Consider the following 273,943-nt stretch of genomic DNA (forward strand, 5'->3'; position numbering starts at 1 on the left):
TCTACATCCTGCCAGGACTTGAAAAATCAGTCAGAAAATCTGTCTACCTCCTGCCAGGACCTGATAAATCAGTCAGAAAATCTGTGGTGGTGAAGAGAAGCGCAAGAAGAGCTCAGGTTATAAAAGGAGCCCTTAAGCAGGGTTTAAGCCAGGCTCTAGCGGTGCTTCCAGAAGGAAGGCACGAAGGATCTGTGTGATGACACTGGATGGTGACTGAGCCACCACCCTCGGGTCAGGGCAATCCTTGACTTGGTCATCGGGAAATGTGACGGTCATCAGGTGATGCGAGCGTGGCCGTCACCCAGCAGAGCCTTCTGAGGGACAAGGGGAAAAGCTTGGAAATCTCACAGAAATGGGAAAATCAGGTGTCCAGTTATGGGCAAGAGGGACATGGAGGGCTGGAGAATCTCCAGGGAAGGGAACGGGGCTGGAGCAGCTGGAAAAGGGAATGGAGAATCCTGAGGGAGCTGGGGGGGCTCAGCCTGGAGAAAAGGGGGATCCAGGGGGAATTTGGGATCTGCCAGGGGGCATTTGGGAACTGACTCCAGGGAACAGGGGCAGGACAAGAGGGAATGGCCTTGAGCAGTGCCAGGATTGGAAATTTTTGGAAAATTCCTCCTGGAAAGGCCTTGGAAGGGGCTACCCGGGGAGGGTTGGAGTGGCCACCCCTGGCAGTGTCTGAGAAATTCCTGGATGTTGGTCTGGATGAGCAGGTGGGGGGTGGTCCCAGCTGGACTCGGTGACCTTGGAGCTCTTTTCCAACTTAAATAAGTCTGGGATTCTGTGAAACTCCAGGCAGTTTCAAGGAGGGCCTTTTGATACGTCCTCTGAGCTGCTGGAGACTGCGAGGCTCCCATTAGCGCGTTTATCACGCCTGGGTCGCCGCGCGGTGATGAAAGAGTTTTGCTCAATGTTTCTGTTTATGAGTTGATTCAAATTCTGACGCTGCATGAAATGCAAATTACAACCCGAAGATTTCTTTCATCTCAGCACTTTAATTGGCCAAGGTTCACGCCTGGTAACGTTCCATGAAATACACTCAGAATGACAGCGCGGATTCTGCTGCTTCATTTATTCACCTCTCATTAGCTGGCATAATGATGCTGGCTCAAGTGTTAATCATCATTTTCATCTGCTTGAAGGTGCAAGATTTTTTGCTTTCTTCTTCACCCATAGTAGATAAAAAAATTGATGAAAACCTTGGTGCCTTCCTTGTGAAATCAGCAACTTTTATGTGTAGTTGCAATTTGGATTTGGACAAAACCATTCAGAACTTTTCAGAGGAAATTAGAGATATTTTTTAAACTATCCAGATCTGTGTTTTGTCTCACAGATGTTCAGGCTACAAACAGAGAAAATGGGAGCTAAAACATCAGCACTGAAGAAGAAACTCACCCAAATAAATGAAAACTTAAATTAGATGAGAAAATCCACTGAGGTGAGAAGCCATGAGCTGGTGAAGGGAACAGGAAGAGTTCACTTGGACAAATTTTTTTTTTCACATTTTACTTTTAATAATAATTATAAGACTAATTTTAATTATGTTTCAAAATGCTGGGCTGTTAGAACACAACCACATATTTATATTGCAGTAATCACACCCCATTTCACACATAAACTATTAAGGAGGGTTTGGGAAGTGCTTAAAAACACACCCAAAAAATATTTGGACATTTTTGTGGGGAATTATTCCTGTAATCCCCTGGGAACATCCCAAAGGTGGAAAGATTCTTTTTGGGGAAAGAACCTCCCGATTTCAGTGTAACTTTAGTAGGAATGAGTTTATTTAATAATTCATCCACAGCAAATGAGCGGTTTTGAGGTGGGACTTGGCAATGTTCATCTGTGAAAAAAACACTGATACCCCTTCAGAAAAAAAAAAAACAAACAAACAAAAAAAAACAAACAAACAAAAAAAAAAAAAACAAATAAAAAAAACCAAAAACACAAACCTTTGATTTAAGTCCCGCTTTAGGTACTAAAATATTGTGTTTTCTGCATTGAGGAAAATTGGGAATTTCCCAGTCCCAGCGGGCAAATCCACGATTCCCAGAATGACCTAAGGTTTGTGGCTGCTGGTGCAAAACCCATCAGGAGGCTCCTGATTGCAATGGAATGCTCTCCAAGCATTCCATTGCAAAATCTGGCATCAGAAGTGATGAGAGCCAGGATCCGGAGCCCCAAACCCCCAAACCTGTGCACGGCAGCAGGTTCTGACTCCAATTAAAATCATTAATGAAGCTAATGAAGGAAGGGCTCAGCAAATGTGATTTAATTCCCGCTGGGAGGGATGGAGCTGCTCCATCAGGATCCGAGATGAAAGGGAGCCGGCAGCTGGAATGTGCTGGGCAGAGATTCAGGGTGGTTTTGCAAAGTGAGGAGAGTTTCATCACTTTGGGGAGTGATTCGGGCTCATCCGAGGTGGCGACTCCCGGGCTCGGCGTGTTCAGCCCCGGGGCATCCCAGGGTTGGTATAAAAGCAGCAGCTCTGCGCAGCTTTTCCATCATTCTTCTTTTCTCCTCTCCATCAGGTAAGTCTGATGCCTTTTCATTCCTCCTCCAGCTACAGAATGCCTTTGCTTTTTGATTTTGTTATTCCAGCTACTGTTTGCAACTGTTACATTCATTTTCAGAGCTTTCTTTTTCCTTTGTTATTTTTATTCTTTAAATTTTCATTTTTGCAGTATCTTGGCAAGTATTTTATTGCAAGGCTTTAGAAGCCAAATCCATTTGAGGCATTTCTTATTTAGAGATGTTTTTTTCCCCTATTATATGTATTTGGCCATTCTTGGACTGACAGCAGAATGAAAATTCAAGCTTTAAAATGCTGAATTTTCCTGCATTTCAGTCCGTGACTGAATCAGGGAAATTTGTCCATGCCCTGAGCTGTGAAATGATCCAGCTGAAGAAATAGTTTATTTTAATTCTAGTCATTTATATATAAAAATACAAAAATATTTAATTATTTAGTTATTTTTACCACAGCCAAAAAGAATGAAAGTAGACTCGTGCTCTGACCCAGTGAATAAAATAATATTTCTACTTTTTTACTGGAAAAAAACATTAAACCAAAGGCTTTTATGCCCAGATACCCTGGTGGAAAAATGCTTTAAATCTGTATTGTTATCTGATGAAGGAATTGTGCTCCTTCCATCCTGTCCCATGTCCGTCCTACCCTATCTACATCCCACTCCATTTCTCTGTCCATCCCACTCCATTTCCATCTCTATCCTATCCCATTTCCATCTCCATCCTATTTCCATCCTATCCCATCTCCATCCCATCTCATTTCCATCCCACCCCATTTCTATCTCATCCATCTCCCATCCCATCCCATTTCCATTACCCATCCCATCCCATTCCATCCCATCTCTCTCAACCCAAACCTGCTCCTGTCCCACCCCAGTTTTTCCCCCAGGGATGTTTCCCCACCATTTCCCAGCTCCCCCAGTCCCCCACCTGCCCCTTCCGTAGATCCTCGCTTTTCAGCAACTCCTTCTCTGCATTCCAGGAACCTCCATCCCTGCCAGGAAATGTCCTGCTACGACCTCTGCCCCACCACCGGTGGCATCTCCTGCCCGCAGCCCGTGGCCAACAGCTGCAACGAGCCGTGTGTCCGGCAGTGTCCAGACTCCACCGCCCTCATCCAACCACCCCCGGTGGTGGTCACCTTCCCTGGCCCCATCCTCAGCTCCTTCCCACAGCAGGCCGTGGTGGGATCTGCTGGAGCCCCGGCCTTCGGGGGCTCCCCGGGTTTTGGGGGTCTCTACGGCTCCGGGGCTTTCCCGGGATACGGCGCTCGCTCTGGATATGGGATCTCGGCGCTGGCCAGCGGCTCCTGCGGCCCCTCCACGTCGCGTCGCTTCAGCCGCCTCCTCCGCGGCTCCTGTGGGCCCTGCTGAGGGCACTGGAGCCTCCAGGGAATCCTGGGAATGCCCAAATCCGCGGCCACGAGCGTGAGGGGTCGGTGTTTCCACAGGCCCCTTCGCATTCCCGATCTTTCTCCTACTTCTTGTTTGGCACCTCCTCAATGTTTGCTCTCGCTGCCTGTTCCAGCATTCCCAGTTTATTGGACCAACATGGGACAGCCCATTTCATGTTACAACATTCCTGATTTATTGGACCGGTGTGGAACAGCCCATTCCCCATGGATTTCACCCACAATGACCAATATCCTCGGACAACAGCCAGGAGAAGCCGGCTGAGGACATCTCAGAGCAGGACTTTGGTTGGACTTTCCCCCAGATTATCCGGGAATGGATTTTCCCTGAAATTGTCCAGGAATAAATTTTCCCCAAAATTATCCGGGAATGGATTTTCCCTGCAATTGTCCGGGAATGGATTTTCTGTGTTCTGTGATCTATGGCTTTGCAAAGGGGCATTTCTCGCTCATTAAAGCTTTGTTGCATCACACAGCAGCCTCCTGGTTTCCTGTTTTCCCCTTTCCCCCCCCCCCTTTTTCCCCCTTTTTCCCCCTTTTCTCCTTCACCCACTGATCTGCCCCCAGGCAGGTCCGAGCTGCTCCCCGAGGAGGAGCACAGCCTGAGTTTATTTGATTTTCCAAATGTTTCCGTAATAAAACTCCTCAGGAGCAGCTTTCCATCCTTTGAAGGTGAAAAAAAAAATTAAAATAACAGAATTACAGCATCATTCAGGTTGGAAAAGGCCATGGGCAAAACTGACAGGCCATGGGGAATTTATCAGGTAGAATTATTCTGTTTTTTTTATTTAACAAGGAATTATGGAGTCAAGGAATGGTTTGGATTGGGAAGGACCTCCAAATGTCATCCAATCCAACCCCTCAGGCTGCTCAAAGCCCCTTGAACACTAGAAAAATCAAAGATCCTAGACATTCTTATTAAATTATTTGGGTTTTAAATAAATTTAAAAAAAAAAAATAAATAAAAAATGGGAACAGGCAAAAAAAGAAGCTTTTCTTCAGTGTGCCTGAGGGAGAATTTCATTTAAAACACCCGAAAAAATTGAAGTGCAGCTCCTCCAATAGCAAAATGAGAAAAATGCCAATCCCACGGGAATCTGGCCCTGGAAGACATTGGAATCCAGCAGGGCACATCCCTGGGCCTTTGTGCCTGCAGGGAATTTGCCAGCCTGCGGCACCTAAAAATCCATTAAATAAAGATTTTGTCAGCCTGGAGCACCTAAAAATCCATTAAATAAAGATTTTGCCATCCCGGACCACCTAAAAACCCATTAAATAAAGATTTTACCCATTAAATAAAGTATGGAAATCAAACATGAGAAGTTTAATTGGCATTGGGATCTGCCCCGAGCTGGGATTTGGCTCAGGCTGCGTTTGCAATGCCTTTAATTAGTCAGCTGCTGATTGCATCTCAATTAACAGCATTCCCTTGTCCTGGGACTCAGCCCAGGGTAAGGCAAGGGTGCAGTGACCTCTGGGGTTCAGAGCTGAGTTTTTCTCATTCTCAGAGTTTTGTCCCGGCTCCCGGGAATTCCCTGTTTGGGTGGCAGGTGGATCAGGAGCCTCAGTTGCCTCCATCAGAATTTTCCTGTCGTGTTCTTCTTCAAATTGTGCCTGAGAACTTCAGGAAATGCCACAGTCAGACACATCCCCCTGTTGCAGTGGCCAGAAAATGATGATTTTTGTATCAAATTGGCTCCCTAATCAGAGGTCACAGGACCAGAGGCTGCTCCAAAACAGAGATGGAAAAGGAAGAGAAAATCCCCTAAACTTTGAGACATTTTCGGATACTTTCTCTGTGTTTCTTTCTTTTCCTTCCAAGCCCAGGGATAATTAAGGAATTAAAGAATTGTCCTTTAGGGTTTCATAAAACCAGAGAATGGTTTGGGTTAGAAGGGACCTTGAAGATCATTGGTTTATGGGCAGGGACTCCTTCCCCCATCCCAGGTTGCTCCAACTTGTTCTTGGATAATTCCAGGGATGGGGCAGCCAGACCACCCTCCCAGGGGAGAGTGGGTTGCTGTGCAGGGAACACTTTAACAACTCTTTAATTTATTTTAATTTATTTACGGGAACTCACAGAATTCCAACAAAAATTTGCCTTTCAGGTAAAAATTCCTGTGGGGATTTCCAAGGGAAGTTTTCCAAGGAAAGTTTTTCCCGCCAGGCTGTTTCTAAACAATGAAAAACCATAAAATTACTGTGTGGGGAGGTAATTAAATTGCAGCCTGGGGCAGGCATTGAGACATAAATAATCCGGAGTCACCTGTGTTTGACTTTCTCTGGGAACAGGGAACAGCCATGCCTGCCCTGAGGGAAGATCCGAATGGGATTAGGAGAGTTCCAAAACCTCTTTATCCCTCATGGAATGACTTTGTGTCACCGCTGAAAGAACCTGGGCACCTTCCGTGGGTGTGGAAAGGCACCAGAAGCTGCCGCGCTCACCCAGACTGGTGGAAAACCCCCAAAATTATGGCTAAAAACCACAGGAAAACTCTGGATTTTGATGCACAATGGTTTAATGAGAAAGGAGAAAGCGAAATATCACGGAGGGGATGGAAAATCCTGGGGAAAATGAAGGAAAGAATCACTCCAGGGCTGGGCATTCCACAGGGGTGACTCCTGTGTGTTCAGGCGTGGGAAGGTGACACGACTTCATCACACTTTCAGCCAGCCAGGGATCATGGATGGGACCATTCCAAGGTAGGTTTTTGGTTTTTTTTGTAGGACCCGTGGGGAAAAAAAAGAAAAGGGAATTTACATAAAAGCACAGGGCTGAGGATGCCCCGGGAACTGCTGGGATTTGGGGCTGAGGATGCTCTGGGAACTGGAGGCTTTGTGGAGGCTCCGTGGTTGCTCTTGGTTGCTTCCTGCTCATTCCTGGGATGTTTAACAGGGTCTGCAGCTCCCAGAGGATCCGTAGGAAGAGTAGGACCTCCCATAACTGTAGGAGCCATAGGAACCCCCAGATCCCAGGAAGTTTCCGGATCCCAGGAAGTTTGAGGGTGCCGAGGATCCCACGACGCTCTCCTGGGGGCAGGAGCTGAGGATGGGACCCGGGAAGGTGATGACCACGGGCGGGGGGTGGATGACAGCCCGGGAGTCCCCGCAGGAGGTGACACAGGGCTGGTTCCAGGTGTCCGCGCAGGGCTGAGGACAGGAGATCCCGCAGGGGGCCAGGCAGCGGGAGCTGGAGCTCTGTCTGTAGGAAAACATCTTCTGGGATTGAGGATGGGTCTGGAACCACAAAGCCGAGGCAGCAGGAAGGTCAGAGACCGATTTAATGGAGATTGGGCTGGGAAGAGAAAGAGCAGACAGCAAAAAATCACAAAGAGGCTCAAAATTCGGGGTTTTCCATCTTCTCATGTCCTTTTCTCCTATGTCTCCTGACTCTTAATTATGGAGTCATTTTGACACAAAAATACCCCTCAAAATGAACAGTAAATACCAAATTAACTGTAACCCCCAAAATGAGCAGTAACCCCCAAAATTAACAGTAAATCCCAAATTAACAGTTACTCCCAAAATGAACAGTAAACCCCAAAATGAGCAGTAACTGCCAAAATTAACACTAACCCCCAAAATTAACAGTAAATCCCAAATTAAGTTACTCCCAAGATGAACAGTAAATCCCAAATTAAGAGTAACCCCAAAAATGAGCAGTAACCGCCATGATGGACAGTAAATCTCAAATTAACAGTAACCCCCAAAATGAGCAGTAACCCCCGAGATGAACAGTAAATCCCAAATTAACAGTAACCCCCAAAATGAGCAGTAATCCCAACCCCTGCCCTGGCCCCGCTGGCCCCACAATTCTGCATCCAAGCAAAGCTCAGTTCAGATCCTGACAGTTCCATGAACAATTCCAGGCTCGGACTTACCCCTGTGGAGCTCAGAGTGAGTCGGGAGGGTTTGCTGGAGCAGCCCAGAGCCGAGAGGGTTTTTATACCTTTTCTTGGGCAATCAGTTGGAGCTGAAACATCCACGGCTGATGAATGATCCAAGAAAAATTCCCTCCACCTCTCACTGGCCCAGATAAAGTGATTATTTCGCTCAGCAATTATTGCTGTTGTTGTTACATCCATGGCATTACTCAGGCGCACTAATGATTTCTTTTTTTTGATTTTCATTGTTGCTTTTTCCTACTTCTGGGATTGCCTCATGATTGCTCAGAGCTTGATCCATCAACACGAGGTGCTGACATAGCGCAGATCCCACCCCGCTTTTTCCGAGGAAAAGAGAATTGTGCAATTTCTCCCATTATTGGCCCACAGTGACTCCGGTGACTCCAACTCGAGGCACGTTTGTCCACAGGCACCTTCTGACGGAATTTGGGAATGGGAAGAGCTCCTTCCCACCCTCCTGGTCAAGGAACACTCCCAGCTTCATAAAATGTCCGGGGGGGGGTAACTGGGGTTTTTTCCACATCCACTTTTTAGGGAATCTGTGGGATCAGCACTGCTGAGGGAGGAGGATTCATGGACTGGGGTGAGACAGGTCAGGGAGGGGATCCGTGCATCACCCCTGGAAAACCTGGGAATGTCCAGGCACAGCTCTAGCTGAGGCAGAGGTCTGGCTGCAACTGCAGCAGATTTGTTCCTCAGATTCCTCCTTCTCCAGTCATTCATGGATTGCATTTCCTGTTGAGTCTCCATTTTCCATAACCAACATTATTCCCAAATTTCCTCAAGAAATGAGCTTTTTCCCCCCAAAATCCCTCCCCTTTATGGAGTTATAAAGTGGACAGTGGGGTTTTGAGTAGCCCTGAGAGTTCAGTCCCAAAATGTCCATTTTATTCTATTTTTTCCATTGGGTGGGAAGCCTGAGGGAGCTTTCCTGGGGTTTCTCTGAGTTTTCCCAACCCTTTGAATTTACAGTTAAGAGGATTCACCCAAACCAAAACCAGGATTAGGAAAAACTGGGGAAAGAAAAATTGTGGGAAAGAAAAGAGAAAAACTGGGAGCTGCTCCTGCCTCGACCACACCTGGAAATCCCTGTCCCAACCTCCTCATCCTCCTAAAAGGGTAAGAGGAGAAACCCAGTGGGATCAACCCAAATGAACCCTAAAATTCTTCATTTTGGGTCCTGGTGTTTGATTCTCCCCCTCTGTTCTGCTGTGCTGAGATTCCACCGGGAATTCCGTGCCCGGTTCTGGTGTCCCCAAGCCATGAAGTTGCTCAGGGGACTGGAGCCCCTCCCCTTTGGATCCAGGCTTGGAATGTTGGGAATGTTGGGAATGTTGAGCCTGTGGAGACCCCAGAACCCCTCCAGGATCTGCAGGGGCTCCAGGGAAGCTGGAGAGGGACTTTTCCTCAGGAACTGCAGGGACAGGACACGGGGAATGGGGTCTGGGGAGCAGAGGGGGAATTTGGGTGGGATTTTGGGAAGGAATTGTTCCCTGTGAGGATCTGGCCCAGGGAATTCCATGGATTTCCCACCCCTGGAAGTGTCCAAGGCCAGGCTGGTCTTTGGAAGCTGCCCTTGACTGTGGAGCAATTCCACCCCAAAAAATTAATTCCTCAACATTTTTACCAACTTGGCAAAATCAGCAAAATGCTTCAGGAAGTGAAACCGCTTCAAAAAACAACTCAAGGAAGAAACTGGAGGGTGTTGGGAGAAACTGATAATTATTCTGAGGCAGATAAAACAATCTGAGCCCGGGCAGGGATCGCCTCCCGAGGGTTGGGAAATGCTGGGGATGGCTCAACCCCCGCGGGCGATCCCGGGATGGGATAAAAGGCTCCCGGCTCCCAATTCCTCCCATGCCAGCTCCAGATTCCTGAGATTTCAGCAGGGCTTCTCCTCCTTGGGATCTGAGTGAGTCTGGGGGACACTTTGGGGTGGCTAGGGTGGGAGTTGCTCCTTGGGGAGACTGGGAGAGCCCTGAGGAGCTGCAGGGGAGGAAGGAAGAGGGTGAAGGGAAAAAGAGATAAAAATCTGGGTTTTTGGAGAAGAACTGTTTGGGAAAGAGAGAGGAAAGGAGGAGAGGGACAGGGAGAAGGGAAAGAGGGAGAAAAATTAGAGTTTTTCCAGAGCAGGTGCTTGGGAGGGAGGGAGGGAGGGAGGGGAGAAGGACAGGGATAAGGGAGAAAGAGGAAAAATCTGAGCTTTTGGAGAGGGAATGCCTGGAAGGGAGGGAAGGAGGCAGGGAGAGAGAGAGGGAGAGGGACAGGGAGAAGGGGAAAAAGAGAAAAAAAATCTGAGTTTTAACAGAGGAGCCGTATGAGAGGGAGGGATGGAGGGAGCAGGAAAGAGGGACAGGGAGAAGAGAGAAAGAGAAAAATCTTCTGAGATTTTGGAGAGTTTTTGGAGGGAGGGATGGAAGGAGAGAAGGAGTGAGGAGAAGAGGGAGAGGGAGAAGGGAAAGAGAGAAGAATACGAGCAGGAGCTCTGCTGCGCTGATTTCCAACCCCGTCTCCTCCCCTACCTCCCCTTCCCGCAGCAGTTCCAGGATGTCCTTCTCCAGCCAGCTCAGCTCCCGCTGCTCCGCGCCCTGCGCCGTGTCCTGTCCCCAGCCCTGCGCGGACACCTGGAACCAGCCCTGTGTCACCTCCTGCGGGGACTCCCGGGCTGTCATCCACCCTCCACCCGTGGTCATCACCTTCCCGGGTCCCATCCTCAGCTCCTGCCCCCAGGAGAGCGTCGTGGGATCCGCATTCCCAGCGGGAATGGAGCGCCCCGTGGGCCTGCAGGGCTCCCTGCTCTATGGAGGCTTCTTCTCCTCCTCCAGGAACGCCTGGAGGCAGCGCTCCGGGGGCTGCGGGCCCTGCTGAACCAGGAAAGGGCATGAGGGAACCTGGGGGAGTGGCAGCAGGAGCTGGGGCAGGGGCTGAGTGGGGGGATGTAGCTCCATGGGGCTGGGAGATGCTCTGAATCCATGGGAACTGCTCAGGATCTATGGGAACTGCTCAGAATCCATGGGAACTGTTCAGAATCCATGGGAAATGATCAGGATCCATGGGAACTGCTCAGAATCCATGGGAAATATTCAGAATCCATGGGAAATATTCAGGTTCCATGGGAACTGCTCAGGATCCATGGAAAATGTTCAGAACCTATGGGAACTGCTCAGAATCCATGGGAACTGTTCAGGATCCATGGAAATGGTTCAGGATCCATGGGAACTGCTCAGAATCCATGGGAACTGCTCAGGATCCATGGGAACCTTTCAGAACCTGTGGGAAATGCTCAACTTCCATGCAAACCCCTCAGCACCCCTGGGATCTCCTCAGCACCCCTGGGATCTCCTCAGCACCCCTGGGAGCTGCTCTTCCTCTCCCCCTCCTTGTTTTTAATGTCACTTTCTCCGAATTTGCCTTTTCCCTCCTCAAACCCCAAAATGTTCGCCCACTTTTATCCCAATAAACTTCTGTGTTTGCATTCAAATCTCTTGGATTTCTTCTCTTTTTTATAAAACCTCTGCAAACCCATGGGACCAAACTCTCCCATTATCCCAGAGATCTTGGGAGGAGGGTTTGGCTCTTCCAGGGAATGTTTTTATGGATTCACCTGTCAGAAAATTCCCATTCGTTCCCAGGGAACCAGGTGGGACAGAGCTCCGCAGTCCTTGGAAAAAAAATCCATGAAAAATTAAGTATTCACTCCAGAAATGCTCCAAGAGCTCATCCTGCCTGAACAGAAAACTCCAGATCATGATGCAGAAAGGATTTTATTGGGGCTGAGAAATGGGATTCATCCAATGACAGCAGCACCGCCAGGAATCCCAGGGGAATTCAGAGGGAATTCAGAGGAAATTACAGAGGAATTCAGAGGAACTCAGAGGAATTTGGGCAAATTCACAGCAAGGCAGAATCGATGGGAATTGTGAGCGGAGATCCGATCCAGAGGGAATCGCGGGGCTGGGATCGCTCCTGGGATTGTTCCTGGGATCATCCCTGGGATCGTTCCTGGGATCATTCCTGGGATTGCTCCTGGGGATCGTTCCTGGGATCAATCCTGGGATCATTCCTGGGATGAAGGAGCAGCCCCAGCCCCTCTCGGAGCCCTCCCCTCGCTCTCTATTTGCGGATTTGCTTCTTTTTCACCTGGATTTGGTAACCCAAACCTTTGCTGGGCTTGGCAGGGCGGGGGTAGGAATTTCGGGGATAGGAGGAGTAGGAATTTTGGGAATAAGAGAGGTAGGAATTTCGGGGATAGGAGGGGTAGGAATCTCGGGAAAAGCAGGAGGAGGAGGAGAAATTCCAGCCACCAGAAGTGGCTCCGGGCTCGAAGGAGCTCTGGACAGCTCCGGACTCGAAGGAATTTCCCATTCCCGCTGGGAATTCGGATCCCACGATGCTCTCCTGGGGGCAGGAGCTGAGGATGGGCCCCGGGAAGGTGATGACCACGGGCGGGGGGTGGATGAGAGCCCGGGAGTCCCCACAGGAGGTGACACAGGGCTGGCTGCAGGCGCTGGCCACGGGCTGGGGGCAGGACACAGCGCAGGGCTGCTGGAAGGACATCGCGGGGCTGGAGGTAACACAGAGAGGGGACAACGTGAGGGGACAGAGCAAAGAGGAACCCTCATTTATTTATAATTTATCATTTATCAATTATCATTTATTTATCAAGTATTGATTATTAATTATTAATATTTATTATTTATTTATTCGAATATTCATATTTCCAATGTTCATATATTCCAATAGTCACATTTCCAATTTTAATATTTTCAGTGTTCATAAATCCAATGTTCATAATTCTTATATTTCTTATATTAATATTTCAAATATTCATATATTTTAAAATTTGTCTTTTCAATATTCATATTTCCAATGCTCATTTTTCTAATATTCATTCATACATACATTCATTCAATTATTAATCTTTTCAATATTTATATTTCCAATAGTCACAGAATCACAGAATCACAGAATAATGAGGTTGGAAGAGACCTCTAAGATCATCAAGTCCAACCTATACCTTAACACCTCAACTAATCAAATATTCAAATTTTCAAATTCGTCTTTTCGATATTCATATTTCCAATATTAATATTTTCAACTTTCATATTTATAATACTCATATTTCTTATATTCATATTCCAAATATTCATTTATTAAATTCATCTCAGAACTAACACATTTTGCCTCATTTATTTCCGACTGTTCTGTTCCCAAATCTTGAACCATCTCCCACCTCTCCTTGTGAATTTTTTAGTGGTAAATTCAATAATTTTCAAGCTCAAACCCTGCCCGACCCCCCAGACCTGACTTACGTGGTGGCACAGCAGGAGATGGGATGAGAATCACAGAAAAATTATTTAAAATCTCGCTGCAGGAGCTTTTATAGAGCCTCACTTCGCCCCGGGGGAAGGGAACAAATCCTGCCCTCTGTGTCCCCATTGTCCCTCAAATGCCTTTTTTTTTTTTTTACTTTTGTCTCTCAATCAAGGTCATTCTGACCATTGTTTCTCCCAAAACTCCACCTGGCGTGCCTTTAAATCCCGGAGATTTTGGGATGTCAGACAGGGAGGGCGATTCCCACCCTTGGCACAACTCCCGAGCTGAAGATTTATTTTGCTGTGAGCTTTCATATAGATTTTTTTTCTCCAAATGGTATCAGAATCCTCCAAATCAGTATCCCCATGTGGATTGGCCTCTCCATCCCCTGTTTTTGTTTCTCCAAATGGAGAATTCCTGGCTCAGAGCCGGCGCAGGAGATGAAAGCAAGGCCTTGGGCTCCTCCCTGGATCTCCTTCCCCGCTGAATCAACAGCCAGGGCTGGGATTTCACCTCAGACTTTTTAATAATCCCCGTGAGGAAATCGGCACCAAAAATTGCCCAATTCCCGCTGGGTGTCGGGCAAATGAGGGGTTGGGTGGGAAAAACAAGGGTTTGACATCGTCCCGAGATCTGAGAACACTGAGATGGCGAGGGGAGGATTAAAATTCAAGTTAAAATTAAATTGTTTTGGCAGCAGCTTGAGTCAGTGCGATCGCAGGGGAAACACGATTTCCAGGGGAGGAGCCACAGAGAAATCTAGGGATCATTCCCAGCCCCTGAGGAGGAGGAGGAGGAGGAGGAGGAGGAAGGTTTTGGGGTGAGGATGAAGAAGGGCAAACAATGATTCAGGAATCTGGAGATGTTTTTCAGAGATCTTAATTTCCCCGACATCACTCCTGAGTCAGGACCCGGCGCCCTCTCCAGACTTCCCCTGGGAGCTGCTGAGCCCGCAGAAAATCCTGCTTTATTAAGCATTAATTAGCAATAATCAGCTTTTCCCTTGCTCTTTCCGGGCCCGCACCTCCCACGCGAGACAGGGAATCACAGGAGGGTTAAGGTTAGGGGTTAGGCTTAGGCTTAGGTTTAGGTTTAGGTTTAGGGTTGGGTTAGGTTTAGGATTCTCTAAGATCGTATTTAATCCATGTTTTTCCAAATCTAAGGAGGAATTTTGCATTTTTTTCGGGGGGATAGAATTGATTTTTTTCTGGAAATGCTTGATGTATTTCAATGCCCCTCACTACAAAATGATATTGAGGTGAAGTTCCCATTATCCTGCCCCTCCATCCCTTGGGAATTGTTCATTCACTTGTTTTTTTCGACTCCTTCATGTCCTGGAAACCACAACTGAGTCACCCCAAAGCTTCTCCTCCCCTGGGGGGACAATCCCAATCTCTATTCCCAATCTCCACTCTCTATCTCCAATCCCAATCTCTAATCCTGATATCCAGTCCTGATCTCCAATCCCAATCTCCAATCTCAATCTGCAGTCCTGATCTCCAAGAGGAATTCCAGTTTTTTTCCAAGTGGTTTTGGTGTTTTTTCCACAGCTGGATTATCCTCAGGTTTTCTTGTTTTACTTCTCTCTTCAAATATCCCTTTTTTTTTTGTTTGTTTGTTTCCCACCTCTGTATATTAAAGCTTTTCATGGATATCCACAAAAAAGTTGGAGAATCCCTTTTTCTAAAGAATTTGGTGGGGAATTAAGGAGGCAAAATTGCTGGAAATGGATTTTTTTCCAGCCTGGTAACTTGGGGTTTGGTTCTTAATAAAATAGTATTTATTTTTATATAGCTTATATTTTTTTCAGTGTTAAAAAACCCCAATTTGTTTGAAAATATGAAGAGAGTGAACTTCTGGAATGACCGAGCTGAGGGATTCCAACGGATTTTGGGAGCCCCTCTTTAAACTTGAGCTGAAGGGAAACGTTCTCAAGTCTCGATTATTGGCACCATAAAACAAGAGAAGAGCAACTTTAGGGTGAAAATCATCAATTTACTAAACTTAAAAAAAAGTATTCGGAATAGATAAGGAAATAAACCATGTGAAATGATGAAATAATGAAAATTATGACCTTGTTTTTTTTTTTTTTTTCTTTCCCAGATCGATTATTCCAGTTTTAGGGCATGTAACCCAAATAAAACCTAATTAACATTAAATTAACATTCCAGGTCCAGGCGTAATCCAGCCTGGGAATGTTTGGGAAGCGTGCTGGCTCTTTTTGTTGTGCGGAAGCCCTGGGATATTTTGGGGCAGGGGTAATTTTGGGGCGGGGAATGACCCGGAATTCCAGCTCCAACGTGGCCATTAGGGAAGAATGAACTGAACATGATCTTTAGGATAAAAAACAGCACCTGGAATAGCTCAGAATGGGATGAGCAGGACACGCCTGGCATCCCAAACTGCCCGGAGGGATCCGCTGCTGGCACCGGCTCCTGGAATTTGGAGCTCCACGTCCCTCCCTGTCACTGCGGAGAGGTGGAGAAGAGTCCTTGGAAAAGCAGTTCAGGAAAGTTTGGATGCAGAAATGTGGAGAAAAGCTTGGGTTTGGCTCAGTTCCCTTTGTTTAGAGGGAAGAAAATCCCCAAACAGGGCTGGGTATGAACAGGACACTAAAAATTCCCATTTAGCTTCAATCTGAAAGTTTTATCCTGGAAAATGCAAAGCCAGATGTTTTTAGGAATAAAGTATTTTATCCCAGAAAATGCAGAGCCAGGGCTTTTTTAGGGATAAAATCTCTTATCCCAGAAAATGCAGAACCAGAGTTTTTTTAGGGATAAAATCTCTTATCCCAGAAATGTAACCCTAAATTTTACCTTCAGTCAAGTTCGGAGCAGTCCAGGAAGGGCCTGGAGGTCGCCTGTCCCTCTATCCAAGGCTGAGTGTCACCAAGAGAGCCCAAGGAGCAGAGGAAAAAGGGAATTCAGAACGGGTTTGATGCAGCAGCATTTTAATGGGAATGCAAAGTGGAGCCGAACATTTGCAGAGAGAACAATGCAGACAAAGAGGAGCCGACTCCGAGAAAAGCCCCAAATCACCCAAAATCACCCAAAATCATGATCACCTGCTCCAGCCTGACCCCTTCCAGCCCGACAGCTCCTCCCCTCACACTTGCTAAGACCTTCCAATCCCTACCATTCCCCAAATCCCTCGGTTCCGATCCACGCATGGTGTCGAACTGGGCAGAGAAAGTCCAAAGCACAGACAGAAGAGGCAAAGCCCCAAGAAGAAAGAAAAGCCTGAACTAAACTAAAGCTCTATCCTAGACTTAAAACACAGGGTCCTGGTTTCCAGTGGCGCTTCCCTCTCCGGCAGCCTTCAGATCACATTCCGTATTCCTTCACTTCTTCCCTCGTTCCTTTCTGTGGTTATTTCCCTCAAAAATCGCTCAGATCTTCTTGCAGAGACCCCTCTGGCACGGGTGCTTCCAGCGGGTGGAGAAGGTGTAGGAGCGCTCAGGGACGCACTTGGTGGCACAGGGCGTGGCACAGGGCGTGGCGCAGGGCGTGGCGCAGGTGGGGACGCACTTGGTCACGCACTTGGTGGCACAGGAGGTGGTGGCACAGGGTGCGGCGCAGGGCGCGGGGCACGGTGGGGCGCACTTGGTGGCACAAGGTGGGGGACAGGGCGGGGCACAGGGTGGAGGACAGGGCGGAGGACAGGGTGGGGCACAGGGTGGGGCACAGGGCGGGGGACAGGGCGGGGGACAGGGCGGGGCACATTGGGTGACACACGGGGGGTCACACTTGGCCACGAACTGTGGCACGCAGCAGGACTCCAGGCACTCCAGGCCCTTCTGGCCCGTCCCGATGGGCACACCCGCCTCCAGTGCCCCGGCCAGCTCGGCCGACTCAGTGGAGCCCACCACGGTCTCCTGCGGGTATGTGGTGAGGATGGGCCCCGGGAAGGTGACAACCACGGGTGGTGGGAAGATGATGACCCGCGAGTCGGGACAGGCCACCACGCAGGGCTCATTGCAGGCGGCGGCGCGCGGATCGGGGCAGGGCTCACCGCACACGGTTTTCTCGCAGGACATCTTGCGGCTGGGCTGGACCTGCAAGGAGGGGACAAATGTCAATCCCAAGGAGCCAGAGGGATGGGATCAATCCCTGGAAAGGCATGAGGTGGGAGGTGGGTAGATAACCACTCAGCTCTGCTTGGCTTGGCTCTTCTTCGTGACATCCAGAGCCCTGGGAACACAAACACCTCTCTGGGGACACCAGAACACCTCTTTTGGGGACACCAGAACACACCTCTTTGGGGACCCCATACCACCTCTTTTGGCAGCACCAAGCCACCTCTTGGAGGACACCAAATCACCCCTTTGGAGAAACAAAAACACCTCTTTGGGGACACCAAAATACCTCTTTGGGGACACCAAATGACCCCTTTGGGGCCCTTGTTTAATTAATATAATGTTTTCTCCTGTGCAATTTGGGCTCCAGGGGTGGAGCTCAGTGAAATGAGGGCAACACATAAACCACTGTAGGAATGGACAACACGAGAGGTTTTACCTTACCCAATTTGGGCAAAGTCTGGGCTAAGAAGATAAAAATCCAAGGACTATCATCCCTGTGATGGAATTGATCCATAAGGATACCAATAATTATGGAATTAGTGCAGTCAGTTCAGAACAGGTGCCTTTGCCACAGATACTGAGCACAAAACTCACTTGGAAAATTCAATAAAAACCTTTTGCAAGATCATGAGGAAAAACTGAAGCACAACAAAAACCTGAGAGCAGCTGTCCCAGATTTAAATTTCAGAGGGATTAAAACTGTTCCCAAACCAGGGCTGAGTTCTTCTTTCTGGTTTTGAAATAAATTTAAAGGTGGGGATTTGGAAAACAGCACAAAAGTCCATTTCAAGTCATCATTTCAACCTTACCCAAATTCCATCTCAAAGCACCCAGTGAAGGTGCCGCTTAATCTGTTGTTGCAGATTAAGTTGAATATTTTGGGTTCAGCCCAGGTGATTATTTATTTTTTTAGCTGCATATTGGAGAAGCCTGGATGGGGTTGAGTTTGACTCAAGCCATTTTCGTTTTCTTTCCGCGTTCTAAACACAATGCCCAAATGTGCATAATTCACCCAAATTTAAACCCTAATCCAGGTGCTCTCCTGATCTTCCCACCCTTTAAATCTGCTACAACTCTGAATTCCCTGTCCTTGACTTGACCCTGATCAGAGACCAAAACAGAGGAAAGGAATAACTTAAAACCAGACCTAAACACAGAGCACAGCACATCCCAAACAGATTCAAATATTTTCACTTTGCATAAAACCAAAGCTTTGCATAAACAGAACAAAACCACCCAAAGCAGCTTCCCAAGCTGACATTTTTTGGGTCATTCCTGTATCTCCTGCATAGGAAAACCAGGAATTTTGTAGGGCCGCATCCACAGGGATGTTGTGTCCTCATCCACAGGTGACTGCAGCTCTGCCCATCTCAATATTTCTAAAACTTGTGTTTAAATATCTGTACCACCTCTGCCCAAAATCAGATAAAAATTGGAAGCCACAATGTCAGAACCACCCTGCCAGGTGGAAGCTGCTGGCTGAGGTATTTTAAGGTTACCTAAAGGCTGAATCCATTAAATTTTCATAAAGCAATAGAATTAAATGTTTTTAATATTATCTAGATTGCAAATACATTTTTAAACTATGATCCCGCAGCGCTTCTGGATGAATAATCAAAATTATTTTGATTATTCCATGAAAATAAACGGAACTGTTTTCCAGAATGGCAGAACACGAATCCAAAATTCAGCGCTGAGTTAAACGTAAACATTTTTAAAATCAGACTCGTTTTATTGTATTATTTTAGGAAGAAGTTATATCAGAATCCAACTTACTCAGTTCACCGAGGAGAAGCCAACAGGACCCGCTGGAAGCTCCCTGAGTCAGGAATGGTTTTTATATCCCCAGCTGGACCACCAGGCTGATGCAAGAAAATAACGTCATATTTGGGCATTAGGTCCCATTACTCCCCAAACCAAATTTGAGGGGTAATTACAGTAATTGCTTTGCTTTGCTCACTGTTTGTGTTGATTACCCTTTTCTCACCAGCACATGACCGCTGTTGTTTGGGCCCAGATTCTTCTAATTTCAGAGTTTTGAGGCTCAAATTTATTCTTGCAGCTCTGCCAAGGTGAAAACCCGGGGTGAGCTCAGCTTTGCAGAAGCTCCTGAGCTTTGCAAGGCTCGTCCTTGCAGCTCCTTAATCCCAGGATTTGTTTTCCTGGCCTCCAAGAATGCAGCAGAGCCTAACCCAGCATTAGCTGTGAGTGTTCCCGGCTGCTTCCAAACTTGTTGGGACGTGTTTATGGGAACGGCTGGACTGGAGTGGCCGAGTCGGCTCCCAGAGCCACTCCCGGCTGAGCCCGTGGGGCTCTGGCTCCTCGTTTGGTGTCCGAGTCCAGGATCCGACTCATCCCAAGTTCCAAACCTTGAGGAGTTCCACCTCAGCATGAGGGTGAACTTCCTTCCATGGAGCTGCTGCCCAGGGAGGGCAGAATTCGGATTGTCCCTGTCTGGAAGTCATCCCAAACCCACGTGGATGTGTCCCTGTGTCACCTGCCCTGGGAGATCTCCAGAGGTCACTTCCAACCCCAACAATCCTGGGATTCTAGGATATAAAACAACACCGGGAGTTGACGTGGCCAGTGGAGCCCCGGTTTAGCACAAAACTCCTCCTCTGCCACAAAATTCGTGCCCGTGAAGAAATCGGAAGTGGGAAAGTCCCTTTTGGGAAAAGTGGGATGGTCAGAGGGATCCTGGTGTGGGATAAATCACTCCATCCCCAGTTCCTTTCCTGGTGGTTTTGGTCACCAGAAAAATGTTGGAGTGTGGAGGAGTGTGGGAAACTCAGAGCTAGGGGAGAAGCCACCAAAGACAATAATTCCCTGTTTAACACAGGGAAAACCAGGAAAAAAAACCCCAGGATTTATTTAAGGTCGCTCAGGACAACTTTGGATCCAGAGGACAAAGAGTTACAGCCCCAGTTCATGCTGGGGCGAAGCAGAAATTCATGGCATGCTGGAAGCTCAGCCCCCAAGGTGAGAGAAGCCCAGTCCCATTTAAATCCCCAAATATGCCCTGATTTGGGAAGGTGAGTGTTTGTCCAAGTGGATTGAAATGGTATCATTAGGATAACAAACACAGGGGCAGGCTTTTAATCCCAAAGAACCAGAGGGATCTGAATTCCCGAGGCTGAGTCAGGGGAATCACGTGGGTGGCCCTGACACATTTGTTTGGAAGGGACGCTATGATTCAGTCTTGGTTTAATTCCCGCAGCCTGTCATTAACTTCAGAGAGCCACGGCGCTTTGCATGGGTAAAACATGAGTGGGTGTTTGCAAAACCATCCCCAAGCATTTCCTCACAGCATTCCCAATGAGTGCTTTTGCCCAGGGGAGCCTCTGGGATTGCTCTGCTTCCAGGAGCGAACGGAGAGCACGGAGGTCGTGACAAAAATAAACCACAAAAATAGAAAGCAGGAAGGAGAGAAATGAGCCCAGGAAATGCTGGGGGTGCTCAAAAACAACTGGTTTGGGGTGGCAGGTCCTGGGATCGTGGTGCCAACCTGATCCAGGGCTCCTCAGCTGAGCGTGGCACAAAAATCTGGAGTTGGGAAGGTGGGATGGGCCCCTGAGAGAGGATTTTAAAGGAATCACAGAAATGGGATGGTTTGGGTGGGAAGGGACCTTAGAAATCCCTTCATCCATGGGCAAGGACACCTCCCACCATCCCAGTGGCTCCAATTCCCATCCTGCCTGGCCTGGAACACTTCCAGGGATGGGGAATTAATGGATCAGGATCAGGACGGGGATCAGTAGGACCTATCAGGGGCTGCTTTTCCTGGAGCAGCCCAACCCAGCAACCTCTGGCAGCTTCGGAAAAATTTGGAGACACTGGAATTCCTTTCCAGCTCCTTTCAGCAGTGCCAGCCCTGCCAGGAGGATTCCTTCTCCTCCTCCTTCTCTCTCCTTAACAGCAGCAGCCTCCTGCAGCTTTTATCCTGTTTTTGGCTCTCTCGGGGGCATTCCCAACTCCAGGTCTTCATCTCTTGCCAGGTTTCAGCCCCAGGAATTCCCCAAAAGCCCCTTGGAAGGGAAGAGCCTCTCTGCCCTTCCCGGCAGGAATTCCCTTCCCCAGAGCAGCTCCAGAGGGAGCTTTTGGACCAGCCTGACTTAATTAATTAATTCTGGCTGCAGGAATTAATTCTCCTGCATGTTTTTATTTATTTACATGGATAAAATCGGGGATGAGGAAGTGGTTGTACAATCCCGGTTGGAAAAGGATTTCAGACTTCAAACTGGTGAAGTTTGAGAATAAGAGATGTTGTGGGCAGGAAATTTAAATAAATATGAATTATTTGAGAACTTTGGGATGGGGAAGGATCTGGAGAAGTTGGGAGGGAGCTGGGTGGGGCCTCCAACCCTCCCAAATTCCTGAATTAGGCCAAAAGGATGAGTTGGAAATAAGAGTTACAAGGAAAAAAAAAAACAACATGGGAATTTGAATGCAACAGAACTTTAATGGCAGGGAAGGGGTCGGGGCAGAGTCACAGGCAGGGAGCACAAAGGACGATTCCCAGGGCTTTGGGAAGCGATGCAGATCCACAGAAGCTGGAGAAGGTGATCCCTGAGATGTCCTTAGCTGGCAGCTTCCCCAGGAGCTGAGCCCAGCCCGCGGCTGCTGCCGGGGGAGCCGGGGCTGCCTCAGAAATAAAAGGAGCCGCAGTTTCCTCCTCCAAACCTCCTGGAGCTGGAGCTGCCTCCTCCGTAGGATCCCCCTCCATAGGAGCCGCCCCCAAAGGAGCTGCCCCCACCGCAGGAGCCCCCGAAGCCGCCACCCGAGGAACCGAAGGATCTTCTGCTCCCAAAGGATCTGCCCCCTCCATAGGAGCCCCCGGAGCCAAAGGATCTGCCCCCTCCATAGGAGCCCCCAAAGGAACCACCTCCACAGGATCCACCCATGGAACCGCCTCCATAGGATCCCCCAATTCCCCCCATGGAACTGCCTCCATAAGATCCCCCAATTCCCCCCATGGAACCGCCTCCATAAGATCCCCCCATGGAACCCCCTCCGTAGGATCCACCCATGGAACCGCCTCCATAGGATCCCCCAATTCCCCCCATGGAGCTGCTACCCCCTCCGTAGGGTCCCCCAATGGCGCCCCCGGATCCAGAAGATCCCATGGCCCCCGACGGGAAGGAGGTGCCCACAATGCTCTCCTGGGGGCAGGAGCTGAGGATGGGCCCCGGGAAGGTGATGACCACGGGCGGAGGGTAGACCACGGCCCGCGAGTCCCCGCAGGAGGTGACACAGGGCTGGCTCCAGGCGTCCGCGTAGGGCTGGGGACAGGACACCTCGCACGGGGATGAGCAGCCGCTGCTCATCATCGCTCCTGACGACATTCTTGGGATGGACGGCAACCTGTGGCAGCACAGCAATCAGAACTGCAGCGCCCAGAATTCCAGAGGAAAAAGAAATCCTGCTCTGGCGCCTTCCATGAGCAGGAAAAAAGGGGAAGGAGAGTTTAGAGAGATTCCTGACAACATCTTTTATGATAGAGGGAGAACTGCAGCTCTGCAAAGTAGAAAAATTTAAATGTTCCGGGAGATCTGGGCCTTTACACAATCGCCAGGATGATAAAATCTGTAATTTCCTGACTGAAGGAATTATTGCCCTATAAATACGAGATCTCCTCTCTTTTCCCTCCATCCTGAATAAAAGCCAAGCTCGGAGTAGTTAAGCTGTAACCTCCCCATCAAATAATCAGTGCTTAATTGACACTTTCCCTTTGTGGTTGGGAACAGCACAACCTCACATTTTGAGATCTGCATCTCCCAACAGTTCCAGCCACAAAAAACTTCCCTTCCCAAGAGACAGAACTGATAGAATGGAACAATTTGGCTTGGGAAAGAGCCCCGAGTCCAAATTCCTGATCCATTCAGAGCTCTGACAAGGAATCATTTCCCAGTTCAGCACCAACAGCTGCATCCCAGTTAATGGAAATGGAATTAGAGGCAGAGAACTCACCGGGCTCGCAGGGAAAACCGGACTGAGGAGAAGGTGCTGGAGAAGCTGCAGGAAAATCCCAGTTTTTATACCCTTCCCGACGGCTCCCAGGCCATGCAACACAACTTTGGGACATCACCAGCGACACTTTTTGCTGTATAAGCGCCTTCTAATTGTAATAATTGCTTTGATAAGTGCTAATGATTCGTAAATCAACTCTTCATCGGCCAATACATGCACACACCCTTTGTCTTGCTGTAATCCTTAAATAATTTTTAGATGATTTTGTGGCTGCTGCTATTTCCTGACCTGGTTTGACTTGGGAATTGGCTTGGAAGGGCAATGGATCAGGAATTCCCTCAGCAAGGATAAAAATCAGTTTGGCTTTGCCAGGGGAAATATTTTTTCTTCTGCAGAAAATTCCCTGGAAATCCAGAATTGGGGAAAACCCCCAAATTTTGTGTTTATAAATCCTCGGATGGGAAGGGTCATTTTTTATACCCATTTAAGCCAAGGAGCTCATTAAAAAGTACTTAAATAAATTCCTTGGATGCTCATTGTCATCCAATGAAGCCCTGTGGGAGAGCATTTAATTATTCTAATTCTCCTTTTGTCACATTAATTTTCATAATTCTCCTTTTGTTACCTTAATTATCCTAATTCCCCTTTTGTCCCCTTTTGGGACAGCTGCAATATTCCAGGGAGACACGTGTCCAGGAGGTATCATTGGAGGAAGAAACCAAAATATTTTTGAGTGCATGAAGCTGATTCCATCTAAAACACAATAAAAGCATCTCAAGACTGGCCAGGATTATTTTTTCAGGGAATTTCTTGAATTCCCTGAAAATTCCAGCAGAATTCCTGGGTTTAAACCTCATCTGGTGAAAGGCAGAAATGTATAAATAGGAGGAGAAATCTCCAAGCAAAATTCCCAATTTATCAATCACCAGAAACATCTAGGAGGGTTTTAGATGTGATGGATATTTTGGGGTGGTTGCCACAGACAAACATCTCACACAAATTGGTGTCATCAAATCCCAGACTGGCGGGGGGGGGGGGTTGGTTCTAAATCTAAGTCAGCTGAAGAGATTTGAGATTTGAAATTTGAGATTTGAGTTAAATGGGAGATTCAAGATTTGAGATTCGAGGTTCGAGATTTGAGGTTTGAGATTTGATTCTCGGTCACAGCTGTGAGAGGGAAGTGACTCCAGTTTGGAGCTGGAATTCCATCTTGTTTTTCCTGGAAAGGGTGGTCAGACCTTGGAAAGGGCTCCCTGGAGGTGTCCAAGGAACACCTGGCCATTGGTCTGGGTGACCAGATGGGGATCAGTCCCAGGCTGGAGTCCATAGAAAAAACCTTGGAGCTCTTTTCCAACCTCAACAATCCCAAAATTCCGTGATCATCCCGTATTTCACATTTCTATCACGATAAAGTTCATTGTCGGTGTTTACATAACTCCTTTCCCCACATTTCTGGTGTTTCCAGGCCCGATTGGAAAACAGAACACAAGGAGCCGATATCGGGGTTAAGATCTTGCAACAGAACCCGAACAAGCCCTGTCAGGCCCCGGTGACATCCCCGGGTTTGACAGCTCTGCCAGTCAGCAATTCCTCCTTGACTCCTCAATTAATGTGAAACTTTCTGGGTTCCTCCAGTTGGGTTGGGAAATATCGATTTACATGGAAATTCCTGGGTTCTGCTGCTGGTTCTCCCATTCCGGCAGCTCTGGGAAGTGGCAGCACTTCCACCAACTCCCCAAAATCCCGATTTTGGGGTGGAAAGCGAACTATGGTGCAGGAAACAGATTTATTAATCAATAAATCCCTCAAGTGGATCTAAACTCATTCCAGCTTTAATTCCAGTGAGGCCCAGGGACAGCACCAGCTCCGAGGTGACTTCCTGGGGGTCGGAATGTGGAGCAAATGGGATCAAACCCAAGAGGTGCAGTGTTTGGAACGTGACTTGGGATTAATAATGAATTTATCACGTCACTTAGGAGAACAATTAGGCCAATTAATGAAACAATCCAGCCAGCAAAACATGGTTTGGTAACGCGTGGGAAGCTCTTGCACAAAGCGCAGTTCCCATCCCACTGGGGGTCAGGAAAAGTATAAAAGAGCCCTTGGAATTCTGCAGTGCCATCCACGGCTGCTCCTCATCTCCACTTCTCCAGACCCGGTGAGTTGGATCTTCTTTATCCTCTGCATGAATAGGGGAAAATATTTTCTGTCTTTTCTCTCCTTCCCAAAAGATGTTTTCAGGAATCTTTCTAAACTCTTACTCTCTTTTCCTGCTCATGGAAGACACCAGAGCAGGATTTCTGTTTCCTCTGGAATTTTGGGCATTGTAGTTAGGATTTATCCCCTGCTTCAGGTTCTTCTCCATCCCAAAAGGTGTCTCCAGGACACGGAGGGCTTGCTCTCCTGCAAAAACTGTGGTGCCCAGCAATTCCATTTGCCTTTTCCAGGCTTTAAAATCCAAAGTCCCATCCATGCCTGCATTTGTAGGCACGGGATCAATGACAGGACTGGAATTTTGCAGGCACTGGGATCAATTCCAGGTTGTTGGTGACCACGGTAACTTTATCTTATGGTCCAAAAAACTCCTGGGGATGAGCTGCTCCCAAAGGCCTCTGAGTTTGGCTCTGCCCTCCAGGATTCCCAGCACTGCCAGGGCAGGAGGAAACCCTTTGAAAATCAGCAGAGCTCAGTGCAGAAAAACGCAGAAAAGGGACAAACCTGACTCTTCCCAAACTCTCCTTCCCCCTTTTTTCCTGCTCATGGAAGGCGCCAGAGCAGGATTTCTTTTTCCTCTGGAATTCTGGGCACTGCAGTTCTGATTGCTGTGCTGCCACAGGTTGCCGTCCATCCCAAGAATGTCGTCAGGAGCGATGATGAGCAGCGGCTGCTCATCCCCGTGCGAGGTGTCCTGTCCCCAGCCCTACGCGGACGCCTGGAGCCAGCCCTGTGTCACCTCCTGCGGGGACTCGCGGGCCGTGGTCTACCCTCCGCCCGTGGTCATCACCTTCCCGGGGCCCATCCTCAGCTCCTGCCCCCAGGAGAGCATTGTGGGCACCTCCTTCCCGTCGGGGGCCATGGGATCTTCTGGATCCGGGGGCGCCATTGGGGGACCCTACGGAGGGGGTAGCAGCTCCATGGGGGGAATTGGGGGATCCTATGGAGGCGGTTCCATGGGTGGATCCTACGGAGGGGGTTCCATGGGGGGATCTTATGGAGGCGGTTCCATGGGGGGAATTGGGGGATCTTATGGAGGCGGTTCCATGGGGGGAATTGGGGGATCTTATGGAGGCAGTTCCATGGGGGGAATTGGGGGATCCTATGGAGGCGGTTCCATGGGTGGATCCTGTGGAGGCGGTTCCTTTGGGGGCTCCTATGGAGGGGGCAGATCCTTTGGCTCCGGGGGCTCCTATGGAGGGGGCAGATCCTTTGGGAGCAGAAGATCCTTCGGTTCCTCGGGTGGCGGCTTCGGGGGCTCCTGCGGTGGGGGCAGCTCCTTTGGGGGCGGCTCCTATGGAGGGGGATCCTACGGAGGAGGCAGCTCCAGCTCCAGGAGGTTTGGAGGAGGAAACTGCGGCTCCTTTTATTTCTGAGGCAGCCCCGGCTCCCCCGGCAGCAGCCGCGGGCTGGGCTCAGCTCCTGGGGAAGCTGCCAGCTAAGGACATCTCAGGGATCACCTTCTCCAGCTTCTGTGGATCTGCATCGCTTCCCAAAGCCCTGGGAATCGTCCTTTGTGCTCCCTGCCTGTGACTCTGCCCCGACCCCTTCCCTGCCATTAAAGTTCTGTTGCATTCAAATTCCCATGTTGGTTTTTTTTTCCTTGTAACTCCTATTTCCAACTCATTCTTTTGGCCTAATTCAGGAATTTGGGAGGGTTGGTGGCTCCAGGATGAGAACCAGACCCAATTATCCCACTCAGCACTGGGTTTGAGGGGGGGACAACAAATTTTCCACCATCAATATTCCCCACTAAATGTCTATTTTTGCCTCACGTTTTCTTTTCCACCTTTTCTCCTACAAATCCTTCGGTTGGAAACCACTTTGCCCAGAGCCAGCTGAAATTCTCCTCTCCTAAATCCTGGAGTCACTTTCAGGCCACTTTAACAGGAATTTGGAGCTCTGGTTTCACCCTGTGACACATTCTGGGATTTGCTGAACTGAAATTCTGTGGGATCTTTTGCCTCCTCTCTTCAGAGCTTCACCACGATTGCAAACAAATTATCTAATTGTTTTCCAATTGAGCCTGTTCCTTCAGCCCCATTAAGGTTTTTCTCGGAGCTGGTGAATTTATTATGTGCCATCATTAAATTAATGGCAGATTAAAATTCCTAAACCTCTTTAGGCACACGGGGAATTTAAGCAACTTTAGTCGTGTGTCATCTAATTTTCTATTTACCTCCAGAGCTGTCAATTCGATTTTTTAAATCCATTTTCAGCTTAAAGAGAGAGTGAAAAATTTGATTTTCCAAGCAGGAATCTCTCATATCGACAATTTACTTTTCTTGATATTTCCCACATTTCAGTTCATCCTTCTTGATTTAATAAATATTAAGGATTCTATAGTGCAATAATAAAACATTAAAAACATCTTTTAAACTTTTTTGGGGGGTTCCTGCTCTTGCTCCCATGTTTTCCAAGGGAGTAAAGCCGGGTTTTAGGTCACCTTTGGCACATCTTTAGACCTGGGACTCACCCAGGGTTCTCTCTGTGCTCCCATCCCGACAGAAAACAACAGCACCAGGCGGGATCTGAGCTCTTGTGTCACTCTTCCCTTGGGAAATCCTCTCTTGCACAGCCCGGTGATATTTTGTTGTCATATAAAAGCAGCTGTTTGATGATGCCACAGCCAGGAGAAATTTCTCCACGTCTTGAAGAGTTTGGCGTTGCCAGCTCAGAGTGACGGCTCAGAAATCAAGGAGAGGTTCCTTGGTGGATTTCCTTTGGTTCCCATCCCATCCTCACATTTTCATCTTGGTTTGTGTTCTTTAATACTCCTGAAAATGTGTTCAGCTTTCCTGAGCCTCGGAATTCTGCAGGGAATCACGATAATTCCTAAAAACTGTTTCTAAATATGGTGGCAGAATGGGTGGGGCCGGGCTTTGTCCCAGGGAATGGGCCAGGACAAGGGCGAACGGCCTCAAGCTGTGCAGAGGGAGGTTCAGGGTGGGAAATTTGGGAAAATTACTCCTGGAAAGGGCGGACAAGGAGGTTTGGAGTGGCCACCCCTGGAGGTGTCCAAGGAATGACTGGACATGGCACTGATCTGGTACCAAAGATGGGACTCGATGACCTTGGAGATTTTTTCCAGCCTCAAGGACTGGATTTTATGATTCCAGGAACGAACAGATTCCTTCAGGAGGGAGGAGCTGAGCTAAACCAGGGTGTAAAATAAAAACCTTGTGGCTTTCCAGCCGTCAGCTGACCACACCCCACCCCTCACTTGTTCATCCTGCAGCTCAAAGTCGTCGCCTCCAGAGACCTCCGTGCCACCCAGAGAGCAACTGAACCCTTTTCTGCTCGAATTTTGGGTGCTCATCCAACCCTCCATTTCACAACCCCAATTAATTAAACAATTACCTCCCAGTTACCATAAAACCCCGTAATTGCTGCTCACGGAACCAGCTAGAGGAAACCTAGGGAGGTAGAGGAGAGGATGGGACCGAAACGGCCCCACAGAGAAAGGAAATCCCAACAAAATGTGATGATGCAGGAGGATTTTAATAGGCTACACTATGAATGACACCAAACAGACACTCCTTCCTTCTGCCCACTGTCCAAGAAGAATCCACCTTCCACCCATTGTTCTTCTCCTGTCAAGGCTGCACTGACAAACTCCGTGCCAGGCCTTTCAAGCTGTTCTGTTTTTCTTCTCTTGGCACAATGGGAAGAAGGAGCTGGCACTGAAGGGTGATTAACAGAAGCTGTTGTTAATTAAAGACAAAGGGGGAATGAAGGGAAGAGGTGTGGGCCCAGTTCCCAGAAGTCCTGAGCCAGGGTGGCTCCCGTTGATGCTTTTGCCATCTCCAAAAGCCGGTCCCAGCTGCGGGTCTGGATCGTGGGGTTCTATCTCCCGGGCCTGCGGATCTTCAGCTGCCTCAATTTCCCAGGCGGGATCCACGGCTGCTGCTGGTGTAGAATTTCCTGAGGTAGCAGCCCCCCGAGGAGGAGCCCCCACATCCAGAGGAGCCCACCTTCCCTGACATGCCCCCAGAAGAGCTCCCACATCCATAGGAGCCCCCAGATCCGTAGGAGCTCCCAGATCCGTAGGAGCCCCCAGAGCTATAGGAGCCCCCAGATCCATAAGAGCCCCCAGATCCATAAGAGCCCCCAATTCTGGACAGGCCACCAGAGTAGCCTCCCATCCCTGAGCCGTAGGAGGAACCACCGGAGGGCTGGGGCATGGATGATGTCACGATGCTTTCCTGGGGGCAGGAGCTCAGGATGGGGCCAGGGAAGGTGATCCACACGGGTGGGGCATAGACGAGGGCTGTGGAGTCCCCACATGAGGCCACGCAGGGGCCGAGGCCTCTGCTGTAGGCACAGGGCTCGGGACACGCCACCTCGCAGCCGGGCAGGCACCGGGAGCTGATGCAGTTCATGGTTCTCAAGGCTGCAGGAGGAGCTGGGGAAGAGAAGATGGAGTCAGGGAATGTCAGGGACAGCAAATGAGCTCCTTGTCCTTCCTGCTCACAGAACTCCAGGATCCCGGAGGTTGGAAAAGAGCTCCAAGAGCATCGAGTCCCAGCTGTGCCCAAGCCTCACCTGGTCACCCAGACCAGTGTCCAGTCCTTCCTCAGACACCTCCAGGGGTGGCCAGTCCAAACTTCCCTGAGCCCCTTCCAAGGCCTGGCTGCCCTTTCCAGGAGGAATTTCCCCAGATTTCCCACCCTGAGCCTCCCCTGGCACAGCTCGAGGCCTTTCCCTCTTGTCCTAGCCATGTTCCCTGAGATCAGAGCCCAAAATTCCCCCTGGATCCCCCTTTTCTCCAGGCTGAGCCCCCCAGCTCTTTCAGGATTCTCCAGACCCTTCTCCAGCTGGTCCAGCCCCTCAATGACCTTCCTGAGTTGGGGGACCCAGAACTGGCCACAGGATCGAGGTGTGGCTTCACCTTGTCCCTCAAATCCTCCTGCCCTGGGACACCATTTCTCCCTCTCCTGTAGAAGACACCTTGGACTTGGTTTTTCAGTAAACTTAAGCTTTAAATTTGCACCTCAAGCTTTGAAAAGCCACAAGAAAAAATCAAATGACTCCTAAAATTCTGTCTTTAAATATCAGATTGATTTTTCCCAAGTGACTGCAGTGAAACTCCAACCAGAAGCAGGATTTCACTACCACGTCTCCTGGCTAAAATGCCCAAAATCAAGGAACGAGTCCTTTTTTAAAACTGTCGCTACAGAGAATGAGAGAGAGCAGAGATCAGCTTAAATCCAACTCACCTGGAGTAGCAGGAGAAGTCAGGAGAAGGTTTGAGGAGACTCCTGAGATGTTCCTGCTTTTATACCTCTTTGGAGGCAGCTCCTGGGGTATGAAGCATCCCATAAAATCTCTCACCCTTACCAAATTCTGATTTTTTTCCTCTGTGTGACTCCTCTAACGCCTGTAATTATTTTCATAGTTTCCAATTAGCAAATCAACCCTCGACATATACAATCTGGCTCTCATATCATAAATTTGGCTTTTTCATTGTGTGGGAATTTTACAGCCCGGTTCCTGTGCAACATCCCAGGGATGACTGGATTTACAATGGAACCTGACCCCTGCCTGTTATTTTTCATTAATGATTTAAGTGAGGCCTGGACAGATCAACCCTGCAAGTCTGCACGAAAGAACGGCTTGGGTTGATGATGAGATAATTTTGAAGGTCAAACTCATTTGTGAAGAATTTCAGGAGGAATTTCCTCATGGAAAGGGCTTTGGAAGCGGCTGACATGGGGGATTTCGAGTCCTCATCCCTGGAGGTGTCCAAGGAACAACTGGACATTGGTCTGGGTGACCAGGTGGTGATGGCTCAAATGTTGGACTTGACGACCTTGGAGGGCTTTTCCAACCAAGATGATTCCAAGGTTCCAAGTTTGGGATCCATCTTGTGCCATAAAGGCCTGGTGATCTTGGGCTGTGCCCTTGCAGTGGCACTGGTGACATCCTGGTGACAGCGCTGAGCTCAGCATCCCCAAAATGAGATTTGATTAAAATTACTCAGAGGTTTCAGGGCTTAGAGAACTTCAAGTGTCACTTCAATGCCTTTTGAAATGTGTTTTGCTGTCTCATCCCCTCAGTCCGTGGATGCAGGAGGGGTTGCAAAGAGCCCTGACCCCCATCTGAGGTCGGATGATTCTGTTTGGGAGGGATTTCACCCAAATCTGAGGATTACGCCCCAATTGTGTGAGTGACGTGAGGGAAGCCACCTTCCTGCGAGTCACTGAAGGAAAATAAACACAGAGATCAGCTCCTGTTTCTTTTGGAACCAGAATTATGCTGAAAGGATTTTCCTCCATGAAGTTTGAGACAAAAGGAGAATTTTGGGTGTTGGGTTTGTGTCACTCAAAGCAGGGCTGGAAAAGATCCGTAATTACAAGCTGAAATGAAAACAATGCTGAGGCTTAAAAGGATCTGTTTCTTTGTAAGTGATAAGAATTTCGTAAATAATGGATGACATCACATCCTCCCTATTGTCTGAAAATGGGATAAAAGGGGAGAGATCTGAGAAATCTTCCATCCTTGCAGCTCCACTGATTTATTCCCTCCAAGACGACAAGGTAAGTCTCACTTCATTGTACTCCTCAATACTTTGAAATTTCTCCTTTTTTATCTTGCAAAATTCCAACAGTTTTAGAAAAGCTGAGGGAGAGAAGAGTGGATTTAGAAAAATTGGGGGAAAGGGAAGAAAAGAGCAAGGAGGATTTTCCGTGGGCACTTTCTGAAGGCAAATCTTCCTGTAGATCTACTTGAAAAGGGAATTCATGGGGCTGTTCTGGGCAAGGAATTGTTAAGGATCAACAGTTCAGCCCCAGAGAAAAGGGGAAGATTTTTTTTTTTTTTTTGAGAGAGATTCAGAAGAAAAAGAGATGTGGTGGTAGGAAAGGAAGAACTGAGAAGCCTCAAACAGGTCAGGAAGGAAGGAGATAGCAGGAAAAATGGAAATTTTGTGAGGGAGGCTTGAACTGGGAGCAGCTGGAGATGGACAAAATGCAACTGGTTCATACTGGGAACCTGTGGCCTGACTGTGCTGCTTGCCTGACCTCACATTTCCTCTCCCAGCTTGATCCCAAATCCCGAGCAATGATGTCGAACGTCGGCTCCGAGTGCCTGCAGGGCTGCGAGGTGGCCTGTTCCCAGCCCTGTGCCTACAGCAGGAGCCTGGAGCCCTGCGTTACCTCCTGTGGAGATTCCAGAGCCGTGGTGTTCCCTCCTCCTGTGGTCCTCACCTTCCCGGGTCCCACCCTCAGCACCTGCTCCCAGGAGAGCGTGGTGGGATCGTCCCATCCCATGGTTTTGGGTGCTTCCATCCCAAGCATCTCCGATGAGTCCTACGGGGTCGGGGGCTCCTTTGGGGCTGGGAGCACGGTGGGGGTGGGACCCTCCTTCGGATCCGGGGGCTCCTTTGGCTACGAGGGCTCCTCGGGGATCAGGGGTCCCTTTGGATATGGGGGTTCCTTTGGTTACGGAATGCAGAATTCCCGCGGGTCCTGTGGCTACAGGGGCGTGCTGGGGGCGAAGGGCTCCTTTGGGTCTGGGGGTGCCTTTGGCTACGGAGGCTCCTCGGGAATGGGGGGCTCCTGGTACGGCCGGAGGTCCCACAGCAGCCACCGTGGATCCTACCTGGGGAGCCAGAGCTCATCCTAAGGCCAAACAACCCAGAGGATGAAAACCCGGGATCCAGATCCATGGCCAGGCCTGGGACTCCAAGGCTGCTCCCTGAAAACCAGGCCCACATCTCCTCCTGCTGTGCCTCATCTTCAATCAAACACCGTTCTGTGGGATGACGTCTCTCCTGGAACTCTTTAATTAATCTTGTCCTGTGTCCTTTCTGGTGGGGTGGAAATGCTTCAGAATTCCATGTGGGGTTTTTTGTAAAGGCCCCGGCTTCACCTTGTGGAATGGCTTTTGTCACCCACGGGGGTGTCCTGGCTGCCCTGGGACCACCCACGAATTGCTCTGTTTTGTTTTATTTCATTTACTTTACCCTAATAAAAATCTTTCCAAATTGCATTGGCAGCTTCCTGGTTTTCCTTTCTGTGCAATCCCAGGATCATTTAGGCTGGAAAAGTTCTCCAAGGTCATCAAGTCCAACCTTTGATCCCCACAAAATGAAGTCACCCCTAAGCATCCCAAGCCCCCATTACCCTGGCTCCAAGGGTAAACTGGTTTTGACTGGGAGCTGCACCAGTCCATTCCCGGAGGTTTTTCCAACCTGTTGGAAATTATTCTGTGTTATTTATTGGATAATGTGGAATAGATCAGAAAGGGAAAATAGTTTATTGAGGAATTTCAGACTAATTATATTTGCATTAAAGCAGAATTAAATCCCCTCTGATGAGAATTAATTACTGTACAAGGATTCCCTTCTTTCAGACCAGTTTGTAACTGAAACTGTGGTGAAATAAAAGCCAGAACCCAGGGCTGTGATGCAACAGGGCTTTAATACAAACAAAAAGTGGGATGAGGCAGTGCAGAGACAAAGAACGGAATCTCCATGTCATCATTTCCCATTTCAGAATTCCCATTTCAGCATTCCCATGTCAGCATTCCCATTCCAGCATTCCCATTTCAGCCTGGACTCCAGTCCAGCAGTCATTCCAAGACATTCTTTTTCCAGCCGGACACTTTCACAGCCAAGTCCCATGACTGGTTTGACTCTTGGGGTTCAGGGCATACAAAACACAACAGGAGCAAGGGACAAAAGGAGGGAACATCGGGATCCTAAGCCTTGGATAAAGCACAACGAGATCCAAACAACCCCGGCTCCGACCGGATCAGCTGGAGCAGAGACTGCTTGGAATTCCTAGCTCTCAACTACTACTCTACATCCTATTTTTCCTTTGGACATTCCTCAGCTTTAAAGGGTTAAAAAGGCCCGTAGTTCCCATAGCGATACCTGTAGTACCCTCGGGAAAAATAGGGATAATAATTCCTACCGTAGCCTGAGAAATAGGAGCTGCGGTAGAGGCTCCCCAGCCGTGACATCCCACCCCCGCAGGAGGAGCCCCCTCCCATTCCCCCGCAGGAGGAGCCCCCTCCCATTCCCCCACAGGAGGAGCCCATTCCTCCCCCTCCAGATCCCATTCCTCCCCCTCCAGAGCCCATCCCGCCCCATCCCGATCCCATCCCACCTCCTCCAGACCCCATCCCTCCGCCTCCAGACCCCATCCCTCCTCCAGATCCCATCCCTCCACCTCCAGATCCCATCCCACCACCTCCAGACCCCATCCCACCTCCTCCAGACCCCATCCCACCCCCTCCAGACCCCATTCCCCCGCCGATTTCAGGGATGGACGACCCAACGATGCTCTCCGTGGCGCAGGAGCTGATGATGGGCCCCGGGAATGTCACGACCACGGGTGGGGCATAGACGATGGCTCGGGAGTCTCCGCAGGAGGCGACACAAGGCTCACTGCAGGCATCGACGTAGGGCTGGGAGCACGTCACCTCGCAGGGCGAAGCACAGCGGGCGCTGAGCAGTTGGCCATAGGAGGACATCATTCCCGATCCAACCTGGAAGGACGAGAAGGTCCCAGCCCAGTGAAGGCACGGCCTGGGAAGGATGGAGAAGGATGGATTGGAAGGATGGGGGAAAATTCCTCAGTTCTGGAGTTATTTGTGTGTTTAATTGCTTAAGTGCCGCCTTTTAGAGGTAAAAAATGTCCCCAGGTAAAAACTCTCCCCGTGTCCCCAGACTTCTTTGTGAGAGAGGGAATCCGGGTGAAGAAAATGTGTTTTGTCCATAAATTCTGAGGGATGAGGCTGAGATATCCGGTAGAAAATGGGAGGTGTAGAGGGGATTATTCCCTTTGGAATTTGCTGGAAAGGGAGCTGGCAATGGGGATTTGCTGGATGATGTTTGGATGGACAGGTGCAGATGTGTGGGATTAAACCACAATAAATAAATGAATAAATGAATTTGTGGTTAAAAAAAAAAAATTTAAAAAATCATCATTTCTAAGGCACAATCGGCTTTTACATAAATTGCACCAATCAAGGGAGATGAACTGTGGGGAAATGCTTCTGATTCTGTTCCCACTCCTCTCCAGTGCTCCATGGAATCACGGAATGGACCTTGAAGATCCAGTTCTGATCCCTGGCATGGGCAGGGAGCCTTTCCATAGACCCCAAACCCCGTCCAACATGGCCTTGGACAGTTCCAGGGGTGGGGCTGCCACGGCTTTTCTGGGAATTCCATTCCAGGGCCTCCGCACACTCACAGGGAAGGATTTATCCCTAAAATCCCATCTAAACCTCCTGTCCATCAGTGTGAACCCATTCCCCCTTGTCCTGGCACTCTATCCCTTGGAAAAATTCTCTCCCCGTGTTCCTTTTGGCTCCCTCAGGTCCTGGAAGGCCACAATTGGGTCACCCCAGAGCTTTTCTGTATTTTATTCCCAGAATGAATTCGGGGAAGAATCTCCCTGTCCTTCTCCTGCTTCATTCCGTTCCCTGTTCCTTTTGGGAATCAATCCCACCCTGATCACAGGTTTGGAGTGACCCTTCTCCATGAATGAATGCTCAATTCCTAAAAATTCCTCCCATCAGCATTTTTATAACTCCCATTCCTTTCCCCGCTGTTATCCACCTTAATCCCAAGCCCCACTTCCCACGCAAGAACGGGTTTGGAGAATAAACTCTACCCTGATTTAGGATAGGATATAAAACCTCAGTTCAAAGCTCCCCATAAACCAAATTACCTCTAATTAGGAGCTGATTCAGTTAAATCTGACTTACCCAGTCAGCGAGGAGAACGAGTCAGCGGAGGCAGCTCCAGGGCCGCCGGTCAGGTGCACTTTTATATCCTGTCATGGAGAAGGGAAATTGGGAGCCACCTTGACGCAACCCCTTGTGAAATGGAATGTTTTCCCTGCTCCTGCCTCCCCTTGTCGCAACTGTTTTGATAACGCCTTAGGATTAGGAGATAATTCCCAGTCCCACACAGGGCACTGCAGGTGCTTCACCCTTCCCGGGCCGTTGCTGGAAATCTCTCCATCCTGGGGGATGGAGGGGGGATTTTCCCTAAAAGCTGAGGGGGATTTCCCCTAAAATATTCATTTTGTGTGTCCGTGATCATTTTGTGTTCACCCCATGGGTTTTTATGGAATTTCTGACTTCTAAATTCCCAGGCCCACACAGGGATGTGGGATAATCCCCAAGCCTACACAGGGTGCTGCAGGTGCTTCACCCTTCCAGGACCTTTGCTGGGAATCCCACCATCCACGGAGGGGGATTTTCCCTAAAACATTCATTCTGTTCGTCCGTGGTCACTTTGTGTTCACCCTGTGGGTTTTTATGGAATTTCTGACTTCTAAATTCCCAGGCCCACATGAGGGTGTGGGACAATCCCCAGACCTACAGGATCTTCACCCTTCCAGGGCCTTTATTGGGAATCCCTCCATCCACAGAGGGAGATTTTCCCTAAAACATTCATTTTGTGTGTCCGTGGTCACTTTGTGTTCACCCCATGGGTTTTTATGGAATTTCTGACTTGGGACATAAACTCCTAGGTCCACACAGGGCGCTGCAGGTGCTTCACCCTTCCAGGACCTTTGTTGGGAATCCCACTATCCACGGAGGGGGATTTGCCCTAAACCAGGTGGGTTTTCCCTAAAATATTCTCCCTGTGTGTGAGTGGTGTTCAGTTTGTGTTCACTCCATGGGTTTTTATGGAATTTCTGTCCTTGGAGTTGTCCTTCGAACAGAGAATTTCCTTTTCACATTCCAAGTAGGAAATCTGGTGTACCAAAGGAATTCCTGGACAAGAATACCATCAGAAATTCAGCTAAAAAAGGGCACCTGCCCAGGATTTCATATTTTATCTGCAATCCCTCACCTCAAGGGTCATCCCCTTCAGAATAAACACCAAAAAATTACTAAAAACCAGGAAGAAATTGAATTTTCCTTTGGGGATCTGTTTTTTAGAGGCCAAGATGAGGAGAGGAATTTAGTTTAGGATTAGAAGACTCAGAGTAAACATTACCTGAAGTCCTGGCCCACAAACTGAGCTCAAAAAAATCCCCAGGGCATGGAAAATGCTGATAATGTGATTTCCATGTTCACATTTACATTTAAAAAAAACCCTCTTCCTTCTCAGTTGTGGTGAATTATTAAAACGAAAGGAAAACACAAAAACAAAGCCCCAAATAAATTATTTTATTTACATTTCATGTCTCTGGAATCAATCTAATGAGCAGAGGAGACACATGAGCAGCAGAGAACAGTCTGACTCACTTAATTTGTGGCAATTAAGAGCACCTATTAATTACAGTGATTGACAGCTGAGGCAATTCCAGGAGTTACCAAACCCAATATTTGAAAAAAGCCCGTAAGAACCTCGTCCCATTGTCTTGGAGGTTTTTCCAATGGAGAGAAAATTGATTTAAAACACAAAACTGCCCAAAAAAATCCCTGGGGTTTGGTTTGTGGAATTGGGTTTTTTCCCTGGAAGCTTTAATGGGATCCTTTCCTTGGTGGAATTTCACAGCCCTGATATTCCACGGAGATCCTTCCAAAAAAAATCAGCTCCCGAACGCAAACCCCTGGCACAGGCCCAAAACTCCTTTCACAAGCCCTGAAGCTGCCTCAGATCAAAGAGTTCTTTAAGGAGATAAACTCCCCAGCTGGAAGAGAAATCCTTCTGGAAATATGAATTAAATTTTTAAAAAATTAGGAATTTTGCCTTTTTTTGCAAGGGATTTGCAGGGAAAAAAAAAAAAAAAAAAACAAAACCACAAAACAAAACCAAACAAAAAAAAAAAAAAACAACAAAAAACCAATGTATTTTTTACATTAAAAAAACCAATAAACTTTAAAGAGAAGCACTTTGTGCTGAGGAGTTCCAGACTCACCTCAAACAAACCAACTCCAGAGATTTACCTGGGAGATTCCTCATCCTGTTTTTTCCTGGCACGCTGATGTTGTTGTTGTTGTTGTTGTTGTTGATGTTGTTGTTCTCGCGGCTGCTAAATTGATTTTCTGGCTTTAGGAATTCCAGGGCTCTGCTCTGATCCTTCCCGGCTGCTTTGCATACGGAGATGAAATCAGAGGAAGCTGCTGCAGCTGCTTTGCTCTTCCCTATAATTTTCCAAATTGGGCTCCGAGGCCGCTTGGCAGAGAGGAAATCATCGGTGTCATCATCCCAGATGGGGGCAGAACACCATCCTCAACCCTCATTTTCCCCCAGATTTTACTGGGACAGTTCCAGGCTTGGAAGGGAACAACCAACAACACCGGGCGGGAAAATAAACAGGCTGAAATTTGGGAATTCCTGTGCGAAGCTGAGGCTGGTTTGGATCTTGGAATCGTAGTTTTGGAGTAGTTTCTGAGCTCTCACCTGGCATCCAATTTCCAAATCAAGGGATGATGTTTGGGGGTGTTTTTTCATTGGATAACTGTGAGATTGAAGGGGAAATATGGGATTAAATTAAATCACCACCAACTGCTCGTTAATTATTTGTGTTTTCAGCACTGTTTTATTGCTCAGACCAGAGCAGGATCTCAGTTCTGTTCATTTCCGTTAATTTATGTCCATTTATGTTAATTTCTCTTCATTTCTGTCCATGTCTGATAATTTATATCCATTTCTCTCCATTTCTGTCAATTTCTGTCCATTTATGTACATTTTTGATAATTTATGTCCATTTATGTCAAACTTCTCTCCATTTCTGCCCATTTCTGATGCGATTCCCCCTGATGTGACAATTCATCCTATTATAAAATCAAGTTTTTGGCAGCCTCCCATTTCCTTCTGGACATCTCCGTCTCATCCCTAAGAATTTAAGGACAGAACACATTTTTACGTGGATTTCCTCTCTCATGGAGAGGTTTGGGGACATTTTTTACCTCCAGCGCCACGAAAGGTGGTGATTAAAGAATTAAACACACAAATAACTCCGGAACTGCGGAATTCTTCCCCACCACCCAACGAGATTTTGCTGGGAGCTCGGGAATAATGACGGCATGGCAATTTCCTGGGAATCTTTCATCTTGGAAACAAAACCCAGCTAATGGTCTGTAATTCCCTGCATAGAACTCCGGGGAAGGTGGAATTACAGCCCCTGGAGGGGGAAGCCTGGAGTGCCTGGGCGTGATTTGGGTCTGTCTAAAGGCTTGGCCAGGTGTCCCTCCAGGGCCACCACCCAAACGCCTTCTCCAGGTCAGGGTCACCTCCAGGAGTCCCTGGGATCTCGGAATATCCCGAGGTGGAAGGGAACACCAAGGATCAGACACAGAACCGTCCCCAAGAGTCCCCAGAGTCTCATCTGGGGGTTTTTTTTGGGGTCTTGGAGCCCCCAGGTGTGGGCAAGGTGGGTGAAGGAACGCTGACACGGCTCAGCCCAACCCCAAATCCCCAGAAGATTGAGAAGATTTTTAACCTTCACTGAGGAACTGGAGCATGGCCAGGGATGGGAACGGGGCTGGAGCAGCTGGAGAAGGGTCTGGAAAATCCTGAGGGAGTTGGTGCAGCTCATCCTGGAGAAAAGGGGGATCCAGGGGGAATTTTGGGCACTTCCATGGGGGATTTGGGTTCTGGTCCCAGGGAACAGGGACAGGACAAGAGGGAACGGCCTCGAGCTGTGCCAGGGGAGGCTCAGGGTGGGAAATCTGGGGAAATTCCTCCTGGAAAACAGAAAAGGGTTTGGAAAGGGCTGCCCAGAGAGGTTTGGAGCTCTGGAGGTGTCAGAGGAATTCCTGGGCATTGGTCTGGGTGTCCAGGTGGGGATCGGACATAGCTTGGACTCGAGGACCTTGGAATTCTTTCCCAACCTCCGGGATCCTGGGCTTCTAAAGAACTTCAGGATCTGCTCCTCAGGAGGGTGAGTGGTCATGGGAGAAATTTGAGGTTATTTGGGGCATCTTAGAAGTTCCACCCTTGCAAATAATTCATTTTACTATTTCATTAGTGCCTATGGAATGAGCCAACGCCACAGAGCGAATTCCCATTCCTGTATCGCCCCATGGCTCACCGAGGCGTGGTGCTAAGATCCAATTTAATCATCTATTAATGAGAAAGATATTAATTAAATCTTCATTTGCCTTCATTGCCTCATTAAAGCTGCTCATCTCAGCAAGAAAATCTGGCAGCTTCCTTTGAGTTCCTTCAAGGATTAAACCAGGAGCTGGTGGCACAAAGTCCTGTAAAATGAATTTATAGTCGGATTTAAGGAGAGAAAAGGAAATTTTCCCTGGGAAAAAAAAGCACAGAGTTTTGTTATCCAGAGGAAATAATGGATTTTTTTTTTCCAGCTGAGATTATTTGTACAGCACTGATTAGTCCAGCTCAACAGGACCAAAGGTTCAGCTTGACTAAAAATCCGGTCAGAAATTCCAGTGCTCTCCTTGCTCCTGGAATTCACCGGGAATTGTGTTTATGGGGAAAAAGGGATGGGTTCAAGTGGAAAAAGGGGAAATTTAGGTTTGGTTTAGGGAAGAAGTGGTTCCCTGTGAGGGTGGGGAGGCCCTGGGATGGATTCCCCAGAGAAGCTGTGACCACCATACCCCAGGAATTGTCCAGAGCCAGGTTGGAGCATCCTGGGACAACGAAAAGGAGTTGGAATAAGATCATTTTTAAGGACCTTCCCAACCAAACCATTCCATGGTTTTATGATTCTTGGGCCTCAAAATGGGATTTCAGGAGGAAAAGCAGCCCTTAGGACATTCTCAACCAAACCATTCCATGGTTTTATGATTCTTGGGCCTCAAAATGGGATTTCAGGAGGAAAAGCAGCCCCGTCCCTTCCCGTGGGCCTGGGCCAAGCCTTGGTCTCCCTGACCTCATCCCGAATTTTGCTGCCATGCAATATTGGGAATATAATGACAGGTTATTGGGAATAACCTTATTAATGCCTGGGTGTGCCCCAGCCTCAGATCCACCCTCTGCACGGAGAATCCTTGGGCAGGTCGGGGCACTTTTGGGCACCAGATTGTCCCTAATAAATGAGTATTTTACTGGGCCAGGAGAAGGGAAAGGGAAAGGCCTGCGAGGAGGAGTTGTGGGATATCGGAAAGGGAATGAGGGATCTGGGTCATCCTGGAGGTCCCTTCCATCCCAAACCATCCCAGGACCCCGTGAAGATCAGAAGAGGAGGAACAGCCGAGCTCCCCGCGCAAGGCCGTAAAAAATATGGGAGCACTGGGAGAGAAACAGGTGGGATGGGTTTGTGGGAGGTGGGAAAAGGGGGGGGAAAGCCAGGAAAAAAGCCAAATTGACGGAAAAATCCAGGGTTTCCTGATGCACCCTTGGTTTTCCAGGCTGCAAATCAAAATTAAAATATAATAATAATAATAATAATAATAATAATAATAATCTTAGGCAGATGAGTGGAGAATGCTGAGGGTTGTTTGAAATACTGATGGGGAAAGAAAAACATGGAATGGACCCAAACAAGATCTGTGGGGGAAAAATTCTGATCAACTGGACCCAAAAGGGATGAGTTTGATCCAAAAGGGATCCAGCTCTGAGTTCTTGGTGGAAAAGCTGGCAGTTCTTCTCCAAAAAGCCTCAGTAAAGAGACTCCAGGGGGAATTTTGGGCTCTTCCAGGGGGGATTTGGGATCTGATCCCAGGGAAAAGGGAAAGGACAAGCGGGAATGGCCTCGAGCTGTGCCAGGGGAGACTTAAGGTGGGAAATTTGGGAAAATTCCTCCTGGAAAAGGGTAAAGGCCTTGGAAGGGGCTGCCCAGGGAGGTTTGGAGTGGCCACCTCTGGAGGTGTCCGAGGAATTCCTGGACGTTGGTCTGGGATCAGGCACAGCTTGGACTCTTTTCCAACCTCAACAGCTCTGGGACCTTCCTTTAAGGAAAAAAAAAAAACCAAAAACCTATAAAAGGAACAATTCTCATTCCTCCTCTTCCTGAGCCCCGCGTGGAACTGGAGATTGTCCAACCCCTGGAGCTGGTTGGGGTGGAGCCGCTGGGGCCGATGAGTCAACCCCGAGGTCTTGGGGCCCGCCCCGCCCGTGACCTCATTGCCGGAGTTTTCCCAACCTTTTCCCCAAGAGCCAAACAAGAAATGTGGGATCCGTGAGCTGCCCACGGCTCGCGGACTGATCCTCCAAGATATTGGGATCGTTACATCATCACCGTTGGGATCGTTACTTCACCGCCGGATCGGGATTGGGAACAGGGAAAGTGGGGCACACGCAAATGGGGTAAACAGAGGGATTTATGGGAGCTCCTGAAGTGGGAACTGCCATAAATAAATGGAAAAATTTTTTCCCGTAAAGGGAAAAATTTAAATGTGGATAGGTGGGGAATATTTGAGGGGGTTGTTTCAGCAGGAACAGGTTTGTGGGGATTTGGGAGCCTGGAAAAACTTCCCGTTTCCTGCCCAGATGCCCAGGTGAGGAGGGTGGGCACAGAAAAAGTTAAATCCAGCAAAAACACAGAAAAAGCCTCCTCAGAGGTTGGGATTGTTCCTTCTGGATGTTTAGGAGCTGTTTTAACGTCCCTGACAAATTTTCCAGAATCCCTTTTCCCCCTGAAGGGAACCCCCATTTTGGGGCTGGTCCCAGGAGGAGGAGCCTACTCTGAGGTTGGTTGGGAATTCCAAAATTCCAGTCATTCAAGGGCGGCTCTCAAACCTCCCCAGCCCAAAAAAAAACTCAGGGATTTGGAATTTATCCAGATTTCCCAGTTAGGAGAATTTCCCTGGGAAAGAAAACCAGGAAACCACTGTGATAATGCAGAATAATTTTAATGGGAAGGGATAGAATAAAAAATAAAATAAAATAAAATAAAATAAAATAAAATAAAATAAAATAAAATAAAATAAAATAAAATAAAATAAAATAAAATAAAATAAAAAATAAAAATAATAATAAAATATGGGGTAAAGGACATAGGTCCAGGTGAAGATTCTTCACTTTTATCCTGGAATTTTGGAATGGTTTGGGTGGGATCATCCAGATCTGTGGACAAGGGACCAGATCCCACTACCCCAGGTTATTCCTAGCCCATCCAACTTGGCTTTGGACACTTCCAAGGTGGAAAATCCACATTTTTGTGGCCAAACTTTCCCTCTGGGTTAAGTTTTATATAAAAATCATTCATTTCCACATTTTTTTCCCTTTTTATTAAAATTAAATATAAGGAGATTGGTTTATTCCCTTTCCTGACTTTCGTGCCATGAAAGTGAAAGCCGGGAAGTGGTGCTGGGATCGTGCTTGTATTTATCCCAATGAAAAGGGAATTTCCTGGTGAGTAATTCCCATAAAAGCTAAACTAGGCTTAATTAGGCCTGGCAGGCAAAGGCTTTGTCAGATCTGACCACATTTGAGGTGCTCCCCAATCTCAATTTTTCTGGAAAACCACGGAAGAACAACAAATTGCTCCCACAAACCAGATTCCAAGTGTCAGGTTATCCCAAAATTTGAAATTGTTATTTAATGGCTTTATTCCACCACTTGGGAATGTCTGAGGGGGAAAAAACCCCAACCTTAAAAAAACCCCAACTTAAGCTGAACTTAAATTCCCAAATCTGCTTTGGAGGAGCCTCCAGAGCCTTTGGATTGGGGTCGGATCCGCGTCACACTTCCAAGACCTCTTCTTCCTCCTTTGCTGTGTCTGCGTTTTCCGTTCCCGGCTTTTCCACACCTGGAATTTGCTCCTGGCTCCCGTTCCTGGCCGGCTGCTGGCTCCCGCTGCCGCTTCTCCGGCAGGGATGGATCCAACGGGAATTAAAAATGTAGGAGCAGCGTGATGCTCGCCGGGGGCCCAATTTTGGGATGAAATCCCCGGAACGTGGGATTGGCGCTCCATGGGATCTCAGGGAGTTTCGGGAAGTTCCCGCTCCCCCCTCCAGCATTCCTGAGGATCCCAGCAGGGTCTCCTGTGGGTCCACGCCGAGGATGGGCCTGGAGGTGAATTTTGGGACGAAAGCCCCGGAACGCGGAATTTGCACTCCGTGGGGGCTCAGAGAGGTTCCCGAGGATCCCAGCGCCATTCCCGAGGATCCCAGCGCCGTTCCCGAGGATCCCACCACGGTCTCCTGCGGGCAGGTGCTGAGGATGGGCCCCGGGAATGTCACGAGCACAGGAGGAGGGAAGATGATGACGCGGGAAGCGCCGCAGGAGACGACGCAGGGCTGGCTGGAGCCGGAGGCCGCCGGCCGCGGACACGGCCCCTGGAATTCCGAGCACATCTGGGAGGAACCAGGGAGAAGCTGCAGCCAGAACAGCGAAAATATCCTGGAATTAGAACATTTATTCCCATCTATTTGTAAATCCTGGTGGGGGAAAAAACCTTGCTCTACTTAATGTTTCTTTTAGTTTTATTTTACTCTATTTAATCCAATTTTTAATTGTGTTTTTAATTAAATATTTCTTATATTTTTTTTTAATTATCTCATTCTTTAATTTTATTTTTAAAATTATATTTAATTTCCGTTGTATTTTTAAAATATAGTTTTAATTTATTACAGATTTTATTAAATTTTCTTTGTTATTTTTAACAGTTTTTTAACAAATTTTAACAGTTTTTAACGAATTTAACAAATTTTTAACAGTTTTTTAATCTTATTTTTTAAAAAACTACTTAGATTTTGTTTTACTTATAAAATTCGGGTTTTTAATTGTAGTTTTAAAAAAATCATTTAACTTTTTAAATGTTACTTTGCAAATGAACTCCCAGCTCGGTTTCCCCTTTTCCCCACCCGCCTCAACCTTCCCAAAAAACCCCACCCTGGATTTTTCCAGGATTTTCCATCCCTTCCCAGATGATTTGTTTATCTCAGCCTGCCCAGCCCTGCTGGGATAATTACCGGGAGCAGACTCCAGAGCCTGGGATCAGATCCGCGTCCGGAGCGCTCCCTTCTCCCCGACAGCTCCAAAATCCCTGGAATTCTGGAGAAATCCTTCCTCCAGATGAATTCCAGAGGGCCCAGAACTCCACAGGGAATTTTGGTGCCCAAATTTTTTTTCTCCTGGACCCTGAATCCACATTGTTGTGGAATTAATTCCAGAATTTCTCCTGGGATTTACCTGTCAGGGCTCAAAGCTGTGGGATGCGGATGATTCCCAAAAAAAAATATCCCTGAAATTTTTGTCCCTGGAGGAATCCGGGCTCTTCCAGAGGCTCCTTTGGAGGTAGGTGTTGGGTTAAACTCCTCAAATTCATCAAATTCCTGGTTTTTCTCCAAAGATTCCACTGGAAAATCCAGGGGAATCCCATTATTTACCTGATGGGGATTTCCATGGAGATCAAATGTTTTTATCAGACAATTCCCAAAGTTTTTGGGTGGGAAAACAACAGAATTAGAGTTTTTTCTTCCCAAAAGTGCTACAAAAATGGGGTTTTGTACCAAAGAAATTTCCTTTTTGGGGAAAATGGGCTCGGTTTGGATCATTCTGCCAGGAAAATAAGGGAGGAAAAAAGATTTTTCTCCCTTGTTATCCCCTAGAAAATAAATTTGATTTGTGAATAATAAAATTTTGGGGGGGGAAAAAGAGAAAATCCCAGGTTTTTAAGATGGAAAAATACAGATCAAATGTTGCTGAGCATCCTGACCTTTAAAATCCCTCCCATCCCAAAACATTCCATGATTTTATGACAAACTCACCCAAATCCTGCCGGAATTACAATTAAAGTGACTTTTATTGTTATTGACAGTTAATTGATAATAACAACATTGCACCAGAATTATTTTTGGATTTTAACAAGAATTTTTAAGCCTAGACTCACCCCAATTACCCAACAAAATAATTCCCAGCAGGGAATCTCCCTTTGGAATTTTTGGAGCCACAGAATTCCCGTGAAACCCCGAATATTTATTTTGTTTTCCCATTACTTATTTTGTTTCCCAATTACTTATTTCGATTTTCCCCAAATTATGGGCTGGAAGGGAGAGGGACTTACCAATAGTCCAGGAAGGAATCACCGGGAATGTCCGGGGGAGCCCCAAATCCTTGGAGTTTTATGAGAACTCCTGAACTTCCAGGAAGCTGAGGCAGCCTTTGGGCGCGAGGGTTTAATTGCCCTCCCCTCATGTGTAATAATCTTAATTACCGGTAATTATTTTGGGGTTGTTTACCCGCATGATTCCCTTTTCCATGGGAATTTTTGGAACGGAATGGGAATGGGAATTTTTGTCACATCCCCCATATTCCTGTTGGGGGTTGTGGTTTTTTGTGGGGTTTTTTTTTTTTTTAAAGCAGGAAAAGTGAATTTTGGAGGGGATTTTACCATTTCTGCCTGGATTTCCAACCTTTGGATGGTTTGGGTTGGAAGGGGATTAAATCTCATCCTATTCCAACCCTTTTCCAGGGACAGGGATGCTTCCCACTCTCCCAGCTTGCTCCAAGCCTCATCCCAATTTTTCCTTGGATTAAAAATGCCTCAAGGCATTAAATATTAAGCATAAAAAAACATTATTTTTTTATTAAAAAAATTTTAAAATAATTTTAAAAAACCCTCAATTTAAAAGTTTCATTTTAGAGTTAAAAAAGTTTCTAGCAAAAAAAAAAAAAAGTTTAATTAAAAAATTTAAACATTAAAGACTTAAATATGAGGGGAAAAAAAATCATCCTGTGGAAGCTGGGAAAATTTGATGAATTTCATGGAGTTTTGCTGATTTTCTGAGGATTTGGGTGAACCTCGGAGCTGAGAGAATCCCAGAATTCCAGAATGGGTGTTTTATGGAGCTAACTGGGAATTTTATGGAATTCTTTGGGTAATTTGGGGATTCTTCAGGCGGGGAGGGATCATGCTCAAAGGATTTTCAGGATTCCTCTGGAATATCCCCACTGAGGGAGATCCCAACATTCCCTGGATAATCTGTTCCAGCGGAAATTCCTGGGAATCCGTTCCTGCCCCTGGAAATTCCCCCAGGCTGAGCCGGAACCACAATTTTGAGGTGATTTTTGAGGAGAAAACGATCGTTTTGTTTCATGAATATGCAAAACACACGGAGTTAGGCGTGAGAACAACATCCTGTTTATTTGTGGCACTTCCATCCAGGGGGGAATATTCCAGAGCTGCTCCGAGCCTCGAGGGGTTTCCCTGGGATCATTTGTTATTTATATCACAATATATTTATATTTATATAATTTGTTATTTACATCAACTTTTGCATGCATAAATCACTCGCAAATATTCCCGATGTGTTTTTTCATCCCCGAGTTGTGTGGGAACCTCGTTATCGGGATCGTTTCCCTCATCCTGTCCCAAAAGACAACCCCAGGTTCTCACAGAGTTTTCCAAAGGGGAAAAAAAAAAAAATCAGGGTTTGAATTCCTCCTTCCCAATCGAGGCCGATCCCATCGAGATTTATTATCGGGATTATGATTTCATGTTGGAATATGATTATTTATTATTATAACTTGGTTTTTTGGGATAAAGATAGGATTTTTTGGGATTCAGATGGGATTTTTGGAGATTCGGGAATGGAATTTTTTGGCATTCAGGAATGGAATTTTTTAGAATGAGGATGGGATTTTTTTGGGGATTCGGGAAAGGGATTTTTTGGGATTCGGATGGGATTTTTTTGGGATTCGGGAATAAGATTTTTTTGGGATGAGGATGGGATGCCCGGCGCAGTTCGCCCCTGTCGCCACCAGGCGGCAGCACGGCCCCGCGGCTCATTCGGGGTTCCCTGTGGCCTTTTCCAGGTCTCCAGATTTTCCAAGGAAAAATCCCACCCGGAAAACCTCGGGATGAGGGCGGGACAGGGGAGCAGGAGAGCCTGAGCATCGTCCTCGTATGGAGACGCCGGAATTACAGCAAAATTTCACTGCTGCTTTGAGACGCCGGGTTTTTATTTTGTCATCTCAACCCAACTCTGTTATCAACAGCAAATCCGCTCAATCAGGAGCTCAGATTTTTACAATTTAACCTTTTCCTGCTGATCCATCCCCTCTTCCCCGTTTATTTTTTTTTTCCTCCTCCTTGGAGGAAAGGCTGAGGAAATTGGGGATATTCAGCCTGGAGAAGCTTTGGGGTGACCCCACTGCAGCCTTGAAGGGGCTGTAGAGAACATGGGGAGAGATTTTTATTTGTTTTCCAAGGGGCTGGAGTGCCAGGAAAAGAGGAATGGGTTCAGCTTGACAGGGAGAAGTTTAGGTTGGATACTGGGAAGGAATTCCTGAGGAATCACCCCTCCCCCATTAAATCCCTAGTAGTGAACCCAGCCCTAAAATTATGATTATTTCATTATTTTACACAAAAAGAGCAGTGTAACAACAGGAGAAGTTGTATGTTTGTTTGTTTGTTTGTTTGTTTTCCCCAGCAGTAGGAATTAGAAACTGTTTTAAAAGATGGAAAATCAATCAGGCAGAGAGCAGGAATCAGCTGTAAACCTGAGTTTAATGTGAGTGGTACAGCCAGAGGAGAATTGATCCCACAACATAAAAACAGGGCGCAGACATTGACACGTCTTGAGGCGAGGCTCCAAGTGGCTCAGAACTCCTCAACCTCTCCCCTACACCTTCCCGGTGCTGGAAAATCTGAATTTTGGGGTCAAATAAAACAGGGGATTCACTCTGTGACCTGAACACGGGGGTAAAACCAGGCTTGGGGGTCAGGACCGGGAATGGAGGGGGGATCACCCCAAACCAAACTTGGGCTCCAAGGAGGGGAAATCACCCCAAATCTGGGCTCCAAGGACGGGGGATCACCCCAACCCTGGGCTCCAAGAAGGGGGGATCACCCCAAATCGGGGGTCCAAGGAGGGGGGGGATCACCCCAAATCTGGGCTCTGAGGAGGGGGGATCACCCCATGGGCATCACACCAAACCTGGGCTTCAAGGAGGGGGGATCACCCCACGGCGATGACCCCACCCCTGGGCTCCATCCCCCACGGCATTCCCGACTTTTCCCGCCCCTCCCTCACCAGAGCCACTTGGAAGCGCAGCGACTTTTCTTGGCGTGGCCGGAGCGCTTGGCCCCGGCCGGGGCCAGCCGGGAGGGCCGCGGGGCGCCCCGGGGGTGGTGGTGGTGGCCACAGCGGGACTTGCTCAGGTACTGCGCGGAGCAGCTCCTGACCTTGCTCCCCTCCAGCGGCGGCGAGCCCTTGGCCACCGCCCGCAGCGGGGGACACTCCTTGGTGGCCTTGGCGACACCGCGCGGGGCGGGGGCGCTGCTCAGGCGCTGCTCCGAGGAGCAGCAGGTGACAAATTCCTGCGTGGGGTACCCCTTGGAGCAGCGGTGCGGGGCGACCCCCACCAGCTGCTCCTGCAGGAAGGAGCGGGTGACGCTCTGCTGCGGGGGACACTCGGTGACCCCTCGGAGGGGCAGCGAGTAGCCGCTGGTCAGCTCGGGGCGGCGCGGGGGGCTCGTGGCCACCTTGCGCGGGCGGCACTCGCCGCGGCACGACGCCGAGGAGCAGCGGATGCCGCACGGGGGGAAGCGCAGCCGGCCGGGCTCGGGGCAGCGCGGCGCGCACGGCGGGAGGCTCCTGGCCACGCGTTTCTTGTCGCCGCGGGGGCTCTGCGGGGTCGCCAGGGGCTGGGGGACGCCGGAGCCCCTCGGGCGGGGCAGCAGCCGCGTGGTCTCGCAGGGCTCGGGGTAGAGCAGCAGGCACTTCTGCACCAGCGGCTGGCACGGCAGCAGCGACACCGCGGTGGCGCCTTGGGGACAGCTCTGCCAGCGCGGCACCGGGCCCTTGGTGATGCTCAGGGGGTGGCAGGTGTTGGCGAAGGGCTCGGGGTGAGCCGGGCACGGCGGCAGCAGCTCGGGGATGAATTTGGGGCCCGGCAGGAGGAGCGGCGGGCAGCGCTCGCCGGGGCAGTGCATGGCGGAGCGCGGCTCAGAGCTGCGGGAAAGCAGCGATTTTTGGGGTGATTCAGCGCCAAAACTCGCCCGCACGCCCCGCTCTCCTCGCGGGCCGTGACTCAAAGCGGGGCGTGTTTGGGAGGGGAGAGAAAATTCCGTCCTCGGCTCCGGGCTCTGCTCTCGAAAGCCTGAAAAAAAACCCGGAATTTCAGGCAGGCCGGTTCGTGCCACCCTCCAAACCGCGGCGCTTGCCCCTCCCGAGCACCTCGGGGCCCTCCCTGGGTCGCCCTTTCAAGTTGAGCTCCTGCGAGATGAAAGAGGAGCCAAAATTGCGGGTGTGGCCACCCGGTAATAGCCGGGTGTGGCCACGAAGCCGCGCCGAGGCTCAGGAGGGGTTTGGGGCTCTCTGAAGCTCCGATCCCACGGGGATTTGGGGTCTGGGATGGGCCGGGGGCAGCCCTGGCTCCTTGTCAGGGCAAATCCCGGGTTTTTTTTACGAAATACAGCAAAATATTGGGTGGAGGGGAGGCAAAACCCCAGGCGGATAAAAGGATTAAATAGCCCAGAAGATTCGGGGTGGAAAGGGACCCGGAGCAGGTGACACAAGGTTGGGAATGGCTCCAGCTTCGCTGATTTTGGGAGAATTACACCAAATAAATCAGCCCCCAGTGCTGCACCACTTTTCTCCTCTGAAAAGTCTCCCTTTTCCTCGGAAATCGCAGGAGAAAACATCCCGCTCCAGAAAAATTCCAGTTTTAGGGAGTTTTCCCAGGTTTAAACAGGATTATTTTGACCAAAAATGGTTTCATTCCAATATTTATTTGGAGAGTAAAGCATTAAATTTAAAAAAAAAAAATAAATCTACATTGTAGATTGCAAAAAAAAAAAAAAAAAAAAAAAAAAAAAAAAAAAATTAAAATTAAAATTCTAGATTTTCGGAGCACCCCGAATTCTGATCATTCCAGGATTTTAGGTTTCATCGTCCCAAGTCCTAAACCGGGACAGAGTCACGTGACCGGCTCATTATGAAAACTCGTTATCGCCACAATCAAAACAATCATTGTCCAATAAAAACAACGCCGGGAAAACAAAGGCAGCAATTACCGCAACAGCTGAAGCTCATTAGAACAAAACGCCTCTTAATTAGGGGGATTGATTGCACTTCCCACTCGTTTTAGGGGGGTTAGCCGGGAATTTTTAGGAATTGGGGATTTTTTTTCCCGTCTGAAATCCCGTCAGCTGTGGTCGGGGAAAAAAAAAACAAAAATCCTTGCTCTGGGGAAAAAAAAAAAAAAAATTCCTCTGGTCGGGGAAAAAAAAAATTCCTCTGTTTGAAATTCCATAAAAGCAGCAGGGAATGTCTCCGGTTCCTTTGGAGGAGCTGCCCCAGCTCTTCCCATCCCACACCCGATTCCCGCCGGGATCCAGCCCTTTATGGAGCCAAATCCCACCGGGGGAAAAAAAAGCAGGAAAACTCCCCCCCCCCCCCCAAAAAAAAAAACCATTCCCTGTGGAATTTCTTCCCCATTTTTTCCTCAGCGCAGCTCCCGCATCCCAAAAGGCCGGAGGAGCTTTCGGGGATAAAAAGGAGGATTTTGGGAGCTCCAGGACTTACCCAGGTCATGAGGGGGAAGAGCCGGAGAGAAGCGCCCGGGAAAGGCCCGGGCTGGCCGGGTTTTTATGGAGCTCGGGAATGCCCCAGGGAATTTTTGGGAGGTTGGGTTTGGTTTTAATTGCACCCCAAAGCCGGCCACGTGCGGCTCCTGCTCCCAGGGATGTCCTGGATCCCCGGGATCCGAGAGGATGGGCCAGCAAAAAAAAAAAAAACCCTGGAAAATCAGAGATCCTCAGGGATGCCGGATTTTCCCGAAATTCCAGCCGGAACAGCCCTTTCTAACCCCCCAAAAAAACACACAAACAAAGAAAAAAAAAACTGGAAAACCGAGGATTCTCTGGGATGCCAAATTTTCCCGAAATTCCAGCTGAAACGGCCCTTTCCATCCCCAAAAAGAACCCCCAAAAAAACAAGCAAACAAACAAAAAATCTTGGAAAACCGAGGATTCTCAGGGGTGCCAATTTTTCCCGAAATTCCAGCCTAAACATCCCTTTCCACCCCCCCAAAAAAAAAAAATTAAAAAAAAAAATCCCATTGGAGCCCAGCCAAGGGAAGAGAAGGAATTCCTCATTCCCATGGGAGCTGCGGGCAGGAATCCCTTTGAAAATCCATCCAGGAAGGACTCGGGGCATCCCATAATTAGTGGGATACGCGGATTCCTTCCCGGGAATCCAGGGGAGGCAGGAGGGATCATCAGGAGCCCCTGGGACAGCTCCCAAAAATTGGCTCTCACAAAGGGGGGAAGGGAGCGGGCTCATCCCGAAAAAAACCCAGAATTCCCATTTCCTCCTTTGTTCCCTGTTTGTCCCACAAAAAATCAAACAAACAAAAAAAACCCAAAAACACAGAGAAAATGAGCAGGACTGGGAATGCTGACTTTGGGAGTCACTTCTGCACGAGGGAAGGGCCTGGAATTTGGGTTTTTTGGAGGTTTTTGGGGGGATTTTTTTGTCCCTGGATTTTTTTTTTCGGTCCCTTTTATATGAATTTGGCACTTTTGAATTGCAGGGATTCAGGTGAGGTGCCTGAAAAAAGGGGAATTGTCATGGGATGTTCTCCTTGGAAGGGATCAAATCCAGCTCCAGGCCCTTCTCAGAATTCCCAAAATTCCCAAAACTGGGAAAACGCTCCTGGAGCCTTGGGAATGTGACCATTGGCCAGTGCCTGGCCACGAGAATTCCATGACTGGAATGCCGGAATATTTGGAGTATTGGGTTATTGAAATATTAGACTATTTGGAGTACTTGGATATTGGAATATTGGAATTTTGGAGTATTGGAGTATTTGGATATTGGAATATTTGGATATTGGAATATTGGGGTATTTGAATATTGGAATATTTGGATATTGGAATATTGGAATTTTGGAATATTGGGGTATTTGAATATTGGAATATTGGATTATTTGGATATTGGAATTTTGGAATATTGGAATATTTGGATATTGGGATATTGGATTATTTGGATTTTGAAATATTTGGATATTGGAATATTGGATTATTTGGATATTGGCATATTTGGATACTGGAATTTTGGAATATTGGGATATTTGAATATTGGAGTATTTGGATATTGGAATAGTGTAATTTTGGAATATTGGGATATTTAGATATTGGAATATTGGATTATTTGGATATTGGAATAATTGAATATTGGAGTTTTGGAATGTTGGAGTATACGAATATTGAAATAATTAAACATTTGAATATTGGAGTATTTTAATATTAAATTATCTGAATATTGGAGTATTTGAATATTGGAGAATTAGAACATTGGAATTTTGAAATATTTGGAATATCAAGCTCCAAATTATAAGCCACGACCTAAATGTCCCGTTTTATTTCCTGCTTTCCCAGGAGCCCGGAGGCAGCCCCGTGATTTCCATGTAATTTCCCAGCTCCACAGGAAATCACAGGGACACGGCGCCGCTTTTCCAGGCGGATCCCAACATTCCCAGCAGGGCTCGAGGGAGGAACCCGAAGGCAAATCCCGGCTCCAGCCCGGATTCCTCTCACTTTTATGGATTCTCCCTCCCCTCAACAACAACAACGAAAACTTTTAAATGCTGAATTCCCTGACCTGAAATTCCAGGAATAAGCAGGCGTCGGAGCCTGGGTTAGGCTGGGTTTTATGGGAATTCCTTGGGAAGCTCGGGATCAAGGAGAGCTGCTAATTCCTGGTTGTGGGTGCCCAATGCAGGGAGCGGAGCATCAATGTGGTGACCTGGCATTAAAAATGTCCTTAATTAGCACCCCAATGTCCTTAATTAACATTTGCGAGGCCCTTTCATCTCCCAGAGGCTCCTGGGAAATTTGGGGGGGGGGGTGTCATTATTCCCAATTAAACGCTGGGGAAACTGAGGCACGGCTGAGTCAGGGCCAACCCCGTCCAAAACATCCCCAAATCCCGATGACCCCAAAATCCGGGATCCAACCCCCAAGGAGGATTTTCTGGAAGATTCTGTGGGAAAAGCCACAAGGCCAGCCTGAGATGGGACAACTTCTCCAAAGGTCATGGAGGGGGTGGGAATGTTGGGAATGTTGGGAATGTTGAGCCTGTGGAGACCCCAGAGCCCCTCCAGGATCTGCAGGGGCTCCAGGGAAGCTGGAGAGGGACTTTTCCTCAGGAACTGCAGGGACAGGACACGGGGAATGGGGTCAGGGGGACAGAGGGGGAATTTGGGTGGGATTTTGGGGGGGAATTGTTCCCTGTGAGGGTCCCAGGTTATTCCATGGATTCTCCATCCCTGGAAGTGCCCAAGGCCAGGTTGGAACCATCTGGGATAGGGGAAGGTCCCTGCCCATGGAACTGGAGTGGGATTTTTTGGGATTTAAGGTTACTTCCCATCCCAAACCATTCCAGAATTCCATGGGCTGCTTTAGATGGGATTTTAGGGATCAACCCTTCCCTGGCCCAGGTGCTTCCATGGATTCTCCATCCCTGGAAATATCCCAGGGCTGGATTGGAACCACCTGGGGTAGGGGAATGTCCCTGCCCGTGGAATGGGATGATTTTGACGTCCCTCCAACCCAAACCATTCCAAGATTTTATCCCGATTTTAAGCGGCTCCAACAGGTCCCTGAAACCCAAACCACTCCAGGATTTTCCCCCTCAGTTTTCGGGGGATCCGGAGGGTTGGATTGCCGGACCACGCCTGGCTCTGGGGGTGGCAGATTTTCCACATTCCCTGCTGGAAAAAAAACAAAACCCAAACTCAAGGAAAAGGAGGCACCGGGATCTCCCAACACTTCCAGGAGCTCTTGGGCAACTCCAGGTGGCACCAGGAGGTCACCGAGGCAGGGAGGGGCAGGACAAGATGCGGGACAGCGTCCCCAGCCCGGCCACACCCTTCTGTCCCCTCTGGTCACCTCGTGAGCTCCTGCTCATTTTCCTAATGATGGGGCTCATCCGTGGCTTTTTCCAGCCTGGATTTCACTGGATTAAAGAAATAAATATTTAATATTGAATAAATATTTGATATTAAATAAATATTTAACATTAAAATAAATATTTCCGTTAAATAATATTTCCACTAAAGAAATATTCCTGTTAAATAAATATGTTGCATTAAATAAAGATGTCGTGTTAAATAAATCCAATAATATTACATATTTTTATTCTAAATAATAAAATAATCATAATAATATTAGGTAAATATTTCTTTAATGAAATAAAAAAACACCAAGAGGCAGAAACCCAAGATTTTAATCTGAGGTCAGGCAAGAATGTTTATTTAAGTTTATATATATATAATTATATATGTAAAATATTAGAATATTTCTGTAAATAAAGTTTGTTTTCAGTGCACATCTTCAGCAGAAAAAATTTAATTAATTACTTTTTTTAATGAAACGTTTCTAGAATAACCCTGCTATAACTTTTGTTATTTCAAAGAGTTTTCGTTTCAAGTTGTGGTTTTTATTTTAATCAAAGAATAAAAATAAAAGGTTCAGGAGGGTCATTTTGGGGAATTGCTGTTTGGGGACTCTGTGGGATTCAGGGGTTAGAAAAAAATGTGAATTCTGGCCACACTCCAGAGGGAAAGGGGCTCTCCTGGACCAGGAGGGTCCTTTTCCACCTGAATTTTAAGAATTCCTTGGCTGTGCTCTGGAAAAGGTCTGGAGTCTCCCTCCCTGGGAATATTCCAGAACTATTAATTAATTAATCAATTCCCTGCTGGAACAGGGAATTTGGACCTGCTTTGGTCCCTCCAGACCCCTCCAATCCTGGCATTCCGAGTGAATTTTATCCCAGTTCATCAGAAATTCACGTTCACCTTCCCTGGATGGGAACATCAAACCTGGATGTTCTGGAAAATTCCGGGCCTTGTGGAATCCAACTCAACCGGAACATTCTGTCCCGATTCCAGGAATAAACCTGGAGCTGGGATCTGGACCAGTCCCTTCGAAGCTGGGGAGATCTGGACTCCTTCTTTCATTATTATTATTATTATTATTATTATTATTATTATTATTGCTTTAAAATCACCATTTCTTGGAATTCTGTGGGAATTCGGTCCCATCCCACCATCGAGGAAGGAGCCAGAGGCATCTGGAATGTCCCCACAGAACGGGAGGGAAACGCCGGAAAACCGGGATAACGCGGATGGGAGCAGGAGGAGATAAAGAACCCAAACGCCGAATTCCCAGGGATTGTCCTCGTCACACGCCCTGGTGGTCACCAGGGCCACTTGGGGGCTGAGCAGTATTTCTTGGAGTGGCTGGAGATCTTCACGCCACCAGACTGCTGGGGGACACATTTGGTGGCACTTTGCTGAGGGACACATTTGGTGACACTTTGTTGAGTGACACTCTTGGTCGCACACTGCTGGGGGACACACTTGGTGGCACTTTGCTGAGGGACACATTTGGTCACACACTGCTGGGGGGCACAGATTGTCCCATATTGCTGGGGGACACACTTGGTGGCACTTTGCTGAGGGACACATTTGGTGGCACTTTGCTGAGGGACACATTTGGTGACACACTGCTGGGGGGCACAGATTGTCCCATATTGCTGGGGGACACACTTGGTGGCACTTTGCTGGGGGACACACTTGGTTACGCTCTGCTGAGGGACACAAATTGTGCCACACTGCTGAGGGACACACTTGACACTTTGCTGGGGGACACACTTGGTGGCACTTTGCTGGGGAACACATTTGGTGACACACTGCTGGGGGGCACAGATTGTCCCATATTGCTGGGGGACACACTTGGTGGCACTTTGCTGGGGGACACAAACTGTCCCATACTTCCGGGTGACACCTTTGGTGGCACTTTGCTGGGGGACGCACTTGGTCATACCTTGCTGGGGGACACATTTGGTCACGCTCTGCTGGGGGACATTCTTGGTGGCACTCTGTTGAGTGACACTCTTGGTCACACACTGCTGGGGGACACAGATTGTCCCATACTGCTGGGGGACACACTGGGTGGCACTTTGCTGGGGGACACAAATTGTCCCATACTGCTGGGGGACACATTTGGTGGCACTCTGTTGAGTGACACTCTTGGTCACACACTGCTGGGGGACACATTTGGTGGCACTTTGCTGGGGGACACATTTGGTGGCACTTTGCTGGGGGACACCCTTGGTGGCACTTTGCGGGGGGACACAAACCGTCCCACTCTGCTGCTGCTGAGGGACACAAATGCTGGCCCCGCCGGTGTCACACTGCTGCGGGACACACTTGGTGACACACCTGCTGTGCCACTGCTGGGGGACACCGGCGGTGACACTCTGCCGCTGCTGGGGGACAGGCGCTGTCGCCCACTGGTACGAGACGCCCCGGGCCGCGCGCTGCTGGGGGACACAGGTGGTGACACACCTGGGGACACCCTGCTGGGGACAGACGCTGGTCACACACTGCTGGGGGACGCACCTGGTGGCACTCTGCTGCTGCGGGACACCCTTGGTGACGAACGGCGGCCGCGGCACGCAGGTGGTGACACACCTGGGGACAATCTTCTGCTGCTGGGGGATGCACTCAGGCGGTGGCACTGGCAGCTGCTGCGGCACGCACCGGGTGACACCGGTGACGCCCGTGACGCCCGTCACGCGCTGCTGTGGCACGCAGGTGGTGACACACCTGGGGACAATCTTCTGCTGCTGGGGGACGGGCGGGCACTGCTGTGGCACCCGCAGCTGCTGTGGCACGCACTGGGTCACCCCCACCTGGTGTGGCACGCACCGGGTGACACCCGCGCCGCCGGTCACGCGCTGCTGCGGTGCCGCGCACGGAGTGACACGCTGCTGCGGTGGCACACACGTTGTCACCCGCCTGGGGACAAGCTGCTGCTGCTGCAGGAGGTGCTGGGGCACACAGCGGGGTCTGTGGAGCTGGCAGGGTGGCACGGCCTGGGTGATGCTCTGCTGCTGGCACACGCTGGAGGACACCGCCCGCTGCAGGGGGACCTGGCCGGACACGGCCTGGGGGATGCAGGTGGTGGAGTGCCACCGCTGAGCCGGGAAGGGGATGCCGGGGGACAGCGCCACGGGGTCCTGGTAGAGCGGAGGGAGGTGCTGGTGCAGGTGGCAGGACATCTTGGGGACACGCGGCAGGACTGGAAGGACACGGACGGGGTTGGAATCAGGTGAGGTTTGAGGCCCCTCCCAACCCAACCCTTTTGGTGACACCTGAGGGAGCCTCTGGTCCCCAAAATTCGGGGACATGTCCCAGCTGTGTCACAGCCCCCGCTGCTGGGGGTCTCAGGGACATCCTGGGGACACTTGAAGGACACGGTGGGGTTGGAATGAGGTGAATTTTAGGGTCCCTCCCCACCTGTTTGGTGACACCCAATGACACCTGGACAGGTGGGTTCCCTGTGGTCCCCACACCTTGGGGACACGTCCCAGCTGTGCCACCGTCCCAACACAGCCCCAGCAGCACCTGAGGGACCCAAATCCTCGTTTTTAACTCTGAACCACGTCCTGAAGCCAAGCTGGGGACATTCAGGGACACTCAGCACTGAATGTCATGCAAAAAAACCCCAATTAATGAAATTAATTAATTAATTAAAACTTCCCTTGCTCCCAAACTGCCATTTTTCAGGAGCAAATCTGGGATTCAGACACTCAGCAGTGAACCCTGAGAGTCCTCTCCCACTCCAGCACAGAAATTCCAAGCGATCCGTTCTAAAATCCTCCCCCAGATTACATTTTTCATATGGGAAAATCAGGAATAAATCTGAATTTCATAATCCCAGCATCCCGGAGTGCTTTAGGTTGGAAGGGACATCAAAGATCAACTAAACCCCTGCCATGGGACACCTTCCACTATCCCAGATCGTTCCAACCTGGCCTGGAACACTTCCAGGGATGGGAAATCCATGGAATATCCCGTGCCGGGCTTTACTCACTCTCACAGGGAACAATTCCTTCCCAAATCCAACCTCAATTTCTTCACTTTCACTTTTATCCCATTCCCCATTTTCCTGTCACTCCAGCTTCTGATGGAAAATCCCTCCCATCACCTTTTCTTGCAGGGAACATTCTCCCTGGAATCCACCAATCCGACCCCAAACTGAGGTTTTATTTTTCCTAAAACCATCCCAAATCTCTCCCTGGAATCCACCAATCACACCCCAAAATGAGCTGGTATTTTCTTCAAAGCCACCCCAGAGCTCTGCTTGGAATCCACCAATCCCACCCCAAACTGAGGTGTTATTTTTCCTAAAACCACCCCAAATCTTCGCTTGGAATCCACCAATCCCACCCCAAACTGAGCTGGTATTTTTCCTAAAACCACCCCGGATCTCTCCCTGGAATCCACCAATCCCACCCCAAACTGAGGTGTTATTTTTCCAAACCCTCCCCACATCTCTCCCTGGAATCCACCAATCCCACCCCAAAATGAGCTGCTATTTTCCAAACCCAAGCCCTGATCCCAAACCCTGTCCAACCCGGCCTTGGACACCTCTTGAGATGGGGAATCTTCTCCGAGCCACCCAACCCAACCCAGCCCATCCCCACTCTGGGAATCAAGAATTCCCCCCGTAATTCCCCATCCCAGCATCTCCAGAGGCTCAGGAACTGGACTCACCCAGCTCCCGGGGGCGGGAAGAGATTCCAGAAGCGACCGGCGCGTCCTGGCTCTGCCGGAGCTTTTATAGGGCCACCGGAGGAGCCGCCAGGTCCCGTAACCCCCGTGGCCCTCCCGGAGTGAGTCGGAGCCGCCGACTCATCCCGGACAATGAGTGGTTCCATGTCAGCTTCCCAGAGTAATTACCTCGGGATAATTAATCTTGCGTGGCATTCAGAGCAGCAGCAGCCCCAGCCCTGGGGCTGTTTTTGGGGACTGAACCCTTGGTTGCATAGGAATGGGTTTTCCAGGGTTTTTTTTCATCCCTGGGGGGCTCACAGAGATGGGGTGGTCCCGGTTATTGATGGATTTGGGACAGGTTTTCTGCGGGATTCTCCAGCTCTGTGGTTTCACCTCATCCACCACGCAACGCCTGGATTTTGGGGGTGCTTGGCCACGTTTTGGGCGTGGATTTCGATCCACTGAGGGAAAACAGGAAAACAAATGGCCCCTTGTGGTGAGTGCAGCTCATTATCCATCAAAATCTTCATTTTTTTAATTAAGAACTCCAGTTCTCACCCCGCCCTGTGGTCCCAGCTCAGTGTTGGTGTCACCAGGGCTGGGCATGGCTTTGTCCTGGTCCCACTCAGCTCTCCTCGGGATCATCAGGGAGAAATTGTCCCACGGCGCCGAGCAGGAAGGGCCCAGATTCATTCATAGATTCGTTCATGATGGAGAATTCCATAATTAAAGGAGGATTTCCCCCACTCTGCTTCTTCCCCCGCGTGGGGCACAATTACCCAAGAGCTCCCAAACTTCCGGACCTGTTTTCATGTCCAAAATATTCGGGGCCCTTTCTCCTGGCCACAAAAACCACCCGGGCGGGGCTGTTTGTCCGAGTTCACAAGAAACCACATTTTTTAATAAAAAAAATTAAAATACTCAGGCCCTGCCCCCTCCCTGGGGGTTTGGGCTCCGTGTTGGTGTCACCATGGCTGGGCTTTATTTTGTCCTGGTCCCTCTCGGCTCTGTTGGAGCCAGCAGGGCCAAATTGGCCTTTTTGGGGTTATTTTGTGCCACAATGAACCCATGAAGACTCTGAGCAGATTTTAATGACTTTAAAAATCCATCTTCTGTTTTTGGGGGTTATTTTGTGTCACAAAGAACCCATGAAGATGCTGTGGAGATTTTTAATGACCTAAAAAAAAAAAAAGGAATTCCTGGTTTCAGGAGTTTTTTAACCTCTGGGAGACAAGAAGGTGAATGCCTGGGGAAGTCACACAGGGCTGGAGGAAGTTTATCAGCTCCTGGGAGCTTTTTGTCACCTCTGGCTCCAGGTGTCCCACGCGGGTCCCGGGGCTGTCACCTGTCCCCAGAGCAGCGGGAATGTGGCCCTGGTGACTCTCAGGTGACCGGGACAGGTGAGGCACAGCCCTTGCACAACCAGCTGGGCTGCCACCCAAAAATAAACTTCCTCCAAAAATCACGTGCGACTTTCTCACTGATTCAACTCCTTATCTCACACAGACTGAAAAAAATCCTCATAAATCCAGGAGGTGAAATTTTTAAAGTCATTAAAAATCTGCTCAGCACTTTTATGGGTTCTTTGTGACACAAAATAACTCCCAAAAAACCAGAAAATGGATTTTTTAAGTCGTTAAAATCTGCTCTGTGCTTTCATGGGTTTATTGTGACAAAAAATAACCCCAAAAAGCAGAAGATGGATTTTTTTAAAGTCATTAAAATCTGCTCAGAGTCTTCATGGGCTCATTGTGGCACAAAATAACCCCAAAAAGGCCAATTTGGCCCTGCTGGCTCCAGCAGAGCCGAGAGGGACCAGGACAAAATAAAGCCCAGCCATGGTGACACCAACACGGAGCCCAAACCCCCAGGGAGGGGGCAGGGCCTGAGTATTTTAAGTTTTATTAAAAAATGTGGTTTCTTGTGAACTTGGACAAACAGCCCCGCCCGGGTGGTTTTTGTGGCCAGGAGAAAGGGCCCCAAATAATTCAGACACGAAAACAAATCAGGAAGTTTGGGAGCTCTTGGGTAATTGTGCCCCACGCGGGGGAAGAAGCAGGGAGGGTGAAACCCTCCCTTTTTCCGGGAATTCTCCATCAGGAACGAATCGAGATTTTCCTGGTCAGCTCTGAGTGTCCAACTCCACCTGGACCACAGGAACGTGGCTTTTTTGTGGCTTCTCTCCTGCAGGAATTGTTTCTTTGATCTGAAGCCACAGTGCCCCCCGTGGTTTCCAGCTCCCATTTTTGGAGGTTTGAACCTCCCTTTGACCGAAACGAGCAGTTCACATCCATATAAATACAGCTCATAAACAGATCTCATTTACATACATTTATATTGGTTTTTCCAGGTCTGGACAGCGGCAGGTGGGACACCAGCAGGAATTTCCACCTGGAGAAGGTGGTCAGGCATTGGAAGGCGCTTCCCAGGTGGGAATTCGTGGAGCAGGGCTGATTTTCCATCTCCTCAGGTTTCAACCCAACGCCTCGGATCACGCATTGAAAATTCACCTTTTTTTTCCCCTTCTCTCTCCTTTTGTTCTGCTGCCAGAGTTTCTATTTTTGGAGCAGGGAGGGAGCTCTGCATTCCTGGGGCCTCACCCTCCAAATCCACTTTTGTGACTTATTAAAGGTGGGGTGGAGAATCCCCGAGGTCACACCGGGCTCCTCCTCCCAGGGTTTTTGGGACCTCCCTCCTCCAACCCCGCCCTGCTTTAACTCCTTTCCTCCACTCCTGGTGGAGTCAGGTGGGGTAAAAAGAGTGGAATTCCAAAATCCTTGAAAATAATTCCAAGGCTGGCGAGTCCAAGCTAAATCCCCACTGGACACCCAGAAAAACGTCCAGGAATTTCTTGAACACCTCCAGGGGCGGCCACTCCAACCCTCCCCGGGTAGCCCCTTCCAAGGCCTTTTCCATTTTCCAGGAGGGATTTTGCCAAATTTCCCACCCTGGTACAGCTCGAGGCCGTTCCCTCTTGTCCTGCCCCATTCCCTGGGATCAAATCCCAAATCCCCCCCCTGGAAGATCCCAAATGCCCCCTGGATCCCCCTTTTCTCCAGGCTGAACCCCCCCAGCTCCCTCAGGATTCTCCGTTCCCTTTTCCAGCTGCTCCAGCCCCGTTCCCATCCCGCTCCAACCGCTCCGTGTCCCTTTTCCATGAGGGGACAGAGGACCAAGTGTCCCCGACTGTCCCCCGAGTGTCCCCAGCCACCAGAGCGCAGCATTGGCCCGCACAGGCGGCTCCTGGAAAATCCTGTGGGATCCTCCCTCTCTCTCTCTCTCTCCATGTCTCCAGGAAAAGTTTTAATTTCGGGTTTGGCTCAGCCCAACCCCTTTTCACCGCTGGATCTGTGAAGGAGCAGCACGGGCTGGGATTGTCCCGCTGGGAATTCGCCCCACGGAGAAGGACCTGGGGGTCCTGGTGGGCAAAACCTGTCCCTGAGCTGTCCCAGGGATCCCAGATCCCCCACCCCTCTCAGGGCCTCCTGTTCCCTCTGCTGGAAAAGCTGGGAATGTTGGGAATGTTGGGAATGTTGAGCCTGTGAAGACCCCAGAGCCCCTCCAGGATCTGCAGGGGCTCCAGGGAAGCTGGAGAGGGACTTTTCCTCAGGAACTGCAGGGACAGGACACGGGGAATGGGGTCTGGGGAGCAGAGGGGGAATTTGGGTGGGATTTTGGGAAGGAATTGTTCCCTGTGAAGGTCCCAGGTTATTCCATGGATTTTCCATCCCTGGAAGTGGCCAAGGCTGGGCTGGCCAGGGCTTGGAGCAACCTGGGGTGGGGGAAGGTGTCCCTGCCCCTGGGTTGGAACTGGATGAGCTTTACAGTCCCTTCCCATCCCAAACCATTCCAGGATTCCAAACCATTCCAGGATTCCAAACCATTCCAAACAATTCCAAACTATTCCAAACCATTCCACCCTTCCAAAACCATTCTAAACCATTCCAAAACCATTCCATGATTCCAAACAATTCCAAACCATTCCAAACCATTCTAAAACATTCCAAATCCATTCCAAACCATTCCAAACCATTCCAAAACCATTCCAAACAATTCCAAACCATTCCAAACCATTCCAAAACCATTCCAAACAATTCCAAACCATTCCACCATTCCAAACCATTCCACCATTCTGGGCACGGGGCAGGGACCAAAGGAAACGTGAGGGGATGAGCAAAGACCGTGCTCTAATTCAATTAATTTAATTAATTTGTAATTAAAGAGCTGCACAGGAGCTGCAGACAAGAAAACTTCTCTCATTATGAGTAAATTCCCGATTTGGGCGATTTAAAAGCGCTCAGGGCAAAATGAGAATGAAACTCCTCACCCGTGTCCCTCTTGCTTCACCCTAAAAGGGTTTTATTACTTAATTAACTCTTGGTTTCGCTAATTAGGAGCTCTTTGTTCTGGGCCAGGCTTAGGGGAGGTTAAGCCTGGCTTTAGGTTCAGAATAACCCTGGTGACTTCTCAAAGCTCAGCTTTTTTTGGGGTTTTGGCACCAATTTTTCTTCCCGCAGCACCTCCGTCTGTCGGCTCCATCCCTGTGCTGGGATTCCACGGGGAATAAAACCCTGGGATTTGGGGTTTGGCCTCGTGCAGGTGCTGGGATGGAGCAAATGGCGAGCCCAGGGTTGTAATTTTAATTATTTTAGTGATTAACTCAGCCTGGCTCATGGAACTCATGGACAGGACAAAATCCAAGATAAATCCTTTTGGGTTTTTTGGCTCAAAGACCAATAATTGCCTTTCCCAGTGGCACCAGGAGCACCACAGAGGTGATATTCCAGAAAAAAAATGGGATTCTATCCTTTTCCAAGAGGTCAGGGAAGGCTGAAACCTGCCTCTGTATCCCAATCCCTCCCTGGGTGTCCCCAAGGCTGCTCCACTTTCCAGCCGGTCCTGGAAAAACCTGGGAAAGGCTGAACTCCAGCGAGTTCATTCCCAGTGAGCTCCGGAGGGGGAGTGAAGCAACTGGGAATTGGGTTCTTTGATGGCATGGCTACTGGAAAAGTCGTGGGGTTTCAGTGAGGCAATCAGAGCCCTGTGGGGAAAATTAGGGATAAATTTAGGCTGGGAATTAGCAGAGGTTTTCAAGAAGAGAAGAAATTAGGGATTAATTTAGGCTGGGAATTAGCAGGAGGTTTTCAGAGAGCAGAGAAGAAATTAGGGATTAATTTAGTCTGGGAATTAGCAGGAGGTTTTCAAGCAGAGAAGAAATTAGGGATTAATTTAGTCTGGGAATTAGCAGGAGGTTTTCAGGGAGCAGCCCAGGAGGACTCAGGAACAGGCTGGGAAATCCGAAAATGGGACTCAAAACAGGCACCAAGCTGTGGGCTGGAGTTTGGGGGATTTACGGGGATGTTTTACAGGAGAGTCCCAGACCCGAGGCTGTGACTCAGCTGGGAAACTCAGAGTTTTATAGGAATTGTCTGGATCCTGGGAAGCTCAGGAATCATGGGATTATGGAATGGTTTGGGTTGGAAGGGATCTTAAAAAAATCATCTCATTCCAACCTCTGCCATGGGACACCTTCTGCTGTGCCTGGTGGCTCCAGGCTGGAATTGGGCATTTCCAGGGGTGGAAAATCCATGGAATAACCTGGGACCCTCACAGGGAACAATTCCTTCCCAAAATCCCACCCAAATTCCCCCTCTGTTCCCCTGACCCCATTCTCCGTGTCCTGTCCCTGCAATTCCTGAGGAAAAGTCCCTCTCCAGCTTCCCTGGAGCCCCTGCAGATCCTGGAGGGGCTCTGGGGTCTCCACAGGCTCAACATTCCCAACATTCCCAACCTGTTGGAAAAAAACAGCCAGGAAAAGACCATGGACACTCCAGATGCAGTCCTTGGATCCTGCAGCACTTGGGGTGTCCAGGGTTTTTGGGACCTTAAATCCCATCCTGGGCCACGGGCAGGGACAATTCCCACCCTCCCAGGTGGCTCCAAGCCCGTCCAGACTGGCCTTGGACACTTCCAGGGAAGCCACAAAGGTCCTGGGACTTTGGGACAGGAGCTGCTCCAGGCTCCAGACCGATACTGGGGAGATGCTGCAGGTGCTAATTAAGTCATCCAGCAGGTGCTAATTAAGCCTTTGTTTGATGAGTTCACCACCATGTCCAGCCCGGAGCTGGACACAACAACGAGGTGGGCGGGAGCCGAATCCTCTGGAGAGCCCCGGGCCAGGCCGGGCCGGTTTGGCGGCTCCTGAGTCACAGCGGGGCAAAAGTTCCCGAGGATCCTCCCCTCTGTGCACAAAGGTCCTGAATCCTGGGGGGAAAGTCAGAGAGAATCCATGAAGTGACGAGGGAAGGATCCTTGCTCGCCAAAAAAATCTGATCCCTAAACAAAAATCCCCAAATCCTGCATGGCAAAAATCAGGGAGTGTATGTGGGGTCTTGAGGGGGAGCTCCTTCCTTCCCCAAAAAAATCTGATCCTTTCCCCAGATCCTGGGTGGAAAAAAGGTCAGGGACTATCCACAGAGTCCTGAGGGAGGGGTTCTCACTTCCCAAAAAAAAATCTGATCCTTTCCTCAAATCCTGGGTGGAAAAAAGGTGATGGAGGATCCATGGAGTCCTGAGGGAGGGCTCCTCACTTCCCAAAAAAATCTGGGAATTGCATGAAAATCCCCAAATCTGAGGTGGCAAAAAAGGTCAAAGAGCATCCATGGAGCCCTGGGTGAGAGGTCCTCACTTCCCAAAATTCGGATCCATTTTTTTGGCAGAGTGAAGTGAAGGAGCTCCGGGACCCTTGGAGACACCGAGACGCCCCCAGGACATCCCAGACGGAGCCGCCAGCTCCCATTTGGATCTCCTGGAATAACTCCTGGGAATCACCTGGTTGGCACCTGGGAGGTCCCTGATAAATCTGGGATTTGTAGGATCTGGAGCAGCAATTCCCATCCGGGAATGCTGGGCTGGGAATTTCCTTCCCCACGGTGTCGTGATCCCTGGAATTTGTGGTGCATTTGGGATGGGCCGGGAGCTCCACGTTCCCTCCATTCCCTCACGTTCCTCCCGTCGTTTTCCCAAAGGTTTGGCTAAAAATAGATTTTTGTGCAATTCCCAGGGATGGGAAAAGCAATTCCACCTCTCCTCCGGGAAAAACGTTCCCTCCCTTTCCAAGGGCTGACTCCGGAGCCTCTTTGGGCAATATCCATAATTTTTGTGCTGAGGTTGCTGCCCGGTGACCTCCGGAGCATTTCCAGACTGGATCCAAACCAGTTTAAGGTCAGGCCACATCTGCTGATCTCCAGACAGGGTTTAGGATTAGGTTTAGGTTTAGGTCTCTCCCTCCCAGCCATGGGAAGTGTTTGACTTTAATCCCTGGGTGTTGCAAGTTCAGGGTTTAAATTTGGCACTGAAATATTCCAGAAATCCTTGATTTATTGCTTAAATAAAAATGTCCCAAGCAGGTGGAGGTGTCCTGTCCCTCTCTGGGGCTCTGAGGGATGGAGAGCACTGACCTGAGGAGGAGAATTCCCTCGGGAATATTGCACAAAAATTCGGGTGGAAGGTTGGAGGTGGTGAAATTCCCTGTCCGCTCTCAAACTCGGCCGCTCCGGCCTCGGCAGGGCAAAAACCGGGATCAGGGAATGATGAAATAGTGGAATAATAGAATCAGGGAATCATGGAGTATCAGAGGATCATGAAATAATGGAGTCAGAGAATTGTGGAGTCAGAAAATCATGGAAAAATTGAATCAGAAAATCATGGAATCAGAGAATCAGAAAATGATGGAGTCAGAGGATCATGGGATCATAAAATCACAAAATGACGGAATTAGGGGATCACAGAATCACAAAATCATGGAGTAATAGAGAATCAGAAAATCATGGAATAAGAGGATCAGAGAATCACAGAATAACAGAAGCATAAAATCACGGAACAATAAAATCAGAGGATCTGAGAAAATCAGAGGATCATGGAAAGGTTTGGGTTGGAAAGGACCTTCAGGATCATCCAAGCCCCTGCCATGGCCAGGGAAATTCCCACTGTCCCAGGTCTCTCCAAGCCCCATCCAACCTTTCCTCGGACACCTCCAGGAACGGGGCAGTGCCGAACCCCAAGGTTTTAAGGATTCTGATCTCCTTCCCTGCATCTCCCCATGGGAAGGGCACAATTCCAGGAGCTTATCTCGGTTCCGAGCCCTGCCAGCCGCTAGGCTGCCTCGAAAGCAGCCGGGCAGGTCTGGGAAGTGCCCTAATTCCAGCCTGGAATCGGCACCGGCGGAGCTCCAGCAAGGCCTGAGTCAGGCTTTGGGCTTGGGCTGGGGTATCCCCAAAGCTGGAGACTAAAACCGAGCCTATCCCAGCCGGAACAGCAAGGCAGGACCCAGGGGAAAATGGGAATTGTACAGACGGGAGAAAATTCTGGAATTTTCCAGCCTCGTGGTGCCAAAGAGTTGTTGAGAGAGGAAGTTGCTCCACGCCAGGAGCAGCCGCTTCCAGGCGCTGCCCAGGAATTCTGGGAGGTGACGTGGGACCAGCTCAGCCTGTTGGAAGTGATCGCGTCGGGATCTTGATCCGATAAAAGCTCCGGAAAAGCCGCGGAGATGAGCCCGGGAGAGGCCCGGGATGACCAAAGGTGATGAAATTCCCGTCTGGGTGGGACACGGCGTCTCCAGGGGCCGTGTCCCAATGGATCCCGGAGATTTGGGGGATTGGGATTGGATTTCGGAGGGTTTTCCCACTCCATAAATGTTTGGGTTTTTTTTCCACCTGGACTAATCCTCAGGGAATGCACATGCAGGGGTCCCTTTATTTCACATTGAGGCTGAAACACCTTTTTGAATTCCCTTCTGGAATTCCATGGGGCCGGTTCCCCAAATTCCACGTGGGTGGGAAAAATCTCGGATATTGTCAAAAATCCCTGGAGAGAAACTCAGCTCCCTGCTCCATCACGTTTGGATGGGTGAGAGCTGCATTTCCATGGAAAATGAGATTTTTCCAGAGAATTCCAGAATTACTGAGATTGGAAAAGCCCTCCAAGATCATCGAGTCCATCTTTTGATGGATCAACCCCTTTCCAGAGCCCTGAGGAATTCCTTGGACACCTCCAGGGATGGCAACTCCAAACCTCGCTGGGCAGCCCCTGACAGCCCTTTCCAGGAGGAAATTCCTGGAATGTTCAGGAAATCCCTCCTGGTGATTCCAAAGTGAAATGAAAATTGAAGGAAATCCATGAAGTTCTTCCCAGGAAAACCCAGGAGAGGTTTAGCTGTGGAATGACCCCTATATGGGTTGAGATGGGAATTCCCAATAAATCCCAGGAATTTCAGACATCAGAGGGGGCACTAGCTGTGGAATGACCTTGGGATGGGTTGAGGTGGGAATTCCCAATAAATCCCGGGAATTTCAGACATCAGAGGGGGTTTTAGCTGTGGAATGACCCCAGGACGGGTTGAGGTGGCACCAAACCCCACCAAGCCCCCAAACCTCAATGGGGTCTCCAATAACTCCATGATCCCGAGGCTCTGACCTTTATCCAGGGAGAAATTCCACGGTTCACCGGGATTAGTCAGGGGAACGAACTCAGAATCCTCTCTGGAAAGTGCCTACGTGTAAAACCCGGCCGGGCAAGGTTCTTGTGAAAGAATGAGCTCATCAGCCAGGAGGACTCATTCCCAGAAGGCAGGGCTTCCAAACCCTATAAAAGATCCCAAATCTCCCCGCTCCAGCATCCTCTCCACTCCCGCTGCTCCCTCGGCACCGGCTGGGTGAGTCCCGGAATCCCGAGGTTCCTCGGGGAGCTTTGGGATTGGGGATCCCAAGGTTCCTCAGGGAGCTTTGGGATTCAGAGTTCTGAGATTTTGGGGGAGGTTTGGGATTGAGAATCCAGAGATTCCTCGGGGAGCTTTGGGATTCAGAGTTCTGAGATTTTTGGGAAGGTTTGGGATTGAGAATATCGAGATTTTTGGGGGAAATTTGGGACTGAGAATCCTGGGATTTTTTGGGAGGTTTGGGATTCAGAATTCTGTGATTTTTGTTGGGCATATTTGGGACTGAGAATCCCGATATTTTCGGGGATATTTAGGATTGAGAATCCCGAGATTTTTGGGGGAAGTTTGGGACTGAGAATCCTGATTTTGGGGGGGATATCTGGGGTTCTGCCTTTCAGGAAAGGTTGGATTTGGTGCCTTGGGATATGTGGAGGGTTCCTGGAAAGGAGGGAATTTGTGGGCGTTGGGGTGGCCTGGAAATGGCACTGGAAGGCAAATTAAGACCGAGCCTAAATCTGAGGGTAATTAAGTCCTAAATTAGACCCTTCCTGAGGCACGGATCAGATGGAATTCCGTTGGTTTAAGGACGAATCTCGTCCCTCCAGGGAAGGACACCAAACCCAAACCCTCTCCTGCCAAATTGATTTTCCTTTGATTTTATAACCAAAATATTTTTTTTAACTTCCATTTCACCCAGGAATTCCTTGGAAAGAGGCAAATTTGTGAGCACGAGGGCGCTGTGGGGAGACAAGGAGTGAAAATATTCCCCGAGTACCGCCTCATCCATGTCAGGAGCAAGATCTTAATTAATTAATTAATTAAGGTCTTATCAGATGTAAAAAAAAAAAAAAAAAAAACAAAAAAGGAAAGAAGAGAGGAGGGAATTGGCTGTGAGAGGATCTGGAAACCCCCCGGGGAAGGGAGGAGGAATTTCCACTCTCTCTCCCTTGGGAAGTTCAAATCCCTTCCAACCCCACTTTTGGAATTCTCACCTTTCTCTCCTGCCCTTGGATTTAAAAAATCCAGCGCAGGAATTCCCGAGGTCCGGGTAAGCCTTCAGCGGCCACAAAATTGTCCCCAAATTGTCCCCAAATTGTCGGGGAGGAGAAATCCGCGCTGGCCGCTCTGACTCAGGAGGGGACAGCGGTGACAATCCCGGACCTCGGGGACGCTTTATCCCAGAGAATTCCCTTCCAAGGACCGAGCCAGGGCCAGCCAAACCCCCGGCATCGTCACCGGAGCGAGAGGAGGAGCCGTCTCCTGGGAATTTAACCCTCAGCTCGCCGGAGCCTCGAGAAACCTCCCCTGCGGTTCCAAATTCGAAGGGAAAGCTGAAAATCGAGGGGCAAAAAGCGGGAATTATTTCGGGTTTGCCAGTCCCAAACACCCCCTTGGCCCCACATTCATGTTCTTCTTTTTTTTTCTGGCAAGACAAACGTCCTGAAATGTTTGGGTTTAGCCTCGGGAAGCCAAGGACAGAGGAGGAAAACTGGGCTTTAAAAAAAAAATTAACACGCTTTTCAGAATTGTGTCACCCTCGTCCCGCTAACACAAGAAATTCCCACTTTTTTTCCAGGTGATCCCGTTTTCCCGCAGAGATGTCTCTGAACCAGATGCAAATCAAGCAGGAGCTGCAGCTCCCCCCCGGTCTGGGTAAAACCACCCCAAAACAGAGCCCGGAGCACCCCCAAATCCCGGTGCCCGCCCCCTGCCCCGAGCCGCTCCCGGCAGTGGCGAAATTCCCGGAAAAGGCGACCCCAGAACCGGGAAAAGGGGAAGCTGCCGTGCCCCAGTGCCCGCCCCAGGAGCAGCAAACCCAATTCCCTCCGGCATTCCCGACCCCCGAGCCCGCTCCGCGCCTGGAAGAGAAATCCTGCCCGGAACCGACGCTGGAGAAGCAGGAGGCCAAGGAGATCCCGGTTCCCGCTCCCGTTCCCTGCTCCGAGGCTGCGCCGTGCGCCCAGGAGAAGCAGCAGTGCCAGGAAATCCCGGTGTCCATCCCAGAAAAACAGGAGTGCGAGGAAATCCCGGTGTCCGTCCCAGAAAAACAGGAGTGCAAAGAAATCCCGGTGTCCATCCCAGAAAAACAGGAGTGCAAGGAAATCCCGGTGTCCGTCCCAGAAAAACAGGAGTGCAAAGAAATCCCGGTGTCCGTCCCCGAGCCACACCCTGACCCTGTCCCGTGTTCCCAGGAGAAGCAGCAGTGCCAGGAAATCCCAGTTTCCATCCCTGATCCTGCCCAGGAAAAGCAGGAATGCAAGGAAATCCCGGTGTCCATCCCAGAAAAACAGGAATGCAAGGACACCCCTGTCCCCATCCCAGTTTCATGCCCTGAACCCATTCCAAGCTCCCAGGAAAAGCAGGAATGCAAGGAAATCCCGGTGTCCATCCCAGAAAAACAGGAATGCAAGGAAATCCCGGTGTCCATCCCAGAAAAACAGGAATGCAAGGACACCCCTGTCCCCATCCCAGTCCCAGTCCCAGACCCCGCCCCGTGTTCCCAGGAAAAGCAGGAATTCCAGGAGATCCCGGAGCAGCGCTCCCTTCCCGAGAAATTCCCTCCCCTGGAGCAGCAGCTGGAGCAGCCCGGCCCGTGGCAGAAGTAGAGGGAAAATCCCGATCCTGGAGATTTTCTCCCCGAATCCAGAGGTTTTTCCAAACCTTTTTTTTTTTTTCTTTTTTAAACCCCTGCAGAGCTTTTGTCGGGAATTCCTTCCAGCCGCCCCTCCCGCTAACGCCTTGTCCGTTACTAACAGCAGGGAATTCCCGTCGGGAATGCTTTCCAACAGGGTTGTAGCTCTTCACCTTCCCAAATTCCTGCCCTTTTCCCCAGTCCCGCGGCTTTGGAATGCCCAGAAAGCACCCCCCCTCCCCAAAAAAAATCATGGAGCAAGGCGGGGTTCGTGAAGTTAAAGAAAAAAAAGCCCCAAATCCAGGGAAGAGCTCGTCCCCTTTTTCCCCCTGGATTCCAGCTCCCACCTGGAATTTGGGAAGTTTTTCCCTATAAATAATCAGGTTTGTGTGGAATCTGCCGCCAAAACGCTCAAAAATTCCCAAATCGGGAATTAGTCCCGATTATTTGGTGGAATTAAAAAATAATCCTTTGGGACTGAGGGAGAGAAAAATGAAGATTTTTTGGATAGATCCGATTTTGGTGGAATTAAAAAGAATCCTTTGGGATTGAGGGGAAAAAAAAAAGGAAGAATTTTAGGATAAATCCGAGCTCGCTCTCCCCTTGAATTTCCTCGGAGGTGTCAAAGAACAGCTCAGGCCGTGAATATTCCATAATTACCCAAATTTATGGATAATTAACTCCACTCCAGACATGTTTGGGAAGGGATTAACCCCGGGCGTGGCGATAAAGGAGGAATTCCAGCCGGGAATGTTTCGCCACCCGCCGGTGTTTGGGACTTTGTCTGGTGATTGTTTTCGGCTGCTGTTGCATCCAGGATTTATTTCACTGTGAAAATTCCACAATAAAAGCGACTTTGTGTGCCGAGTTTTGGGAATTTTTGTTCCTGGTCGTGGGGGGTTTTATACCAGGTTGTGGGGATTTTTGTACTAAGTTTTGGAGATTTTTGTACCAAGTTTTGGGGGATTTGATACCAAGTTTTGGGGATATTTTTAAATCAAGTTTTGGGGATTTTCAACGGCTTCTGCAGAAAAAGATGGAGAGGAGGTTTAGCTTGCAAAAGCCAAGGTTTGTGTGTGCTTAAAGTTGATATTTTAGGGGAAAAGAAAAGAGAAAGAGAAGTGAAAACGGGAGAAAAAGCACCAACAAAAACACCAGGAAGCAACCACGAGGTCATTCCATAATTTTATTGCACCACATCCCAAATTAAATTCAGAATGAAAAGCAGCCCCACCATTCATTTATCATTTTTTAAAGCTAATTAAGCACATCTCGTTATGAGGTAATTTCTGGCAAGCAAAGCAGGTCTGGAGACGTTCCCGGGAGCCAGGATGAGGTGGGAAACGCGGGATTTGGGATTTGGGATGGCTCCTACTTCTGCTTGGAGCACTCCTGCTGCTGCTGCTGCTGCTGCTGCTGCTGGGGGAGGCTCTTCACGGCCGCCTTGGCCTGGCCTTTGCAGGCCTGGCTTTGCTGGACCCCCTTGGGAAGGGCCCCGCACTTCTGCTGGCACTGGGCCGGGATCTGCTGCGGCTGCTTCTGCTGCTGGGACATCCTGGGTGAGCCTGGAATTCAAAACCACGGAGAGAACCGAGCGGGTTTTAGGCTCCAATTCGCCTTTTTGGGGTGTTGAGGTTCCAGGCGCCGCCTCAGCTTCGAGATCGACCCTGCAGATTTAAACTTAATTCCCAAACCAGGCAGTTTCTGGGATTAAATCCCCGAGGGTGCTGCAGTTCAGCCCGAATTTTGGGGAGTTGTTTCCCGCCCCTTTTTGGGTTTTTTTTTGGATCCCATCCCATTCCCTGCAGGATTGGTCGCCCCTCTGAGGGATCAGGGAATTGCTGTGCCTAAAACGAGGATCAGAGGCAAAACTCAGCCTAACAAAGCCAGGGCAAGGCTGCAGAGCTGGAGAGGAGACAAACGGCACCAGGGGTTTTCCTTCTTTCCCTCTGCTCATTTTTTCCTGGGAACCTCGACTTTAAAAATCTCGGGAAAAAAATGTGGATTTGGAGGAAAGCTGAACTCAAGGAGAAGCTCCAAGAAAAGCAGCCAAAAAGGAGCAGAAAACTGGGAAAATCTCAGGACTGAGAGTTTTGGCAGGGAAAAATCCTTTGATAACAATCCCAGAATTGGATACCAATCCCAATATTTGATAATATTCCCAGCATTTGATAATATTCCCAATACTTGATACCAATCCCAATATTTGGTAATATTCCCAGCATTTGATAATATTCCCAATATTTGTTACCAACCCTAATATTTGATACCAATTTTTGGAACCACCACGCCTTTGCCCCAGCTCCTTGAGACCCCCAGAGCAGGAGCCACACCTGGGGCCATGAAATTCAGTTGGATTGAGGATTTTATCCAAGGAAACGGAACCGGGATCCCTGGAAATCCGGGAAGGTGTTCCACCATCTGCCCATGGATGCCAGCCTTTGGTTATCCACGGGATTCTCATCAATCCCAGGAAAATTATCACGGAGTTCTGACCCAAAGAGTCCCAAACCTCCGCTTGGAGCCTCAACACTCCCAAAATTCCATCGAACGGTTTTCCACCCGTTGCAGGCGGAGTTTTTTTGGGGATACAACACCAGATTGGGGAAGAAAACGGCGAAAAACCCCATTTTTCCCACCCCGGGGCACCAAACCCCTCAGCTGGGCAGCGAGAGGGGCAGGGAAGGACTCACCTGGCGCGTCCTGCTCGAGGAGGGAGCTCAGGAGGAGCCGCTGCAGGTGTGGAGCTTCCCGGAGGAGCAGCTTTTATATCCCCGCGGAAGGGCCGATGCCTCGGATTAAACTCGGTGACCAGAATCTTTCACAACCGGAACCGGCTCCGCTCCCACCTCCTGGACCTCAGTCAAAGTCTGGGAGAGATTCCCTCCTCTCCCAGCTGCGGGGGACTGGGTGTTTTTCACGCAGGGCACACCCAGGGCTGCTCATCGCGGGGTGATTTGTTAATAATTCATTAATAATTCCTTAATGATTCGCCCCATCCCGGGCAGAGATCCCACAAAGAACCGGCAGCTGGGAAAACTCACGTCTATTCAGGAATGAGTTTTAGGGATAATTTTGGCTGGGGAGTACCTGGAGAAATCTGAGCAGGGTTGGGAATCTGTCCCGTCTCCTGGGAAAAGATCCCAGTTTGGAACCCTGTCATTCTGGATTTTGCTGTTTCCCTTCTCTAATTCCCATCCCAAAAACAGGAATGAATTCCCCCCCCCCCCCCCGCCAAAATTAGGAAGATTTTCCAGGTTCCTCCGCCCCCAGGCTGATGAGATATCCCTAATTTATTGCAAATATCCCGGGAATTCCAGCAATTCCCAGTGCTGACCACAGCTGGTGCGTCAGGGCTTGGCCACAGGACGTGGGAGCACAGCAGGTCCCTCCAGGATTTTCCAGGTGCTCCCGTGATCCCTATTCCCAGGGAAAATGGAAAAATTCCCGTGACAGGCACCGGTGATGGATCGGGATGAAGATGCTCCAGAATCAGGTGACTCACGGAGTCACCTCCGATCCACGTGATTCCTGATTTAAACCTTTTCCATGATTCATGGTTTAAACCTTTTCCAGGCCTCCAAAAGGACACAAAAGTGGCTTGGATCCAGAGCTTGGATCCCCAAAAATTTGAGGCGCAAATTCCTCATTTCCCCATCAGTTTTCCTGGGAATATCCAGTCCAGGTGTGGCCAGGTGTAGGGGGTGGTTTTTTCCCCATGATTCCTGACTAAAACCTTTTCCATGCCCCCAAGATGTCACAAAAGTGGCACCTCCAAGGCAGAGCTTGGATCCTCAAAGATTTGGCTTCCTCGGGAGGAATCTGAGGTGCAGATTCCTCATTTCCCCATCCATTTTCCTGGGAATTTCTGGCACGAGTGTGGGGTTGTTTGCCCTGATTCCTAAAACCTTTTCCATGCCCCCAAGATGCCCCAAAAGTGGCACCTCCGAGTCGCTCCTGAGGCAGAGCCTGGGTCTGTAAATTCCACGGAGGAAGAATTCGAGGTGCTGATGCCTCACTTCCCCATCCATTTTTTGAGAATTTCTGCTCCTGCTTTGCCTCTCAGGTGTGCTCAGGTGTTTGCCTTCCCCAGCTGTGTTTTCTTTTTTGCCTCCCATGATCCCCGCCTGAGGGTGTCACCTCCTGGTGTCACCTTCTGGTGTCACCTCCTGGTGTTGACAGCGAGGGACACAAAGAGGAACCTGCTCCTCGCCTCCCCACCTGCACATTAAAAAGGTGATTTGGAAACGGTGTCGGCACACCCCCGAATATAAATATCTCTCTTTTCTTCTCCAGATTAGATATTCCCCACCCTTCCCGTAATGAGGGGGTAGGTGGGGAGCGATTTCAGCATTCCCAGACATGGAAATGGCGTGGCCAGCACGGAGCCAGAGGTGAAGAAAGCCACAGGCACAAGCTGGGACGCAGTGGGAGCTTTATCTCTGAAAATTGGGGGTTTTTATAGGTTTAACTCTCTCCAGACCATGGGGTCACCTTCAGCTTCAAACTTACCCAGAATAAAGATGTATTTATATTTATTTAAAATTGTGCCTTCCAGATGTTCAATTCCTTTCTTAATTTAAAGCTTTCTTCCACTTAAATTCACCCTTTAACAGTTTCTAGAATTTACTTCCAAAATCCCAAGCTGTGAAGACCAAAATTCTGTCTGAAAATCAAATTTCTGTCAATAATTTCAAGCATCTCTCAGAAAAGGATTGACAGGATAATTATTTCCTTGTCGAATTAGAAGGAATTTCTCCATATTTAAACATTTTTTTACTTCAGGCATAAAACCCTCCCCAGCCACTTTTGAAAATGGAAATTAAGGAAGATATTTTGGGGTCTGAAGTCATGGAAATGGGGAGAAAAAAAGACAAAAGAAAGCTGGTGCCATCGATGGTCATTTTTTATTGCTGCACAGAGAATTTACAAGACTGAGAAGAGACAAGAGGAGAAGGGAAGGGGAAAAGTATCGACATCTTCCACCACCAGCTGCTGACAGCACTTCCTGGGATTTCCAACGCTAAAATATCAGGAATGCCCAAGGAAAAACGCTGTCAGGAGCAGAAGTGAAAACACAGGGAACACTCAGAGAAGAAACGTTTTCCAAGACGAAATTAACGTGGGATGACCAGAGCAGGAGAGGCCTCGTTGCGTCGCCGATGGGTCTGTGCCATGTTTTCCATCCGGAGCCCGCGGCTTTGGCTCCTCACCGGTCACCGGAGCCACCCCGCGGGGCTGGGCCCGGCGTCGGGATCAGCAAGGGTGGGAGCAGGGCTCCAGGCACACGGTCTCACAGGACTCCACGCACTTGGTGCTGCAAACCTCGGCCTGGCACTTCTCCACGCACTTGGTGACACAGGGCTCAGGGCATTGGGTGGGGCACTGGGCGGGGCAGACGTCCACGCACTGCGGGGCGCAGCTGGTGGCGCACTGGGTGGCACAGACGTCCACGCACTGCGGGGCGCAGCTGGTGGAGCACTGGGTGGCACAGACGTCGGCGCACTGCGGGGCGCAGCTGGTGGAGCACTGGGTGGCACAGACGTCGGCGCACTGCGGGGCGCAGACCTCCACACACTGGCTGGAGCAGGGCTTGGCGCAGACGTCCACGCACTGAGGGGCGCAGCTGGTGGCGCACTGGGTGGCACAGGGGGTCTGGCAGACCTCGACACACTGGGTGGCACAGGGGGCCTGGCAAACCTCGACGCACTTGGTGGCGCAGGGCTCCGGGCACTTGGCGCACTTCTGCAGGCAGATGGGAGGGGGCAGGCAGGGCTGCTTGCACTGCTCGTAGTAGTAGGACATCCTGGGGAGGTGCTGGGGCAGCAGGGAAGAGCTGGGAAAAAGCTGGGAAAGAGACAAAAAAAAGAAACGATCAGGATATCGGTGCGTGCTTATCAAGGCGCGATTCGCGGCGTGAGGTCTCGGTGGGTTCGTGTTTGGCTGAGGAAAGGAATGTTAGGAAAAGCCACCTGTGTCCAGGATTCCTGGGGTTCTGGAGCTGGAAGGGACCCACAAGGATCTCATCATGTCCAGCTCTTCAGGGAATGGCCCCTGCAGGGATCAAATGCGTGAGCTGGGCGTTGTGAGCGCCATGGTCTGGGCCAATCGCAGGGTTTTTATGGAATTAAAGCTGCCTGAGAATCCCTTCCTTCATTGGGAACCTATTAGGAAGCCTCGAGCCACAAATCCTGAATTTTATGGGATTGTCAATTTTGTGGAAGCCATAAACACAAAAATACTCCAATCCCTCCTATTCTCAGTTCCATCAGCAGAAGTTCCAGGGCTCGTCTCTTCCTTATCAGATCCTCACGCCCACCTGGGCACGGCCCCAGCGCTGGGAATTCCCAACCACAAAGCCCAGAGGCCACAAATCCTGCCATTATCCCATGGAATCATGGGACGGTTTGGGTTGGGAGGAATCTCAAAGTTCATCTCGTTCCAACCCAGACCAAGTTGCTGCAAGACCTGTCCAGCCTGGCCTTGGACACTTCCAGGGATGGGGAATCCATGGAATAACCTGGGCCAGGGCCTCACCACCCTCATGGGTTTCTTCCCAATATCCAACCTAAATTTCCCATATTTCAGTGTAAACACATTCCCTGTGTCCTGTCCCTGCACTTCCAGAGGAAAAGTCCCTCTCCAGCTTCCCTGGAGCCCCTGCAGATCCTGGAAAAGGCTCCAATCTCTCCACAGGCTGAACATTCCCATCTCTCCCAACCTGATGTTCCTCCAGATCCTGAGATGTCACTGGAATTTTTTGGGGGACTAATGGGGCTCATCCTTCCATGAGGGAAGGGTTGGCCCAGAGGCTGCAGCTCCCATTTCCAGCTCATTTCCTCCTCCTGGCTTCTCCCAGAGGTCTCCCTCAGCTTTGCCTGCAGGAATCCTGCAGCTCCCTCCTTCCAGATAGAGCCTCTTCCCACCCATCCCGTTTGAAGTCCCAGGAGCTGCTCCACAGCATCCATTCATTTATTTAATTCCCAGCCTTAATGAGGCAGGAGCAAATTAACCAGGATGGAACAGGAGGGAGGAGGAGAAGCCACCATAGTTCTGGGGGAGGTGACTTTTCCAAGCTCCTCCAGGCAGAGCAAACTCCAAATAAAATCCCCAATTCCAGAACAAATCCCAGAAGAGAAGCACGGGAGCGAAGCTCTCCTAGGACTCGGAGTGAACTCTCTTTTCCACGAGATATCCTGATAAAAAATTCCCTGATAAAGCCAAGAAGGACTTACCAGGTCACCGGTCCTGGCGAGCGACGGAGAAGCCAAAGGAACTGGCGGGAGCCTCCGAATCCAAACCTTTTATACGGCCAGAGTGGCATCAGCTCCGGAAACGCGGGAGCCCAGGGGGATGGACAGCTGACCACAAACTGCCCCGGCAGGCTCCACCTCCACATGCTTTGCATGTTTGTTTGCATCCTAATTTTTGGTGGAAGTCCTCTTCCAGGAAAGCAGGTGATGCTGAGCCAGCCGCGCTCCGACCCCGGTCATGCGGTTCCCAACGGGAATGGCGGAGTCATTAAAAAAAAAAAAACAGCGGGTGCTGAATTAATTGGTTTTCAGAAAGGGATTTAATGCGCTGGGACGTTTCTGTGGCCTTATTTCCATAAATGTTGGGTTTTGATACCTGGAGTTTTTCCAATGTGGAATAGCTGTTATTAGGGAAGATGGATAATTAATTGGATTTACTATGAGAAATACCCTGTCCTAATTCTCATGGAAAGGCACAATCAATCCTCCAGTGCTCCCACAAAACCTTGAGGTCCCTGTTTTCCTGATAAATTAAATTATTTCATTCATCCAACCCATTCCTCTCCATGGATTAACACCATCCATGCTTGGAAATTCCAGCGGGGACACAACTGCAGGTTTATTGAGGAACACTTCAAGCCATTCAAGGCAGAATAATCCTCATTTTAAAGATGCTTTTCCCTCACAGAAAAGTACAAAAGGCTCCAGTTTAAGTGGGATTTAGACCCAGGATACAATTTTTATTAAAGTTTTGCTGATTATGGGAAATCCACGTTTCTCCCAGATATTCCAATCACGGAGATGGGAACGTGACCATCACAAAAAATGCTAAATAGGGAAAAAAAACACGCCAAAACAAACCAACCCAGCACGAGCAGCACGTCCTGTTTATGCACCAAGCCCGGAGTCTCCCAGAGAATTCCAGGCATCAACACCGGTTCCTTCCCAGTGCTTATACTGGAATTCCACCTGATCTCCACGGCTTTTGCCACCTCACGGGTGGCTCAGCTTTTCCACAGACTCAGCTCCCCACAGCTTCTTCCCCGGAGGCTCTGCTGCCCCGGGGGCTTTTCCGGGGATAAACTGGGTCTGGCAGAGTGTGGTTTGCTCATCTTAAACACCTCCCTTGCCACGGGAGGAGAAACTGAGCCCAGCAGAGCTCAGATTTGGGAGCTGAATTTTTTAGGCAGATGAATCTCTCATCATTTTCTCCTCCTTGAGCTGCCGGGTGTGGAAATTTTCCCCCAGCACAGATTCCAACTCTTATCTTCCCAAGGAATATCCCATATTCCGGTTGGAACAGCTCCTCAGGCTCCAGGCTCACCTCAAAACCATCTCTGAGCACCGCTCCTGCACCTCCCTTTCTACCCCGAGTTGTTTTACACCCCGTTGTTAACTTTGATTAGCAAGAAATTGAGGCCTTCCAAAAGTGGATTATTTCAGGAGACGTAAAGGAATCCGCACTCCGACACCTGGGAACGTCACGGGGTTGGGTCGTTATCCCTAATTGGCACTTATTTGGGAATCTCCATTACGTTTATGGGCAATTGGAGTCATTGGAGTTGTCACGTTGGTGTTGGTGAATCAGGACCCCACAGAGACCTCCTTCGGTGGCTCCGGTGACTCCTCCCGCAGCGGGCCGGGCGTTCCGGAGGCAATTCCATGAAGGAATTCCTCGAGGGCAGCACCCCCAGCTCCAAGGGTCCAGTCCCCTCTTCTGCTGAAGGGACAAAGATTTCCCAGGATCCCAAAATCCCTGAGATTGGGAAAGAGCTCCCAGAACATCAAGTCCAAGCTGTGTCCGATCCCCCCTTGGTCATCCTGAGGAATCTCCAGGAATTCCTCAGACACCTCCAGGGGTGGCCACTCCAACCCTCCCTGAGCCCCTTCCAAGGCCTGGCCGCCCTTTCCAGGAGGGATTTTCCCAAATTTCCCACCCTGAGCCTCCCCTGGCACAGCTTGAGGCTTTTCCCTCTTGTCCTGCACTGGGATCAGATCCCAAATCCCCCCTGGCAGATCCCAAATTCACCCTGGATCTCCTTTTCTCCAGGCTGAGCCCCCCCAGCTCCCTCAGAATTTTCCAGACCCTTCCCCAGCTCCGTTCCCCCCCCTGGACAGGCTCCAGCCCCTCCATGTCCCTCTTTCCATGAGTGTCCACAAATGCACACGGGGTCGAGGTCCAACCTCTCCATCCCCGTGCAGGATTCCCATTTTCCCGAGCAAGAAAAGGAATTTTTCCTGTGCGTTTCGATCAATTCTCACATAAATCGGGGATTCTCCACATTCTCCTGCCCAAACCCTCCACACCTGGTTGCAATTAAACCTCCTGGGCCTTCATCAGACCCAACTTTCCCCTCTCCTCATTCCCACAAGGACCTGGGGAAGGTGGGAGGGTCTGACCCAGCTCTCTGGGCAGTGTCCAGGTGGCTCCGGGAATTTTTGGGATGCCAGGAGGATGAGAGCAGAGGACATGGAGCCTCACATGGATGTGAGTGGCTCCTTCAGTCTGTGCCCGAGGGACAATTTGGATCCAGCCATGAGAGGAGCCCAAATCCCACCATTCCAGCCTCTTTTCCTGTTTACTCCGGAAGGTGAGCGCTCAAAGAAGAATGACAATTAGCACCTGAGTAATTAAATCTGGGAAGGAGGAACTGGCTGTGGTTGCAGAAAAAAAAAAAAAAGAAAAAAAAATTCCTCGCCTTTTTTATCTCTTTGCTTTGATTTTCTCAATTTTTCAGGAAAAATCTCTGGATTTCCTCTGGGTTTTTTTTTTTTTTTTTAATTTAGTGGATGAAATTGCTTTGATCTCCACGAAAATTTTAGAGCTCACCTGACAGAGGAACCAGGGGGATTCTACAACATTTTCTTTTAGTGAGCAGCAGTTTTCTGCCTGTTTTAATTTCACAGGTGTGGAATAAACATCCGGGTGGTCACACAGGAAGAATTCCTGTTTAGGTGTTTTCTGGAAATGGTGTTTCTGCTTTCTGCTGCTTCGAGATGATTTACAGCTGAATTTTTTGGACATGTGAAGGATTAAGCACCCTGCCAGCACCACGCCAGAAGGGAAAAATTAATCCAAAAGCCTTTTTTTTCCCCACCTACATTTTATTTCCCAGAAAACCGAGCGATTTGGGAGTAGGAGCGAAGGACATCATTGCTTGCACGGAATTTTAACGAATTTTTGAGGCGTTTTGGTGCCCAATGAAACCCCACGGGGAGTTTTTGTGCCCCAGCCCGCTGGGATCAGAGGAGCTTTGAGGGCGGAGCTCGCAGGTTGTCACCAACCCCGGGCCTTGGGGCATCTTCAGAGGAGCCGGTGGCGGCTCCCAGACGGTCCCACCCCGTCTGCCGCCGCCCCCGCTCCTCCCGCCCGCATTCCGAGCGGGATTTGCTCCGCCAAACCCTCCCCGGGCCCGGCTCCCAGCCGAGCGCAACCTCGGGAGCCTCCCGGGACGGTCCCGACCCCCGTTTGGGGGTTTGGGATCGAGCGATGGGAGTGATGCAGGAGCGCTTGGAAAATTCCCCCTTTTTGGGGTTTCCAGGTGGTTTTCCAACCTGGAAATCCCACCTGAGCTGGGATTTCAGATGTTGATCTGGGATTTCACACGTTGATCTGGGATTTCAGACATTGATCTGGGATTTCACACATTGATCTGGGATTTCACACATTGATTTGGGATTTCACACGTTGATCTGGGATTTCACACATTTATCTGGGATTTCACACATTGATCTGGAATTTCAGACATTGATCTGGGATTTCAGAGATTGATTTGGGATTTCATACATTGATCTGGGATTCCAAGCATTGATTTGGGATTTCACACATTGATCTGGGATTTCAGGGATGTCAGGATTGAGGGAAGGGCTGGAGACGTGCCAGGGGGTGGGAATTGGGCTGGATTTTGGGAAAAGGTTCTTCCCACCAGAGTGTGGGAGCGCTGACCAGGCTCCCCAAGGAATGGTCACCATCCCAAACCCACCAGAGCTCCAGGACAGCGCTCCCAGGGACACGGAGGGATTTTGGGATGTCCTGGGCGGGGCCAGGACTTGGATTTGGTGATCCCTGTCTGCCCCTTCCATCTCAAGGTATTCCACAATCCCAGTGAGACCTTCCCAAGCTTTTTTTATTACAAAAAATCAGGATTTTAGGAAAGGAATTAAAAGGATAAAGGGCGGGAAGTGAAGGAAACACTTGAGGCCGATGCCAAGATCATTTCTTTTATTGCTTCAGAACACGGGAAGGAAAAAGATCAGGAGGAAGAACAAAGAGGGGAATTCCTCCATGGCACTCCCGGTGCGAGGGGGAACTGCAGATTCTTTCTCCCGGGGAACAATCCCGGGGGCACAAAATCGCTCGGTGACATCCCGTGAGGAACGGCGCTTTCTTGAGGTGAAAAACAGCAGGAACGGGGCAGAACGCGAGGAAAATGAGGATTTACTCTTCCTTTGGAGATTCCACGGGGAAACCGCCACGGGGAGCGGGGTCTCCTTCGGATCCCACCCCGGAGCCCCTCAGCGAGCCCGGAATTTGGGGCAGCAGGAGACGGAGCAGCGCTGGCCGCACACCGGGCAGGTCTGGGTGACGCAGGTGGTGGGACAGGAGTCGGCGCACCTGGTGACAACCTGGGCGCCCCCGCGGCACTGCGGGGTGGCACAGCAGGGGTCCGCACACGGAGGGGGACAGCTGGGGACGCAGCACGGGGCTGGGCACGTGGTGGGGCAGGTGGTCACTCCCTGGCAGCAGGGGTCTTGGCAGGTGGTGGGGCAGGTGGTCACTCCCTGGCAGCAGGGGTCTTGGCACGTGGTGGGGCAGGTGGTCACTCCCTGGCAGCAGGGGTCTTGGCAGGTGGTGGTGCAGGTGGTCGCTCCCTGGCAGCAGGGGTCTTGGCACGTGGTGGGGCAGGTGGTCACTCCCTGGCAGCAGGGGTCTTGGCAGGTGGTGACACATCTGGTGACAGCCTGGCAGCAGGGGTCTTGGCATGTGGTGGGGCAGGTGGTCACTCCCTGGCAGCAGGGGTCTTGGCAGGTGGTGACACATCTGGTGACACCCTGGCAGCAGGGGTCTTGGCAGGTGGTGGTGCAGGTGGTCACTCCCTGGCAGCAGGGGTCCACACACCTGGTGGCACATCTGGTGACACAACATGGATCTTGGCACGTGGTGACGCGCCTGGCCACCCCCTGGCAACACTGATCCACACACCTGGTGGCACACGTGGTCACTCCCCGGCAGCAGGGATCCACACATCTGGTGGTGCACTTGGTGACCTCCTGGCAGCAGGGATCAACACACCTGGTGGCACATCTGGTGACACAGCAGGGATCTTGGCATGTGGTGACACACTTGGTGACCTCCTGGCAGCAGGAATCGACACACCTGGTGGTGCGCTTTGTCACCTCCTGGCAGCAGGGATCTTGGCACGTGGTGACACATTTGGTGACCTCCTGACAACACGGATCCTGACACCTGGTGGCACATCTGGTCACACAGCAGGGATCTTGGCAGGTGGTGACGCACTTGGTGACCTCCTGGCAGCACGGGTCAACGCATCTGGTGGTGCACTTGGTGACCTCCTTACAACACGGATCCACACACGTGGTGACACACTTGGTGACTTCCTTACAACAAGGATCCACACACGTGGTGACACACTTGGTGACTTCCTTACAACAAGGATCCACACACGTGGTGACACACTTGGTGACTTCCTTACAACAAGGATCCACAGATGTGGTGACACACTTGGTGACCTCCTGACAACATGGATCAACACATCTGGTTCTGCACTTGGCGACCTCCTGGCAGCAGGGATCCACACACCTGGTGACACACTTGGTGACCTCCTTGCCGCAGGGATCTTGGCACGTGGTGACGCACTTGGTGACCTCCTGGCAGCAGGGATCCACACATCTGGTTCTGCACTTGGTGACCTCCTGACAACATGGGTCCACACACCTGGGGTCACACCTGGTCACACAGCACGGATCTTGGCACGGGGTGGAGCACTTGGGCACCTTCTTGTAGCATGGATCCACACATCTGGAGCTGCACTTGGTCCCCTTCTTGGAACAGGGATCTCCACATCTGGTGCTGGACTTGGCACCTTTCCTGCACCATGGAATCACCCACGGGCTGCTCCACTTGGTCACCTTCTTGCAGCAGGGTTCGTAACATGGCGTGAGGCCCCTGGGGGCTTTCTTGCCACACGGGTCCACACATGTGGTGACACACCTGGTGACCCCCTGACAACACGGGTCCACACACATGGTACACGTGGTCACTTCCTTGCAACACGGGTCTTGGCATGTGGTTGTGCACTTGGTCACCTCCTTACAACAGGGATCCTGGCACGTGGTGACACACTTGGTGACCTCCTTACGACACGGATCCACACACGTGGTGGTGCACGTGGTCACCTCTTTGCAGCAGGGGTCTTGGCACGTGGTGACACACTTGGTGACCTCCTGGCAGCAGGGATCCACACACGTGGTGGTGCACGTGGTCACCTCCTTGCAGCAGGGGTCTTGGCACGTGGTGACACACTTGGTCACTTCCTTACAACAGGGATCCTGGCACGTGGTGACACACTTGGCGACCTCCTTACAGCAGGGATCCACACACCTGGTGACACACTTGGTGACCTCCTTACAACAGGGATCCTGGCACGTTGTGGCGCATGTGGTGGTAACCTCCTTGCAGCAGGGGTCTTGGCACGTGGTGACACACTTGGTGACTTCCTTACAACAGGGATCCTGGCACGTGGTGACACACTTGGTGACCTCCTGGCAGCACGGATCCTGACATGTGGTGACACACTTGGTGACCTCCTGGCAGCACGGATCCTGGCACGTGGTGACACACTTGGTGACCTCCTGGCAGCACGGATCCTGACATGTGGTGACACACTTGGTGACCTCCTGGCAGCACGGATCCTGGCACGTGGTGACACACTTGGTGACCTCCTGGCAGCACGGATCCTGGCACGTGGTGACACACTTGGTGACCTCCTGGCAGCACGGATCCTGGCACGTGGTGACACACTTGGTGACCTCCTGGCAGCACGGATCCTGGCACGTGGCTGAGGAGCACTTGGCCACCTCCTGGCAGCAGTCCCGGCTCCTGGTGCTGCTCTCGGTCACCCAGCAGCAGCAGCAGGGCTTCGGGCACGTTGTGGTGCACCCGGGCACGCCCTGGCAGCACGGGGGGCCGCGCATGGTGGCCACAAGGCCGCAGTTGGCGCCGCCGGCGGCCTGGGCCGCGGCCAGGCTCCCCAGGCTGACGTAGGTGGTGGTGCCGGGGTAGCAGCAGGGGCTGCCGCGGGGAGGGAGGCTCTGGAAGCTGCCGGTGGTGCCGCAGGGGTCCAGGCTGGATCTCACCGGGAAGCTCCTCACCAGGACGGCAGGAGGGGGGATGCAGATCTGGCTCAGTGGGCAGCCGGTCGTGCGACGCATTTTTGGGGGGAAGGGGGGAGGCTGGAAGCAGGAAAGGGATAAGATTTAAAAGGTGTGAAAACATTCCAGGCTGTTCTATATACGGAATTAAATCATCCTTTTTCCACGGAATCCTGAACTGGGAAAACAGCTGTGACTCCACATGAAAGCGTTTTAGACGGATTTGTAGCTATTTTCAAGCAACTTCCTCCCAAAACAGGAAGCAAAAATTATTTGGGCTCCTTGAAGTTTTCTGGATGGTGGGAAGCCTCCACCTGCCCACACCTCCCTGTGGTGCGGGATGAATCTTTCCCATTCCTTCCCCAATTTTACCCAAAAAGGGACGCTGCCCTCATCCAGAGGACACCAGCGGAGGCTCTGTGTTGGAAAACCTCCCCATGGAGAGGCTCTGCCGCGGCTGCTTTTCCAACAGAATCTGCCTGGCTCTTTCCACCCCAATTTTTCCTCCCAGGCACGGCCTTCCCTGGCAGCCTGAGAGTCTCCGCTCCTTATCACCCCTCCCACTTCTCCCCTTTGAAGTCTCAGCCTGGCCTTTTGATCTCTCCCAACGCCAACAATTCCCTGGGTGAAACACGGCAGCAAAGTCGAGGACGGAGAGAGAATTTGGTCCTCCTCGATGGAGAAAGAGCAAAACCCGCAGCAAATAAACCCCGGAGAAGACGGAATTAAAATCTGGGGGAGTCCCAACCCCAATATCCTGAAGCAGAAACACTTTTAAGTCTTTTAATTTGCTTCTGCACGGCTCCAAAATGAAAAAAAAAAAAACCCCAACCACGAGGTGACTTCCCAGGAAACCGAGCTGGACTTACCCAATTCTCCACCAGCGAGCACCAAATGAAACCAAAAATGGCTTGAGGAGCAGGATAATAGGAATCCTTTTATAGGATTTTGGTGTCCGTGGCTCCGGAAGTGAGACACCTCAGGGGTATGGAAATCAAATATTTAATAATCCAGACCTGCTCCGCTCCAATCCTTCAATTACTTCGCTCGACGTTATAATTTTTAATGTCGCCGAGGTGGGACATGAGACTCTTTATGACTGCGAGGAATTCCCCATCCACGTATTTCCTACGGACCGGGAAATGCGGATGAGACAGCCTGGAAACAATCCCCCTCGGGATTAAACTCTGGGAAAAAAAAAAAACAACAAGTTGTTTTGGTGCGTTTGGGGAATGGAGGTGGGATGGGACTCTGGAAGGGCCTTGGCTCTCTCACAATATTCCTCTACTGGGAATTTTATTCCTGATAATCTGGTCAGTTTTCCCTCAATCCCTCAATTGGAAGAGCCTCTCCATGAAAATTTTGGATGGCTCAGAGAGGCCCCAGGATCATCTCCGAGTCCTTTCCAGGGTGAGCAAATCCTTCAGCATCTCCCAGTCCACCTTTTCATCAAAGTGCCTGGAACATCTGGGCGGCCTTGGTTGGTCTTGAGCTGTGGGACCCAAATCAGCCGCAGCTCCAGATGTGGTCCAGGAATTCCCTGGACACCTCCAGGGGTGGCCACTCCAAACCTCCCTGAGCCCCTTCCAAGGCCTAGCCACCCTTTCCAGGAGGAATTTTCCCAAATTTCCCACCCTGAGCCGCCCCTGGCACAGCTCAAGGCCATTCCCTCTTGTCCTGGCCCTGTTCCCAGGGATCAGATCCCAAATACCTCCCGGCAGATTCCAAACTCCCCCTGGATCCCCCTTTTCTCCAGGCTGAATCCCCCCAGCTCCCTCAGGATTTTCCAGACCCTTCTGCAGCTCCATTCCCATCTCTGGCCCCGCTCCAGCCCCTCCCCGTCCCTCTTTCCATGATTGTCCAGAACTGGACACAGCACTGGACATTCCCCTCCCCAGTGCCCAGCCCAGGGGACAATCCCTGCCCCGGTCCCGCTGGTCATTTTTGCCACTATTCTTTGATTTTGTTTTTAATACAAATTTGATTTGTTTGATTTGTTGGGATTTTGGCCGTTGGCCTCCAGGGAAATCTTCACATTTTGAGGATCTTTGGGATCTTCCAGGACCTCTCCCGTGTGCCCCAGCTCCACCAGGTGACACCCAGGGCGATGAGGGATGAACTCTCTCATCTCAGTGGCCTTTGGGCCGATTTTTGCGCCCGTTTTTGGTGCCAGGAGGTCACACCCAGCCCGAGAAGGTGACAAACTTCACGCAGCCATCACAGCTCGGAGCTGCTGCTTTCTCCCCGCGGAAAAGTTGTCGCTGCCTGGAAAAGAAGGAAGAGAGACCCAACCAGTTCCCCCAAGACATCAAAGGCTCTGGAATTCCTCCCGAAGTCACCCGGTGACACAACCAGGGACAGGAGTGACTCGTGCCAGAGGCGAGGCCGTGTTCCACCAGGAGACCAAGAGGGGTTTTGCCTCTTCTCCCTCCAAATTTGGGTGTCCAGTGTGGTGTTTTTTGGTTATTTCCTGAAAATAAATAAATTTGGGATTCGTGACCCCTTGAGTTGGGAATTTGCTGCTGACTGCAGGAAAAATTTCCTCCTTTTTTTGCTTTTCTGTTCAAACCCCCCAGAAGGAGCTTTTCTTGCTCAAATCTGTTCTCAGCTGAACATTTCCAATGATTTTTCAATTTTTTTTTTTTTTTTTTGAGGGGGGAACGGAACAGATTTTATTAACGTTTTTGGGTTTATGGATTTTCCAGCTGGGTGGAATTCAGCAGATTTGGGGTAAAATGAAGGGGAAAAGGTGGTGGTCACTCCTCTGGTCACCTGCGTGCTCGTCCGGCACAAGGATACCGCCAGCGTCACGACAACGGAGACGGGATTTGAGTCAGAACTTCGGGAGCGGATGGAAAACATCACGAGATGAGCAGTGAACAAAGAGTTTCCAGCAGCTCCGTGGAAAAACAGGACAGAAAAAGGTCAGACGTGGCTAAAAATAAAAGAATCCCCCAAATCCCACATCCCATCCTGTCCCTAATGGACCTCACAAGGTGTTGGGCTGGAGGATGTTGGAGCATCCCAAAAACCTGCCCCGTCACCAGGTGATTATTGGAGAGCCGGCCGGGAATCCACTCATTTCCCAAATTCCTCCCTGGCGTCTGCGGGGCCACGTGAATTCCTGAGCTCCAGGTCTGGCTCCAGCCACGGAAATAGGCGTTTTCCATTAAAAATAATTAGGCAAATCATCCCTGGCGGGGCAGAGGCGGAGCAAGGCCATGAGCAGCTCCAGGTGCCTGGGGCTCCGCGGCTCCAGAGGCCTGGGAACACACCAGGAACATCCCGGGATAACGCGGTCGCGGCTGCCCTGCTGATCCCGACCCGGGTGAGTCTCCTTGGGATCCTGCAGATCCCAGTGGTCATTTTCCAGAATAGATTCCCTGGAAAGCTGAGAAAGGGGATTTATGGCACTCAATTTTCTCGGGTATAAAGGTTTCAGAGGGTAAAATCATTCCCTCACGCTGGCTTGGCTGTAATTCCAGAATTCCCAGGGATGTTCTGGAAAATTCTTCTTGTTCTAGCACTGGATTTAGTGGGATTAAACCCCATTCTGCCAGGAGATCCAGGACCCATTCCAAACAACTGGAAAAGGGTAAAACAACTGGAGAAGGGAAAAACAATGGAGAAGGGAAGGGAGCCACTTGAAATTCATAAACCTGAAAACGTGAATCAAATCCATTGTTACCCCCCAAAAAAAAGCTGGCAAATTGTTGGAATTGTTTGGCTGAGAGCAGATTTTAATGAGAAAAGCTGATTTGGGGAGTTTGAAGGGAAAAACGAAAAAATGAGGAATTTCCCCCTGATTTTTCATGGGATTGGGTGTGAAATTGTTCCTTTTTCTTGCAGCTCTCCGTCGCAGGGAGATGAATTCCCAGTGCCCGCCCTGTTCCTGCCTGGAAGAGGCTGCCCAGAGCCATCCCTGTGCCGTGGTGGCTCCGGAACAGAATTCCCAGGCGGATCCCTGCCCATGCCAGGAGGTTTGTCCCTCCTGTCCCTGTGACCCCCCCCAGGTCCCCCTTGGGGTCACCTCCCCAGCCCTCCCCGCAGACTCCGGGCCCTGCGCGGATCCTGTGAAAATGCCGAGCTCGGCAGAGGAGCCCTTCACCTTTGAGACCCCCGGGATGTGCGTGATGACGTTCCCGCTGCAGAAATCCATCCTGACTGTGGAGCTGTGTCCCCCTGACACCGCCGGGACCTTCCCGCTGCCCCAGGAGGAGCTCGGAGTCACCAAAACCGCCAGGACCTGCCTGGACAATCTGGAAAACCTCTGCCAGGAGCTCCCGGTCGCTGAGCCGTGCACCCTCGAGGTGCTGGATTTGGGCGCGGAGGAGCCCTGCCAGGCCCAGGGCGTGATCCTGGGGGATCCCTGTGCGTCCCAAAGCGGGATTTCCACGGATCCCTGCGCATCCCAATCCCAGGGACTTGGGGACACCGGAGATGCCAAGGACACCAAATCCCAAACGTCCCCACGGAGCCCGTTCCGCCTCAACTCCTGCACTTCCAGCATCGTGGAGCGCTGCCTTTGCCGCTGCCAGAGCTGGTTCCGGGGCAAGAAATAGGATTGGGATCAGTGGGATGAAGGAAGGGGGTCCCTGCCCGGTTCAGGTGAGTCTGAGCTTCCCAGGAGTTACAAAAAGAGAGGAAATTGCTTCATGTGAGATTAAAAACAAAACAAAAAGAGCTGCTTTTCAATCATCTCTTAATTACTGTCTCAGTTTGATTGCCCAACGAAAAGCGCAATAAATAATGGGAAAATGATCCAAGTAGGAATTGCAGCCGGGGTCCTGTTTCGTCACCCCGCCGCCTTTTCGCTTCCCACAGACGAACGAGGAGGTTCAGAGTCCACCTTAATTCATTTATGGTTTTGCCTTTGCATTTTTAATCCTCTTTCTTAATGGTTTCCCCCATTAAAACTGGGGGAATATTGAGGAAAGCAAATTTTCCTCGGAAATAAAACTCAGGGAGATCCTTCCCCAGAGATGAGAAATTTTCTTGGGGAATTCTGGGCTGGATCTGAGTTTGGGGACCACCAGCAGCACCCGAGGGCTGGGGCTGCTCCCAGATTTTTTTTTGGGAGCCAGAATCCAGCCTGGAATCCACATTTTCCTGGGATGAGTCCCCACCCCAGAGGCTCTTCCAGGCACGGAGAAGTCCAGTTAAACCAGCAGCTCCCAGTTTGCCAAAGGCTCAGAACCCCTCAGAACCCCCAGGGGAGGTGGATTTTCCCTGGAGGCTTTGTCTGGGAGCTCCAAAATCCAGAACGAATGGAGAAGAAACTCCTAGGAATGTTTGGGAAGTGCCACAGCCTGTCCCAGCTCCCGTCCCGGTGTCACCAGCCAGAAATGGCACTGGAAACCCGGGCAGGCCACTGGGAGAACTGGTCGGGCCGGGATTCCGGTGTCCAGCAGGGCAGAGCCACTCCCTCCTCCCTGCCCCAGCAGCTTCATCCAAGGCCATCCCGGTTTCCATGGAACTAGGAGAGATTCCAGCTTTTTTCTGAACTGCTCTGATACATCTGCTTCCAAATTAAAAAAAAAAATAATCATCAGGATTTAAAAGCAAGAGCGTGGAGTCCTTAATTTTTAGGAAATCCAGGCTAAAGATGGAAGGAATTCCAGCTGGGGAATTGGATGAAAACATCCTGAGGAATTGGGAGAAAACATCTTGAAAAACAGATTAAAACATCCCAAGGAATGGGATGAGAATATCCTGAGAAATGAGATTAAAACATCCTGAGGAATTGGGTGAAAACGTCCCAAAAAATGGGATTAAAACACCCCAAGGAATGGGAAAATGAGCAAAAGGGAGCACGGAAAAATCTCGCCCTCCCCAGGAGGATCGGGAAATGGAACAGGAAAATCCAAAATATTCGTGAGTTTGGGGCTCAGAAGGCACGGAAAGGGTTTAATTAATTCCTCCTTAATTATCAATAATGATCGTTGGATTTATTAAAAGTGTCTCAAAGCAAGGGAAGGATCTGGGATGTGAATCCCTGATTTGAATTGTGGGATTATTCAAATCCAGAGACTTCGAGGGGAGCCTTGGAATCCAATTATCCTGGCAGGAATAATCAAAATATCCTCATTAACATGGGAAAAAAAGCGTGATTAGGGGATTTTCTGGCACTTCTTAACGTCAGCAGGGATTAGGGACAGCGGGGAGAGCTCGGGAAAAGGAAGGCTTTGATTCTAATTATTTAATCAGAGATGTGGGGATGGAAATCCCTGCGGAATGGGAAGGTTCAGGAATCTGCTTCGGGACGAGGCAAAAGAGGGAGAAAAGGCTGGAATTTGGGGCGAATTCCCGCGGCTCTCAGCAGGGGAAGAGGGAAGGAAATGGGGAGAAACGGCAAAGGAATGTTGGGAAGGGGATAATGTGGGAAAAAAAACTGGGAAAACATGGATAAAACCAGTAATAATATGCATGAAACCTTCAAAAACATGGATAAAAGGTGCAATAATAAATGAAATAAAAACTAAACGAAACGAAACGAAACTAAACTAAACTAAACTAAACTAAAATAAAATCTATAAAAAATATAAAAATATATAAAATCAACCTTCCTGAGCGATTTAGGGGACTCCCAGTTCTCCCAGTGGCTCCCAGCCCGGCAGCGGGAGTAGCGCGAGGAATTCCAGCCCTTTTTCCCTCCGCGTGCCTCAGTTTCCCCCGCGTGTCCCCGTCCCAAATCCGCGCGCGGGACATTCCAGGGGATCCCAGTCCCGCTCCCGGAGCCACTTGGTGGCACTGTGGGAGAAGATTTCGCCGCTCGCTGCCGGATCCAGGAGAATTCCAGGATCATTCAGGGAAAGAGCTCCAGGATCGCCGAGTCCAAGCTGTGTCCGATCCCCCCTTGGTCATCCCGAGGAATCTCCAGGAATTCCTCAGACACCTCCAGGGGTGGCCACTCCAACCCTCCCTGAGCCCCTTCCAAGGCCTGGCCGCCCTTTCCAGGAGGGATTTTCCCAAATTTCCCACCCTGAGCCTCCCCTGGCACAGCTCGTGGCCATTCCCTCCTGTCCTGCCCCATTCCCTGGGATCAGATCCCACATCCCCCCTGGAAGATCCCAAATTCCCCCTGACAGATCCCAAATCCCCCCTGGATCCCCTTTTCTCCAGGCTGAGCCCCCCCAGCTCCCTCAGGACTCTCCATTCCCTTTTCCAGCTGCTCCAGCCCCGTTCCCACCCCTGGCCCCACTCCAGCCCCCCGGACCAGCCCCAGTTCCCATCCCAACATCCTCATTCCTCTGCCTTTGTTTCCCCTCCCTCCCCACCCCTCTCACCAAACCCGTTCTGAGCTCCAGGCGTGGCTCTGGCACCGCCTGAACCGCAACCCTGGCAGGGTAAAAATAACCAAAATCAGCAAATTAACCAAAATAACCTTTCCTGCCCAATTCCTGCCCAATTCCTGCCCAATTCCTGCCAGAGGTGTCCGTGGGAGGGGCTGGCTGTGAAGGACCAGGAATTAATTCCAGAGAAAATCCTCATTAATGAGAAAAAAGCAAATAAAGATGGAGGAATTGGGTGAGGGGCGTTTCAGGGGTGTCTCCCCTGGAATTCCCAGGCCGGAATCCCAATCCTATAAATCCTATAAAAGACGGATTCCCTGCGTGGTTTGGATGGGATGTCCGGAATTCCCAACCCTTCCCTGGCGCATCCACAGCTGAGATCCCTCAGAACTCACCCCAGAATTCCACCCCTTTGGGCCCGATCCGGGGAATTCTGGCAGCGGAACCCCAAATCCCTGTGGGGTGGGGGTGGTTTCTAGTTTGGGATTTCTGATTCAGAGCTGAGGCCGCCGTGGGATTCGGGGCCGCCTCGGAGGTGACGTCGGAGGTGGCACCGAGGGCTCCGTGTCCTGCGTGTCACCGACCTCAGACGAGGCGTGGGGACCTCGATGGCGCTGATTGGGGACGGGTGACAGATGGGGACGGGGACAAACAGGATGAGGAGTCCTGGTGCCCCAGGCCGGAATGAGCCCCGCTGACCTCATCCCACCGCTCGTCCACATCCCGGCTGGAAGTGTCCCAGGACACCCTGAACCCAGGCGGGACAATTTCCACTGTTCCAGGTGGCTCCAGCCTGGCCTTGGGCGCTCCCAGGGATGGAGAATCCATGGAAGCACCTGGGCCAGGAAAGGGTTGATCCCTAAAATCCCATCTAAAGCAGCCCATGGAATTCTGGAATGGTTTGGGATGGGAAGTGACCTTAAATCCCAAAAAATCCCACTCCAGTTCCATGGGCAGGGACCTTCCCCTATCCCAGATGGTTCCAACCTGGCCTTGGGCACTTCCAGGGATGGAGAATCCATGGAATAACCTGGGACCCTCACAGGGAACAAATCCTTCCCAAAATCCCACCCAAATTCCCCCTCTGTCCCCCTGACCCCATTCCCCGTGTCCTGTCCCTGCAGCTCCTGAGGAAAAGTCCCTCTCCAGCTTCCCTGGAGCCCCTGCAGATCCTGGAGGGGCTCTGGGGTCTCCACAGGCTCAACATTCCCAACATTCACAACATTCCCAACCTGGATCTGCTTCATTGCCTCCTCTGGACTCGCTCCAACAATTCCACGTCCCTTTTATGTTGGGGACACCAGAACCCAGCACAGAATTCCCGGTGGGATCCCACCAGAGCCGAGCAGAGGGGGAGAAGCCCCTTCCTCACCCTCCTGATAAATTCCTTCAGATCCAGCCCAAGGGATGGAGCGGATTCTGCTCATGGTGGGTCAGGAAAAGCATTTTTAGGGAAAACGCAGCAGGAAAAGGAGTTCAGCACCGCCAGGACGTGCCTGGAGCCGCGTTGCCTCATCCCAGAAATCACCAAATCCCAGGAAAGCGCTCCCGAAGCCAGGGACCTTTTCCAGGGCGGATTCCCGAGGCTCCTGTGCAGCCCCAGCCCCTGGGGTGGGGATTCCAGACAGTTACAGGCCACCAAACCCCTCCTCATTTGCATAATCACCCCAAAATCCACCCCAAAATTACAGCGTCCCAAGGGTGTCATTATTGCCCAGGCGGGGCCTAATTTGCACCGGGGTAATTTAATCCAGGAAAAAAAAAAAAAAAAAAAAAAGCCCAAAAATGAACGTTGGGGACAAATCCCTGGGCTGAGTGTCCCCGAGGTTATTAATTAACCAGTGTTAATTAATTGGGCTCCTACACCCAGGGTGAGCCACGGGCGAGGCTGCGGGACAAGTTCCTGCTCCGAGGTGGCCCCCGTGATGTCCCCGTCACCTCGTTCCCCTCCAAACTCCAAATCCAGGCTCTGGAATTTTCCAGATTTCCTCCAAGTGCTGGGAGAGTTCCTGGGGAATAAAGGAAGAGTTAATTAATTTGCCGTTCAAAGATTAAATTAAGAAATAAGGAGATTGTGAGGTAATTACGGCCCGAGGGCAGCCGGAGGAAATTCAGCATTAATCGACCTCTCAGCAGAGGTTTCTGCTTTAATTTTTAATTAAAATTGAGTCAAGTTGAAATTAAAACAGTCCAATTAATATTAGAAGTTTTATCGTGATTTTTCTCAATGAAAAGTCATCAATTGATTACAATTTCCGTGTTCAAAAACCAGCTTAAAAATTCATTTAATCATTTAAAAATGGTTGTGGTTGGTTTATTTTTTATATTGGATAATATGGCCAAATGCTCATTAATGAGAAATAAAAATAAGAATAAAACTCTACAAGGGTGTCCCACAAGCCAAAATCAGGAGGATTTGGGGAATCTCACCCAGATTTTAGGGCTGAAATCTTCTTCCCTTTTCCTGATCCAAACCTCAATGACCTCAGGCCTGAAATTCTGAAGGAAATGCACAAAAAACAGACAAAAATCCCCTCTGGAATTGTGGGACCAGTTGCGTGGGTCATAAAGATTTTGATTTTCCCTGATCTGCTCATCCTGAGCTCTGTTGTCACCAACACTTAAATGTTCTTTTTAATTAATTTAATTAATTTAATTAAAATATTAATTCCTATTTTCATGTGGTTTTGCAGGCGTTAAAGACATAAACTCCCACCCATAACACAAATATTTACATTAAAATCCACCCTCCTCCATTTACGCTCTGGAGCCCTTCCAGATTTCCCCAAAAATCCGAAATGCCACTGTAAAAGGATTTTACAGCCAGGATTTTCCAGGATTAGGCGGAACCAGCCTGAAGAGCCGCTGCTATTTCGGGGTGAAAATGATAGGGAAGGGTTGATAAAGCCAAATAACCCGTTTGAGACTGGGCTTGGCCCAGGATGAATCAGGACAACGTCCACGAAGGGTGGCTCCTCTCCAACCCCAACGGGGACCCTATAAAAGCAGCCCCGTCCTCCCCTCGCTCCGCACGGCTTCCCAGGAATCCCACTCGCTCCCGCCGGTGACTTGGGTGAGTGGCTCCCTCGGGAATACTCCCTTTGCTGGGAGCATTCCCTTTGTTGGGAATTTTGGTGTTTCTCCGGGATTCGTGGTGGACGGGAGAGTCGTTCCAGGCATTTTTCGGGTGTATCAAGGGGCTTCTTCCTGTTGGAACTGTTGGGTTGGGTTGTCCTTGAGGGAAGGGAACATGGGAGAAGTTCGGGGGCTTCCTTGGGTGTGGGGCCAGCTCCCAGCTGGAGCTGGAGCCCATTGGAGAAGTGGCCCCTTCTCCATGGAAATTCCGGCGTTTCCATGGGGCAGGGAGTGCTCGTGTGCCCGGGCACGTTCCGGAGGCGGGAATCGGGCATGGCACAGCTCCCCAGGATCAGATCGGGCACGGAGGTTCCCCATAGGAGGCTTGGGGATCCCACAAGGGAGGAAGGAGGGAAGGAGGAGGCTTCAGAGGTTTCCAGACGCAGCTTTTGAGGTCTCTGCCACAGATCTTGTCTTGGGTTGGGTTAAAGCTCCTCTCACAGGGATCACGGGGATGGGTCCTGGAAACACCAGGAGGTCCTGGAATGAGGCCATGGAGATGTTCCAAGGGCTGGGGTGAGGTTGGGAGAGCTGGAGGGGTTCACCTGGAGAGGAGAAGCTCCATGGAGACCTTAGAGACCTCCCTGGACACCTTAGAGACTTCCCTGGACAGCAGAGGGGTTGGATTGGGTGATCTTTAGGGTCCATTCCAAGGAAATATTCCACGGGATAACCCCACGGGGCAGGATCTGGGGGCATCTCTTGAGTCAGCACCGCCGGGTCCCTCCCCGCCACCGCATCCCCGTCACCATTCCCGCTTCAACGTCACCCAAACGCGTCAGTGGCGAAGCCGGAGGCCACTCCCCATCCCACTAAAACCCCGGAATGTGTTCCCAGCGGGGAACGCAGAGCCGGGAATTCTCCTCCCTCTTCCCAAGGGGATCCCCCAGCCCTTGGTCTGCTCCCGTCCCTTGCAGGCTCGCTCGGATCTGCAGGATGTCCCCGTTCTTGGACAGCATCGCCACCATCGTCGGCGTCTTCCAGCAGCACGCCCGGGGAGATGGGGACGGCTCCACGCTCAGCCGCAGGAGGATGAGGGAGCTTATCCAGAGGGAATTCGCAGATTCCCTGGTGGTGAGCGCTGCAGGGAACAGCTGGGATTTGGGAACGGCAAAATCCTCCCTGGAAAGGGAACGGGGAGGGTTCCACCAAAGGTTGGGTTCCTTTGTGCCGGGGAAGGGAATGGAGAGCCCTGAGGGAACTGGGGAGGGGGGCTCAGCCTGGAGAAAAGGGGGATCCAGGGGGAATTTCAGGGAATGAATTCCCACAGCTGGTGCTGAGCCCTGAAAGTGAAATTATCAGAGATGGAAGGATAATTCCTGCGACTCTTCCCGTTTTTGCATTTCTCCCTCAAGGAGCAGGAAGACAAAAATCCCCTTTTTCCTCCCCTCGTGTTTTTTCCCTGCAGAAGCCACACGACCCTCAGACCATCGAGAAGATCCTGCAGTTCCTGGAGTGGGATGGGGACGGGGACATCGATTTTAATGAGTTCCTCCTCCTGGTGTTCCGGGTAGCCAAGTGCTGCTTCTGGTTCCAGCCAAGGGCCCCGTTCCTGGTGCAGAGGACAAAGCTCCCGACCAGCGGAAAATCCCTCCGGGAGCCGGAATTCAGGAGCAGAGGGAGCCGCCGGCAGCTCCAGGAGGAGGAGGAAGAGGAACGAGAAACCTGGGAGAGGAATCATGAAGTTGAGCTGCAAGGAGACCTCAGGGTCAGGGAGGTGGAAATCTCGGAGGAAACGAGGAGGGATCAGCAGGAACGTTGCAGGCGGAGTGGGAAGGATGCAGAACCACGCGTGGAGCTGATCCCTCAGGAATACCGGGAACGGAGCCAGGAGCCGTGTGAGCGGCGGGAGAGCTGGAGAAGGCAGCAGCCCCCGGAGCCGGACAGACGAGAGGGAGAGAGGAGAGACCGGGAGGGGCTCCAGGAGGAAGAACCAGCAGACGTGAGGACGGGCAGGCAACGCCGAGAACCCCAACCACGGCCGGACCGGTGGAGCTGCCAGGAGCCAGGGCGTGATGAAAGAACCCAGCGGCCACGAGGAGGAGATGGGGAAGGTGACAATTGGCCACGGGAACCCGAATTCCTCCGGGAAGAGAGGAGCCGCCACCGCCGGTGTGAGCTGGAACAAAGAGAGCTGGAAGGGAGAAGCTGCCGGGCTGCTGAGCTGGAATGTCCGGAGTCCAGGCGGCCACATCAGTCGTACCTGGAGGAACCGTTAGAGATCGACCTCAGGGAACATGGGAGAACAGAGCCAGAGGAACGCAGCCACAGACAGAGAACAAAGCGGGAACGGGAGCTGGAATCTGTGGAAAGGGAAAGGGAGATCCAGGAGGAGCAGGAGAGGGAAGAAAGAGACGATCCCAGAAGAAAAGGGAGAATGAGAGAGAGGAGGGTCGATCGGGAACAGGAGCTGGAGGTGGAGGTGTCGGAGCACCGGACATGGGAAAGGGAGGAAGAAGTGGCCAGAGTCAGGCGGGGAGAGACACGGGAGAGGCGAGAGCGTGAAATTCATGAGGCTGAAGATGATGGAAGGAGACAGAGAGAATCAGTGAGGTTTGAAAGGGAGAGAGAGATCTCAGTGGCAGCTGCAGAAGCCGACGTCAAAGTGCGCCGTGAGATCCGGCAACGAGGTGAGGAGCTGAGAAGGAGAGAACGTCCCCGTGAGGGTGAAGAAGTCAGAAGAATTTGCCCCAGAAGGGAAAGGGAAGAGCCCCTGAGGGAGAGGAGAATTGATCGGGAACAGGAGCTGGAGGTGGAGCGCAGGACACGGGAAAGGGAGGAAGAAGGGGCCGCCATTAACCTGAGAGAGACACGGGAGAGACGAGAGCGGGAAATTCGTGAATTTGATGATGGAAGGAGACAGAGAGAATCAGTGAGGTACGAGAGGGAGAGAGAGATCTCAGTGGCAGCTGCAGAAGCCGACGTCAAAGTGCGCCGTGAGATCCGGGAACGGGAACCACGAGAGGAGCTGAGAAGGAGAGAATATCCCTGCGAGCCTGAGGACAAAGAGAGGAGAATTTCCCGGGTCAGAGAAAGGGAAGAGGCCGTGAGGGAGAGGAGAATCAATCGGGAACGCGAACTGGAGGTGTCTGAGCGCCGGAGACGGGAAAGGGAGGAAGAAGTGGCCAGAGTTGGCCAGAGAGAGACACGTGAAATTCGTGAGGCTGAAGATGATGGAAGGAGACAGAGAGAATCAGTGAGGTACGAGAGGGAGAGAGAGATCTCAGTGGCAGCTGCAGAACCCGACGTCAAAGTGCGCCGTGAGATCCGGGAATGGGAACCACGAGAGGAGCTGAGAAGGCGAGAACGTCCCTGTGAGGGTGAAGGAGACAGAAGAATTTGCCCCAGAAGGGACAGGGAAGAGCCCCTGAGGGAGAGGAGAATTGATCGGGAACAGGAGCTGGAGGTGGAGCTGTCTGAGCGCCGCACGCGGGAAAGGGAGGAAGAAGAGGCCGCCATTAACCTGAGAGAGACACGGGAGAGACGAGAGGGGGAAATTCGTGAACTTGATGATGGAAGGAGACAGAGAGAATCAGTGAGGTACGAGAGGGAGAGAGAGATCTCAGTGGCAGCTGCAGAAGCCGACATCAGAGTGCGCCGTGAGATCCGGGAACGGGAACCACGAGAGGAGCTGAGAAGGAGAGAACGTCCCCATGAGGGTGAAGAAGTCAGAAGAATTTGCCCCAGAAGGGACAGGGAAGAGCCCCTGAGGGAGAGAAGAATTGACCATGAACGGGAGCTGGAGGTGGAGGTGTCTGAGCTCCGCACGCGGGAAAGGGAGGAAGAAGTGGCCAGAGTCGGCCAGAGAGAGACACGTGAAATTCGTGAGGCTGAAGATGATGGAAGGAGACAGAGAGAATCAGTGAGGTACGAGAGGGAGAGAGAGATCTCAGTGGCAGCTGCAGAACCCGACGTCAAAGTGCGCCGTGAGATCCGGGAATGGGAACCACGAGAGGAGCTGAGAAGGCGAGAACGTCCCTGTGAGGGTGAAGGAGACAGAAGAATTTGCCCCAGAAGGGACAGGGAAGAGCCCCTGAGGGAGAGGAGAATTGATCGGGAACAGGAGCTGGAGGTGTCTGAGCGCCGCACGCGGGAAAGGGAAGAAGAAGAGGCCGCCATTAACCGGAGAGAGACACGGGAGAGACGAGAGCGTGAAATTCGTGAACTTGATGATGGAAGGAGACAGAGAGAATCAGTGAGGTACGAGAGGGAGAGAGAGATCTCAGTGGCAGCTGCAGAAGCCGACGTCAAAGTGCGCCGTGAGATCCGGCAACGAGGTGAGGAGCTGAGAAGGAGAGAACGTCCCTGTGATGGTGAAGAAGACAGAAGAATTTGCCCCAGAAGGGACAGGGAAGAGCCCCTGAGGGAGAGGAGAATTGATCGGGAACAGGAGCTGGAGGTGGAGCTGTCTGAGCGCCGCACGCGGGAAAGGGAGGAAGAAGAGGCCGCCATTAACCTGAGAGAGACACGGGAGAGACGAGAGGGGGAAATTCGTGAACTTGATGATGGAAGGAGACAGAGAGAATCAGTGAGGTACGAGAGGGAGAGAGAGATCTCAGTGGCAGCTGCAGAAGCCGACATCAGAGTGCGCCGTGAGATCCGGGAACGGGAACCACGAGAGGAGCTGAGAAGGAGAGAACGTCCCCATGAGGGTGAAGAAGTCAGAAGAATTTGCCCCAGAAGGGACAGGGAAGAGCCCCTGAGGGAGAGAAGAATTGACCATGAACGGGAGCTGGAGGTGGAGGTGTCTGAGCTCCGCACGCGGGAAAGGGAGGAAGAAGTGGCCAGAGTCGGCCAGAGAGAGACACGTGAAATTCGTGAGGCTGAAGATGATGGAAGGAGACAGAGAGAATCAGTGAGGTACGAGAGGGAGAGAGAGATCTCAGTGGCAGCTGCAGAAGCCGACGTCAAAGTGCGCCATGAGATCCGGCAACGAGGTGAGGAGCTGAGAAGGAGAGAACGTCCCCGTGAGCGTGAAGAAGTCGGAAGAATTTGCCCCAGAAGGGACAGGGAAGAACCCCTGAGGGAGAGGAGAATTGATCGGGAACGGGAGCTGGAGGTGTCTGAGCGCCGCACGCGGGAAAGGGAGGAAGAAGAGGCCGCCATTAACCGGAGAGAGACACGGGAGAGACGTGAGCGGGAAATTCGTGAATTTGATGATGGAAGGAGACAGAGAGAATCAGTGAGGTACGAGAGGGAGAGAGAGATCTCAGTGGCAGCTGCAGAAGCCGACGTCAAAGTGCGCCGTGAGATCCGGCAACGAGGTGAGGAGCTGAGAAGGAGAGAACGTCCCCGTGAGGGTGAAGAAGTCAGAAGAATTTGCCCCAGAAGGGACAGGGAAGAGCCCCTGAGGGAGAGGAGAATTGATCGGGAACGGGAGCTGGAGGTGTCTGAGCGCCGCACGCAGGAAAGGGAGGAAGAAGAGGCCGCCATTAACCGGAGAGAGACACGGGAGAGACGAGAGGGGGAAATTCGTGAACTTGATGATGGAAGGAGACAGAGAGAATCAGTGAGGTACGAGAGGGAGAGAGAGATCTCAGTGGCAGCTGCAGAAGCCGACGTCAAAGTGCGCCGTGAGATCCGGGAACGGGAACCACGAGAGGAGCTGAGAAGGAGAGAACGTCCCAGTGAGCCTGAGGAGGAAGCAGAACCAGAGAGGAGAATTTCCCGGGTCAGAGAAAGGGAAGAGGCCGTGAGGGAGAGGAGAATCAATCGGGAACGCGAACTGGAGGTGTCTGAGCACCGGACACGGGAAAGGGAGGAAGAAGTGGCCACAAGAAACCTGAGAGCAACACAGGAGAGACGAGAGCGTGAAATTCGTGAACTTGATGATGGAAGGAGACAGAGAGAATCAGTGAGGTACGAGAGGGAGAGAGAGATCTCAGTGGCAGCTGCAGAAGCCAACATCAAAGTGCCCCATGAGATCCAGGAACGAGGTGAGGAGCTGAGAAGGAGAGAACGTCCCCGTGAGCGTGAAGAAGACAGAAGAATTTGCCCCAGAAGGGAAAGGGAAGAGCCCCTGAGGGAGAGGAGAATTGATCGGGAACAGGAGCTGGAGGCCTCTGAGCACCGCACGTGGGAAAGGGAGGAAGAAGAGGCTGCCATTAACCGGAGAGAGACACAGGAGAGACGAGAGCGGGAAATTCGTGAACTTGATGATGGAAGGAGACAGAGAGAATCAGTGAGGTACGAGAGGGAGAGAGAGATCTCAGTGGCAGCAGCAGAAGCCGACGTCGAAGTGCGCCGTGAGATCCGGGAACGGGAACCACGAGAGGAGCTGAGAAGGAGAGAACGTCCCCGTGAGCGTGAGGAAGAAGCAGAGCAAGAGAGGAGAATTTCCCAGGGCAGGGAGAGGGAAGAAGCCCTGATGGAGAGGAGAATCGATCAGGAACGGGAGCTGGAGCTGGAGGCCTCTGAGCGCCGGACACGGGACAGGGAGGCAGAAGTGACCATCACTGACCAGCGGGAGGCACGTGAGGAGATCAGGCTGGAGGTCCTGGAGGAAGAAGAGGAGGAGGAGCTGGAGCAAGGCCAGTGCCGTTACCAGACCCTGGACGTGGACACGGGCGATCTCTGCCCCCCGGGACAGGAGGCGCCCGTCAGTGACCTCAGGATCCGGTACCTCCCCGCTGACCCCGATGTCCGGCCCGAGGTCCGGCTGCTCCCCGAGCCCGTGGAGCCTCAGACCGTTGCCTACTTGGTGCACGTGATCCAGAACCTGGAGGACCCCAAGGCCGCCACCTACGAGATCGTGTGCCACGAGCCCGGCCAGCGGGGCCGGCCCGTGCGCGTCCGGACCTGCTCCGTGTCCCCGCGGCCCCCGAGTGACTGCAGGGACCACCGCAAGGCGCTGCCATCCGAATGCCAGGAAAACCCTGAGGGTCTGGATGAGCCCCAGGAAAAATCCGGAAAAGAGGTGAAGGGTGGAGCCCTCCGGGATTCCACTGAGCCGGAGGCTGTGAAAGGTGAGCGGGTGAAATCCAAGGAGATCCGGAGGCGCCCCGAGATCCCTGAGGTGGAGCAGGGTCAGCCCCAGGGTGAGGCGCCCCAGAAAGTCCCACGGGAGCCCGGATCCGGCTGCCAGCGGAGAGAGCGTGAGGACAGCGAGGCCAAGAGCTGCATCCCCCCGGAACGTCGGGATCCGGAGCGGAGAGACCCCGGAGAGACCCGCAGAGAGGGAACCCAGGAGGGTGAGGAGGCTCCTGAGGAGGAACCCAGCAAAAGGAGCCCCCGGGAATCCAACAATTCCCAGGTTTCTCGGGAAGGTGGCACCAAGCAGGGTCAGGAGGCCCCGCAGGAGGCCCCGAGCCGCCCCAGGGATGAATCCAAGACATCCTGAGGAGAATCCGCCTCTCCCTGGAGCCTCTCCAGGTCCTTTTGAGGGTCACTTCTGCCCCCATTGCCAGCTCGGGATGTGGTGGCCCAGCAGTGATGGACTCAAAAGGATCCCGGGGTGTCCAGTGGGCTTTGGGGGCTTTTCCCTGGAATGAATCCTCAGCAGGAAGCGAGATCCCCCCAGATCCAGAGTTTCTGCCTCCTTGCTGGGTGTGTCCCTCGATATTTAATCACTTTTTCTGCTCTAATTGGAGTCCTTGGGTCCCTCTGTCCTCTTTTGCACCCTGGGGTGTCACTTCAGGTCCCCCCAGCCCCAGGGCTGGGGCTGCTCTCGGCTTCTGCCGTGAAACTCCAAAAAATTTCCTGATTTTGGGGCCTGGAAATCCTCGAGGCTGGGGAAGAAAAAAAAATCACCTTTTTAGCCTCAATTCCAGCAGAATTCCAGCTCCAGACCCGGGGGTTTGGAGTTCACAGGGTGCTGGTGGTGGGTGGGGGATTCTCCTTCTTCTCCTTTTCCTTTTCCTTCCTTTTTGTTGCATGGAAAATTGGAATAAATGGCTGATTCCTGCAGTGGCTCTGAGCGTCACCTTCCAGAGGGCTGGGAGAGGGCCCAGTGGGGATCAGGCATTCCCAGTTGGGATCAGGCATTCCCAGTTCGGATCAGACATTCCCAGTTGGGATCAGGCATTCCCAGTTCATGTCACACATTCCCAGTTCAGCCCCCAAACTCCTCCTAACCCCAAATCCCACCCAATCCCAATCCCGATCCCCATCCCCATTCCCATTCCCACTCCCAGGTCCCGCTCCTGGCCGGAGCCAGGGGCTCTCCCAAGGCTCCGTCCCCGCGCTGTCCCCGAGTGATGGGGACAGGGACAGGGACAGGGATGGGACAGGGATGGGGACAGGAACAGGAACAGGAACAGGAACAAGAACAGGAACAGGAATAGGAACAGGGAGAGGGAGAGGGATCGGGACAGGGCAAGGTCAGGGCCAGGGCCAGGGCCAGGGCCAGGGACAGCACTTGGTGACAGTGACAGGGCCAGGGGCAGTGACACAGCTCAGTGACAATGCCAGGGGCAGTGACAATGCCAGGACACTGGCAGGGCTCGGTGACAATGCCAGGGGCAGTGACAATGCCAGGACACTGGCAGGACTCGGTAACAATGCCAGGGGCAGTGACACAGCTCAGTGACAATGCCAGGGGCAGTGACAATGCCAGGACACTGGCAGGGCTCGGTGGCAGTGCCAGGGGCAGTGACTCAGCTCAGTGACAATGCCAGGGGCAGTGACACAGCTGCCAGCGCTTGGTGACAATGCCAGGGGCAGTGCCAGCCATGCGGCCGCACAGATGGCGGCGTCTCCATCCCGCAGCCTCCGGGAACGGGAACGTCCCAAATCCCTGGGATCGGCCCTGGCACCAGGATCGGCCCTGACACTGGGAAATGTCACCTCCTCCCCCCACCGATGTCACCCGTGGGGTTCTGAGGGGCAGGGAAAACCCAAAGGGAGATCCCAGCTCGGGATCCCAAATTCCCAAATTCCCTTTGGGAAAGGTGGACTGGGGGAAAATCCCAATATTCAGGAAAAACAGGAGTTTAGGGGCAGGAAATTGAGAAGGAAAGGAAAAATCTCCCAAGTCCCAGAGGAATTCCCAGGATCCCAAAACTCATCCTGGTCCCTGGTTTTTAACCCCTCTCTGCTCCAGCCACCCCCAGAGATTTTTGGGATTTTCCCATTTTTCCTGCTCCAGGCTCTCCCAGAAGATTTTTGGAATTTTTCCCTTTTTCCTTCTCCAGGCTCCAACCCTTAATGTTTTGAGATTTCCCCTTTTCCTGCTCCAGGCTCCCCCTGAATATTTTTTGGGATTTTTCCCTTTTTCCTTCTCCAGCCTCCTGCTTAATATTTTGGGATTTCCCCTTTTCCGGCTCCAGGATCTCCCAGAAGATTTTTGAGGAAATCTCGCCCCTTTTCCCCCAGCCTCCCCGTTAAGATTTTTGGGATTTTTTTCCCCCCTTCCACACCCGAGGACGATTCCAGGGATATCCCAAGGAGCTAAACCGGGACGGAGCAGGATTTGGGAATGCCCGCACAGCCCCGGAGCCGGGCCGGGCACATTCCAGAGGCGCGGGAGGAGCCGCGGTTGCCGCTGGAAACGGGAATTGCCCAACGCGCCCGGCGCTGACTCAGCCCGGGCGGGGCTCCCCAACTTTCCCCGAGCTTTTTTTCCCCGATCCTACAAGTCCAGAGCGGAGCGGAGCCGCCGCCTGTCCCAGCCATGGTGAGGGATTCCCGGGAATCTGGGGGGGAAATGGATCCGGAGCGAGGGAAAAGGAGGTTTTTCCGCAAAACGCCCCAAAATCGGAGCGGGACGGAGGCAGGGATGCTCCCAAGGCATGGATTTTCCAGGGGAAAGGGTGCGGCAGGTGTGGGGGAGGTGGTTCCAGAGGGGGGAAGGGGAGGGGAAAGGAGATTTTCGCACAAAACGCCCCAAAATTGGAGTGGGGAGGGGATAGGGCGTGGTCCCAAGGGGAAAAAACGGGGCGGGGGGAAGAAACGGAAAAACGGGAAAAAAATGGGGGGAAAACGGGGGAAAACAGGGGAAAAACAGGGGGAAAAACGGGGGAAAACAGGGAAAAAACAGGGGGGAAAACGGGCGGAAAATGGGGGGGAACGGGGGGAAAACCAGGGCAGAAATCGGGTGGGAAATGGGAAAAAGCAGAGAAAAACAGGAAAAAACCCGGGAAAAGACGGCGAAAAACGAGGAAAATGGATGAAAAACAGGGAAAAAACGGGGTGGGTGGGGAGAAATGGGGGAGAACGGGATTGTGTCCCAGAAATGCGCCTCAGCGAAGGCCGGATCCAGCCCGGCCCTTCCCACTCCTCGCCGGATCCGCCGCCTCCCCGGGGGATTTTCCAGGAGCCGCTCCCGCTCCGGGCCCTTCCCGCTGTGCCAAGGAGCGAAATCCAGGGAAAAATGCGGCGGAACGGGTCCGGCTGAGCCCTTCCCACATCCCGAAAAAACTGGGATACTCCTCCAGCTCTTCCCTCATCCCCAAAAAACGGGGATTGCTCCTGGAACACGTGGAAGGGGCAGAGGGAGCCTTTCCCTGCTCCCAAAAAAACCCAGGATTTCTCCCTGGAACACCTGAAATGGGCACAGGAGGCGCTTCCCTGCTCCCCAGAAATTCGGGATTGCTCCTTGGCATGCCTGGAATGGGCACAGGAAGATCCTCCAGCCTCTCCCTCATCCCAAAAAAACCTGGGATTACTCCTGGAATGGGCCGGAGGCCTCTCCCTACTTCCAAAAAACCTGGAATTGCTGCTGGAATGGGCAGAGGAGGCTCCTTCTGCCCTTCCTTCATCCCCCAAAAAAAAGCGGGATTGCCCCTGGCACACCTGGAATGGGCACAGGAGGATCCTCCAGCCTTTCCCTCATCCCAAAAAAAAAACGGGATTACTCATGGAATGGGCAGGCACAGGGTGCCTCTCCCTGCTCCCAAAAAACCCGGGATTGCCCTGGCACACTTGGAATGGGTACAGGGGTCCCTCCCTCATCCCGAAATCCTGGGATTGCCCTGGCACACCTGGAATGGGCACAAGGGTCCCTCCCTCATCCCAAAATCCCGGGATTGCCTGGCACACTGGAGTGGGCACAGGGCTCCCTGCCCTCCCTCATCCCAAAATCCCGGGATTGCCTGGCATACTGGAGTGGGCACAGGGCTCCCTGCCCTCCCTCATCCCAAAATCCCAGGATTGCCTGGCACACTGGAGTGGGCACAGGGGTCCCTGCCCTCCCTCATCCCAAAATCCCGGGATTGCCTGGCACACTGGAGTGGGCACAGGGCTCCCTGCCCTCCCTCATCCCAAAATCCCGGGATTGCCTGGCATACTGGAGTGGGCACAGGGCTCCCTGCCCTCCCTCATCCCAAAATCCCGGGATTGCCTGGCACACTGGAGTGGGCACAGGGCTCCCTGCCCTCCCTCATCCCAAAATCCCGGGATTGCCTGGCACACTGGAGTGGGCACAGGGCTCCCTGCCGTCCCCTGACCCCAATCCCGGGATTTGCCTCCCCAGCCCACGGAGACGGAGCGCTGCATCGAGTCGCTGCTGGCCGTGTTCCAGCGCTACGCCGGCCGCGAGGGCAGCTCCGTCACCCTCTCCAAGCGGGAATTCCGCGCCTTCATGGACACCGAGCTGGCCGCCTTCACCAAGGTCCGGGAGTGTGGGGTGGCGGCATGGGATCCATGGGATCCACGGGATGGGAGGGGATCCATGGGATCCATGGGATCAATGCGATCCATGGGATTGGGATGGGATCCATGGGCTGGGATGGGATCCATGGGATAGGATGGGATCCATGGGATTGAGATGAGGATGGGATCCATGGGATCAATGTGATCCATGGGATCAATGTGATCTATGGGATGGGGATGGGATCAGTGTGATCCATGGGACTGGGATGGGATCCATGGGATCAATGGGCTGGGATGGGATCAATGGGATAGGATGGGATCCATGGGATTGGGGTGGGATCCATGGGATCAATGGGACGGGATAGGATCAATGGGATCCACGGATGGGGTGGAGATGGGATCAATGGGATCCATGGAATGGGATGGGATGGGATGGGATCAGTGGGTTGGGATGGGATTGATGGGATGGGAATGATGGGATGGGATGGGATGGGATGGGATGGGATGGGAATGATGGGATGGGATGGGAATGATGGGATGGGAATGATGGGATGGGAATGATGGGATGGGATTGGATTGGATGATCCAGGGGTCCCGGCCCTGGGGATGTGCTGGGATGGTCTGGAGCAGATTGAGGGGTTGTGGGAACATCACTGACCACAGCCATTCAAGGATTTTCCATCCCAAACCATCCCAGGATTCCCTGAGCTCCCAGCCCTGCCTGGGCAGGGAATTCCCCCTCACCCCAGGCACCAAAATTCCCGTTTTCCTCCAGAACCAGAAGGACCCGGGCGTGGTGGACAGGATGATGAAGAAGCTGGACATGAACAGCGACGGGCAGCTGGATTTCCAGGAATTCCTGAACCTCATCGGGGGCATCGCCGTGGCCTGCCACGACTCCCTGCTCCTCAAATCCCCCAACCCCTAAATCCAGAGACGCCGGGCCCTCCCCGGATCCCCCCAGGGAATGCTGGAAGTGATGGAATGCCCCCATTCCCTTTTTTCACCCCGCTTTTTTATGGATAAATAAAAGGTTGAAGACCCCGAAGGGATTCCAGGATAAGCGATGGGGGAGAAGAATCCCAAAGTGATCCTCACCTGCTCACCTGCTCTGAATTCCAGGAATTCCCTCCAGGGATGGGGATCCAACCCTCCCTGACCCCTTCTGCTGCTTCCCAACCCTTTTTCCATGGAAAAATCATCCCAAATTTCCAGCCCTGGCACAGCTCGAGGCCATTCCCTCTTGTCCTGCCCCATTCCCTGGGATCAGATCCCAAATCCCTGCTGGGAGCAGATCCCAAATCCCCCCTGGCAGATCCCAAATCCCCCCTGGGATCAGATCCCAAATTCCCCCTGGCAGATCCCAAATCCCTGCTGGGAGCAGATCCCAAATCCCCCCTGGCAGATCCCAAATCCCCCCTGGGATCAGATCCCAAATTCCCCCTGGCAGATCCCAAATCCCTGCTGGGATCAGATCCCAAATCCCCCCTGGCAGATCCCAAATCCCCACTGGGATCAGATCCCAAATCCCCACTGGGATCAGATCCCAAATCCCTCCTGGCAGATCCCAAATCCCTCCTGGATCCCCCTTTTCTCCAGGCTGAGCCCCCCAGGTCCCTCAGGATCCTCCTAACCCTTTTCCAGCGGCTCCAGCCCCATTCCTGGGACATTTCCAGCAGGACAATCCCTGGAATTGCATCCCTGGATCCTCCCCCGTCACCGTTCCATCCTTCCCATCCCTCTCCCCCGCAGGGATCGGGATCAACCCAAATTTGGGAATCCCGGAGCCTTTTCCGTGCCCTGGGGCCAAACCCGGGAATGCCAAAGGACAAAACTCCACCTGGGAATGCAGGATGAGCCCTCGGGGTTAATTGGGGCATTAACTACACCCCGCTAATTAACACACCCAGCCCCAAATCATCCCAGGAGTGCCGATCCTATCCTCTGGAAAATTCCCAGCTCTCCAAGCAGAGCTGGGAAAAGGGATTCAATTCCAATTGTTATTTTTTGGTGTGTCCTGATCTGCAAACCAGGAAAATCCGGGTGATTAACAAACTTTACTAATGAGGGGAGCTCGTTAAGTTGCCATAACGACAACAGAAGGAGTCAACAAACACGGAGCCACTTCCAGAGGGAGCAGGATTTCTCTGGATTCGGGATTTACAGAGTCAGTCCCAGGTTTTCCGAGCAATTTTTGGGGATTTTAAGGGGAGCAGAGGTGGTTGTCTCACAGCCCGGATTTGGGAAGAGCCCCCCTTCCCCCTCTGGAAAAAAACTGGGATAAAAGTGCAGGAGAACTGGTCTGGGAACAAGGAAAAAAAATTCCTGCTAAATGTAGGGGGGGCAAACCTCAATCCGGAATTCCAGAGCGGGGAAAAACCGGGAAGAGAGGATGGGAATGGCCAAGGGGAGGGACTGGGGTGAAAGCTGGGGTGGGGGAGTGGGAATTTCCTTATCCAGGAGAATTCCTAGCGGAACTGGAGCGGGCTGATGCGCAGCCCCAGCACGTCCTTCCCAATCTCCGTCACCTGCAGGGACAAAGAGAGGATTTAGGGGGGAAAATTCGGGATTTAGAGGTGAAATACCAGGACTTAGGGGTTGGGTTTATGGCTGTCACTCCTGGGCCTGTGCTGGGAGCACTGGGAAGGGTTTGGGAGCGGCCTGAGATGCCCTGGGGGGATTTTGGGTGTGAATTTGAGGGATTTGTATGGAAATTTGAGGGATTTGAGGGGGTATTTGAGATATTTCCATGGATATTGAAGATATTTCCATAGATGGATGAGATTCCCCCTCAGCCTCCTCCAGGCCCAACTCCCACAGGCATCCCTTGTGGGAAAACCGCTCCAGAGCCCAAATCCCCTCTCAGAGGAGGGAGTTTTGGGGATTTTGGAGCTATTTCCATGGATATTTGAGGTATTTTGACAGATATTGGAGATATTTCCACGGATATTGAAGATATTTCCACAAATGGATGAGGTTCCCCCTCAGCCTCCTCCAGGCCCAACTCCCACAGGCATCCCTTGTGGGAAAAACGCTCCAGATCCCAAATCCCCTCTCAGAGGAGAGATTTTTGGGGATTTTGGAGCTATTTCCATGGATATTGGAGATATTTCCATAAGTATTTGAGGTATTTCCATGGATATTTGAGGTATTTTGACAGATATTGGAGGTATCTCCATGGATATTGGAGATATTTCCATGGATATTTGAGGTATTTGCACAGATATTGGAGATATTTCCACGGATGGATGAGATTCCCCCTCAGCCTCCTCCAGACCAACCAGGCCCAAGTCCCATAGGCCTCCCTTGTGGGAAAAATGCTCCAGAGCCCAAATCCCCTCTCAGAGGAGAGATTTTTGGGGATTTTGGAGCTATTTCCATGGATATTTGAGGTATTTTGAGAGATATTGGAGATATTTCCACGGATCGATAAGATTCCCCCTCAACCTCCTCCAGACCAACCAGGCCCACAGGCCTCCCTTGCGGGAGAGACCCCAAACCCCCTCCGGAACCACAAAATGTCCCCTCAAGGGACAGCAGTGAGCCCTCAAACCACCTCCCAAGGCCGGCTTTTCCCAGCCCCCAGCTCAGCGGGATGCAATTCCCGCGGGACGAGCGGCGTCCCCTCACCGTGGTGACGCGGCAGATCTGTCCCCGGAACTCGGGGCTGTAGCAGGCGCCGCTGAGGGGACACTTCTCCACGGCTTTGCCGCGGTAGATGGGGCGGTAGGAGGCGGCGCAGATGTCGAAGGGGTTGTGCTGGTCGTAGTTCAGCTGGTGGCTGTCCATGGGGTTCTTCTCGCACGCCGCCAGGATCTTCCGCGTCTGGGAACGGCACCGCCATGAGCGCGGGCAGCGGGGACAGCCCGGGAAAGGGGCACGGCGGGGTTTGGGGACAGGGATACCCCAAAAACAGGTCACAGTGGGGTTTGGGGACAAGGACACCACTAAAAGGTGGTGAGAGTTTGGGGACAGGGACACCCCAAAAACAGGCCACAGCAGGGTTTGGGGACAGGGACACCACAAAAAGGGTCATGGTGGGGATTTGGCAACAGGGACACCCCAAAAACAGGTCACAATGGGGTTTTGGGACAAGGACACCACAAAAAGGTGGTGAGAGTTTGGGGACAGGGACACCCCAAAAACAGTGTTTCCCAACTTGAGGGCCTCACGTTGAGTTTGGGGACAGGGCCACTGGGGACATTTGGAGACAGGGCCATTTGGGGTCTCACCTGCTGGGTTTGGGGACAGGGCCATTGGGGACAGGGCCATTTGGGGTCTCACCTGCTGGGCCACCTCGGGCTTGGGGCCGAGCTCGAGCAGGCGCCGGGCGAAGGTGGCGGCGGTTTTGAAGTTCTTGAGCTTGAAGAAGAGGTTGAGGGCAGTGCGGAGCACCAGGATCATGTGCACGGGCTGCAGGTTGGAGTGTGTGAAGTAGGCGGCCATCTGCCAGGGAAAGCACGGGAAATCCGGTTAAAATCCTTGGGAATAATGGGAATTATAACAGGGAATCCCTCTTTTCCCTGCTGTGTTTGCGTTGAAGGCAGAATGCCAAATTTCCCGTGAGATTTTTCCCACTTCAGGAATCTCACATTTCCCCCCTCAGGAATTCTCACGTTTCCCCATAGGAATTCCCACCTTTTCCCCTCAGAAACTCCGACATATTTCCCTCAGGAAGTCCTACATTTCCTCACTAAGGAATCCTACATTTCCCCCTCAGGAACTCCATGTTTTTCCCCTCAGAAATCCCCACATTTCCTCCCAACAGATTCTGTCTTTTTCCCCCTCAGAAATTCCCACATTTTCCCCTCATGATTTCTGTGTTTTTCCCCTCAGTAATTCCCTCATTTCCCCCTCAGGAATCCTTCACTTCACCCTGCAGGAATTCCATGTTTTCCCCCTCAGAAATCCCCACGTTTTCCCCCTCAGGAATTCCACATTTTTCAGGGCAGGAATCCCACATTCTCATCCTCAGGAATCCCATATTTTTCCCCTCAGGAATTCCCTCATTTCCACTCAGGCCTCCCTCACCTCACAGATCCTCTTCTGCTGCTCCAGCGTCTCCTTGGGCAGCCTCTTCCTCTCGATCTCCATGGACAACCCCACAATGTATTCCCGGCATATGGCGACCAGCTGCTGCGCCTTTGGGACAAAACCAGGGATCAAACCCTTCCCTGGGGACACCCCGGGATCAGGAATCCCACATTTCCCCCCTCAGGAATCGCATATTTCCCCCATCAGGAATTCCATGTTTTCCAGGGCAGGAATCCCACATTTCCCCCCTCAGATATCCTGCATTTCGCCCCTCAGAAATCCCATATTTCGCCCCTCAGGAATCCCACATTTCCCCTCAGAAATTCCCAAATTTTTTCCTCAGAAACTCCCACATTCCCCCCTCATGAATTTCTACATTCCCCCCTCAGGAATTCCCATATTTCCTCCCCTCACAAATTCCCATATTTCCCCCCTCAGAAATTCTCACATTTCCCCCTCAGAAATCCCACATTGCCCCCTCAGAAATTCTCACATTCCCCCCTCAGAAATTCTCACATTTCCCCCTCGGAAATACCACATTTCCTCCCTCAGGAATTCCCACATTTCCCCCCTCAGAAATTCCTACATTTCTCCCTCAGGAATTCCCACATTTCCTCCCTCAGGAATTCCCACATTTCCCCCTCAGGAATTCCCACATTTCCTCCCTCAGGAATTCCCACCTTCCCCCCCTCAGGAATCCCCCCTGACCTCGGCGATCTCCTGCTTGTTGTCCACCACCAGCAGGGGCACGCTGAGCAGGATCAGCCGGAATTTCTCCACGGCCTCCTCGAACTTGCCGGCCGTGGTCAGCTGGTAGCAGAGCTGCAGCCGCTGGATGAGGTCGTTCAGCTTCAGCCCCACGGCCGGCAGCGCGTTCTTCAGCCCGGCCTCTTTCCTGGCACCCCAAAAATTCCGGATTTAAGGGATCAGCGGGATTGCAGGCAGCGAGGGTTGTGTGTGGGCCCGGTGAGGGTGGGATGGAAGCAGCTCAGGAATTCCTGGGAATTCCCTCCAGGGGTGGGAATGCACCTCCCTGAGTCCCTTCCAATGGTTAGCAATGCTTTTCCAAGGAAAAGTTCTCCCAAATAGCCAACCTAAACCCGTCCTGGTGCAACTTGAGGAGTTCCCTCTCACTCTGTCCCTGTTCTCTGGGATCAGATCCCAGATCCCCTCTGGAAGATCCCAAATAACCCCTGGATCCCCCTTTTCTACAGGCTGAGCCCCACCAGCTCCCTCAGGATTCTCCATTCCCTTTTCCAGTTGTTCCAGCTCCATTCCCTGGACACTTCCCAGTCCCTCATTCCATGAGGATTCAGCCCTGGCCATTCCCTGGATTTTGCCCTGAGCTCAGCCCCAACCCCATCTCTGCCCCCCACATCTCCCAGCTCTCTCCACAAACCGGGAATTCCGTCTCTTCCCCATCCCTGGAGCTGCCCAAGGAATTCCTGGAATTCTGAGTGTCCAGCTCAGCCTGGCTGACCTCATTCCCAACCTCATAAATCCGGGATTTCTCCCCAGGAAGAGCCTGGAAAAGCCCCGGGAGGCAGGAAAGGCGCGTCCTAGTGCTCACCAGTTGCGGTGCGGGAATCCGTACATGGCGGGAAGGCTGGGAAGCGCCTGGAACGTCGTCCGGCCCCGGGAGAAGGTCTGCAGGAAGAGCTGCTTGTAGGGCCCGAAGTTGGTCACTCCCACCTGGTCATGGAGCAGCTGAGGGCAAAAAAACCCCCACGGATTGGGTCAGGAAAACCCGGATCAGGCAGCGCCAAGGCCTCGCTCTGGGTCACAGCCACAGGAAAACGGGCATGGGATATTCCCAGATGGACGCCAAGTGAGGATTCGGGGTGGAGCAGGCGAAGTGAGGCAGAAAGGAGGCGTTTTTCCATAAAAAATTCCAGGGAAAACTCACCCTCATGGCTGTCTCGAAGGATCCTGCCAGGATGTGATCCACGGGGAGCTGGGAATTGTTGCACCACACCTGAGAAAGAGGGAAGGGAAGGGAATCCAGGTGGGATTGGGATGGGCAGAGTTCCCACAATGGAATTCCCACGTTGGGCTTGTAAATCCAAAAAAAAAAAAAAAAAACAAAAAAGAAGGGGAAAAGGAGGGAATTCCCGGTTTTCCGAGGAAATCCAGGATTTTACCTGGGCTGGGCTGGTGCCTTTGGTGGGGGGAACGAAGAATCCATCCTCGGCTGTTCCCGCGGGGCCAGTGGGGATATCCTGAGGGAAAATCCCAGAATTCCAGCTGAAATCCGAGCTGGACCGTCCCACAGAACATTCCCTGCTTCCCGAATTCCCGAGGAATCAGGGCTGGGGTGCCCCAGGTTTCTCCTACCAGCTCGGGGGGAAGATCCAAATCTTCTTCCACTTCCCATCCTCCTCCTTCCTCCTGCCCTTTTCCCGTTCCTTCCTCTCCGAATCCTTCCCCGGCATCCACGAATCCATCTGCAGGGAGCAGGGAATGTCAACAGGATCCCAAAACAGACTTTTCCCAAGGGAAATTCCGTGATTTTCCCACCTTCATCCAGCTGCAGCTCAGCGTCCTCGCCCCAGCCCTCGGTGCCCACAGCATCCATGTCAATGTCAGCAGCCAGGGCTCCCCCTTTCCCTAAAAAAAACCAGGGAAAGACCCTCGGGAAAGAGTTCCATGAGGGGAAAACCCCACCCTGCTGCTGTGCTGTCGCATCTCGGGGTGGAATTTTGGGATTTTGAGGGTGGGGGAGAGTTCCAGGATCATGGGGTTCATCCCCAGAATTCCAGGAATCCCTCAGACCCCTCCAGGGATGGGGATCCAACCCTCCCTAAGCCCCTTCCACTGCTTCCCAACCCTTTTTCCATGGAAAAATCATCCCAAATTTCCAGCCCTTGCACAGCTCGAGGCCATTCCCTCTCATTCTGTCCCTGTTCTCTGGGATCAGATCCCAAATCCCACCTGGCAGATCCCAAATCCCCCTGGATCCCCCTTTTCTCCAGGCTGAGCCCCCCCAGCTCCCTCAGGATTCTCCATTCCCTTTTCCAGCTGCTCATTCCGTGACTTCCCACACCCGGACACAGCCCTGGCCCTTCCCAGGGCTGAATCCCAGTCCTGTTCCCATTCCCAAGTCAATCCCACTCCTGATCCCATTCCCAGGGCTCAATCCCACTCCTGATCCCATTCCCAGGGCTCAATTCTAGTCCTGATGCCATTCCCAGGGCTGAATCCCAGTCCTGTTCCCATTCCCAAGAGTCAATCCCACTCCTGATCCCATTCCCAGGGCTGAATCCCACTCCTGATCCCATTCCCAGGGCTGAATCCCACTCCTGATCCCATTCCCAGGGCTCAATCCCAATCCTGATCCCATTCCCGGTGCCTCACACCCCACCTCCTTCCCCAGTTTTCTAGCCCTTCTCGCCCATTCCCAGAACATTCCACGGGTTTCTCTCGACCGGCGCTCATCCCAAATCCCGGGAATGCCGACCTTTCCCGGCGATGGAGCCCTCGAAGAAGCCTTTGGACACGGTCAGGAGGGGCCAGTTGGTGTCCAGGGGCAGCACCGGGGCCGGCGGCTGCAGCAGCCGCGCCTCGGGATCCACGGCCGGGATCTGGGACACAGCGGGAAAACCCCGTTCCTCGGGATCCCGAAAAGGAGCTGCTTCCCCTTGTCACCTCCTCCCCAAATTCCCGGAGTTTTTCAGGAGCCCCATCCCTCCCTCCTTCCCAAATTCCTGGAGTTTTCCAGGAGTCCCATCCCCTCCCTCCTCCCCAAATTCCAGGAGCTTTCCAGGACCCCCCCATTCCCTCCTTCCTGAATTCCATGAGTTTTCCAGGAGTTCTCCCCACTGGACCCCAAATTCCAGGAGTTTTCCAGGGTTTTCTCCATCCCCACCATTCCCTCCTTCCCAAATTCCAGGTGCTTTCCTCACTGGACCCCACTGTTCCCTTCCCAAATTCCCAGAGTTTCTCAGGAGCCCCCATCCCTTCCCTCCTTCCCAAATTCCAGGAGTTTTCCCGGCGTTCCCACCGTCTCCTTCTCGGGATCGAAGGATTCCCGCAGGCTCTCGGCCTCCTCGTCCAGCCCGTGCGTGGCGGCCGTCAGGAACGCCAGGGATTCTGGAAAAACGGGAATGGCCACAGGAATGACGGGAAACACTGAGAATGGCCGTGAAAATAATGGGAAATACTGGGAATGGCCACACAGAAGTAATGGGAAATACTGGGAATGGCCACACAGAAGTAATGGGAAATACTGGGAATAGCCACTGGAATAATGGGAAACACTGGGAATGGCCATTGGAATAATGGGAAACAGTGGGAATGGCAATTGGAATAATGGGAAACAGTGGGAATGGCCACGGGAATGATGGGAAACACTGGGAATGGCCATTGGAATAATGGGAAACACTGGGAATGGCCATGGGAATAATGGGAATAGCCATTGGAATAATGGGAAATACTGGGAATGGCCACTGGAATAATGGGAAACACTGGGAATAGCCATTGGAATTACAGGAATAACCACTGCAAAAATGGAGGTGCTTGGGGATCCAAGAGCCTTTCCTGAGCTCCCAGAACAGAATTCCCGTTGGGAAGGACTCCTTGTGCCTGGAATTCCCTTTGGGAATGACTCCCCGTGCCCACAATCCCTTTGGGAAGGACTCTCCATGCCTGGAATCCTTTCGGGAATGACTCCCCGTGCCCGGAATTCCCACGATCCTTTCGGGAATGACTCCCCGTGCCCGGGATTCCCGCGATCCTTTCGGGAATGACTCCCCGTGCCCGGGATTCCCACAACCCCTTTGGGAATGACTCCCCGTGCCCGGGATTCCCGCGATCCCTTCGGGAAGGACTCACTCTGGCCGCAGTTCCGCAGGATCCGCACCCTCTCGGCCACGTCCCCCAGGTAGAGCGCGTTCTGGTAGTGCCCGCTCATGTCCTTCCGGATCTCCGCTGGAAGGGAAATCTGGGAATCAGCCGCCCGCTCCCGGCCCCTCGCTCCCGCTGGGAGCGCCGGCGCTCACTCACCGATCTTCATCATCTTGCGGAGCTTCTCCAGGTTGCCGGTGATGAGGTAGAGGAAGGAGAGGCGGTCGAAGTTCTTGGTGCGCTGGTAGCACATCTCCACCACCTGGTGGTTGCCCTGCAGCAGAGCCACCTCGCCCAGCTTCTCCCAGCAGCCCTTGTCGTCCAGAGCCTTGGCTGCCTCCAGGGCAATCTGTTCCCGGGGAATTCCGGGGTTAGAGGGATCGGGAATGGGGTCAGAGGGATCGGGAATGGGGTTAGAAAAGGGGAATGGCAGCAGGAATTGTGGCAGAGCCACCTCGCCCAGCTTCTCCCAGCAGCCCTTGTCCTCCAGTGCCTTGGCTGCCTCCAGGGCGATCTGTTCCCGGGGAACAGATTTTGGGGTTAGAGGGACTGGGAATGGGGTCAGAGGGATCGGGAATGGGGTTAGAGGGACTGGGAATGGGGTCAGAGGGATCGGGAATGGGGTTAGAAAAGGGGAATGGCAGCAGGAATTGTGGCAGAGCCACCTCGCCCAGCTTCTCCCAGCAGCCCTTGTTGTCCAGCGCCTTGGCTGCCTCCAGGGCGATTTGTTCCCGGGGAATTCGGGGGTTAGAGGGACTGGGCATGGGGTTAGAGGGATTGGGAATGGGGTCAGAGGGATCGGGAATGGGGTCAGAGGCATTGGGAATAAGGAATGGGAGCGGGGATTGTGGCAGAGCCACCTCCCCCGGCAGCCCTTGTCATCCAGGGCCTTGGCAGCTTCCAGGGTAATCTGTGCCAGGGAATGTCCCAAAATGACCCAGAACATCCCAAAACGTCCAAAACCAAACTTCCCAGAATGTCCCAACCATCTCAAAACCACCAAAAATGTCCCAAAACATCCCAGAGTGTCCCAAAACGTCCCAAAATCCTCCGGAATCTCCCGAGGCAACCCCGTGGTTGCGTCACTTCGGTGCCGCCGCGCTCCGGGGCCGGGCTGAAGCGCGTTTTTCCCAAAAACATTCCCAAAACATTCAGAATATCCCGGAAGCCGAGGTCACCTCGATGTTGCCGCACTCCAGGGCCAGGCTGAAGCGCGTTTTCTCGTCCTTGACGAAGTGCAGGGCCACCTCGGGGTACCCCTTCCGCTGCAGGTACGCGATGATCGACTGCCCCACCAGCTTGGCGTTCCGCACCATGTGCAGCACCTGCGGGGCGGGAGAGGAGATTCCCAAAATCCCTCAGGAAAGGAGATTCCCAAAATCCCTCGGGAAAGGAGATTCCCAAAATCCCTCGGGAAAGGAGATTCCCAAAGTCCCTTAGGAAAGGCTCTTTTCCAAAATCCCTCGGGAAAGGCTCTTCCACCCTTGGGAAAGCTCTTCTCAAAATCCCTCGGGAAAGGATCTTCCCAAAATCCCTCAGGAATGGAGATTCCATCCCCAGGAAAGGCTCTTCTCAAAAAGCCTTGGGAAAGGCTCTTCCCAAAATCCCTTAGGAAAGGCTCTTCCCAAAATCCTTCAGGAAAGGCTCTTCCCAAAATCCCTCAGGAATGGAGATTCCATCCCCAGGAAAGGCTCTTCTCAAAAAGCCTTGGGAAAGGCTCTTCCCAAAATCCCTCGGGAAAGGATCTTCCCAAAATCCCACGGGAAAGGCTCTTTTCCAAAATCCCTCAGGAATGGGGATTCCCAAAATCCCTTGGGAAAGAATATTCCATCCCCGGGAAAGGCTCTTCCCAAAATCCCTCGGGAAAGGCTCTTCCACCCTTGGGAAAGGCTTTTCTCAAAATCCCTCGGGAAAGGATCTTCCCAAAATCCCTCAGGAATGGAGATTCCATCCCCAGGAAAGGCTCTTCTCAAAAAGCCTTGGGAAAGACTCTTCCCAAAATCCCTCAGGAAAGGCTCTTTCCAAAATCCCTCAGGAATGGAGATTCCCAAAATCCCTCGGGAAAGAATATTCCATCCCCGGGAAAGGCTCTTCCCAAACTCCCTCGAGAAAGGCTCTTCCCAAAAAGCCTCAGGAAAGGCTTTTTCTATCCTCGGGAAAAGCTTTGCCAGCCCCTATTCCCAAATCCAAAATCCTTGGGAAAGGCTTTTCTATTTTCCCCCATTCCTGATCTCCTGACCTCGTCGTACTTCCCGTAGATGAGGGCGAGTTTGAAGCAGAACTCGGTGGGGTCGATGCTGAGCACACGGGGCTCACCCGTGTTCTTCCACCACTCCCAACCCCATTTCTCCCTCATTCCCAATCCCGCTTTTCCCCCATTCCCAACCCCATTTTCCCCATTCCCGGATTTATTTGCTGACCTCATCGTACTTCCTGTTGATGAGGGCGAGTTTGAAGCGGAACTCGGTGGGGTCGATGGTGAGCACGCGGGGCCGGCACTCCCGGTCCAGGCAGTAGACGTTGTTGCCCTTCACGCGCGTCACGTAGATCGGCAGGTCCAGCGTGCGGATGATCCCGTGATCCCTGCGCCAGGGGGATGCTCCCGGTGAGAATTCCTGGCCATCCCGGTGAGAATTCCCAGCCATCCCAGTGAGAATTCCCTGCCATCCCAGTGAGAATTCCCAGCCATTCCGGTGAGAATTCCCCGCCATTCCGGTGAGAATTCCCCGCCATTCCGGTGAGAATTCCCGGCCATCCCGGTGAAAATTCCCAGCCATCCTGGTGAGAATTCCTGGCCATGCCGGTGAGAATTCCTGGCCATCCCAGGGCATTCCAGGGGCACGTTCCTGGTGAGAATTCCCGGCCATCCCAGGGGGAAATCCAGGGGGACGCTCCCAGTGAGAATTCCAGGCCATCCCAGGGAACTCCTGATCATCCCAGGGAACTCCTGGCCATTCCAGGGTTAACTCCTGGCCATCCCAGGGAACTCTCAGCCATCCCAAGGAATTTTTGACCATCCCAGGGAATTCCTGACCATCCCAGGGAATTCCCGGCCATCCCAGGGAACTCCCGGCCATCCCAAAGAGAATTCCCAGCCATGCCAGGGAACTCCCGGCCATCCCAAAGAGAATTCCCAGCCATGCCAGGGAACTCCCGGCCATCCCAAAGAGAATTCCCAGCCATGCCAGGGAACTCCCGGCCATCCCAAAGAGAATTCCCAGCCATGCCAGGGAACTCCCGGCCATCCCAGAGAGAATTCCCAGCCATGCCAGGGAACTCCCGGCCATCCCAAAGAGAATTCCCAGCCATGCCAGGGAACTCCCGGCCATCCCAGAGAGAATTCCCAGCCATGCCAGGGAACTCCCGGCCATCCCAAAGAGAATTCCCAGCCATGCCAGGGAACTCCCGGCCATCCCAGAGAGAATTCCCAGCCATGCCAGGGAACTCCCGGCCATCCCAGAGAGAATTCCCAGCCATACCAGGGAACTCCCGGCCATCCCAGAGAGAATTCCCGCCCATGCCAGGGAACTCCCGGCCATCCCAGAGAGAATTCCCGCCCATGCCAGGGAACTCCCGGCCATCCCAAAGAGAATTCCCAGCCATGCCAGGGAACTCCCGGCCATCCCAGAGAGAATTCCCGCCCACGCCAGGGAACTCCCGGCTGTGCCGCGCGGCGCCGGCGCGGCTGACCCCGAGGTGACGGCGTATTTGATGTGGTTGCTGGTGGTGTAGATGAAGACGCCGCTCTCGTCCCAGGCGCCGCTCTTCACCCGGATGTTCTCGTGGATCTGGCACAGCGACTCCAGCTTCCGGTTACAGATCAGGATGGCTGGGAACGGCAGGAAACGGGGAATTGAGGGGATAACGGGAACGGCGGGAAACGGGGAATGAGGGGATAACGGGAACGGCGGGAAAAGGGGGATTGAGGGGATAACGGGAACGGCGGGAAACGGGGAATGAGGGGATAACGGGAACGGCGGGAAACGGGGATTGAGGGGATAACGGGAACGGCGGGAAACGGGGGATTGAGGGGATAACGGGAACGGCGGGAAACGGGGAATGAGGGGATAACGGGAACGGCGGGAAACGGGGGATTGAGGGGATAACGGGAACGGCGGGAAACGGGGGATTGAGGGGATAACGGGAACGGCGGGAAACGGGGGATTGAGGGGATAACGGGAACGGTGGGAACGAGGGGATTGTGGGAATAATGGGAATGATGGGAATGATAAGAATGGAGGGAATGAGGGAATAACGGGAATAATGGGAATTACGGGAATGGCAAGAATGGGAGAATGACAGGAATGAGGGAACGGCGGGAATAACGGGAATTATGGGAATGACAGGAATGAGGGGATAATGGGAATGGCGGGAATGAGGGAATTATGGGAATAACGGGAATGATGGGAATGAGGGAATTACAAGAATAATGGGAATTACAGGATGGCAGGAATGACGGGAATAACGGGAACGGCAGGAATGACGGGAATAATGGGAACGGCAGGAATGATGGGAATAATGGGAACGGCAGGAATGATGGGAATGACGGGAACAGCAGGAATGATGGGAATGACAGGAATTGGAATGAGAAGGGGGATTGGGACAGGGATGGGAACGGGGATGGGAATTCTCCCCCGGAGCTCACCGTGCTTGGCCAGCAGGGCCACGTGGGACATGTCGGCCGACCAGATCACGTACTTCACCTTGGAGATCTTCACCGAGGCCAAAGTCCTGGAAAAATCCCGGATCCGGGATCAGGGAATGGCCCAAAATCCAGCCGTGGCATCCCCAAAACCCCCAGCAAATCCCAAACCCCCCCAGCAAATCCCAAAACCCCCCAGCAGATCCCAAAAACCCCCAGTGAATCCCAAAAATCCCCAGTGGATCCCCAAAACCCCCAGTGGATCCCTTCCCCAGCCTTTCCCAGCTTTCCACAGGAACAAGCAGGATTTGGGGTGGGAAAAGCAGGATTTAGGATTAAAAAAGTGATTTAAGATGAAAAAAAAACCAGGATTTAGGGCGTAAAAAAAGCAGGATTTACAGTGAAAAAAAGAAGGGATTTAGGATGAAAAACCCACGATTTAGGGCGAAAACCCAGAGATTTGGTGCAGAACAAGCAGGCTTTAGGTGCGGAATTCCCGGAAAATTCCCAGAAAATTCCCAGAAAGTTCCCACCTTTTCTGCTGGACGTCGAAGAGGGTGATGGAGTCAGAGTCCCTGAGGAGCAGGTTCCCGGTGCCCGCGTAGAAAATCTCGTCGCAGTTGGGAACCGGAACCTTCTTGGTGATCTCGTTCTTCAGGTTCTTGATCAGGATCTGCCCCTCCGGGAAGAGAATTCCCAGATTTTGGGAGGAATTCCCGGATTTTGGGGGTTTTAGGGAACGTAGGGAGGTTTTTGTGCCCTTTGGGCTGAAGCAGAGTTGGGTTTTTCCAGGATTTTCCCTCTTTTTTTGAGGGAGCACAAAGAGCTGGGTTGGGAATTGGGTTTTTCCCAGAATCCTGGGATTTTGGAGGTTGGGAAAGCCCTCCAGGAGCATCAAACCCAACCCAAATCCCAGGAATCCCTCGGACCCCTCCAGGGATGGGGATCCAACCCTCCCTGAGCCCCTCCTGCTGCTTCCCAACCCTTTTTTCATAGAAAAATCATCCCAAATTTCCAGCCCTGGCACAGCTCGAGGCCGTTCCCTCCTGTCCTGCCCCATTCCCTGGGATCAGATCCCAAATTCCCCCTGGGATCAGATCCCAAATCCCCCCTGGCAGATCCCAAATTCCCCCTAGGATCAGATCCCAAATCCCCCCTGGCAGATCCCAAATTCTCCCTGGCAGATCCCAAATTCCCCCTGGGATCAGATCCCAAATTCCCCCTGGGATCAGATCCCAAATCCCCCCTGGCAGATCCCAAATCCCCCCTGGCAGATCCCAAATCCCCCTGGGATCAAATCCCGAATCCCCCCTGGGTCCCCCTTTTCTCTGGGATCACCCCCCCAGCTCCCTCAGGACTCTCCATTCCCTTTTCCAGCTGCTCCAGCCCCGTTCCTCGTTTTCCCTACCCTTTTTTTTCAGGATCAGGTTCCTCTGGATCCCATTCCCCTCATCCCAATGCCCCTTATCCCAATCCCAGCCCTTCTTTTGGGATCAGGCCTCCCTGGATCCCATCCCAGTTATCCCGATTTCTTTTTTTTTTTCCCAGTTTTTCCCCTGATTTTCCCATTTTTTCCCTCAATTTTTTCCCAGTTTTTCCCGGGATCTCACCGAGTGCATCCTGTCCAGGACGGCGAATCGGTTCCGCGCCACCCACACGGCCGTGAGCCCCGAGGAGCGCTTCCCCTCCGGAGCTGCGATCCCAAAAAAACGGGATCAGCCCGGGATGAACCTGGGATCAGCCCGGGATCAGCCCAGGATTAACCTGGGATCAGCCCAGGATCAGCCCGGGATTAACCCGGTATCAGCCCGGGATCAGCCCGGGATTAACCTGGGATCAGCCCGGGATTAACCTGGGATTAACCTGGGATCAGCCCAGGATTAACCTGGGATCAGCCCGGGATGAACCTGGGATCAGCCCGGGATCAGCCCGGGATTAACCTGGGATCAGCCCAGGATCAAGCTGGGATTAACCCGGGATCAGCCTGGGATCAGCCCGGGATTAACCTGGGATCAGCCCAGGATCAAGCTGGGATTAACCCGGGATCAGCCTGGGATCAGCCCGGGATCAGCCCAGGATCAAGCTGGGATTAACCTGGGATCAGCCCAGGATTAACCTGGGATCAGCCCGGGATTAACCTGGGATCAGCCCGGGATCAGCCTGGGATTAACCTGGGATCAAGCTGGGATCAGCCCAGGATTAACCTGGGATCAGCCCGGGATTAACCTGGGATCAGCCCGGGATCAAGCTGGGATTAACCTGGGATCAGCCCGGGATTAACCTGGGATCAGCCCAGGATTAACCTGGGATCAGCCCGGGATTAACCTGGGATCAGCCCAGGATTAACCTGGGATCAGCCCGGGATCAGCCCGGGATTAACCTGGGATCAGCCCAGGATTAACCTGGGATCAGCCCGGGATTAACCTGGGATCAGCCCGGGATCAGCCTGGGATTAACCTGGGATCAAGCTGGGATCAGCCCAGGATTAACCTGGGATCAGCCCAGGATTAACCTGGGATCGGCCCGGGATCAGCCCAGGATTAACCTGGGATCAGCCCGGGATTAACCTGGGATTAACCTGGGATCAGCCCGGGATCAAGCTGGGATTAACCTGGGATCAGCCCGGGATCAAGCCAGGATTAACCCAGGATCAGCCCGGGAATCCATCCCTCAGCGTGGCATTTATGGGATGGCATTAATGGGACAGGAATTATAGGATGGGATGGGATTTATAGAACAGGACTCCGATTTATGGGATGGGAATTACAGACTGGGATTTATGAGATGGGATTGATGGGATGAGATTTAAAGAATGGGATTTATGGGACTGGGATAGGATTTATGGGACTGGGATAGGATTTATGGGATTGATGGAATTTATGGGATTGATGGGATTGGGATAGGATTTATGGGATTGATGGGATGAGATTGAAAAAATGGAATTTATAGGATGGGATTGGGATTTATGGGATGGGACTGGAATGAAATTGATGGGATGAGATTTAAGGAACGGGACTGGGATGGCATCGATTACCCAAAAACTGTGGGATCTGAGGGATTTTTCCCAAAAATTCAGGGATCTTTCCCAAAAAAATCATGGATTTGAGGGACTTTTTTTCCCCCAAAAATCATAGATTTGAGGGATTTTTCCCCCAAAAATAATGGATTTGAGGGATTTTTCCCAAAAATTCAGGGATATTTCCCCAAAAAAATCATGGATTTGAGGGATTTTTTTCCCCAAAAATAATGGATTTGAAGGATTTTTTTCCCCAAAAAATCATGGATTTAAGGGATTTTTTCCCAAAAATTCAGGGATATTTCCCAAAAAAAATCATGGATTTGAGGGATTTTTCCCAAAAATTCAGGGATCTTTCCCAAAAAAAAATCATGGATTTGAGGGATTTTTCCCCAAAAAATTCAGGGATATTTCCCCAAAAAAAATCATGGATTTGAGGGATTTTTCCCCCAAAAATCATGGATTTGAGGGATTTTTCCCCCAAAAATCACGGATTTGAGTGTTCTGCCCCCCAAACCCTTCCCGAGGCCGGGCCTCCCTCTCTCCTCTGGCAGTGGAATTTTCCCTTTTCCCTCATTTTTTTTGGGACCCAGCTGCTCCTCCATCAAACCCAGGGATTTGATTGATCTTCCCAATATCCCAGCTGGAAAAACTTCCTGAAAAAATGATTTTTTTCCCCCGTTCTTTCCCTCCAAATCCACCCCAGCAGGGAAATATTCCCTGCTCCAAAGCCTCTGGAATCCATAAATCCCTGGAAAATCCCCAAATCCATCATTTTCCCCTGGCAGGGGGAGCAGCTGGGATTTAAAAGCAGGACAGAAAAACCATAATTTGGGAGTTTTTATCCCGTTAAATCACGGCTTGGAATCGTAAATTCCTCGGAATCGTAAATTCCAAACTCAAAAAAAAAAAAAATTTGGAGTTTGCCAGGAAAGGAAAACAAAATCATTCCTGCAATTGTCACTTTTAAAGGGTTTTTTTTGGGTTTTTTTGGATAAAACATCCCAAAAATCCGCCTGAGATCCATCAGCTCCGGACACAGCCAGGAAATCTCCAGCTGGGAGGAAAATTTGGGAAGGGAAAAGAGAATTCCTGATAAAATATGGATGGGGGGGGGATGGAAAAGTTGGAATTTTTCAAGGGGAAGCTGCCAAAAATCCGGGGGAAAAGAGGATTTGAGGGGGGAAAAAAAGGGATTTTTAGGGATAAATGAAGGGAAAGCAAAGGGGGGATGGGGATGGGAATTCCCGGGATTTTTGGGAGCTCAGGCCACACCCACCATCGGGATTTTGGGAATCTGCATCCTTGGGAATGGTGTAGAGGTCGTAGGTGCTGTTCTCCAGGTTGCTGGCTCGCTGCGGAATAAAAACGGGGAATTTTAGGGATTCTTCCCCAAAAAAATCAGGGATTTTAGGGTTTTTTTTCCCCCAAAAATCAGGGATTTTCCCCTCCAAAAATCAGGGATTTTCCCCCCAAAAAATTAGGGATTTGAGAGATTTCTTTCCCCAAAAAATCAGGGATTTCAGGGATTCTTCCCCAGAAAATCAGGGATTTTTTTCCCCACAAAAATCAGGGATTTTTCCCTAAAAAGCCAGGGATTTCAAGTATTTTTCCCCCAAAAATTAAGGAATTTGACGGATTTTTCCCCAAAACCCACTGAATTTAAGGGATTGTCCCATTTAAAAAAAATGTGGGATTTAAGAGGTTCCCCCCCCACCCCAAAAAAGGGGAATTTGAAGGATTGGGATTTTTCCCCCCCCCAAAAAAAACCTCAGGGATTTCAGGGATTTTTCCCCTTCAGAGAAAATGTGGGATTTGAAAGTTTTTTTCCCAAACAAGTATGGAATTTGAGGGATTTTTCCCCCAAAAAAAAACCCAGGAATTTGAGGCATTTTTCCCAAACCAATGTGGAACTGGAGGGGTTTTCCCCCAGATTCGAGAATTTGGGGGATTTTCCCCAAAAATCTCCAGGATTTTGGGAGTCACAGTGAAGAGCATCACTAAAAAAACAGGAATTTCAGGGATTTTCTGCCCAAAAATGAGAAATTTGAGGTATTTCCCCCCCCCCAAAAAACATGAATTTTAAGGATTTTCTTCCCAAAAATGAGGAATTGGAGGCATTTTCCCAAAAAAAACCCCAGGAATTTCAGGGATTTTCTGCTCAAAAATGTGGGATTTGAGGAATTTTCCCACCAAAACCCAGGAATTTCAAGGATTTTCTTCCCAAAAATGCGGAATTTGAGGCATTTTTCCAAGGAATGAAGTGGAACTGGAGGGGTTTTCCCCCAGACTCGGGGATTTGGGGGATTTTTTCCGAAAATCTCTGGGATTTTGGGACTCACGGTGCAGAGCATCCCCAAAAAAACAGGAATTTCAGGGATTTTCTGCCCAAAAATGACGAATTTGAAGCATTTTCCCCCAAAAAACCCAGAAATTTCAAGGATTTTCTGCCCAAAAATGTGGGATTTGAGGAATTTCCCCCAAAAATCTGCAGGATTTTGGGACTCGTGGTGCAGAGCATCCCTAAAAAACCAGGAATTACAGGGATTTTCTGCCCAAAAACGAGGAATATGAGGCATTTTGCCCCAAAAAAAGGAATTACGGGGATTTTCTTCCCAAAAATGAGGAATTTGAGGCATTCCCCCCCCCCCCCCCCAAAAAACAGTAATTTTAAGGATTTTCTGGTCAAAAATGAGGAATTTGAGGCATTTCCCCCCCAAAAAAAACCAGTAATTTTAAGGATTTTCTGCCCAAAAATGCAGAATTTGAGGCATTTTTCCAAGGAATGAAGTGGAACTGGAAGGGTTTTCCCCCAGACTCGGGGATCTGGGGGATTTTTCCCGAAAATCTCTGGGATTTTGGGACTCACGGTGCAGAGCAGCACGGCGTTCTCGGCCGGGTTGTAGCTCATGCTGAACACCGGGAACTTGGAGCCGCTGCAGAGGGGAAAAATGGGAATTTTGGGGGTTTTTTGGGGTTTTTTTAGGGGATTTTTTAGAGGATTTTTTGGGTTTTTTGGGGTTTTTTTTGGGGATGGGTTTTGGGAACCCCAGGATGATTTTTTGAGAAGGGTTTTGGGGATTTTCAGGATGGATTTCAGGATGGATTTTGGGGATTTTCAGGATGGGTTTTGGGGTGGATTTGGGGGATTTTTGGGATGGATTTGGAGGACTTTCGGGATGGATTCTGGAGATTTTCGTGATGGATTTTGGGGATATTCGGGAAAGGTTTTGGGGTGGATTTTAGGGATTTGAGGATGAATTTTGGGGTGGATTTTGGGGATGTTCAGGATGGATTTTGGGGATGTTCAGGATGGTTTTGGGGTAGATTTTGGGGGGGATCCCAGGGTGGATTTTGGGACGGATGTTGGGGTGGATTTTGGTGAGGATTTTGGGGCGGATTTTGCAAATCTGGGGATGGATTTTGGGGTGGATTTTGGGGATTTCTGGGACAGATTTCGGTGTGGATTTTGGGAAGGATTTTGGGGTGGATGTCGGGGATTTTGGGGATTTCCGGGACAGATTTTGGGGTGGATTTTGGGGAGGATTCCGGGGTGGATTTGGGGAGGATTTCGGGACAGATTTTGGGGTGGATTTTGGGGATTTTGGGGGGTGAATTTTGGGGATTTCTGGGATGGATTTTGGGGAGAATTTGGGGGGGATTTTGGGAATTTCTTGGCTGGATTTTGGAGAGAATTTGGGGAGGATTTTGGGGAGAATTTGGGGTGGATTTTGGCGATTTTGGGGATGGATTTTGTGGAGAAATTGGGGTGGTAGATTTTGGGGATTTCTGGGACAGATTTTGGGTACAATTTGGGGAGGATTTGGGGGGTTTTGGGGGGGTGGATTTTGGGGATTTCTGGGACAGATTTTGGGGACAATTTGGGGAGGATTTTGGGGGTTTTGGGGGGGTGGATTTTGGGGATTTCTGGGACGGATTTTGGGGAGAATTTGGGGAGGATTTTGGGGATATTTTCGGGATGGATTTTGGGGATTTCTGGGATGGATTTTGGGGAGAATTTGGGGAGGATTTTGGGGGGTGGATTTTGTGGATTTCTGGGATGGATTTTGGGGAGAATTTGGGGAGGATTTTGGGGATTTTGGGGACGGATTTTAGGGACAATTTGTGGAGGATTTTGGGAATTTTGGGGATGGATGTTGCGGAGAATTTGGGGAGAATTTGGGGAGGATTTTGGGGATTTCTGGGACAGATTTTGGGGACAATTTGGGGAGGATTTTGGGGGGTGGATTTGGGGATTTCTGGGACAGATTTTGGGGACAATTTGGGGAGGATTTTGGGGGACTTTGGGGGGGGGGATTTTGGGGATTTCTGGAACGGATTTTGGGGAGAATTTGGGGTGGAATTTGGGGAGGATTTTGGGGGGTGGATTTTGGGGATTTCTGGGACGGATTTGGGGAGGATTTTGGGGATTTCTGGGGCGGATTTTGGGGAGAATTTGGGGAGAATTTGGGGAGGATTTTGGGGATTTTGGGGAGGATTTTGGGGATTTTGGGGACGGATTTTAGGGACAATTTGTGGAGGACTTTGGGAATTTTGGGGATGGATTTTGGGGAGAATTTGGGGAGAATTTGGGGAGAATTTTTGGGATTTCTGGGACGGATTTTGGGGAGAATTTGTGGAGGATTTTGGGGATGGATTTTGGGGATGGATTTTGGGGATTTTGGGAACGGATTTTAGGGACAATTTGTGAAGGATTTTGGGAATTTTGGGGATGGATTTTGGGGAGAATTTGGGGAGAATTTGGGGAGGATTTTTGGGATTTCTGGGACGGATTTTGGGGAGAATTTGGGGAGGATTTTGGGGATTTTGGGGGGTGGATTTTGTGGATTTCTGGGACAGATTTTGGGGATTTTGGGGGTGCATTTCGGGGCTCCGGGCGTGCCGTGCCTGCGGAGCTGCATCACGGCCACGTCGCGGGAGCTGCCGAAGTCGAGCTGCCGCAGGAAGCGATCCTTGACGTAGAACAGGGAATTCCCGTGCACGGCCAGCGCCGGCCGCTCCCGCTCCAGCTTGAACACCAGCATGCCCCCGTCGTGCCCTGCGGGAACGCTGGGAATTACAGCCGGAATTCCAGGGGAAAACACCGGGAATTTGGGATGGGAATGGGGGAGAGAAATGGGAATTGAACACCAGCATGCCCCCGTCGTGCCCTGCGGGAACGCCGGGAATTCCAGCCGGAATTCCAGGGAAAAACAGACGAATTTGGGATGGGAATGGGGGAGAGAAATGGGAATTGAACACCAGCATGCCCCCGTCGTGCCCTGCAGGAACGCCGGGAATTACAGCCGGAATTCCAGGGGAAAACACCTGGAATAACAGCAGGAATTCCAGCCGGAATTCCAGGGAAAAACACTGGGAATTTGGGATGGAAATGGGGGAGAGAAATGGGAATTGAACACCAGCACGCCCCCGTCGTGCCCTGCGGGAACACCGGGAATTACAGCCGGAATTCCAGGGGAAAACACCGGGAATTTGGGATGGGAATGGGAGAGAGAAATGGGAATTGAACACCAGCATGCCCCCGTCGTGCCCTGCGGGAACACCAGGAATTACAGCCGGAATTCCAGGGAAAAACACACGGAATAACAGCAGGAATTCCAGCTGGAATTCCAGGGAAAAACACTGGGAATTTGGGATGGGAATGGGGGAGAGACATGGGAATTGAACACCAGCATGCCCCCGTCGTGCCCTACAGGAACATTGAGAATTACAGCCGGAACTCCAGGGAAAAACACCGGGAATAACAGCAAGAATTCCAGCCGGAATTCCAGGGAAAAACACCCGGAATTACAGCCAGAATTTTGTGACTCCCAGCTGGAATTTGGGGATTCTCAACTGGAATTCTGGAATTCCCAGCCTGAATTTCGGGATTCCCGGACGGTATTTCAGGACTGCCAGATAGAATTTTGCTATTAACAGCCAGAATTTGGGGATTCCCAGCCAAAATTTGGGGATCCTCAGCCGGAATTTGGGGACTCCCAGGTGGATTTTCAGGATTCCCAGCCGGAATCTGGGGATCCTCAGCCGGAATTTGGGAACTCCCAGGTGGAATTTCAGGATTCCCAGCCGGAATTTGGGGATTCCCAGCCGGAATTTGGGGATTCCCAGGTGGAATTTGGGGATTCCCAGCCGGAATTCCGGGACTCACCGGCAGCGAAGAGGTTGAGGTTGGGATGCGCCGCCAGCACCCAGAAACCGGTCGTGGTCGCGCCGGAACGTTTGGACACCGGTCCTGGGGGAGGAAGGGAAAATCCGGGAATTCCGGGAATTTCGGGAATGGCCGAGATTCCCAAGGGTGGCTCCCGTCCCCGGGGGGCACTGACCGCTTGGACATGTCCCCACACCCGGATGCTCTTGTCCTCGGAGTTGCTGAGGATCAGCTCCTGGCGCGGGTGGAAAACGGCGCAGGAAACGTTGTTGTAGTGACCCCGGCACGTGTCCACCTCCCAGGCCTTGGACTCTGCAATTCCAGGAGAAAATCCAGGGAAAACGGGGAGAAAAAGTCATGGAATGGGGAGAAACAGCAGGGGGGTGGGGAGAGACAACGAGGAAATGGGGAGAGACAAAGGGGGAAATGGGGAGAGACAAAGGGGAAATGGGAAAAAAAGGAACCCGAGAACGGGAGAAACCAGCCCAGCACGTGGCCACCTCCCATCCTCGGACTCCGGAATTCCGGGGGGAAATCCAGGGAAAATGGGAAAAAATCCCAGAGAAATGAAGGAAAATTCATGGAATGGGGAGAAACAGCAGGGGAATGAGAGACCCCAGGGGAATGGGGAGAAACAAAGGGGAAATGGGGAAAAAAAGCACTGGAGAAAGGGAGAAACCAGCCCAGGAAATGACCACTTCCCATCTTTGGACTCCGGAATTCCGGGACGAAATCCAGGGAAAATGGGGAAAAAAAATCATGGAATGAGGGGGGAAGGGAGGAGTGGGGAAAATCCCAGGGAAAAGGGAGGAATAACAGAAAAATGGGAGGAATGGGGGCAAAAACTCCCCAAGATTTGGGGAGAAAAAGGAGGGAAAACACCGGGGAATGGGGGGGGTGGATTCCCACTTTTCCCAGTCCCAGCCAGAATCCCGAGCCTTTTCCCTGTTTTCTCCTATTTTTTCCCATTTTTCCCGAGCCTTTTTACTGTTTTTTTCCATTTTTTCCCATTTTCCCCAAGCCTTTTCCCCATTTTTCCCCATTTTTTCTGAATTTCCCCCCCTTTTTCCCATTTTCCCCGTTTTTTTCCCATTTGCCCCTGTTAATTCCCCGTTTTTCCCCATTTTCCCCCCGTTTTTTCCCCCTGTTTTTTCCCCATTTTCCCCCTGTTTTTTCCCTGTTTTTTCCCCATTTTCCCCATTTTTTCCCCATTTCCCCCATTTTTTCTGAATTTTTCCCCGTTTTTTCCCCATTTTTCCCCGTTTTCCCCCTTTTTTCCCCCACTTTTTCCCATTTTCCCCCCCACTTTTTCCCATTTTCCCCCCATTTTCCCATTTCCCCTCACCGTTCATCCTCCAGATCTTCACCTGGCGGTCGTCGGCCCCGGACACGATCAGGGGCATGGAGGGGTGGAAGGCTGCCCAGTTCACCCCCCGGTCATGGCCCTGGAAAAGCGGGAATCAGCGGGAATCCCGGGAAAAACGGGCGGGAATCCCGGGAAAAACAGGCGGGAATCCCAGGAAAAACAGGCGGGAATGGGGGGAAAAGCAGGAAAATCCTTCTGGAATCCCCCCCCCCCAGAGAGGGAGGGAAGCATGAAGGGATTTCCATGGATTCCCCATGGATCTCCCATGGATTTCCACAGATTCCCCGTGGATTTCCATGGATTTCCCACAGATTTCCTCCCATTTCCCATGGATTCCCCACGGATTCCCTGTGAATTCTCCACGGATTCCCGTGGATTCCCCACAGATTTCAATGGATTCCCACAGATTCCCATGGATCTCCCAAGTATTCCCCACACATTTCATGGATTTCCTGCCATTCCCCATGGATTTCCTTGGATTCCCAATGGATTCCCTATTTTCCCTATTTATTTCCATAGATTTCCTGCCATTTCCCAGGGATCCTCATGGATTCCCCATAGATTCCCCATGGATTTCCATGAATTTCCTGCCATTTTCCAGGGATCCCCATGGATTCCCTACAGATTCCCCACGGATGTCATTGGATTCCCCATGGATTCCCCATTTATTTCCATGGATTTCCATGGATTTCCTGCCATTTCCCACAGATCCCCATGGTCACGAATCGCCATGAATTCTCCACGGATTCCCGTGGATTCCCCATGGATTCCCCATGAATTCCCCATGGATTTCCTGCCATTTCCCAGGCATCCCCATGGATTCCCCATGGAATTTCCATGAATTCCCCATGGATTCCCCATTTATTTCCCATGGATTTCCTGCCATTCCCCAGGGATCCCACGGATTCCCCATGGATTCTCATGGATTCCCATGGATTCCCCATGGATTCCCCATTTATTTCCATTGATTTCCTGCCATTCCCCAGGGATCCCCACGGATTCCCCATGGATCCCCACGGATTCCCCATGGATTCCCCATTTATTTCCATTGATTTCCTGCCATTCCCCCGGGATCCCAAAGATTCCCCACAGATCCCCACAGATTCCCATGGATTTCCCATTTATTTCCATGGATTTCCTGCCATTTCCCAGGGATCCCCATGGATTCCCCATGGATTTCCCAGGGTTCCCCACAGATTCCCATGGATTCCCTCATGGATTCCCCATGGATTCCCATGGATTTCCATGGATTTCCTGCCATTTCCCACGGTTCCCTATGGATTCTCCATGAATTCTCCATGAATTCCCCACGGATTTCCTGCCATTTCCCATGGATTTCCACGGATTCCCATGGATTCCATGGATTTCCTGCCATTTCCCATGGATTTCCACGGATTCCCATGGATTCCATGGATTTCCTGCCATTTCCCATGGATTCCCCCACAGGTTCCCCACGGATCCCCACAGATTCCCACGGATTCCCCATTTATTCCCCGTGGATTTCCATGGATTCCCCATGGAATCCCCATGGATTTCCATGGATGTCCCTCACATTTCCCATGGATTTCCATGGATTCCCCATGGATTTCCCTCACATTTCCCATGGATTTCCATGGATTCCCCATTAATTCCCCATGGATTTCCCTCACATTTCCCATGGATTTTCATGGATTCCCCATGGGTTTCCCTCACATTTCCCATGGATTTCCATGGATTCCCCATGGGTTTCCTGCCATTCCCCATGGATTTCATGGATCCCCACAGATTTCCATTAATTCCCCACAGATTCCATGGATCCCCACGGATTCCCATGGATTTCATGGAATTCCTGCCATTTCCCACGGATTCCCCGCAGATTTCCCACAGATTCCCATGGATTCCCACAGATTTCCATGGATTCCCCACAGATTCCCCACGGATCCCCACGGATTCCCATGGATGTCCATGGATTCCCCACAGATTCCCCACAGATTCCCCACGGATCCCCACGGATTCCCCGGGATTCCGGGAACGCCGGGCACCTCCAGCACGTGTTTGACCACGGCGTCGGTGGTGCCGAACAGATCCACGCCGGTGATGCCGCGCACGTCCGACTCCACGGCGCCGGGGGACAGGTTCTTCTTCCGGAGCCCTGGAGAGCGGGAAGCCGGGAAAAACCCGGAAAAATCCGGGAAAATCCGGGAAAAAACCCGGAATCAGCACCCGGATCCAGCAGTTCCAAGGGTTTTTCCCCCCGATTTTTCCATCTCTGGGAATTCTCTCCAGGGATGGGGATCCAACCCTCCCTCACCCCTCCCGCTGCTTCCCAACCCTTTTTCCATGGAAAAATCATCCCAAATTTCCAGCCCTGGCACAGCTCGAGGCCGTTCCCTCCTGTCCTGCCCCATTCCCTGGGATCAGATCCCAAATTCCCCCTGGGATCAGATCCCAAATCCCCCCTGGCAGATCACAAATCCCCCCTGGGGTCAGATTCCAAATCCCCCTGGATCCCCCTTTTCTCTGGATCACCCCCCCAGCTCCCTCAGGATTCTCCATTCCTTCTTCCAGCTGCTCATTCCCAGAATTTTTTGGGATCCCTCACCAGATATGTCCCACCCCCATTCCCATTCCCATTTTTCTCGATTTTTCCTGTTTTGTTCTCACCAGAGATGTCCCACCCCCGTTCCCATTCCCATTTTTTCCATGGTTTTCCATGTTTTTTTCCAGGTTTTCCCAGGAATCTCACCAGAGATATCCCACACCTGTTCCCATTCCCGTTTTTCCCGGTTTTTCCTGGTTCTCACCGGAGCTGTCCCACCCCTGTTCCCATTCCCATTTTTCCTGGTTTTTCCAATTTTTCCCGTTTTTTCCCAGGAATCTCACCGGAGCTGTCCCACCCCCGTCCCATTCCCGTTTTTCCCGTTTTTTCCCAGGAATCTCACCGGAGCTGTCCCACCCCCATCCCCATTCCCGTTTTTCCCGGTTTTTCCAGGAATCTCACCGGAGATGTCCCACACCCTGACGGTCTGGTCCAGGCTGGCCGACACCACCAGGTCCCTCGCTGGGGTGGAACTGGGCGCACATCACGTAGTGGTTGTGCCCCGTCAGCACGCTGCAACCCGGACCCCGGCGGAATTCCGTCAGAACCCCGGGATCCCGGCGGGATTCCATAGAAATCCCGGGAATTCCATAGAAATCCCAGGAATCCCGGCGGAATTCCGTCAGAACCCCGGGATCCCGGCGGGATTCCATAGAAATCCTGGGAATTCCATAGAAATCCCGGGAATCCCGGCGGAATTCCATAGAAATCCCGGGAATTCCATAGAAATCCCGGGAAACCCAGCGGAATTCCATAGAAATCCCGGGAATCCCATAGAAATCCCGGGAATCCCAGCGGAATTCCATAGAAATCCCAGGAATCCCAGCGGAATTCCATCAGAACCCCAGGGATCCCGGCGGAATTCCATAGAAATCCTGGGAATCCCGGCGGAATTCCACAGAAATCCCAGGAATCCCGGCGGAATTCTGTCAGAACCCAGGAATCCCGGCGGAATTCTGTCAGAACCCCGGGATCCCGGTGGAATTCCATAGAAATCCCGGGAATCCCGGCGGAATTCCATAGAAATCCCGGGAATCCCGGCGGAATTCCACAGAAATCCCGGGAACCCTGGCGGAATTCCATAGAAATCCCAGGAATCCTGGTGGAATTCTGTCAGAATCCCAGGAATACAGGCGGAATTCCACAGAAATCCCGGGATCCGGGTAGAATTCCGTCAGAACCCCGGATCCAGGTGGAATTACATCAGAATCCCGGAGATCCCCACAGAATTCCATGGGAGTCCGGTCAGAATTCCATGGAAATCCCAGAAATCTGGGCAGAATCCCAGGAATCCCAGGGAAGGTTGATCCCAGGGATCTCAGGAATCCCAGACAGGGATTTATCCCAAAGTCCCATGGAATCCCAAGGAATCCCAGGAAAGGTTTAACCCAGGGAAGGGTTGATCCCAGAATGCCAAGGAAAGGTTTATCCCAGAATCCCAGGATCTCAGGGCAGGTTTATCCCAGAATCCCAATTCAAAGTTTATCCCAGGATCCCAGGGAAGGTTGATCCCAATTCAAGGTTTATCCAGAAATCCCAAGGAAAGGTTGATCCCAGAATCCCAGAATCCCAGGAAAGGTTTATCACGGGATTCCCAGGAAAGGTTTATCCCAGAATCCCCGGGAAGGTTGATCCCAGAATCCCAGGAAAGGATTGATCCCAGAATCCCAGGGAAGGGTTGTTCCCAGAATCCCAAGAAAAGTTTTATCCCAAAAAAAGTTTTATCCCAAGGAAAGGTTTATCCCAGGATCCCAGATTCCCAAGGAAGGTTTATCATGGAATCCCAATTCAAGGTTTATCCAGAAATCCCAATTCAAGGTTTATCCCAGGATCCCAGGGAAGGTTTGTCCCAGGATTCCCAGGGAAGCTTTATCCCAATTCCAGGTTGATCCCAGGGAAGGGTTGATCCCAATTCCAGGTTGATCCCATGATCCCAGTCCCGGGTTGATCCCAGGTTGATCCCAGAATCCCAGGTTGATCCCAGTCCCAGGTTGATCCCCGTCCCAGGTTGATCCCAGGATCCCAGGTTGATCCTGGGTTGATCCCGGGTTGATCCCAGTCCCAGGTTGATCCCAGAATCCCAGGTTGATCCCAGTCCCAGGTTGATCCCAGAATCCCAGGTTGATCCCAGTCCCAGGTTGATCCCAGGTTGATCCCAGAACCCCAGGTTGATCCCAGTCCCAGGTTGATCCCAGGTTGATCCCAGTCCCGGGTTGATCCCAGTCCCGGGTTGATCCCATGATCCCAGTCCCAGGTTGATCCCAGAATCCCAGGTTGATCCCAGTCCCAGGTTGATCCCAGTCCCAGGTTGATCCCAGAATCCCAGGTTGATCCCAGTCCCAGGTTGATCCCAGGTTGATCCCAGTCCCCCAGGTTGATCCCAGTCCCGGGTTGATTCCATGATCCCAGTCCCAGGTTGATCCCAGAATCCCAGGTTGATCCCAGTCCCAGGTTGATCCCAGAATCCCAGGTTGATCCCAGTCCCGGGTTGATCCCGGGTTGATCCCAGGTTGATCCCGGGCTGATCCCCACCAGGCGCAGGTGCGCGACTGCCAGTTCCACACGCGGATCGTTTGGTCGTCGGAAGCGCTCAGGATCCAGGGATACTCCTGGCAACAACGGGAGCGGGTGAGGGCAGGGCCCGAGAGCCCACATTCCCGGGAAAAGCCGGAATTCCCAGAATTCCCGGAAACCCAGAATTCCCAGGGAAACCCCTGAATTCCCAGCAAAACCCAGAATTCCCAAGAGAATCCCAGAATTCCTGGGAGAGCAGATTCCCACAGATCCCAGATTCCCAGGATAACCCCAAATTCCCAGAAACCCCAGAATTCCCTGGACACCCCAGAATTCCCAAGAAAACCCAAATTCCCAGCAAAATCCAGAATTTCCAGGAAAACCCTGGAATCCCCAGAATTCCCAGGAGAACCCAGAATTCCCAGAACCCCAGAATTCCCAGGAAAACCCCTGAACTCCTGGGAAAACCCCTGCAAGAGCAGATTCCCACTGGAGATTGCCAGAAATCCCAGAATTCCCAGGACACCCCGGAATTCCCAGGAGAACCTCAGAATTCCCAGGAGAACCTCAGAATTCCTGGGAGAGCAGATTCCCACGGATCCCAGATTCCCAGGATAACCCCAAATTCCCAGAAACCCCAGAATTCCCAGGAAAACCCCTGAACTCCTGGGATAACCCCTGAATCCCTGGGAGAGCAGATTCCCACTGGAGATTGCCAGATTGCCAGAAATCCCAGAATTCCCAGAACCCCAGAATTCCCAGGGAAACCCCAGAATTCCCAAGAAAGCCCTGGGATCCCCAGAAAGCCCCAGAATTCCAGGGAAAACCCAGAATTTCCAGGAAAACCTAGAAAACCACGGAATTCCCAGAATTCCCAGGAAAGCCCCAGAATTTCCAGGAAAACCCAAAAAACCACGGAATTCTCAGAATTCCCAGGAAAATCCAGAATTCCAAGAAAGCCCCAGAATTCCCAGGAAAATCCCGAATTCCCACCATTCCCAGGACACCCCAGAATGCCCAGGATAATCCCAAATTCCCGGAATTCCCGGAATTCCGCTCACGTGGTGGAAGAAGGTGGTGCGGATGTAATCCAGGTGGCCCAGCAGGGTGAAGAGGCAGCGGCGCAGTTTGTAATTCCACACCTGCAATTCCCAGAAAAATCCCCGGAATTCCCAGCCAGGCCAGCCCCAGCTCAGCAGCAGCACCAAATTCCCACTTCTTTTCCCAGGATTTTTCCCGTTTATTCCCAGATTTTCCCTCATTTTTCCCATTTTAATCTGATTTTTAAACCCGAATTTCCTCGTGCCAGCCCTTCCCAGGCTCTGATTTTTTGGGGAAAAAAAGGGGGGAATTGGGGAAAAGGGGAAAAAAGAAAAAAAAGGGGAAAAAGGGGAAAAAAGGGAAAAAAAGGGGGGGAAGGGGGGGAAAGGGGGGGGAAGGGGGGAAAAGGGGGGAAAAGGGGGGGAAAAAGGGAGCAAAAAGGAAAAGAAAGAAAGAAAATCAGGAAAAAAGGGAGAAAAAGGGAAAAATAGGAGAAAAAGAAGAAAAGGAAAAAATAAAAGAAAAAGGGAAGAAAATGGAAAAAAAATGGGGGAAAAGGGGGGGAAAGTGGGAAAAGGGGGAAAAAGAGAAAAAAGGGGGGAAAAGGAAAAAGGGGGAAAAGGTGAAAAATTGGGAAAAGGGGAAAAGGGAAAAAGGAGGGGAAAAGGGAAAAAAGGGGGAAAATGGAAAAGGGGAAAAAAGGGGAAAAGCAAAAAAGGGAAAAAAAGGGGAAAAGGGGGAAAAGAGGAAAAAGGCAAAAGGAAAAAAAGGAAAAAAGAAAAAGAGAAAAAATGAAAAAGGAAAAAAAGGAAAAAGAGAAAAAGGGCATAAGGGAAAAATGGAATAAAAGGGGAAAAGGGCAAAGAGAAAAAGTAAAAAAGAAAAAAGGGAAAAAGGGGGAAAACTAAAAAAAAAGGGAAAAAAGAGGGAAAAGGGAAAAAGGGAAAAAAGGGGAAAAGGGGGGAAAGGGGAAAAGGAAAAAGGGGAAAAAAGGGAAAAGCAAAAAAGGGAAAAATGAAAAAAGGGGAAAAAGGGAAAAAGAGAGAAAGTAAAAAAAGTGAAAAATGAAAAAAGGGGAAAAAGGGAAAAAGAGAGAAAGTAAAAAAAGGGAAAAAAGGGAACAAGGGAAAAAAGGGAAAAAGCGAAAAAGGAAAAAAAGGCAAAAACAGAAAAAGGGAAAAAGTGAAAAAGGCAAAAGGGAAAAAAGGAAAAAGGGGAAAACACAAAAGGTAAAAATGGAAGAAAAGGACAAAAGGCAAAAAAAGGGAAAAAAAGGCAAAAAGGGAAAAAGAAAAGGGGGAAAAAGGAAAGGGGAAAAAGGGAAAAAGGAAAAGGGAAAAAGGAAAGGGGAACAAGGAAAGGGGAAAAAGGGAAAAAGGAAAGGGGAAAAAGGGAAAAAGGGCAAAAAGGGCAAAAAGGGCCGAAGGGAGGCGGCACCTTGATTTTGTAGTCATCGCCCCCGGAGACGAAGAGCGGCTGCTGCTTGTGGAAGTCGATGCCTCGCACGGGCCCTGCGGCGGGACGGGCTCAGGGCTCCCGGAGAGCCCCGAGCCCAAAACCCGGCCTGCCCTTCCACCCCTCTTCCCTGGGGGTTCCATTCCCATCTTCCCTGGGGCTGCCCTTCCATTCCCCTTCCCTGGGGCTGCCCTTCCACCCCTCTTCCCTGGGGGTTCCATCCCTTCTCCCCTGGGGCTGCCCTTCCATTCCCTTCTTCCCTGGGGCTGCCCATCCATTCCCTTCTTCCCTGGGGGTTCCATTCCCATCTCCCCTGGGGCTGCCCTTCCATTCCCTTCTCCCCTGGGGGTTCCGTTCCCATCTTCCCTGGGGCTGCCCTTCCATTCCCTTCTCCCCTGGGGCTGCCCTTCCATTCCCTTCCTCCCTGGGCCTGCCCTTCCATTCCCTTCTTCCCTGGGGCTGCCCTTCCACCCATCTCCCCTGGGGCTGCCCTTCCATTCCCATCTCCCCTGGGCCTGCCCTTCCATTCCCATCTCCCCTGGGGCTGCCCTTCCATTCCCTTCTTCCCTGGGGCTGCCCTTCCATTCCCATCTTCCCTGGGGGTTCCATTCCCATCTCCCCTGGGGCTTCCATCCCTTCTCCCCTGGGGCTGCCCTTCCATTCCCTTCTTCCCTGGGGGTTCCATTCCCTTCTTCCCTGGGGGTTCCATTCCCTTCTTCCCTGGGGGTTCCATTCCCTTCTTCCCTGGGGCTGCCCTTCCATTCCCTTCTCCCCTGGGGCTGCCCTTCCATTCCCATCTCCCCTGGGGCTGCCCTTCCATTCCCTTCTTCCCTGGGGCTGCTCTTCCATTCCCATCTTCCCTGGGGCTGCCCTTCCACCCCTCTTCCCTGGGGCTGCCCTTCCATTCCCTTCTTCCCTGGGGCTGCCCTTCCATTCCCCTCTTCCCTGGGGCTGCCCTTCCATTCCCATCTCCCCTGGGGCTTCCATCCCATCTCCCCTGGGGCTGCCCTTCCATTCCCCTTCCCTGGGGCTGCCCTTCCATTCCCCTTCCCTGGGGCTGCCCTTCCACCCATCTCCCCTGGGGCTGCCCTTCCATTCCCTTCTTCCCTGGGGCTGCCCTTCCACCCCTCTTCCCTGGGGGTTCCGTTCCCATCTTCCCTGGGGCTTCCATCCCTTCTCCCCTGGGGCTGCCCTTCCATTCCCTTCTTCCCTGGGGCTGCCCTTCCACCCCTCTTCCCTGGGGGTTCCGTTCCCATCTTCCCTGGGGCTTCCATCCCTTCTCCCCTGGGGCTGCCCTTCCATTCCCCTTCCCTGGGGCTGCCCTTCCATTCCCTTCTTCCCTGGGGCTGCCCTTCCACCCCTCTTCCCTGGGGGTTCCGTTCCCATCTTCCCTGGGGCTTCCATCCCTTCTCCCCTGGGGCTGCCCTTCCATTCCCCTTCCCTGGGGCTGCCCTTCCATTCCCTTCTCCCCTGGGGCTGCCCTTCCATTCCCTTCTCCCCTGGGGCTGCCCTTCCATTCCCCTTCCCTGGGGCTGCCCTTCCATTCCCTTCCCCCCTGGGGCTGCCCTTCCATTCCCTTCTCCCCTGGGGCTGCCCTTCCATTCCCATCTCCCCTGGGGGTTCCATTCCCATCTTCCCTGGGGGTTCCATTCCCATCTTCCCTGGGGGTTCCATCCCATCTTCCCTGGGGGTTCCATCCCTTCTCCCCTGGGGTTTCCATCCCTTCTCCCCTGGGGCTTCCATCCTTTCTTCCCTGGGGCTGCCCCTTCCACCCCTCTCCCCTGGGGGTTCCATTCCCATCTCCCCTGGGGCTTCCATCCCATCTCCCCTGGGGCTGCCCTTCCATTCCCTTCTTCCCTGGGGCTGCCCTTCCACCCATCTCCCCTGGGGCTTCCATCCCTTCTTCCCTGGGGGTTCCCTTTTCACCCCCTCTCCCCTGGGAGTTCCATTTCCCGGTTTCCCTGGGGCTTCCATTTCCACCCCCTCTCCCCTGGGGCTCCCACTCCCATCTCCCCTGGGGGTTCCCATTTCCCCATTCCCCATCTTCCCTGGGGCTTCCATACCCCGGTTTCCCTGGGGCTTCCATTTTCACCCCCTCTTCCCTGGGGCTTCCATTCCCATTTTTCACTGGGGCTCCCATTCCCCTCTTCCCTGGGGCTTCCATTCCCATTTTTCACTGGGGCTTCCATTCCCATTTTTCCCTGGGGCTTCCATTCCCATTTTTCACTGGGGCTTCCATTTCCCATTTTTCCCTGGGGCTTCCATTCCCATTTTTCCCTGGGGCTTCCATTCCCATTTTTCATTGGGGCTCCCATTCCCCTCTTCCCTGGGGCTTCCATTCCCCAATTTTCCCTGGGGCTTCCATTTCCCATTTTCCCCAGATTTTTCCATTTTCCCCTGGAGTTTTCCCATTTTTCCCCGGAGTTTTTCCATTTCCCCCCATTTTTCCCTGGAGTTTTCTCATTTTCCCCCATTTTCCCCTGGGGTTTTCCAATTTTCTCCCATTTTCCCCCATTTTTCACTGGAGTTTTCTCATTTTTCCCCGAGTTTTCCCCAGATTTTCCCCACATTTTTCCCATTTTCCCCCATTTTTCCCTGATTTTCTCCAGATTTTTCCCCAGATTTGTCCCTGGAGTTTCCCCGTTTTTTCCAATTTTCCCCCAGATTTTTCCCATTTTCCCCCAGATTTTTTCCAGATTTTCCCGTTTTCCCCAGAACTCCCAGATCTTCCCCATTTTTTCCCCCAGAACTCCTGGATTTTTCCCATTTTTCCCCCCAGACTTTCCCGTTGTCCCCCTATTTTTTTCCCGGATATCCCCGTTTCCCCCGTTTTTTTCCCAGATTTCCCCGTTTCCCCCCATTTTTTCCCCCGATTTCCCCTGTTTTTTTTCCCTGGATTTTCCCCATTTCCCCCATTTTTTCCCTGTTTCCCCCCATTTTTCCCCGTTTTCTCCCATTTTTTTCCCTGTTTTCCCCCCCATTTTTTCCCGTTTCCCCCCGTTTTTTCCCAGATTTTCCCCATTTTTTCCCTGTTTCCCCCCATTTTTCCCCATTTTCTCCCGTTTCCCCCCGTTCTTTTCCCATATTTCCCCATTTCCCCCATTTTTTCCCCATTTTTCCCCGTTTTTCCCCGTTTCCCCCGCCTCTGCCCCGGTTACCGTCGTGCTCGTCGAACTTGTCGATGAGGGTGCACATGCGGTAGTCCCAGAGCTGGATGACGCCGTTGTGGAGGCTGCTCAGCACCCAGGGCCGCTTGGGGTGGAACGACAGCCCTGGGGGAAACACGGGAAAAATGGGGGAAACTGGGGAAAAACTGGGAAAGAAACTGGGGAAAGACTGGGAAAAAACTGGGGAAAAACTGGGGGAAAACTGGGGAAAACTGGGAAAAAAACTGGGAAAAAAACTGGGGAAAGACTGGGGAAAGACTGGGGAAAAGACTGGGGAAAAGACTGGGGAAAAGACTGGGGAAAAGACTGGGGAAAAACTGGGGAAAAACTGGGGAAAAACTGGGAAAAAAACTGGGGAAAGACTGGGGAAAGACTGGGGAAAGACTGGGGAAAGACTGGGGAAAAGACTGGGGAAAAACTGGGGAAAAACTGGGGAAAAAACTGGGGAAAAGACTGGGGGAAAACTGGGGAAAGACTGGGGAAAAACTGGGGAAAAAACTGGGGGAAAACTGGGGAAAGACTGGGGAAAAACTGGGGAAAACTGGGGAAAAAACTGGGGAAAAAACTGGGGAAAAAACTGGGGAAAACTGGGGAAAAGACTGGGGGAAAAGACTGGGGAAAAACTGGGGAAAAACTGGGGAAAAACTGGGGAAAAGACTGGGGGAAAACTGGGGAAAGACTGGGGAAAAACTGGGGAAAAAACTGGGGGAAAACTGGGGAAAGACTGGGGAAAAACTGGGGAAAACTGGGGAAAAAACTGGGGAAAAAACTGGGGAAAAAACTGGGGAAAGACTGGGGAAAAACTGGGGAAAAACTGGGGGAAAACTGGGAAGAAAACTGGGGAAAGACTGGGGAAAGACTGGGGAAAAAACTGGGGAAAAACTGGGGGAAAACTGGGGAAAGACTGGGGGAAAACTGGGGGAAAACTGGGGAAGAAAACTGGGGAAAAACTGGGAAAAAAACTGGGGGAAAACTGGGGAAAAACTGGGGGAAAACTGGGGGAAAACTGGGGGAAAATCTGGGGGAAAACTGGGAAAAAAACTGGGGAAAAACTGGGGAAAAACTGGGGAAAAGACTGGGGAAAAGACTGGGGAAAAGACTGGGGGAAAACTGGGAAAAAAACTGAGAAAAACTGGGAATGGGTGGGGAAAAAAATGGGGGAAAAAAACAGGGAAAAATGGGAAAAAATGGGGAAAAAATGGGAAAAACTGGGGAAAATGGAGAAAAAAAAGGGAAAGACTGGGGAAAAACTGGGGAAAAACTGGAAAAAAACTTGGGAAAGACTGGGGAAATACTGGCGAAAAACAGAAAAAAAACAGGGAAAAACTGGGGAAAAACTGGGAAAAAGCTGTGGAAAAACTGTGGAAAAACTGGGAAAAACCCTGGGGAAAAACTGGGAATGGGCGGAGAAAATCCTGGGAAAACCTGGGGAAAAACTGGGAAAAACTGGGAATGGGCGGGGAAAAAATGGGAAAAAAGCCAGGGGAAAATGGGAAAAAAAAAAACAGGGAAAAACCCTGGGAAAAAACTGGGAATGGGTGGGGAAAAAATGGGAGAAAAAAACAGCGAAACAATGGGAAAAATCTGAAAGAATCCTGGGAAAAATCTGGGAAAAAAGTCTGGGGGAAAACTGGGAAAGGGTGGGGAAAGAGCTGGGAAAGGATGGGTTAAAAATGGGAAAAAAAATGGGAAAGGGTGTGGGAAAAAAGGGGAAAAAAGTCTGGGAAAAAGATGGGGGAAAAAATTGAAAAGGGCTGGGAAAGGAGAGGGAAAATCCTGGGAAGAGCCGGGGAAAAACTTGGGAATAACCAGAAAAAATCCTGGGAAAAGCCAGGAAAAGCCTGGGGAAAAGAAAGGAAAAAGGGAAAAGTCTGGGAGGAAATGGGGAAAAGGCAAAAAAGGCCAAAAAGATGGAGAAAAACCTGGGAAAAACATGGGGAAAAACCTGAGGAAAGGCTGGGAAAAACTGGGAAAAACCTGGGGAAAACCTGGGAAAAACTGGGAAAAACCTGGAGAAAAACCAGGGGAAAGCCTGGGAAAAACCTGGGAAAACCTGGGAAAAACTGGAGCCCGACCCCAGCCCAAATCCTGGGAATTCTGTCACACAAATCCTGGGAATTCTGTCACACAAATCCTGGGAATTCCCTCACACAAATCCCGGGAATTCCCTCACACAAATCCTGGGAATTCCCTCACACAAATCCTGGGAATTCTGTCACACAAATCCTGGGAATTCTGTCACACAAATCCCGGGAATTCTGTCACACAAATCCTGGGAATTCTGTCACACAAATCCCGGGAATTCTGTCACACAAATCCTGGGAATTCCCTCACACAAATCCTGGGAATTCTGTCACACAAATCCTGGGAATTCTGTCACACAAATCCCGGGAATTCTGTCAGACAAATCCTGGGAATTATGTCACACAAATCCCGGGAATTCTGTCAGACAAATCCTGGGAATTCTGTCACACAGATTCCAGGAATCCCTTGGACCCCTCCAGGGATGGGGATCCAACCCTCCCTGACCCCTCCCGCTACTTCCCAACCCTTTTTCCATGGAAAAATCATCCCAAATTTCCCACCCTGGCACAGCTCGAGGCCGTTCCCTCCTGTCCTGCCCCATTCCCTGGGATCAGATCCCAAATCCCCCCTGGCAGATCCCAAATCCCCCCTGGCAGATCCCACATCTCCCCTGGGATCAGATACCAAATCCCCGCTGGGATCAGATCCCAAATCCCCCCTGGCAATTCCCAAATCCCCCCTGGATCCCTTTTCCCTGGGATCACCCTCAGCTCCCTCAGGATCCTCCATTCCCGCTCCGGGCCCTCTCTCCATGAGGGGATTCCACCTTCCCCTCATACTTCGCCTCCCCCATCCCCTGAATCCCGGTTTTTCCCGGTTTATCCCGGTTTTTTCACCTTTCACCCGCGCGGATTTGGTCTCGAATTTGGTCAACATGGTCCCAGCCCGGCCCGGCCGCAACCCGGAACCTCCACGTCGGCACCGCAGGACCGCCCCGGAAACGGGCGCCGCTTCCATGCGTCACTTCCGCTGCATCGCGGAAGTGGAGCGGCCGCGGGCAGTGATGGCGGCGGGGCCGGGCCGGGGTTCCCCGGGAACGGCTCGGAATTCCCCGGGAACGGGCCGGAATTCCCCGGGAACGGGCCGGAATTCCCTGGGGATGCTCCGCGCGCTGCTCGTGGCCGCGCTGGCGGCGGGTGAGGCCTGAGGGGGAGGGGCAGGGGCGGTTTGGGGGGTCCTGAGGGCAAACCCCGGGAATGGCTCCGTTCCCTTTTCCCGCCCCGTTCCCGACTCTGGAGCCCCTGGAGTCCCAGAAGAACGAACCGGGAAGGGGCTTTTCCTCCTGTGCCCCGGCGCACTCCCGGCTTCCGGAGCTGCTGGGGAAAGGGATTCTGCTCCCGCTTCCAGCGCCATTCCCGCTGCTCCCCGGCCCATTCCCGCTCTTTGATCCCGGTTTCCCGGCCCATTCCCGGTTCCTGATGCCGGTTCCTGATCCCGGTGTTTCCCAGCCCATTCCCAGTTCCTGATCCCGGTGTTTCCCGGCCCATTCCCAGTCCCTGATCCCGGTTCCTGATCCCGGTGTTTCCCGCCCCATTCCCAGTTCCTGGTCCCGGTGTTTCCCAGCCCATTCCCGGTCTTTGATCCCGGTTTCCCAGCCCATTCCCAGTTCCTATCCCGGTTCCCAATTCCGGTCCCTGATCCCAGCCTGATTCCTGATCCTGTTTCCCAGTTCCCGATGCCATTCCCAGTCTCTGATCCCGGTGTTTCCCTGGGCCATTCCCGGTTTCCCATCCCGGTTTCCCAGCCCATTCCCAGTTCCCGTTCCCACTCCCGGTGTTTCCTATTCCCGGTCCCTGATTCTGATGTTTGTTTCCCGTTCCTGCTCCCTGACCCTGGTGTTCCCAGCCCATTCCCGTTCCCGCTCCCCGTTCCCGGTGTTGTTTCCCATTCCTGTTCCCGATCCCGGTGTTGTTTCCCATTCCCGCTAGCCGATCCTGGTGTTGTCTCCCGTTCCCACTCCCCAATCCCAGTGTTGTTTCCCGTTCCCAGTGTTGTTTCCCGTTCCAGATCCCGGTGTTTGGTTCCCGTTCCCGGTGTTTGTTTCCCGTTCCTGCTCCCTGACCCCAGTGTTTGTTTCCCGTTCCCATTCCCAATCCCGGTGTTTGTTTCCCGTTCCCATTCCCGCTCCCCTATCCCGGTGTTTGGTTCCCGTTCCCGTTCCCGCTCCCTGACCGCGGTGTTTGTTTCCTGTTCCCTGACCGCGGTGTTTGTTTCCCGTTCCCGTTCCCGCTCCCTGACCCCAGTGTTTGTTTCCTGTTCCCATTCCTGGTGTTTGTTTCCCGTTCCCATTCCCGTTCCTGCTCCCTGACCCCAGTGTTTGTTTCCTGTTCCCATTCCCGTTCCCTGACCGCGGTGTTTGTTTCCCATTCCTGTTCCTGCTCCCTGACCCCAGTGTTTGTTTCCCGTTCCCATTCCCGATCCCGGTGTTTGTTTCCTGTTCCCATTCCCGCTCCCTGACCGCGGTGTTTGTTTCCCGTTCCTGTTCCCGCTCCCCTATCCCGGTGTTTGTTTCCCATTCCCATTCCCGTTCCCGCTCCCTGACCGCGGTGTTTGTTTCCCGTTCCCATTCCCGCTCCCCTATCCCAGTGTTTGTTTCCCGTTCCCATTCCCGCTCCCTGACCCCAGTGTTTGTTTCCCATTCCCATTCCCGCTCCCCTATCCCGGTGTTTGTTTCCCATTCCCGTTCCCATTCCCGCTCCCTGACCGCGGTGTTTGTTTCCCGTTCCCATTCCCGGTGTTTGTTTCCCATTCCCGCTCCCTGACTGTGGCGTTTGTTTCCCGTTCCCATTCCCGGTGTTTGTTTCCCATTCCCGCTCCCTGACTGTGGCGTTTGTTTCCCGTTCCCATTCCCGGTGTTTGTTTCCCATTCCCGTTCCCGTTCCCGCTCCCTGACCGCGGCGTTTGTGTCGTTTCCCGTGGCCAGCCCCGTGCCCGTGCCGGGGGAACTCGGTGCACCGCAAGATTTACATCCCGCTGAACCACACGGCGCCCTGCGTGCGCCTGCTCAACGCCACGCACCAGATCGGCTGCCAGTGTGAGTGTGGGCTGATTCCTGGGAGCTGGGAATGCTGGGAATTGGGAATCTGGGAAGGCTGGGAATTGGGAATCTGGGAATGCTGGGAATCTGGGAATGCTGGGGGTGTGAGGGGCGCTGTGCCTGTTCAACACCACGCACCAGATCGGCTGCCAGTGTGAGTGTAGGGGTGATTCCTGGGAATTGGGAATGCTGGGAATTGGCAATGCTGGGGGTGTGAGGGGCGCTGTGCCTGTTCAACACCGTGCACCAGATCGGCTGCCCGTGTGAGTGTGGGCTGATTCCTGGGAATTGGGAATGCTGGGAATTTGGGAATTCTGGGAATGCTGGGAATCTGGGAATGCTGGGAATGCTGGGAATTTGGGAATGCTGGGGGTGTGAGGGGCGCTGTGCCTGCTCAACACCACGCACCAGATCAGCTGCCAGTGTGAGTGTGGGGCTGATTCCTGGGAATTGGGAATGCTGGGAATCTGGGAATTTGGGAATGCTGGGAATCTGGGAATTTGAGAATCTGGGAATGCTGGGGGTGTGAGGGGCGCTGTGCCTGTTCAACACCACGCACCAGATTGGCGTGGGAATTTTGGAATTCTGGGAATTTGGGAATTCTGGGAATTTGGGAATGCTCAGGGGTGAGAGAGCCTCCCGGTGATCCTGCCGGTTTGATCCTCTGGATTTGAAGGAATCCCTTGGAATTCTGAGGGGACAAATCCCACATTTCCACCCCTCAGCTCTTCCCCTCAACCCGTCATCCCCCTGCCCTGGTATTCCATGGAAATCCAAGGATTTTTTGGTATGATTCCCTGGATTTCTGAGGGGACAAATCCCACATTTCCACCCCACAGCTCTTCCTTCAATCCCTCATCCTTCTGCCCTGCTTTTCTATGGAAAATCTCTGGATTTGGAGGAATCCCTTGGAATTCTGAGGGGACAAATCCCACATTTCCATCCCTCAGCTCTTCCTTAAATTCCTTAGACTTCCTGCCTTGATATTCCAGGGAATTTAGGGAATTCTGAGGGACAAATCCCACATTCCCACCCCTCAGCTCTCCCCCTCAACCCCTCATCCCCCTGCCTTGGTATTCCATGGAAATCCAGGGATTTTTTTGTGGGATTCCCTGGAATTCTGAGGGGCTGAACCCACATTTCCATCCCTCAGCTCTTCCTTCAATCCCTCATCCCTCTGCCCTGCTTTTCCATGGAAAACCTCTGGATTTGGAGGAATCCCTTGGAATTCTGAGGGGACAAATCCCACATTCCCACCCCTCAGCTCTCCCCCTCAACCCCTCATCCCCCTGCCCTGGTATTCCATGGAAATCCAGGGATTTTTGTGGGATTCCCTGGAATTCTGAGGGACAAATCCCCTATTTCCACCCCACAGTTCTTCCCCTCAACCCCTCATCCCCCTGCCCTGGTATTCCATGGAAATCCAGGGATTTTTTTTGTGGGATTCCCTGGAATTCTGCAGCTCCCGTTTCTCCCCAGCCTCGGCTGAGCGGCAACACGGGCGTGATCCACGTGGTGGAGAAGGAGCAGGACCTGGAATGGGTCCTGGCCAAGGGCCCCCCCACCCCCCCTACATGATCCTGCTGGATGGGAACCTCTTCTCCAGGTGGGATCTTCAGGATGGGAAACGCCAAAATTCGGGATCAAATCCCCCTCCTCCGAGTCCCCACAGCGCCCCGGGCTCGGAGCCTTCCCGGCACCCAGGGATTTACTCCCTGCTAAACTTGCATTTTCCTTCTTTTTTTTAGTGGGATTGGGCTCCCAGATCTGTGTGGTGTTGATCTGTGATTTTAAAATAAACAGGGAAAATAAAACTTGGGATGGGCTTGGGGCTCCTGTCCTTGGGAAAGGCGTGGCTGGAATTTTCCCCCTGTTGATTTTTCCCGCATTTTGGGCCCTCACAAGATAAAAATCCCAAGATTTTTCCTTCACTTCCTTGATTTCATTTTTCCCTAGATAAATCCCAAATTCCAGCCCTGTTTTCCCTTTCCAGGGAGGTTTTGCTGCACCTGAGGTGAATTTCCAGGATTTGTGGCCTTGTTGGTTTTCCACCATTTTGGACCCTCATGAGATAAAAATCCTGGGATTTTTCCTGCATTTCATTGATGTATCCCTGGATTTCACTTTTCTCTGGGTAAATCCCAAATTCCAGCCCCATTTTCATTTTTCCAGGGAGGTTTTGCTGCACCTGAGAGATATTTCCAGGATTTGTGGCCTTGTTGGTTTTCCACCATTTTGGGCTCTCATAAGATAAAAATCCTTGGATTTTCTCTTCATTTCCCTGATTTATCCCTGGATTTCACTTTTCTGTGGATAAATCCCAAATTCCAGCCCCATTTTCCTTTTTCCAGGAAGATTTTCATGCGTCTGAGGTGAATTTCCAGGATTTCCAGCCTTGTTGGTTTTTTACCATTTTGGGCCCTCATGAGATAAAAATCCCGGGATTTTCCCTTAATTTCCCTGATGCATCACTGGATTTCATTTTTCCCTGGATAAATCCCAAATTCCAGCCCCATTTTCCCTTTTCCAGGGAGATTTTGATGCGGTCTGAAGGGAAACTCCCGGGTTTCCGGCCTGGCCGTGGCCGCTGCCTCTCCCCCCCCCCTTCCAAAGGATTTTCCCCGGGATTGAAATGTCCCAACGATGGATTTGGTGAGCAAAATTCCCAACTTTCCCCCCTTTTTCCAATTTACCCCTGGTTTCCCCTGGTTTTGTTATATTTTTTTTCCCCATTTTCACCATTTTTTCCTTTTTTTTTCCCTTTTTTTTTCCCCATTTTTATCCCATTTTTATCTCATTTTCCCCCATGTAGGGCTGTAGTCAGACTCCTATGGACCAAAGTTCTCTCACTGTTTTTCCCATTTTTTATCCCATTTTTCCCCATTTTATCCCATTTTTCCCATTTTCCCCCATTTTAATCCCATTTTTCCCCCGTCCAGGACTCCATTTTATCCTATTTTATCCCATTTTTCACTGTTCTTTTTCTTGTTTTATCCCATTTTTATCCCATTTTTATCCCGTTTTTCACTGTTCTTTCCTTGTTTTAGCTCATTTTTATCCCATTTCCCCCCATTTTTATCCCATTTCCCCCTGTTTTTTATCCCATTTTTCCCCCATCCAGGGCTGTACTCGGACTCCTACGGGCCGCAGTTCTGCCACTGTTTTTCCCCATATTTTATCGCATTTTTATCCCATCTTTCACTGTTTTTTCCTTGTTCTAGCCCATTTTTTGCCATTTCCCCCTCCCATTTTTATCCATTTTTCCCATTTTCCCCCATTTTTATCCCATTTTTTCCCCCATCCAGGGCTGTACTCAGACTCCTACAGGCCGCAGTTCTGCCACTGTTTATCCCATTTTTTCCCCATTTTTCACTGTTCTTTTCTTGTTTTATCCCATTTTTATCCATTTTCCCCCATTTTTTTGCTGTTCTTTCCTTGTTTTAGCCCGTTTTTTGCCATTTTCCCCCATTTTCACCCCGTTTCTCCTGTCCAGGGGCTGTACTCGGACTCCCACAGGCCGCAGTTCTGCCACTGTTTGTCCCATTTGTCCCATTTTTCACTGTTCTTTCCTTGTTTTATCCCATTTTTATCCCATTTTTATCCCATTTCCCCCATTTTTTGCCATTTTCCCCCATTTTTACCCCATTTTTCTCCCCATCCAGGGCTGTACTCGGACTCCTACAGGCTGCAGTTCTGCCACTGTTTATCCCATTTTTTTCCCCATTTTTCACTGTTCTTTCCTTGTTTTATCCCATTTTTATCCCATTTTTTCCCATTTCCCCCCATTTTTTCCCATTTCGCCCCATTTTTACCCCATTTTTCTCCCATCCAGGGTTGTACTCGGACTCCTACAGGCCACAGTTCTGCCACTGTTTGTCCCATTTGTCCCATTTTTCACTGTTCTTTCCTTGTTTTAGCCCCATTTTTATCCCATTTTTTCCCATTTCCCCCCATTTTTATCCCATTTTCACCATTTTTATCCCATTTTCCCCCCATTTTACCCCATTTCTCCCCATCCAGGGCTGTACTCAGACTCCTACAGGCCACAGATTCTGCCACTGTTTGTCCCATTTGTCCATTTTTCACTGTTCTTTCCTTGTTTTAGCCCATTTTTTTTTCCTATTTTTTTCCCATTTCCCCCCCATTTTTTGCCATTTTTCCCCCCATTTTACCCCCCATTTTTCTCCCCGTCCAGGGCTGTACTCGGACTCCTACAGGCCGCAGTTCTGCCACTGTTTGTCCCATTTGTCCCATTTTTCACTGTTCTTTCCTTGTTTTAGCCCATTTTTTTTCCTATTTTTTCCCATTTCCCCCCATTTTTTGCCATTTCCCCCCATTTTTACCCCATTTTTCTCCCCGTCCAGGGCTGTACTCGGACTCCTACGGGCCGCAGTTCTGCCACTGTTTGTCCCATTTGTCCCATTTTTCACTGTTCTTTCTTTGTTTTATCCCATTTTTATCCCATTTTTTCCCATTTCCCCCCATTTTTATCCCATTTTCCCCCCATTTCTCCCCGTCCAGGGCTGTACTCGGACTCCTACAGGCCGCAGTTCTGCCACTGTTTGTCCCATTTGTACCCCATTTTTCACTGTTCTTTCCTTGTTTTATCCCATTTTTATCCCATTTTTCCCATTTCCCCCCTTTTTTTTCCCATTTCCCCCCATTTTTACCCCATTTTTCTCCCCGTCCAGGGCTGTACTCAGACTCCTACAGGCCACAGTTCTGCCACTGTTTGTCACATTTGTCCTATTTTTCACTGTTCTTTCCTTGTTTTAGCCCATTTTTTTCCCATTTTTTGCTGTTCTTTCCTTGTTTTAGCCCATTTTTTGCCATTTCCCCCATTTTTACCCCATTTTTCTCCCCGTCCAGGGCTGTACTCGGACTCCTACGGGCCGCAGTTCGCGCACTGCAACGGCTCCGAGTGGAACCCGGGCGGCTCCGGGCTCTCCCACGAGGATTTCCCCTTCCCCATTTTCCTGCTGCAGGACGCCAACGAGACCCAGCTCATCAAAGAGGTGCTGGGGGAAAACCCCTTCAAAATGCCTTAAAAATCCACTGGGAAGCCATAAAAATCCATTTAAAGTTCGTTACAATCCATTTAAACTCCTTCAAAATCTGTAAAGCTCCCCTTGAAATCCATAAAAATCCGTTGGAAATTCATTTCAGTCCATTAAAACCCCTTCGAAATCCCATAAAAATCCGTTGGAAATCCATAAAAATCTATTGGAAGTCCATTGGAAATGCATAAAAATCCCTTCAAAAATCCGTAAAAATCCATTGGAAATCCATTGGAAATGCATAAATACCCCTTCAAAATCCTTAAAAACCCATTGGAAATCCATAGAAATCCATTGGAAATCCATAAAAATCCATAAAACCCCCCTTCAAAATCCATAAAAATCCATTGGAAATCCATTGAAAATCCATAAAAATCTATTTACAATTCATTATAATCCATAAAAATCTGTAAAAACTTCTTCGAAATCCATAAAAATCCATTGGAAATCCCATAAAAATCCATTGGAAATCCATAAAAATCAATAAAAAGCCATTCAAAATCCATAAAAATTCATTTAAAATCCATTGGAAATCCATAAAAATCCATTGGAAACCCATGAAAATCTTTAAAAACCTTAAAAATGTTTTAAAAACGTGTTAAAAATCCTTTAAAACCAATCCTAAGGAGTCCATGAGAAATTCAACCAAGACCTAAAAATTACAAGGAAAATGCATAAAACACCCCCCCAAAAACCTCCAAAATTATAAAAACGAAGAGAAATATCCCAAAAACTTATAAAAATCCAAAAAAATTCACAAAAATCCCCAAAAAAACCTGCGGAAATTTACAAAAATCCCTAAAAAAGTTCTAAAAAATTCACAAAAATAAAAAAAAAATTGTAAAAATTTACAAGAATCCCTAAATAATTCCAAAAAAATTCCCCAAAAATCCCCCCCAAAAAATCTGCAAAAATTTACAAAAATCCCAAAAAATTCGTTAACAATCCCAAAAAAAATCTGCAAAAATTTTCAAAAATCCCAAAAAATTGTTAAAATTCCCAAAAAATCTGTAAAAATTTACAAAATTGCCTTAAAAATCCCAAAAAATTCACGAAAATCCCCAATAAATTTGCAAAAATTTACAAATATCCAAAAAAAAACCCCAAAATATTTACAAAAATCCTTAAAAAAATCCCTTAAAAAATCCCTTAAAAGTCACAAGAATCCCCAAGAAGTCTGCACAAATATACAAAAATCTCTAAAAATTAAAAAAAATTCTCAAAAATCCCCAAAAAATATGCAAAAATTTACAAAAATCCCAAAATGCCGTGAAAATCCTGCAAAAATTTACAGATATCCCTAAAGAAATCCCAAAAAATTTGCAATAATCTGCAAAAAATCTGTAATTTTACAAAAATCCCTAAAAAGTCCCAAAAAATTCGCAGAAATCCCTAAAAAATCTCTAAAAAAAACCCAAAAAATTCACTAAAAACCCCCAAAAAATCTGCAAAAATTTACAAAAGTGCCTTAAAAAATCCCAAAAAATGGACAAAAACCCCGTAAATTGCCGCAAAGCCCAAAAGCCGTGCGGCCGCGCGGGGCTCCCGTGCCGCGGTTCCCTGTGCTGCAGTTCCCGTGCCGCGGTTCCCGTGCCGAGGCTCCCGTTGCTCCCGTGCCGCGGTTCCCGTGCCGAGGCTCCCGTGGCTCCCGTTGCTCCCGTGCCGAGGCTCTCGTGGCTCCCGTTGCTCCCCGTGCCGAGGCTCTCGTGGCTCCCGTTGCTCCGTGCCGAGGCTCTCGTGGCTCCCGTTGCTCCCGTGCCGAGGCTCTCGTGGCTCCCGTTGCTCCCGTGCCGAGGCTCTCGTGGTTCCCGTTGCTCCCGTGCCGAGGCTCTCGTGGCTCCCGTTGCTCCCGTGCCGAGGCTCCCGTTGCTCCCGTGCTGAGGCTCTCGTGGCTCCCGTTGCTCCCCGTGCCACGGCTCCCGTGCCGAGGCTCTCGTGGCTCCCATGCTGAGGCTCTCGTGGCTCCCGTTGCTCCCGTGCCGAGGCTCTTGTGGCTCCCGTGCTGAGGCTCTCGTGGCTCCCGTTGCTCCCGTGCCGAGGCTCCCGTGCCGCGGTTCCTGTGCCGAGGCTCCCGTTGCTCCCGTGCCGAGGCTCTCGTGGCTCCCGTTGCTCCCGTGCCGAGGCTCTCGTGGTTCCCATTGCTCCCGTGCCGAGGCTCTCGTGGTTCCCGTTGCTCCCGTGCCGAGGCTCTCGTGGTTCCCGTTGCTCCCGTGCCGAGGTTCTCGTGGCTCCCGTTGCTCCCGTGCCGAGGCTCTCGTGGCTCCCGTTGCTCCCGTGCCGAGGCTCTCGTGGCTCCCGTTGCTCCCGTGCCGAGGCTCTCGTGGCTCCCGTTGCTCCCGTGCCGAGGCTCCCGTTGCTCCCGTTGCTCCCGTGCCGAGGCTCCCGTGCCACAGTTCCCGTGCCACAGTTCCCATGCTGCGGTTCCCATGCTGAGGCTCCTGTGCCATGGTTCCCGTGCCGAGGCTCCCGTGCCGCGGTTCCCGTGCCGAGGCTCCCGTGCTGAGGCCTCCCGTGCCACAGTTCCCATGCTGCGGTTCCCGTGCCGAGGCTCCTGTGCCATGGTTCCCGTGCCCACGGTTCCTGTGCCGCGGTTCCCGTGCCAAGGCTCCCGTGCCGAGGCTCCCGTGCCACAGTTCCCGTGCCACAGTTCCCATGCTGCGGTTCCCGTGCTGAGGCTCCTGTGCCATGGTTCCCGTGCCACGGTTCCCGTGCCGCGGTTCCCGTGCCGAGGCTCCCGTGCTGAGGCTCCCGTGCCACAGTTCCCATGCTGCGGTTCCCGTGCCGAGACTCCCGTTGCTCCCGTGCCACGGCTCTCATGCCAAGGCTCTCGTTGCTCCCGTGCCACGGCTCCCGTGCCAAGGCTCTTGTGGCTCCCGTTGTTCCCGTGCCGCGTTTCCTGTGCCGAGGCTCCTGTTGCTCCCCGCGCCGTGGTTCCCATGCCGGGGCTCCCGTTGCTCCCGTGCCGAGGCCCTCGTGGCTCCCGTTGCTCCCGTGCCACGGCTCCTGTGCCGAGGCTCCCGTTGCTTGCATGCCGCGGCTCCCGTGGCTCCCGTTGCTCCCGTGCCGAGGCTCTCGTGGCTCCCGTGGCTCCCATGCCGCGGCTCCCGTGGCTCCCGTGGCTCCCATGCCGTGGCTCCCGTGGCCCCCGTGCCGTGGCTCCCGTGGCCCCCCGTGCCGCGGCTCCCGTGGCTCCCGTGCCGTGGCTCCCGTGGCTCCCATGCCGTGGCTCCCGCGGCTCCCGTGCCGTGGCTCTCGTGGCTCCCATGCCGTGGCTCCTGTTGCTCCCCGTGCCGCGGCTCCCGTGGCTCCCATTGCTCGCATGCCGCGGCTCCCGCGGCTCCCGTGCCGTGGCTCCCCGCGCCGACGCTCCCGCGCTGTTCCCTGCAGTGTTTCCGAGCCCACAACGTCCCCGAGGGCCCGGGCGCGGCGCCGCGGTTCCCGCTGTGCGCCATGCAGCTCCTGGCTCACATGCACGCCGCAGCCAGCACCGTCACCCTGCATGCGCCGCAGCTCGCTGCAGAGCGCCTTCAGCATCAACCCAGGTCTGTCCTGGGGCTGCACTGGGGTGCACTGGGGTGTACTGGGGTGTACTGGGATGTACTGGGGTGTACTGGGGTGTACTGGGATGTACTGGGCTGTACTGGGATGTACTGGCGTGTACTGGGGTGTACTGGGGTGTACTGGGATGTACTGGGATGTACTGGGCTGTACTGGGGTGTACTGGGGTGTACTGGGGCTGTACTGGGATGTACTGGGATGTACTGGGATGTACTGGGCTGTACTGGGATGTACTGGGATGCACTGGGATGTACTGGGATGCACTGGATGTACTGGGATGCACTGGGGTGTACTGGGATGTACTGGGATGTACTGGGGCTGTACTGGGGTGTACTGGGATGTACTGGGCTGTACTGGGATGTACTGGGATGTACTGGGGCTGTACTGGGGTGTACTGGGATGTACTGGGCTGTACTGGGATGTACTGGGGTGTACTGGGATGTACTGGGATGTACTGGGGTGTACTGGGCTGCACTGGGGTGTACTGGGATGTACTGGGCTGTACTGGGGTGTACTGGGATGTACTGGGGTGTACTGGGCTGCACTGGGATGTACTGGGTTGCACTGGATGTACTGGGATGTACTGGGATGTACTGGGCTGTACTGGGGTGTGTACTGGGATGTACTGGGGTGTACTGGGCTGCACTGGGATGTACTGGGCTGTACTGGGATGTACTGGGATGTACTGGGGTGTACTGGGATGTACTGGGCTGCACTGGGATGTACTGGGATGTACTGGGATGTACTGGGCTGTACTGGGGTGTACTGGGCTGTACTGGGATGTACTGGGATGTACTGGGCTGTACTGGGATGTACTGGGCTGTACTGGGATGTACTGGGCTGTACTGGGCTGTACTGGGATGTACTGGGCTGTACTGGGCTGTACTGGGATGTACTGGGCTGTACTGGCTGTACTGGGATGTACTGGGCCTGCAGCATCAGCCCAGGTCAGCAGCCCAAATCCTGCTGCAGAAACACGGGGAAATCGCAGGAGAATCCTGGGGATTTCTTGGGAAAATCCTGGGAGAATCCTTGGGATTTCTTGGGAAATCCTGGGGAAATCCTGGAAACCCCGGGAGGATCCTGGGGAAATCCTGGAAAATCCTGGGAGGATCCTGGAAAATCATGAGAAAATCCCAGGGAAATCCAGGAGGAAATCACAGGGAAATCCAGGGGAAATCCTGGAAAATCCTGGGAGGATCCTGGGGAAATCCTGGGAGGATCCTGGGAAAATCATGAGAAAATCCAGGGAAATCCAGGGGAAATCCTGGGAATTCCAGCATCTGGAGCTCCTGAATCCCACCAATCCCTTTGTGTTTTCCGTGAAAATTCCTGTAGAAATCCCATTTTTCCCATTTTTTCCCGTAAAAATTCCTGTAGAAATCCCTTTTTTCCGTTTTTTTCCCATACAAATTCCTGTGGAAATCCCATTTTTCCACTTTTTTTCCATAAAAATAACTGCAGAAATCCATTTTTCCCCCATTTTTAGCAGGATTTCCCATTTTTCCATGCAGATTTTTCCCTGGAGTTTTCCCATTTTTCCCTGGAATGTTCTCATTGCAGAGACCGTGTGTGCCCCCCTGCTGGATTCAGGAGCTCCCAGAATTCCACCAATCCCTTCGCGTTTTCCATGAAAATTCCCACAGAAATCCCATTTTCCCCGTTAATCCCATTTTCCCGTTTTTTTTCCATAAAAATTCCTGTAGAAATCCCATTTTCCCCCTTTTTTTCCCATAAGAATTCCTGGGGAAATCCCATTTTTCCCTTTTTTTTCCATAAAAATTCCTGCAGAAATCCCATTTTTTCCATTTTTTCCCATAAAAATTCCTGCAGAAATCCCATTTTTCCTGTTTTTTTCCATAAAAATTCCTGTAGAAATCCCATTTTTTCCATTTTTTCCCCATAAAAATTCCTGCAGAAATCCCAATTTTCCTGTTTTTTTCCCATAAAAATTCCTGTAGAAATCCCATTTTCCCCCCATTTTTAACAGGATTTCCCATTTTCCCTGGAGATTTCCCATTTTCCCCTGGAGATTTCCCATTTTCCCCTGGAGATTTCCCATTTTCCATGGAGATTTCCCATTTTTCCCTGGAAGTTTCCCATTTTTCCCTGAAGATTTCCCATTTTTCCCTGGAAGTTTCCCATTTTTCCCTGGAGATTTCCCATTTTCCCTGGAGATTTCCCATTTTCCCCTGAAGATTTCCCGTTTTCCCCCTGGAGATTTCCCATTTTCCATGGAGATTTCCCATTTTTCCCTGGAGATTTCCCGTTTTTTCCCTGGAGATTTCCCATTTTTCCCTGGAATGTTCTCGTTGCAGAGATCGTGTGTGCCCCCCTGCTGGATTCAGGAGCTCCCAGAATCCCACCAATCCCTTTGTGTTTTCCGTGAAAATTCCCACAGAAATCCCATTTTCCTGTTTTTTCCATAAAAATTCCCACAGAAATCCCATTTTTCCCCTTTTTCCCCATAAAAATACCTGCAGAAATCCCATTTTTCCTGTTTTTTCCCATAAAAATTCCTGTAGAAATCCCATTTTTTCCATTTTTTCCATAAAAATTCCTGCAGAAATCCCATTTTCCCCCCTTTTTCCCATAAAAATACCTGCAGAAATCCCAATTTTTCCTGTTTTTTTCCATAAAAAATCTTGCAGAAATCCCATTTTCCCCCCATTTTTAGCAGGAGTTCCCATTTTTCCCTGAAGATTTCCCATTTTCCCCTGGAGATTTCCCATTTTCCCTGAAGATTTCCCATTTTTCCCTGAAGATTTCCCATTTTCCCCTGGAGATTTCCCATTTTTCCCTGGAAGTTTCCCATTTTCCCTGGAGATTTCCCATTTTCCCCTGGAGATTTCCCATTTTCCCTGGAATGTTCTCGTTGCAGAGATCGTGTGTGCCCCCCTGCTGGATTCAGGAGCTCCCAGAATTCCACCAATCCCTTTGTGTTTTCCGTGAAAATTCCCACAGAAATCCCATTTTCCTGTTTTTTCCATAAAAATTCCCACAGAAATCCCATTTTTCCCCTTTTTCCCCATAAAAATACCTACAGAAATCCCATTTTTCCTGTTTTTTCCCATAAAAATACCTGCAGAAATCCCATTTTCCCCCTTTTTCCCATAAAAATACCTGCAGAAATCCCATTTTTTCCTGTTTTTTTCCATAAAAAATCTTGCAGAAATCCCATTTTCCCCCCATTTTTAGCAGGAGTTCCCATTTTTCCCTGGAGATTTCCCATTTTTCCCTGGAGTTTCCCCATTTTTCCCTGCAATGCTCTCCTTGCAGAGATCGTGTGTGACCCCCTGCTGGATTACAACGTCTGGAGCTCCCTGCAGCCCATCAACGCCTCGGGCCGGCTGCCGCCCCAGCAGCGCCTGCTCCTGGCGGCCACCAGGGTGAGTTCCTGGGGGAATCCTGGGGAGAATCCTGGGAAAATCCTGGGAAAAATCCTTGGGAAATCGTGGGGAAATCCTTAGAAAATCCCAGGGAAAATCATTGAAAAATCGTGGGAAAATCGTGGGGAAATTGTGGGAAAAATCATGGGGAAAACCCTGGGGAAATCATGGGGAAAATCCCTGGGGAAATAGTGGGAAAAATCCCGGGGGGAATCATGGAAAAATCATGGGGGAATCATGGGAAAAGTTCCTGGGGAAATTGTGGGGAAATCCTTAGAAAATCCCAGGGAAAATCATTGGAAAATCCTGGGAAAATCGTGGGGAAATTGTGGGAAAATCCTGGGAAAACTGTGGGGAAATTGTGGGGAAAATCCCTGGGGAAATCCCAGGAAAAATCCTGGGAGAAATTGTGGGGAAACCCTTAGAAAATCCCAGGGAAAATCCTGGGAAATCGTGGGGAAATTGTGGGAAAAATCCTGGGGAAATTGTGGGGAAATTGTGGGAAAAATCCTGGGGGAATCATGGAAAAATCATGGGGGAATCATGGGAAAAGTTCCTGGGGAAATTGTGGGGAAATCCTTAGAAAATCCCAGGGAAAATCATTGGAAAAATCGTGGGAAAATCCTGGGGAAATTGTGGGAAAATCCCTGGGGAAATCATGGGGAAATAGTGGGAAAAATCCCTGGGGAAATCCTTAGGAAATCATTAGAAAATCCCAGGGAAAATCCTGGGAAAATCGTGGGGAAATAGTGGGAAAAATCCTGGGAAAATCCCTGAGGAAATCATGGGAAAAATCCCAGGGGGAATCGTGGGGAAATCCTTAGAAAATCCCAGGGAAAATCATTGGAAAAATCGTGGGAAAATCCTGGGGAAATTGTGGGAAAAATCCCTGGTGAAATCGTGGGGAAATTGTGGGAAAATTCTGGGAAAATCATGGGGAAATAGTGGGAAAAATCCCTGGGGAAATTGTGGGAAAATTCTGGGAAAATCATGGGGAAATCATTGGAAAATCCTGGGAAAATCGTGGGGAAATTGTGGGAAAACCCCGGGAAAATCCCTGGGGAAATCGTGGGGAAATCCTTAGAAAATCCCAGGGAAAATCATTGGAAAATCGTGGGGAAATTGTGGGAAAATCCTGGGAAAACTGTGGGGAAATTGTGGGGAAAATCCCTGGGGAAATTGTGGGAAAAATCCTGGGAGAAATTGTGGGGAAACTCTTAGAAAATCCCAGGGAAAATCATTGAAAAATCGTGGGAAAATCCTGGGGAAATTGTGGGAAAACTCCCTGGGGAAACTGTGGGAAAATTCTGGGAAAATCATGGGGAAATAGTGGGGAAAATCCCTGGGGAAATCATAGGGAAATCCTTAGAAAATCCCAGGGAAAATCCTGGAAAAATCCTGGGAAAATCCCTGGGGAAATCCCAGGAAAAATCCTGGGAGAAATTGTGGGGAAACCCTTAGAAAATCCCAGGGAAAATCCTGGGAAAAACGTGGGAAAAATCATGGGGAAATCCCTGGGGAAATTGTGGGAAAAATCCTGGGAGGAATCATGGAAAAATCATGGGGGAATCATGGGAAAAGTTCCTGGGGAAATTGTGGGGAAATCCTTAGAAAATCCCAGGGAAAATCATTGAAAAATCCTGGGAAAATCCTGGGGAAATTGTGGGAAAACTCCCTGGGGAAATTGTAGGAAAATTCTGGGAAAATCATGGGGAAATAGTGGGAAAAATCCCTGGGGAAATCATAGGGAAATCCTTAGAAAATCCCAGGGAAAATCCTGGAAAAATCGTGGGGAAATAGTGGGAAAAATCCTGGGGAAATCCCTGGGGAAATTGTGGGGAAAATCCCGGGGGGAATCATGGGAAAATCATGGTGGAATCATGGGAAAAGTTCCTGGGGAAATTGTGGGGAAATCCCTGGGGAAATCCTGGGAAATCGTGGGGAAATTGTGGGAAAATCCTGGGGAAATTGTGGGAAAACTCCCTGGGGAAATTGTGGGAAAATTCTGGGAAAATCCTGGGGAAATAGTGGGAAAAATCCCTGAGGAAATCCTGGGGAAATCCTTAGAAAATCCCAGGGAAAATCCTGGAAAAATCCTGGGAAAATCGTGGGGAAATAGTGGGAAAAATCCTGGGGAAATCCCTGGGGAAATTGTGGGGAAAATCCCGGGGGGGATCATGGGAAAATCATGGGGAAATCATGGGAAAAGTTCCTGGGGAAATTGTGGGGAAATCCCTGGGGAAATCCTGGGAAATCGTGGGGAAATTGTGGGAAAATCCTGGGGAAATTGTGGGAAAACTCCCTGGGTAAATTGTGGGAAAATTCTGGGAAAATCCTGGGGAAATAGTGGGAAAAATCCCTGAGGAAATCCTGGGGAAATCCTTAGAAAATCCCAGGGAAAATCCTGGAAAAATCCTGGGAAAATCGTGGGGAAATAGTGGGAAAAATCCTGGGGAAATCCCTGGGGAAATTGTGGGGAAAATCCCGGGGGGAATCATGGGGGAATCATGGGAAAAGTTCCTGGGGAAATTGTGGGGAAATCCCTGGGGAAATCGTGGGAAAATCCTGGGGAAATTGTGGGAAAAATCCCTGGGTAAATTGTGGGAAAATTCTGGGAAAATCATGGGGAAATAGTGGGAAAAATCCCTGGGGAAATCATAGGGAAATCCTTAGAAAATCCCAGGGGAAATCATGGAAAAATCCTGGGAAAATCGTGGGGGAATCATGAAAAAATCCCAGGGAAAATCGTGGGAAAAATCCCAGGGGGAATCGTGGGGAAATCTTTAGAAAGTCCCAGGGAAAATCACTGAAAAATCGTGGGAAAATCCTGGGGAAATTGTGGGAAAAATCCCTGGTGAAATCATGGGGAAATTGTGGGAAAATTCTGGGAAAATCATGGGGAAATAGTGAGAAAAATCCCTAGGAAATCGTGGGGAAATTGTGGGAAAATCCTGGGAAAATTCTGGGAAAATCCCTGTGGAAATAGTGGGGAAATCCTTAGAAAATCCCAGGGAAAATAATTGAAAAATTCTGGGAAAATCCTGGGGAAATTGTGGGAAAAATCATGGGGGAATCATGGGAAAAATCCCTGGGGAAGTCGTGGGGAAATCCTTAGAAAATCCCAGGGAAAATCATTGAAAAATTCTGGGAAAATCCTGGGGAAATTGTGGGAAAAATCCTGGGGAAATCGTGGGAAAAATCCCGGGAGGAATCATGGAAAAATCCCTGGGGAAGTCGTGGGGAAATCCTTAGAAAATCCCAGGGAAAATCATTGAAAAATCCTGGGGAAAATTCTGGGGAAATTGTGGGAAAAATTCCTGGGGAAATCATGGGGAAATTGTGGGAAAATTCTGGGAAAATCATGGGGAAATTGTGGGAAAAATCCCTGGGGAAATCCTGGGGAAATCCTTAGAAAATCCCAGGGAAAATCCTGGAAAAATCCCAGGGAAAATCGTGGAGAAATTGTGGGGAAAATCGTGGGGAAATCCCTGGGGAAATCCTGGGAAAAATCCCAGGGGGAATCATGGAAAAGTCATGGGGGAATCATGGGAAAAATCCCTGGGGAAATCCTGGGAAAATCCCTGGGGAAATCCTGGGAAAATCATTGAAAAATCGTGGGGAAAATCCTGGGGAAATAGTGGGAAAAATGCCTAGGAAATCGTGGGGAAAATCCTGGGGAAATCCCAGGGAAAATCCCTGAGGAAATCCTGGGGAAATCCTTAGAAAATCCCAGGGGAAATCATTGAAAAATCCTGGGAAAATCGTGGGGAAATTGTGGGAAAAATCCTGGGGAAATCCCTGGGGAAATTGTGGGGAAAATCCCTGGGGGAATCATGGAAAAATCATGGGGAAATAGTGGGGAAAATCCGTGGGGAAATACTTAGAAAATCGCAGGGAAAATAATTGAAAAATCGTGGGAAAATCCTGGGGAAATTATGGGAAAAATCCCTGGGGAAATCGTGGGAAAAATCCCTGGGAAATCGTGAGGAAATTGTGGGAATATTCTGGGAAAATTCCTGGGGAAATCGTGGGAAAAATCCCAGGGAAAATTGTGGGGGAATAATGGAGGAAATGCTGGAGAAATAATGGAAAATTCTTGGGAAAATCATGGGGAAGTCCCTGGAAAAATCCCAGGGAAAATCGTGGAAAAATCCTTGGAAAAAATCCTGGGAACATCTCTGGGAAAATCGTGGGGAAATCCCAGGTAAATCATGGGAAAATCCCAGAAAAATCATGTGAAAATCCCATGGAAATTGTGTTTTGGGGATGTTCCCTGTCCCATTCCTGGTGTTTTCCAGGTGGCCACCCACTCGTTTCCCAGAACGTTCCCAATTTTTCCCTGTCCCATTCCCATTTTTCCAGAACATTCCCATTTTTCCCCTTTTCCAGGTGGACAGCCCCTCGTTTTCCCTGTTCCCATTCCCATTTTTCCCGTTTTCCCCCTTTTCCAGGTGGACAGCCACTCGTTTTCCCTGTTCCCATTCCCATTTTTCCCGTTTTCCCCTTTTCCAGGTGGACAGCCACTCGTTTTCCCTGTTCCCATTCCCATTTTTCCCGTTTTTTCCCCTTTTCCAGGTGGACAGCCCCTCCTTTTCCCTGTTCCCATTCCCATTTTTCCCGTTTTCCCCCTTTTCCAGGTGGACAGCCCCTCGTTTTCCCTGTTCCCATTCCCATTTTTCCCGTTTTCCCCTTTTCCAGGTGGACAGCCCCTCGTTTTCCCTGTTCCCATTCCCATTTTTCCCGTTTTCCCCCTTTTCCAGGTGGACAGCCACTCGTTTTCCCTGTTCCCATTCCCATTTTTCCCGTTTTTCCCCTTTTCCAGGTGGACAGCCCCTCGTTTTCCCTGTTCCCATTCCCATTTTTCCCGTTTTCCCCCTTTTCCAGGTGGACAGCCACTCGTTTTTCTGGAACGTGGCCCCGGGTGCCGAGGCCGCCGTCGGCTCCTTCGTTTCGCTGCTCGCGGCCGCCCAGGCCCTGCAGGCGGCGCCCGGCGCCCAGAGCCTGCCCAGGAACGTCCTCTTCGTCTTCTTCCAGGGGGTGAGAGCGGGAATTCCCTGGGATCCATCCCGGGATCCAGCCCAGGATCCTCGGGATCCAGCCCCAGATCCTTTGGGATGGGTTTTTCCCGGGTTTTTGGGTGGGACTGGGCTCAGCTCAGCTCCCAGGAACGTCCTCTTCAGGGGGGTGAGAGAGGGAATTCCATGGGATTCTTCCCAGAATTCCATGGGATTCTTCCCAGCATCCATCCCAGGATCCATCCCAGGATCCATCCCAGGATCTTTGGGATCCATCCTGGGATCCAGCCCAGATCCTTGGGATGGGTTTTTCCCGGGTTTTTGGGTAGGATTGGCTCAGTTTCCCTTTCCTTTCCTTTCCTTTCCTTTCCTTTCCTTTCCTTTCCTTTCCTTTCCTTTCCTTTCCTTTCCTTTCCTTTCCTTTCCTTTCCTTTCCTTTCCTTCCCTTCCCTTCCCTTCCCTTCCCTTCCCTTCCCTTCCCTTCCCTTCCCTTCCCTTCCCTTCCCTTTCTTTCCCTTCCCCTTCCCCTTCCCTTCCCTTTCCCTGTGTTTTCTTTTTTTTCTGCTTTTTCTGTTTCTTTCTCTTCTTTTTTTCCTTTGCTTTTCTTTCTTTTTTTGTTCTTCCCCTTTATTTTCTTTCCTTTTCCATTTTTTTCCCTTTCATTCCTTGGTTTTACTTTTTTTTCCCCTTTTCCTTTCCCCTTTCCCTTTCCCCTTTCCCCTTTTCCTTTCCCCACACCAGAATTCCAGGACTTTCCCCTTTCCCTTTTTCCCCTTTCCCTCTCCCCACACTGGCATTCCGGGAATTTCCCCTTTTCCTTTCATTTTCCTTTTCCATTTTCTTCCCCCTTTCCTTTCCCCTTTCCCTTTTTCCCTCCCCGTTTCCTTTCCCCTTTCCTTTTCCCTTTTTCCTTTTCCCCTTTTCCCATTCCCCTTTCCCAGAATTCTGGAAATTTCGCCTTTTCCTTTCCCCTTTTCCTTTCCTTTTCCCTTTTCCCTTTTTCCTTTTTTTTCCCCCCTTTCCTTTCCCCTTTCCCTTTTTCCCTCCCCGTTTCCTTTCCCCTTTCCTTTTCCCTTTTCCCTTTTCCCTTTTCCCTTTTCCCCCTTTTCCCATCCCCCTTTCCTAGAATTCCGGGAATTTCCCCTTTTCTCTTTCCCTTTCTTTTTTCCTTTTCCCTTTCCCCTTTCTCCTTTTTACCTTTTCCCCTTTCCCTTTCCCTCTGCCCAGCCCGGAATTCCGGGAATTTCCCCTTTTCCCTTCCCCCTCCCCACGGCATTCCGGGATTTCCGTTTTCCAGGAGAGCTTCGATTACATCGGCAGCTCTCGCCTGGCGTTCGACATGGAGCAGGAGAAGTTCCCGCTGCGCCTGGAGAACATCGGCGCCTTCCTGGAGCTGGGCCAGGTCCGGAATTCCCTGAGATTCCGGGAATTCTGGCAATTCCCTGAGTTTTCCCTGAATTTCCCTGAGTTTCCCCTGGGATTCCCTGAGTTTTCCCTGAATTTCTCATCCCAGCTGGATTTTCCCTGGAATTCCCACCCTGGGGCTGGGTTTTCCCTGGAATTCCCATTCCAACTCTGATTTTCCTGGAAATCCTACCCAGGGGCTGAATTTTCCCCAGAATTCCCATTCCAACTCTGATTTTCCTGGAAATCCTACCCAGGGGCTGAATTTTCCCCAGAATTCCCATTCCAACTCTGATTTTCCTGGAATTCCCACCCAGGGGCTGAATTTTCCCTGGAATTCTCATGCCAGCCCAGATTTTTCCCTTAATTTCCCATCCCAGCTGGATTTTCCCTGGAATTCCCACCCTGGGGCTGGGTTTTCCCTGGAATTCCCAGCCCTGATTTTCCCGGATTTCCCGGGCTGTTTCCAGGTGTCCCTGCGGAACGACTCCGTGCTCTGGATGCACACGGATCCCGTGTCCCGGCGCAACGAATCCGTGGAATCCCAGGTGAGCCCGGAATCCTGGAATGTTCCCCATCCCAGAGAATCCCTGGGAACGTTCCTCATCCCAAAGAATCCCGGGAATGTTCCAGCATTCCTGGAATTCCTGGAATTCCCAACATTTGCAGAATTCCTAGCATTCCTGGAATTCCTGTCATTCCCTCATTCCCACTATTCTCGCCATCCCCTCATTCCCAACATTCCCATCGTTCCCAACATTCCCGTCATTCCCCTTGTTTTCCAGGTCCACTCGGTGCCGTCATTCCCATCATTCTCATAATTCCCTCATTCCCATCATTCCCCTTGTTTTCCAGGTCCGGTCAGTGCTGTCATTCCCTCATTCCCTTATTCCCATCATTCCCGTCATTCCCCTTGTTTTCCAGGTCCGGTCAGTGCTGTCATTCCCGTCATTCCCTCATTCCCTCATTCCCATCATTCCCGTCATTCCCGTTGTTTCCCAGGTCTGCTCTGTGCTGTCATTCCCTCATCCTCATCATTCCCATCATTCCTTCATTCCCGTCATTTCCATCATTCCTTCATTCCCATCCTTCCCATCATTCCTGTTATTCCCGTTGTTTTCCAGGTCCAGTCCGTGCTGTCATTCCCGTCATTCCCTTATTCCCTCATTCCCACATTCCCGTTGTTTTCCAGGTCCGGTTGGTGCTGGCCGCTCTCCGCGGTTCCGGCTGCGGCATTCCCGTGATTCTTTCATTCCCGTCGTTCCCATTATTCCCATTGTTTCCCAGGTCCGCTCCGTGCTGTCATTCCCTCATTCCCCCATTCCCCCATTCCCGCTGTTTCCCAGGTCCAGTCCATGCTGGCATTCCCTCATTCATTCCCTCATTCCCCCATTCCCGCTGTTTCCCAGGTGCAGTCCGTGCTGGCATTCCCTCATTCCCCCATTCCCGCTGTTTCCCAGGTCCAGTCCGTGCTGGCATTCCCTCATTCCCCCATTCCCGCTGTTTCCCAGGTCCAGTCCGTGCTGGCATTCCCTCATTCCCTCATTCCCCCATTCCCGCTGTTTCCCAGGTCCAGTCCGTGCTGGCATTCCCTCATTCATTCCCTCATTCCCTCATTCCCGCTGTTTCCCAGGTGCAGTCCGTGCTGGCCGCTCTCCGCGGTTCCGGTTCCCTCTCGGGGCTCTCCCTGCGGGAGCCGGGCGAGTCGCGGCCCCTCCCCCCCTCGGCCCTGCAGCGCTTCCTGCGGGCGCGCGGCGACCTGGCGGGCGTGCTGCTGAGCGACCACCAGGGGGCGTTCCGCAACAGGTAACCACTGCTGGGAAAAACGGGAATGAATAACGGGAATAACGGGAATAACGGGACGGGCACGGCTGCTGAGCGACCACCAGGGGGCGTTCCGCAACAGGTAACCACTGCTGGGAAAAACGGGAATGAATAACGGGAATAACGGGAATGCTGGGACGGGCACGGCTGCTGAGCGACCACCAGGGAGCGTTCCGGAACAGGTAACCACGCTGGGAAAAACGGGAATGAATAACGGGAATAACGGGAATAACGGGACGGGCACGGCTGCTGAGCGACCACCAGGGGCCGTTCCGCAACAGGTAACCGCTGCTGGGAAAAACGGGAATGAATAACGGGAATAACGGGAATGCTGGGACGGGCACGGCTGCTGAGCGACCACCAGGGGGCGTTCCGGAACAGGTAATAAGAGGAATTCTGGGAATTAATTCTGGGAATGCCGGGAATGCTGGGACAGGCACGGCTGCTCAGCGACCACCAGGGGGCGTTCCGCAACAGGTAACAATGGGAATTCTGGGAATTAATTCTGGGAATGCTGGGACAGGTACGGTTGCTCAGCAACCACCAGGGGGCGTTCTGGAAGAGGTAACAGCAGGAATGTGGGAATTCTGGGAATTCCAGGAATTCTCGGACAGGTAAAATCTGGGAATGCTGGGACAGGTACAATCTGAGATAGGAGAAGTCTGGGAATTCTTGGAATTCCAGGGCAGGTACAAATCCAGGCATTCCAGGCGTTCCAGCAGGATTTCAGCTTCCTGTGGGAACCCTGTGCTGAAAATCTGGGATTTCCAGCAGGATCTGGAATTCCATCCCAGAAATCTGGGAATTCCAGGATTTCCAGTAGGATCTGGAATCCCATACCAGAAATCCGGGAATTCCGGGATTTCCAGTGGGATCTGGGATCCCATCCCAGAAATCCAGGAATTCCGGGATTTCCAGCAGGATCCCACCTTTCCCATCCCAAAAATCCGGGATTTCCAGCAGGATCTGGAATCCCATCCCGAAAATCCGGGATTTCCAGCTGGATCCGGTCCTTCCCGCGGGAATTCTGGGAATGCTCGGAGAAGCGCGAGGGAATTGCTCGGACAGGCGGGAGAAAATTCCGGCTTTTTTTGGGAGCAGCTCCCTGGCCCGGAGCCGGCGGCGCCGGAGCCGCAGCTGCGCTTCCCGAGGCCGCTCCCGGCGGTTTTTATGGAATTCTTTTCCAGCTGTTTGCTCTCCGTTTCCAGGGGTTTTTTTGGGATCACCCCCCAGTGACCCCGCTCCGGCTTTTCCAGAGGAGTTCTGGGATCCACAGGGGGAATTTGGGAATCCCAAAAGCTCCGAATGGGATCCCTTGGGATCATCCCGGCTTTCCCGGGAATGTGGGAATCCGGAATTCCCCTGGAATTCTGGCCAGGATCAGCCATTGATGGGTGATGAAGCGTTCATTGATAAAACCCCTTGGAATTCCCACCTTTTCCTTGGATTCATTGGGAATTTTCCCCTCCCAGCTCTTGGAATTCATTGATAAAACTCTTTGGAATTCCCATCTTTTCTTTGGATTCTCTGGGAATTTTTTCTGGAAATTCCTTGGATTGCTGGGATTCTTTGGGAATTTTCCCCTCCCAGCCCATGGGCTCCAGAATTCCGAGCACAGCCTGGAAAATCCCTGGAATTCCAATGAGAAAAGCCTCGGGAGAGCAAATTCCGACCTCTCCTGGTTAATCCCAGAAAATCCCTCGGGAGAAGCTCTGGAATTCCAAAGCCTCCTCTTTAATCCCAGAAAATCCCTCGGGAGAAGCTCTGGAATTCCAAAGCCTCCTTTTTAATCCCAGAAAATTCTTTGGGAAAAGCTCTGTAATTCTAACCTTGTTAGTCCCAGAAAATTCCTTGGGAAAAGCTCTGGAATTCCGACTCCTCGTGGCTAATCTGGAAAAATCCCTCAGGAGAAGCTTTGGAATTCCAGCCCTTCCTCGTTATTCCCAGAAAATTCCTTGGGAAAAGCTCTGGAATTCCGACCCCTCTCCGAACGGGCTCCTTTCCCAGCGGGGTTTTCCCTCCGGGCTGGGAATTCCGGACTTTTCCCGGCTTTTGTTCCCAGGTATTTCCAGAGCATTTACGACACGGCCGAGAGCCTGGGGCTGCGCTACCCCGAGGGGCTGAGCCCGGAGCAGCGCCTGGAATTCGTCACCGGCACCGCCAAGGTCCCGGCCCCGAATTCCCGGAATTCCGGGGGTTTGGGATCCGGGAATTCCTGGGACCCAGGGGATTCCTGGGATTTGGGGTCCAGGGGATTCCTGGGGTTTGAGATTCCTGGGATTTGGAATTTGGGATTCCTGGGATTTGGGATCTGGGAATTCTGGAGGATTGGGGTCCGGGAATTCCTGGGACCAGGGGGATTCCTGGGATTTGGGGTCCAGGGGATTCCTGGGGTTTGAGATTCCTGGGGTTTGGGATTCCTGGGATTTGGGATTTGGGATTCCTGGGATTTAGGATCCAGGAATTCTGGGGGATTGGGATCTGGGAATTCCTGGGGTTTGGGATCTGGGGGATTCCTGGGATTCGGGATTTGGGACCCAAGGGATTCCTGGGATCTGGGATCCGGGAATTCTGTGGTTTGGGATTCCTGGGGTTTGGGATTTGGGATTCCTGGCATTTGGGATCTGGTGTTTGGGATTCGGGATCCAGGGGATTCCTGGGATTTGGGATCGACGGGGTTCCTGGGATCTGGGGGATTCCTGGGATTCAGGAGCAGGGATTCCAGGTATTTGAGATCTGGGAATTCCTGGGATTGGGGTCCGGGAATTCCTGGGGTTTGGAATCCGGAGGATTCCAGGGATTTGGGATCCAGGGGATTCCAGGGATTCAGGATCTGGGATTCCTGGGCTTCAGGATTTGGGACCCAGGGGATTCCTGGGATTTGGGATCTGGGAATTCCTGGGGTTTGGGACCTGGGATTTGGGATTCGGGATCCAGGGGTTTCCTGGGATCTGGGGGATTCCAGGGGTTTGGGATCTGGGATTCCTGGGATTTGGGATCCAGGGGATTCCTGGGATTCAGGAGCTGGGATTCCTGGGATTTGGGATCCAGGGGATTCCTGGGATTCAGGAGCTGGGATTCCTGGGATTTGGGATCCAGGGGATTCCTGGGATTCAGGATCCGGGCAGGAGTGGGAATTTGAGAGGAGAGAGAGAGAAAAGGTGGGAAAAGTTGGGAAGGAGCTGGGAGGGATTTGGGATTGGGAGAGGGAGAAAAGCTTGGAAAAGGGGTGGGAATAAACCCCGGGGGATTTGGGAAGAGGAGGGAAAAGCTGGGAATGCGGGCGGGAGGGATCCGGGAGCCTTGGGATGGGGAGCTCGGGCCGGACGCTGATCCCGGAATTCCCGGAATTCCCACAATTCCCGGATTTGTTCCCGTTTTCCAGGCCCTGGCCCAGGTGGCCACGCTGGTGGCCCGGGCTCTGTTCTCCCTGGCCGGGGGAGCTGCCGGCGCCGCCGAGAGCATCCAGGCGGATCCCAAAACGGTGGGAATTCCTGCTGGGAATGCTGGGGGTGCTGGGAATGTTGGGAATGCTGCGGTGGGAATCCACACTTGGCCTGGCGTCCCCAGTTTCCCTGGAATTCCCCAGGGTTGGAATCCCTGGGATTGGAATCCCCCATTTACCTGAAATCCCTGGAATCAGGATCCCACATTTTTCTGGGATCCCTGGAATTAGAATCCCCAATTTTCCTGAAATCCCTGGAATCAGGATCCCACATTTTCCTGGAATCCCTGGACCTGAAATCCCTGGAATCAGGATCCCACGTTTTCCTGGAATGCCCAGAATTGGAATCCCTGGGATTGGAATCTTCAATTTACCTGAAATCCCTGGAATCAGGATCCCAATTTTTTCTGGGATTCCTGGAATTAGAATCCCCAATTCTCCTGAAATCCCTGGAATCAGGATCTCACATTTTCCCTGGAATGCCCAGAATTGGAATCCCTGGGATTGGAATCCCCGATTCTCCTGAAATCCTGGAATTAGAATCCCCAGTTTTCCTGAAATCCCTGGAATTAATATGCCAAATTTTCCTGAAATCCCTGGAATTAATATGCCAAATTTTCCTGGGATTCCTGGAATCAAAACCCCCAATTTTCCTGGAATTCCCAATTTTCCTGGAGCCCCCCATCCCGCCGTCTCCCCAGAATTCCACCTCCTTTCCTGGGAGCCCCTCCCATCCCTGCAGTGCCTTTTCCCTGAGAGAATTCCAGGGAAATTCCCTGAGGGAATTCCGGGTTTTTCCCATCCCTGCAGTGCCTTTTCCCTGAGAGAATTCCAGGGAAATTCCCTGAGGGAATTCCGGGTTTGTCCCATCCCTGCAGTGCCTTTTCCCTGAGGGAATTCCAGGGAAAATCCCTGAGGGAATTCCAGGTTTTTCCCATCCCTGCAGTGCCTTTTCCCTGAGGGAATTCCAGGGAAATTCCCTGAGGGAATTCCAGGTTTTTCCCATCCCTGCAGTGCCTTTTCCCTGAGAGAATTCCAGGGAAATTCCCTGAGGGAATTCCAGGTTTTTCCCATCCCTGCAGTGCCTTTTCCCTGAGGGAATTCCAGGGAAATTCCCTGAGGGAATTCCAGGTTTTTCCCATCCCTGCAGTGCCTTTTCCCTGAGGGAATTCCAGGGAAATTCCCTGAGGGAATTCCAGGTTTTTCCCATCCCTGCAGTGCCTTTTCCCTGAGGGAATTCCAGGGAAATTCCCTGAGGGAATTCCAGGTTTTTCCCATCCCTGCAGTGCCTTTTCCCTGAGGGAATTCCAGGGAAATTCCCTGAGGGAATTCCGGGTTTTTCCCATCCCTGCAGTGCCTTTTCCCTGAGGGAATTCCAGGGAAATTCCCTGAGGGAATTCCGGGTTTCCCGCAGGTTGCGCGGCTGCTCTACGGATTCCTGCTCAACTCCAACAACTCCTGGTTCCAGTCCCTGATCAAACCCGACCAGAAGGGGATCCTGGGTGAGCAGAGACCCCGATCCCGCTTTTCCTGCGGGATTCCCGGCCGGAATTCCTCTTTTTCCTGCTGAAATTCCTCTTTTTCCAGCTGGGATTCCCATTTTCTTCCTGGGATTCCCAGCTGGAATTCCTCTTTTTCCTGTGGGGATTCCTAGCTGTAATTCCCATTCCCCAGCTGGAATTCCCGTTCCCAATCCCATTTTTCCTATTTCCTAGCCAGAATTCCTGTTCCCAATCCCGTTGTTCCCGTTCCCGATACCGTTTTTCCCATTCCCCTGTGCGAATTCCTGTTCCAAATCCCACTTTTCCCATTCCCAATCCCGTTGTTCCCGTCCCCAATCCCATTGTTCCCGTTTTTTCCCGTTCCCAATCCAGTTGATCCCGTTTTTCCCATTTTTTCCCATTTTTCCTATTCCTGATCCCGTTGATCCCATTCCCAATCCCGTTGTTCCCGTTCCCAATCCCATTTTTCCCATTGTTCCCATTCCCAATCCCGTTTTCCCCGTTTTTTTTTCCATTTTTCCCATTCCCAATCCCGTTTTTCCCATTCCCAATCCCATTGTTCCCGTTTTTCCCATTCCCAATCCCTCCGTTCCCGCTGTTTTTCCCGCTGTTCCCGTTCCCAATCCTGCTGGTTTTCCCACTGTTCCCGTTCCCAATCCCGCTGTTCCCATTTTTCCCACTGTTCCCGTTCCCAATCCCGCTGTTCCCGTTTTTTCCCACTGTTCCCGTTCCCAATCCCGCCGTTCCCGCTGTTCCCATTTTTTCCCGCTGTTCCCATTCCCAATCCTGCCATTCCCGCTGTTTGTTTTTCCCGCTGTTCCCGTTCCCAATCCTGCTGTTCCCGCTGTTTGTTTTTCCCGCTGTTCCCGTTCCCAATCCCGCTGTTTTTCCCGCTGTTCCCGTTCCCAATCCCTCCGTTCCCGCTGTTTTTCCCGCTGTTCCCGTTCCCAATCCCGCTGTTTTTCCCGCTGTTCCCGTTCCCAATCCCACCGTTCCCGCTGTTTGTTTTTCCTGCTGTTCCCGTTCCCAATCCTGCTGTTCCCGCTGTTTGTTTTTCCCGCTGTTCCTGTTCCCATTCCCGCTGTTTGTTTTTCCCGCTGTTCCCGTTCCCAATCCTGCTGTTCCCGCTGTTTGTTTTTCCCGCTGTTCCCGTTCCCAATCCCGCCATTCCCGCTGTTTGTTTTTCCTGCTGTTCCCGTTCCCAATCCTGCCATTCCCGCTGTTTGTTTTTCCCGCTGTTCCCGTTCCCAATCCCGCTGTTTTTCCTGCTGTTCCCGTTCCCAATCCCGCTGCTTTTCCCGCTGTTCCCGTTCCCAATCCCGCCGTTCCCGCTGTTTTTCCAGGCCCGTTCCCGCAGCACTACGTGGCCGTGTCCAGCCCCACCAACACCACGCAGCTGCTGCAGGCGGTGCTGGGCAACCTGACCGGGGCCAGCGTCAACCTGAGCCGGGAGCAGTGCCAGAATCCCGGGAAAACGCCGGGAACGCTGCCCGAGGTGACCCCAAACCCGGCACTGGGATTGGGAATGGGATTGGGATTGGGATTGGGATCAGGGCCAGAATCCCGGGAAAACGCCGGGAACGCTGCCCGAGGTGACCCCAAACCCGGCATTGGGATTGGGATTGGGATCAGGGCCAGAATCCCGGGAAAACGCCGGGAACGCTGCCCGAGGTGACCCCAAACCCGGCATTGGCATTGGGAATGGGATTGGGATTGGGATTGGGATCAGGGCCAGAATCCCGGGAAAACGCCGGGAACGCTGCCCGAGGTGACCCCAAACCCGGCATTGGGATTAGGATTGGGATTGGGATCAGGGCCAGAATCCCGGGAAAACGCCGGGAACGCTGCCCGAGGTGACCCCAAACCCGGCATTGGGATTGGGAATGGGATTGGGATTGGGATTGGGATCAGGGCCAGAATCCCGGGAAAACGCCGGGAACGCTGCCCGAGGTGACCCCAAACCCGGCATTGGGATTGGGATTGGGATTGGGATTGGGATCAGGGCCAGAATCCCGGGAAAACGCCGGGAACGCTGCCCGAGGTGACCCCAAACCCGGCACTGGGATTGGGATTGGCATTGGGATTGGGATCGGGGCCAGAATCCCGGGAAAACGCCGGGAACGCTGCCCGAGGTGACCCCAAACCCGGGACTGGCATTGGCATTGGGATTGGGATTGGGATTGGGATCAGGGCCAGAATCCCGGGAAAACGCCGGGAACACTGCCCGAGGTGACCCCAAACCTGGGATTGGGGATTGGCATTGGGATTGGGATCGGGGCCAGAATCCCGGGAAAACGCCGGGAACGCTGCCCGAGGTGACCCCAAACCCGGCATTGGGATTGGGATTGGGATTGGGATTGGGATCGGGGCCAGACCCCCAGGAAAATGCCGGGAACGCTGCCCGAGGTGACCCCAAACACGGGATTGGGGATTGGGGATTGGGATTGGGATCAGGATCAGGGCCAGAATCCCGGGAAAATGCCGGGAACGCTGCCCGAGGTGACCCCAAACCCGGGATTGGGGATTGGGATTGGGATTGGGATTGGGATCGGGGCCAGAATCCCGGGAAACCACCGGGAACGCTGCCTGAGGTGACCCCAAACCTGGGATTGGGGATTGGGATTGGGATTGGGATTGGGATTGGGATCGGGGCCAGAATCCCGGGAAACCACCGGGAACGCTGCCCAAGGTGACCCCAAACCTGGCATTGGGATTGGGGCCAGAACCCCAGGAAAGCTCCCAGAGCCCAGCTCGAGGTGATCTCGGATTTGGGATGGGATTCGGGTTTTTCCCTGTGTAATTCCCATTTTCCCAGCTCTCATTCCCATTTTTTCCAGCTCTAATTCCCATTTCCCCAGCTCTCATTCCCATTTTTCCCTGTGTAATTCCCATTTTCCTGGTGTCATTCCCAGCTCTATGAGTACTGGTGGGTGCAGGGCCCCCTGGATCCCAATTCCACGTCCCAAATCCCCGGCTGCGTGCGCTCCGGTATCCATCTGTCCCCTGCGCTGTCCCCGGCTGTCATTCCCATTTTTCCCTCTGTAATTCCATGTGTAATTCCCGTTTTTCCCTGTGTCATTCCCGTTTCCCAGCTCTATGAGTACTGGTGGGTGCAGGGCCCCCTGGATGGGAATTCCACATCCCGAATTCCCGGCTGCGTGCGCTCCGGTGTCCGTCTGTCCCCCGCGCTGTCCCCGGCCTTCGAGCTGCGCCGCTGGGACTCGCGGGAATTCTCCACCTGGACCGAGAGCCGCTGGAAGGACGTCCGGGCCCGCGTCTTCCTGGTGGCCAGCAGGGAGCTGGAGGTGACACCCAGGGACAGCCAGGGGACAGGGACACTGATGGGACACAGGGATGGGACACTCAAGGGATGTCTAGGGGACACCTGGGGGATACAGGGATGGGACAAACACAGGGACACTGAGGGGACACCCAGGGGACAGGGACACTGAGGGGACACGGATGGTGACACCAAGGGGACACTGGGACATCCAGGGGACACAGGGATGGGGACATCCAGGGACACCCAGGGGACAGGGACACAGGGAGGGGACACAGGGGACACCTGGGGGACAGGGACAGGGACACAGGGATGGGGACACAGGGAGGTGACACAGGGATGGGGACACTGAGGGGACAGGGAGGGAGCCTGGGTTGATCCCAATTCCCAAATCCCTAATATTCCAAATCCCAAATCCCAAAATCTCAGTTCCCCAATATCCCCATTATCCCAAATCCCCAATTCCCAAATCCCCATTCCCGTTTTCCAGCTGCTGACACTGGCCCTGGGGGTGCTGGTGCTGCTCCTTCATCCCAGGGATCCCAAATCCTCATCCCAGAAATCCCTGGAGATCCCAAATCCCCAATATCCCAAATCCCCAATATCCCCAATCCCCAATATCCCAAATCCCCAATATCCCCAATCCCCAATTTCCCAAATCCCCAATTCCCATTTTCCAGCTGCTGACGCTGGCCCTGGGGGTGCTGGTGCTGCTCCTTCATCCCAGGGATCCCTGGAGATCCCAAATCCTCATCCCAAGGATCCCTGGGCCCCCTGGGTTGATCCCCAATCCCCAATCCCCAATGTCCCAAATCCCCAGTATCCCCAATCCCCAATTCCCCAATCCCCAATTCCCAAATCCCCATTCCCGTTTTCCAGCTGCTGACGCTGGCCGTGGGGGTGCTGGTGCTGCTCCTTCATCCCAGGGATCCCTGGAGATCCCAAATCCTCATCCCAGGGATCCCTGGGCACCCTGGGGTGATCCCAAATCCCCAATCCCCAATGTCCCCAATCCCCAATTCCCAAATCCCCAATTCCCAAATCCCCATTCCCATTTTCCAGCTGCTGACGCTGGCCCTGGGGGTGCTGGTGCTGCTTCTTCATCACAGGGATCCCAAATCCTCATCCCAGAAATCCCTGGAGATCCCAAAGCCCCAATATCCCAAATCCCCAATGTCCCCAATCCCCAATATCCCAAATTCCCAATGTCCCCAATCCCCAATATCCCAAATTCCCAAATCCCCATTCCTGTTTTGCAGCTGCTGACGCTGGCCCTGGGGGTCCTGGTGCTGCTCCTGCAGCCCAGGGATCCCTGGAGATCCCAAATCCTCATCCCAGGGATCCCTGGGGTGATCCCCAATCCCCAATGTCCCAAATCCCCATTAAATTCCCAAATCCCCATTCCCGTTTTCCAGCTGCTGACGCTGGCCGTGGGGGTGCTGGTGCTGCTCCTGCATCCCAGGGATCCCTGGAGATCCCAAATCCTCATCCCAGGGATCCCTGGGCACCCTGGGGTGATCCCAAATCCCCAATATCCCCAATATCCCAATGTCCCAAATCCCCATTAAATTCCCAAATCCCCATTCCCGTTTTGCAGCTGCTGACGCTGGCCCTGGGGGTGCTGGTGCTGCTCCTGCATCCCAGGGATCCCTGGAGATCCCAAATCCTCATCCCAGGGATCCCTGGGGTGATCCCCAATCCCCAATATCCCCAATACCCAATATCCCAATGTCCCAAATCCCCATTAAATTCCCAAATCCCCATTCCCGTTTTGCAGCTGCTGACGCTGGCCCTGGGGGTGCTGGTGCTGCTCCTGTCCCTGCTCTGCACCTTCCTCATCAATTCCAAGGCCTCGCTGCTCTTCAGCCTCCCGGCCCCGCCCGGCCCCTCCGGATACTGAAAATCCGGGAAAAGCTCCCGGGAAAGCCTCAGGAATCCCCCCCGGAGCTCCCAGCGCTGGGAATGCCAGAGGTGTTCCTGGGAAACCTGGAATTCCAGATGGGATCCATGCCCTGGGGGAGGAAGTCCCAGAATTCTGGGTGGGATCCATACCCTGGGGGGAAATTCCCAAATTCTGGGTGGAATTCATGTCCTGGGGGGGAAATTCCCGAATTCCGGGTGGGATCCATGCCCTGGGGGCGAAATTCCCAAATTCCAGATGGGATCCATGCCCTGGGGAGAAATTCCCAGAATTCTGGGTAGGATCGATGCCCTGGAGGGGAAATTCCCGAATTCCAGGTGAGATCAATGCCCTGGGGGGAATTTCCCAAAATCCCTGGTTGGATTCGATGCCCTGAGTGAAAAATTCCCAGAATTTTGGGTTGCCTGAGTGGCAAATTCCCAAAATTTTCCTGGAATTCCCGGTTTCATAGGGTGGAGCTTTTCCCAAAATCCAGATAAAGGAAGGATAAAGGAGGGGGGGGTTGGGAATTGTGAGGAATTCCAGAGGGTCTGGGAATGTCCTGATGGGAAAAGTCCCTTTTTTCCCTGGGATTTGTAAATATTATAAATAAATCTATGGAATTCCCTAGGAACCTTTCTTATTTCCAGGTTTTTCCCTCTTTGGAGCCACAAAAAAAAAAAAAAAAAGGGAATCAAGGAAATTTGGGATTTGGGGAAATTTGGGATTTGGGGTTGGGATTGGGTGGGTGAAAGAGACAAGATTTGGATCCCAAATAATTCATGGAAAAGCTTTGGGAAAACTGGTGGGAAGGACACAAAGGGCAGGAGAGGAGCCGGAATTTGGGCTAATGAACCAGGAATTTGGGATATTGAACTGGGAATTTGGGATAATGGGCCAGGAATTTGGGATAATGAGCCAGAAATTTGGGATATTGAGCTGGGAATTTGGGCTAATGGGCCAGGAATTTGGGATAATGAGCTGGGAATTCGGGATATTGGGCCGGGAATTCAGGATCCTGGTCCTGGAACCGCGACTGGGAATGAGCGAAATCCCGGGAATTCCCGGGACTGGGAATGAGCGAAATCCCAGCAGAACCTTCCCAGGCCCGTGGGATCTTTGGGATCTCTGGGCTCCGAGCACATCCCTGGATGGAATCCCCCATGCCTGGCAATTCCCGGCGGGAATCCCAGCAGGGAAAAGGAGGAAAAGCTGAGCCGGGACCATCCCGAAGGGAATTTCCCGGGAAAGGGATCCCAGATCCGGGATCGGGCCCTGGATCCACGGCCCCGACCCCGGCCCCCGTTTTGGGGTCGGCCTGGAGCCCCCAGATCCCATTCCAGGAGCATCCGGGATGGGAAAAGTGCCCGGAATTCCCGGCGGGAAGCGCTGGCAGGCGGGGACGGCTCCGCTCGCTCCCGGCTCATTCCCGGCTGGAATCGCGCCCGGAGCCGGCGGCCTCAGCTGCAGCCACGCCGGGAACGATCCCAAAAAATCCCCTCGGGGCGTCGGGGAGGGGGTTTGGGATGGGAATGTGGGGTTTGGGGTGATGGATGTGGATTTGGGCTGTGGGATTTGGGATTCAGGATGGGAGTGTGGGGTTTGGGGTGATGGATGTGGATTTGGGCTGTGGGATTTGGGATTCGGGATGGGAGTGTGGGGTTTGGGGTGATGGATGTGGATTTGGGCTGTGGGATTTGGGATTCGGGATGGGAGTGTGGGGTTTGGGGTGATGGATGTGGATTTGGGGCGTGGGATTTGGGATGGGGAGGAGCCGGGAGCGATCCCAAAAAATCCCTTCGGGGTGGCGGGGAGGGGATTCGGGAATGTGGGATGGGGATGAGGATTTGGGATTTGGGATGTGGCTGCACCGGGAGCCGCTCCGGGCTCTGTCCCCACTCTGTCCCCTTGCATTCCCCCTCTCCTGTCCCTGTCCCCATCTCTTGTCCCTGTCCCTGTCCCTCTCTGCTGTCCCTGTGCCCCTCTCCCGTCCCTGTCCCCATCTCCCCTGTCCCTGTCCTCATCCTTGTCCCCATCCCTGTCCCTCTCTCCCGTCCCTGTCCCCATCCCTGTCCTTGTCCCCGTTCCTGTCCCCATCTCTTGTCCCTGTCCCCATCTCTCCTGTCCCCGTCCCTGTCCCCATCCCTGTCCCCATCCCCGTCCCTGTCCCTGTCCCCGTTCCGGCCCCTCCTGCCCGGGCTCCGCGCCCGCCGCGCTCGCAGCTGCTCCCGGAACGGCCCCGGAGCCGCGGGCGGCGACACGCGGGGCTCAGCTGGCGACAGCGGCGGGGACAGAGCCAGGGCCAGCACCGCCAGCATCGCCATGGCAGCGAGCGGGGACAGCGGGGACAGCGGGGGGACAGCGGGGATAGAGCGGGGACAGCGGAGACAGCGGGGGGACAGAGCGGGGACAGAGCCGGGACAGAGCGGGGACAGCGGGGACAGCGGGCATAGAGCGGGGACAGCGGAGACAGCGGGGACAGAGCGGAGACAGAGTCGGGACAGAGCGGGGACAGCGGGGGGACAGCGGGCATAGAGCGGGGACAGCGGAGACAGCGGGGGGACAGCGGGGATAGAGCGGGGACAGCGGAGACAGCGGGGGGACAGAGCGGGGACAGCGGGGACAGAGCCGGGACAGAGCGGGGACAGCGGGGACAGAGCGGAGACAGAGCCGGGACAGAGCGGGGACAGCGGGGACAGAGCCGGGACAGAGCGGGGACAGCGGGGACAGCGGAGACAGCGGGGGACAGCGGGGGGACAGAGCCGGGACAGAGCCGGGACAGAGCCGGGACAGAGCGGGGACAGCGGGGCCAGCGGGGATAGAGCGGGGACAGAGCGGGGACAGCGGGGACAGCGGGGGGACACCGGGGACAGAGCCGGGACAGAGCGGGGACAGAGCGGGGATAGAGCGGGGACAGAATGGGACAGAGCGGGACAGAGCGGGGACAGAGCAGGGACAGCGGGGACAGAGCGGGGACAGAGCAGGGACAGCGGGGGGACAGCGGGGACAGAGCCGGGACAGAGCGGGACAGAGCGGGGACAGAGCAGGGACAGCGGGGACAGAGCGGGGACAGAGCAGGGACAGCGGGGGGACAGCGGGGACAGAGCCGGGACAGAGCGGGGACAGGGGATGGGGACAGGGGACCCAGAAGTCCGGAACGCGCGGGAGGGATCCCGAGCGCGGCCCGGGGAGGGCGGGAGGATCCCGAAGGGACCGGGAGCTCCGGGAGGATCCCAAACGCGGGCTGGGGGCGCTGGGATCTCCCTGGAACTGCAGCGGCTTTCCCGATTTCCCGATGGTTTCCCTGGAGCTGAACCGGGACAGTCCCGGGAGGGCGAGGGCAGAGCCGGCCCCAAAGGCCGCTGTGTCCCGGCTGGGCTCGGGATCGCATTCCCGGCTCTTCCCGGGATATTCCCGGGTTTCTCCCGGGCTGTTCCCGAGTTTCCTCCCTTTCACTTCTCCCTCTCCACCACAGGTGAATTTTCCGGGCGGGATTTAAGGGATGGAGGCTCTGGGTGACCCCAAAGGGACCCGCAGCGTCCTCAGGGATCACCCGAGGGTTCCAGAGCCTCGGGATCCACCGGGAATTCCGCTCCAGGCTCCCTTTTCCCAATTTCGGGACCGGGAATTCCGCTCCAGGCTCTTTTCCCCCTTTTCCCGGCCCGAATTCCCGCTGGAAAGGAGCACCGGGAGCAGCTGTCGCCTTTTCCCGGCCCGCATCCAGCGCGCCCCTCCCGGGGGGCTCCCGCGCAGCCAATGGAATCCCGAATTCCCGGTTTTCCATATTTATGAGGAAAAAGGGAGGGGGAGCGGCAGAGGCCAATGAGGCTCCCGGGGTCGGGCCCAGGGTGGATAAATTGGGAATTTTTGGGGAGAGCGGCGAATTTCCTCCTTGGAGGCTCCGAAGAGGCGCTGCCGCCCCGGGAATTCCGGGATTGATCCCGGATTCCCATCCCGGATCCGTCGCGGGACCTCGGGAGAATCCAGGGAAAGTTTTTTCCTTCCTCCATGGATGGATGAGCGGAGCGGATTCCAAATCCTGGGAATACCTGGAGGAGAAACCCCGGAGCCTGGGAATGGTGCGGGATTCGGGGTAAGGCGGCTTTTCCAGGGATCGGGAATGGCTCAAAAACCGGGATCCGGGCGGCAATTTGGCCCCACATTCCCGGGAAAAGCCTCGATCCCACTGCCACGTTTGGCTCCCAAATCCCTTTGGAAAAAGGGTTTTTCCTGGGAGGGTTGGGGAGCCGGGAAAAGAACCCGCCTGGAAATGGGGTCCTGGACACATTTTGTTTCTAAGGAAAATTGTCGGGAATTTCGTCACGCCACGGGTCGGGAATGGGAGGAAAAGGGCGAGGGAGGAGGTGGGAAGAATTCCCGGGGTTTTGCTGGGAGAAGTGGAGGCTGCCCAGGAATCCTGGGAGTGGCTGGGTTTAGGAATGGGGTGGTTTTCCCAAAAAAAAAAAAGGAAAAGAGGCACTGGGAGCAGGAATTCCACGCCAAGGAAAAGCCCCGGGATAACCCAGGCCGGGAGTTCGTTTGGATCCGGGAATGAAACTTGAGTTTTCCCAAAAAAAGTCTCCTGCTTCCCTCCCAGGTGTGGGATCCACCCCAAATTCCTGGGAATCCCAGATTCAGAGGGCAGCTCAAGGGGCCGAATTCCCAAATTCCCAAATTTCCGTCTCTTGGAGTGAAGCCGAGCCCGGAACAAATCCCAAACATCCAAATTCCCGGGAATTTCTTCGGGAAAATCCCACCCCTCTCACAGGGATTTTGGGAGCTCTCGGGCGGCTCTTCCCGATTTTTTTTTTTTTTTTTTTTTTGGGGCGGGGTAAATTCCCATCATTCCAACCTTTAAAAAAATCGGGATTGGGATCCTGGTGGGATTTGGGATCCATTCCCAGCCGCTTTTCCCATTCCAAAGTTTCTCCCCTTTTCCCCGTGGCATTCCCGGATTTCCAGGCGCGGCAGCCAGGGGTGGGGATGGGGATGAGGAAGAGGAAGAGGATGAGGATGAGGATGAGGATGAGGAAGGAAAGGAGAGGAGCATTCCCAGCTCATTCCCGGCTCATTCCCAGCTCATTCCCAGCCGCTTTTCCCATTCCAAAGTTTCTCCCTCTTTCCCTGGACGTGCCCGGATTTCCAGGGAAGGCAGCGGGGATGAAGAGGAGGAGGAGGAGGATGAGAATGAAGATGTTAAAGATGAGGAGGAAGAGGAGGAGGATGAAGAATAAGAAGAAGATAAGGATGATGAGGATGAGGATGATGAGGATGAGGATGAGGAAGAAGAGGATGAGGATGATGAGGATGAGGAAGATGAGCAGGGGGCGGGGCGCGTTCCCGGCGCTCGGGAATTCCCTGCGGATTCCCGGGAGCAGCTGCGGCCGCTCCATCTGCCGGGAGCGGAGCCAGCGGGGACAGACGGGACAGACGGGACAGGGGGACAGGGGGACAGGGGACAGAGGGACAGGGGGACAGGGGGACAGGGGGACAGGGGGACAGGGGACAGAGGGACAGAGGGACAGGGACACAGGGGACAGAGGGACAGGGGGACAGAGGGACAGGGGGACAGGGGGACAGGGGGACAGGGGGACAGGGGACAGAGGGACAGGGGACAGAGGGACAGGGGGACAGGGAGACAGGGGGACAGGGACACAGGGGACAGAGGGACAGGGGACAGAGGGACAGGGGGACAGAGGGGACAGAGGGACAGGGACACAGGGGACAGAGGGACAGAGGGACAGAGGGACAGAGGGGACAGAGGGACAGGGACACAGGGGACAGAGGGACAGAGGGACAGAGGGACAGGGGGACAGAGGGACAGGGGGACAGAGGGACAGAGGGACAGGGGGACAGAGGGACAGAGGGACAGAGGGACATAGGGACAGGGAGACAGGGGGACAGAGGGACAGGGGGACAGGGGGACAGAGAGGGGGGAAAGAGGGGACAGAGCGGGGGGAGAGAAAGGGACAGACGGAACAGGGGGGGACAGAGGGACAGAATTGGGGGACAGACGGGACAGGGGGACAGAGGGACAGCCGGGGGGGACAGAGGGGGACAGAGGGGACAGAGGGGACAGGAGGACAGAGGGACAGCCGGGGGGGACAGAGGGGGACAGAGGGGACAGAGGGACAGCCGGGGGGGACAGAAGGGGACAGAGGGGACAGAGGGACAGCCGGGGGGGACAGAAGGGGACAGAGGGACAGCCAGCAGGGACAGCCGCGGGGACAGACGGGGCTCATTTGCGACACAAAGCCCGCCCCGCCCCCGCCGCGCATCCGCCACCTGCCACCTCCGGAGAGCCCCGGCGGCCCCGGCTCCCCGAATTCCCCGAGCTCCCCAAATTTCCCGATCCTCCCAGTGGATCCTCCCCCATCCGGGAGCTGGAATTCCCTGAGTTTGTTTCCCAAAGTCGCCAGACTCTGACGGGGAAAAGCTGTGGAAAATCCTTGATTTTATTTTTTTTTAATTAATTTTTATTTTTTATATTTATATTTTTATTTTTATTTGATCTTACATTCTTTTACTTCCTTTTACTTTAATTCATTTTTTACTTTATTTTTTATTATTTTAAAATATTTTTTATTCTTTTATTTTATTTTATTATTTAATTTTTATTCTTTTATTTGATGCCTCTGCCGGCTCCTTTCCCACCCGGAGCTGAAATTCCCGATCCTTCTTTTCCAGAGCTGTCGGGATCTGACCCCTGAGGGCTCCGGAGCCGCATCCTGACCCCGAGAGCCCCAAAACCTCGGGAAAAACTCGATCTCATTTCTACGCCCCCGGCTGCTTTCCCGGATCTGTCCCCTGGGGAGGTTTTCTCCCGGAACACGGAATTCCCAAGGAAAATGCCCCAATTCCCGGCTGGAATGTGATGGGGAGGAGGAGGAGGAGGATCCCCACGGGCCTTGCTGGGAGCTGGGGACGGGTACCCCAAATCCGGGCGCTTCTCCTGCTGAGGTGACCCCGAAACACCGGGATCAGCTCGGAGGTGACCCCAAACCCCTGGGACCAGCTTGGAGGTGACCCCAAAACACTTGGAGGTGTCCCCAGATCCACGGGATCAGTTTGGAATTGTCCCCAAACCCCTGGGATCAGTTCAGAGCTGTCCCCAAATCCCCAGGATCCCTTTGGATCTGTCCCCAATACCCGGGGTCCCTTCAGATCTGTCCCCAAATCCCCAGGATCCCTTTGGATCTGTCCCCAATACCCGGGGTCCCTTCAGATCTGTCCCCAAATCCCCAGGATCCCTTTGGCTCTGTCCCCAAATCCCCAGGATCCCTTTGGATCTGTCCCCAAATCCCCGGGGTCCCTTTGCCGCTGTCCCCAATCCCCAGGATCCCTTTGGATCGATCCCCAATCCCCGGGATCCCTTTGGCTCTGTCCCCAATCCCCAGGATCCCTTTGGATCTGTCCCCAATCCCCAGGATCCCTTTGGCTCTGTCCCCAAATCCCCAGGATCCCTTTGGCTCTGTCCCCAATCCCCAGGATCCCTTTGGCTCTGTCCCCAGTCCCCAGGATCCCTTTGGATCTGTCCCCAATCCCCGGGGTCCCTTTGCCACTGTCCCCTCTCCCTGGTGACGATGATGCTGAACTCGGAGCCGGCCGCCCTCGAGGTCCCCTCGGCGCGCCCCGAGCCCGATCCCGCGTTCGGGGCCGGCGCCGGGGCCGCGGGCCCGGCCGGGAAGGAGCCGCTGAGCCGCGAGGAGCGGCGGCGCCGGCGCCGCGCCACGGCCAAGTACCGCACGGCGCACGCCACGCGCGAGCGCATCCGCGTCGAGGCCTTCAACGTGGCCTTCGCCGAGCTGCGGCGGCTGCTGCCCACGCTGCCCCCCGACAAGAAACTGTCCAAGATCGAGATCCTGCGCCTGGCCATCTGCTACATCTCCTACCTGAACCACGTCCTGGACGTCTGACCGTCCGTCTGTCCATCCATCTGTCCATCCGGCCATCTGCTACATCTCCTACCTGAACCACGTCCTGGATGTCTGACTGTCCGCCTGTCCATCCCTGTGTCCATCCCTGTGTCCATCCGGCCATCTGCTACATCTCCTACCTGAACCACGTCCTGGACGTCTGACTGTCCGTCTGTCCATCCCTGTATCTGTGTGTCCATCCCTGTGTCCATCCGGCCATCTGCTACATCTCCTACCTGAACCACGTCCTGGACGTCTGACCTGTCTGTCCGTCTGTCTGTCCATCCCTGTGTCCATCCGGCCATCTGCTACATCTCCTACGTGAACCATGTCCTGGACGTCTGACTGTCCGTCTGTCCATCCCTGTGTCCATCCGGCCATCTGCTACATCTCCTACCTGAACCACGTCCTGGACGTCTGACCTGTCTGTCCGTCCATCCCTGTATCTGTGTGTCCGTCCCTGTGTCCGTGTGTCCGTGTGTCCATCCCTGCTGCCCACGCTGCCCCCCGACAAGAAACTGTCCAAGATCGAGATCCTGCGCCTGGCCATCTGCTACATCTCCTACCTGAACCACGTCCTGGACGTCTGACTGTCCGTCTGTCCATCCCTGTGTCCATCCGGCCATCTGCTACATCTCCTACCTGAACCACGTCCTGGACGTCTGACCTGTCTGTTCGTCTGTCCATCCATCTGTCCGTCCAGCCATCTGCTACATCTCCTACCTGAACCACGTCCTGGACGTCTGACTGTCCGTCTGTCCATCCCTGTGTCCATCCCTGTGTCCATCCCTGTGTCCATCTGGCCATCTGCTACATCTCCTACCTGAACCACGTCCTGGACGTCTGACCTGTCTGTTTGCCCATCCCTGTGTCCATCTGTCCATTCCTGTGTCCGTGTGTCCATCCCTGTGTCCATCCCTGTGTCCATCCGTCCATCCATGTGCCCACCCCGGCCCTGCTCCCAGGGGTTTGGAGCAGCAATTCCAGAGGGACGGGGCCCCCATTCCCAGAGGGACGGAAGAGCCAATCCTGGCGGGCTGGGACGGCAAATCCCAGAGGGATGGAGCAGGAAATCCCAAAGGGATGGAGCAGCAATTCCTGAGGAGCAGGAGCAGCAATTCGTGAGGAACTGGAGCAGCAAATCCCAAAGGGATGGAGCAGCAAATCCCAAAGGGTGGAGCCGCAATTCCCAGGGATTTGGAGCAGCAGTTCCTGAGGAACTGGAGCAGCAATTCCGGAGGAACGGAGCTGTAATTCCCAGAGGAATGGAGCCAAAATTCCCAGAGGAACAGAGCTGCAAATCCCAGAGAGCTGGGACAGCAAATCCCGAAAGGTTGGAGCCGCAATTCCCAGAGGAGCTGGGACCAGAATTCCCAGAGAACTGGAGCAGGAATTCCTGAGGCCGGCTCCCCCTTTTCCCCCCAAACCCTTCCCTCCCCTCACCCCCCGTCTCTGTGCCATGAGGATATTTATGGAATTATTTATTGAGAATTATTATTTATTATTTATTATTATCATTATTTATTATTATCATTATTAAGTTATCCACTGTGTCCTTGTGCACTTTTGGGGGGAAAAGGCCCTGTCCCCATTCCCAAACCCCTTTAGGGTCGGTTTCCCCCTTCCCAAACCCCTTTAGGGTCGGTTTCCCCCACTCCCAATCCTTTAGGTCCCTGTCCCCATTTCCAAACCCCTTTAGGATCACTTTTCCCCATTCCCAAACCCCTTTAGGGTCAGTTTCCCCATCCCCAAACCCCTTTAGGATCACTTTTCCCCATTCCCAAACCCCTTTAGGGTCAGTTTCCCCATCCCCAAACCCCTTTAGGATCACTTTTCCCCATTCCCAATCCTCTTTAGGGCCCCGTCCCCATTCCCAAACCCCTTTAGGGTCGGTTTCCCCATTCCCAAACCCCTTTAGGGTCAGTTTCCCCATTCCCAATCCCCTTTAGGGCCCTGTCCCCATTCCCAGTCCCCTTTAGGGTCACTTTTCCCCATCCCGGCAGATCCCAAACCCCTTTGGGGCCCCGGCCCCATCTGGCCCCATTGTCCCGCTCACAATGGGAACTCTCGGCTCTCATTGAGATTCCGGCCCGGCAGATTGGGAATTCCGCCCCTTGTCCTGGGCCTCTCCCAGGCTTTCCCAGCACAATTCCCAGGTTTTTTCCCCCATTCCCATTTGTTCCCCTATTCCCTATTTTTCCCCTATTCCCATATTTCCCCCATTCCCATTTTTCCCCATTCTCATTTTTTCCCCATTCCTGTTTTTTTCCCCCCATTCCCATTTTCCCCCCTATTTCCCTTTTTCCCCCATTCCCATTTTCCCCCCTATTTCCCATTTTTCCCCATTACCATTTCCCCCCCTATTTCCCATTTTCCCCCCATTCCCATTTTCCCCCCTATTTCCCTTTTCCCCCCCATTCCCATTTTCCCCCCTATTTCCCTTTTTCCCCCCATTCCCATTTTCCCCCCCTATTTCCCTTTTTCCCCCATTCCCATTTCCCCCCCTATTTCCCTTTTTCCCCCCATTCCCATTTCTCCCCCTATTTCCCTTTTTCCCCCCCATTCCCATTTCCCCCCTATTTCCCATTTTTCCCTCTTTCCAGCCCTTCCTGTCCTCTCCCTCCTCTCCATCCCTCTGGAAAATCCCATTCCTTGGGAAAATCCACCTGGGATTGGGAGAAAAATCAGGGAATTGTTCCAGGGGTGTCCCCAGTGTCCCTCCAGGATTGTCCCCAATGTCCCCTGGGGGTGTCCCCAGTGTCCCCAGGGGTGTCCCCCTGTCCCTCCAGGGGTGTCCCCAAGGGGTGTCCCCAATGTCCCCCAGGGGTGTCCCCAGTGTCCCCAAGGGAGTGTCCCCCTGTCCCTCCTGGGGTGTCCCCCAGGGGTCTCCCCAATGTCCCCCAGGGGTGTCCCCAGTGTCCCCAAGGGAGTGTCCCCCTGTCCCTCCTGGGGTGTCCCCAAATTTCCCCCCGGGTTTGTTCCCCCTGTCCCCAACGCCCGCCGGGTCAGCAGCGCCCCCTGCCGGGCCCCGCCAGCCCTGCCCCCCCCCCGCAGTTCGGGGCCATCGCCCCCTGTCCCCTCCTGTCCCCTCCCCCTACTCTGGGGACATCCCCCCCCTCACTTTGGGAGCCCAAACCCCTTTAGGGTCCATTGTCCCCAAACCCCTTTAGGGCCGTGTCCCCAAACCCCTTTAGGGCTCATTGTCCCCAAACCCCTTTAGGGCCGTGTCCCCAAACCTCTTTAGGGCTCATTGTCCCCAAACCCCTTTAGGGTCCATTGTCCCCAAACCCTCTAGGGCTCATTGTCCCCAAACCCCTTTAGGGTCCATTGTCCCCAAACCCTTTAGGGTCCATTGTCCCCAAACCCCTTTAGGGCTCATTGTCCCCAAACCCCTCTAGGGCTCATTGTCCCCAAACCCCTTTAGGGCCGTGTCCCCCTCCCGCAGCCCCCGGAGGGGAGGGGAGGGGCGGCCCCATAAAGGCCCGGGGGGGTCCGAGCGCCCCTTCCCAGCTGCCGCAGCCCCATCTGGCCGGGAACGAGCCCCGACCCCATAAATCATCCCGGGAACGACCCCGACCCCATAAATCATCCCCGGAGCGGGGCGGGAGCGCCCCGGGGCAGCTGCGGGGGCGGCCCAGGGACCCCCCCGGCACAGACCCCACAGCAATGGGGGCACCAGAGACACCCCCCGGCACAGACCCCACAGCAATGGGGGCACCAGAGACACCCCCCGGCACAGACCCCACAGCAATGGGGGCACCAGAGACACCCCCCGGCACAGACCCCACAGCAATGGGGGCACCAGAGACACCCCCCGGCACAGACCCCACAGCAATGGGGGCACCAGAGACACCCCCCGGCACAGACCCCACAGCAATGGGGGCACCAGAGACACCCCCCGGCACAGACCCCACAGCGATGGGGGCACCACAGACCCCACAGAAATGGGGGCACCGGGGACCCCCCGGCACAGACCCCACAGCAATGGGGGCACCACAGGCCCCACAGCGATGGGGTCACCAGAGACACCCCCCGGCACAGACCCCACAGCAATGGGGTCACCAGGGACCCCCCGGCACAGACCCCACAGCGATGGGGGGCACCGGGGACCCCCCGGCACAGACCCCACAGTAATGGGGGCACCACAGACCCCACAGCAATGGGGGCACCAGGAGCCGGGTTTGGGGTCACAGCTCGCTGTGGGGCCGCTGGTCCTGCTCATCAGGGCGTGAAAAAATGGGGTGGGGGCACTGAGGCCGCCCCATAACCCCATCGCCCCATAACCCTATCGCCCCCCACCCCATAATTCCCCCTGATCTCCCTGTCCCATCGCCCCCAGCCCCATAACCGCTTGCCCATTGCCCCATAGCCCCCCGGCCCCAAAATCCCCCCCGCCCCAAATCCCCCCAATCCCCATCTGCCCTCATCCCCAATCCCCCCAAAATCCCCCAATCCCCATCTCCCCTCTCTCCAAACCCCCCCAAACCCCCCCAAACCCCCCCGATCCCCATCTCCCCTCTCCCCAAAACTCCCCAAACCCCCCCAAACCACACCAAATCCCCCCGATCCCCATCTCCCCAAACCTCCCCAAACCCCCCCAAACCCCCCAAATCCCCCGATCCCCCCGATCCCCATTTCCCCTCTCCCCAAACCTCCCCAAACCCCCCCAAACCCCCCAAATCCCCCGATCCCCCCGATCCCCATCTCCCCCCGCCCCAATCCCGTTCCCCTCCCGGCCCCTCCTCCCCATTGAGCCCCAACCACGCATTTCAATCCCACCAATGGCAGCGCGGCTCTCTCCCCCCGCCTCACGCCATTGGCCAGCGCCGCGGGAGGCGTGGCCAGCGCGTTCCCACCCTCGCCCATTGAGCTCGGCTGTTCCGCGCAGCGGCCGCGCCCCCCCCCCCGCGCTCCGCACGCCTTGGGGCGTCCTTGGGGGGCTCGGGGGGATTTGGGGTCCCTCCCTCTGGGGGGGCTGAAGGTGCTGGAGCCCCCCGTGTGTTCCCTGCTGGTTCGGGGGTGCTGCTGGCCCTGATCCCCCCCAAAAAATCCCTCCCACCCCCCTGGCTCTCCTGCAGGCCGGGGGGTCCCCAGGTGTCCCCCCCCATATCCGCAGGGATGGGGCTGGGGTCTCCCAGCCGCCCCCACGCACCCCGGAACCGCTGGGGCTGAGGGTCGGGGGTGACCCCAAACCCGGGGGGCTGGGCCGGACCCCCCAGGACACCCCAAACCCGGGGGGCTGGGCCGGACCCCCCCCAGGACATCCCAAACCCGGGCCGGACACAGGACCCGGACCCCATTTTTTTTCGGGGAGGGGTTTATGGGGTTCAGAATCCTCCCCCAAACCCCAAAACAAGGTGGGAGCAGCTGGGCTGTGCCCCCACCGTGGGCTGAGACCCCTTGGGGGCAATTCTGGGGGGCTGAGAACCCACGCCGGGGGGTGGGACAGGAGGTGGGGGCTCAACCCTCATGGCCCCCCCAAGAAACGGGGATTCTTCCCCAAAAAACGCCCCAAAAATGGGGGGCCCTCCTCAAAAAACGCCCCCTCCCCCAAAAAAAGCGCATCCTCACCCCAAATCCCCCCGGCCTGCGGGGGGGTCGCTGAGCGTCGGGGGGGGGGGGGTCCCCGGGAGTTCGGGGGTTCTCTGGGTGTCGGGGGGGGGTCCCGGGAGTTCGGGGGTTCTCTGGGTGTCGGGGGGGGGGTCCCGGGAGTTCGGGGGGGGTCCCCGGGTGTCCCCCCCGCCCCAAACAATGGCCCCGCGGCGGCGCCGGGAGCGCGCAGCGCAGACAATGGGCGGGAGCGGGGGCGGGGGGGCTCCGGGGCCGGGGGCGGGGGGGCTCCGGGGGGAGCCGGGGTTTCCTCCGCCTCCTCCTCCTCTTCCTCCTCCTCCTCCTCCTCCTCCTCCTCCTCCTCCTCCGCCGCCGCCGCCGCCGCCGGGGTTTCGGTGCGGGGGGGACGCGCACAAAGGTGCGGCGGCGATGGTGAGTGCGGGGGGAACCGGGGGGGGTTCGGGCCGCTGCCGGGGGGATCCCGGGATGCCGAACCGGCCCCGGGGCTGGGAGGGGAGCGGGGCCGCGCCGGGGCCGCGCCGGGCGCGCTCCCTGCGGGAAGGGCCCCGGGAGCCGCGGCTTTTCCTGGGCTGGCGGCGGCTGCGAGAGCCCCGAGCCCGGCGCTGGGGCCGGGGGGGTCCCGGCTGGGGAGGGGGCGGTGGGACCCCCCGGGACCCCCTCGGGGACACTCTCGGGGACCCCGCCGGGGCTGCGGGGCTCCGCTGGAGCCTCCTCGGGGCGCGGTGCGACCCCCGGGACCCGCTGAATCCCCCCCGGCGGCGGCGCGGCGGCCTCGGAGCGCTTTGTGCCCATCCTGGGGGCACCTGCGGGGCGTCCCCGCGGTGTCCCCGCGGTGTCCCCGGTGTCCCCGTCACCCTCGGGGTGTCCCCGGTGTGTTCCCCCCATCACCTGCGTGGTGTCCCCGGGGTATTCCCGGTGTCCCCGTCACACTCGGGGTGTCCCCCGGTGTCCTCGGCGTGTCCTCGGGGTGTCCCCCCCGGTGTCCCCAGTGTGTCCCCCCCATCACTTGCGGGGTGTCCCCCGTGTCCCCGACACCTGCGGGGTGATCCCGGGGTGTCCCCCCCGCTGTCCCCGCTGTCCCCATTCCCTCGCCGCTGCCCGGGCGCGGCGGGGCCGTCCCGGGGGTCCCTGGGGCGGGGTGTCCCCCGTGTCCCCCCTCTCTCCCCCGTGTCCCCCCCGTGTCCCTCGCTGTCCCCCAGCAGCCGCCGCTGTCCCCAGGCCCTGCCCGGTGTCCCCGGGGGTCCCTGGGCCGGGCGTGCCCGGTGCCCCCCGGCTCCGGGACAGCCCCGGCCGGATCCCGAGCCGGTTCCCCGCCCTGGAGCCCCGGGGAGTTCCCGGAGCCCGGCCGGGGATGATTTTTTCCTTTGGGATCCTTTCCCCCCCCTCCCCGCGGGCGGAGGTGAAAACGCAACAGAACAACAAAAAGAAATCAAAACACACCCAAAAAAAAAAGAAAGGAGATTTCGGAATCATTCAGGTTTCCTCCTGGGAGAGAAGATCTTCTCCGGCTCCATCCCAGAAATTCCAGGGTCGGGCTGGGAGTCAGACGGGATCCCGAGGATTTTCCAGGGGCTTTGTGAAGCTCGGATGATTTAATTAATGAGCAATCAACAATTAACAGGCGGCGGCGGGAGAGGGGGACCTGGGGGCGGCCGCTTGGGGGTCGAGGTCACCCCGTGTCCCCCCCCAGGATTCCAGAGGGGCTGGGGACATCCCAGCCTTTGGAATGATCCCATGGGACGGTTCCTTGTTTTTCCCCGGCTCCCGGCAGACAATGGGGCCGGAGGGAGCAGCCCCGAGGTCGCGGATCCGGCTTCATTCGGGATTTGGGATGAGTTTTCCAAGCGCCGCGGAGCTTTTATGGATTTATTGTCCAGCCGGGATGCTCGGGAAGAGGATCCTGGGAAGGGATTTGGGAATTCCCGGCTCGGAATTCCGGTCAGCACCGCCCCAAATCCACGGAGTTTCAGCCCTGCTGCCCTGCAGGATCCCTGGATGTGGATGAAAACAACCCAGCGTTCCTGGATCCCGCCCGGATCCCATCCCTGCGCTGCTTTTCCGGGATCCAGGATATGGATAATGGACCGGGGGCATCCCAAAGGATCAGGAGCTGCTGGAGAAGAGTTCTCACGGATCCAAAACCCCAACCCCGAGCGATCCAGGGGTGCTTTTGGGGCAGGAATTTGGGATTTTGGGGTTTCTCCTGGAGAAAACGTCAGAATTCCGAGCGAGGACGCGGATTTCTGGGATCGTCCTTCCCAAATCCCATGGATCCACCAGGAAGCGGCTTTGGGGTGTCCTTGGGATTGTTGGAAGGGACGGGGAGCTGGGATTTCTCCAGGGACTCCTGAGCGCGCCCCAGGAATTTGGGATGGGGGAATTTAGAGATGTGGGGTGGGAATTCCAGAATTCCCAGGAATTTTTTTCTGGGAATTTGGGATTCCAGGATCCTCCAGCTCTGGGATTCGGTTTTCCAGGTGCTGCAGTGCTCTTGGATCCTCACGGAAAAAGGGACTGGGAAGGGAAGTGGGAAATTCCATGGATGGGAACGGGGCTGGAGCAGCTGGAAAAGGGAACGGAGGATCCTGAGGGACCTGGGGGGGTGATCCCAGAGAAAGGGGGGATCCAGGGGAGGATTTGGGATCTGCCAGGGGGGATTTGGGATCTGATCTCAGGGAATGGGGCAGGACAAGAGGGAACGGCCTCGAGCTGTGCCAGGGCTGGAAATTTGGGATGATTTTTCCATGGAAAAAGGGTGGGAAGCAGTGGAAGGGGCTCGGGGAGGGTTGGATCCCCATCCCTGGAGGGAATTCCTGGAATTCGGATGTTGATCCATCCCAGCTCGGACTCGGTGACCTCGGAGATCTTTCCCAGCCTGGACAATCCCAGGATTCTCACTCCCTTTGGAAGCACATCCCAGATTCCCAACTGGATCCTGGAGTTGGATTCTCCTTGCAAAGGAGCCTTGGGATGCTCCCACCCCATTCCCAACCCTCCCTGATTCCTCCCAGATGGAATTCCGGATCCTTCATCCACCGGATTCTCCCTCTCCAAGTGGGATTTTTCCCAGGAAAATTAATTCCCAGCTTTCCCAGAACCCCGGATTGGGAAGGAACGGATTTTCCTCTTGGAATTCTCCCTCTGGAGCTGTTGGGAAGAAGATTTTTCATCTGGAAACTCTTGGATCTATTTTTTATTTTTAATTATTTTCGCTCTTTTGGGAATATTTGAATCCCAAACATTGGATTTGAGGTTCAAGACTTTGATCCTGAGCCCCATCCCGGGAAAAATTCCAGCCTGGACTTGAAGACGTTGGGAATGGCAAAGCCTCTCCGGCCCTGGGGGGATTTTTTGGGAGCTTTGATCATCCCGGGATTAAAAAATGGGAATTTTCCTCCTCCTCCTCTTTTGCATCCGACTCTGGCTCCCGGCGTCTCCCAGAGTCCGGGAATCCATTCCCGACTTTTCCAGGGCTGTGGAACCGGCTCTGCTGGAAAAGATTCCAAGAAAAATCCTTTTTTGTTCCTGCTGGAATGAGACAATGAGGAGCTCCTGGATCCCGGATTCCTGCTGGAATTCCCAAATTCCCTTTGGAAAACTGCTGGGATGGGGATAATACCTGGCGAACTCCTGGATTCCTGGAAAATCCCGGATTTATTTTGGCTGAATCCACAAGCTGGGCCCAAGAGACCTCGGAATACCTGGAAAATCCCGGGATTCATGGAAAACCCCAGGATTTCTGGAAAATCCCAAATTCACTTCAGCTGGAGACACTGGGATTTCTGGAAAACTCAGGAATTCCTGGAAAATCCCAAATTTATCCCAGCTGATCATTCAGGATGATGATTCCCAAAAATTTTGGGATGCCTGGGGTGGGATGTGCAATCGCTTCTCCACGGTGCTCCCCAGGAATCCCCAAGCGCCGGGATTCGGGAATTGGCGCATTTGGGAATTGGATTTGGGAACTGGTGGGATTTTGGAATTCACGGGATTTGGGAATTGGCAGGATTCTGGAAATGGATTTGGGAACTGGCGGGATTTGAGAATTGGATTTGGGAATTGGATTTGGGAACTGGATTTGGGAACAGGCAGAATTTGGGAATTGGTGGGATTTGGGAATTGGATTTGGGAATTGGATTTGGGAACTGGTGGGATTTGGAAATTGGTGGGATTTGGGAATTGGTGGGATTTGGGAATTGGATTTGGGAACTGGCAGAATTTGGGAATTGGTGGGATTTGGGAATTGGTGGGATTTGGGAACTGGATTCGGGAATTGTCAGGATTCGGGAATTAGTGGGATTTGGGAATTGGTGGGATTTGGGAACTGGATTTGGGAATTGGATTTGGGAACTGGCAGAATTTGGGAATTGGTGGGATTTGGGAATTGGTGGGATTTGGGAATTGGATTTGGGAACTGGCAGGGTTCGGGAATTGGATTTGGGTATTGAATTTGGGAACTGGCAGGATTTGGGAATTACCGGGGTTCAGGAATTTGGGAAAAGCTCCCGAATTCCCGTTGTTTGGCTCTCGCAGCTCCAGGGCGGCCCCCCCCGTGCCGTGAGCAGCCCCCCATGCCCGGCCCGTGTCCGATGCCGGCCCCTCCGGAGGCTCCGGACGCTCCAAAGGCCTCGGTGAGCGCCGGGACGGAGCCGCCGCCGCCGGAGCCGCCCGGTGAGTGAGCCCGGGACAGCTCCTGCTGGGATAACTGGGGATACTGGGACATACTGGGACAGGATCCATCCATTACTGGGGATACTGGGACATACTGGGACAGGATCCATCCATTACTGGGGTTACTGGGACATACTGGGACAGGATCCATCCATTACTGGGGATACTGGGACAGGATCCATCCATTACTGGGGATACTGGGACATACTGGGACAGGATCCATCCATTACTGGGGTTACTGGGATGGGATCAACCCATTACTGGGATAACTGGGACAGGATCCAGCCCTTACTGGGGTTACTGGGACAGGATCAACCCATTACTGGGGATACTGGGATATACTGGGACACGATCCATCCATTACTGGGGATACTGGGATGGGATCCACCCATTACTGGGGATACTGGGATGGGATCCATCCATTACTGGGGTTACTGGGATGGGATCAACCCATTAGTGGGGTTACTGGGACATACTGGGGCCCCCAGTATCCATCTCTTACTGGGGCTACTGGAACCCCCAGTCTGTGGCTCTTACTGGGGTTACTGGGCCGTATTGGGAAGGATCCAGCCCTTACTGGGGTTACTGGGACGGGATTCATCCATTACTGGGCTTACTGGGCCATACTGGGACCCCCAGTGTCTCCCGGCCCCATTCCCGTCTCCCGGACGACGGCGGGAGCAGGGAAAGGCCTCGGTTTCCATGGAGATCCGTGTGGGATCATCCGGAATTCCGGACAAAGGAATTTTTTTCGCCTCCTTGACCCCTTCTCCCCCTTTCCCGGGGCCTTGGAAAAGGGGCCCGAGGGTTTTTTGGGGTTGATTTGGTGGGAATGGGATTTCCATGGGAACCCGGGAAGCTGGGACGGCTCCCAGAGGCAGCTGGGGCCTCCCAAACTGCGGGATTGGGGTGTCCAGATTCCCCCAAAACCCTCGGGAAAAGGCAGCAGGGTTTGGCGGGATCACCCCGGCGGAATCCAGCATTCCCAGATTCCCAAGGGGGAGGAAGCCCCAGATCCTAAATTCCCTCTCCCCTCCCGACCCCAAATCCCCTTTCCCTGCCCATCCCAAATTCCCTCTCCCCTCCCGACCCCAAATCCCCTTTTCCTGCCCATCCCAAATTCCCTCTCCCCTCCCGACCCCAAATCCCCCTTCCCTGCCCATCCCAAATTCCCTCCCGACCCCAAATCCCCTTTCCCTGCCCATCCCAAATTCCCTCTCCCCTCCCGACCCCAAATCCCCTTTCCCGGCCCCATTTCCCATTTGGGATGCAGGGTCGGGAGGGGCTCTGGGACCCTTCCCCCCTTACTGGGCCATACTGGGCCGAACTGGGCCGGCCCCAGTGACGCCCCCGGCTGTCCCCGCAGGTGGGCGCGTCCTTTTCTCCTGAGCGAGGCCACCCCAAGGTGACAAAATTGAGCCCCTCAAGGTCACGGTCGACTTCCTGAAGGTGCCCCTGGGCCTGAAGAAGCCCCCGCTGAAGGAGGCCCTGGCCGCTCTCCCGGGAAAACCCAAATCCCACATCCTGGAGCGGCACAAAGCCCGGCGCTCCGACGCCATGGATAACGAGTCGCAGTATTCCGGATATTCCTACAAATCCGGCCACTCCCGCAGCTCCCGCAAGCACAGGTGAGGCACCCCAGGATTCCCCGGGTGCCCCCATCCCGGTGGGTGTCCCAACCCCACTTTTCCCCCCCTTTTCCCCCCATTTTTCCCACTTTTCCCGCTTTTCCCAGGGATCGGCGGGAGCGGCACCGCTCCAAAAGCCGGGATGGGACGCGCGGGGACAAATCGGTGACGATCCAAGCGCCGGGAGAGCCTTTGCTGGACAACGAATCCACGCGGGGGGACGAGAGGGTGAGCGGGGAAAGGGCTGGAACCCCGAGGGTGGGATCCCGGCGGGCTCCGGGAGCTTCCCGGCAGAATTTCCCGGCGGAGCGGTCTGGCCGGTCGGGCCGGTCCCGGGAAAACGAGAAAACGAGAAAATGAAAGGAGACGCGGCGGCTCCGGCGGCGCCTCGGGAAAAGCCAGGGCTGGAAAACGCCCCCGGGATCCGATCCCGACGGAGCCAAACCTCGAGGATTTGCCCCAAATTCCCGCCCGGATGGAACAGGGGAGGCTGTCCCACCCCTGGTGCCCCTTGTTCCCGAATTCTGGAATTCCTCCGGGCTCCGCGGAGCCCGACCCCGGCCTTTCATCCTCTCCCAGTCCGCCCACGCCGGCGGCTCCGGCGCTTTTCATGTTCCCTCTCCGGCGGCTTTTCCTGGGAATGGGGCTCCCGAAGCCGCCCTTCCCGTCCCGCTGGAAAGCCCCAGGCTCTGCTTTGCCCTTTGGAATGAAATTCATGGAGCCCTGGAATTGGTTGGAAGGAGCCTTGAGGATCATCCCATGGGCAGGGACGCCTCCCACTATCCCAGGGTGCTCCGAGCTGGGATTGGGCACTTCCAGGGGTGGGGGATCCGTGGAAAAACCTGTGCCAGGCGCCCTCACAGGGAGGAATTTCCTGGTTTTCCGGCAGAAATTTGTGGGGAAAGTTCTGAAACGGAAAAATAATCCCAAATTCCAGTAATGTCCAAGTGCCCAAAAGCAGGATGAGGGAAAGACACCCACGGAGTGTGGGAAGGAATCCAGCTGGGAAGGAATCCAGGATTTTTGGCACCTCTCTGGCTGGGAGAGTGGGTTCTGGAGCAGGGAAGGGCCTGTCCGGAGCCATTCCCGACAATTCCTGACAATTCCCAACAATTCCCAACCATTCCCAGCCTTGCCGGCGCGGGCAGCGGTGCGGGGGCGTGCCGGGCATGTTCCTTCTGGCCCTGCCAGCCGGGGGGGTTTGCCAGGAAATCCGGGAGCTTCCCCATCCCAAAGCTGCTCCTGCCGGAGCCGGAGCTTTCCCAGAGGGAAAATTCCCGGCGGAATCGCCGCTCTCGCAGTCCCAGGCTGAGGTTCCGCCACCCTGAGGAGGGCGATGGCTCCGGGGAGCGCTCCCGGCGTGGAGGTGGGATGGGGGTTTGGGAACGTCCCTCTGGGATTGCAGGAATGTGGGGCCACCCCTCGGAATGTGCCCTGTGCCCTCCCCAGGGTGACGGCGGGGACGCTCCTGGCTCGGAGGTGTCGCGGGTGGGAGGTGCTGGAGGGGGGTTTGGAGCAGGGAATGCTCCTCTGGGAATGAAGGAGTTCGGGAACCACCCCTTGGAATGTCCCCTGTCCCTGTCACCTCCCCAGGGTGACAATTCCTGGTATGGAGCCGTGGTGGGTGGGAGGTCCTGGAGGTGAGGTGGCCACCTGGGACAGGTGGGACACGGAGCCACCCCTCGAAACGTCCCCTGTCCCCTCCCCAGGGTGACAATGGGGACACTCTTGGCTTGGAGGTGCAAAGGATGGGAGGTCCTGGAGGTGAGGTGGCCACCTGGGACAGGTGGGACACAGAGCCACTCCTTGAAATGTCCCCTGTCCCCTCCCCAGGACGACAACTGGGGCGAGACCACCACGGTGGTGACGGGGACGTCGGAGCACAGCATCTCCCACGATGACCTCACGCGCATCACCAAGGACATGGAGGACAGCGCCCACCTGGACTGCTCCCGCCACCTGGGCGTGGCCCTGGGCGTGGCCCTGGCGCTCCTGGCCTTCCTCACGCCCTTGGCCTTCCTCCTCCTCCCGCAGCTGCTGTGGCGGGAGGAGCTGGAGCCCTGCGGGACGCCCTGCGAGGGGCTCTTCATCTCGGTGGCCTTCAAACTCCTCATCCTCCTGCTGGGCAGCTGGGCCTTGTTCTTCCGCCGCCCCAAAGCCTTCTTCCCGCGCGTCTTCGTCTTCCGCGCCCTGCTCATGGTGCTGGTTTTCCTGCTGGTCGTGTCCTACTGGCTTTTTTACGGCGTGCGGATCTTGGACTCGCGGGACCGCAACTACCGCGGCGTGGTGCAGTTCGCCGTCTCCCTGGTGGACGCTCTGCTCTTCGTCCACTACCTGGCCGTGGTGCTGCTGGAGCTGCGGCAGCTCCAGCCCCAGTTCACGCTCAAGGCCGTGCGCTCGGCCGACGGCGCCAGCCGCTTCTACAACGTCGGCCACCTCAGGTGGGGGCGGCTCCGGTGGCGGGGTGGGCGTTCCCGTGGTGGGAATGTTTGTTGTTTTTTTTTTCATGGAAAAGGTGGTGAGGGGCAGCGTGGAGAAGTTCTGAGGGAGGTGGAAGGGATCAGCCTGGAGGAAAGGGGGATCCGAGGGGATTTTGGGTTCCTCCGAGGGGGGGTTTGGGATCTGATCGCTGGGAACGGAGTCAGGACGAGAGGGAACGGCCTCGAGCTGTGCCAGGGTGGGAAATATGGGAAAATCCCTCCTGGAAAGGGCAGCCAGGCCTTGGAAGGGGCTGACCAGGGAGGGTTGGAGCGGTGTCCCGGGAATTCCTGGAGATTCCTCTCGATGACCAAGCGGGGCTCGGCCACCGCTCAGACTCGGTGATCCTGGAGCTTTTTTCTCTGGGAATTGATGGAATCATGGAACGGTTTGGGCTGGAAGGACCTTAAAGATCCATGGGCAGGGACACTTCCCACCATCCCAGGTGGCTCCAGCCTGACCTTGGGCACTTCCAGGAATGGGGCAGCCACGTTTTTTCCCGGGAATTCCGTTCCAGCCCCTCCTGTCCCTCGGTGTGTGTCCCCCTCACACATTCCCCGCTCTCCCCGTGCCCCACATTCCCGGTGTTCCCCCCGCAGCATCCAGCGAGCGGCCGTGTGGATCCTGGAGAATTACTACCACGACTTCCCGGTCTACAACCCCGCCCTCCTCAACCTTCCAAAATCCGTCCTTTCCAAGAAAATGTCCGGCTTTAAGGTCTATTCCCTCGGCGAGGGTGAGATTCCCCCTTTTCCCTTGGCCTCTCCTCTCCTTCTCCTCCCGTTTCTCCATCCCTGTGTTCCTCTCTGGAATTTTTTTGGGGGAGCTCCGGGTGCTTTCTCTGCGCTCACCCCTGGTCCGGACGGCCCCGCAGAGAACTCCACCAACAACTCCACGGGGCAGTCGCGGGCGGTGATCGCGGCGGCGGCGCGGCGGCGCGACAACAGCCACAACGAGTTCTACTACGAGGAGGCCGAGCACGAGCGCCGGGTGCGGAAACGCCGCGCCAGGTGCGGAGAAATCCGCGGATTCCCCGCGTCGGGAACGCCGTGGTGGGCTCCTTCCAGGTTCTCCGTGGGTGGGGAGCTTCCGGGGCAATCCCGGCTCATCCCAAGGGCGGTTGTTTGGATGGATCTTCAACCAAGTTGGTTGAAGCTTGGGTTCCTTCATCCATTTGAGTAAATCCCACCAGGTCCAAGATTTCCATCCCGGATCCAAGGGATTTCCATCCTCGATCCAAGGGGTTTCCCATCCCAAATCCAAGGGGTTTCCCATCCCAAATCCAAGGGAGTTTCCATCCCAAATCCAAGGCAGTTTCCATCCTAAATCCACGGGGTTTTCCATCCCAAATCCAAGGGGTTTTCAATCCTAAATCCAAGGGAGTTTCCATCCCAAATCCACAGTTTTTTCCATCCCAAATCCACAGTTTTTTCCATCCCAAATCCAAAGGGTTTTCAATCCTAAATCCACGGAGTTTCCATCCTAAATCCATGGGGTTTCCATCCCAAATCCACGGGGTTTTCCATCTCTCCCGTCAGGCTGGTGGTGGCGGTGGAAGAGGCCTTCACCCACATCAAGCGGCTGCAGGAGGAGGACCAGAAGAACCCGCGGGAGATCATGGACCCGCGCGAGGCCGCCCAGGCCATCTTCGCCTCCATGGCCCGGGCCATGCAGAAGTACCTGAGGACCACCAAGCAGCAGCCCTACCACACCATGGAGAGCATCCTGCAGCACCTGGAGTTCTGCATCACCCACGACATGACCCCCAAGGTGGGTGGGGTCGTCCGAACGGGATTTGGGTGGGTTTTATCCCATTTGGGATCGTCCCGTCTGGAAAACGAGGAGTTGGAGCGATGTGGGGTTGGGTTCTTCTCGTGGGGAACTGGGAACGGGGCTGGAGCAGCTGGAGAAGGGAATGGAGGATCCTGAGGGAGCTGGGGGGGCTCAGACTGGAGAAAAGGGGGATCCAGGGGGAATTTGGGATCTGCCAGGGGGGATTTGGGATCTGATCCCAGGGAACGGGGACAGGACAAGAGGGAACGGCCTCGAGCTGTGCCAGGGTGGGAAATTTGGGAAAATTCCTCCTGGAAAGGCCTTGGAAGGGGCTCAGGAGGGTTGGAGTGGCCACCCCTGGAGGTGTCCGAGGAATTCCTGGAATTCTGGGTGAGCAGGTGGGGATTGGCCTCAGCTCAGACTCCATGGCCTCGGAGCTCTTTCCCAACCTGGACAATCCCAGGATCCACCCCCAAAAACCCCCAGAGCAGCACCACGGGGCCGTTTTTCCCGTCCAAAACCAAAACCTGGGCCGAGCCGCGCGGAGGTGACGTTCCCGTGTCCTTCCCCTTTCCCAAGGCCTTCCTGGAGCGGTACCTGACGGCCGGTCCCACCATCCAGTACCACAAGGACCGCTGGCTGGCCAAGCAGTGGACGCTGGTCAGCGAGGAGCCGGTGACCAACGGCCTCAAGGACGGCGTGGTCTTCGTGCTGAAGCGCCAGGACTTCAGCCTGGTGGTGTCCACCAAGAAGATCCCGTTCTTCAAGCTCTCCGAGGAGTTCGTGGACCCCAAGTCGCACAAGTTCATCATGAGGCTGCAGTCGGAGACCTCGGTGTGATGGGCCGGGATGGGACTTTTCCCGAATTCTTCTGGCTCCGAATCTCCGAATTTGGCTCCTCCGGTGCCGCCAGGCCGCGGAAAACCGGGAAAGCCGCTCCCGGCTCCGGCGCCTTGCTGGGATCATGACCACTCGTCCTTTCTTGAGGTGGCTGAGCCCCTTCTCCTCCTCCTCCTCCTACTCCTCCTCCTCATTCCCAAAACCCGGATCCGTTGGAGCCGTAACTCAAGGGCTAATTCCAAGAATTCCCAACTTCCTTCTTCACCAGCGTCCTGGAGCAGCTCCAGGTCCCACAGACCTCCTGCTCCTGTCCGTTTTCTCCTGGACATCTGTCCTGGCTCTGGCCTTAAACCACTGCCCGGCCCCGGGGCTGCGTTTGGAATCCCAAGGGAATTTCTTGGGCGAGGAGAAGGATTTTGGAAGCATCTCCAGGATCCGTGGCTGCTGTGGAAAAGCTCCCGTGGTGCATCCCAGGTTTTGGGAGCGTCCTCCTCGCCTCCGCCGATGGTTTTTTAGGAAAAACGAGCGGAAATGTGGGTTTTTTTGGAGGAGCTGAAGGCTGAATTGAGGTTTTGGGAGGTTTTTATTTTGGGTGGGTTTTGCTGCTCCCGAGGGGATCCGCGTCCCAAATTCCAGCGGCATCTCCGTGGGGCTTCCCGGTGCCACTGGAGCCATCCTGGATCCACAACCCTGAGGAGCTCCTGGGAGAGGTCAACGAGGTCCTCGAGCGTCCCTCGAGGCGGCCCCGTGGTGATCCCACGGAATTCCCATCGGGATGCAAAAAAAAACGCTTTTTTTTGCCTCCTCCTGGTTTTGTTTTTAAGGTCGCAAATACCTCACGGATGGATTTGGAATTTTATTCCCTTTATTTTTTTTTTTCCTCCCCGCTCCAGCTTCCACCTCCACCCTCGTGGGGTCGGAAGCGCCGGATTTCATTCCAGGGGAGGCGTTTTGGGGTCGGGTTTTGGGGTCGATTTTGTCCTAAGCACTAAAAAGGGGGAGTTTGGAGCCAGGGGAGGCTTCCCCAGTAAGCACCAGTAGCAAAATGGGGGGATCCATCCCCTCTACCCCGAATTCCAGGAAATCCCCCTCTTTTTTTTTGGGAATTTTTGGGGGGAATTCTTTGGGGAATTTCAACTGGGAGCCCATTTTGGGGCATTTTCCTGCAAAAAAAAAAAAAAAAAAAAAAGCAAGAAAAAAAAAAAAGCGGATGGATCTTCCTGGGAGGGTGGGGAATTCACAATTCCATTGGGGAATTTTGGGAGATCAAAATTCCCTTTTTGTTGGTTCCGTTTTTGGGGTTGGGTTTGGATTTTGTTTTCCCGCAGAGCCGAGAGTTTTGTGCATGCGTGTAGAAAGTTGTAAAATGTCAAATTAATGGTTTTTAATATATAAAAAAAGCTTGGATTTTCCCGGATTTTTGCAGTGGATCGGAGCGTTCCGGCAGTGGTAGGAATTTTTTTCCGTTGGTGTTTGGTTGTTTTTCGGGTTTTTTTGTTTTATTTTTATTTTATTTTTTTTTTCATAGAGGAACTAAAATTGTACAATTTTGTTTTTTTAATAAAATAAATCTGTTTTGACTTTTTTTTTTTTTTTAATTTGTTTCAGCTTAGGGGCTGTGGGGCCAAGAGTTTGGGGTTTGTGGGGTCAAGGATTTGGGGTCTACAGGGCAAGGATTTGGGATTTATGGAGCAGATTTTGGAGTTGTGGGGCAAAGAGTTTGTGGGGCCAAGGATTTGGGGTGTATGGGGTCAAGTTAGGGGGTCTGAGGGATTTGGGGGCTGTGGGGTGAAGGATTTGGGGTCTACAGGGCAAGGATTTGGGATTTATGGGGCAAAGAGTTTGGGGTTTGTGGGGCCAAGGATTTGGGGTCTGTGGGGTCAGGGATTTGGGATTTCTGAGAGCGGGGATTTGGGGTGTTTGCCGCTAAAGTTTAGGAATCTACGGGGCCAAAAATTTGGGATCTGTGGGGCCAAAAATTTGGGATTTTTGGGGCTGAGGGTTTGGGGTCAATGCCCAACCCCTTTTGTGCTCACCCCACCCCCAAATCCCCCAGAACTGCCCCAAAAACGCGCGGGGAAGAACGTCAGAGGGGGCCGCGTGTCCCGGCAGAGAAATTCCGAGGATTTTTGGGATGAAATCCCACTTCTTGCGCTGCTCCTCTCCCAGGGGAAACCGGAGGAACCTCGGGGTGGCCTCGTGTCCCCGGGGGGTGCTGGGAGCCACTGGGGCCACCCCGGGACCCTCAGGAGCCACCCGGGGGCGAGTCCGGCTGGGGACGAGGAGAGCCGGGAGTTGGGAGAGGCTGGAATTGTCCCTTTATCCCGGGAATTGTCCCTTTATCCCGGGAATTGTCCCTTTTTCCCAGGAATTGTCCCTTTATCCCGGGAATTGTTCCTTTAATCTGGGAATTGTCCCTTTATCCTGGGAATTGTCCCTTTATCCCAGGAATTGTTCCTTTATCACAGGAATTGTCCCTTTATCCCGGGAATTGTCCCTTTATCCCGGGAATTGTACCCTTTTCCCAGGAATTGTCCCTTTATCCCGGGAATTGTCCCTTTATCCCTGGAATTGTCCCCTTTTCCCGGGAATTGTCCCTTTATCCTGGGAATTGTCCCTTTAATCTGGGAATTGTTCCTTTATCCCGGGAATTGTCCCTTTACCCCGGGAATTGTCCCCTTTTCCCAGGAATTGTCCCTTTATCCCGGGAATTGTTCCTTTAATCTGGGAATTGTCCCTTTATCCCGGGAATTGTCCCTTTATCCCGGGAATTGTTCCTTTATCCCGGGAATTGTCCCTTTTTCCCGGGAATTGTCCCTTTAATCCGGGAATTGTCCCTTTATCCCGGGAATTGTCCCTTTATCCCGGGAATTGTTCCTTTATCCCGGGAATTGTCCCCTTTTCCCAGGAATTGTCCCTCTATCCCGGGAATTGTCCCTTTATCCCAGGAATTGTCCCTTTATCCCGGGAATTGTCCCTTTATCCCGGGAATTGTACCCTTTTCCCAGGAATTGTCCCTTTATCCCGGGAATTGTCCCTTTATCCCTGGAATTGTCCCTTTTCCCGGGAATTGTACCCTTTTCCCAGGAATTGTCCCTTTATCCCGGGAATTGTCCCTTTATCCCTGGAATTGTCCCTTTTCCCGGGAATTGTCCCTTTATCCTGGGAATTGTCCCTTTAATCTGGGAATTGTCCCTTTATCCCGGGAATTGTCCCTTTACCCCGGGAATTGTCCCCCTTTCCCAGGAATTGTCCCTTTATCCCGGGAATTGTCCCTTTATCCCTGGAATTGTCCCTTTCCCCGGGAATTGTCCCCTTTTCCCGGGAATTGTCCCTTTACCCCGGGAATTGTTCCTTTTTCCTGGGAATTGTCCCTTTAATCTGGGAATTGTCCCTTTATCCCGGGAATTGTTCCTTTATCCCAGGAATTGTCCCTTTATCCCGGGAATTGTCCCTTTATCCCGGGAATTGTCCCCTTTTCCCAGGAATTGTCCCTTTATCCCGGGAATTGTCCCTTTATCCTCGGAATTGTTCCTTTATCCCTGGAATTGTCCCTTTATCCCGGGAATTGTCCCTTTAATCTGGGAATTGTCCCTTTATCCCAGAAATTGTCCCTTTATCCCGGGAATTGTCCTCTTTTCCCAGGAATTGTCCCTTTTTCCCGGGAATTGTCCCTTTTTCCTGGGAATTGTCCCTTTTTCCTGGGAATTGTTCCTTTGTTCTGAGAATTGTCCCTTTATCCTGGGAATTGTCCCTTTATCCCGGGAATTGTCCCTTTATCCCTGGAATTGTTCCTTTATCCTGGGAATTGTCCCTTTATCCCGGGAATTGTCCCTTTATCCTGGGAATTGTCCCTTTTTCCCAGGAATTGTCCCTTTATCCCTGGAATTGTTCCTTTATCCTGGGAATTGTCCCTTTATCCCGGGAATTGTCCCTTTATCCTGGGAATTGTCCCTTTTTCCCAGGAATTGTCCCTTTTTCCCGGGAATTGTTCCTTTTTCCCGGGAATTGTTCCTTTATCCCGGGAATTGTCCCTTTTTCCCAGGAATTGTCCCTTTTTCCTGGGAATTGTTCCTTTGTTCTGAGAATTGTCCCTTTATCCCATGAATTGTCCTTTTCCCAAAGGAATTCCCTTTCCCCCGCGGAATTTTCCCTTTTTCCCTGGAATTTTCCCCTTTTCCCTGGAATTTTCCCTTTCCCCCCCCCCGAATTTTCCCTTTTCCCCCAGAATTTTCCCTTTTCCCCTGGAATTTTCCTTTTTCCCCCCAGAATTTTCCCTTTTCCCCCCGGAACTTTCCCTTTTCCCCCTGGGATTTTCCCTTTTCCCCCAGAATTGTCCCATTTCCCCCCGGAATTTCCCCTTTTCCCCCTGGAATTTTCCCTTTCTCCCTGGAATTTTCCCTTTTTCCCTGGAATTTTCCCTTTTCCTCCTGGAATTTTCCCTTTTTCCCCGGAATTTTCCCTTTTCCCCCCGGAATTTTCCCTTTTCCCTGGAATTTTCCCTTTCCCCCCGGAATTTTCCCCTTTTCCCTGGAATTTTCCCTTTTCCCCGGAATTTTCCCTTTTCCCTGGAATTTTCCCTTTCCCCCCCGGAATTTTCCCTTTTCCCCGGAATTTTCCCTTTCCCCCCCGGAATTTTCCCTTTTCCCCGGAATTTTCCCTTTTCCCTGGAATTTTCCCTTTTTCCCCGGAATTTTCCCTTTTCCCCGGAATTTTCCCTTTTCCCCCCGGAATTTTCCCTTTTCCCCGGAATTTTCCCTTTCCCCGGAATTTTCCCTTTTCCCCGGAATTTTCCCTTTTTCCCCCGGAATTTTCCCTTTCCCCCAGAATTTTCCCTTTTCCCCGGAATTTTCCCTTTTCCCCGGAATTTTCCCTTTCCTCCCCCCGGAATTTTCCCTTTCCCCCAGAATTTTCCCTTTTCCCCGGAATTTTCCCTTTTCCCCCCGGAATTTTCCCTTTTCCCCCTGGAATTTTCCCTTTTCCCCGGAATTTTCCCTTTTCCCCCGGAATTTTCCCTTTCCCCCTGGAATTTTCCCTTTCCCCCCCGGAATTTTCCCTTTTCCTCCTGGAATTTTCCCTTTTCCCCCGGAATTTTCCCTTTCCCCGGAATTTTCCCTTTTTCCCCTGGAATTTTCCCTTTTCCCCGGAATTTTCCCTTTTCCCCCTGGAATTTTCCCTTTCCCCCCCGGAATTTTCCCTTTTCCCCAGAATTTTCCCTTTTTCCCCTGGAATTTTCCCTTTTCCCCGGAATTTTCCCTTTTCCCCGTAATTTTCCCTTTTCCCCCTGGAATTTTCCCTTTTCCCCCCGGAATTTTCCCTTTCCCCCAAAATTTTCCCATTTCCTCCTGGAATTTTCCCTTTCCCCCCCGGAATTTTCCCTTTTCCCCAGAATTTTCCCTTTTTCCCCTGGAATTTTCCCTTTTCCCCGGAATTTTCCCTTTTCCCCGTAATTTTCCCTTTTCCCCCTGGAATTTTCCCTTTTCCCCCCGGAATTTTCCCTTTCCCCCAAAATTTTCCCATTTCCTCCTGGAATTTTCCCTTTTCCCCCTGGAATTTTCCCTTTTTCCCCGGAATTTTCCCTTTTCCCCGGAATTTTCCCTTTTTCCCCGGAATTTTCCCTTTTTCCCCAGAATTTTCCCTTTCCCCCCCGGAATTTTCCCTTTTCCCCGTAATTTTCCCTTTTCCCCTGGAATTTTCCCTTTTCCCCCGGAATTTTCCCCTTTTCCCCGGAATTTTCCCTTTCCCCCTGGAATTTTCCCTTTCCCCCCCCGGAATTTTCCCTTTTCCCCCTGGAATTTTCCCTTTTCCCCCCTAAATTTTCCCTTTCCCCCTGGAATTGTCCCCTTTTCCCCGAAATTTTCCCTGGAATTTTCCCTTTCCCACCCCCAGAATTTTCCCTTTTCCCCCCGGAATTTTCCCTTTTCCCCTGGAATTTTCTCTTTTCCCCCGGGAATTTTCCCTTTTCCCCGGAATTTTCCCTTTTTCCCACCGGAATTTTCCCTTTTCCCCGGAATTTTCCCTTTTCCCCGGAATTTTCCCTTTTCCCCCCGGAATTTTCCCCTTCCCCGGAATTTTCCCTTTTCCCCCCGGAATTTTCCCTTTCCCCCGGAATTTTCCCTTTTCCCCCCGGAATTTTCCCTTTTCCCCGGAATTTTCCCTTTTCCCAGCTTACCGGGGGCTGGGGAGGCTCCGGCTGGTCCAAGGAGGTCTCGATGTGCTCCGGGATTTTTGGGATGGGGTCACGGACCTGGGGCTGGACCAGAGCTCCCAAATCTGCAAGGGAAGGGTTGGGATGAGATCCTGGAATTCCCGGGATTTGGGAATTCTGGAATGGTTCGGGGTGGGAGGAGCTTTAGGATCATTTCCACCATCCCAAACTGGAATTGGGCACTTCCAGGTATGGAATAACAAAATATCCCAAAAAAATTGAATATCCCAGGGAAAAAAAATGAAATATTCCAACAAAATTAAATATTCCAGAAAAAAAAAAAATCCCAATAAAATTAAACAACCAATAAAATATAAAATAAAATAAAATAAAATAAAATAAAATAAAATAAAATAAAATAAAATAAAATAAAATAAAATATAAAATAAAATATAAAATAAAATAAAATATAAAATAAAATAAAATATAAAATAAAAATAAAATAAAAATTAAATTAAATTAAATTAAATTAAATTAAATTAAATTAAATTAAATTAAATTAAATTAAATTTAAAAGAAAATATTTGTATTTATAAAATAAAATATAAAAGAAAATACCCCAATAAAATCAAACATCCCAATAAAACAACCCATCCCAGTAAAACCAGTTCCCCCATTTGCCCCGACCCTCAGGGCTCACCTGAGGAGTCGCTGCCGCTCGTGGCCTGGTCCCGGATCCCTGCGACCAGAACAGACCCAAAATCTGGATTTTCCACCCCAAATCCCCTTTGGAAAACCCCAAAATGGAGCTGCCGAGCCCCAGTTTGGGTTTGGAGAGGTGGAAAAAACCCCAAAACGCCAAAATTTTGTGTGAACAGAAGGAAAGGGCAGAGGGGGCCCCAAAAGAGGTAAATTTGAGGTCAGATGGGAAATTTGGGACGAATTTGGGGAATTTTGGGGGATTTTGGAGCCAGATCTGAGCAAGGGGAAACTCCCGGCCCCGAGCTGGGACCCCAGGAGCGTTTTTGGGATCAGGATCCCCCTGATGGTGCTGCACCCCAAAAAGGGACACTTTGGGGCAATTTGGGACATTTTGGGGTTGCCACTTCTGGATCTTTTCGGGGCATTTCTGATTATTTGGGGGTTGTGGGTTCTGGAGGTTTTGGGGTTTTTGAGGTTTTGGGGTTTTGGGGTGCTCTGACCTTTGTCCTTGGTCCTCTGGTAGGTGACAAAGAGCACGAGCAGGGCCAGCAGCACGAAGATGACGGGGGACCAGTACCGGGCTGGGACCCCCGAGGACGCTCCTGTGGGGACAGAGGGGACCGGGAGGGGGCTTGGGACATTCCAGGGTGGTGGCACCTCCCCCAGGAGAGTGACAAATTCCCCGGGACGGTGACACATCCCCCAGAGGGGTGGCACGTCTTCCAGGTGGGTGACAAGTTCCGAGGGGGGTGGCATGTCCCTCAAGAGGGTGACAGGTCCCCCAGGGGTGGTGCCACATCCCACAGTGGTGACAAATCCCCGGAGATGGTGCCACGTCCCCAAAACAGTGACAGATCTAAGGGACAGTGCCACCTGCCCACGATGGTGGCAGATCCCTGGGGACGGTGCCACGTCCCCACGATGGTGACAAATCCCAGGGGACAGTGCCATGTGCCCACGATGGTGACAAATCCCAGGGACAGTGCCACATCCCCACGATGGTGACACATCCCAGGGGACAGTGCCATGTGCCCACGATGGTGGCAGATCCCTGGGGACGGTGCCACATCCCCACGATGGTGACACATCCCGGGGACAGTGCCATGTGCCCACGATGGTGGCAGATCCCTGGGGACAGTGCCATGTGCCCACGATGGTGACACATCCCTGGGGACAGTGCCACATCCCCACGATGGTGACATATCCCAGGGACAGTGCCACATCCCCACGATGGTGACATATCCCAGGGGACAGTGCCATGTCCCCACGATGGTGACAGATCCCAGGGACAGTGCCATGTGCCCACGATGGTGACAAATCCCAGGGACAGTGCCACATCCCCACGATGGTGACACATCCCAGGGGACAGTGCCATGTGCCCACGATGGTGGCAGATCCCTGGGGACGGTGCCACATCCCCACGATGGTGACACATCCCGGGGACAGTGCCATGTGCCCACGATGGTGGCAGATCCCTGGGGACAGTGCCATGTGCCCACGATGGTGACACATCCCTGGGGACAGTGCCACATCCCCACGATGGTGACATATCCCAGGGACAGTGCCACGTCCCCACGATGGTGACACATCCCAGGGACAGTGCCATGTGCCCACGATGGTGACAAATCCCAGGGGACAGTGCCATGTGCCCACGATGGTGACACATCCCAGGGACGGTGCCATGTGCCCACGATGGTGACACATCCCGGGGACAGTGCCATGTGCCCACGATGGTGACACATCCCGGGGACAGTGCCATGTGCCCACGATGGTGACACATCCCTGGGGACAGTGCCATGTGCCCACGATGGTGACACATCCCAGGGACGGTGCCACCTCCCCACAATGGTGACAAATCCCAGGGACGGTGCCACCTGCCCACGATGGTGACAAATCCCAGGGACAGTGCCACGTCCCCACGATGGTGACAAATCCCAGGGACAGTGCCACGTCCCCACGATGGTGACACATCCCAGGGACAATGCCACGTCCCTCCCTTCCCCGTGGAACTCACGGGTTTTGTTCCCCGCCGGCGTCACCGCAGCGTCCCCAAGGCTCCGGGGAGGGCTCGTGGTGACCCTCGGCCACGCTGTCACCGCGTCCCCGTCCCCGGTGGCCGTGCTGGGGTGTCCTGGTGGCTCCAGGGGCTCTCGTGTCCCCTCCGGGATCTCCTCGGTGACGTTCCCGTTCCCCGACTGCTCTTCCTGGAAGCCGAGAGCTGGGAATTTTTGGGATTTGGGATTTGTCCATTCTCCCACAAATTCAGGGGTCGGGAATGGGAATATCCACCCCAATGACCCCTCAGGGGACATGGGACAGAGTTTGGGGACATCACCAGAGGGTGAAAGGTCAGGAGGGGCCCCAAAAGGAAATTCTGGAAAAGAGGAGAGGGAGGGAAATCCCGGGAATTCCCGGGGAGCGGGGAGAGGATCCCAGGAACGGCCGGAGATGTTCCAGGTGGGATTTGGGATGGAGATCTGGACAATTCTGCCCCCAGAGGGTTTTGGGGCTCTGGAACAGCTGCCCAGGGAAGGATCCCGACCCCAAAACCTCCAGGAGGGTTTGGAAGCCACTTCCAGCGGCAGGGCGGGATTTGGGGATTCTGGGGTGTCCTGGGGTTGGGTTGGATGATCCGCGCGGGTTTTTCCAGCTCAGAAGGTCCCACAACTCTCCGAGGGCGCTGAGCTCGAGCAGAGCAGCGGCCCCACATCCTGTGGGGTTCACACCTCGCCCCCAACAACAGAAAACGCAAATTTTGTCAGGTTTTCACAGTGGAAATGGGGGTTGGGGCTAAGCTGATGCTGTTCGGAAACCCATGAGCTTTTGGGGTCATGCCACCAGCAGGGAATTATAAAATACCCCAAAATATCCCAAAATGTTCTGATTTGGGGCATGGAATTTTGGGACGTGCGGTGGAAGGACCCACCAGGATCACCCAAGTCCCGTCCGTGGCTCTGCCAAAATTAAAGCCAACAAAACCAACCCAAAACGGTTCAAAAGCCGCTCCTGCTGCTCGGCCGGGGTGGGTTGGGATGGATTGGAGGAGCTGGGAGAGCTCAAAAACCCCAAAACCCTGCTGGGAACCACAACCCAGGCTCAGCAAAGCCGGGCTCAACCCAAACCTGAGCTTAACCCCCAGGGAAAGCCCCACAGGGACCTCCCTGAGCTGCACCCGCTGCCTTCAGCCCCTCATCCTCCTCATCCTCGCTCCAGCCCCACAGCCCGCAGTGCCCCCGGCCCCACTCACCGGCCCCAGAGCAGAGCAGGGCGAGGCAGAACCCCCCAAAGCCCCTCGGGCCCATCCTGCCGCACCCCATCCCCGCCCCGGCCCCTCGGAACCTCCTTCCTTCCTTCCTTCCCCTTTCCACGCGCAGGAAGCGGCAGTTGGTGAGCAAAGGTGGTGAAACTGAGGCAGGAACGGCTGAAAATCGTCCCCTGAGGTCATTTCTCCACCCCATGGATCATTTCTCCACCCCATGGATCATCTCTCCACCCCATGGAATTATTTCTCCAATCCATGCGTTTATTTCTCCATCCCATTGGATTCATTTCCCCATCCCATGGATCATTTCTCCAATCCATGGGTTTGTTTCTCCACCCCATTGGACTCATCTCTCCACCCCATTGGAATTGTTTCTCCATCCCATTGGATTCATTTCCCCATCCCATGGATTTGTTTCTCCATCCCATGGATCATTTCTCCAATCCATGGGTTTGTTTCTCCACCCCATTGGACTCATCTCTCCACCCCATGGAATTATTTCTCCAATCCATGGGTTTGTTTCTCCACCCCATGGAATTATTTCTCCAATCCATGGGTTTGTTTCTCCACCCCATTGGATTCATCTCTCCACCCCATTGGAATTGTTTCTCCATCCCGTTGGATTCATTTCTCCATCCCATGGAATTATTTGCCCACCTCATGGATAATTTCTTCGCCCCATGGAATTACTTTTCCATTCCATGGAAAAATCCCATGGATTCATTTCTCCACCCCATGGAGTCCTTTCTCCTCCCCATGGAATTATTTCTCCACCCCATGGATCATCTCTCCTCCCCATGGATTCTTTTCTCCTTGCCATGGGATTACTTTTCCATCCCATAGGATTGTTTCTCCGTTCCACGGAGAAATCCCATGGATTTTTTTTCTCCACCCCATGGATCATTTTTCCACCCCATGGATCATTTTTCCACCCCATGGATTTGTTTCTCCATGGGAAGAGGCAGGGAAAGGGTTTTAGGTCTGGGCAAGGAGTGGGAGAAGCTCCAGGAGTTCCCAAAATCCCTTCAGCACAATCCCTGGAGCCACCAGAGCTGTCCCAACCCCAATCCAAGGATTTGGAGCCACCAGAGTCGTCCCAAACCCAACCCAAGGAGGAGGAGAAGCTCCAGAACTCCCCCAAAATCCCTTCAGGACAATCCCTGGAGTTGTTTCAATCCCAATCCAGGGATCGGATTTCCAGGGGCAAATTTGGAGCCCCGTGGGCAAATCCCTCCCCTATAAAACCTGAGCTGCTTTTAACTCAAAATAACATTCCAAAAATTCAATAAATGTTCAAAAAACACAGGGAAAACACCAAAATTATTCCATAGCCATGCCGGTTTTACTCCAAAAAATAAAGTGCAGGCAGGAAGGGCGCCGGGATGCGCCTGGAATTTTTATTCCAGAGACTTCAAAGGCGGCTCCGGTTCCATCCCTGAATAATTCACCAAGGCACAGACAAAGAGCAGCGGGAAGAGGCACGGGAGGGAAGAGAATTCCCACAATTCCAGAGGCCTTCTGGAAAATCCAGGCCAGGTTGGGGTTTTGGGGCGATTTCTGCCCTTTCCAGGTGGATTTGGGGAGCAGGGAAAGGGGGAACGTGTCCTGTGTCCCCCCCGTTGGGTCCTTGTCCCCCCACAGGGCGCACATCCCGAAGGAATTCTGCTCCTGGAGATTCCTGCTGGCAATCCCAAATTCCCCAAATTCCTGCTGGGGTCCCCAGATTCCTGCTGGGATTCCCAGATTCCTGCTGGAATTCATGCTGGGATCCCCAGATTCCTGCTGGGGTCCCCAGATTCCTGCTGGGATCCCCAAATTCCTGCTGGGATTCCTGCTGGGATCCGCAGATTCCTGCTGGGGTCCCCAGATTCCTGCTGGGATCCTCAGATTCCTGCTGGGATTCCTGCTGGGATCCGCAGATTCCTGCTGGGATCCCCAAATTCCTGCTGGGATTCCTGCTGGGATCCGCAGATTCCTGCTGGGGTCCCCAGATTCCTGCTGGGATCCTCAGATTCCTGCTGGGATTCCCAGATTCCTGCTGGGATTTCTTCTGGGATCCCCAAATTCCTGCTGGGATTCCTGCTGGGATCTCCAAATTCCTGCTGGGATTCCTGCTGGGATCCCCAAATTCCTGCTGGGATCTCCAAATTCCTGATGGGGTCCCTGATGGGGTCCCCAGATTCCTGCTGGGATTTCTCCCAGGATCCCCAAATTCCTGCTGGGATTCCTGCTGGGGTCCCCAAATTCCTGCTGGGATCTCCAAATTCCTGCTGGGGTCCCCAGATTCCTGCTGGGATTTCCTGCTGGGATTTCCAGATTCCTGCTGGGGTCCCTGCTGGGATCCCCAAATTCCTGCTGGGATCCCCAAATTCCTGCTGGGATTCCTGCTGGGATTCCCCAGATTCCTGCTGGGATTTTCAAATTCCTGCTGGGATTTCCACTGGGATTTCCAGACTCCTGCTGGGAGCCCACCCAGTGCAGCACAAATCCCCCACCCAAAACCAAAACCCCGCACCCAAACACACCAAAGCTGCTCTCCGTGTCCCGCTTTCCCTCAGATCCACCCCAAATCCCCGATCCCAGATCCCAGATCCCGGATCCCAAATCCTAGCCCTGCAGGGATTAGTGGGGCTGAGGGTTTGGGGTTTTTTTTGGGGGGGGGGGAGGCGGGGAGTGGGTGCTGTAAAATTCAGAATGTGGGGGAAAGGAGCAGGTGCTGAAACCACAAAAATCTCACAGGGGAAGGCGGGTCCTTGTTCTCGCTGCAGCTTCCTGGGTTTATTTTTGGTTGTTTTCAACGCAGCCAGAAGCTGAAGCTTTGCAAGGCTCAGAACGCAGCAGAAGAGAAAGACCAAAATCATTTAGAGAAAAGCCATTTGTAGAAAATAATCATGTACCAAAAAAACACTTTCCCAAAGCTTCCTTGAGATGATTCCTTTTAAAAAAAAATGGGTTTTCCACCCAAAAAGGGGCCGGTGTGGAGCCCCCGTCCCTGGAGGTGTCCAAGGAACCCACTGGACCTTGGTCTGGGTGACCAGGATTGGTCCCAGGCTGGAACTGGTGGTCCTGGAGGGCTTTTCCAACCTCGGGAATTCCGGGATTCCATGGAAAAACCCTTTTAAGAGTCTCCTCCAGCCTGTCTGGGAGTCCCTGCAGCTTTGGCAGAGTTTTAGTCCAGGATCCTGGTGGGAGAAGGTGGCAAAAGGAGCCTGAATCCCAAAACCACGGAGAGACATCCCAAAAATCCTCCCTGAAATCCCAAACTGAGGGTGCTGAGAGGGAAACCGAGGCAGCAGCAATGAGGAGGGGAAGGGGAGATGCCAGGAGGGTGAGATCCGGGTCCGGAGCGGGATCGGGGGTGTTGGAGCTGGTCCAGAGTCACCTTGTGGGGTCCATCTGTCTGACCGGCGAGTGGAGACCCTTTAAACCAGTCCCAGGTCCTTCTGAACCAGTTCCAGGTCTTTTAAACCAGCTCTGGGTCTTTGAAACCAGTTTCAGCTTCTTCTAAACCAGTTCCGGTTCCTTGCAAACCAGGTCCAGACTCATTAAAATAGCTCCAGAGTTTTAAATCACTTCCATGTTTCATGTTCTGAAACCTGTTCAGAACCTGTTTCATGTTCTGAAACCAGTTTCATGTCCTTCAAACCAGTTTCATGTCCTTCAAACCAGTTTCATGTCCTTCAAACCAATCTCATGTCTTTCAAACCAGTCCCAGGTCCTTCTGGTCCAGTCCTAGGTTCTAGACCAGCTTCAGGCCAGTCATGGTGGCATTTTCTGCCGTCCCTGCCTGCGAGGACAGAGGGACACGAGCTTGGTTTGGGATCACGGGAGCTGATCCCAGCCTCGGACAGGGATCCAGGGCTTTGGTTTGAGGCTCTGGACCGCTCTGTCCCCGTCCCAGCTCCAGGGCTTCCATCCCCCACCCCGGGGTCGCCCAGGTCACCTGGTCCGGGAGATTGACCACGGAATAAATGGTTGTGGGGGATCCCTCATCCGCTGGTTTGGCTTTTGTTCCGTCAGGGACGCGCTGCGGGAAGAGGATTTTGGAAGAGTTTCAGGGCTTGGTGCTGGAGAAAAGATCCCAAAGCCAGAGATCCCACAAAGATCCACCCCTGGATCCACCTCTGGCCCCAAGGCCAGGCTGGAGCCTCCTGGGACAGTGGGAAGTGTCCCCGCCCTTGGAATGGGACGATTTTAAGCTCCCTCCCAACCCCAAAACCCCCCATTCCTCTCTGATCTCCCTAAAACTGAAGTTTTGGGGCTGGGCATGGAGTTTTGGGCAAGTTCAGGTGCCCTTGGGCAACCTCCAACCCCAAAACCCCCCATTTCTCTCTGATCCCTCTAAAACCGAGTTTTTGGGGCTGGGCGCGGAGTTTTGGGCAAGTTCAGGTGCCCTTGGGCCACCTCCAGCTGTGGCTCATCCCGTTTGGAATTCTCCAAAGGAGACAGGGATTGTCAGGCTGTCCCCAGGGTGTCCCCAGGGTGTCCCCAGGGTGTCCCCAGGGTGTCCCCAGGGTGTCCCCAACCCTGGACTCACCGGCTGGGAGGAGCCCACCTCGGCGTACACGGTCGTGTACTCGGCTGTGGCCGCTGCAGTTGGGGGGAAAAGCAGGAATTTGGGGATTTGGGATGCAGGGAATCCCCCTGGGTGCTCCTGGCCGGGGGGATGGAGGGAATCCCAACCTCAGGAGTCCAGGCTTGGGTAAAACCTCGAGCCCAAAGCCCCTCGGAGCTGCTGGACGTGGGAATTGCTCCTCATCCCACCCTCCCTGGAGCTGTGCGGTTGGGATGAACTTCCAGCACCAAGGACAGTAAAAATCTGCTTTGTGTTTTGTTTTGTTTTGTTTTGTTTTGTTTTGTTTTGTTTTGTTTTGTTTTGTTTTGTTTAAATCCCAAATTTCTGGCTGCTTTTGGAGGACAACATCCATTTATTTCTCCTTCATAGGATCCCCCCCTCCATTGCTCATGGAACAGAGCAGAGGAAAGGGGGATTTAAATCCTTTGAAATCCCTTTTTGGGGTCTAAATTTCCCACTGGAATTCCTGGAGCAGGTGGGGATCGGGCACAGCTTGGACTCGGTGGTCCTGGAAGGATTTTCCAGCTCTGGGGATTCTGGAATTCATGGCTGGGCTAACCCTGAGTCACCGAGTGGAATTCCTGGCTTTTCCCCCCAAATGTCTCTTGCCAGCTTTTATTTTTCCCTGAATTCCCTCTTTTTTTTCATGGTCCCACGGCTGAGCTCCCAGCTCTCCCTTGGTGGTCTGGGATGAAATTTTCCAGCAAAAAAAAAAAAGGGGGGGGGGGGGGGGGGAATGGGATTTCAGGAATCTGGGATCATCCCCCGGGATCAGCCCCTCCCACTCCCCGCCAGGACAGAGGGGTCGGGGTCCTTCAGCTCCGATCCCAAACCACGGCACTGGGGATGATTCCCCTGATCCTAAATGAATTCCCTGGCTATTCCCACTAGGAAAAAGGGCAGGGAACTGCCCCAGAATCCCACCTGTGTCCGCAGGCTTGGATTCGGAGAGATGGAATTTCCGCCAGCCTGGGGGAGATGCGACAGAATCAGAACCCCAAATCCACCCAAAATCCACCCCAAACCCACCCCAAATCCTCCCCATCCTGGCTCTGTCCCCCCTCCCAGGTCCCACCTCCTGCTTCCCAGGGCTCCAGGGATTGTTTTCCACGCTCACCTTTGGATCTCCAGAAGAACAAGACAGAAATCAATAAAAGCACCATGACTACAGTCCCGGCTATGACCCTGACCCCGACCTCGACCCCGACCTGGCTGCTGGAGAGGGCACCTGGAAAAAAGGAGAAGATGCAGAAGATCTCAGGGGAGCAGGATCAGCCCATCCCAGCCTCAGCATTCCCATCCCATCAATCCCACCTCATCCCATCCCATCCCATCCCATCCCATCCCATCCCATCCCATCCCCAAATCCCAATGTTCCCATGGCTCTCAGTAAATCGGGATCAGCCCATCCCAACCCCAACATTGCCATCCCATTAATCCCATCCCATCCCAAACTCAGCATTCCCATCCCATCCCAAACTCAGCATTCCCATCCCATCCCAAACTCAACATTCCCATCCCATCCCATCCGCAAATCCCAACCTTCCCGTGTTTCTCAGGGCATCGGGATCAGCCCATCCCACCTCTCCCCGGCTCTCACCGTTGCAGAGCACCTCTGGCGTGGTGACGGTGACGTTCCTGCTGCTGACGGGGTTCTGTGCCGTGCACGTCAGCGGCTCCGGCCCATCCCAGGCCGATTCATTGGCCCACGGCACCACGGAGCCCTCACCCCACAGCTGATCCCGCACCCTCCAGGTGTAGGAGACGTTCCCGAAGCCGGCGCCGGGCGCGGAGCAGCGCAGGGAGAAGCTGCAGCTCCCGCCCGAGCAGTTCCGGGCCTCGCAGGTCACCGTGGGCTCTGCCAGCTCCCCTGGGGACACGGGGGTGTCACAAACCTCTCTTTTAGTGTGAAAACCCCCACAGAGCACAAAAAGCACCTACTGAACACCTGGAGGGTGAAGCTGGACTTTTTCCCATCAATGGTTACAAAGTAGGTCCCGGCATCCTCCATCCTCAGCGGGGAGATGCTGAGCGCGCGGCCTTTCTTGGAGACAGCAAAACGGGTTTTGAATTCGTCCTTATGAAATATGGGTCGAGTAGGATCCTCAAATGCCACAGTCACTATGGGATCATCCCCAAAACTCCAGAGTGCGGGTTTTGTGTCCCTGTTGTGGCTCTGGAAGGTCACGGAGCCGCCCAGCACCCGGATCTCCTCCTTGGTGTCGCTGACGCTCACTGGGGAGAGAAAGTGGGGAGGGAACTTGGGATGGGGTGGGATGGAGGTGGGGGGAATGTAGGATGAAGGTGGGATGAAAAGGTGGGATGGAGTTGGGATCAAGGTGGGATGAAGGTGAGACCAAGGTGGGATCAAGGTGGGATGAAGTTGCTGCACCCGGAGAAGGAAGCCCATCAGGGCTGGGGCTGTTTGAAGGCTCATGGGGGGCTCATGGAAGGGTTCCTGGGAGAAGGAAGAGCACGAGGCCACCCCCAGGCCTCGTGCCAAGGACGGAGCCTGGAGGGGAACTGAAAGGGGAACGAGGAGTTGGAGATGGGAAGGTCAGGATGGGTCACTGGGCAGGACAGCTGGCCAGACATGCAGCTGCTCCTTGAAGGAGAATCAGGGAATTCTGGAAAGGTTTGGGTTGGGAGGGACCCCAAACCCCTCTCATTCCACTCCCCTAAAATCCCCACTCCTTCCGCCAGCCCCGGGTGCTCCCAGCCCTGTCCAGCCTGGCCTTGGGCACTGCCAGGGGTGCATGGGGCAGCTCCAGCTCCGGCTGACCACTCCCTGTGGCCGTAGGGAAGGGCCCCTTTGAAACTGTGGACTCGCTCCAACAGTTCCATGAGTTTCTTATGCTGGGGGCACCAGACCTGGTGGCACCTGGAGATTCCAGGTGGGATCTCATGAGACTCCAGGTGGGATCTCGCTATTCCATGTGGACTCTCACCATTCCACATGGGATCTCGCTATTCCAGGTGGGATCTCACCATTCCAGGTGGACTCTCACCATTCCAGGTGGGATCTCACCATTCCACGTGGACTCTCACCATTCCAGGTGGGATCTCACTATTCCAGGTGGACTCTCACCATTCCAGGTGGACTCTCACTATTCCATGTTGACTCTCACCATTCCAGGTGGGATCTCACCATTCCAGGTGGACTCTCACCATTCCAGAGATGAGAACCCTCCCGCACTCCTTTGGATGCAGCCCCAGACAGGGTCCAAGGTCCCTCTGATCCCATCCCTTCCCTCCATGACCCAGCATTGACCTTGGGTCACCAGTTCAAGGAGGAAGGAGTTCTTTCAATTATTTTTGTGACTTCCCATTTTCAATAACCCACGCCACCCGATTTATACTGGGAATGGAGTTTTTCTTCCCAGTTTTTCTAACAGGGAACTGATCCTGGCTCAGGCTCAGAATTTCTGTCTCCCTCAGCCCCAGCCCCCTCTGGGACATGGACAATGGAACATGTGGCAGGAAAAAGCTGCTAGGGAAGATAAACTCATGGGAAATTTGCTGAATAATGAAGCCACGGGATGGTTCATGTGATAAACGCCCCCCCAGAGGCTGCGGGGAAGGGCTGGGGCCGAACCTTGCCCAATCTCCCTCTTTTTGGCCAAAAAACACCCCAAGATGAGTTGTCCAAAAATCCAGGAGATCTGGATGTCTGGAGAACATCTGGACCAGAGGTGGACCTGATCACTCCTTTTCAGAGGGGTCCCATGGCCAGGAGAGTGGCCTGGGCATCTTTTCCCCTGGTTGCCCCATCTTTCCCCCTGGTTGCCCAATTCTCCACCCCTGGGGAGCTGATCCCACATGTCCTCACCCTCCTGGGGGCCCCTAAACCACCCCAAACCCCCCACGGGCTCCTTGCCAAGGGACGAGGAGCACCTGGCACGTGCGAAGGGGCGCGAGGACGGAGCCTGGAGGTGAAAATGAAAGGGAGAAAGGTGGAGATGGCTTGGAAAGGTCGGAAAGATTCGCTCCGAGCACCAAAGTCCGAGCTCAGTGACCCGAGCAGGACAGGGAGCTCCTAGCCAGACGTGCAGCTGCTCCTTGGAGGAGAATCGTGGGATTCTGGAAAGGTTTGGGTTGGGAGGGAACCTAAAATTATCCCGTTCCACCTCCTGGAAGCTTCCAGTGTCCCAGGTGGGTCCATCCCGGCCTTGGTCACTCCAGGGATGGCAAATCCATGGAATAACCTCTGCCAGGAGGCAGCAGCTGTCCAGAGGCTGGACCAGAGATGGACACCAGCCCTCTCCCAGCAGGTTTCCATGGCAGCAGGAGCTCCATGGCAACCCTGGATCCCAAAATTGGACATGAATCCACCCCGTGGAGCTGCTCTGGTGGTCCCACGCTCTCCCCTGACCCTAAAATCCCTCAAACCACCCCAAGATCTCCTTCGCAGGGGACAAGGAGCACCTGGCACTCACGGGTTTGGTGGGGGAGCATGAGGATGGCGAGAAGAGGGATCCAAAACACGTCCATGGGCGTCCAGAAACGGAGAGGATTTTGGGACATCAGCACGCCAAAAATCTGCGCCGCGAAGTGGAAGAAGAAGAGAACCTGGATGGGTTTTGTGTGCCTGGGTGGAGCGAAGGGCTTTTGATGTGGTTGCAAGGAAATGACGTCAAGAAAATCAGTTTCAAAAGGCATGCTCACGGATATTGGAGATGTTTCTGGGCAAAAAAAACCAGAATTTCCATGGAAAATAAGGGTGGCAGCTGGACCAAGAGAGTCAATGTGGGTCAAACAGCTCAGGTGCTCCGTGGGACCGGCCCCGGTCCCTCAGCCTGGAACATAAAGGAACTGTTCCAGGCCCCTCCGAACCCCGAAATCCACCCCCGAAAGTGGGGACAATGGCAATTTTGGGAAAGCAGCACTTCCCCAATCCGGATGAGTCTGAGAAGGTCACATGCCGACGGTCGTGGTGAAATATTGGGGTGAGGGGGAAGTGAACTGGAGCAGATTAAAAAATGCTCTTAAAATATTCGAAGAATGTTCTAAAAAGGTCCTTTAAAAATGGATTGAAAATCCTGAAAAAAAACCTGGTTCCTCTGCCCTCAGGTCCCAGTGAGGAACTGGGAGCTGCTGGCCCAGCCTGGATTGGGCTGGAAGGGACCTGAAGGGCAACATTTTGGGGCCTGAAAGGAGATTTGGGGTTGAAACAGGTATTTTGGGGTCGGAAAGTGCATTTTGGGGTTGGATATTCCTCCCCAAAGGTCCCGACCCTGCTGCTGGGGTGTCCGAGCTGGGGACAGCGGAGCCACCGCGATGTCCCCGAGTGTCCCCGGCGCTGGCGGCAAAGGGAAAGCAAAACCCTCCCAAAAAGCCCGCGCCCTCCCGGGACAATTCAAATGAATTCCCTCCGAGTTTTGGGGCTGAGAGCGCCGCACCCCCGACATGGCCTTGTCCCCTCTGCCAGAGGGGTGGCCTGGGGGAGGAGGAGGAGGAGGAGGAGGAGGAGGAGGAGGAGGAGGAGGAAGGAGCCGCACAGAGCCGGGGCAGAGGAAGTCCCCGCCGGGCACTCGCCAGCCCCGAGGGGTCCCCGCGCCTCCCGCGGCCGCTCCGGGGGCGCCGCTCCGAGATGTCCCCGCCCGGGGGTCGCCGCTGTCCCCCGGCGCTGCTGGCGCTGCTGCTGGGCCTGGCTGGGAGCCGAGGTGAGGAGGGGGCGCGGGGCTGGGGGGGCTGGGGAGGGCAGCGAGGATGCGGCGGTTCGGGAATTCCGGGGAGAAGAGCGGCTTGGGAGGGGTGGAGAGGGGCCGGGGGCGGATTTGGGGGATTTCTCCTCGGTTCTCTCAGCCCGCCGTGCCCTGGGAAAGCCGAGCCGGGCCGGGCCGTGCCGCGGGGCCGGTTCCCCTTCCTGGGCAGCGTTTGGGGTGCGGAGTTTGCCTGAAAGCCGCGACTCCCCCGGCTCCGGTTTAGGATCCCGGGAATGCCAAACCCGAGCGGTGACCGCGGGAGGATCGCTGTGTCTGGTGCCGGAGGAACCCCCGCGGGAGTGGACCCAGGTCAAATGGGTAGTGAAAACTGATTCATCAACGCGGCAGCAGATCCTGAGGGCCACCAAGGATGGAGTTTTCTTCTATCCCAGAGATCCTCTCCATGGGAGAGGGAAATTCCAGCGGGAAAACCTCTCCCTGTGCATCTCCCCGGCTCACAGAGCAGATAACGGGGTCTATAAGTTCGAGGTCGAGAATTCCTCAGGGTTTTTCTCTCAGTGCTTCCGAGTGTCCGTGTGGGGTGAGTGGCTGGGTCCTCGTGTCCCCGTGTCCCCGTGTCCCCCTGTCCCCTGTCCCTGTCACCCTCGCTGTCCCCGCAGAGCCCATCGCGCAGCCGGAGCTGAGATCCCAAATCCTGCAGCGGGATCGGGGCTGGTGCCGCCTGGCCCTGCTCTGCTCCAGCCCCGGGAACGTCTCCTACAGCTGGGCCTGTGCCGGGGCTGCGCCGGGGGAGGTCCCGGGGGAGATCCCGGGGGAGATCCCGGGGGAGATCCCGGGGATCCCCTCCCGCCTGATCCGGAGGCTCCCCGAGGGCGCGGAACCCCAAATCTGCCTCTGCAACGTCAGCAGCCCCGCGGGGTGGAGCGCGGCCCGCGCCCAGCTCACCTGCCCAGGTGATCTTCCCGTGGGTGCCGGGAGCTCAGGGAGCCGGGAGGGACCCACCGGGCTGGGGCTGAGTATTCCAGCTTTTAGAGGCCACCAGTGGGGAAACAACTGTGGTTACAGTGCTGGAAAATATTGGGTTAAAAGCGTTTATGGAGATGTAAATTATAAAATTGTAAAATTAGCTTTTGAGTGTAATATACATAATTTTTGTATGTATTCTGTGTAAAATCTACATCTGTATTAAAAAAATCTATTTGTATCTATAAAATATGTACTTATATATATAATATATATTTATATAACATTCTTATTTCTATATATAGTGTATACTTATTTTTTATATAAATATACATAATCCTGTATATTAAATATATATTTTATATACATACAATATAAACTTATTTTTATATCTTTAATACATAACTATTTATATATTTTTATTTCATATAAGGCAAAAAATATCAAGTTAGAGATTCAGGGAATGCTGGGATGGTTCTGGTGGGAAGGGACCCCAAATCCCAGCCCAGTTCCAGGATTCTGGGATTCTTTTCCAGGAATTCCAGGGAATTTCAGCCGCTGGACCCCGCTGGCCGTGGCCGTGGCCGAGGGCCTGATCCTGCTCCTCGTGGGCAGCTGCTGCTGGTGGAGGGAGAGGAGGAAGAATTCCCGGGAAGGTTTGTCGGGAATGTTGGGGCAGGATCCCAAATCTGGGAATTCAGACCCCACACTGACCCTTGGAACCCCAAAATCCGGGAATTCTGACCCCACACTGACCCTTGGAACCCGAAAATCTGGGAGTTCTGGAATCAAAACATCCCCAAAATGTCCCACATCCCACCCGTTTCCTTGCAGGATAACGGGGGTTACAGGCGCCTGGGCTTCCCAAATCCTGCCGGCCACCAGCGCCCCTAAAACCCCGGAATTCCCATCCCTGTGGAATTCTTCTCCTGGAAACTCCAGCGGCCACTGGGATCCCACCCCATGGAATAGAAATATCCAGAAATCCGGGGCTTTTCGCCCAAGATTCACCCCCCAGCTGTGCCTCGGAGCGAAGATTTGGGGATGGGAAACTCCGGAAGGGATTTGGGATTGGACAGGCGGGATGGGCGGGGAGTGGGAATTTTGTGGGGTTTTAGGGCTTGGAAAGTTTGGGAATCCTTTTTTATTTTCTTTTCCTTGGTGCAAATACAACAGAGCCGCACAATGAACCTGTTTAATTAATTAATTGGCTGATTAGAGTCTTAATTACACTTCGGGCCCGGGGAGGGAGCAGGAATTTCTTTGGGAATCGGGAATTCCGGGCTGGAATTCCGTGTGGGGATGGGGTGGGAGAGGCGATGCCAGGATCGGGGTTTTCTTTGGGATCGGGATGGAAAGGGGTGGCGCCTCCTCTCCCTCATCCCGAACATCCTCGTGGCCGCTCCCGGGCGTTAATTGGGATCATTTACTGGGCGTTAATTGGGATCAGCCCTCGCGCGACCTTCCCACATCACGTCGGGGACGCCACTGGCTCCGGAGAGTTCCCCCAATTCCTCTGGGCTCGCTCCGGGATCCCCAAAGGATTCCCCCGGGATCGGCGGCGATTCCAGCCGGGAACGCGGATCCCGGGGAGGCTCAGGCCACCGGGAGGGTCACGCTGGCGTAAACCGTCGTGGGCTCCTTGGGGGGCACAAAAATGGGGGCACAAAGGGGTCAGCGAGGTGGCCCGGCCGGGGGTGCCCCACGGGCGGGGGGTGGGAACGGTCCCCCTTACCTGGGACAGCGCGGGGCGTCCCCGCGGGGTTGGGGACCCGGCCGGGGACCGGGGGGCTCCGTCGGGGGCCGGGGGTGGCCCGGTGGCCGCGGCGTAGATGGTGGTGCAGGACAGGGGGGTGGCGGTGGGGACGGTCCCCTTGGGCTTCTGAGGGAGGAGACAAAGGGAGGGCAGAGACCCGAGGGTCCCCACGGGGCCACCCTGGTCCTGCCACCACCTTTTCCTGCCGGGGTTGTGCCCAGCAGGGCTGGGAAAAGGGGGAAAATCCCCGAGTTTGTCCCCAAAGCCACCGTGGGACGCTGGGGGCTCAGCAAGTTGTGTAACTCGGATTTATTCCCCCTTTTCTTCACCCTTTTCTCCCTACTTTCTCCCCCTCTTTTTACCTTTTTCCCCGTTATCCCCTTTTTTCCCTTTCCTCCCCCTTTTCCCTCTTTTTTCCCGATTTTTCCCCCTCACCTGCACCCGCTGCACCTGGGCGTAGATGGTGGCACTGGCCGGGGTGACCTGGGAGGGGTCCGGGGTGACCTGGGAGGGGTCCGGGTCACCTGTGGGGTGGGGAGGGGTCGCACAATCCCCGGATCAGCCAGGTTGGAAAAGAATTCCAAGGTCACCGAGTCCGACCGGTGTCCAGACCCACCTTGGTCATCCCGAGGAATCTCCAGGAATTCCTCAGACACCTCCAGGGGCGGCCACTCCAACCCTTCCCTGAGCCCCTTCCAAGGCCTGGCCGCCCTTTCCCACGAGGGATTTTCCCAAATTTCCCACCCTGGCACAGCTCGAGGCTGTTCCCTCTTGTCCTGTCCCCGTTCCCTGGGATCAGATCCCAAATCCCGGCCTGGCAGAACCCAAATCCCCCCCCTGGCTCCCCCTTTTCTCCAGGCTGAGCCCCCCCCGGCCCCAGCTCCCTGAGGAATTCTCCTTTGAGGATTTTCTCTCCCAGCAGCTCATCCTTGCTCCCTCAGGGCGGAGCTGGCAGAGGATCCCAGCGCTCCCAATCCCAGTTCCACCCGTGTCCAGCTGCCGTCCCTCGGGACACCGGGTGGCCGCGTGGGGACCGGTCCCAGCTTGGACTCGATGAGCTCGGAATTCTTCCCCAACCTCCGGGATTTTGGGGATCGGCCCCTGGGGACCCCCACCCACTCCAGGACCCCCCAAACTCACATTTGGCCGAGCGGGTGGCCCTGAAGGTGGCAATGACCACGATGACGATGACGATGACGATGACACCGAGCACCAGAGGCACCAGGAGCTCTGGCCTCACCCTGGGGACATCTGGGACAGGAGAGGACACACAGGGGACGTGGCCCCGGGTCACCCCCCAGAGCCTTTTGTCACCTCTGCCACCTGATTTTGGGTTGATTTTTGTCACCTCTGCCACCTGATTTTGGGGCTGTTTTTTGTCACTTTGTCCTCTGATTTTTGTCACACCTGTCACCTGATTTTGGGGCTGATTTCTGTCACTTTGTTCCCTGATTTTGGGGCTGGTTTTTGTCACACCTGTCACCTGATTTTTGGGGCTGTTTTTTTTTCACCTCTGTCACCTGATTTTGGGGCTGATCTTTGTCACACCTGCCACCTGATTTTGGGTCTGAATTTTGTCACTTCATCACCGGACTCGGAGGCTGAGTTTGTCACCTCTGTCACCTGATTTGGGGCTGATTTGCTGCAGAACAGGAAGCAAAGGGCAGGAAATGCCTCTGAGCTCTCTTTATTTGCCTTATTTGAGCTAAAAACCCACTGGGGGCTGGATTTGGGGCCAGGAAAACCCCCTAAAATCTCCCTGGCTTTAAGGGGGCTTGAGGGATGGAAATATCTTGAATATTCATGGAAATATCTCCAATATCCATAAAAATCTCTCGTCTAAAGGGGGATCCCTTTAATCCATAGAAATATCTCAAATATCCATAGAAATCTCTCAGAATTCCGACCCAAATCCATCAAATCCCACCCCCACCCTGACAGCACGGGGACATCTCCAGAGCTCCCTTCCCACCTGGAATCCTGGGATTCTGGGATTCAGAGATTCTGGGATTCTGGCATTCCGAGGTTTTGGGAGTCTGGGGTTCCAGGATTTTTGGATTCCAAAATTCTGCGATTCTGGTCCTATGGGACTATGGGATTATGGTGTTCCGGGATTCTAGGGTTCCAGGATTCTGGAATTCCAGGATTCCAGGGTTCTGGGCTTTCAGGATTCTAGGGTTCCAGGGTTCTGGCTTTATAGGATCCCAGGATTCTGGGCTTCCAGGATTCTGGGGTTCTGGGATCCCAGGATTCTAGGGTTGCAGGATTCTGGAATTCCAGGATTCCAGGGTTCTGGGCTTTCAGGATTCTAGGGTTCCAGGGTTCTGGCTTTATAGGATCCCAGGATTCTGGGGTTCCAGGATTCTGGGATTCCAGGGTTCCGGGGTTCCAGGATTCTAGGGTTGCAGGGTTCTGGAATTCCAGGATTCCAGGGTTCTGGGGTTCCAGGATTCTGGGATTCCAGGGTTCTGGAATTCCAGGATTCCAGGGTTCTGGGGTTTCAGGATTCTGGGGTTCCAGGGTTCTGGCTTTATAGGATCCCAGGATTCTGAGGTCCCAGGATTCTAGGGTTCTGGGATCCCAGGATTCTAGGGTTGCAGGGTTCTGGAATTCCAGGATTCCAGGGTTCTGGGGTTTCAGGATTCTGGGATTCCAGGGTTCTGGGGTTCCAGTGTTCTGGAATTCCAGGATTCTGGGGTTCCAGGGTCACAGGATTCTAGGGTTGCAGGGTTCTGGAATTCCAGGATTACAGGGTTCTGGGGTTCCAGGGTTCTGGAATTCCAGGATTCCAGGGTTCTGGGGTTTCAGGATTCTGGGGTTCCAGGGTTCTGGCTTTATAGGATCCTAGGATTCTGGGGTTCCAGGATTCTAGGGTTCTGGGATCCCAGGATTCTAGGGTTGCAGGGTTCTGGAATTCCAGGATTCCAGGGTTCTGGGGTTCCAGTGTTCTGGAATTCCAGGATTCTGGGGTTCCAGGGTCACAGGATTCTAGGGTTCCAGTGTTCTGGAATTCCAGGATTCCAGGGTTCTGGGGTTCCAGTGTTCTGGAATTCCAGGATTCTGGGGTTCCAGGGTCACAGGATTCTAGGGTTGCAGGGTTCTGGAATGCCAGGATTCCAGGGTTCTGGGGTTCCAGTGTTCTGGAATTCCAGGATTTCAGGATTCTGGGGTTCCAGTGTTCTGGAATTCCAGGATTCCAGGTTTCTGGGATGCCAGGACCTACCCCACTGCTCGGAGCCGCACTGGGCCGAGTGGAAGGCGGCGCGGCGGCTGCTGACGGGGTTGCTGGCGGTGCAGACGCAGCCGAAGGCCGCGCCGCGCAGGGAGTACGAGAGGTTCAGGACGCCGCCGCTCCCGGAGCAGATCCCCCCGGTGCCGTTGTCCCGGCTGTCCCAGCTGTAGGAAACCTCATCCCCCCGCTCCGAGGAGCAGCGCAGAGCCAGGGAGCAGCTGCCGTTGGAGGATTCCCGATGGAGGATCCGGATGCTGGGATCGGCCACCGGCTCTGGGGAGAGACGGGAATTCCAGGATTTGGGCGTTTTCCACCTCCGTGATCACCGCCCGCACCCCAGAGCTGCTCCCAAAAGGCCGAGAACAGAAAAAAACCCAGCAGCATCCAGGAAAAAAGCAGGAAATTCAAGGAAAAGGCTGGGAATATCCAACAGAAAACCAGGAGATTCCAGCAAAAGGCTGGGATTGGCCTCCAGCTCTGGAAAAAGGAGAAATGGAAATTCCAGGATTGTTTTGGACATCGAAGTGGGCATTTCGCAGCCCCTTGACCACCACCCACCTCCCAAACCTGCCCCCAAATGCCAGAATCATCCAGGAAAAGGCCTGGAACATCCAGGAAAAGACCAGAATCATCCAGGAAAAAACATGGAACATCCAGGAAAAGGCCTGGAACATCCAGGAAAAGACCAGAATCATCCAGGAACATCCAGGAAAAGGCCTGGAACATCCAGGAAAAGACCAGAATCATCCAGGAAAAAACATGGAACATCCAGGAAAAGGCCTGGAACATCCAGGAAAAGGCCTGGGACATCCAGGAACATCCAGGAAAAGACCTGGAACATCCAGGAAAAGGCCAGAAACATCCAGGAAAAGGCCTGGGACATCCATGAAAAGGCCAGAATCATCCAGGAAAAAGCCTGGAACATCCAGAAAAAAGCCTGGAACATCCAGGAAAAGGCCTGGGACATCCAGGAAAAGGCCTGGGACATCCAGGAAAAGGCCTGGGACATCCAGGAAAAGGCCAGGATCACCATCACGGCGATTCCCAGAGGATTTTTTTACCGAACACTTCCAGCTGGATCTGCCAGACCTCCTCGTCCGGCCCCTTGCTGACGCTGTACTCGTAGAGCCGCCGGTCATCCCGGCTGGTGTTGAGGATTTCCAGGGAAAAGTCCTCCTTGTGGAAGCGCATCCGCTCCGGCTCGAACTCCGTGTAATTCCCGCCGGAAATCTTCAGCAGGAATTTCTTCTTCAGCGGCTCCTCCGTGGTTTTTTTCCAGGAGGCTTCCCCGAATTCCTCGGTGCGTTCCCGGAGCTCGCGGGGGATCCGCAGGAGCGTCGCCTCCCCCAGAATTCCCAGCACCTTTTCCCTGGCTCTGATCCCTGGGAAGAGGGGAGGGTGAAGGGTTGAGGCTCGCAGGGATCGTTCTCGTCCCAGCCCTGGAATGGTTGGGATCCATCCTCGTCCTAATCCCAGGAATCCTCCGGGATCGGGTCAGGGATGACGCTGGATCCAGCCTGGTGATCCACAGGATCCCAGATCCACGGGAGAAACCTCCACATCCAAATCCAAGAGAGAAACCCCAAATCCAAAGGAGAGATCCCAAATCCAAGACAAGAAACCCCAAATCCAAAGGAGAGGCCTCAAATCCAAGACAAGAAACCCCAAATCCAAAGGAGAGACCCCAAATCCAAGACAAGAAACCCCAAATCCAAAGGTGACACCCTAAATCCAAAGGAGAGACCCCAAATCCAAAGGAGTCTCTTTCCGAACTTCAAATATCCTGGAATTTTGGGAATTGCAGCCACCTGGGAGCAGGCTCAGGTACAAATCCCACATTTTCCTTCTGGGCGAGGTGGTCCCAGGCTGGGGTTTTTTTTGGGAAAAAAAAAATTGAGGGGTTTCATTTCCCACACGCTGGGATTCCTGTGGGAGGATTTTTTTCCCCCCCAAAACCCCTTTGCTGTTTTTTATTCCAAGCCAGTGATTCAGATTTTCCTCGATTCAAATTTTCCTCGATTCAGATTTTCCCTCATTTCTGGGCAAACAAATTTTGTTTTTGTAGGAAATTGTGGGAGGAGGAGGAGGAAGAGGAAGGGGAGGAGCCAAATCTGGAGCTCCCAAAAGCAGAGAAGAGTCCCCATTGTGCCACCCCCCTCCTTTTCCAAAGTCTTTTTTCCATCGGTTTTGCCCCGGAAAAGAAAGGAAAAAGGAAAGGAAAAAAAAGGAAGAAAAAGGGAAAAGGGAAAAGGGAAAAGGGAAGCGACTTCCTACTGATGGAGCCTGGAATTTCAGCTGGAAGCCCAGAGGGAATTTTGCCTCTCCAGACCCCCCAAAACCAGGGGTTGGCCCCATTTTCATGGAAGCTGTCCCATGGCAAAGGGTTGGAAGCTGACGGAAGCTCAAGGTCCTTCAGCCCAAACCATTCCATGATTTTATGCCTTGGGAATCTCCCAGCCCAGTGATTTGAGCCAATCCTCCGGGAATCTTCCTCTGGAACCTCTCAACTCCCTCCGGCACTGGATTAATCCCTCGGGGCTCTCACAACCCCGCTAAAATTCACCCAAATCCTTCACTTTTCCAGCTGAATCTTTTCCCATCACCTTTTAATCCCCTCCTCCCTCTGTCAGGTTTTTAGGGACGCTCCTCACATCCCACCTGGAACACCTCCACCCCAAAGCCCTAAACCCCTTCAGATCCACCCATAAAACCCCAAAATTCAGGAAAAACCACCCAAAACCCCCCCAAAATTGGGGGGGAAACCCTACCTACCCCAAAGAGCTCCGAGGGTGAGGAGCAGCCGGAGCCAAGCGCCGGAGCCCATCCCGGGTTCACGGAGCCTCCACCGCTCCAGGGTTCGGGGCAGGTGGTGACAGGAAGACCTTCACCTCCAGGCTTCTCATTTCCTGTTTTTTTGGGGGCTGAATGAGTCGAATCTTTGCCTTTTATCCTCTTTGGTCGGAAATTATTCAAAGCACGGGGTTGTGCTTCGTGCCCCAAAAAGCTGCGGAGAAAAGCAGAAAATTTAGATTTGGTTTTTCCGCCACAATTCCCTCATCCTGCTGGGGGTCCTCAAACTGCTCTGAAAAAAAAGAGGGAAAACCCAGTTTTGAAGGAATTTCACATATTTTTTTCCATCTCTGGAGAGGTGGAAGCTTCGAAGCGATCCCGCTAAAGGATGTGGGCGGCTCCTCGGAGCATCCCAATATCTGCTCCGTCCCCCCAGGGGTGGGACCACCCAGAAAGGTGAGAAAACCCCAAATTTCCCAGGAATATCCCAGCTTGGAGCTCCATGGGAACCACAGAGAGGAGAGAGGAGGAGGAGGATGGGAGGTCCCCAAAAACTCACCTGGGAGAAGCCAAATCCTCGCTGTCGGTGGATTTTGGGTGGATTTGGGATCAGCTGGGGATGGGGATGGCCCTTCCCGATAGAATGGCTGGGAAAAGCCGGAAAAAATCCAGTCATGGATCTGCTGCTGGAAAATCTTGGCTGGTTTTGGTGGAAGAGCTTTAAAATCCGAGGGTTTTTGCCTTTTTCTTTCTCCAAATTTGGCCGCTTTTCCCAATTTTCAGGGTGCGGATGGAGCGGGAATTCCAGGATTCCTGAGGTTGGAGAAGAGCTCCAGGATCCCAACACCCCAAGATGTCACCGACTCCCACGTTGGACACCTCCAGGGATGAAAATTCCAGGATTTCAACCCAAATCCAATCCCAGGATTGGATCACATCCCGCTGCTTTCCAGGGAAGCCCAGCTCGGAGTTTTCCACGAGGTTTTGCTGCTGGGAAATGATTTTTAAACAACAAAAAAAACCCGAAACCACCCAAAACCCCCCACCCGGAACGTCCTGTGAGGCTCCTCCTTCCTTGCTCAGAAAGCACCTGATGAGGTAAAAACCCAAAGCCATCATTTCCCAAAAATCAGACTTTTACAGAAAAAAATATGGACGGGGAAGCGCAGGATGAATTAATCCAGGAAAAACAGCGGTGGTTCCTCTTGGAAACTTCTGGAATGGGAGCTTGGAACGATTTTGGGGTGGCAAAGTTGTTGGGCCTGGGATGTTTGGGGTGTTTTTGGGGTGTATTTTGGGGGTGTTTTTAGAGGCACAAATCCCACCTGGAATTCCCATGGCCAGGCTGGATTTCTCCATGGATTTCTCCACCGGTTCAACCCCCAGGTCCCAAAAGGAAAATTTTCAACCAGGAAATGGTCCAGAAAAGGCAAAAAATCCCCCCAAAAAGCAATTTTCCCCACCTGGGCTTGGCTGGCATTGGGCAGGAAAAATGAATGAAGTGAAATCATCCAGAAGAAAATTGGTTTTGGGAAGCATTTTTGGGAATAAGGAACATAAAATGGCGGCAAAACCCCCTTTTAAGTGGAAATAATGACCCCAAATCCTTTCTTCTCCCCATCAACTCATCCTGGAATTTTCCAGAAACTCGCCTGAGATTCAGCAGCAGGATCAATGTTTATTAATTTCCAGAGTTTTTTTGGATATATCTCCTGGATTTTTAAAGTGGAACAAAAGCTCAAAATCTCCACATGGGAATGGACCAAGACCCCAAAAACCACTCGGGATTTTCCAAGGAGGTCCCTGTTGATGCTTGGATGATTCCAGCTTTGGAAATCTTTGCTTAAAGTGGAACATTTTGGGATTTATGGAGGTGAAATCCCTGATTTTCCCCTTTTTTGGGCTGGGTTGCTGGAGCTGGAAGTGTCCCAAACTTTTCCACTTTTTTTTTTTTTTTTTGGAGGCTGAGGGATCATCTCCGTCATTCCCGAGATTTATTCCCACCCCGCTGGATCCGTGTCCCACCCTCCGGAGCCGGCTCCTCCTCTGGGGGACAAAGGAAGGGATTTTGTCCCCAAAAACGGGGCTGGAGGGAAACGCCTCTGAGCTTTCTCCATCATCCCCCGATCCCCAAGCCGTGTTATGTCCCAGCCCAGGGAAAAATCCAGAAAACTCTAAAAATGTGGTGTCCAGGATGGAATTTAATGCACAAAGAAGCATCTGGGAAAGCCAAAACTGACCCCAAACCCTCCCTCGCAGGGAGCACCAAAAAAATGTGGATCCCCCAGAATTCCAGGAAACCCCGGGACAGGCTCAGGTCGGATCTCCCCGCAGATTTTGGGGCAGGGGACGGGAGGATTTCCAAATGAACTGGGAACGGGACGGTTCCGGGGATTCCGTTCCCCGGCGCGGCCGCGGTTTTCCGCGCCCGGAGGATTCCGGGATCTTCGTCCGGACGTCGGCCCCGTGGCGGTGGAAGGGGAGGAGTGAGCGGAGGTGTCGCCCGCGGGGTCCTCAAGCCACGGTGAGCAGGAGGAAGAGGAGGACGAGGGGTCCCAGGGCCACCAGGGCGCCGGGCGTGGCACGGGTGACGGACGAGGACTCATCTGGAGGCAGAGGCAGATCCAGGAGCTCCGGGATGGTCCCCAAATCCCTCCCCAGACCCACCTGGGGCAGAGGGGAAAGGGATCCACCACCCCCGGGATCCACCTTGGGCTTGGGATGTGTTCCCAGGGAAAAAGGGATCATTTTGGGGGGTGCAGGGACCCCCTGACCACTCCTGGACTGATTTTTGGGGTTCAGGGCCCCCCTGATGCCCCAAGGGTTCATTTTTGGGGTTTAGGGACTTCTGGATCCCCTCTGGGCTCAGTTTTGGGGTTCAGGAATCCTCTGACACCACAGCGGAGTCAATTTTGGGGTGGAATCCAAAAATCAGGACAGAGGAACAGCCTCGAGCTGTGCCAGGGGAGGCTCAGGGTGGGAAATTTGGGGAAATTCCTCCTGGAAATGGGGAAAAGGCCTTGGAAGGGGATCAGGGAGGTTTGGGGTGTCCATCCCTGGAGGTGTCCGAGGAACCCCCGGAGATCCCTCTGGGTGACCTCGCGGGGTCAGCCCCAGGGAGGTTTGGGGTGTCCATCCCTGGAGGTGTCCGAGGAACCCCTGGAGATCCCTCTGGGTGACCTCGCGGGGTCAGCCCCACGTTGGACCGATGACCTCGGAACTCTTTCCCAACCCAAACAATTCTGCGGGATCGCTCTGAAAGTCCCCAGATCCCCCTCCCGAAGCCACTCTGGGGACATCCCAAAGCCCAGGCCACCCCTCCCTGGAGCTGTGTCCAGCTGTGGCCGTACCTGTCCAGCTGCAGGGGTGCCGGAAGGTCAGCGAGGCGTTGCTGGAGGACACGGGGTTGCTGACCTTGCACATGTAGGTTTCCACCATGGGGTTGAAGGAGACCTTCAGGACCGGGCCCTCCTTCATCTGGGGCTTCTGGGGTGGGATCCACTCGTAGGTGACCCCTTGGAGAGCCACGGAGCAGCTCAGGGTGGCGTTGCACTGCTGGGGGTCACCATTGGTGATGGCCACCACGCGGGGCTTCGGGACCAGGTCTGCAGGAGAGGCCAGGATGGCACAAAGTCCCCATGGAGCTCTGGGACAACCCCCAGGATGTCACAAAGTCCCCCTGGAGCTCTGGGACAATGCCCAGGATGTCACAAAGTCCCCCTGGAGCTCTGGGACAATGCCCAGGATGTCACAAAGTCCCCCTGGAGCTCTGGGACAATGCCCAGGATGTCACAAAGTCCCCCTGGAGCTCTGGGACAATGCCCAGGATGTCACAAAGTCCTCCTGGAGCTCTGGGACAATGCCCAGGATGTCACAACGTCCTCCTGGAGCTCTGGCACGAAGTCCCCATGAGGTTCTTGGACAACCAGGATGGCACAACGTCCTCCTGGAGCTCTGGGACAATGTCCCCATGAGGTTTTTGGACAACCAGGATGGCACGAAGTACCTGTGGGGCAGTAGGACAACCCCCAGGATGTCACGATGCCCCCCATGAGGTTCTTGGACAACCAGGATGGCACAAAGTCCCCATGGAGCTCTGGGACAATGCCCAGGATGTCACAACGTCCTCCTGGAGCTCTGGGACAATGCCCAGGATGTCACAACGTCCTCCTGGAGCTCTGGCACGAAGTCCCCATGAGGTTCTTGGACAACCAGGACGGCACAACGTCCTCCTGGAGCTCTGGGACAATGTCCCCATGAGGTTCTTGGACAACCAGGATGTCACAAAGTCCCCATGAGGTTCTTGGACAAGTCCCCCTGGAGCTCTGGGACAATCTCTCAAGGACATCACTCCATCCCCAACCCCCGCCGTGGAGCTCTGGGACAATCCCCTGTCCCCAGACTCACCGTAGACCTTCAGCTGGACCTTCTCGACGCTCTCCCTGCCCGTGTCATCCTCCAGGTACAGCTGGTACTCGCCGCTGTCCCCGAGGCTCAGGTGACTCATTTGGAGGCTGGTGTTGTCCAGGAGCTCCAGGCGGCCCCGAAAGCGGCTCTGGGGGTACTTGGGCTCCTCGCCGCGTTTCCGGCTGGCGATTCTCAGCTGGTTTTCCCAGCGCCAGTGGATTTGGGAATATTCGGAGGGATTCTGGGGGCTGCGGGGGTTCAGCAACGCCACCCCGCCCACGGCTCCGGTCACCCGCAAGGCTCCGGGCTCTTGTGCCCAGGCTGCCAAAAAAATTGGGGATGGTGGAGTTGGGTTGCTCGTCCTTCCCCAGGTCTCGTCCCACTCGGAATTCCCGACACGTGCAAAAAATAACTCAAATATTGAAAATAAAATCCAAATAACTCTGCCCTTTCTGGAGCCCTCTGCAAGGATTCCATGTTTTCCCACCCCAAATTCCTCAGGGATTCATTTTTCCCCTCGCTTCCATTTTTTTGGGGTTTCCTGCGGGACAGCGCGTCCCCCACCCGAGCGTGGTGGCTCCCGTGGGGAGGGACCCGGTGGTGGCACCTCGTGGGCACCTCGTGGGTTCACCCCAAGGGCCCCAACTGTCCCCAGCGCCGCGTGCCCACCCCAGCCCCTCGCCCAGCCCCGTACCTTGCGGGGTGAAGAGGAGGAAGAGGAGGAAGAGGAAGAGGAGGTTCGGCATCGGCCCCGGTGCCATTTTCTGTCATCGGCGTCACCTCACGGGGAGGACAGGGCCAAACCTGGGGTGGGACCCCCCCTCAGGGTGGGACCCCGCTCACGGGGCAGCTGCTCCCCAAGGACCCCCAAGGCCGGAGCCCCCCGAGACCCCCCACAAAACCCAAGGCTGGAGGGTTTTGAAGGGAAGCGGCGGGGAGGAACACGTGATAGATGTTCCTGTTCCGGGCCGAAACCACGCTCGTGTAGCAGTGTCACAAGAGAGTCATAGACAGCCCCACGGGGACACAGCGCCCCACGGGTGCCCCAAATCCCCAGCGGGGTGACCCCAAAGCCCCTCAAATCCTCAACAAAAAACACGAAAACCCATCAAATCCTCAACAAAAACCGCCTGGGGCCTCCAAGACCCTTCCAATCCCCATAAAATCTACCCAGACTCCCCCAAATGCCTCAAATCTCCCCAAATCCATCCAGGACTCCCCCCTTCATTGTCCCGATGGCCGGTGGGACACCGACCCCAAGGGTCACATCTCCCCCTCACAGTGGGTGACCAGAGTGACCCCAAGGCCTGGGGGCAGCCAGGGGGGATTTGGGATCTGATCCCAGGGGGGATTTGGGATCTGACCCCAGGGGGGATTTGGGATCTGCCAGGGGGAATTTGGGATCTGATCCCAGGGAATGGGGCAGGACAGGAGGGAACAGCCTCGAGCTGTGCCAGGGCTGGAAATTTGGGATGATTTTTCCATGGAAAAAGGGTTGGGAAGCAGTGGAAGAGGTCAGGGAGGGTTGGATTTCCATCCCTGGAGGAGTCCAAGGGATTCCTGGATGACCACTGGATGGCCACTGGATGAGCACTGGATGACCACTGGATGGCCAGTGGATGGCCAGTGGATGAGCACTGGTTGACCACTGGATGAGCACTGGATGAGCACTGGATGAGCACTGGCTGACCACTGGATGACCACTGGATGACCACTGGATGACCACTGGATGAGCACTGGATGAGCTCTGGTTGACCACTGGATGACCACTGGATGGCCAGTGGATGGCCACTGGATGAGCACTGAATGAGCTCTGGTTGACCACTGGATGATCACTGGATGACCACTGGCTGAGCACTGGCTGACCACTGGATGACCACTGGATGACCACTGGCTGAGCACTGGCTGAGCACTGGATGACCAGTGGATGGCCACTGGCTGAGCACTGGATGACCACTGGATGAGCACTGGATGGCCACTGGATGGCCACTGGATGGCCAGTGGATGGCCAGTGGATGGCCACTGGATGAGCACTGGATGACCACTGGATGACCACTGGCTGAGCACTGGATGAGCACTGGATGGCCACTGGATGGCCACTGGATGGCCAGTGGATGGCCACTGGATGACCACTGGATGACCACTGGATGACCACTGGATGACCACTGGATGACCACTGGCTGGCCAGGCCGGCCTCGATCCCCGCTCTCTCCCGGCGTTCTCCCCCCAGCCCCGAACAATCCCGGCGGGATTTCCCGGGATCGCCGCTGCAGCCGCCGGGAGCGTTTGGAATTCCAGCCCGGATTCCTCCCCGCCAGGCGACACCCGGCGCCTTTGTCCCCGCTCCCCGGGGCCACCGCTGTCCCCTGGCTGGCGACAAACGGCCGCCGGCGTCTTCCCACGGGCGGGGGGCAGCGAACAAAGGGACCCCCGCGACCCCCGCGGGGCCCCGGCTCGGAGCTGGCCCCGTCCTGCCCCGGGGTCGCCAAAACCGAAACGGGAGAAATGGGAACGGCGAACTGGCGGGCAATTAATTAATCCTGATATGCAAATGAGGGTCATTAGAATAAATTACAGCGCATCCGCCGTTGTCCTTTGGGATGAGGAGGGGCTGGAGCTGCGCCCGGCGGGGGTTTAGGGGAAATTCTTCTTTACAGGGGGAAGTTAGGGATGGATTTTAGGGAAAATTCTGGGGTTTGGGGGTGTTGGGATGATCCTGGAGGGTCTTTTCCACTCGGGATTTTCCATGATTCCACGAGATGTCACCCCGGCATCCCCAGCGCCTTTTCCAAAGGGTTTTCCACCCTCTTCCCCAATCCTGAGCTTCTCCCACCCAGTCCCGCACCCACCTGTCCATCAGCGCCGAATTCCACGAGCAGAGGAAGGGTTGGGATCACCCCGAAACGCCGGGGAAAAGCGGGAATGCCGCAATTCCCTAAATTCCCTCCTGGTGGATCATCCCAATTAACGCCCGGGAGCGGCCACGAGGATGTTCGGGATGAGGGAGAGGAGGCGCCACCCCTTTCCATCCCGATCCCAAAGAAAACCCCGATCCTGGCATCGCCTCTCCCACCCCATCCCCACACGGAATTCCAGCCCGGAATTCCCGATTCCCAAAGAAATTCCTGCTCCCTCCCCGGGCCCGAAGTGTAATTAAGACTCTAATCAGCCAATTAATTAATTAAACAGGTTCATTGTGCGGCTCTGTTGTATTTGCACCAAGGAAAAGAAAATAAAAAAGGATTCCCAAACTTTCCAAGCCCTAAAAACCCCACAAAATTCCCACTCCCCGCCCATCCCGCCTGTCCAATCCCAAATCCCTTCCGGAGTTTCCCATCCCCAAATCTTCGCTCCGAGGCACAGCTGGGGGGTGAATCTTGGGCGAAAAGCCCCGGATTTCTGGATATTTCTATTCCATGGGGTGGGATCCCAGTGGCCGCTGGAGTTTCCAGGAGAAGAATTCCACAGGGATGGGAATTCCGGGGTTTTAGGGGCGCTGGTGGCCGGCAGGATTTGGGAAGCCCAGGCGCCTGTAACCCCCGTTATCCTGCAAGGAAACGGGTGGGATGTGGGACATTTTGGGGATGTTTTTGATCCCAAAAAAAAAAAAACCCGTGGATTCTCCATTACCTCCAAGTAGGCGGTGGAGACCAAAGCTGGGTCCAGCCTCTTCCTCTTGATGGAGGAAGGCTGCAGGAAAAAAGGGGGGAAATTCCCGTTGGGAAAAGCGGGATGACGATCCCAAAACCTCGGGGAATGCGGATTTGGTGTCCCCAAGGCTTGGGGACGCTCTGGGACAGCCTCACCCTCTGGCCAAACTGGACCGTGGAGTAAATGGTGAAATTCCCGGGTTCCTCCTGGTGCCTGGGGTGCTCCTGCCAGGGAAAAGGGGTCGGGATGCACAAAAAAAAGGGGAATTTTGGGATAAAAAAATGGATCCAGCCTGGGAATCAACGGGGATCCCACGGGAATGGCCCTACCAGCATCCTGGGAGTGACCACGGCGTAGATGGTGGCTCCTTCCTGGGTGGCCTCGCCGGTCCCGGCCTGGGGACACCGAAAAAGCCGGGAATGGTTGGAAGGATCAACTTGGGGTTCCCGGAATTCCCACACGGAGCGGATTTCCCCACGGGAAGCGCGGCCAGGCCTGGGAGCTGCCCGAGGTTTGGGCTCCCAGTCCTGGAAGTGTCCGAGGAATGGCCGGAGGCGGAGTGACCAGGCTGGGCTCAGGCCCAGGGGGGACTCGAGGGCCTTGGAGGGTTTTTCCGACTCCAAAATTCCCAGATTTTGGGTGGGAAGGGACATTCCCGGCACTCACGGGGTCCTGGCGGGGTTTCTTCTCTCCCACCTCGGCGTAGACCGTCAGCTCCTGCTCCGGGGGTCCCGGGGGGGCTCCGGGGGTCTCTGTGGTGTCAGAAGTCCCAAATTGGGGTTCCAAGTGTCAGTGTGGGGTCGGAATTTCCGGATTTTGGGGTCCCAAGGGTCAATGTGGGGTGAGAATTCCCAGATTTTGGGGTCCCAAGGGTCAATGTGGGGTGAGAATTCTCAGATTTTGGGGTCCCAAGGGTCAATGTGGGGTGAGAATTCCCAGATTTTGGGGTTCCCAGGGTCAGTGTGGGGTCAGAATTCCCAGATTTTGGGGGTCCCAGGATCACTGTTAGGTTAGAATTCCCAGATTTTGGGGTTCCAAGGGTCAGTGTGGGGTCAGAATTCCCGGATTTTGGGGTTCCAAGGGTCAGTGTGGGGTCAGAATTCCCGGATTTTGGGGCTCCAAGGATAAATGTGGGGTCAGAATTCCCACATTTTGGGGTTCCAAGGGTCAGTGTGGGGTCAGAATTCCCGGATTTTGGGGTTCCCAGGATCACTGTTAGGTTAGAATTCCCGGATTTTGGGGTTCCAAGGATCAGAGTGGGGTCAGAATTCCCAAATTGGGGTTCCAAGTGTCAGTGTGGGGTCAGAATTCCCGGATTTTGGGGTTCCAAGGATCAGAGTGGGGTCAGAATTCCCTGATTTTGGGGCTCCAAGGGTCAGTGTGGAGTCAGAATTCCCAGATTTTGGGGTTCCAAGTGTCAGTGTGGGGTCAGAATTCCCGGATTTTGGGGTCCCAAGGATCAGTGTGGGGTCAGAATTCCCAGATTTTGGGGTTCCCAGCGTCAATTTGGGGTCAGAATTCCCAGATTTTGGGGGTCCCAGGATCACTGTTAGGTTAGAATTCCCAGATTTTGGGGCTCCAATGGTCAGTGTGGGGTCAGAATTCCCGGATTTTGGGGTCCCAAGGGTCCATGGGGGGTCGGAATTCCCGGATTTTGGGGTTCCCAGGGTCAGTGTGGGGTCAGAATTCCCACATTTTGGGGTCCCAAGTGTCAGTGTGGGGTCAGAATTCCCGGATTTTGGGGTTCCAAGGATCAGTTTGGGGTCAGAATTCCCGGATTTTGGGGCTCCAAGGATCAATGTGGGGTCAGAATTCCCGGATTTTGGGGTTCCAAGGGTCAGTGTGGGGTCAGAATTCCCAGATTTTGGGGGTCCCAGTATCACTGTTAGGTTAGAATTCCCAGATTTTGGGGTTCCAAGGGTCAGTGTGGGGTCAGAATTCCCGGATTTTGGGGTTCCAAGTGTCAGTGTGGGGTCAGAATTCCCGGATTTTGGGGTTCCACGGCTCAGTGTGGGGTCAGAATTCCCAGATTTTGGGGTCCCAAGTGTCAGTGTGGGCTCAGAATTCCCGGATTTTGGGGTTCCAAGGGTCAGTGTGGGGTCAGAATTCCCAGATTTTGGGGCTCCAAGGATCAATGTGGGGTCAGAATTCCCGGATTTTGGGGTTCCAAGGGTCAGTGTGGGGTCAGAATTCCCAGATTTTGGGGCTCCAAGGATCAATGTGGGGTCAGAATTCCCGGATTTTGGGGCTCCAAGGGTCAGTGTGGGGTCAGAATTCCCAGATTTTGGGGTCCCAAGTGTCAGTGTGGGCTCAGAATTCCCGGATTTTGGGGTTCCAAGGGTCAGTGTGGGGTCTGAATTCCCAGATTTGGGATCCTGCCCCAACATTCCCGACAAACCTTCCCGGGAATTCTTCCTCCTCTTCCTCCACCAGCAGCAGCTGCCCACGAGGAGCAGGATCAGCCCCACGGCCACGGCCACGGCCAGCGGGGTCCAGCGGCTGAAATTCCCTGGAATTCCTGGAAAAGAATCCCAGAATCCTGGAACTGGGCTGGGATTTGGGGTCCCTTCCCACCCGAACCATCCCAGCATTCCCTGAATCTCTAAAATGATATTTTTGCCTTATATAGAATTAAAAAAAAAAAAAAAAAGTTTAAATAATTATGGATTAAGGATATAAAAATGAGTTTGTGTTTCATATGCAAATAATCATGGCATAAAGAAATAAATAAGTATAAATAATAAATAATAATAAATAAACATAATTACATATATAAAGTGCCTATTTTATATAAAAATAAGTGTCAATTTTGTACAGATAAATGTTTATTTTTTTACAGGTAAATAAGTATGCCAAATGAGAAAATAAGTACGGATTTTATATCTCAAGATAAGTATCTTTTATATAATAAAAAGTATATTTATATATAAGAATAAATATAAATTATATATATATAAATAAGTGTATTATATGAATAAGGATATATTGTATATGTAAGTATATATTTTATATACAAATGGGTTTTATATAGTTATAGATTTTACATAGAATACAAACAAAAATTACACACAAAAATTAAATATATTAATATTTATATATTATTCATATATTAATATAATTAATATGCAATTATTTCTATATAATGATATATTAAATATGTTCGTGTGACTATTGCACACAAAAATTAAATCAGAAATTCTGCAATTTGCATCTGTGCAAAGGACTTTTGCCACAGTTGTTTCCCCACTGGTGGCCTCTAAAAGCTGGAATGCTCAGCCCCAGCCCGGTGGGTCCCTCCCGGCTCCCTGAGCTCCCGGCACCCACGGGAAGATCACCTGGGCAGGTGAGCTGGGCGCGGGCCGCGCTCCACCCCGCGGGGCTGCTGACGTTGCAGAGGCAGATTTGGGGTTCCGCGCCCTCGGGGAGCCTCCGGATCAGGCGGGAGGGGATCCCCGGGATCTGCCCCGGGATCTGCCCCGGGATCTCCCCCGGGATCTCCCCCGGGATCTCCTCCGGGATCTCCCCCGGGACCTCCCCCGGGATCTCCCCCAGGATCTCCTCCGGGATCTCCCCCGGGATCTCCCCCGGGATCTCCCCCGGGATCTCCCCCGGGACCTCCCCCGGGATCTGCCCCGGGATCTCCCCCGGGATCTCCCCCGGGATCTCCCCCGGGATCTCCCCCGGGATCTCCTCCGGGATCTCCCCCGGGACCTCCCCCGGCGCAGCCCCGGCACAGGCCCAGCTGTAGGAGACGTTCCCGGGGCTGGAGCAGAGCAGGGCCAGGCGGCACCAGCCCCGATCCCGCTGCAGGATTTGGGATCTCAGCTCCGGCTGCGCGATGGGCTCTGCGGGGACAGCGAGGGTGACAGGGACAGGAGACAGGGGGACACGGGGACACGGGGGCACGAGGACCCAGCCACTCACCCCACACGGACACTCGGAAGCACTGAGAGAAAAACCCTGAGACATTCTCGAACTCGAACTTATAGACCCCGTTATCTGCTCTGTGAGCCGGGGAGATGCACAGGGAGAGGTTTTCCCGCTGGAATTTCCCTCTCCCATGGAGAGGACCTCTGGGATAGAAGAAAACTCCATCCTTGGTGGCCCTCAGGATCTTCTGCTGCGTTGATGAATTAATTTTCACTACCCATTTGACCAGTGTCCACTCCCGCGGGGGTTCCTCCGGCACCAGACACAGCGATCCTCCCGCGGTCACCGCTCGGGTTTGGCATTCCCGGGATCCTAAACCGGAGCCCCGCGTGAGGCTGTGACCCCACCAGAGGCTCCGCGGCCCCGGAGGGGACCCGGTCACTGCTGGGGCCACCCCTGGGCCACACCTGCAGCGTCCACCAAGGCCACTCCTGGCCCCCGGGCCCATTTCCCACCCCCATCCCAAAATTTCACTCTCTCCTCACCATCCCAGCCTGGTTCTGTGTCCATTCACCATCCCAAAATTTCCTCTCTCTCCCGTTATCCCAGCCTGGTTCTGTGTCCATTCCCTATCCCAAGTTTCTCTCCTGTTATCCCAGCCTGGTTCTGTGTCCATTCCCCATCCCAAATTTCCCCTCTCTCTCCGATTCTCCTGCCTCGTTCTGTATCCATTCCCCATCCCGAATTTCTCTCTCGTTATCCCAGCCTGGTTCTGTGTCCATTCCCTATCCCAAATTTCTCTCCCGTTATCCCAGCCTGGTTCTGTGTCCATTCCCTATCCCAAGTTTCTCTCCCATTCTCCAGCCTGGTTCTGTGTCCATTCCCTATCCCAAGTTTCTCTCCCATTCTCCAGCCTGGTTCTGTGTCTGTTCCCCATCCCCATCCCCAAATTTCTCCTCTCTCCCCATTATCCCAGACTGGGATCAAGCATCCCTTCCCCATTACAGGGCTTCCATTCTCTTCTCACCATCCTGGGCTGGTTCCCCATCCCATTCCCAAAATTTTCCATTCTTCACACCCCCCAGACTCCCGAATTTCCCCTCTCTCCCATTATCCCAGCCTGGTTCTGTGTCCGTTCCCCATCCCAAGTTTCTCTCCCGTTATCCCAGCCTGGTTCTGTGTCTGTTCCCCATCCCGAATTTCCCCTCTCTCTCCAATTCCTCAGCCTGGTTCTGTGTCCGTTCCCCATTCCAGGGGTTCCTCTCTCTCCCATTATCCCAGCCTGGTTCTGTGTCCATTCCCCATCCCAAATTTCTCTCCCGTTATCCCAGCCTGGTTCTGTGTCCATTCCCCATCCCAAATTTCTCTCCCGTTATCCCAGCCTGGTTCTGTGTCCATTCCCCCTCCCAAATTTCTCTCCCGTTATCCCAGCCTGGTTCTGTGTCCATTCCCTATCCCAAGTTTCTCTCTCATTATCCCAGCCTGGTTCTGTGTCCATTCCCTATCCCAAATTTCTCTCCCATTCTCCAGCCTGGTTCTGTGTCCATTCCCTATCCCAAATTTCTCTCCCGTTATCCCAGCCTGGTTCTGTGTCCATTCCCTATCCCAAGTTTCTCTCTCATTATCCCAGCCTGGTTCTGTGTCCATTCCCTATCCCAAATTTCTCTCCCGTTATCCCAGCCTGGTTCTGTGTCCATTCCCCATCCCAAATTTCTCTCCCATTCTCCAGCCAGGTTCTGTGTCCGTTCCCCATCCCAAATTTGTCTCCCATTACCCCAGCCTGGTTCTGTGTCCGTTCCCCATTCCAGGGGTTCCCCTCTCTCCCATTATCCCAGCCTGATCCTGTGTCCATTCCCCATTCCGGGTTTCCCCTCTCTCCCGTTATCCCAGCCTGGTTCTGTGTCCGTTCCCCATCCCGAATTTCTCTCCCATTCTCCAGCCTGGTTCTGTGTCCATTCCCTATCCCAAGTTTCTCTCTCATTATCCCAGATTGGGTCTGTGTCCATTCCCTATTCCAGGTTTCTCTCCTGTTATCCCAGCCTGGTTCTGTGTCCGTTCCCCATTCCAGGGGTTCCCCTCTCTCCCGTTATCCCAGCCTGGTTCTGTGTCCATTCCCCATCCCAAATTTCTCTCCCATTCTCCAGCCTGGTTCTGTGTCCGTTCCCTATCCCGAATTTCTTTCCCGTTATCCCAGCCTGGTTCTGTGTCCATTCCCTATTCCAGGGGTTCCCCTCTCTCCCATTATCCCAGATTGGTTCTGTGTCCATTCCCTATCCCAAATTTCTCTCCTGTTATCCCAGCCTGGTTCTGTGTCCGTTCCCTATTCCAGGGGTTCCCCTCTCTCCCGTTATCCCAGCCTGGTTCTGTGTCCATTCCCTATCCCAAATTTCTCTCCCGTTATCCCAGCCTGGTTCTGTGTCCATTCCCCATTCCAGGGTTTCCTCTCTCTCCCATTACCCCAGCCTGGTTCTGTGTCCGTTCCCCATCCCAAATTTCTCTCCCGTTATCCCAGCCTGGTTCTGTGTCCGTTCCCTATTCCAGGGGTTCCCCTCTCTCCCGTTATCCCAGCCTGGTTCTGTGTCCGTTCCCTATCCCAAATTTCTCTCCCGTTATCCCAGCCTGGTTCTGTGTCCGTTCCCTATTCCAGGGGTTCCGCTCTCTCCACACCACCCCAGCGCCCGTCCCCCATCCCAGTCCCAGGGAATTTCACCCCCTTCCCCCTTTCCTCTCAACTTTCTGGGTTTCTCTGCTCGAGAGCGGCCCCGGATGTCGAAGGTCCCCAAAATAAAACCCGCGGAACATCCGGAGGGCCGACGCCGCTTCCTGGGGCTCCGTGTGGTCAGGGCGGCTCTGGGGGCACCTTTGCACGGCCCAACCCCCCAAAACCCCCCCTTCCCGGCACCAACCCCACCCTTCCCGGGCTGTTTTCCGCCGGGAAATTCCTCCCCGGGCGCATCCAGAGCTGCCGGCTTTGCTCTGGAAGCTCCCGAAGTTCCAGCGGCTCCAGCTCCGAGCTGGCTCTGGGCAGAGCTGCAGGTTCCCGAGGCTCGGGAAATTCGGGAATTCCAGACTGGAGCAGGGAGAGGCAGGAAAGCCTTCCCGGGATTATGGATCAGTGGGACCTGCGGGGTGTGGAAAGGGCTTTTCCCCCCTGCTCCAGGGCCCGAAATTCCTGCAGGACATGGGAATGGGCTTTTCCTGCTGCTCCAGAGCTGCCGGGGGGTGGGAGAGGGTCCCCAGTTCTCCTGAGGGGGCGGGGGGTAAGGGGGATCCGGGGGAAATTTGGGATCTGCCAGGGGGGATTTGGGATCTGATCCCCCCTGGGAATGGAACAGGGCAAGAGGGAAAGGCCTCGAGCTGTGCCAGGGCAGGAAAATTGGGAAAATTCCTCCTGGAAAAGAGAAAAAGCTTTGGAAGGGGCTCAGGGAGGGTTGGACCCCCACCCCTGGAGGTGTCCGAGGAATTCCTGGAATTCTGGGCGACCAGGCAGGGCTTGGTCCCAGCCAGGGCTCGATGACCTCGGAGCTCTTCCCCAGCCTCGAAAATCCTGGGATTCTGCGAATCCTGGAGCTGTCAGGAAAGCAGCGACGCCAAACCCCGCCAAGGTGCGGCCAGAAGGTGCTCCAGGCACCTGGAGGTGCTCCAGGGTGGATCCATCTCCCAAATCCCGCTGTTCCTGCTCCCCACACCCCAAAGTCGCTGCTTTCAGGGAATAAAAAGACCCTCGGCCAGCCCCAGCTGCCCCAAAATCCCGGGAAAACGGGGCTGTGCTGGTTCGGCAGAGGGATTTGAGTTTGGGAAGAGGGAGAGGTCACAGGCTCGGGAACTGTTGTGACAGGGAAGTCGCGACTTTCAGGCAAACTCCGCACCCCAAACGCTGCCCAGGAAGGGGAACCGGCCCCGCGGCACGGCCCGGCCCGGCTCGGCTTTCCCAGGGCACGGCGGGCTGAGAGAACCGAGGAGAAATCCCCCAAATCCGCCCCCGGCCCCTCTCCACCCCTCCCAAGCCGCTCTTCTCCCCGGAATTCCCGAATCGCCGCATCCTCGCTGCCCTCCCCAGCCCCCCCAGCCCCGAGCCCCCTCCTCACCTCGGCTCCCAGCCAGGCCCAGCAGCAGCGCCAGCAGCGCCGGGGGACAGCGGCGACCCCCGGGCGGGGACATCTCGGAGCGGCGCCCCCGGAGCGGCCGCGGGAGGCGCGGGGACCCCTCGGGGCTGGCGAGTGCCCGGCGGGGACTTCCTCTGCCCCGGCTCTGTGCGGCTCCTTCCTCCTCCTCCTCCTCCTCCTCCTCCTCCTCCTCCTCCTCCTCCCCCAGGCCACCCCTCTGGCAGAGGGGACAAGGCCATGTCGGGGGTGCGGCGCTCTCAGCCCCAAAACTCGGAGGGAATTCATTTGAATTGTCCCGGGAGGGCGCGGGCTTTTTGGGAGGGTTTTGCTTTCCCTTTGCCGCCAGCGCCGGGGACACTCGGGGACATCGCGGTGGCTCCGCTGTCCCCAGCTCGGACACCCCAGCAGCAGGGTCGGGACCTTTGGGGAGGAATATCCAACCCCAAAATGCACTTTCCGACCCCCAAATCACCGTTCCAGCCCCAAAATCCTCCTCGTTCCAGCCCCAAAATCCTCCTCGTTCCAGCCCCAAAATCCTCCTCCTTCCAGCCCCAAAATCCTCCTCCTTCCAGCCCCCAAATCCTCCTCCTTCCAGCCCCAAAATCCTCCTCGTTCCAGCCCCAAAATCCTCCTCCTTCCAGCCCCAAAATCCTCCTCCTTCCAGCCCCAAAATCCTTCTCGTTCCAGCCCCAAAATTCTCCTCCTTCAGCCCCAAAAACCCCGTTCCAGCCCCAAAATCCTTCTCGTTCCAGCCCCAGAATTCCCGTTCCAGCCCAAAACCCAGCCCGTTCCAGCCCCAAAATTCTCCTCCTTCAGCCCCAAAAACCCCGTTCCAGCCCCAAAATCCCCGTTCCAGCCCCAAAACCCCCCCGAGCTCTCAGACGAGCGGATTTTATGGGATTTGCTGCCCCAGCCGCCCCCCGCAGCCCCATCCCCGCCCCATCCCGCGCTCCCGAGCCGGCAGGGAGGGAAAATCCAGGGAATTCTTTGCAAACCAAAGGCCGGGAGGTGGCAGCAGGAGACCGCGAGCGGCCGGGGGGTGCCCGAACCCCCCAAAATCCCAAATCCCTCCGGGAAAGGAGGAGCCGGGTTGCAGCTGCGCCTTGTGGGGTGCCCCAGCCTCCCCCAGCCCCAGATAAAATCCTGGAGCCGTGTCCGAGCTGGTTCCGACGGGAAAAGGGTCGGGATGGGACAGGACCCCAAAACCCCAGAATCGCAGGAACCCAGAATCCCGGAACCCCAGAATCCCAAAATCCCAGAATCCCAGGATCCCAGAACAAAACCCCAGAATCCCAAAATCCCCAAATCCCAGAACAAAATCCTAGAATCCCAGAACCCCAAAATCCCAGAATCCCTGAATCCCAGAATGCCAGAATTCCTGAATTCTGGAACCCCAAAATCCCAGAAACCCACGATCCCAGAATCCCAGAATTTCAGAACCCCAAAATCTCAGAATCCCAGAATTCCAGAACCCCAAAATCTCAGAATCCTGGAATTCCAGAACCCCAAAATCTCAGAATCCTGGAATTCCAGAATGCCAGAATCCCCAGAATCCCTGAATTCCGGAACTCCAAAATCCCAAAATCCCAGAATCCCAGGATCCCAGAATCCAAAGATCCCAGGACCTCACAATTCCAGAACCCCAGGATTTATGAGGAATTTCGGGAAGGGATTTTGGGAAATGCCCATTCCAAACGCAGGGGTTTGATGGGGGGAAAAAGGGGAAAATCCGGATTTTTCCAGGCCGGGATGGCTCCATCCGGCCAGCGACGTTTGGCTTAACGGCCAACTGTTGATGCGGGGATTAATTAATGCGGTTTCATTAATTAATTAATTAATTCCAAGTGATTAATTGGTCGCCTCCCAGTGAATCGCTTAGCGGGGACGGGGCGTGGTCCCGCGCTAATCCCGGCGGCAGATGTCGCCCTGGTGGCCACTTCTGTCGCCCTGGTGGCCACTTCTGTCGCCTTGGTGGCCACCTCTGTTGCCCTGGTGGCCATTTCTGTCCTTGGTGGCCACCTCTGTCCTTGGTGGCCACCTCTGTCACCATGGTGGCCACCTCTGCCCCGCGGGCAGGCAAAACAAAGGCCCAGACAAAGCCGAGGAGATTTGGGGGATGAGGAGGAGGAGGGTGGGGATGAAGGGGATGAAGAGGATGAAGAGGATGAAGGGGATGGAGGGGATGAAGGGGATGAAGGGGATGAAGATCCCGGGCACAGCCGAGCCCTCGGAGGGGTCTCGGGAGCCGGATCCCGCCCGGAGCTGCTCCCCAAAAGGGCTTTGTCCCCTTTTCCTGTGCCTCAATTCCCAAATCGCCCCCCCAGGGTCCGGGATTTCCTGGAATTCCCACCGGGAAGGGGCTCGGGGAGGGCTGGAGGGGCCACCGGGAATTCCAGGAATTCTGGGGGCCAGGTGGGCATCGGGCACGGCCTGGACTTGATGGGCTTCTCCAGCCTCATCCGTCCTGGGATCCTGGGGGGCTGGAATTCCGGGATTCTGAGATTCCAGGATCGGGGGATCTTTGTATTCTTGGATTCTGGAATTCTGGAATTCTGAGATTTTGGGGTTCTAGAATTCAGGAATTCTGGGATTCTAGGATTCCAGGATTCTTGGACCCCGGGACCTTTGGATTCTTGGATCCCAGGATTCTGGAATTCTGGGATTCGGGGGTTCCAGAATTCAGGAGTTCTGGGATTCTGGGGTTCTGGCTTCCTGGGGTTCTGGGATTCCGGAATTCAGAGACCCCGTGGCCAGAGAGCAGCAGGACTGAGGAGCTGGGGAAACTGAGGCACGGAGCACCTGTGCAGGGGCGCCGGGTGGGAATTGCCGGGAGCAGCCGGAGCCGGGATTAGGGCCGGGAGCGCGGCTCGGCCGTCTGGGATGTGCCCGGATCAGGATCAGGCCGAGGAGGAGCTCTGGGGTGGGGGGAGAACGGGGCACCCAGCGCCCACCAGTGACCACCAGTGACCACCAGTGACCACTGGTACCCAGCACCCACAGTGACCAGTGACCCCCAGTGACCCCCAGTGACCCCCAGTGACCCCCAGTGACCACTGGTACCCAGCACCCACAGTGACCAGTGACCACCAGTGACCCCCGGTGACCCCCAGTGACCCCCAGTGACCACCAGTGACCACCAGTGACCCCCAGTGTCCACCAGTGACCACTGGTACCCAGCACCCACAGTGACCAGTGACCCCCAGTGACCCCCAGTGACCCCCAGTGACCCCCAGTGACCACCAGTGACCACCAGTGACCCCCAGTGACCCCCAGTGACCACTGGTACCCAGCACCCACAGTGACCAGTGACCACCAGTGTCCCCCAGTGACCCCCAGTGACCCCCAGTGACCCCCAGTGACCACCAGTGACCCCCAGTGACCACTGGTACCCAGCACCCACAGTGACCAGTGACCACCAGTGACCCCCAGTGACCACTGGTACCCAGCACCCACAGTGACCAGTGACCCCCAGTGACCCCCAGTGACCACCAGTGACCACCAGTGACCCCCAGTGACCACTGGTACCCAGCACCCACAGTGACCAGTGTCCCCCAGTGACCCCCAGTGACCCCCAGTGACCCCCAGTTTCCCCCAGTGTCCCCCAGTGACCACCAGTGTCCCCCAGTGACCACCAGTGACCCCCAGTGACCCCCAGTGACCCCCAGTGACCCCCAGTGTCCCCCAGTGACCCCCAGTGACCACTGGTACCCAGCACCCACAGTGACCAGTGACCACCAGTGTCCCCCAGTGACCACCAGTGACCCCCAGTGACCCCCAGTGACCCCCAGTGACCCCCAGTGACCGCTGGTACCCAGCACCCACAATGACCAGTGACCACCAGTGTCCCCCAGTGTCCCCCAGTGACCCCCAGTGACCCCCAGTGACCCCCAGTGTCTCCCAGTGACCCCCAGTGACCGCTGGTACCCAGCACCCACAGTGACCAGTGACCACCAGTGTCCCCCAGTGTCCCCCAGTGACCCCCAGTGTCTCCCAGTGTCCCCCAGTGTCCAACAGTGTCCCCCAGTGACCCCCAGTGACCACCAGTGACCCCCAGTGTCCCCTGGTGCCCCCCAGTGCCCCCCAGTTTCCCCCAGCACCCCCGAGCACCTCCCAGCACCCCCCAGTTTCTCCCAGTGTCCCCCAGTGCTCCCCAGTTTCACCCAGTGCCCCCCAGTGTCAGTGCCCAGCACCCCCCAGCACCCCCAGCACCCCCCACTGCCCCCCACTGCCCCCCACTGCCCCCCACTGCCCCCCACTGCCCCCCACTGCCCCCCACTGACCCCAGTTTCCCCCAGCCCTCCCCAGCACCCCCCAGTGTCCGCCGGCGCCCCCCAGTTTCCCCCAGCACTCCCCAGTTTCCCCCAGTGCCCCCCAGCATCCCCCAGTGTCCCCCAGTGTCAGTGCCTAGCACCCCCCAGTTTCCCCCAGTACCCCCAGCCCCCCCCCAGCACCTGCCAGTGCCTCCCAGTTTCCCCCAGCACCCCCCAGGTTCCCCCAGTGTCCCCCAGCACCCCCCAGTGCCCCCCAGTTTCCCCCAGCACCCCCCAGTTTCTCCCAGTTTCCCCCAGTGCCCCTCAGCCCTCCCCAGTGCCCCCCAGTGTCAGTGCCCAGCACCCCCCAGCACCCCCAGTGCCCCCCAGCCCTCCCCAGTTTCCCCCAGTTTCCCCCAGCACCCCCCAGTGCCCCCCAGTGTCCCCCAGCACCCCCCAGTTTCTCCCAGTTTCCCCCAGTGCCCCTCAGCCCTCCCCAGTGCCCCCCAGTTTCGCCCAGCGCCCCCCAGTTTCCCCCAGTGCCCCCAGTGCCCCCCTCGGTCCCCTCCCCAGTTTACCCCAGTTTCCCCCAGCACCCCCCAGTTTCCCCCAGTGCCCCCAGTGCCCCCCTCGGTCCCCTCCCCAGTTTACCCCAGTTTCCCCCAGCACCCCCCAGTTTCTCCCAGTTTCCCCCAGTGCCCCTCAGCCCTCCCCAGTTTACCCCAGTGTCCCCCAGCGCCCCCCAGTTTCCCCCAGCACCCCCCAGCACCCCCCAGTGCCCCCAGTGCCCCCCTCGGTCCCCTCCCCAGTTTACCCCAGTTTCCCCCAGCACCCCCCAGTTTCCCCCAGTTTCCCCCAGTGCCCCCAGTGCCCCCCTCGGTCCCCTCCCCAGTTTACCCCAGTTTCCCCCAGTTTCCCCCAGTTTCCCCCAGTGCCCCCAGTGCCCCCCTCGGTCCCCTCCCCAGTTTACCCCAGTGTCCCCCAGCACCCCCCAGTTTCCCCCAGTGCCCCCAGTGCCCCCCTCGGTCCCCTCCCCAGTTTACCCCAGTTTCCCCCAGTGCCCCCAGTGCCCCCCTCGGTCCCCTCCCCGCGCCGCCGGGCTTTGGCAGAACCCCCCGAGCCCCGGAGTCCTTTCCTGGGGAATGGAGCTCCTGCAAATCCCGGCTGCCGGCCGGAGATAATTCCCGCGGGATGGAGGCCGGGGATTTGGGAATTGATTTCTGGGCTGGGGGAAATGGGAAAAGGATAAAGAAGGGATCCTAAAGGCTCCTCCTGCCCGGCTGCTCCTTCCCCTGCAGAAACACTTCCCAGAATCCAAAAATAACACGGAAATCATGGAATTCCTGCCCTCCATCCCAATTCCGGGGCCGCAGCTCCCCAGGGAATCCCAACGGAGATCCAGGGGCTGGCCGGGAGTGTTCGCCTTGGCCACCCCAAGGATCCTCCTTGGCCACCTCAAAGATCCTCCCTGGCCACCTCAAAGATCCTCCTTGGCTACCTCAAAGATCCTCCCTGGCCATCCCAAATGTTTTCCTCGTCCATCCCAAGGATCTTCCTCATCCATCCCAAACATTTTCCTCTTCCATCCCAAGGATCTTCCTTGGCCACCCCAAAGATCCTCTTGGCTACCTCAAAGATCCTCCTTGGCCATCCCAAACGTTCTCCTCATCCATCCCAAGGATCCTCCTCATCCATCCCAAATGTTCTCCTCGTCCATCCCGAATTTTCTCCTCGTCCATCCCAAATATTTTCCTCGTCCATCCCAAGGATCCTCCTCGTCCATCCCGAATGTTCTCCTCGTCCATCCCGAATGTTCTCCTTGGCCATCCCGAACGTTCTCCTCGTCCATCCTGAACGTTCTCCTCGTCCCTCCCGCTCCTTCCGGGAATGGGTGAAGCCGGCTCTGGGAGCTGCCGGGAGCCGCGAGGCTCCGGATGAATATCCCGATCATTCCCGGCACAGACTGGCATTTCACGGCCCACCGGAGATCCTGCCCGCCGCCGGCGCTGCGGCGCGAGGAAAGCGCGGCCGGTGCCAGGCCCGGAGCTCCGGGTGCCAATCCCGGAATTCCAGGTGTCAATCCTGGAGCTCTGGGTGCCAATCATGGAATTCCAGGTGTCAATCCTGGAGCTCCGGGTGCCAATCCCGGAATTCCAGGTGTCAATCCCAGAATTCCAGGTGTCAATCCTGGAGCTCCGGGTGCCAATCCCGGAATTCCAGGTGTCAATCCCATAATTCCAGGTGTCAATCCTGGAGCTCTGGGTGCCAATCCCAGAATTCCAGGTGTCAATCCCAGAATTCCAGGTGTCAATCCTGGAGCTCTGGGTGCCAATCCCAGAATTCCAGGTGTCAATCCCAGAATTCCAGGTGTCAATCCTGGAACTCCGGGTGCCAATCCCAGAATTTCAGGTGTCAATCCCGGAACTCCGGGTTCCAATCCCGGAATTCCAGGTGTCAATCCCAGATCTCCTGGTGCCAATCCCAAAACTCAGGGTGCCAATCTTGGAATTCCAGATGCCAATCCCAGAATTTGGGCTGCCAATCCCGGAGCTCTGGTGCCAATCTTGGAATTCCAGGTGCCAATCCCAGAGCTCCAGGTACCAATCACAGAATTTGGGCCAATTTGCCAATCCCAGAGATCTGTTGCCAATCCTGGAATTCCAGGTGCCAATCCCAGAACTTGGAGTGCCAATCCCAGAGCTCTGGTGCCAATCCCAGAATTCCAGGCACCAATCCCGGATCTCCAGGTGCCAGTCCTGGGTCTGTCACTTCTGGGGCCGTGTCCCCTGGGCTGTTCCGGGATTGGGTCTGGGATTTTGGGATTGGGGAGCGGCTGGGGCCCTGCGGTGTGAGGGACTCGCTCGACACTTCCCAGTGTCGGGATTTGGGATCCAAGGCTGGGATTTGGGATCCAGAGATGGAATTTGGGATCCAAGGCTGGGATTTGGGATACAGTGATGGGATTTGGGATCCAGTGATGGGGAGGTGGATCCAATGTTGGGATTTGGGATCCAGAGATGGAATTTGGGATCCAATGATGGGGAGGTGGATCTAGTGTTGGGATTTGGGATCCAACACTGGGATAATGGACCAAATACTGGGAAAATGGGCCCACAACTGGGATTATGGGCCAAACACCGGGATAACGGACCAAACACTGGGATAACGGATCAAACACTGGGATAACGGATTAAACACCGGGATAACGGACCCAACAACACCAGGATAACGGATCAAACACCGGGATAACGGACCCAACACTGGGATAACGGATCAAACACCGGGATAACGGATCAAACACCGGGGTAACAGATCAAACACTGGGATAACGGATCAAACACCGGGATAACGGATCAAACACTGGGATAACGGACCCAACACTGGGATAACGGACCCAACACTGGGATAACGGATCAAACCCTGGGATAACGGATCAAACACCGGGATAACGGACCCAACACCGGGATAATGGATCAAACACCGGGATAACAGATCAAACACTGGGATAATGGATCAAACACTGGGATAACGGACCCAACACCGGGATAACGGACCCAACACTGGGATAACGGACCCAACACTGGGATAACGGATCAAACACTGGGATAATGGACCCAACACTGGGATAATGGATCAAACACCGGGATAACAGATCAAACACTGGGATAATGGATCAAACACTGGGATAACGGACCCAACACCGGGATAACGGACCCAACACTGGGATAACGGACCCAACACTGGGATAACGGATCAAACACTGGGATAATGGACCCAACACCGGGATAACGGACCCAACACTGGGATAACGGATCAAACACCGGGATAACGGATCAAACACTGGGATAACGGACCCAACACCGGGATAACGGATCAAACACCGGGATAACGGATCAAACACCGGGATAATGGACCCAACCCTGGGGTAACAGCTGCAGCTGAGCTGTCCAGGCCATGACGCCTTCTCCTCCCACTCTTCCCAGGTTTTGGGGTCTCCGCTGCCTCTCCCGGCCCCCCAGTGCCCCACGCCCGGCTCCTGAGTGCGGACACAGCGGCTTGTCCCGATCCGTCAGCAAATTCCCGGCTCCTCCCTGACCCCTGACTTCCTCCTCCTCCTCCTCCTCCTCCTCCTCCTCCTCCTCCTCCTCCTCCTCCTCCTCCTCCTCCTCCTCACATTCCTGGCAGTGGGGGCAGCTCCGGGGCCTCTCCCGCTCCGGGGCCCCACGAGCAGAGAATTCGGGTGGATTTGGGGGAAAATCCATGAAAACCCCACGGGCACGGCGATGTCCCAGCCCGGGCTCTCCCACGCGTGGTTCCCAGGGGATGGGTTTTAACAAAAATCCAATCTTTTCATCCCATTTTTGCTGCAGCCAATCTCGGGCGCTTTGGGGCTGGAAGGTTTCAGTGCCCCCCGGGAATTTGGGAATTCCTGGGGCTGGGGGATCCACGGGAAAGAGAGGAGGGAGCCCCTGGCGTGTCCCGGGAATGTGCGGCCGCCGGGACAAGGCCCGGGATCGCAGCCAGGGCAGGGAAAAAAAAAAAAAAGTTTGGAAATCCCCGGGAGAGAGGGGAAAAAAATGGTCTTTTCCATGGAAAAAAATCTGGGAAGGATTTCTGCTGCTCAAAAAATCTGCTCTCCGACCCCCCTGGCCCAGCTCCGGGGGCGCGGCGGGGCCGGGCTGGGTCTGTCGCCGCTTCCCGTTTTTCCCAGGTTTCCTCCAAATCCCTCCAGGCAGAAAAAAAAAAATTCTATTTAAGATTAAAGAGGGAAAAAAAAAAAAAAAAAGAGAGAGAGAGAGAGGGAGGGAGGAAAAAGAAAAAGCTCAAAAAGAGGAACAGAGAGGGAGGGGGGAAAAAAATTCCAGCCCTGAAAAGATTCCGGGAAGATGGAGGAGCTCCCGCACACACACACGGACACACACACACGTGGCCAGATGTGCACAGACGTGGCCAGATGTGCACGCGCGCGTCTCCAGGTGTGTCCAGGTGTCCCGAGCCCTGTCCAGATGTGCGCGCGCCCAGATGTGCACGCAGGAGCGCAACCCCGGCCCAGATGCGCGCCCCAAAATGCAGATGTGCGCCCCAAAATGCAGATGTGCGCCCCAAAATGCAGATGTGCGCCCCAAAATGCAGATGTGCACCCAACACGTGTGCAAACATGAGCGAGGCATGAGAGCAGCTGTGCATGAACACCCCAAAACACACATTTACAACCCAAAACACACATTTACACCCCAAAATACACATTTACACCCCAAACCATACGTTTACACCCCAAAACACACATGTGCACACCCCAAATCCCATTCGCTAGCCCCAAATCCCTCTCGCCTGCCCCAAATTCCACCTCGCACACCCCAAATCCCCCTCGCACACCCCAAATCCCACTCGCTCGCCCCAAATCCCCCTCACTCGCCCCAAATTCCACCTCGCACACCCCAAATCCCCCTCGCACACCCCAAATCCCGCTCGCTCGCCCCAAATCCCCCTCACTCGCCCCAAATTCCACCCCGCACACCCCAAATCCCCCTCGCCCGCCCCAAAACCACACTCGCACACCCCAAATCCCACTCGCTCGCCCCAAATTCCGCCTCGCACACCCCAAATCCCCCTCGCTCGCCTCAAATCCCGCTCGCCCGCCCCAAATCCCGCTCGCCCGCCCCAAAACCACACTCGCACACCCTAAATCCCCGTCGCTCGCCCCAAATTCCCCCTCGCCCGCCCCAAAACCACACTCGCACACCCCAAATCCCCCTCGCCCGCCCCAAATCCCGCTCGCCCGCCCCAAATCCCCCCTCGCCCCGCCCCAGCGCGCATTCGCGCGCCGCCCCACAGACGCTCCCCCGCGCAGCCCCACGCGTGACACGCGCGCACGTCCCCCGCTCTCCCCCTCCTTTCCCTCCCTCCCTCCCTCCCTCCCTCCTCCTCCTCCTCCTCCTCCTCCCTCCTCCTCCTCCCCCCGCGCTCGCGGCTCCCTCTCCCCCGTGCTCGCCCCCCCGGCCCGCCCCCCGCCCGCCCCGCCCCCGCCGCCGCTCGCTCGGGGCTCGGCGCGCAGCGGAGCCGCCGGAGCTCCGTGGCCCTTCCCGGCCCCTGCCCGGCCCCGGCCCGGCCGGGCCAGGCTCCCCAAGAGCGCTGCCGGTACCGGGGGCGGCGCGGGGCCGAGAGGGGCGGCGATCACCCGGCCCCGAACCCCCCCGGACCCCCGGGACCCCCGGCGGGCCCTGCCCCGGAGCGCGGCCCGCCGCCACGGGACGGGAGCATGCGGATCCTCCTCCTGTGCCTGCTGACTCTCGCCGGGACCCGCGGGCAAGGTGGGCACCGCCGCGGGCGAGCGGGCACCGGGCGGGCGGGGGGGCGCCGGGATCGGGGACCGCGCGATGGGAGGGCAGCGGCACCGGGAGCGGCACCGGGAGCGGCACCGCGAGCCGGACCGGGAGCGGGAGCGGGCAGCGGGAGGGGGCAGCGGGGCCGCCCCGGAGCGCCGTTCCCAACTCCGCGGGCAACGCTCCAGCCCCGCTCGCCGCCGGTCCCGCCCGTTCCCGGAGGGATGAGAGCGGCTCCGGCCGGGAGCGGGGCTCCGAGGGGTCCCGGGGGGTTCTGGCGGTGCTGGCGGGCCCGGGGTCGGTGCTTGTGGAGCCGCCGTTGTGCTACCGGAGGGTTCGGATGGAATCGCGGCCGGTTCGCCTCAGTCGCGGGCCCGGTTTTGCCAAATCCTGGGGTGGGTTCTCGTGGATTCCCCCGATCCAGGACCGGGGGATCCCGATGGAACCGGGCCCGGTTCTCCCAAACCCCAGGGCTGCTCCTCGTGGATCCCCCCTTCGGTGCCGGGGGGTCCTGATGGAACCGGGCCGATCCTCCTGGATCACCCCCTCCCGGTACCGGGGGGTCCCGGTGGAACTGGGCCCGGTTCTCCCAAACCCCAGGGCTGCTCCTCGTGGACCCCCCCCCTTCGGTACCGGGAGATCCCGGTGGAACCGAGCCCGGTTCTCCCAAAGCCCAGGGCTGGTTCTCCTGGACCCCCCCTCTTCGGTACCGGGGTGTCCCGGTGGAACCGGGCCCGGTTCTCCCCGGTCCTGGGGCTGCTCCTCATGGACCTCCCCTTCCCTACCGGGGAGTCCTGATGGAACCGGGCCCGGTTCTCCTGGACCACCCCCCTCCGGCACCGGGATCCCGACGGAACCGGGCCCGGTTCTCCCCTCCCGGTGCCGCTCGGTTCCCCCCGGTTCCGGTCCTGTCGGAGCCCCCGGAGCGGGACCGAGGTTTCGGGCCCCCCCATCCCGGTGCGGGTCCCGGGCCCCCCTCCCGGTGCCCGGGGCCGGTTCCGGTGGGCAGCGCTGGCCGGGGGGGGTGGGGAGGGGGTCGGGGACCCTGGGGTCAAACGGGACCCCCGGGGGGGGGGACGGGGGGGGACAGGGCTGAGGGTGATGGGGGGACTTGACCCGGCGGGGGGGGGGGGGGGTCTGTCCGTCCGTCCGTGCGTCCGTCCGTCCGTGGCGAGTGCAGCGGCCACCTCCGGGGGGGCCCCCAGGACCCCAGCCCAGGCATTCCTTGGAAAAGGGTCTGGGGGGAGCCCGGAGCCCCCTTTGCCCACCCTTTGCCCACCCCCACCCCCTCAGAGCCCCCACCCGGGGTGGGGAACAACCCAATCCCCCCCCCCCGTCACGACCCCCCAAAACCCGCGCTGTGCCCTCCCCGGGGGAAAACTGAGGCACGGGGAGCTGCTCTGCCAAGGTCACGCTGAGGAAAAGCTGCGGGCTTGGGTGGGGGGAGGGGGGGGCTGGGGGTCCCCAAAACCCCTCGGAGGGAAGGGGAGGGGCACCCCCATCCCCGCGGGGAGTTTCGGGGGGTCTCCCCCCCGTCCGCAGGGCCGGGGCCGGGCTGTGCCCCGCGCCCGGGCAGCCCCAGCGCGGCCTCCGGCTCTTCCCAGCTGCAAAATCCAATCTAATTTTTAATTAAGGGGGCGGCGTTGCTAAGATGCCAGGAGGAGAGAGGGGAAGGCAGGAAAAAAAAAATAAAGGGGGGAAAATAGAAAAAACACCCCCAAAATAAAACCCTCAAAAATAAACCCGCCGGGACCGCGGGGGTTTGAAAAGGAGCGAGCGGAGGGGCCGGGGCAGCACCGGGACCCCCGGGACCCCCCGGGACCCCCCGAGGGGCCGGGGGCAGCGCCGGGGGCTCCGCGGGGCCGGGGCAGCGCCGGGGGCTCCGCGCCCCCCGGGAACAAAAGCGGCCGCGCTCCCGCCCCGGGGCCACGCGGGGAGCGGCGGCAGCGGCCCCCGAGCGGTGTGGGGCGGGGGGCTCCGGTGCGGGGGCGGGGGGCTCTGGTTTGGGGTGGAACGGCTCCAATTTTGGGTGGGATGGCTCCGGTGTGGGGTGGAACGGCTCCGGCGTGGGGCGGGGGGCTCCGGTGGTGGGGTGGGACAAGTCCAGTTTAGGATGGGAGGGATTTGTTTTGGGGTGAGATGGCTCCGATTGGGATAGGAGGGATCCAGTTTGGGATGGGAGGGATCCAGTTTGGGATGGGAGGGATCCAGTTTGGGATGGAAGGGATCCGGTTTGGGATCAATGGCTCCAATTGGGATGGGAGAGATCTGGTTTGGGGTGGGAGGGATCTGGTTTGGGATGGAAGGGATCCGGTTTGGGATCAATGGCTCCAATTGGGATGGGAGGGATCCAGTTTGGGGTGGGAGGGATCCGGTTTGGGATCAATGGCTCTGTTTGGGATCGATGGCTTCATTTTGGGATGGGAGAGATCTGGTTTGGGATGGGAGGGATCTGGTTTGGGATCAATGGCTCTGGTTTGGGATGGGAGGGATCTGGTTTGGGATCAATAGATCCAGTTTGGGTTGGGAGGGATCCAGTTTGGGATCAATGGCTCCGGTTTGGGATAGAAGGGATCCGGTTTGGGATCGATGGCTCCGACTGGGATAGGACAGGTCAGTTTTGGGATCAGTGGCTTCATTTTGGGATAGGGGGGAACCAGTTTGGGATGGAAGGGATCCGGTTTGGGATCAATGGCTCCAGTTTGGGGTGGGAAGGATCCGGTTTGGGTTGGGATGGCTCTGGTTTGGGATCGATGGCTCTGTTTGGGATGGGATGGAGCCGTTTTGGGATCAGTGGCTCGGTTTGGGATGGAAGGGATCTGGTTTGGGATCAGTGGCTCCAGTTTGGGAGGAAGGGATCCGGTTTGGGATCGATGGCTCCAGTTTGGGGTGGGAAGGATCCGGTTTGGGGTGGGAGGGCTCCAGTTTGGGTTGGGATGGCTCTGGTTTGGGATCGATGGCTCCAGTTTGGAGTGGAAGGGATCCGGTTTGGGATCAATGGCTCCAGTTTGGGATGGGAGGGATCCGGTTTGGGATCAGTGGCTCCAGTTTGGGATGGAATGAGTCCGGTTTGGTATCAGTGGCTCAGTTTGGGATCAGGGCTCATGTCCCCGCATGACAATCCCAGTGATCCCCAAACCCATCCCAAACCCCATCCCAAACCCATCCCAAACCCATCCAATCCCAAACCCATCCCAAACCCATCCCATCCCATCCCAAACCCATCCCAAACCCATCCCAAACCAAACCCAAACCCATCCCAAACCCATCCCAAACCCATCCCAAACCCATCCCAAACCCATCCCAAACCCATCCCAAACCCATCCCCATTCCAAACCCATCCCATCCCATCCCAAACCCATCCCAAACCCATCCCAAACCAAACTCATCCCAAACCAAACCCGTCCCAAACCTATCCCATCCCTTCAATCCCAAACCAAACCCATCCCAAACCCATCCCAAACCTATCCCATCCCTTCAATCCCAAACCCAACCCAAACCCATCCAAACCCATCCCAAACCCATCCCATCCCATCCCAAACCCATCCCAAACCCATCCCATCCCATCCCATCCCATCCCATCCCATCCCATCCCAAACCCATCCCATCCCATCCCAAACCTATCCCATCCCTTCAATCCCAAACCCATCCCATCCCATCCCTTCAATCCCAAACCCATCCCAAAACCCATCCCAAACCAACCCAAACCCATCCCAAACCCATCCCAAACCCATCCCCAAACCCATCCCAAACCCATCCCATCCCATCCCATCCCATCCCATCCCAAACCCATCGCAAACCCATCGCAAACCCATCCCCATCCCATCCCAAACCCATCCCAAACCCATCCCAAACCCATCCCATCCATCCCATCCCATCCCATCCCAAACCCATCGCAAACCCATCTCAAACCCATCCCAAACCCATCCCATCCCATCCCAAAACCCATCCCAAACCCATCCCAAACCCCATCCCATCCCATCCCCATCCCCATCCCAAACCCATCCCAAACCCATCCCAAACCCATCCCAAACCCATCCCATCCCATCCCATCCCATCCCATCCCAAACCCATCCCAAACCCATCCCAAACCCATCCCAATCCCAAACCCATCCCAAACCCATCCCAAACCCATCCCAAACCCATCCCAAACCCATCCCATCCCATCCCATCCCATCCCATCCCAAACCCATCCCAAACCCATCCCAAACCCATCCCAATCCCAAACCCATCCCAAACCCATCCCAAACCCATCCCAAACCCATCCCAAACCCATCCCATCCCATCCCATCCCATCCCAAACCCATCCCAAACCCATCCCAAAACCCATCCCATCCCATCCCATCCCATCCCATCCCATCCCATCCCAAACCCATCCCATCCCATCCCAATCTCCTCTTTGTGTTCCTCCATCACCTCCAAGATGAGCCCGGACAGAATTTGGGGTTTTTCTGGAATTTTTTGGGGTTTTTCAGGAAAATTCTGGGTTTTCTCAGGCCCACGTGGGGCTTTTTCAGGAAAATTTGGGGTTTTTTTCTGGAATTTTTTTGTGGGGTTTTTTGAGGCCAGTGTGGGGTTCTCAGGCCAGCGTGGGGATTTTCAGGAAAATTCGGGGTTTTTTCTGGAATTTTTTGGGTTTTTTTTCAGGAAAAATTTGGGGGTTTTTTCGGGACAACGTGGGGGTTTTTCAGGAAAATTTGGGGTTTTTTCTGGAATTTTTTTGGGTTTCTTTTTCAGGAAAATTCGGGTTTTTTTTCTGGAATTTTTTGGTTTTTTTTCAGGAAAATTCAGGGTTTTTTTCAGGCCAGTGTGGGGTTTTTCAGGAAAATTTGGGTTTTTTTCGGGCCAACGTGGGTTTTTTTCAGGAAAATTTGGGGTTTTTTCTGGATTTTTTTTTGTTTTTTCAGGAAAATCCTGGGGTTTTTTGGGGCCAACGTGGGGTTTTTTCAGGAAAATTTGGGTTTTTTTCTGGAATTTTCCGGGGGTTCTTTTTTCAGGAAAATTCTGGGTTTTTTTCTGGAATTTTTTTGGGTTTTTTCAGGAAAATTCAGGGTTTTTTTCAGGCCAGTGTGGGGTTTTTCAGGAAAATTTGGGGTTTTTTTCAGGCTGATGTGGGGCTTTTCAGGAAAAATTTGGGGTTTTTTTCTGGAATTTTTTTGTTTTTTTTTTCAGGAAAATTCGGGGTTTTTTCTGGAATTTTTTGGTTTTTTTCAGGAAAATTCTGGGTTTTTTCTTGAATTTTTGGGGTTTTTTTTTTTTCAGGAAAATTTGGGTTTTTCTGGAATTTTTTGGTTTTTTTCAGGAAAATCCGGGGTTTTTTCGGGCCAACGTGGGGTTTTCCAGGAAAAGTTGGGTTTTTTTCAGGCCGATGTGGGGTTTTTCAGGACAATTTGGGGTGTTTTTCTGGAATTTTTTGGTTTTTTTCAGGAAATTTGGGGTTTTTTTTCTGGAATTCTTTGGGTTTTTTTTCAGGAAAATTTGGGTTTTTTTTCTGGAATCTTTTGTTTTTTTTCAGGAAAATTTGGGGGTTTTTTCTGGAATTTTTTTGGGGTTTTTTTTTCAGGAAAATTCTGGGTTTTTTTCTGGAATTTTTTGGTTTTTTTTTCAGGAATATTTGGGTTTTTTTCTGGAATTTTTTTTGTTTTTTTCAGGAAAATTTGGGTTTTTTTTCTGGAATTTTTTTTGGGGTTTTTTTTCAGGAAAATTCTGGGTTTTTTCTGGAATTTTTTGGGTTTTTTCAGGAAAATTCTGGTGTTTTTTCTGGAATTTTTTGGGTTTTTTTTCAGGAAAATTTGGGGTTTTTTGGGCCGATGTGGGGTTTTTTCAGGAAAATTTGGGTTTTTTCTGGAATTTTTTGGGTTTTTTTGAGGAAAATTTGGGGTTTTTTTCTGGAATTTTTTGGTTTTTTTCAGGAAAATTCAGGGTTTTTTTTCAGGCCAGTGTGGGGTTTCTCAGGAAAATTTGGGGTTTTTTTTCAGGCCGATGTGGGGCTTTTCAGGAAAATTTGGGGGTTTTTGGGCCGATGTGGGGCTTTTCAGGAAAATTTGGGGTTTTTTTCTGGAATTTTTTTTGTTTTTTTTTCAGGAAAAATTTGGGGTTTTTTTCTGGAATTTTTGTTTTTTTCAGGAAAATTTGGGTTTTTTTCTGGAATTTTTTTGGGTTTTTTTTCAGGAAAATTCTGATTTTTTTTTCTGGAATTTTTTGGTTTTTTTCAGGAAAATTCTGGTTTTTTTCTGGAATTTTTTGGGTTTTTTTTCAGGAAAATTTGGGGTTTTTTCTGGAATTTTTTTGTTTTTTTCAGGAAAATGTGGGTTTTTTCAGGCCGATGTGGGTTTTCCAGGAAAAGTTGGGTATTTTCTGGGATTTTGGGTTCCGTGCTGCCGCCGTTTCTCTCGGATCATTCCCTGCGTCCCAGCGTTCTCCCAGCCCAGCCCCGTTTCAATCTCGCGCCTCAAATCGAAATTTTGCTGCATTTTCCGGCCGCTCTCCTCCCTCTCTGCGGGCTCTTCATTTCTTTTATTTGGGTTTTATTGTTATTTTCTATTTCATTTGGGTTTTATTTTGGTTTTTATTTTGGGTTTTATTTTGGGTTTTTATTGTGGTTTTTATTTTGGTTTTTTATTTTATTTTTTTTTATTTTATAGTCTATTTTTTATTTTATTTTTTATTTTGCTTTTTATTTTATTTTTATTTTATAGTCTACTTTTTATTTTATTTTTTTATTATTTTATATTTTATTTTATGCTAGATTTATATTTTATTTTGCATTTTGTTTTACAATTTCATTTTATTTTTATTTTTTTATTTTATTTTAATTTAATTTATTTTACTTTATTATTTTATTTTATTTTATTTTATTTTATTTTATTTTATTTTATTTTATAATTTTTATTTTATTTTATTTTATTTTATAATTTTTATTTTATTTTATTTTATTTTATAATTTTTATTTTATTTTAATTTCCCTGCCTTTTCCTCCTTCCCTGTCCCCAAGGGATTTGGGATCCTGTGGAACTGAACTGGGATGGACTGGGATGGACTGGGATGGACTGGGATGGACTGGGATAGACTGGGATGAATTGGGATGGACTGGGATGAACTGGGATGAACTGGGATGAACTGGGACGGACTGGGATGTACTGGGATGGACTGGGATGGACTGGGATGGACTGGGGTGGACTGGGATGGACTGGGATGGACTGGAACTGGACTGGGATGAACTGGGATGAACTGGGATGGACTGGGATGGACTGGGATGGACTGGGATGGACTGGAACTGGACTGGGACGGACTGGGATGGACTGGGGATGGACTGGAACTGGACTGGGACGGACTGGGATGGGACTGGGATGGACTGGGATGGACTGGGATGAAACTGGGATGGACTGGGATGGACTGGGATGGACTGGGATGGACTGGGATCGACTTGGACAGACTGGGATGAACTGGGATGGACTGGGATGGACTGGGATGGACTGGGATGTACTGGGATGGACTGGGATGGGAACTGGGATGTACTGGGATGGACTGGGACAGACTGGGATGAACTGGGATGGACTGGGACAGACTGGGATGAACTGGGATGGACTGGGATGAACTGGGACAGACTGGAATGAACTGGGATGGACTGGGATGAACTGGGGTGGACTGGGATGGACTGGGATGGACTGGGATGAACTGGGGTGGACTGGGATGGACTGGGATGGACTGGGATGAACTGGGGTGGACTGGGATGGACTGGGATGGACTGGGATGGACTGGGATGGACTGGGATAGACTGGGATGAACTGGGATGGGACTGGGATAGACTGGGATGAACTGGGATGGGAACTGGGATGGACTGGGATGGGAACTGGGATGAACTGGGATGGACTGGGATGGACTGGGATGGACTGGGATGGACTGGGATGAACTGGGGTGGACTGGGATGGACTGGGATGGACTGGGATGGACTGGGATGGACTGGGATGGACTGGGGATAGACTGGGATGAACTGGGATGGGAACTGGGATGGACTGGGATGGGAACTGGGATGAACTGGGATGAACTGGGACGGACTGGGATGGACTGGGGATGGACTGGGATGAACTGGGATGAACTGGGACGGACTGGGATGGACTGGGATGGACTGGGATGGACTGGGATGGACTGGGGATGTGACCCTTGACCCCCAGGCTCGGGGGCCGGGGGGCGGGGCCAGGCCCCGGCTGGGCCGAACCCCGGGAACGGGAACTGGGGGGCGGGCGGGAATTTGGGGTGACCGGGGGGATCGGGGGGATCAGGGGTGGTTTTGTGGGAATTTGGGGGGATTTTGGGGTGACTGGGGGGACTTTGGGGTGGTTTTGTGGGAATTTGGGGGGACTTTGGGGTGTCTGGGGGGATCGGGGGGATCGGGGGGTGTTTTTGTGGGAATTTGGGGGATTTTTTGGGTCCTTATTTGTGAATTTGGGGTGATTTGGGGTGGTTTTTTGTGATTTTGGGGTGATTATGGGGTGATTTGGCTGATTTTGGGGTGTTTTTGTGATTTTGGGGTGATTTGGCTGGTTTTGGGGTGTTTTTTTCTGATTTTGGGGTGATTATGGGGTGATTTGGCTGTTTTGGGGTTTTTTTGTGATTTTGGGGTGATTATGGGGTTGGTTGGGGTCCTTGGGGTGATTTTTTAGTGATTTTGGGGGTGATTCCAGGGTGATTTGGAGTGAATTTGGGGTGATTTGGGTGATTTTGGGGTGGTTTTTTGTGAACTTGGGGTGATTTTGGGGTTAGTTGGGGCGATTTGAGGTGATTTTAGGGTGATTTGGGGAAGTTTTTTGGTGACTTTGGGGTGATTTGGGCTGATTTGAGGTGATTTTAGGGTGATTTTCTTGTGATTTTGGGTGATTTCAGGTGGGGTTTTTTGTGATTTTGGGTGGTTTTTTTATTTCAGGGTGATTTTTTTGTAATTGTTGGGTGATTTTGGGCGATTCTGGTGATATTTTTTGTGATTTTGGGGTGGTTGATTTCAGGGCGATTTCTGGTGATTTTTTGTAATTTTGGGTGATTTTTTGTGAGTTTGGGTGATTTTGGGACCATTTCAGGTGATTTTTTTTGTGATTTTGGGGCGATTTCTGGATGATTTTTTTGTGATTTTGGGTGATTTTGGGGGCGATTTCAGGTGATTATTTGTAATTTTGGTTGATTTTTTTGTGATTTTGGGTGATTTTGTGGCAATTTCAGGTGATTTTTTTGTGATTTTGGGTGATTTTGGGGCGATTTCAGGTGATTATTTGTAATTTTGGGTGACTTTTGGTGATTTTGGGTGATTTTGGAGCCTCCCTGAGCTCATTAACATCCCAGCTCGTTAATTCATTAGCTCATTAACTCATTAATTAACTCATTAATGCCTTCACTCGTTAATGGTTTCCCTCATTTCACGCCCCCCGGTTCCATCCGGGGCTGAGCAAATCCCACCTGGGCACATCCCGGGAATGCCCAGCTCGGAATTTTGGGGAATTCTCGGGAATTTTTGGGAATCTCTCGGGAATTTTGGGGAATTCTCAGCAATTTTGGGGAAATTCTCGGGAGTTATCAGGAATTCTCCGGAATTATCAGGAATTAATGTCCCGAATTATTGGGAAGTTTTGGGAATTCTCGGGAATTCTCAGGAGCTTATCGGGAATTTTGGGGGAATTCTCGGGAATTATCAGGAATTACCAGGAATTTTTGGGAATTCTCAGGAATTAATATTGGGAATTTTGGGGAATTCAGAGGAATTTTTGGGAATTTTTGGGGAATTTTTGGGAGTTATCAGGAATGTTCAGGAATTCTCAGGAATTTTGGGGCATTCTCAGGAATTTTTGAGAATTTTCAGGAATATCTCGGGAATTTTTGAGAATTTTCAGGGAATTTTTGGGAATTCTCAGGAATTTTCGGGGAATTCTCAGGAATTTTTGGGAATTCTCAGGGAATTTTTGGGAATTCTCAGGAATTCTCAGGAATTTTCATGAATTCTCAGGAATTTTTGGGAATTCTCAGGAATTTTTGGGAATTTTCAGGAATTCTCAGGAATTTTCAGGAATTTTCGGGAATTCTCCCCCTCCCCCCGCTGCCCCAAGCCCCGCCCCTTTTCCCTCTCCCGGCTCCTGCTCTCTTCATTATCTCCTAATTAATCGCTTGGCGCTAATTGGGCACGCGGCTCATTTGCATAACGCGGGCGGGGAGGGGCCCCCCGGGGGGGGGGGGAGGACAGAACCCCCCGAACCCCCCCCAGAGCCCCCCCAAAACCCCCCAAAACCCCCCAAAAACCCCAAAACCCCCAAAACCCCCAAGGAGCCGGGGCAGATTGAGGGGGAAAAGGGGCTGGATTTGGGATTTGGGATTTGGGGTTTGGGATCGGGGATTTGGGGATTTGGGGTTTGGGGATTTGGGATGGGAGATTTGGGGTTTGGGATTTGGGATCAGGGATTTGGGGGATTTGGGGTTTGGGGATTTGGGATGGGAGATTTGGGGTTTGGGATTTGGGGATCAGGGATTTGGGACTTGGGGTTTGGGGTTTGGGATTTGGGGATTTGGGATTTGGGATCAGGGATTTGGGATTTGGGGATTTGGGATTTGGGATTTGAGGATTTGGGGTTTGGGATTCTGGGGATTTGGGGTTTGGGGTTTGGGATTTGGGGATTTGGGATTTGGGATCAGGGATTTGGGATTTGGGGTTTGGGGATTTGGGGTTTGGGGATTTGGGATGGGAGATTTGGGGTTTGGAATCAGGGATTTGGGATTTAGGATTTGGGGTTTGGGGATTTGGGGTTTGGGAACTGGAGTTTAGGATTTTGGGATTTGGGATTTGGGATTGGGGATTTGGGATTTGGGGTTTGGGATCTGGGATCTCCGGGATGCATCCAGAGGCACCAGGAGCTGGAGCAGCCCCTCCTGTCCCTTCTCCCCCGGCCCCAAAAGTGACACCGGGACCCCCCGGGAGGGGATCTAAGGAGCGGGGGGAAAAAATGGGGTGAAAAGGGGGAAAAATGGGAAAATTGGGGGGGAATGGGAAAAAAATGGGGAGGAAAATGGGAAAATTGGGGGGGAAATAGGAAAAAATTGGGGAAGGGATGGGAAAAAATGGGGGAAATGGGAAAAAAATTGGGGGGGGAATGGGAAAAAATGGGGGGGAAAATAGGAAAAATGGGGGAAATGGGAAAAAATGAGGGGGAATTAGGAAAAAATTAGGGAGAAAATGTGAAAAAAATGGGGGGAAATGGGGGAAACTGGGGGAAAAAAAAGGGGGGAAATGGGAAAAAATGGAGGAGTAAGGGGCGAAAATGGGGAGGGAAGTGGGGAGAAGAGGAAAAAAGGGAGGAAAAAGGGGGAAAAAGGGGAGGGAAAAAGGGGAAAAAGGGGGAAGGAGGCCTTTTGTGCAAGGGCTGGGACATAAAGGGCTGGCAGCGTTGCCATGGCAACGGGCGGATTATGATCCAAATGGAAATCAAAATCCGGGGGGGGGAGGTTTGGGATGGGAATGGGAAGGGAAGGAGGAAAAGGAGGAGGAGGAGGAGGAGGGAGGGGGAAGGAAAAAACAACTTTTATTTCCAAGGCGAACGGTTGGAGGCGTTGCCATGGGAACGGGGGGGGGAAATTTTAATTTTTTTTGTGATTTTTTTTTTTTTTTTTTAATTAAACGCGAATGGGGAAGAGGCGGGGAGGAGGAGGAGGAGGAGGAGGAGCGCGATGAAGGCTCCGGGGTCGGGATCAATCCTTGGGGTGTCCCGTGGGGATCGGGGAGGGAGCCTTGCCCAGGTGGATTTTTCCCCCCCCAAAAAATTCACATTTTCTCCCTTCAGCCAGCTGGGCTTTCCCCAAAATCCACATTTCCCCCCCAAAATTCATATTTTTCCCCCTTTCCCCATGTGGATTTTCCCCAAAATCCACCTTTCCCCCCCAAAATCCACATTTTTCCCCTTTCCCCGGTTGGATTTTTCCCAAATTCCACTTTTTTTTCCCCCTTCCTCAAATGGATTTTCCCCAAAATCCACATTTCCCCCAAAAAATCCACATTTTTTCCCCTTTCCCCATGTGGATTTTCCCCAAAATCCACCTTTCCCCCCCAAAAATCCACATTTTTCCCCCCTTTCCCCAGCTGGATTTTTCCCAAATTCCACTTTTTTTTCCCTTCTTCCCCCCCAAATGGATTTTCCCCAAAAATCGCATTTTTCCCACTTTCCCACCCTCTTTGGGGCTGGAAATGGGAATATCCCCGAAGCTGGGGCCGCTTTGGGGGGGACAATTCCAGGCCCCTTTTTCCTCCTCTTTTCCCCTATTTTGGTGAAATTTCATTAAAAAAAAAAAAAAAAGAAAAGAAAAGAAAAGGAAAAGAAAAGAAAGGAAAAGAAAAGAAAAGAAAGAAAAGAAAAGAAAATCCCGAGCGGATTTGGTTTAAGTAAAGTTGGGGGAAAAGGGAATTTCCCACCCAAACTGGGATTTGAGCTCCGCCAGGGCGGTTTTTTGGGGCGGTTTTGGGATTTTTAAAGGGATTTAGGGCAGGAATGGAACCCTTGGGATCAAGGAGAGGAGCAGGGAGGGAAACTGAGGGCACGACATTTCGGGTTTTCCGGGAAAAGCCGCGATCCCTGCACAGGTTCGACTTTTCCGTCCCGAGGAGAAAATCAGGGAAAAATCAGAAATGATCCCAAAATGGATCAAGCGGCCGGGCCGGGCGCGCGAGGGGTTAAAAAACTCGGCGTTTTTGCCTTTCCCTCGCCTTTCCAGAGGGAGCCTTGGCAGGAAATTCCTCAAATTCCAGGAGTGTGGGATCATCGCCCGGCCCGACCGCAGCGGGGAGGGAGCGGGAGCGGGAGGGCTCGGGACACCCCAAAAAAAACCCGAATCCCACCCGAAAAACCCCGAATTCCACCCAAAAAAATCCCCAAATCTCACCCCGAAAAACCCCGAATTCCACCCAAAAAAATCCCAAATCTCACCCCGAAAAACCCCGAATTCCACCCCAAAAAAAATCCAGAATCTCACCCGAAAAACCCCGAATTCCACCCCAAAAAAAAATCCAGAATCTCACCCGAAAAAACCCCGAATTCCACCCCCCAAAAATCCCAGCTCTCACCCCAAAAAAATCCCGGATCTCACCCCGAAAAACCCCGAATTCCACCCCAAAAAAATCCCAGATCTCACCCCAAAGAAATCCCGAATCTCACCCGAAGAAATCCTGAATCCAACCCCAAAAAAATCCAGAATCTCCCCACCAAAAAAAAAAAAAAAATCCCAACCTCCCCCAAAAAAACCCGAATGTCCCCAGGAAGATCCCGAATACCCCAAAAATAACCCAGAAAAAACCCAAACTTCCC

General features: G+C 53.2%; 25 protein-coding genes across 27 annotated transcripts in view; 12 read left to right on the forward strand and 13 right to left on the reverse strand.

Moving 5' to 3' along the window:
- The first annotated feature begins 3,530 nt into the window (after positions 1-3,530).
- LOC128820568 (scale keratin-like) lies at positions 3,531-4,403 on the forward strand. The gene has a single exon (XM_054001340.1). The coding sequence runs from the start codon at positions 3,534-3,536 to the stop codon at positions 3,900-3,902; it is 369 nt and encodes a 122-aa protein (XP_053857315.1). The 5' UTR covers positions 3,531-3,533; the 3' UTR covers positions 3,903-4,403.
- A 5,303-nt stretch (positions 4,404-9,706) lies between these two features.
- LOC128820556 (feather keratin 4-like) lies at positions 9,707-10,773 on the forward strand. The gene is made up of 2 exons (XM_054001330.1): positions 9,707-9,757; positions 10,383-10,773. The coding sequence occupies exon 2, from the start codon at positions 10,393-10,395 to the stop codon at positions 10,711-10,713; it is 321 nt and encodes a 106-aa protein (XP_053857305.1). The 5' UTR covers positions 9,707-9,757; positions 10,383-10,392; the 3' UTR covers positions 10,714-10,773.
- Positions 10,774-16,549: 5,776 nt separating this feature from the next.
- On the reverse strand, positions 16,550-19,594 carry LOC128820279 (keratin-associated protein 10-7-like). The gene is made up of 2 exons (XM_054000933.1): positions 19,502-19,594; positions 16,550-17,215 (listed from the first exon to the last, which is right to left on the reverse strand). The coding sequence occupies exons 1-2, from the start codon at positions 19,592-19,594 to the stop codon at positions 16,550-16,552; spliced, it is 759 nt and encodes a 252-aa protein (XP_053856908.1).
- A 2,084-nt stretch (positions 19,595-21,678) lies between these two features.
- On the reverse strand, positions 21,679-23,268 carry LOC128820511 (keratin, type I cytoskeletal 9-like). The gene is made up of 2 exons (XM_054001287.1): positions 23,207-23,268; positions 21,679-22,600 (listed from the first exon to the last, which is right to left on the reverse strand). Exon 2 carries the CDS (start codon positions 22,579-22,581, stop codon positions 21,883-21,885), a length of 699 nt encoding a protein of 232 aa, XP_053857262.1. The 5' UTR covers positions 22,582-22,600; positions 23,207-23,268; the 3' UTR covers positions 21,679-21,882.
- A 2,020-nt stretch (positions 23,269-25,288) lies between these two features.
- On the forward strand, positions 25,289-27,000 carry LOC128820509 (keratin, type I cytoskeletal 9-like). The gene is made up of 2 exons (XM_054001286.1): positions 25,289-25,364; positions 26,043-27,000. The coding sequence occupies exon 2, from the start codon at positions 26,062-26,064 to the stop codon at positions 26,794-26,796; it is 735 nt and encodes a 244-aa protein (XP_053857261.1). The 5' UTR covers positions 25,289-25,364; positions 26,043-26,061; the 3' UTR covers positions 26,797-27,000.
- Positions 27,001-29,298: 2,298 nt separating this feature from the next.
- On the reverse strand, positions 29,299-29,802 carry LOC128820280 (scale keratin-like). Its single transcript, XM_054000934.1, has one exon. The coding sequence runs from the start codon at positions 29,800-29,802 to the stop codon at positions 29,299-29,301; it is 504 nt and encodes a 167-aa protein (XP_053856909.1).
- A 2,121-nt stretch (positions 29,803-31,923) lies between these two features.
- On the forward strand, positions 31,924-33,412 carry LOC128820512 (scale keratin-like). The gene is made up of 2 exons (XM_054001288.1): positions 31,924-31,959; positions 32,462-33,412. Exon 2 carries the CDS (start codon positions 32,483-32,485, stop codon positions 33,044-33,046), a length of 564 nt encoding a protein of 187 aa, XP_053857263.1. The 5' UTR covers positions 31,924-31,959; positions 32,462-32,482; the 3' UTR covers positions 33,047-33,412.
- Positions 33,413-33,824: 412 nt separating this feature from the next.
- LOC128820515 (claw keratin-like) lies at positions 33,825-38,371 on the reverse strand. The gene is made up of 4 exons (XM_054001291.1): positions 38,254-38,371; positions 36,140-36,207; positions 34,558-34,915; positions 33,825-34,410 (listed from the first exon to the last, which is right to left on the reverse strand). The coding sequence occupies exons 3-4, from the start codon at positions 34,901-34,903 to the stop codon at positions 34,268-34,270; spliced, it is 489 nt and encodes a 162-aa protein (XP_053857266.1). The 5' UTR covers positions 34,904-34,915; positions 36,140-36,207; positions 38,254-38,371; the 3' UTR covers positions 33,825-34,267.
- A 10,341-nt stretch (positions 38,372-48,712) lies between these two features.
- Positions 48,713-50,130, reverse strand: LOC128820281 (coiled-coil domain-containing protein 86-like). The gene is made up of 2 exons (XM_054000935.1): positions 49,229-50,130; positions 48,713-48,842 (listed from the first exon to the last, which is right to left on the reverse strand). Coding segments are annotated over exons 1-2 (903 nt in total). The 3' UTR covers positions 48,713-48,841.
- Positions 50,131-55,443: 5,313 nt separating this feature from the next.
- LOC128820282 (keratin-associated protein 10-4-like) lies at positions 55,444-58,270 on the reverse strand. Its single transcript, XM_054000936.1, has one exon. The coding sequence runs from the start codon at positions 58,268-58,270 to the stop codon at positions 56,402-56,404; it is 1,869 nt and encodes a 622-aa protein (XP_053856911.1). The 3' UTR covers positions 55,444-56,401.
- An 11,166-nt stretch (positions 58,271-69,436) lies between these two features.
- LOC128820505 (keratinocyte proline-rich protein-like) lies at positions 69,437-72,982 on the forward strand. Its single transcript, XM_054001280.1, has 2 exons — positions 69,437-69,480; positions 71,060-72,982. The coding sequence occupies exon 2, from the start codon at positions 71,082-71,084 to the stop codon at positions 72,087-72,089; it is 1,008 nt and encodes a 335-aa protein (XP_053857255.1). The 5' UTR covers positions 69,437-69,480; positions 71,060-71,081; the 3' UTR covers positions 72,090-72,982.
- Positions 72,983-77,371: 4,389 nt separating this feature from the next.
- LOC128820513 (keratin-associated protein 4-11-like) lies at positions 77,372-77,920 on the reverse strand. Its single transcript, XM_054001289.1, has 2 exons — positions 77,816-77,920; positions 77,372-77,779 (listed from the first exon to the last, which is right to left on the reverse strand). The coding sequence occupies exons 1-2, from the start codon at positions 77,918-77,920 to the stop codon at positions 77,372-77,374; spliced, it is 513 nt and encodes a 170-aa protein (XP_053857264.1).
- A 5,690-nt stretch (positions 77,921-83,610) lies between these two features.
- Positions 83,611-86,820, reverse strand: LOC128820284 (keratin-associated protein 16-1-like). The gene is made up of 4 exons (XM_054000937.1): positions 85,609-86,820; positions 85,364-85,431; positions 84,887-85,324; positions 83,611-84,499 (listed from the first exon to the last, which is right to left on the reverse strand). Exons 1-4 carry the CDS (start codon positions 86,818-86,820, stop codon positions 83,884-83,886), a joined length of 2,334 nt encoding a protein of 777 aa, XP_053856912.1. The 3' UTR covers positions 83,611-83,883.
- An 11,303-nt stretch (positions 86,821-98,123) lies between these two features.
- On the forward strand, positions 98,124-104,526 carry TCHH (trichohyalin). Its single transcript, XM_054000938.1, has 3 exons — positions 98,124-98,261; positions 98,596-99,492; positions 99,595-104,526. The coding sequence occupies exons 1-3, from the start codon at positions 98,124-98,126 to the stop codon at positions 104,524-104,526; spliced, it is 5,967 nt and encodes a 1,988-aa protein (XP_053856913.1).
- Positions 104,527-106,699: 2,173 nt separating this feature from the next.
- S100A11 (S100 calcium binding protein A11) lies at positions 106,700-109,764 on the forward strand. Its single transcript, XM_054001332.1, has 3 exons — positions 106,700-106,800; positions 108,598-108,735; positions 109,492-109,764. Exons 1-3 carry the CDS (start codon positions 106,798-106,800, stop codon positions 109,642-109,644), a joined length of 294 nt encoding a protein of 97 aa, XP_053857307.1. The 5' UTR covers positions 106,700-106,797; the 3' UTR covers positions 109,645-109,764.
- Positions 109,765-110,754: 990 nt separating this feature from the next.
- COPA (COPI coat complex subunit alpha) lies at positions 110,755-147,570 on the reverse strand. The gene is given in 36 exon segments (XM_054001277.1): positions 110,755-111,244; positions 112,347-112,541; positions 113,001-113,162; positions 113,748-113,858; positions 114,459-114,645; positions 115,321-115,457; positions 115,657-115,725; positions 115,892-115,969; positions 116,085-116,194; positions 116,268-116,357; positions 117,208-117,331; positions 117,751-117,839; positions 118,581-118,676; positions 118,752-118,941; positions 119,771-119,917; positions 121,013-121,175; positions 122,283-122,421; positions 123,238-123,323; positions 123,768-123,907; positions 124,845-124,927; positions 127,530-127,605; positions 129,120-129,186; positions 131,159-131,309; positions 132,420-132,465; positions 132,467-132,503; positions 132,595-132,608; positions 132,610-132,731; positions 133,765-133,864; positions 135,807-135,916; positions 136,766-136,820; positions 136,822-136,876; positions 138,896-138,972; positions 139,939-140,019; positions 141,356-141,429; positions 144,532-144,645; positions 147,462-147,570. Coding segments are annotated over 36 exon segments (3,675 nt in total). The 5' UTR covers positions 147,502-147,570; the 3' UTR covers positions 110,755-111,184.
- A 37-nt stretch (positions 147,571-147,607) lies between these two features.
- Positions 147,608-180,670, forward strand: NCSTN (nicastrin). The gene is given in 19 exon segments (XM_054001341.1): positions 147,608-147,761; positions 149,549-149,659; positions 151,125-151,219; positions 151,222-151,268; positions 152,193-152,314; positions 154,532-154,677; positions 158,107-158,214; positions 158,216-158,261; positions 161,557-161,666; positions 166,551-166,703; positions 167,979-168,083; positions 168,556-168,633; positions 169,719-169,891; positions 171,972-172,074; positions 173,295-173,393; positions 174,769-174,856; positions 176,200-176,351; positions 177,949-178,161; positions 179,914-180,670. Coding segments are annotated over 19 exon segments (2,205 nt in total). The 5' UTR covers positions 147,608-147,628; the 3' UTR covers positions 180,037-180,670.
- A 6,604-nt stretch (positions 180,671-187,274) lies between these two features.
- On the forward strand, positions 187,275-188,160 carry NHLH1 (nescient helix-loop-helix 1). Its single transcript, XM_054001328.1, has one exon. It carries the CDS (start codon positions 187,620-187,622, stop codon positions 187,950-187,952), a length of 333 nt encoding a protein of 110 aa, XP_053857303.1. The 5' UTR covers positions 187,275-187,619; the 3' UTR covers positions 187,953-188,160.
- Positions 188,161-193,877: 5,717 nt separating this feature from the next.
- VANGL2 (VANGL planar cell polarity protein 2) lies at positions 193,878-206,108 on the forward strand. The gene is made up of 9 exons (XM_054001278.1): positions 193,878-193,934; positions 198,057-198,194; positions 199,561-199,822; positions 199,930-200,050; positions 201,656-202,263; positions 202,900-203,036; positions 203,175-203,310; positions 203,839-204,070; positions 204,653-206,108. The coding sequence occupies exons 3-9, from the start codon at positions 199,752-199,754 to the stop codon at positions 204,911-204,913; spliced, it is 1,566 nt and encodes a 521-aa protein (XP_053857253.1). The 5' UTR covers positions 193,878-193,934; positions 198,057-198,194; positions 199,561-199,751; the 3' UTR covers positions 204,914-206,108.
- A 10,345-nt stretch (positions 206,109-216,453) lies between these two features.
- LOC128820504 (SLAM family member 7-like) lies at positions 216,454-224,471 on the reverse strand. Of its 3 annotated transcripts, XR_008440912.1 has the most exons (9): positions 224,038-224,471; positions 221,543-221,836; positions 221,202-221,471; positions 220,719-220,829; positions 220,526-220,570; positions 219,563-219,615; positions 218,969-219,052; positions 218,672-218,812; positions 216,454-218,632 (listed from the first exon to the last, which is right to left on the reverse strand). XR_008440912.1 is itself a non-coding variant. In XM_054001279.1 (8 exons), the coding sequence occupies exons 1-8, from the start codon at positions 224,258-224,260 to the stop codon at positions 218,765-218,767; spliced, it is 1,128 nt and encodes a 375-aa protein (XP_053857254.1). In that variant the 5' UTR covers positions 224,261-224,471; the 3' UTR covers positions 216,454-218,764. The 3 variants fall into 3 exon arrangements, 1 of the variants encoding a protein (XP_053857254.1); XM_054001279.1 differs by having other exon boundaries at positions 216,454-218,812; XR_008440913.1 differs by lacking the exons at positions 216,454-218,632; positions 219,563-219,615 and having other exon boundaries at positions 218,801-218,812.
- Positions 224,472-225,118: 647 nt separating this feature from the next.
- On the forward strand, positions 225,119-227,381 carry LOC128820480 (uncharacterized). The gene is made up of 5 exons (XM_054001254.1): positions 225,119-225,264; positions 225,530-225,847; positions 225,927-226,220; positions 226,767-226,886; positions 227,065-227,381. Exons 1-5 carry the CDS (start codon positions 225,192-225,194, stop codon positions 227,067-227,069), a joined length of 810 nt encoding a protein of 269 aa, XP_053857229.1. The 5' UTR covers positions 225,119-225,191; the 3' UTR covers positions 227,070-227,381.
- On the reverse strand, positions 227,381-234,605 carry SLAMF1 (signaling lymphocytic activation molecule family member 1). Its single transcript, XM_054001253.1, has 8 exons — positions 234,568-234,605; positions 233,991-234,222; positions 232,280-232,600; positions 231,210-231,491; positions 229,127-229,237; positions 228,422-228,510; positions 227,966-228,112; positions 227,381-227,871 (listed from the first exon to the last, which is right to left on the reverse strand). The coding sequence occupies exons 2-8, from the start codon at positions 234,040-234,042 to the stop codon at positions 227,827-227,829; spliced, it is 1,047 nt and encodes a 348-aa protein (XP_053857228.1). The 5' UTR covers positions 234,043-234,222; positions 234,568-234,605; the 3' UTR covers positions 227,381-227,826.
- Positions 234,606-236,189: 1,584 nt separating this feature from the next.
- On the reverse strand, positions 236,190-239,321 carry SLAMF8 (SLAM family member 8). The gene is made up of 4 exons (XM_054000964.1): positions 239,110-239,321; positions 238,416-238,736; positions 237,359-237,613; positions 236,190-236,614 (listed from the first exon to the last, which is right to left on the reverse strand). Exons 1-4 carry the CDS (start codon positions 239,174-239,176, stop codon positions 236,523-236,525), a joined length of 735 nt encoding a protein of 244 aa, XP_053856939.1. The 5' UTR covers positions 239,177-239,321; the 3' UTR covers positions 236,190-236,522.
- Positions 239,322-241,340: 2,019 nt separating this feature from the next.
- On the reverse strand, positions 241,341-250,170 carry LOC128820306 (uncharacterized). Its single transcript, XM_054000962.1, has 9 exons — positions 250,025-250,170; positions 245,991-246,308; positions 245,402-245,911; positions 244,465-244,584; positions 242,733-242,818; positions 242,396-242,461; positions 242,222-242,290; positions 242,046-242,105; positions 241,341-241,962 (listed from the first exon to the last, which is right to left on the reverse strand). Exons 1-9 carry the CDS (start codon positions 250,095-250,097, stop codon positions 241,903-241,905), a joined length of 1,362 nt encoding a protein of 453 aa, XP_053856937.1. The 5' UTR covers positions 250,098-250,170; the 3' UTR covers positions 241,341-241,902.
- Positions 250,171-260,346: 10,176 nt separating this feature from the next.
- Positions 260,347-273,943, forward strand: part of KIRREL1 (kirre like nephrin family adhesion molecule 1) — a 34,936-nt gene continuing 21,339 nt past the window's right edge. The window contains exon 1 of the mRNA XM_054000961.1: positions 260,347-260,603. Within this exon, the coding sequence (XP_053856936.1) occupies positions 260,552-260,603 (52 nt within the window). The 5' untranslated portion in view covers positions 260,347-260,551. The remainder of the gene's footprint in view (positions 260,604-273,943) is intronic.

Source organism: Vidua macroura, chromosome 29 (genome assembly GCF_024509145.1).
Source record: "Vidua macroura isolate BioBank_ID:100142 chromosome 29, ASM2450914v1, whole genome shotgun sequence".
Taxonomy (NCBI): domain Eukaryota; kingdom Metazoa; phylum Chordata; class Aves; order Passeriformes; family Viduidae; genus Vidua; species Vidua macroura.

Coding starts and splice junctions, on each gene's coding strand:
- LOC128820568 (XM_054001340.1), top strand. CDS start 3,534: ATGTCCTGCTACGACCTCTGCCCCACCACCGGTGGCATCTCCTGCCCG.
- LOC128820556 (XM_054001330.1), top strand. CDS start 10,393: ATGTCCTTCTCCAGCCAGCTCAGCTCCCGCTGCTCCGCGCCCTGCGCC.
- LOC128820279 (XM_054000933.1), bottom strand. CDS start 19,594: ATGAGTCGGATCCTGGACTCGGACACCAAACGAGGAGCCAGAGCCCCA. Junction 17,216..19,501: donor GAGCCGACTCGGCCACTCCA/GTCCAGCCGTTC, acceptor CCCTCCTTGCAG/GTCCAGCCCAGCCGCAAGAT.
- LOC128820511 (XM_054001287.1), bottom strand. CDS start 22,581: ATGTCGTCAGGAGCGATGATGAGCAGCGGCTGCTCATCCCCGTGCGAG.
- LOC128820509 (XM_054001286.1), top strand. CDS start 26,062: ATGTCGTCAGGAGCGATGATGAGCAGCGGCTGCTCATCCCCGTGCGAG.
- LOC128820280 (XM_054000934.1), bottom strand. CDS start 29,802: ATGAACTGCATCAGCTCCCGGTGCCTGCCCGGCTGCGAGGTGGCGTGT.
- LOC128820512 (XM_054001288.1), top strand. CDS start 32,483: ATGATGTCGAACGTCGGCTCCGAGTGCCTGCAGGGCTGCGAGGTGGCC.
- LOC128820515 (XM_054001291.1), bottom strand. CDS start 34,903: ATGATGTCCTCCTATGGCCAACTGCTCAGCGCCCGCTGTGCTTCGCCC. Junction 34,411..34,557: donor AGGAGGGATGGGGTCTGGAG/GCGGAGGGATGG, acceptor GGGGAATGGGAG/GGGGCTCCTCCTGCGGGGGT.
- LOC128820281 (XM_054000935.1), bottom strand. CDS start 50,130: ATGCACTGCCCCGGCGAGCGCTGCCCGCCGCTCCTCCTGCCGGGCCCC.
- LOC128820282 (XM_054000936.1), bottom strand. CDS start 58,270: ATGTCCTGCCACCTGCACCAGCACCTCCCTCCGCTCTACCAGGACCCC.
- LOC128820505 (XM_054001280.1), top strand. CDS start 71,082: ATGTCTCTGAACCAGATGCAAATCAAGCAGGAGCTGCAGCTCCCCCCC.
- LOC128820513 (XM_054001289.1), bottom strand. CDS start 77,920: ATGTCCTACTACTACGAGCAGTGCAAGCAGCCCTGCCTGCCCCCTCCC. Junction 77,780..77,815: donor GCGCCACCAAGTGCGTCGAG/GTTTGCCAGGCC, acceptor CAGTGTGTCGAG/GTCTGCCAGACCCCCTGTGC.
- LOC128820284 (XM_054000937.1), bottom strand. CDS start 86,820: ATGCGTCGCACGACCGGCTGCCCACTGAGCCAGATCTGCATCCCCCCT. Junction 85,325..85,363: donor GTGCCCAAGTGCTCCACCCC/GTGCCAAGATCC, acceptor GTGTGACCCCAG/GTGTGTGGACCCATGTTGTC. Junction 84,500..84,886: donor TGCTGCCAGGAGGTCACCAA/GTGCGTCACCAC, acceptor TTGTGTCACCAG/ATGTGCCACCAGGTGTGTGG.
- TCHH (XM_054000938.1), top strand. CDS start 98,124: ATGTCCCCGTTCTTGGACAGCATCGCCACCATCGTCGGCGTCTTCCAG. Junction 98,262..98,595: donor AATTCGCAGATTCCCTGGTG/GTGAGCGCTGCA, acceptor TTTTCCCTGCAG/AAGCCACACGACCCTCAGAC. Junction 99,493..99,594: donor GGGAACGGGAGCTGGAATCT/GTGGAAAGGGAA, acceptor GATCGGGAACAG/GAGCTGGAGGTGGAGGTGTC.
- S100A11 (XM_054001332.1), top strand. Junction 108,736..109,491: donor AGCTGGCCGCCTTCACCAAG/GTCCGGGAGTGT, acceptor GTTTTCCTCCAG/AACCAGAAGGACCCGGGCGT.
- NHLH1 (XM_054001328.1), top strand. CDS start 187,620: ATGATGCTGAACTCGGAGCCGGCCGCCCTCGAGGTCCCCTCGGCGCGC.
- VANGL2 (XM_054001278.1), top strand. CDS start 199,752: ATGGATAACGAGTCGCAGTATTCCGGATATTCCTACAAATCCGGCCAC. Junction 200,051..201,655: donor CCACGCGGGGGGACGAGAGG/GTGAGCGGGGAA, acceptor TCCCCTCCCCAG/GACGACAACTGGGGCGAGAC. Junction 204,071..204,652: donor CCCACGACATGACCCCCAAG/GTGGGTGGGGTC, acceptor CCCTTTCCCAAG/GCCTTCCTGGAGCGGTACCT.
- LOC128820504 (XM_054001279.1), bottom strand. CDS start 224,260: ATGCCTTTTGAAACTGATTTTCTTGACGTCATTTCCTTGCAACCACAT. Junction 220,830..221,201: donor GCCAGAGGTGCTCTGCAACG/GTGAGAGCCGGG, acceptor CCTTTTTTCCAG/GTGCCCTCTCCAGCAGCCAG. Junction 220,571..220,718: donor GTTCTTCTGGAGATCCAAAG/GTGAGCGTGGAA, acceptor CATCTCCCCCAG/GCTGGCGGAAATTCCATCTC.
- LOC128820480 (XM_054001254.1), top strand. CDS start 225,192: ATGTCCCCGCCCGGGGGTCGCCGCTGTCCCCCGGCGCTGCTGGCGCTG. Junction 225,265..225,529: donor GGGCCTGGCTGGGAGCCGAG/GTGAGGAGGGGG, acceptor GCTCCGGTTTAG/GATCCCGGGAATGCCAAACC. Junction 226,221..226,766: donor CGCCCAGCTCACCTGCCCAG/GTGATCTTCCCG, acceptor ATTCTTTTCCAG/GAATTCCAGGGAATTTCAGC.
- SLAMF1 (XM_054001253.1), bottom strand. CDS start 234,042: ATGGGCTCCGGCGCTTGGCTCCGGCTGCTCCTCACCCTCGGAGCTCTT. Junction 229,238..231,209: donor GTGCGGCTCCGAGCAGTGGG/GTAGGTCCTGGC, acceptor CTCCTGTCCCAG/ATGTCCCCAGGGTGAGGCCA. Junction 227,872..227,965: donor GACGCCCCGCGCTGTCCCAG/GTAAGGGGGACC, acceptor GTGCCCCCCAAG/GAGCCCACGACGGTTTACGC.
- SLAMF8 (XM_054000964.1), bottom strand. CDS start 239,176: ATGGCACCGGGGCCGATGCCGAACCTCCTCTTCCTCTTCCTCCTCTTC. Junction 238,737..239,109: donor CCTCCTCTTCACCCCGCAAG/GTACGGGGCTGG, acceptor TTTTTTTGGCAG/CCTGGGCACAAGAGCCCGGA. Junction 236,615..237,358: donor GCACCCCTGCAGCTGGACAG/GTACGGCCACAG, acceptor CTCTGCCTCCAG/ATGAGTCCTCGTCCGTCACC.
- LOC128820306 (XM_054000962.1), bottom strand. CDS start 250,097: ATGTCCCCGCCCGGGGGTCGCCGCTGTCCCCCGGCGCTGCTGGCGCTG. Junction 242,462..242,732: donor AGAAACCCCGCCAGGACCCC/GTGAGTGCCGGG, acceptor CGGTGTCCCCAG/GCCGGGACCGGCGAGGCCAC. Junction 241,963..242,045: donor TCTCCACCGCCTACTTGGAG/GTAATGGAGAAT, acceptor GTTTCCTTGCAG/GATAACGGGGGTTACAGGCG.